Source organism: Oncorhynchus masou, chromosome 31, assembly GCF_036934945.1.
Source record: "Oncorhynchus masou masou isolate Uvic2021 chromosome 31, UVic_Omas_1.1, whole genome shotgun sequence".
In the NCBI taxonomy this organism is placed as follows: domain Eukaryota; kingdom Metazoa; phylum Chordata; class Actinopteri; order Salmoniformes; family Salmonidae; genus Oncorhynchus; species Oncorhynchus masou.
Window position 1 is genome coordinate 49,653,493 of NC_088242.1, and position 277,237 is coordinate 49,930,729.

The window sequence follows — 277,237 nt, forward strand, 5'->3', positions numbered from 1 at the left end:
ATCATGTAGTAACCTAAAATTCTAAATATATTTGAGATGTAACACTTTTTTGGCGACTACATGATTATTTCATAGGTTATATCTTCACTATTATTCTACAATGTAGAAAATAATCCAAAGCAAAAACCCTTGAATGAGTAGGTGTTCTAAAACCTTTGACCGGTCGTGTACACACAGGTGTTATATTTATCTTTTGTTAGTCTCTGCTTTGCAATAGCACTCCACAGTAAGTCCCCTGGAGTTAAGTATATTCTTACTTTTTATTTGATTTTATTCAAGAGTTAGTCATCTTGTAGTCCAATTTATCACAACCTATATACACAGTATCTCTCAAACAAAGTGCTTTTCATGCATGCTTTGTAAAAGCTTTATATTTCGTGCTTTCTATCATGCTGTTTTTGAAGAGAACATACAGTATTTGTAACGTAGAAAATCAATAAACACTGCAATCCAAGCAAATATTGTTACTGAGATGTATAGCTACAAAAGGACAAGAGGATCTACATCAACATGAACATATATCTATACTCATAGTTTACTGCCCCTGAGAAGTAGTTTTTCAAGTCCTTTTACATCAACATTGCACATTGAGATCTACAATTGTGCTCAACATCGAAACATACTAATTTCAAGCTTTTAAGTTGCATCCAGGGTTGGGAGTCAATACCATAAAAAAAGTCAATTCAGAAAGTAAACTGAATGAAATTAAATCAACCCTGGTCCCATCCATGTGGAACAGTGAAATATTAAGCAGTGGAATCACAGGTAAAAACGCTTGCTCGACAGATGTCCCTCCTCCTTGCAGCGTGAAGACCGTTCGTTTTAGGAGAGAGGAGCGAAGACAGAGAGTGAGGACAGTGAGAGAGACAGCAACTGGCTGCTAAATTCAAAGGACAGGTATGAAAGTACACTGACCAAACAGTGTGTGAGCACTTCTGGGAACAGCCAGCGCCTGGGGGGAAGAAGTTGGCTATACTACACAGGCTCCTACAAAATTATTTTGCAATGGCGCACTGATTATCAAATGACTTCAATCTTTATTCCTTAGTTTGTCATATGTGTTTAAATTGAACTCTATTGCAGTGGTCATTGTTTTAATACGCATCATTTCAGTCTCATCCCAATTATTATTATTTTTAAACAATGTCCCCAAAATGGGATATATCAAACTGTCCATTCCACGTAAGGTTCATCCCCACCAAATTGTTTTAATTATGAGCTGAACTGTCCTGACGGGACACGTAAAAATATGCAAAGCTTGCTTTAGTCAATACATGCACCATCATCATAAACGTCAACCTCAGCATCATAACTGGGATTTCATTTCATTAAATTGTCAGAGTATCTCCCTGAGAACAGGTCACAAAGCTATGCTGGTCTTATGCTAAGGATGGCATCACAGTTACATCGCAATTATTCATAAGTAACAACGATACATTTGAACCTACTACTGACAACATATCTGACCGTTTATATATTACAACGTAAAAGTCTTGTGACACATTTACAATTTTTTTCCCCCTGTAAGTAAAGTTCTTACAAGAGTCAGAATGAGAAAATAAATAATTCAATACCCTTCAATCAGGAAAAGTGTACGATGAATGCATAACTGTCACGACCGGCATTACCGTCACAACCGGCCGTCAAAACTGCTCTTGCCAGTTGTCTCACACTAGTAAAGCACTTCATTCACAGGTGTGTGTCTGATTCTGCAGACAGATGTGTTTCTCAGTCATTATATATCCAGAAAACATCAAGCAAATATATATATATATATATCCACTATGCCCTACAGTTGGGAATAATGAACCAGTGATTTTACTCAACCTTAACTGCAGCTAAAAATGAAAAATAGAAATTAGGATAAGAAGTCATCACTATTTTAGCCTTGAATGCTGTTTCAGTTTCATAAAAGTAACTCCACACAATGGTTTCAGGGTGCAATTTTGAACACAAGGCATAGAGGGCGTGATGCCCCTGACACTCACAGTCTCAGAATCACAGCCGTCTCAATAACAAAGACTAATAAAAACATGGTGAGTTCCCATAAGGAGAAGAAAACATAATAATTCCATGCGGCAGCATTTGAAAAGAAACACATTCATTGGACCAGCGCTGTTGCTGATTTTACAGGAGATAAGCATTGAAAACGTGACCAGCGGTTGGGAAATCAAGTAGTAAAGTGTCTGTAGCTCATTTGAAAAAAACAACGTTTAAACGAATAGAATGACAGTAAAACAGTTAAATTATTTGTTGGCTGAGTAGTTAACAGAAATTCTCTAAGATTGTGTTTATTTTCCACTTTGATGGCAAACTTTCTGTACTGCTAACATTCACTTCCAGTCATTTTCGCTCCAGCGCCGGTCCAATGAATTTGTTTATATTCGAACGCATCTGCACGGAATTATTACGTTGTCTTAACCTTCTCCATCTTCAACCGAGCATAGTGTGGCCTCATAACACCACCAATGTCCCATACAAAACAGATCTTCTTGTCTTCTGGAGGACAGTCTTACAACACGGCAGTGCTTGAAGTGGAATGACAGATGCCGGTATTCATTTCAGGAGCCAGACTCATTTTCATTTTACAGTACAATATTTTCAATGTCCATGTTCATATTTTTGAGTGAACATTCTATAAGAGGTGAACATTTTGTGTTGCAATTACTCCGTACCGAGTGCACCAACCCAATTTAAACACTGGGAAACTAAACCCTCTGGTCAGTAGACAGAGAGAGAGAGAGAGACAGTGGTCTTCCTCATCTCTTCACCCCCAGACCTGTGGTCCATTAGGAAGTAGAATGTTCAAATAGGCATGTATCATGTAGAACAGATATGATTGTCTGTTTGATAGAATAGGAAATCCTGTGAGCTCTCTTCATTTTATTTCACATCTCTGAATACACTTACTGTGGTTGGGTACAGACAGAGTGCTGCCCTGAGAACACAGTAAGTGCTGAGCCATGGTAAATAGAAGGGGTCCTCAAGTCCTCAACCACAACAGCTGATAATGGGAGGGATGGGCAGACTCGGAGAGGAATTCTGAGGGGCTGAATTAAGAATACCAACTCAAAGCTCTGTGGTCTCCCAACTGACCTCCCGCGGAACCTGACGTCATTTAGTCCCCATGTGGATGGTGGTGACTGTGGAGGGGCGTGGCCGGGGTGGCTCCACCACTGCAGCTGTAGCCACAACCTGTAGTTCTGCCTGTGGTTCCCCTTTGATACTGTCAGGGGCACTGCAGGCTGCAGTGGAGAGAGGCAGAGTGGGCAGAGGTTGTGGAGGACCTGAGGGGAGAAGATCACTAGAATCACTCAAAAGTTACACAGGCTTGATAGATCCAAAATACCAGACTAAACCGGTAAAGTAACATAAAGGCGTCATTCAGTCACCATCTTTACGTGAGAGGGTGGCACAGTCTACAGACATGCTCTTGGCCAGCATAGAGTTCGGTCCCTGTTGGTCAAAGCTCATACTGCTGCCAAAGCTACTGTTCAGACTACTGCCCAGCTGCAAGCGCCTCATATGACGAATCACTGCTGTGGCGTTAAACGCTTGCTGTGGAGGAAACAGAGAGAGAGAAGGAGGGAGAGGAGGCAGGTGAGGAGAGATGGCGAAACAGGCATGCAAAATAGGAAGGATAACTATGTTTATGTTGGACACAATTTAAAATGTGTACATTGTAAATGGGTACTTTTTGCATGCTTGGGTGTTTAATATTAATGTGTTATTTAATACATTTCATGTGGGATGGGCCACAGGGGGTGACAGAACCCCCCCTCCCCTCCCCCCAAAAAAGAGAGAAGAGTAAATTGTGTACCCACCCTCCATTTGCTTTTGGCAAAATTTTTCCTCATCTGCCGACTGACTGATTCATGGATGTTCTTGCAGAGAGCCGTGTCCCCAGCAATCCTGAAATACAATGTCTGTTTATTGGTTAAAAAGTATTGATAAAGAACATGTAGTGTGCAGATGTTTTTCTTTTAACGTGGTTAAAAAATCCTGGCCTGGGTACCTAGCACCAGCTCCAAGCTGGTGATAGGATGTGTACTGACCGGGCTCACGTTATATAATACCCACCTGTTACAACCACCCTTTGTGAGTCTATATAAACTCTATCAAGCCACCTGCCCAAGTCACAATAGGCCCAAGACGCAATGGCTCAAATGCAACGGACAGGCATCATTTATCCTGCAGGTTACCGCTGGATTTCTTAAAATGCTACTAACATGAGATTACGTGCACCTGCGGGCTAAACTAAGTTTGATTGCAACAAAAACCCCACTAAGGATAAACCAGCAGATCAGTTGATCTCTCGTTGTTACCGTATGAAGTGGTTAGGATACCAGACAGCTAGTCGAGGTTCTCTGTTTCAAATATCGACCTATCAGGAGCATTGGAAAACGTAAGGCTGATGAATGTGAAAATACTTGTAGTAGTCCTATATTTCATTCAAACATTTCACCTTAAATATTGCAAAACAATATGATATATGCCAATCGAATGAACTTTAGACGACATTTTCCTTTGATTAAAAAAAAATAACATGTTCAATTTACTTGATTTAGTTACACATTTCAAATAAGGACTGTCCAGGGATATTTTACCCCCAATCTTGATAAGAATTTACCATATCAGACTATTTTATTTTAAAGACAGTTGTATTTAATGGACTATATAAATTGGAAACAAATAAAAGAATGAGTAGGCTACACCGTCAACATTAGTATTCCGTTTCATACACAGTGTCGGGTAAATTGCCATAGTAGATTTGACGTGGTAAAGGAGGAAACACTTTATTTCAGTTGTACGGAATGATTGTCAAATATAGAAATCGTCCTTAGTCTGCTCATAAAGTAGGACTAAGTTGTTCCGATGATAATACCAACCAGAGGGCAAAATTGTCTTGGCAATGTAATCATGACTAAAAGACAACCTCGACATCCCCGTTAGGGAGAGGTAAATCACTGCCCAATGTTGGTTGCAGTTGAGATCAGCTGTGTGCGTGATTTTAGCACGTATTGATGGTTTAATGAGACATCAGCTGGTAATAACCTGGTGGCTTTTGATGGGTGCAATTTTGCATAATTTGCATCTGTGGGTCTCTGTCTTCCCAACCCCAGTCTGTTTCCCCCCCAGTCTCAGACCAGGAGAGGAGAGAGTTTAGGAGGCGGGGAGGGAGTCATGGTGACAGATGACAGTGGGAGGACACGCATGGCACTGCTCTAAGTAACACCTGCATCATCCAGGCATCCTCTATCTGCGTCAGCTTTCACCACGGTGCATTGTTCCCTTTGATTGTTTGGTCCCAATTCACTTACCACCCATTCCCATTGTTCCTAACACTTTGATGTTTACAGATTGGTAAGGTGGAAGAGATATGAGGAGGCTTTGACGGGCTCTACTGACCCAGACCCTTCAGATCTGCAAACATCAATGGGTTAGGGCAAAGAGAAAGGGGTATGGAATAAATTGGGACCAGCAGCTGTATGATGGTGCTCAGTCAGTCTGGTGGCAATCAGACACTCACCAGGGGTGGGCTAGAGCCTGGTCACAGGTGAATCTCTTCTGTGGATCCTTCTCCATCAGAGAGCTGATGAACTCTTTGGCTGTATGTGGAAGATACACACAATCTCACTCATGGGACTGTATACCATGTGCCATTAATTCAAGATTGCAATTACACACAAACAATTGTATACGTGCACACACATTCATATACAAGCCCAGCTATGTCGTACTATATTCGGGTGGACTTTTTGGGGACCAACAATTGATTCCCCATTCAAAATCTTATTTTCCCTAACCCCCTTTCCCTTTCCCTCACCCCTAAACCTAACCGTAAAATCTCAATTTTACAAGTGAGGACCGGCGAAATGTCCTCACTTCACTGAATTTTAGTTGGTTTACTATTCCTATGAAGACATCAGGTACTAGATCCTGTGTGGCTCAGTTGGTAGAGCATGGTCCTTGCAATGCCAATGTGGTGGGTTCAATTTCCACAGGGGACAAGTTTGAAAAAAGTATGAAAATGTATGCACTCACTACTTTAAGTAGCTCTGGGTAAAAGCGTCGGCAAAATGACTAGAATGGCAAATGTGCACGCGTACAGATGCAAACACACACGGCTCACCTGAATCCGATATATCATCCCAATAGGGTGCATCAAACTCATAGTCTGCCTTGAGTATCTGCTCAAACAACTTGGAGTCATTCTCGTCATAGAATGGAGGGTAACCACACAACCTTGGGGACAGATAACATATCAATATACATTGCCTACAGAAATTATTCACACCCTTGACTTATTCCACATTGTGTTGTGTTACAGCCTGAATTCAAAATGTAGCTATTATTTCTTTCTTTACATTTACATAAGTATTCACACCTTGTAGCCCATAGATGTTAGAATCACCTTTGGCAGTGAATACAGCTGTGACTCTTTCTGGGTGAGTCTCTAAGAGCTTTGAACACCTGCATTGAACAATATTTGCACTTTATTCTTAAAAAATATAGAAACAAGCTGGCTGTTGATCCTTGCTAGACAGCCAATTTGAAGTCTTGCCATATATTTTCAAGCCGATTTAGGTCAAAACTGTAACTAAGCCACTCAAGAACATTCAATGCCATCTTGATAAGTAACTCCTGTGTAGACTTGGCCTTGTATTTTTAGGTTACTGTCATGCAGGTGACGTTGACTCCCAGTGTCTGTTGAAGAGTGGTAACTCAGTGATGTGTTTTGTTGGATTCACCCCAAACATAACGCTTTGTATTCAGGATATGAAGTTCATTTCTTTGCTGCAGTTTTACTTTAATGCTTTATTGCAACCAGGATGCACATTTTGGAATATTTGGTATTCTGTACAGGCTTCCTTCTTTTTCACTGTCATTTAGGTTAGTATTGTGGAGTAACTTCAATGTTGTTGATCCATCCTCTGTTCTCTACTATCACAGCCATTCAACTCCATAATTGTTTTACCTCTCTGGTCTTTTTGGTTGAACCAGTGTCTGAAATTCACTGCACGACCTTACAGATAAATGTATGTGTGTCGTACAGAGATGAATTAGTCTTTCAAAAATCACGTTAAACACTATTATTGCACACAGAGTGAGTCCATGCAACTTATTATGTGACCTTTTTAAACACATTTTTACTCCTGAATTTATTTAGGCTTGCCTTAACAAAGGGGTTGAATACATATCGACAAGACGTTTCAGCTTTTCATTCATTTGTAAAAAAATATCTAAACACATCATTTCACTTTGACATAATGGGGTATTGTGCCTAGGCCAGTGACACACAAAAACATTGTTATGAGGTACTTACAGAATGTAGGCGATGACTCCGATAGACCAGCAGTCCACTGCCTTGCTGTAGGGCTTCTGAGCCAGAACCTCTGGGGCTGTGGGGAACATCATAAGGTTCAGAGGGAGATTTAGAACATGGAGGCCTTGCATAACAATCCCTGCGTCGAGCTTGGACTGACACTACAAAAGTATGTTCCCAAACATACTGGTGTGGATAAGAAATAAGGCTTCTTCCACATTAACCCCTAAGTAAACAAGGACACAATAGAAGTAATCGAGAACCAAAGCTCTGCTGCCATATGTTCTTATGGAATGTCGTTCAGAAACCACCCACTACTTCACCACTGTATCTACCAAACTCCTATTCATTTTGTTAGGGTGAGGTTTCCTCCGGTCCAATTAGGTGAATTATGTTTAGGTTAACCCAGAAGTAGAGCTATGTTTAGATTATGTCACTACTGCAGACTTCCTAATGTCATGTCTTCCTTCCGTTTTACCTAATGAAACCCAGAGCAGGTAGCACTGTCACACGTTACGCTATATCTCAACTAACCCGTTAAAGGGCGATAAACTGCAACAAGGCTCAAGATTTAAGGCCTGGTTATTTCATGTTGATGAATTTTGCATTTTACCTAATGAAGCCCATAGCGGGTGGTAACTGTAACAAAAGGTCTACCCGTGAAAGAGATTACGTGCTACCCCAGGAAACCCATTGTGAGTGGTAACCGTAACAAAAAAAAAAAAGGTCTATACTTTACTCCAGCATACCCATTACGGGCGGTAACTATAGAAACAAGGTTGCTATATTCACATCAGGGGAATTTAGTGAAGTGTCATCCTAATCGCAACGCACCTGCTTGTTATTGCATTTCCATTTCCTTTTGAGCGTGTTGCACTTGCATTCAGTAGCGTGTATGAATCACATGATTATGAAGGCATAACTGAAACCATGCACACTTTTTTTCATTGCATTTATGTCATTTTGTCTTTGTGATGTACTTGTCTATTCACATTCTGTATTAGGTCAGGTTTCATGTTCGGTGTGGACCCCAGGAAGAGTAGCTGCTGCTTTAGCAGTAGCTAATATGGATCCTAACAGCCCAGAGGGTAGAGAGAACAGCCTCACCCACATATCCTGGCGTCCCACAAGCAGTGGCCATCACGTCTCCTGTCCCCTCCATCTTAGACAGACCAAAGTCACTGATCATGATCTTGGCCTCGTCATGGGGGTTGTAGTAAAGCAGGTTCTCTGGCTGAGAAAAGAAACGATCAATATTGGGAAATACGCAATTTGAGCTCTGTGTATATGTGTCTCACTCAGTACCTTGAGGTCTCTGTGTACGATGCCCATGTCGTGGAGGTAGTTGACAGCGTCAAGCACCTGTTTAATGAGTCTGCTGGCGTCCATCTCTGTGTAGAAACCCTTCTCTACGATGCGGTCAAACAACTCACCACCAGACACCCTGAGACAGAGACAGAGGTTGAGTCAATCTAACCCAACCGTAACCCTAGCATCATGTCTATATCCGGGGTTCAACTTCAACCCTAACCATAACCCTGGCTTCATGTCCAGTTCCTGGTTCAACCCTAGCCTCAACCCCAACCCTTTACGATGTAGTCAAACAGCTTCCGTTCAGATACTCTGAGGAGATTGAGGACTGAATGAACCTAACCCTCACTTAGGGCTGGTTCCCCAAATACTTAAAACACATGTCAGCATTGTGCCGAAATGTTGGTGAATAAATGATTGCATCGGAGCTCGTGTGCAGCTTTTATCTTTTCTTTCAAACTTTTCAGACACTTAATCTTAGTCCTGAATGAAAAGGCTATTTCAATAGAGATTCTCCATTGATCATGCCTTTCTTAAAATCAGTCAAGGCTAAATCCATGTCTGGGAAACTGACCCTAGAGACTCTTTTTAAATTAGTATTTTGCCAGACTGTGTTTGCTACAGTGTTACAACCATGACACAAAAGAAACATAGAAGCAACTCTTTGGGAATGCTTACATCCACACAGGTTTGTTTTTGTATTGCCAAGGCCAAATGCACCTCGATAGCCCCTGAACTCTCACTGCAGCAAAACATGATACGTTATCACAGTGATTTGATTTGGACCAGTGCTCACACGGACACAGAGTACCGGCACATCTTATTTTCATTACAGACACCTCTTAGAGAAATATGAACACCGGTCCTGCATTATCAGAAAGACAGACAGACATATACAAGATGCAGACAGACAAAATGGTGGTTGAGGTACTGTACTCACAACTGCATGATGAGGTATAGGTGGTTGGAGCTCTCATAGATGTCCTCCAAAGCCACAATGTTCTCATGTTTTATCCTGAAGAGGGGAAACTTATTTAATTGGCTTACTGTTCTACTAACCTCTGATCATTTCAATGCACAGCACAATAAAGCACAATTTCCTCACCAAATGGTTTTATTCATTGCATTCATCACAACAAAGCAATGTCAGTCCCAAACAGCACCATATTCCCTATAGTGCACTACTTTTGACCAGAGTCCATTTGAAACGCAGCTATTTTCATGTTAAATTGCTTTGAATCATCAAGTGTTTTCAATTTTCTTTCTGTTCTCAATAGGCCATAGAAAAAAATCTGTGTGGGCGAAAAGTGTGTGTGTGTGTGTGTGTGTGTGTGTGTGTGTGTGTGTGTGTGTGTGTGTGTGTGTGTGTGTGTGTGTGTGTGTGTGTGTGTGTGTGTGTGTGTGTGTGTGTGTGTGTGAGTGGTTGTGTGTCTGGTGACAAGGCAGACAATGAACTTGTTGAAACTTCTACTTCAGTGTTTCACCAGCAGCAAGGAGAAATGTCTTAATCCCAAATTGCACCCTATTCCCTATATTGTGCCCTACTTTTGACCAAAGTCCATTGAGCTACATAGGGAATAGGGTGCTATTTGAGACACACAGAAAGAAAGTCCCTCTGCTCAGAGTTCTAACTAATCATAGGGTGTCCACCCACTCTGCCCATAGTGGGTAAAAAATGGACTTGGTGATGAAATTTCACTTCCTTACGTTATAAAACACACTTTACTAAGACAAATATGATAATTCATGTTCTGAATCGTTCAGAGGGGTCTTTCTCGAACATTTCATAAACATATCTAAAAAAAAGTCCGATTTCGTAACCTGATACATCTCATAATAAGCAACGAGCTCTGTTGATAGCAGTGCAGGTTTCTCTGAACAACTTCAGTCGATTTCATATTTGGTGGTTGTTGTCTTTAAATTTGTTTCTGTGGGTCGCAAAAGGCAAAATCTGTGTGACACGAGCTGAAGTCAATGTAAAAGGCTTTGAAAATAGAAAGCTTAGTATGCGCTCAGAAATGTTAGAAAAACAGGAATTTTAAATTAATCTGAAAAGTGCATATAGTACTAAAACATGAAAACACTACATGTCATGTCTCAAAATCAATATCCATCTTACCTCTAAATTGTTTAATGTCCTACATATTCGAGAAGATATATGAAAAGTTTATTTAAAAATCACTCAAAATCATGGCAAAGCATATTCTGTAGGAGGGGTTAATATGAATTTCTAATAATTTCACAAGATTAATATGAATCGGGTCATGAACATAGATTAACATTTGGTTGCTCCCTGCCTATAGGCAGAAACTCAAACATGAATTACCCATGCTAAGACTATGCAACGCTGTTCTGACCAATCGGAATCCACTCTTCAAGATAGTTTTGATCACGCGGACTGGGATATGTTGCAGGTAGCCTCCGAGAACAACATTGATGAATACATTGATATGGTGACTGAGTTTATCAGGAAGTGTATAGGAGATGTTGTACCCACTGTGACAATTAAAACCTACCCTAACCAAAAAATGTGGATATATGGCAGCATTCGCGAAAAACAAAGCGCAAACCACCACATTTAACCATGGCAAGGTGACTGGGAATATGGCCGAATACAAAACAGTGTAGTTATTCCCTCCGTTAGGCAATCAAACAGGCAAAATGTCAGTATAGAGACAAAGTAGATTCGTAATTCAACGCCTCAGATATGAGACGTATATGGCAGGGTCTACAGATAGTAACGAAAAAGAAAAGAAGCCACGTCACGGTCACCGACGTCTTGCTTCCAGACAAGTTAAACAACTTCTTCGCCTGCTGTGAGGATAACACAGTGCCACAGACGCAGCCTGCTACCAATGACTGTTGGCTCTCCTCCTCCAATGCTGATTTGAGCAAGATATTTAAGCGTGTTAACCCTCGCAAGGCTGCCGGCCCAGACGGCATTCCTAGTCGCTTACTCAGAGCATGCGCAGACCAGCTGGCTGGAGTGTTTATAGACATATTCAATCTCTCCCTATCCCAGTCTGCTGTCCCCACATGCTTCAAGATGGTCACCATTATTTCTGTACCCAAGAAAGCAAAGGTAGCTGAACTAAATGACTATTGCCCCATAACACTCACTTCTTTCATCATGAAGTGCTTTGAGAGACTAGTCAAGGACCATATCACCTCTACCTTACCTCACACCGTAGACCCATTTCAATTTGCCCCAATAGATCCACAGATGATGCAATCATCATCACACTGCACAGTGCCCTATCCCATCTCTACAAGAGGAATACCTGTACAGTAGGAATGCTGTTCATTGACAATAGCTCAGCATTCAACACCATAGTACCCTCCAAGCTCATCATTTAGCTCGAGGCCCTGGGTCTAAACTCCACCCTGTGCAACTGGGTCCTGGATCTCCTGACAGGCCACCCCCAGGATGTGAAAGTAGGAAACAAACCTCCACTAAGCTGATTCTCAACACTGGGGCTCCACAAGGGTGTGTGCTCAGCCCCCTCCTGTACTCCTTGTTCACCCATGATGGCGTGGCCACGCAAGCCTTCAACTCAATCATCAAGTTTGCGGACGACAACAATAGGCCTGATTACCAACAATGACGAGCCAGGCTACAGGGAGGAGGTGAGGGTCCTGGGAGTGTGGTGCCAAGAAAATAACTTTTCACTCAACGTCACCAAAACAAAAGGAGCTAATCGTGGACTTCAGAAAACAGCAGAGGGTACACCCCCCTATTGTCATTGACCGGACCGCAGTGGAGAAGTTGGAAAGCTTCAGCGGCGTACACATCACCGACACACTGAAATGGTCCACTCACACAGACAGTGTAGTGAAGAAGGCGCAACAGCGCCTCTTCCACCTCAGGAGGATGAAGAAATTTGGCATAACACCTAAAACCCTCATAGAAGTACAATTGAGAGCATCCTGTCGGGCTTTATCACCTCCTGGTAAGGCAACTGCACCGCCCGCAACCGCAGTGCTCTCCAGACACATCACCGGGGGAAAACTACCTGCCCTCCAAGACACCTACAGCACCCAATGTCACAGGAAGGCGAGGTCAGTACAGGTTGGGACCAAGAGACTGAAAGCTGGGGCCGAGAGACTGAAAAAGCTCAAGGCCATCAGACTGTTAAACAGTCATCAGTAGCACAGAGGCTGCTGCTCTATATCCCTAGACTTGAAATCACTGGCCACTTTAATAATGGAACACTAGTCACTTTAATAATGTTTACATATTTTCCATTACTCATCTCATTTGTATCTTTATCTATGCCGCTCTTACATTGCTTGTCCAAATATTTATATATATATTTTTTTAACCTTTATTTAACTAGGCAAGTCAGTTAAGAACACATTCTTATTTTCAATGACGGTCTAGTGGGTTAACTGCCTGTTCAGGTGCAGAATGACAGATGTGTACCTTGTCAGCTCGGGGATTTGAACTTGCAACCTATCGGTTACTAGTCCAATGCTCTAACCACTAGGCTACCCTGCCGCCCCAATATTCTTAATTCCATTCATTTAGATTTGTGTGTATTGTTGTGAAATTGTTAGATATTACTTGTTAGATATTACTGCACTGTTGGAGCAGAACATGCATGATGAGCGCAACTCGTCAATCCAACGTATTTGAACATCTAATTAATCCTTCATACAGTTCAGTCAGTCAGTATGTAATTTGTTTGAGTTGCAGTAGGAACTAAAATCAAAAGAGATTAGAACAGTCTCACCAGTTTGTTCATTGAAAAACATGTGTATTCAAATGTATCTAAGTTCTTTAGCCCGCCACTTTAATAATTCAATGTTTCATTTAGGCATATCCAAATTTAAAAATAAATTGGCCTTCAACTTGTAGGCAATGCAATTTAGGCTATCATGTTGTGCTATCATGTTATTCTTGCAGAATAATTTTAGAACTCTGTGTTTTATAACTGTTTTTATTATATGGCTCGTGTTAAAAAGAGACCCAAGCTCACAGGTTTCTAAATATATCCTGTAAATGTTAAACAAAATTGTTGAAGAAGCACTGTCACGACTTCTGCTGAAGTCGAAGCCTCTCCTTGTTCAGGAGGTGCTCGGCGGTTGACGTCACCGGTCTTCTAGCCGTCATTGATCCATTTTTAATTTTCCATTGGTTTGGTTTGTCTTCCTACACACCTGGCTTAAATCACATTCATTACATGTTGTGTATTTAACCCTCTGTTCCCCCTCATGTCTTTGTCAGAGATTGTTTGTTATTCAGTGATGTATTGTATCTGTGCGACGGGGTTGTGCAACAAAAATGGCTATAACAAACCTACATACAGAGTGGAATTCATTAATAAAACAATCAAAACGCCTAATACAAGGCCTAGAGTCCGTTCTCCCAAATACAGGAAAAAGTACGATTCATTAGGTCACATGATCACCATAATAGCCCCACGCGGCTATAAAAAATGCCTTCTATGTGGATAACTGCTTTACAGAGCATCCCATCCACGGCTGAAGCGAAAGCACTCCTTGATAAAGTACGGAATCTCCTATCCAAAGGGGGATTTGAGGTCAGACAGTGGGCTAGTAACAGAGCGGAGGTTATCCAGCACCTCCTGCCACAAGCTAGGTCCAGTAGCAGTGAACTATGGCTAACGCAGTCTGGTGCTAACCCAGAAGAGCCCACTCTAGGACTGAGGTGGAGCTGCATACCGGATACCCTGGGGTATAAGCACCGCTCATCCCCGAGTACCGAAACCCCCCACTCTGCGCACCATCTATCGGACCCTGGCCAGTCAATACGATCCCCTTGGGTATATCCTGCCATACACAACTCGGGCCAAAGTCTTAGTCCAGGACCTGTGGCAGACCAAGAGGGACTGGGATGAACCAATCCACCTGGCTGACCTAGTGGAACGATGGATCTGTTGGGAAACGGAGTTAACGGAGCTCTCTGATGTCCAAATGCCAAGATGTTATGTACCATCCTGTGCTGACCAACCGAGATCATGCCTGGAACTGCATGTGTTCTGTGACGCTTCGGAGCGAGCCTATGGGGCGGTTTCCTATCTTAGAGTGGAGGATAAGGCAGGCCACACCCATGCCTCCTTTGTCATGCCCAGGTCCAGGGTCGCACCCAAGAAGCAGTTGTCAATGCCTAGGCTGGAACTCAGTGCTGCCCTTTCCGGAGCCCAGTTGGCCTCTACCTTGCGAGCCGAGCTCACCTTGCCAATCCAACGGGTCATCTACTGGAGTGATTCGACCACTGTATTGACCTGGTTCAAGTTGGAGTCCTGCAGGTATAATGTGTTTGTCGGAACTCGCTTTGCGGAAATCCAAGACCTAACAGAAGTCCAGGACTGGAGAGATGTTGATAGCATAAACAATCCTGCTGATGACGTTACTCGAGGTAAAACCCTTAAGGAATTGGCTAAAGCCCATCGCTGGAGCTTGGGACCACCATTCTTGTCCCAACCAGAGAACAAGTGGCCGACAGTCCCCAGGCGTGCGGCCCCTCCGCAACCAACTGAAGCTCATGAGTTAAAAAACGTTCCCGTTTTAAACAAGATATTTTGTTACGAAAAGATGCTCGACTATGCATATAATTGACAGCTTTGGAAAGAAAACGCTCTGACGTTTCCAAAACTGCAAAGATATTGTCTGTGAGTGCCCCAGAACTAATGCTACAGGCGAAACCAAGATGAAATTTCATACAGGAAATGCCCCAGAATTTGAATGCGCTGTGTTCCAATGTCTCCTTATATGGCTGTGAATGTGCCAGGAATGAGCCTACACTTTCTGTCGTTTCCCCAAGGTGTCTGCAGCATTGTGACGTATTTGTAGGCATATCATTGGAAGATTGACCATAAGAGACTACATTTACCAGATGTCCGCTTGGGGTCCTCCGTCAAAATTATTGCACAATCTCCAGCTGCGACCACTTTTCCATTAGGTTCAGAGGAGAAAGGCAACTGCCACGAATGATTTATCATCGAATTGATATGTGAAAAACACCTTGAGGATTGATTCTAAACAACGTTTGCCATGTTTGTCGATATTATGGAGTTAATTTGGAAAAAAGTTTGGCGTTGTAATGACTGAATTTTCGTTTTTTTTTTCTTAGCCTAACGTGATGAACAAAACGGAGCGATTTCTCCTACACAAATAATATTTTTGGAAAAACTGAACATTTGCTATCTAACTGAGAGTCTCCTCATTGAAAACATCCGAAGTTCTTCAAAGGTAAATTATTTTATTTGAATGCTTTTCTTGTTTTTGTGAAAATGTTGCCTGCTGAATGCTAGGCTTAATGCTATGCTAGTTATCAATACTCTTACACAAATGCTTGTGTAGCTATGGTTGAAAAGCATATTTTGAAAATCTGAGATGACAGTGTTGATAACAAACGGCTAAGCTTGTGAGCCAATATATTTATTTCATTTCATTTGCGATTTTCATGAATAGTTAATGTTGCGTTATGCTAATGAGCTTGAGGCTATGATTACGCTCCCGGATACGGGATTGCTCGACGCTAGAGGTTAAGGAAGTCCGCCCAATGCTACAGCATCTCTACGGAACCAACAACGGCTCTCCCTGACCTAACACAATCTCAAACACTGACGGATCTGATCGCCGCCACAAAAACTTAAGATGGTGAGGCTTCTATACCCACCTCCCTCGTGGCAGAGACACTACTCCTCCAGCAAGCACAAGCAGTTGGCTTCCCTGAGGAGTTAAACGCTCTGAAAGCCGGTATGGAAGTGGCTAAGGACAGCCGTCTTCTCTCTCTTGCCCAAGAATATGATCCAATCCTTTTTGATTTTTGGACCCAGATGCTATCTACCCAATTATCCTTGACTCCAGACACCCAGGCTCCTCATCAAGAGTTATGATGAGAGGCTTCTCCACACAGGGCCAGAAAGGGTCTATGGGGAGATGAGGCGGAAGTACTGGATAATTGGAGGACAAGGAGCCATTTGTAAGCACCAATACGCCTGCGTAGAATGTCAGAGATGGCGGGCCGGAGCTACGGTGCCCAAAATGGCAGATTTACCCCCTGCTCGCTTGCGCCTCCTTAAACCACCCTTCTGGTCAACAGGAGTAGAGTGCTTTGGCCCCTTGATGATCAAGCTAGGTCGTCGTGTGGAAAAGCGCTGGGGCATTCTATTCAAGTGTTTGACAACCAGATGTGTCCACCTGGACCTACTGGAGAGTTTGGATACTGAAGCCTTCCTCATGGCCCTACGGCGGTTTATCTTCCGACGGGGGAAACCCTACGAGATCCTGGCAAACAGAGGTACAAACTTCAAGGCAGGAGAAGCCAGGTTGGAGGAAGCTTTCCAAGCCATGGAACCCAGCCTCCAGGATCAGCTGATGGACCAACAAATCTCATTCAAATTTAACCCTCCAGGCGCTCCTCATTTTGGAGGAACATGGGAGCGAGAGATCAAATCCAAAATCATATTTACTTTCTATTTTGCAGCTTGGGCGGTTATTCTAGACAAGGCTCTTCTGTGTCTTTATCATTCTCACACAAGTCATTTGCTGAAGGCCCAGGCCTATACTATGTCATGTACTGGTATAGCGTAGTTATTGAATGCACTTTTAAAACAAGCTCAAGACTTTTAATTTGTAAATTAAATCAGAAGCTGCAAAGCAACTCTAATGTCTGGGCAAGAGTTGCTTTAACTAGCTAACGTCGACTAGCTACGTTCAGTTCATGTCCTTTGCAGATGGCACATTACTGAATAAAGTTTGTCTGCACAAAAAGATCTGTCACCGAGTAAAGGGAGACAAAGTAAGAATTGAACGTGTAAATATTCATTAATAGTTGTAACATAGGGTTTTGTACGTTTACAGATCTATTTAAAAAAAGTTTACGTTTTATGTTTCTTGCATGGCTTTTCTCACGATCCTAACAATTTACGTATAGATATTCTTACGATCCTAATGATATGTACGTTCAACCTTTTGACAGGTATTTGGCTCCATACCTACAGCTGAAGTCGGAATTTTACATACACCTTAGCCAAATCCATTTAAAAACTCAATTTTTCACAATTCCTGACATTTAATCCGAGGAAAAATTCCCTGTCTTAGGCCAGTTAGGATCATCACTTTATTTTAAGAATGTGACATGTCAGAATAATAGTTGAGAGAATGATTTTTCATCTTTTATTTCTTTCATCACATTCCCAGTGGGTCAGAAATTTACATACACTCAATTAGTATTTGGTAGCATTGCCTTTAAAATTGTTTAACTTGGGTCAAACATTTCGGGTAGCCTTCCACAAGCTTCCCACAATAAGTTGGGTGAATTTTAGCCCATTCCTCCTGACAGAGCTGGTGTAACTGAGTCAGATTTGTAGGACTCCTTGCTCAGCACACGCTTTTTCAGTTCTGCCAACAAATTTTCTATAGGATTGAGGTCAGGGCTTTGGTGACGGCCACTCCAATACTTTGACTTTGTTGTCCTTAAGCCATGTCACCACATTTTTGGAAGTATGCTTGGGGTCATTGTCCATTTGGAAAACCCATTTGCGACCAAGCTTTAATTTCCTGACTGATGTCTTGAGATGTTGCTTCAATATATCCACATAATTTCCCCTCTTCGTGATGCCATCTATTTTGTGAAGTGCACCAGTCCCTCTTGCAGCAAAGCACCCCCCACAACATGATGCTGCCACCCCCGTGCTTCACGGTTGGGATGGTGTTCTTCGGCTTGCGAGCCTCCCCCTTTTCCCTCCAAACATAACGATGGTCATTATGGCCAAACAGTTCTATTTTCTTTTATCAGACCAGAGGACAATTCTCCAAAAAGTAAGATCTTTGTCTCCATGTGCAGTTGCAAACCATAGTCTGGCGTTTTTACGGTGGTTTTGGAGCAGTGGGTTCTTCCTTGCTGAGCGGCCTTCAGGTTCTGTCGATATAGGACTCGTTTTACTGTGGATATAGATACTTTTGTACCCGTTTCCTCCAGCATCTTCACAAGGTCCTTTGCTGTTGTTCTGGGATCTATTTGCACTTTTCGCACCAAAGCACGTTCATCTCTAGGAGACAGAAGGAGTCTCCTTCCTGGAGTCTCCTTCCAGTATGACGGCTGCATGGTCCCATGGTGTTTATATTTGCGTACTATTGTTTGTACAGGTGAATGTGGTACATTCAGGCATTTGGAAATTGCTCCCAAGGATGAACCAGACTTGTGGAAGTCTACAATTTTTTTCTGAGGTCTTGGCTGATTTCTTTTGCTTTACCCATGATGTCAAGCAAAGAGGCGCTTGAAGGTAGGCCTTGAAATACACCCAAAGGTACACCTCCAGGCTAATTGACATCATTTGAGTCAATCAGAGGCTTCTAAAGCCATGACATAATTTTCTGAAATTTTCCAAGCTGTTTAAAGGCACAGTCAACTTATTGTATGTAAACTTCTGACCCACTGGAATTGTGACACAGTGTTAGGTTAAGTTATATAATCTGTCTGTAAACAGTTGTTGGGAAAATTACTTGTGTCATGCACAAAGTAGATGTCCTAACCAACTTATAAAAACTATAGTTTGATAACAAGAAATGTGTGTAGTGGTTGAAAAACAAGTTTTAATGACTCCAACTAAAGTGTATGTAAACTTTCGACTTCAACTGTATACTATGTACCTGGTTTAGAGTAGTTAGCGAGGTAACTTTGGTCAACTCTGGATAACCGAGTGGGAAAAAAGGTGCTTATGCATTGATAAACACACTAAAAGGTGGCATCAACAATAAGTAACACATTAGCCTGCTGAATTAGTAAGATAACTTCTTTCTCATTTTGATGTCGGCACAAATGATAATGTGGCACCCAGGGATTGGTGTTTCAGTATTGTCTCAATGAAGAGTCCGGCATTCGACATGCACACGCAGTTACAAGCCTGCGAGAGTTAGTGGCAGGCGGACAAGCAATATCCACCGTCGTAATATGGATGAAGCCTGAGCTGGAATGTGAAGCTAACTGAAGCTGGCTTGCTTAAGAAAACCCTGAGTAAATCTAGCTTGCATTGTAGTCTCCCACTCTGGTGTCCAAGCAACAAGGTGTGGGTGATCAAAACACAAACACCATGGAAAAGAGAAAATTACGAGCCTCGTTTAGAGAGACAGGTGGGTGAATGAGGGGCAGGCGGAGCGTATGTGTGCTGGGTCATTAGATAAAGGAGCAAGAGAAACAAGCACTGGCGAGAAGGAAGAGAGAAAGAGAGGATGGCAGGGTGGAAGGATGGCAACCGTAACCAAGCAACTACCTCCCCCCTTTGATCCCCCTCAGGACGCCCGGTACCTACTTCCTAAGCACGGCGATTTCATTCTCAATGCTGGTCTCTTTTCCCTTCAGTGCTTTCTTAGGGATGCACTTCACTGCAACCATCTTCCCTGTGGCCTTCTCCCTGGCCATGATCACCTCAGAGAACGCACCACTGTGGAAACAGAGGGAAAGGGAGATAGAGATAGAGGGGAAGGGCGAGAGGGAGAGGGGTAGTGTTAAAATGGCGCCGGAAGAAATGGTAGCAGTTTTACGGGCGCCCAACCAATTGTGCTATTATGTGGGGGTTTTCACGTTATTTGTAACTTATTTTGTACATAATGTTTCTGCAACCGTATCTTATGGAAAAAAAAGCGCTTCTGGATATCAGGACAGTGATCACTCACCTCGGATTAGATGAATATTTTTTCTCCAACAAGCAAGAAGCACAGGACATTCTCCAAACACCCGACAGTGCCAACATCCCCGTTATTTGCAATAGGAGGAGACACAGGTATAGAGGACACTGAGCGGGATGCCTCGTCAGGTCCCACAGGAGACGAGTGGGAAAGCTGCCGTTACTGTCAATATTACTCGCCAACGTGCAATCATTGGACAATAGACTAGACGAGGTACGATCACGAATATCCTACCAACGGGACATCAAAAACTGTAATATCCTATGTTTCACAGAATTGTGGCTGAATGACAACATGGATATTCAGCTAGCGGGATATACGCTGTACCCGCAATATAGAAGAGCACACTCCGTCCGGTAAGACGAGGAGGGGGTGGTCTGTGCATATTTGTAAACAACAGCTGGTGCACGAAATCTAAGGAAGTCTAGATTTTGCTCGCCTGAAATAGAGTATATTGTGATAAATTGCAGGCCACACTACTTGCCTAGAGAGTTTTCATCTATACTTTTTGTGGCTGTTTATTTACCACCACAGACGGATGCTGGCACTAAGACCACACTCAGTCAGCATGTACTCTGTATAAGGAAATAAGCAAACAGGAAACCACTCACCCAGAGGCGGCACTCCTAGTGGCCAGAAACTTTAATGCAGGGAAACTTAAATCAGTTCTACCAAATTTCCATCAACATGTTAAATGTGCAACCAGAGGAGAGAAAAAAATCTAGATCACCTGTACTCCACACACAGAGACGCGTACAAAGCTCTCTCTCTCCCTCCATTTGGGAAATCCGATCACAACTCTCTCCTCCTGATTCCTGCTTACAAGCAAAAATTAAAGCAGGAAGCACGAGTGACACTACATCAGTCACTGGCTTTATCAATAAGTGCATCGAGGACATCGTCCCCACAGTGACTGTACGTACATACCCCAACCAGAAGCCATGGATTACAGGCAACATTCACACTGAGCTAAAGGGTAGAGCTTCCGCTTTCAAGGTGCGGGACTCTAACCCGGAAGCTTACAAGAAATACTGCTATGCCCTGCGACAAACCATCAAACAGGCAAAGCATCAATACAGGGCTAAGATTGAATCATACTACACCGGCTCCAATGCTCATCTTATGTGGCAGGGCTTGTAAAATATTACAGACTACAAAGGGAAGTACAGCCTCGAGCTGCCCAGTGACACGAGCCTACCAGACGAGCTAAATCACTTCTATGCTCACTTCGAGGCAAGCAACACTGAGACATGCATCAGCTGTTCCGGACGACTGTGTGATCAAGCTTTCCGTAGCCGACGTGAGCAAGACCTTTAAACAGATCAACATTCACAAGGCTGCAGGTCCAGACGGATTACCAGGACGTGTGCTCCGGGCATGTGCTGACCAACTGGCAGGTGTCTTCACTGACATTTTCAACCTGTCCCTTATTGAGTATGTAATACCAACATGCTTCAAGCAGACCACCATAGTCCCTGTGCCCAAGAACACAAAGGCAACCTGCCTAAATGACTACAGACCCGTAGCACTCACGTCCATAGCCATGAAGTGCTTTGAAAGGCTGGTCATGGCTCACATCAACACCATTATCCCAGAAACCCTAGACCCACTCCAATTTGCATACCGCCCAAACAGATCCACAGATGATGCGATCTCTATTGCACTCCACACTGCCCTTTCCCACCTGGACAAAAGGAACACCTACGTGAGAATGCTATTCATTGACTACAGCTCAGCATTCAACACCATAGTGCCCTCAAAGCTCATCACTAAGCTAAGGATCCTGGGACTAAACACCTCCCTCTGCAACTGGATCCTGGACTTCCTGACGGGCTGCCCCCCAGTTGGTGAGGGAGGTAGCAACACATCTGCCACGCTGATCCTCAACACTGGAGCCCCCCAGGGGTGCTTGCTCAGTCCCCTCCTGTACACCCTGTTCACACACGACTGGGTCTGTAGTGGAGCAGGTTGAGAGCTCCAAGTTCCTTGGCGTCCACAACACCAACAAATTAGAATGTTTCAAACACACCAACATGGTTGTGAAGAGGGCCCCGACAAAGCCTATTCCCCCTCGGGAAACTAAAAAGATTTGGCATCGGTCCTGAGATCCTCAAAAGGTTCTACAGCTGCAACATCGAGAGCATCCTGACTGGTTTCATCACTGCCTGGTACGGCAATTGCTCGACCTCCGACCACAAGGCACTACAGAGGGAAGTGCGTATGGCCCAGTACATCACTGGGGCTAAGCTGCCAGCCATCCAGGACCTCTACATCAGGCGGTGTCAGAGGAAGGCCCTAAAAATTGTCAAAGACTCCAGCCACCCCAGTCATAGACTAGGAGTCTAGGACAAAAAGCCAAGTCTAGGACAAAAAGCCAAGTCTAGGACAAAAAGCCAAGTCTAGGACAAAAAGGCTTCAACAGTTTTTTACCCCCAAGCAATAAGACTCCTGAACAGGTAATCAAATAGCTACCCGGACTATTTTCAAATTGTGCCCCCAAACCCCTTTTTCACACTGCTGCTACTCTCTGTTTATCATATATGCATAGTCACTTTAACCATACATCCATGTGCATACTACCTCAATTGGCCCGACCAACCAGTGCTCACGCTCATTGGCTAACCGGGCTATCTGCATTGTGTCCCGCCACCCACCAACCCCTCTTTTACGCTACTGCTACTCTCTGTTCATCATATATGCATAGTCACTTTACCATATCTACATGTACATACTACCTCAATCAGCCTGACTAACCGGTGTCAGTATGTAGCCTCGCTACTTTTATAGCCTCACTACTGTATATAGCCTCGCTACTTTTATAGTCTCGCTACTGTTATTTTTCACTGTTGCTTTTATTTCTTAACTTACCTGTTGTTAACCTAATACCTTTTCTGCACTATTGGTTAGAGCCTGTAAGTAAGCATTTCAGTGTAAGGTCTACACCTTTTGTATTCGGCGCACGTGACAAATAAACTTTGATTTGAGAGAGACAGAGGCGGCAGAGAGAGAAAATGAAAGAGAAGTACCTAGGTCCTCTTTGGACTGTTCCGAAGGATCATGCCATTGCCCCGACTCCCCAATTACCCTCTGGACAGCCCACATCTCCTGCCAAGTCACCACACCTTAACTCCCTCTGATAATCACCATTCCTCTGGTATAAAGTAGCCTGTGTTTCCGTAGTGTTTGTTCAGTGTGTGGTGGCATGGGGCGGCCCAATCCTTTGTTGTGCGTCCCTCACTTTTAAGTAAGTGCCCTTTATGTGTACGGAGAATTGTACAATGCCAACTTTCTAGCCTGTATGTTTATCGCCAATCAGACCGTTTATGATGCTATACTTTCCTTAGAATACTTCCTATGTTGTCTTGTATATCCTGTTCCATAGATATTGCGAAATGCCCTTTGATTGGTTAGCGTGCCGCCTCCTATCATAATTTGTATCACAAACTTACCTACCAGCCTTACAAGCCCTTACAAGCCATGTCCTTGTGCTGTGCCATTTAAAGTTAGTTAATAAAAACCCTGCATTGATCGTGTAGCCAACTTCCTCCATTATCTTTCCTCTCCTTCCCTCTCTGGCTTGCCCTTTCTCCTGCCTATACTCACGTTTACTTTTCTATATTCCCTTTACTTAGGTGTCATGTTCTTCTGTGTTCCCTGCTCTTTAACCACACAACAGAAATAAGTGCCTGAATGTTAGTCATTATCATACCCCTATACACCCCATCCATTCACACACACACACACACACACACACACACACACACACACACACACACACACACAGAGAGCAACCTCCGTTGCACTGCTGTTTTTAAAGCCTTGGCTCCTGTCGAGGGTCTATTATAGGGATGGACCACTGTTCTGTAGGCCAGCGGGTCAATCCAACCCCACTGCCAAAACAACGGGGTCTCAACTTATTATTGAGAGTAGAATACACCAAGAGCAATTTTGAAATGTGGTTGTGCATCAGCAGTTTATTTATGTCAGTCACTGAGTCACTCAATTAGCCCATGTCAGCATCTTTGACCTTTTATTATTGGTTAGTCTAGCCAGCTATCTAAACTTGTAATCATGGTCGAATTGCCAATCGTGGGCTCCCATTGATTTTGTTACTCACTAAGATACCATATTTAAAAACTGCAAGCGTTCCTCTCCACCCGGTGGAGAAATGTGTGAAGAATTGCAGGAAATTCATTACAAAAACAGGTATTTTTTTCTCCGCCTCATGGCAGAATGAGTAGAATTGCATCAAACCTGCTTTAAAACTGCAACATTTTCTCTATGCCCCATGGCAAAATATGTAGAATTGCAGGAAAGTAAGAAAACTTTAGCTGTCAAGAGGAGAGCTACTAAAATGTTTTGATCACAAGGTGTAGGGGGGTGCACCCAAAAGGCTAGCGCTGACTTTGACTTCATGTGTGGGTATGAATGTGTGTATGCAGACCTGCGAGCCACTGTGTGTGTGTGTGTGTGTGTGTAATTCGGCTCCTTTCAGCAGGCTCTAAACCTCCCCTGGTCATCAAATCCATGCTAATCCTGCTCTCCTCTACACACTCCATAGATCATAGATACAGTAACACACACACAGTCACACACCCTCCAGATACACATGCACGCACACACACACAAACTGCACAGGAACAGGCTGGCCTCTACAACCATCCAATAACACTCCTATAACCCTCTACCATCTTCTCTCTGTTGCAGGATTGAGACTTTAGTGAGAAAGAAAATCTGACTCATACGCAGCTGTGTGAATGTAATGTGTGTGTGTGTGTATGTGTGTGTGAGAAAGGTGTTCCGTGCATGTCTTTACCAGAGCATCGTATAGCTTGCGCTATGCTGCAGTCAGAGTGAAAGGAACACGATGATTAAAACCACAGGAAGCTTGGAGGGGATTGTTACAATGCACAGAAGCAAGCGTTCACCACACACACGGTTAGAAGACGGTTGCTGCAGTGCATTCTACCTTCACCTCGCACAGGGTGAGCCAGCATCATTTCCTGTTGGTAACTAAGAACGCCGCAGAGACTTTTGTCTCACTGCCACTACATGACACACACACGGTACATGATACACAATAGGGGCTCCCACAATATAGGCAACTCATTACGGGTGGAAGTAAGGACGCATATTTTCTTGAGGTTAAAAGAAAACATTTGGGCGTACACACAGTCAGACGAGAGAGTGACTACGTTTATTTTTTATTTCTTATAATGACACCTTATGTGACTGACTCTACCCTGTTTGACTATAATCCAAGGTGTGAGCTGGAACGTAAGCGCAGCATTAATTGAGGAGAAAAGCTTCATCTAAATTTGGCTCTTGAATAAAACTCCTTTCAATCCATTACTGGATTTAAAAATGACAGCGTGGCTCTACGAAATGACTTTGAATAAGTGTCACAATCTAGCAGTGCTATCAGTGGGTGTATGTCATAGACGAGTTGGCTTTGACCTTGAGCGCTTTACTGCCATGAATACACTGGCTCTCTTTTGCTCTGCTTTCGTGGAATAAGTAGCTGATTAGCTCCTAGTCGGTTACCTCAACAGGTCCTTCCAGAGTGAACAGGTACTTCCCTCTGTGAGCTACACTTGCAGGATTAAGAAATCTTGTCTGAGACCTGAAGACTTACGTTGGCTTCCCGGGCTAATGCCTCGGGCTTTAGCAGAGTGGCCTAACCCAGTCGTGACACACGAGATCCAGTTTCAAACCACAGTGGGTCACACCTGCATTGGTGTGTACGACTTGAGACCAGGCTACGATGCTGGCTAAGCTGACGAATGGATATTCCTCCTCTGTGAAACCCATTTGACAGCTGCTGTAGGCAATAAGCTTGTAACAAGACACCTAACACATCCAGTACTCTCAGGCTCAGGGCACTCAAACATGAAAAGCACTTGAACATCCTAAGATTCCTTTAGCGAGTCTGCTTAGGAAATGTTTCAAATGTAACTTTAGAAAAAGAAAAAACCTGAGACGGGTGCAGGGTGACGGTTTTTCATTTTCTCTAAAAAGAGCACGGGGGACTCGCATAATAAACCATTGGCAATTATGCGAATATAGAGTGAGTTTAAGTAAATGTTAAAAAGTGTGGAGTGGTTTTGGGGGTCACGGGGGCCGAGCTAGGCTAGAGTTGGTGTGTGTGTGTGTCTGCGTGCATGTCATGGCCTGTGCTACTGCGGTAGCTGCTGAGTCAGAGTAAATCACAGAGAATCATGTTGTGTAAGACGCATTAATGCTCCGCTTATGTCATCTATTGGATGGAAAGTCATTGCCAGCCAGGCTAGATAATCCAGATGGGGTAGAGCATGTACTGGTCTAATGGAATTACAATTCCCTTTTAGGGGTCGAGTTCATGGTCATCGTTCGGCTGCAGAACAGTCCACGGACCACAACCTTGCTCGAGTACGGTCACTGGCGTCCTTGTCCCGTCAGGACTATTCAGTTACCCAATACACAGCGTTATATGCCGACAGTCACCAAGACAAGCAACGTCTAAGGCGTATGACACGTCATGTCTCTCCAGTAGGACATTTACAAAGCGGCTGTGATTTAGTCAGTATCACAATGAGATGATAATGTTGTTATAAGCGGACATGCATGCTTATGACAGGTCTTACAGTGTCTTGTAACTGAATCATAATAGCTGCAGGCTAAAGTGTTGCCAAAATTCTTCTCAAAGTGATGATTACTGCCATGCTGTCTAGCAGCTACATCAATACTAGTGGGATGTCAAAGTTGGAATCCGTTGCGGTGAAACTGCCATGTCCGTTTGCAATATTACATCAACAGACATTATTTCAAGCAACGGATACTGTGGGGCGGCAGGGTAGCCTAGTGGTTAGAGCGTTGGACTAGCAACCGGGAGGTTGCAAGTTCAGATCCCCGAGCTGACAAGGTACAAATCTGCCGTCATTGAAAAGAAGAATTTGTTCATAACTGACTTGCCTAGTTAAATAAAGGTTAAAAAAATAAATAATAATTCCCTTGGACAGTACTGCACGTGCGTCACAAGAACAAGAGCAGAGAATGTATTATGATTAAGGTTGGCCTACATGCTGTTATGAGCTCTCATGAATTGAATCTATTATTCCTGAGAATAATATAACATTCTCTCATACTGATGATTACTAACAACTTCTGTCCAGTGTCTGCTACTGCATCAACACGGGACATTAGGCCTACATGTTGTTGTTATGAGCACTGGCTAGGGCCTTGGGTTGCTTTCCTGGAATGTAAGCTCTGTGCTCGGCTCGCCAGACTCTTGATTAAATGGGAGAAATAATCATTCTAATCTTTCTTTCCTGGAGGTTAGTTCGGCTGAGGCGAGAGAGCGAGAGAGAGAGAGAGGGCTGGCGGTCAGGTGAGAGGGATGAAGGGTGGGCGAGAGTGAGGGCAGGCGAGAGGGAGGGTGGGCGAGAGAGAGAGGGAGGGCGGGCAAGAGAGGGAGGGCGAGAGGGGGAGGGAAGGCGGGCGGCGAGAGGGAGGAGGGCGAGAGGAAGGAAAGGCGGGCGAGAGGGAGGGAGGGCGGGCGAGAGGGAGGAAAGGCGGGCGAGAGGGAGGGAGGGGGCGAGAGGGAGGGAGGGCGGGCGAGAGGGAGGGAGGGCGGGCGAGAGGGAGGGAGGGAGGGCGGGAGGGAGGGAGGGAGGGAGGGAGGGCGGGCGAGAGGGAGGGGGAGGGAGGGAGGGCGGGCGAGGGAGGGAGGGAGGGAGGGCGGGCGAGAGGGAGGGCGGGCGAGAGAGAAGGAGGGTGGGCGAGAGAGAGGGAGGGTGGGCGAGAGAGAGAGAGGGTGGGCGAGAGAGAGAGAGGGAGGGCGGGCAAGAGAGAGGGAGGGTGGGCGAGCAGGCGAGAGAGGGCAGGGGAGAGAGAGGGAGGGCGAGAGAGAGGGAGAGAGGGCGGGCGAGAGGGAGGGCGGGCGAGAGAGAGGGAGGGAGTGCGAAAGAGAGGGAGGGAGTGCGAAAGAGAGAGCAAGAGAGAGGGGAGAGCAAGAGAGAGGGGGGCGACAGAGAGGGGGGTGAGAGAGAGGGGGGCGAGAGAGCGGACAAGAAAGAGACTGTAACTCGCCAAAATCTATTCTAAAGATTGCAGTTAAGCCTGAAATTCCATGTAAGTGTCCGACTGTTACTGTTTTGAAAATACAATAATTAAATTACGAACCTTGTTGGATTAGCCACGGGAAAAAAGACAGCTAGCCATGATTGGCTGAGATAATGAGTGGGTTGGACATGCCAAGAGATTAATTCAGATCGGTCTGCCATGTAGCATGCTTCTGTCTGTAATGAGCTGGTCAGTATGTGTATGTACTCCTTTATATAGCTTTTTGAAAAGATGTAGTAGAACTGCATAAGTGTTGCTCTCCACTTTCTGGAGGACCTAGTTTTGAAATCAGTGGAATTAGAGTGTGATAGCTAAGGAGATAAAAACTCATTTGATAGCAAATATGCAGCGGAGTAGAAAAGAGTACACACAGAACGCTGGTGTTTTATAAAACACCTGTCTCCGGATTACATCTTCAAATCAAATCAAATTTTATTTGTCACATACACATGGTTAGCAGATGTTAATGCGAGTGTAGCGAAATGCTTGTGCTTCTAGTTCCGACAATGCAGTAATAACCAACAAGTAATCTAACTAACAATTCCTAAACTACTGTCTTATACTCAGTGTAAGGGGATAAAGAATATGTACATAAGGATATATGAATGAGTGATGGTACAGAGCAGCATAGGCAAGATACAGTAGATGGTATCGAGTACAGTATATACATATGAGATGAGTATGTAAACAAAGTGGCATAGTTAAAGTGGCTAGTGATACATGTATTACATAAGGATGCAGTCGATGATATAGAGTACAGTATATACGTATGCATATGAGATGAATAATGTAGGGTAAGTAACATTATTGTCAGGACCCGGTTACGAACCTGGGTCTCCGGAGTGAGAAACAGTCACTTAACCAACTGAGCCACGAATAGTCAGCAGAACCCAGAAGATGAGGCAGACACAGCAGTACTTAAGACGGTGTATTTAATAAAGTAAAAAGGAGAAGTCCTTAAATACAAAAATGGCAAATCCAAAAGGTGGTAGGAATAGCACAAAAAAGCCTCAAGAGACACTCAAAAACAAAAACAGAATTCCACAAGAGCATCCACCGGAATCGACAAGAAAACACAGAACACTAGGGCTGGGTGCTAACATACAAACACAGAGCACAGAACTGAGGGAAACTAAGGGTTTAAATACAATCAGGGGAAACGAGGTACAGGTGCAAATAATAATGGGGAACAAGGGAAAAAACATAAGGTCAAAAAGCACAATGGGGGCATCTAGTGACCAAAACCCGGAACAACCCTGGCCAAATCCTGACAATTATATAAGGTAGCGTTGTTTAAAGTGGCTAGTGATATATTTACATCATTTCCCATCAATTCCCATTATTAAAGTGGCTGGAGTTGAGTCAGTGTCAGTGTGTTGGCAGCAGCCACTCAATGTTAGTGGTGGCTGTTTAACAGTCTGATGGCCTTGAGATAGAAGCTGTTTTTCAGTCTCTCGGTCCCAGCTTTGATGCACCTGTACTGACCTCGCCTTCTGGATGATAGCGGGGTGAACAGGCAGTGGCTCGGGTGGTTGATGTCCTTGATGATCTTTATGGCCTTCCTGTAACATCGGGTGGTGTAGGTGTCCTGGAGGGCAGGTAGTTTGCCCCCGGTGATGTGTTGTGCAGACCTCACTACCCTCTGGAGAGCCTTACGGTTGAGGGTGGAGCAGTTGCCGTACCAGGCGGTGATACAGCCCGCCAGGATGCTCTCGATTGTGCATCTGTAGAAGTTTGTGAGTGCTTTTGGTGACAAGCCAAATTTTTTCAGCCTCCTGAGGTTGAAGAGGCGCTGCTGCGCCTTCTTCACGATGCTGTCTGTGTGAGTGGACCAATTCAGTTTGTCTGTGATGTGTATGCCGAGGAACTTAAAACTTGCTACTCTCTCCACTACTGTTCCATCGATGTGGATAGGGTGGTGTTCCCTCTGCTGTTTCCTGAAGTCCACAATCATCTCCTTAGTTTTGTTGACGTTGAGTGTGAGGTTGTTTTCCTGACACCACACTCCGAGGGCCCTCACCTCCTCCCTGTAGGCCGTCTCGTCGTTTTTGGTAATCAAGCCTACCACTGTTGTGTTGTCCGCAAACTTGATGATTGAGTTGGAGGCGTGCGTGGCCACGCAGTCGTGGGTGAACAGGGAGTACAGGAGAGGGCTCAGAACGCACCCTTGTGGGGCCCCAGTATTGAGGATCAGCGGGGAGGAGATGTTGTTACCTACCCTCACCACCTGGGGGCGGCCCGTCAGGAAGTCCAGTACCCGGTTGCACAGGGCGGGGTCGAGACCCAGGGTCTCGAGCTTGATGACGAGCTTGGAGGGTACTATGGTGTTGAATGCCGAGCTGTAGTCGATGAACAGCATTCTCACATAGGTATTCCTCTTGTCCAGATGGGTTAGGGCAGTGTGCAGTGTGGTTGAGATTGCATCGTCTGTGGACCTATTTGAGCGGTAAGCAAATTGGAGTGGGTCTAGGGTGTCAGGTAGGGTGGAGGTGATATGGTCCTTGGACTAGTCTCTCAAAGCACTTCATGATGACGGAAGTGAGTGCTACGGGGCAGTAGTCGTTTAGCTCAGTTACCTTAGCTTTCTTGGGAACAGGAACAATGGTGGCCCTCTTGAATCATGTGGGAACAGCAGACTGGTATAGGGATTGATTGAATATGTCCGTAAACACACCAGCCAGCTGGTCTGCGCATGCTCTGAGGGCGCGGCTGGGGATGCCGTCTGGGCCTGCAGCCTTGCGAGGGTTAACACGTTTAAATGTTTTACTTACCTCGGCTGCAGTGAAGGAGAGTCCGCATGTTTTGGTTGCGGGCCGTGTCAGTGGCACTGTATTGTCCTCAAAGCAGGCAAAAAAGTTATTTAGTCTGCCTGGGAGCAAGACATCCTGGTCCGTGACTGGGCTGGATTTCTTCCTGTAGTCCGTGATTGACTGTAGACCCTGCCACATGCCTCTTGTGTCTGAGCCGTTGAATTGGGATTCTACTTTGTCTCTGTACTGACGCTTAGCTTGTTTGATAGCCTTACGGAGGGAATAGCTGCATTGTTTGTATTCAGTCATGTTACCAGACACCTTGCCCTGATTGAAAGCAGTGGTTCGCGCTTTCAGTTTCACGCTAATGCTGCCATCAATCCAAGGTTTCTGGTTAGGGAATGTTTTAATCGTTGCTAGGGGAACGACATCTTCAACGCACGTTCTAATGAACTCGCACACCGAATCAGCGTATTCGTCAATGTTGTTATCTGACGCAATACGAAACATTTCCCAGTCCACGTGATGGAAGCAGTCTTGGAGTGTGGAGTCAGCTTGGTCGGACCAGTGTTGGACAGACCTCAGCGTGGGAGCTTCTTTTTTTAGCTTTTGTCTGTAGGCAGGTATCAGCAAAATGGAGTCGTGGTCAGCTTTTCCGAAAGGGGGGCGGGGCAGGGCCTTATATGCATCGCGGAAGTTAGAGTAACAGTGATCCAAGGTTTTTCCGCCCCTGGTTGCGCAATCGATATGCTGATAAAATTTAGGGAGTCTTGTTTTCAGATTAGCCTTGTTAAAATCCCCAACAACAATGAATGCAGCCTCCGGATAAATGGTTTCCAGTTTGCAAAGAGTTAAATAAAGTTCGTTCAGAGCCATCGATGTGTTTGCTTGGGGGGATATATACGGCTGTGGTAGATAATGCGGTCTACATTTGATTGTGAGGAATTCTAAATCAGGTGAACAGAAGGATTTCTTTAAACTAAGAGCAAGCATGGTATCCATGACAGAGGGAGAAGCGTCCATCCATGTGTACGGTAAGAGAGTCTAGCTAGCTACATTCAGATAGACATTTCTAATTTTGTCAGAAAGTCGAGTTGGGATTATGCTTCATTGTTTAGCTAGCTAGCTACATGTCTTAACAAAAGACTCCACTATGCAAGTAACTATTTCAATAGAATGTTTATGTTGTCACTGCGACAATTGTTGCTCGACAAAGCTGGTAAATTCACTTTGGTTATCTATTCCGATTTCAGAGCAATCGTCTGAGTGTGCCAGAGAGCAGAATAACTGACAAATTTACAAACGCTCAACACCTGTTGAATATGGACGGTGTCAGTAAACGTTGGCAAAAAAGCATAATTAAATTTGCCAGCAGCACAGTTGCAGTCAGCAACACTTTGGTTAACACAAAAACAGCCTAACCAGCTCTGCTAGGGCGGGTAAAATGGTCAGATTGAGCTGTTCTCTCATTTGTGTCTGGAAGAAGCTAGCCAACATTAGCCAGTTAGCTTGACTGCTGCTGTTTGGTCAGAACGCTCAGATCAACGCTACTCCTCGGCCAGACCGTCAAGTGTGCTCTATGAACGCTCTGAGAGAAAAAAACTCGGAATTCACGAAATACAAATCTGACAAACGCTCTGAGTTTACGAACACCCAGAACACACTCTGGCACTCCAGATTAAATTTACAAACACACCCGTAGTATATACCAGACTTTAGGTCTCAAAATCTTTGGTTGCTTAGTACATAGCCTCACATGTAAATCCTTAAAGAGATTGGTGGGGTTAAAGCGTAAGAGGGTGTGAATGATGCTGAATGGGTGTAGAAAAGAAGAACTCTCCAGTAGGTGTACCAAAACACTCAAGGGCCATTTTCTCAAAAGTGACATTACAAGTTTAAAAGCAGAATGACTTTTGTTCCTCAATTGTAGTGTATGATATACAATTTTCCAGCTGAGTCTTCACATTTATCCATTGTAAAAAAAACATTGGATATTTTGCCTCAAGACCGAATTGAGACGGTCAGTCACAAATGTGGAAAAAGTCAAGGGGTATGAATACTTTCCGAATGTACTGTAAATGATGTGTATGTATTATGCAGGTACCTGATCTGAGCCATAAGGGAGACTAAGCATCTACAATATCAGATGGGGGGGCTGCAATGTAGCCTATTTGAAAATCACCATCATGTTTAGAAATCACCATCACCCACTAATAAATCGTATCATTTTTGCAAGATTAAGTGTATGAGCTAGTCATGTATCAATGTTTAAGAATTAGGTATGACATAGCCAATGAATATGTAGCACAAGTTTGGATTTCACCCCTCAAAATGAAATGGGTTTGACCGTTTGAAAGAATTATGAGCATATTTTCTTCTCCCACATTGGCCAACCAGTGCGCCTCATAAAAGTGATTCCACATGATAAATGTATCAAATTTACCCTGTATCTAAAAATAACAATATTGACTGACTGTTTAAAGCAAAACTACCAAAACTGATGGTGAATCTTAACAATCGAAATAAAATCAATTGTAAACACTGTTCAGCAAGTATAGCCAAATGAGAGTTGTTTCTGGTAGCTTACTTTTATTCCGGTAAAACAATTTTCAACAGCCCATAGATACGAATAACTTAGCAAATTACATACAGTGCCTTCAGAAAGTATTCATACCCCTTGACTTATTCCATATAATATTGTTACAGCGTGAATTCAAAATGGATTAAATAAATATTCTTCCTTGCCTATCTACACACAATATCCCATAATGACAAAGTAAAAACAGATTTTTAGAAATGTTTGCAAATTTACTGAATATGAAATACAGAAATCTAATTTACGTAAGTATTCACACCTCTGAGTCAATATGTGTTAGAATCCCCCTTGGCAGGGTTTACAGCTGTGTGTAACTAGGCCACTCAGGAACATTAAATGTTGTACAGTGTACAGTATATTTGCCGTGGTATTTTAGATTATTGTCCTGCTGAAAGGTGAATTTGTCTTCCAGTGTCTGTTGGAAAGCAGACTGATGAACCAGGTTTTTCCTCTGGGGCTTTGCCTGTGCTCAGCTCTTTTCCATTTATTTTCATCTTTAAAAAATGAGTCCTTGCCGATGACAAGCATAGCCATAACATGATGCAGCCACTCTGTCATTTAGGTTAGTATTGTGGAGTAACTACAATGTTGTTGATCCACCCTCAGTTGTTTTCTGCCATCACAGCCATTAAACTTTAAGTGTTTTAAAGTCCCCATTGACCTCATGGTGAAATCCCTGAGGGTGTATTGATACACCATCCAGTGTAATTATAAATTCATCATGCTCAAATGGATATTAAATGTCTGCTTTTTTTGTCTTTACCCATCTACCAATAGGTGCTCCTTTTTTTGCGAAGCATTGAAAAACCTCCCTTGTCTTTGTAGTTGAATCAGTGTCTGAAATCCCCTGCTCAACTGAAGGACCTTACAGATAATTGTACCTGTGGGGTATATAGGTAGTCATTCAAAAATCACTATTATGTTATTATGCATGCAACATATGTGACTTAAGCAAATGTTTCATACTGAACTTATTTAGGCCATAACAAAAAGGATTAAATAACTTGACTCAAGACATTCCAGCTTTTTATTTTTAATAATGGGGTGCGAATACTTTTTGAAGGCACTTTAGGTTGTGAACTAATGCTGCCTAATATCACACAAACTATTTTAGCATTTGAATGCTGAACGTGTTGCTCAGATGAGCAAGATCAGGAACAGGCCACCTACCACACATTGGTCTGCACGCGAAGTTGGCACAGTGCGCAGTTTGACTAGGTTACTAATATTCCCTAGGTTGTTGGGCATGACTGTCAAGACAGTTACATTCTTAATTTGACCATGAACGAGAGAACACATCAGTTGTACAAAAAAATCATATTTTTTGGAAGGTAGATACAAAGAAATAGGAGCAAAACATTCGTGAATCTGTGTATCGTAACTTTTGAATACATTTTCTGACCAATGCATGCTACATTTGGATCGTTTCGGGGTCCATGGACCTGAATCGTTAAATCCCTACTATTAACTAGACCCGTGTTTCCAGACCCAAATCCGAGCCAGCTCCCCTTACTATATCCTGTACTACTATCATGTCTGGGCGTCGTTATAAAGCGTCTCAGAGCAGGAGGGCTGATCTAGGATCAGGTGAAGAAGTCCTATGAATACAGGACCAGATTCAAGTAATCAGGGATTCAACGAATGCATGAGGAGGCAGAGACACTTCTGCACCCACATACGGACACACATACACTTACAACAGCCACAGCCACATCTAAAGGGTCCCCATCATCATACCAATTTCCTAGCTGCAGCTCAACTCAATCCCCTCTCCCACAAGAGCCAGCCACTCGTTTGAGGACCGACTGTGTGTACACACACACACACACACACACACACACACACTTTACTCCACAATCCCTCAGTGCCTGCCTGAAAGGAGACTAGCTACACTACAGCACTTTCCCTGAAAATAGGACTGGGTAAAGGAAGGTAATAAGAGAAAACCCTTTAAAGTGGTCTTAATGCTACAGAGCAGTCCAGTTACAGTGAATATGGTTATGGTGATCTAATTGTCCTGCACAGATGTGATAAGTAAAAGCAGGAGGCACTGTAGAAGTATTTGTTTGTTTCTGGTACTAAATGCATCTCTGACATCATCATTGAGAGCACCATCATTGAGTGCGAGCGAGAGCGAGATGCCGGCCAAGCAGCAGTGGATCTGACTGACTGATGTCGACAGGATCCGTGCGTGGGAAAAAATCCCTGGGGAAGCCAAGCCAGAACAAAAGCCTTATTACAACCTATGTGTTCTATAACAACCTATGTGTTCTTTTATTAGAACCTATGTGTTCTATTATTACAACCTGTGTTCTTTTATTACAACCTATGTGTTCTTATTACAACCTATGTGCTCTTATTACAACCTATGTGCTCTTATTACAACCTATGTGCTCTTATTTCAACCTATGTTGTACGTAAGGCCCAGAACATCACTGGGGCGAAGGACCTCTGTATCAAGCAGCGTCAGAGGAAGGCCCTAAAACTCCAGCCACCCTAGTCATAGACTGTTCATAGACTGTTCTCTCTGCTACCACATGGCAAGCGATACCTATGCAGTCACTTTAACTCTACCTGCATGTACATATTACCTTAAATTACCTCAACTAACCAGTTCCCTCGCACATAGACTCTGTACCGGTACCCCCTGTATATAGCCTCGCTTGTTATTTTACTGCTGCTGTTAAATTATTTATTAATTTTATTTTTCACTTAACTTGTTTTTTTCTTAACTTCTTAAAGCATGGTTGGTTCAGGGCTAAGGATTTGGCGTATGTGACAAATACAATTTGGAATACCTGGAATTCTATCCATGAGCACACTTCCCCAGAATGCCAGTGACCATCAAAGGTGAGCATTTGCCCACTGACGTCGGTTACTGCAGTCAGGTTAAGACCCTGGTGACGATGACGAGCAAACCCACAGTTTCATCAGCTGTCCGGGTGGCTGGTCTCAGACGATCCTGCAGGTGAAGAAGCCAGATGTGGAGGTCCTGGGCTGGCGTGGTGATACGTGGTCTGCGTTTGTGAGGCCGGTTGGACGTACTGACAAATTCTCTAAAACGACGTTGGAGGCAGCTTATGGTAGAGAAATAGACATTCAATTATCTGGCAACAGCTCTGGTGTGCATTCCTGTAGTCAGAATGCCAATTCAACACTCCACCAAAATTGAGACATCTGTAGCATTGTGTTGTGTGACAAAACTGCACATTTTTGGGGTGGCCTTTTGTTCCCAGCACAAAGTGCACATGTGTAATGATCCTGCCATTTAATCAGCTTCTTGATTTTCCACACCAGTCAGGAGGACTAATTATATTGGCAAAGTAGAAATTATCACTGACGGGGATGTAAACAAATTTGTGCACAACATTTGAGAGAAGCTTTTTGTGCATTGGAACATTTCTGGGGTCTTTAATTTCAGCTCATGAAACATGGGACCAACACTTTACATGTTGCACTTATTTCTGTTCAGTGTGAGATATATATATATATATATATATATATTTCTCATTCAAAGAGCACACATCAGATGTTTGTTTAACACAACTTTTATTCTATTGTAATCAAAATCTAAGCTTATCTATCCTTCTGTTTGTATTGGGAAACAAAATGGATTACACCTGCCTGCCAAACATTCAATTGAGCTGTAGTAAAGGAACAATATTTGAAAGTAGATGTCAGGGTCCGTGGATCAATAGCAGATTCTCCCTCTCATAGCTATGCATTGCTGAAGGGTAACAAGGAAAACACTATGGCCTCATCCAGTAGCAGCCCTATTAACCATAAGGACTTCACCTCGATTATTAAAGGATTGAATAGGTATGTGCAATATGGTGGTAGTTCCACATTTCTCTCTGGTAGGCTAGTTGGAATTTCTGGAGAAGCCTGAAATGAAGGAGGGGAAGGAAGAATCTGAGAATATGGGTCTCTTCCTGTCCCGCACGCCTTTGATAAGTCTATTCTTAATTCCCAAGTAAAGGGTCTAGGCTGAATGAGGGATTGGGAAGAGGAGGAGAGAAGACCGTGCTGTGTGTGTGGGTGCTATAGCTGCAAGGGCTGACTCACCCTGAGTGACCCGACCACGACACCAGCTCAGCAGGCAGCTAGCTGACTGAATACACCACACCGCTCACCTGCTGTCTATGCTTATACACAACACAGCAGGAGCCCCAACCAGGGCCTATGCTGTGTTGGCATGGGACTGTGTGTGTGTGTGTGTGTGTGGGGGTGTGGAAGAAAGTTTTACAGAAAAAAACTGAGCACGACCGAGCTACAGCAGATGTAGGTGGGCAGACAGGCAGAGGCATGGTGAGCTGTTATGTAGAGATGACTGGTTTTTAACCTATCGACTGTTCAGACAGTGACTCATTATGGCGACATTCACACTTTTTTGCCCCACTGTATATGACTGTGACACATATTACTTCTTAACTGTATAATAAATTGTGTGTCTTACGTGCCCCTGGAAGCACAGGACAATATAGTTGGATGGAACAGAGAGAATTACGGAAGGTCTCAAATCAATGTGACCCAAATCAATGTGACTGAGCATTGATGTTTTCAATGGTGACAATTTGGCCGTTCCTTTCTTTTTCCCAAGCTTGCTTCCCATCTCATAGCTATGCATTGAAGGGCAACGGGTGGAGATTATGGCCTCATCCAGAAGCAGCCTTTCACCTAGATCTTAAAATATTGAACAGGTATGAGCAATACCTAGGCAAGTCAGTTAAAAATGTGTTCTTGTGCTAATATAGTGCTAGTTCCACATTTACCTTTGATAGGCTAGTTGGAATTTCTGCCATATTGCTTATACCTAATAACCAATCCAATCCGTTCTGATGTAAATGTGTCTATGGGCTCGTGGGTAAATTCTAGGGTCGGGGGAAGGGGTTGAAGGTTATTTAGTCAGGGAGACCTAAAGTGAATGAGTGAGAAGGGATGATCCCTATTGGACACTGATGGGAAAGCCCGAAGTAGAGGAAGGAAGGAAGAGGAGGAGAAGAGAATCTACATCTCTCTGTCCCTGTCACCTCCTTCCTATATCAGTCTATTCTTAATCCCCAAGCAAAGCGTCTAGGCTGAGCGCTGAACAAGGGCTCGGGAGGAGAAAAGACAGCGCTGTGTGTATGTGTGTGCTAAACCTGCCAGGGTTGGCTCACCCTGAGTGAACCGCCTGCTGTCAGCCTGTGACAGCAGCTCAGCAAGCTCACTGAATACAACACACTACACACACCTGCTGTCTCTGCTTATACACAACACAGCAGGAGCCCCAACCAGAGCCTCTGCTGTGCTGACATGGGGCAGTGTGTGTGTGTGTGTGTGGGGGAGGGGGGGTGAGCACGACTGAGCACGACCAAGCTACTGAAGACATTGGTGGGCAGACAGGCAGAGGTATTTTTAATTCATTTCTTTTGTTTTCATTTTAACCTTTAAGTAGGCACTTTCGGTTACTGGCCCAACACTCTAACCACTAGGCTACCTGCCGCCCCCAGGCATGGTGGGCTGTTATGTAGAGATGACTGGCTTTCAACCTACAGACTGTTTAGACAGTGACTCATTTTTTTTCACATTTATTTAACCAGGTAGGCCAGTTGAGAACACGTTCTCATTTACAACTGCGACCTGGCCAAGATAAAGCAAAGCAGTGCGACAGAAACAACAGAGTTACACAAACAAAACGTACAGTCAATAACAAAATAAAAATATTAAAATCTATGTACAGTGTGTGCAAATGTAGAAGAGTAGGGAGGTAAGGCAATAAATAGGCCATAGAGGCAAAATAATTACAATTTAGCATTAATACTGGAGTGATATGTGCAGATGATGATGTGCAAGTAGAGATACTGGGGGGCAAAAGAGTAAGTAATAATATGGGGATGAGGTAGTTGGGTGTGCTACTTACAGATTGACCGTGTACAGGTACAGCGATCGGTAAGCTGCTCTGACAGCTGATGCTTAAAGTTATAGAGGGAGCTATAAGACTCCAGCTTCAAAGATTTTTGCAATTCGTTCCAGTCATTGGCAGCAGATAAAAATGGAAGGAAAGGCGGCCAAAGCAAGTGTTGGCTTTGGGGATGACCAGAGAAATATACCTGCTGGAGAGCGTGCTACAGGTGGGTGTTGCTATGGTGACCAGTGAGCTGAGATAAGGCGGGGCTTTACCTAGAAAAGACTTATAGATGACTTGGAGCCAGTGGGTTTGGCAACGAATATGTAGCGAGGGCCAGCCAACGAGAACATACAGGTCGCAGTGGTGGGAGGATGGCACTGTGATAGCAAATTGGATGTAGTCTGAGTAGAGTGTTGGGGGCTATTTTGTAAATGACATCGCCGAAGTCAAGGATCGGTAGGATAGTCAGTTTTACAAGGGTATGTTTGCAGCATGAGTGAAGGAGGCTTTGGTGTAAAATAGGAAGCCGATTCTAGATTTAATTTTGGATTGGAGATGCTTAATGTGAGTCTGGAAGGAGAGTTTACAGTCTAACCAGACACATAGAATATGTGGACAACTACAAATACCTAAGTCAGAACCGTCCAGAGTAGTGATGCTATAATCAAGCGGGCGGGTGCAGGCAGCAATCAGTTGAAGAGCATGCATTTAGTTTTACTAGCATTTAAAAGCAGTTGCAGGCCATGGAAGGAGTGTTGTATGGCATTGAAGCTCGTTTGGAGGTTAGTTAACACAGTGTTCAAAGAAGAGCCAGATTTATACAGAATGGTGTCGTCTGCGTAGAGGTGGATCAGAGAATCACCAGCAGCAAGAGTGACATCATTGATCTACACAGAGAAAGGAGTCGGCCCAGAGAATTTAACCCTGTGGCATCCCCATAGAGACTGCCAGAGGTCCTGACAACAGGCCCTCCGATTTGACACACTGAACTGCGAGAAGTAGTTGGTGAACCAGGCGAGGCAGTCATTTGAGGAACCAAGGTGATTGAGTCTGCCGATAATAATGCGATGATTGACAGAGTCGAAAGCCTTGGCCAGGTCAATGAAGACGGCTGCACAGTACTCTTTTATCGATGGCGGTTATGATATCGTTTTGGACCTTGAGCGTTGCTGAGGTGCACCCATGACCAGATCGGAAATCAGATTGCATAGTGGAGAAGGTACGGTGGGATTCTAAATGGTCGGTGATCTGTTTGTTAACTTGGCTTTAGAATACTTTAGAGAGGCAGGGCAGGATGGATATAGGTCTAACAGTTTGGGTCTAGAGTGTCTCCTCCTTTGAAGAGGGGGATGACCGTGAAAGCTTTCCAATCTTTAGGGATCTCAGACGATATGAAAGAGGTTGAATAGGGTTCGCAACAATTTTGGCGGATCATTTTAGAGAGGGTCCAGATCGACTAGCCCAGTTGATTTGTAGGGATCCAGATTTTGCAGCTCTTTCAGAACATCAGGGAGGGGGGCAGCCAGTTGGAAATCATGGCCAGCCGTGGAAAAATTATTATTGAAATTCTCGATTATCGTAGATTTATCGGTGGTGACAGAGTTTCCTAGCCTCAGTGCAGTGGACAGCTGGGAGGAGGTGGTCTTATTTTCCATAGACGTTACAGTGTCCCAAAACTTTTTGGAATCAGTGCTACAAAGATGCAAATTTCTGTTTGAAAAAGCTAGCCTTAGCTATCCTGACTATGAATATTGGTCCCTAAACTGAGGACACTCACAGGTAACAATAAAAGAAGAGATGAGGGCATTGTAACCTTATGACGTTACGATCTTGAATACAACGGGAGCCTGCAAGGAAATATAGTTGAATGTAATGGAGTGAATTATGTAAGGTCTCTAGGTGTGACCCAAGTCAGGGGTTACAATCACACGAAAGCCATGTGTTCAAATCAAGAGGCTGATGGGAACATTGAGCTCCTCTTCTCCCTGATGGTAATGAGAGGCACAGCCTGTACCTCAGGAGGACAGGGTCGAACACGGATCCATATGGGTTTAGGGGGAGGCCATTAGAGGACATTAAGGGCTTTCACGCTGCAGTGTGCAGACAGAATGTGACTTAGCCTAAGAGATGTAGCATATTGAGAATGATCTTAGACTCTCAACAACAAATAGGATATGCCGTAATGAAGGGAGTGCTGTGTGTGTTATCACGCCAAATAGCCAGGAAGTAAACAGAGATTCCAATTCCATTTATTTCCTGAATTGACTGAATCAAAATGGAATTGACCCCAATCCTGATCCCCATATTGTCCAAGTTTACACAGTTGAATGGAGACCAGCATTGCCAGTTTACTGAAGCTAAGAGTGGCCTACCTTTCCAGCTTGACACCGTTCTTCGAGGGCTGGCCAAAAACAGCCCCCGAGAATTCCCTTCTCCTACACAGGCTTCCTACAATACCCGATCAAATGACATTCTCCCAAAAAGGAGGAGTGCTGATGCATGTGTTGCTGCTTACATTGGAGGAATTAAATAGAAAAAAAAACATCTGAAGGTCAAAGTCTCTTTTCCTATAATACACAGCTTATCAATTCAACCTCTATCAAACATGTTGACAGGTTCACTTCACGTTCAAAACACACAACAAAAAACGAGTTAGACAAACCAAATCAAGCTTTATTTAGAGCACATTTCAGACATGAAATGCAACGCAATGTGCTTTACAGTAAAAAAATGTAAATAAAAGCTGAAATATTTAATACACAAAAAGATAAAACAAAAAGAACAGCAAGTTATTCCAGAAGCTGAGGGCATAATAACTAATAGCTGCCTCTCCCTGCCTCTTGGTCCTAGACGTTGGGAAAGTTAAAAAGGCCAGAGGACCTGAGGGACCTACTGGGTACATAGCTTTAAAAACATGTCTGACATGTGTTGGGGTGTACAATCGTGGGATTGATTTAAAAACCAATACAATAATCTTAAAATGAATTCTAAAACCAGTGAAATATGTGTTCTCCGCCTGGCCTCGGTCAGTACCCGTGCTGCAGCATTCTGTATATTTTGCAGTTGCCCAATGTCTTTCTTGGGTAGACCAGACAGGAGAGCATTACAGTTGTCAAGCCTGCTTGTAATAAAAGCATGGATGAGTCTCTCTGTATCAGCTGGAGAGAGAAACGGCCGCACCGTGGAAATGTTCCTCAGGTGGTAAAAAGCTACTTTGATCACATTCCGAATGTGTGAATCGAAATTTAGTTCAGAATCTCAAATAACACCTAGATTTTATACCTGCTGTTTTATCTTTGCCTCTGAATTAAAAAGTGTGGCTAGATTTATCACTCTGTGCTTTAGCTACAACAAAAAGTAACACCTACAGTATGCATGTAACACCCAGGCCATTGATGACAATCTTGAAGAGGGAGGGAATCTTTGAAGTATTGTCTTCCATTTGGGGAATATGCCCTTCAAAGTGAGCACTAACATGCTCCCTGTGTGCATCATAATAACGCAGCCACAGCAGAGCGGGCTTAAGTCGAGCGGCTCTAACTGTAGGGCAGAAATAAACTCTGCTGGAATGTGTCTGCACTGAAAAAAAATGTAGTAGTTCAAGCATGAGAGAATACGTTGCGAGAATAACAGAACTGTGAGCTGGACTTTTGTCCTAAGTACAACAAACAGTACTAACGGGATGAAACCCTTCCCCATATCTGTGTGTCTGTTTCGTTTCCCAGTTCAATGGTCAATCTAGCTTTAATAAAAGCATCTCTTGGAGTGCCCCAGAAGCTATACATTCGAGATGTCCACGATGAGTATGACGTGTCTCCTCTAATGCCCAGGAAGCTCCGATTCAAACTACCATTAGACAGCTCTGCAAGCATGTCAAAACATGTTTGTTGCTCAATTATGGAGTTTCGCTGAGCAACTATCTTAATTTACTCCGGTTATGGCCAACGCTTACATCCAAAAGAGGTCTAAATAAAACTGTTTACAAGCAACCAAATAACAGCCTTTTCAGCACCTCTAATGTTTTGAGCTGTTGTAAACCTCTGACCTGTGAGACCGTAATGAGTGATTTACATTGAGGAGTAAAATATACTTTTTTTTTTTTTTTTAGTTGCTTGCACATTTTTATTTAGACATTTTTTTAGAAGTATATAACGGACGTAAATGACGATTGTTGCAAAACTTCATAATTAGTGAGTAATAAGTATTTTGACATAACACTTGCAAAATCGGAGCTTCCCTGGCGTTAGACAGGAGACACATCATACTCATCTTCGACATCCTGAACACACAGATTCTGGGGAACTGAACACCAGAGATCTGAAGTGATAATGAAAATGGTACATACGCCCAGAGTGATCTTAAAATCGCCAAGTAACTTAGACGATAGATTAAGTGATAGCAGTGCTTTCATGACTGCTGATGAAGAGGATAACATTACATGCATTTATTGACATTAATGGTTGACTTATTGACTGGGGAAAGTGACCTGCGCACTGAGCAGTCTCACAAGTTGTGCCTGTTTTAAAGTTGCCCTATGTGGGGCAGGTAATCATTTTTTACTGACAAACAAAGTGCAAATAATTCCAGTAGTCTGCTCCAGACCTGGCACCAGTATGAACTGACTAAGGGGGCAGTGGAAAGGGGACAAACATTGGAGGGGACAGACATTTTCAGGGTGCTGACATTCGAATGACATTGGATTCTGCTTACATCAAGCTATACCACAATAAACATAAAAGTTCAAATGCCGAGACTCAGAGATCAGAGTGCTTTTGAAGTGACAGGTTGGCGTGAAATCTGTAGCCCATATCCACTGTGCTGTATCAGCATGAAACAGGGTCCTTCTAGCAGTCGTAAGAAGAAAGATTCAGCAGGAGGCAGATGTGCAAATGAGTGTTGGATTTATTTATATCTTCCGGTTCCGGGTTGGAGCGAGCGGTCGCATCTACACTTCGGTCCGCAGGTAGTATAACTTTTCATTACATTTTCATTACATTTCATTATAGTACAACGGTTTGATTTGTCTAATCTTAGCAATTTCTTCTTAGCTAGCTACATAGCCGTCTTTGTATCAAAGATAATTGCGTAATTATCGTATTTCGTCGTCCTAACGTAGTCTACACTGCTATCTGCCCAGCAGCTAGCTAAGCAGCTAGCTAACGTCCACCGTCCACCAGCACTGTAGAAACTATTACACTCAACTGAACGACTCGATTAGTGTAGTGTTAGCTAGCTACATAGTTGTCTTTGCTGTCTTCGTATCCAAGATAATTGTGTAGTTTAGAGTGTGTAGACTTCGAGTGATTATCTTAATTTACCGAGGTTAGCTAGCCAGCTATTTGTCGTCCTTAACGTAGGAGATACTGCTAGCTAGCTAGCCAACAGCTAGCCAACCTCTACCGAATAGAACTTCAACTACCCGGTCAACATTCCACTTCGCTCCACAGGTAGTATCACATTTTCATTTCACTTCATTACAGTACAACGGTTTGATTTGTTTGATCGTAGCTAGCTAGCTACATAGCCATCTTTGTATCTAAGACAATTGTGTAGTCTAGAGCGATTTTCTAGGTTAGCTAGCCAGCTATATATATATATATATATATATATATATATATATATATATATATATATATATATATATATATATATATAGATCCCATTTAGCAGACGCTTTTGTCCAAAGCGACTTACAAGTCGGCTGGGGCCACTACTTTTACATATGGGTGGCCCTCGAACCCACGACGCTTGGCGTTAAGCGCCATGCTCTACCGACTGAGCCACGTTCTTTTAACGTAACGTAACGCAATCAACACTGCTAGTTAGCCAGCTAGCCCCCGAATAGCAGCACTGTAGAAACTATTACACTCGACGGAACGACTTGATTAGTGTAGTGTCAACAACGCAGCCACTGCCAGCTAGCCTACAAAGTCAACAACGCAGCCACTGCCAGCTAGCCTACTCCAGCAGTACTGTATCATTTAAATCATTTTAGTCAATAAGATTCTTGCTACGTAAGCTTAACTTTCTGAACATTCGAGACGTGTAGTCCACTTGTCATTCCAATCTCCTTTGCATTAGCGTAGCCTCTTCTGTAGCCTGTCAACTATGTGTCTATCTATCCCTGTTCTCTCCTCTCTGCACAGACCATACAAACGCTCCACACCGCGTGGCCGCGGCCACCCTAATCTGGTGGTCCCAGCGCGCACAACCCACGTGGAGTTCCAGGTCTCCGGTAGCCTCTGGAACTGCCGATCTGCGGCCAACAAGGCAGAGTTCATCTCAGCCTATGCCTCCCTCCAGTCCCTCGACTTCTTGGCACTGACGGAAACATGGATCACCACAGATAACACTGCTACTCCTACTGCTCTCTCTTCGTCCGCCCACGTGTTCTCGCACACCCCGTGAGCTTCTGGTCAGCGGGGTGGTGGCACCGGGATCCTCATCTCTCCCAAGTGGTCATTCTCTCTTTCTCCCCTTACCCATCTGTCTATCGCCTCCTTTGAATTCCATGCTGTCACAGTTACCAGCCCTTTCAAGCTTAACATCCTTATCATTTATCGCCCTCCAGGTTCCCTCGGAGAGTTCATCAATGAGCTTGATGCCTTGATAAGCTCCTTTCCTGAGGACGGCTCACCTCTCACAGTCCTGGGCGACTTTAACCTCCCCACGTCTACCTTTGACTCATTCCTCTCTGCCTCCTTCTTTCCACTCCTCTCCTCTTTTGACCTCACCCTCTCACCTTCCCCCCTACTCACAAGGCAGGCAATACGCTCGACCTCATCTTTACTAGATGCTGTTCTTCTACTAACCTCATTGCAACTCCCCTCCAAGTCTCCGACCACTACCTTGTATCCTTTTCCCTCTCGCTCTCATCCAACACTTCCCACACTGCCCCTACTCGGATGGTATCGCGCCGTCCCAACCTTCGCTCTCTCTCCCCCGCTACTCTCTCCTCTTCCATCCTATCATCTCTTCCCTCTGCTCATACCTTCTCCAACCTATCTCCTGATTCTGCCTCCTCTCTTCCCTTTCTGCATCCTTTGACTCTCTATGTCCCCTATCCTCCAGGCCGGCTCGGTCCTCCCCTCCCGCTCCGTGGCTCGACGACTCATTGCGAGCTCACAGAACAGAGCTCCGGGCAGCCGAGCGGAAATGGAGGAAAACTCGCCTCCCTGCGGACCTGGCATCCTTTCACTCCCTCCTCTCTACATTTTCCTCCTCTGTCTCTGCTGCTAAAGCCACTTTCTACCACTCTAAATTCCAAGCATCTGCCTCTAACCCTAGGAAGCTCTTTGCCACCTTCTCCTCCCTCCTGAATCCCCCCCTCCTCCCTCTCTGCAGATGACTTCGTCAACCATTTTGAAAAAAGGTCGACGACATCCGATCCTCGTTTGCTAAGTCAAACGACACCGCTGGTTCTGCTCACACTGCCCTACCCTGTGCTCTGACCTCTTTCTCCCCTCTCTCTCCAGATGAAATCTCGCTTCTTGTGACGGCCGGCCGCCCAGCAACCTGCCCGCTTGACCCTATCCTCTCCTCTCTTCTCCAGACCATTTCCGGAGACCTTCTCCCTTACCTCACCTCGCTCATCAACTCATCCCTGACCGCTGGCTACGTCCCTTCCGTCTTCAAGAGAGCGAGAGTTGCACCCCTTCTGAAAAAACCTACACTCGATCCCTCCGATGTCAACAACTACAGACCAGTATCCCTTCTTTCTTTTCTCTCCAAAACTCTTGAACGTGCCGTCCTTGGCCAGCTCTCCCGCTATCTCTCTCAGAACGACCTTCTTGATCCAAATCAGTCAGGTTTCAAGACTAGTCATTCAACTGAGACTGCTCTTCTCTGTATCACGGAGGCGCTCCGCACTGCTAAAGCTAACTCTCTCTCCTCTGCTCTCATCCTTCTAGACCTATCGGCTGCCTTCGATACTGTGAACCATCAGATCCTCCTCTCCACCCTCTCCGAGTTGGGCATCTCCGGCGCGGCCCACGCTTGGATTGCGTCCTACCTGACAGGTCGCTCCTACCAGGTGGCGTGGCGAGAATCTGTCTCCTCGCCACGCGCTCTCACCACTGGTGTCCCCCAGGGCTCTGTTCTAGGCCCTCTCCTATTCTCGCTATACACCAAGTCACTTGGCTCTGTCATAACCTCACATGGTCTCTCCTATCATTGCTATGCAGACGACACACAATTAATCTTCTCCTTTCCCCCTTCTGATGACCAGGTGGCGAATCGCATCTCTGCATGTCTGGCAGACATATCAGTGTGGATGACGGATCACCACCTCAAGCTGAACCTCGGCAAGACGGAGCTGCTCTTCCTCCCGGGGAAGGACTGCCCATTCCATGATCTCGCCATCACGGTTGACAACTCCATTGTGTCCTCCTCCCAGAGCGCTAAGAACCTTGGCGTGATCCTGGACAACACCCTGTCGTTCTCAACTAACATCATGGCGGTGGCCCGTTCCTGTAGGTTCATGCTCTACAACATCCGCAGAGTACGACCCTGCCTCACACAGGAAGCGGCGCAGGTCCTAATCCAGGCACTTGTCATCTCCCGTCTGGATTACTGCAACTCGCTGTTGGCTGGGCTCCCTGCCTGTGCCATTAAACCCCTACAACTCATCCAGAACGCCGCAGCCCGTCTGGTGTTCAACCTTCCCAAGTTCTCTCACGTCACCCCGCTCCTCCGCTCTCTCCACTGGCTTCCAGTTGAAGCTCGCATCCGCTACAAGACCATGGTGCTTGCCTACGGAGCTGTGAGGGGAACGGCACCGCAGTACCTCCAGGCTCTGATCAGGCCCCACACCCAAACAAGGGCACTGCGTTCATCCACCTCTGGCCTGCTCGCCTCCCTACCACTGAGGAAGTACAGTTCCCGCTCAGCCCAGTCAAAACTGTTCGCTGCTCTGGCCCCCCAATGGTGGAACAAACTCCCTCACGACGCCAGGACAGCGGAGTCAATCACCACCTTCCGGAGACACCTGAAACCCCACCTCTTCAAGGAATACCTAGGATAGGATAAGTAATCCTTCTCACCCCCCCTTAAATGATTTAGATGCACTATTGTAAAGTGGCTGTTCCACTGGATGTCAGAAGGTGAATTCACCAATTTGTAAGTCGCTCTGGATAAGAGCGTCTGCTAAATGACTTAAATGTTATGTTAAATGTTACACAGAGCTGGTGTTTAAATATCACCATCATATTTGAAAGTATGTTTTATACCCCTTCAAATTAGTGGATTTGGCCATTTCAGCCACACCCGTTACTGACAGGGTATAAAATCGAGCACACAGCCATGCAATCTCCACAGACAAACATTGGCAGTAGAATGGCCTTATTGAAAAGCTCAGTGACTTTCAAGGTGGCACAGTCATAGAATGCCACCTTTCCAACAAGTCAGTTCCTCCAAATTTCTTCCCTGCTCCAGCTGCCCAGTCAACTGTAAGAGCTGTTATTGTGAAAGAGAAACATCTAGGAGCGACAGCGGCTCAGCTGTGAAGTGGTAGGCCACAGAACAGGACAGCTGAAGCACGTAGTGCCCTGTGCACAAAGCGAGGTCTATATAGAAATTAATGGTTTGTCAAAATTGGTGTGGAAGAACTTCACTGGCCTGCACAGAGCACTGACCTCAACCCCATTGAACACCTTTGGGAAAAATTGGCACGCCGACTGCGAGCCAGGCCTAATCTTCCAACATCATTGCCCGACCTCACTACTGATCTTGTGGCTGAATGGAAGCAAGTCCCTGCAGCAATGTTCCAACATCTAGTGGAAAGCCTTCCCAGAAGAGTGGAGGCTGTTATGGCAGGAAGGGGGTGGGGGACCAACTCCATATTAATGCCAATGATTTTGGAATGAGATGTTCAACGAGCATGACTTTTGGTCATGTAGTGTGTGCATGCATGCATACATGCATGCATACATTACATTCATACATAAGGGTCTGACTTAAGAATGTCAGCATTCAAAAGAAAAAGCCTTTCATTAGGCAAAACCTGTCTTAACCAATAAGCTACAGATACAACCTCCCTTTGAGTTACCCAAAGGTGAACTAACTAGAACATCCCCAAACACTTAAATACATTTGGCAACACCTCGTCTTGGCATGCAGGCCAGGTATATGTATGCATGCTACAGTGTGTGCAGTCACACAACATTAAACATGGAGAAACCAGACACACGCTCTCAAAACAAAGACTACGAAGAAATTGACAGTAAACTGGTAAAAGCAATTAAATTAACCAAAAGTTGTTCACAATTGTTGTGCGGTTTTGGAGTTAGAAAAGTGGAGAAAGACGTGCCTATAGCGCATCTTCGCCACACAACCATACCCTTATTCTGATTAACATTTTAAAAACTGTTTGAGACAACTTCCTCACACATGAGCAGTAACCTCACACATTGTCAGGACGTATCAGTGGTCATTTCCCCTTCAACTGAAATCATTACTGTTCAGTATTTCCAACCACCCCATTAAAAACTCACACTACCCAAACATGACAGCAAGGCAGAATGACACATTCCAAATGAGCACTGGGTACATCATACATATTGACTAGAGGTCGGTCGATTAATCGGAATGGCTGATTAATTAGGGCCGATTTCAAGTGTTCATAACAATCGGAAATGAGGATATGTTTGGGTGTTTTGCAGATTTTTTTATACCTTTATTTAACTAGGTAAGTCAGTTAAGAACACATTCTTAATTTAAATGATGGCCTAGGAACGGTGGGTTAACTGCCTTGTTCAGGGGCAGGACGACAGATTTTTACCTTGTCAGCTCTGGGATTCAATCTTGCAAGTTAACCCAAGTTAACTTGTCCAACGCTAACCACCTGCCTCTCATGCAGTAGTAGCCAAGGTAAGTTGCTAGCTAGCATTAAACGTATCTTATAAAAAACAATCAATCATAATCACTAGTTAACTACACATGGTTGATGATATTACTAGTTTATCTAGCGTGTCCTGCGTTGCATATAATCGATGCAACGCTGGGGGATGATTTAACAAAAGCGCATTTGCGAAAAAAGCACAATTGTTGGACGAACCATAAACAACAATGACTTTCTTAAAATCAATACACAGAAGTATATATTTTTAAACCTGCATATTTAGCTCAAATAAATCCAGGTTAGCAGGCAATGCTAACCAGGTGAAATTGCGTTCATTGCACACTGAGTCAGGGTATATGCAACAGTTTGGGCAGCCTGGCTCATTGCGAACTAATTTGCCAGAATTTTACGTAATTATGACATAAGGTTGTGCAATGTAACAAGAATATTTAAACTTAGGGATGCCACCCGTTAGATAAAATACAGAACGGTTCCGTATTTCACTGAAAGAATAAACATCTTTTTCTTTAAATGATCGTTTCGTAACGCTGCTTCGGGTGTGGCTGTTGTCGATGTGTTCCTGGTTCGAGCCCAGGTAGGGGTGAGGAGAGGGACGGAAGCTACACTGTTACACAGGCAATACTATAGTGCCTATAAGAACATCCAATAGTCAAAAGGTATATGAAATACAAATGGTAGAGAGAGAAATAGTCCGATAAATACTATATTAACCTCTTACCTTGGAATATTGAAGTCTCATGTTAAAAGGAACCACCAACTTTCATATGTTCTAAGCAAGGAACTCAAACGTTAGCTTTTTTACATGGCACATATTGCTCCAACACTTTGTTTTTGCATTATATAAACCAAATTGAACATTTTATTTTTGAACATTTATTTAAGGGGAAATTGATTTTATTTGATGTATTATATTAAGTTAAAATAAGTGTTCATTCAGTATTGTTGTAATTGTCATAATTACAAATAAATTAAAATTGTCAGATTAATCGGTATCGGCTTTTTTTTTGATCCTCCAATAATCGGTATCGGCATTGAAAAATCATAATCTGTCGACCTCAAATATTGACCAACATGGTATGTTAATTTGGTGAATATAGATTAGTGGAGCAAATAAAGTAACATCATAGCAGTTTCCCCAAGGCAGATGAAGACTTTGACCAGGCACTGTCCACTAACCTTTTGGCGATGCGGGGGTATAAACTTCCCTGCATGGGCCTTTGTTGAAGCAGGTAAGGGAGCATTCTCTGCATTCTCCAGTCCCCCCCCCAGCAGTGACAACTTCCATGCAACACCCCTTTTGCGGTACAGTTATTTTCTCTCCAAGCCCAGGGAAAGGGTCACAGCACACTGCTCGGGCATAATCAATTCAGCATCAGTCAGTAACCAGGCTTCCAACCAATTGACCACAGATTTTCATGCGAATATTAAAATCTCCATAAATCATTGTGATGACGTAGTGCACAAAATGCACTTTTTTCTTAACTTTTTATTTGGTACGTAAAAACGTAAGTATTTCCATCACATTTTCAACTTTGCTGACAGTTGGTCACAAAAACTGTTGCGTTAAAATACTGACCAGCTCAATTCAGTCTTATGTAGAAAAACAATTTATTTTTTATATTGGATAAAAGTATAGCATACACTACAGTTGAGGAACAATGGGAAAATAATTATTTAAAAGTTGATACAGAGATTTTTTTTCGAAACAACCTTTCAATCATTTGACCTTTTATTATATAGGGACGAACTAAAACTGAGGGGGCACAGGTTTGCACTGAGGGTGCTAAGCCCCCTCTTGAAGCCGGGTACAGTCTGTGTAGGTGAATTTATCCACTTAAAATCTTCGGGACAAGTGATCATAATCTTCTGGCAACCAAAAAACGAACCCTGACTTTCCCAATGGGCAAGTGCCTTTTCGTGCACAAGAGGCTGCTGAGGGAAGAACAGCTCATAATAATTGCCGTAACGGGACCAATGGAATGGCATCAAACACCTGGAGACCATGTGTGTGATGTATTTGATACAATTCCACTCATCAAGCCCGTTCTCCCCAATTAAGGTCCCACTAACCTCCTGTGCTTTTGTGTTATCATAAATGAAATACGGCATAGACATGATCATAAATCAGCACCAGGACAAGATTAGAATCTTCTGCATATATTCAATGTTATTGTTATTAACGTTGTTTCTGCTTATAGACTCAATTTGATGTACATGAATAAAGAAAACCTCAAGAGAATCTATTCTGTAATCCAGGTGCATTGAGCTGAGGCACCACCTTGGGCAAGCGCCATAACCTACCAGAACTAATCTCGGACCAAAATAACCTTCCATTCTATGAGAGATCAATGTAGATGTCCTATTATATACGGTCGTGTCCGATTATCCGTCAAACACCTGCCACCCTAGAATATACCAATCATTTACCGTTTTCGCACGTGCGTCGAATAGTTGCATCCAGAAAGTAACGTTCGATTTCATAAACATTTGTAGGAAATCATAAAAGCATAATTAACATTTGTAAAAAAATATAATAATAATCGCAGGTAGGCTGGCTATTGGTTATCACAAGCCATATTGTCTATACATCGTTGACAACAGTGGAAATCCGACTGGTTCATCTAATGTGCAACAGAACACGAGGACAATTGCATTTCCGCTACGGTTACATTGTATCACTGCCTTGTCTGTCAAGTAAACTGAGTCGAAGACAAAAGTTTTAAGTGTAACACCCTAGGGTTCTAGAACGGAGTAGGATAAACCACGTGACTCACGTTCCAAGGACTTCTTTGAACTCGAATACATGCTTGATATCGTCGACATTCTTCTTCCAAGATCCATCCCCGCCCGACTCTCCGTTCTCCCTCGCCATGTCGCCGCCAGGGAAGACCGAAGTGATTAGATCAGAGACACCGTTTTTCACCTTCTTGTGCTGACTCAGTGAGGAAATACGGTCCCCCCGTCTAGTGCCGACTGAAGTCGGACTGATATCACAGAGTTTCTTCCTGAGTGTCGCCCAATTCTACCTTGCATCGCTCAGCCAATCCGTACAACCCGCTGCGCCGCCAATGCAAAAGGTCTCCTACAGTAGCCCTATCACCAATCACACGTAGCAGCCTACCTGCAGGTTATCAGAATAGTCTAATCTCTTTGACGTAATTGAACGGGAGCTTCCTCGTTATCCCGTCTCTTTTTGGTTCAGAACAATTAATTCTACCTCTTCAGATTCTGTTTAGGCTATGCTACTTGATCTAAATATGACTCCGGCTGGTGTGTGTGTGTCTGAACTGAACCGCTATTCTAGTGAGTCACGCTGCCTGCTGGCCGCCCCCTTTGTTGTTACCAATAACGGGGAGTGGGAGGCTGCTCTCCTCTATTGTCCATGTAGCCGGCATAGTGCGTGGGGATGAGGAGGGGTAGGTTACGAGTGAACGATTGGTGTTCGCATTGCACCAAATCCCATCACCCACTGACTTGCCAAGTTAAATAAAATATTAAATAAAACATAACAAAAATTGTAGTATTTAATGGCTAGAGTTGACATGCAAGTGGGCTTTTCCATGAATACAACTATGGTGACAGTAAACTAACTCCTAACAACAACATGATTGCTCTGATCCCCAGCATTGCCTTGATGCCCTTATAGGCCTGTTCCAACCTACATGACCTCAGCCAAGCCAAAAGGTGTGTAGCAGTTTTCTGCATGTACAGTATATGCATGTGCCTGGTCTATGTTATCACATTCAGTAGTCATCCTTCTCTACTATACCATTATATGACAGATACTTTTTATTTCCCCAAAGCAAAAGGGACATCGCCATTGCTGTTAGCTGAGATGGTTACATAGAAAACCAATTACATCTGTTAATTAAAGTGTCAGAGATTCTGAAGGAAGTGCAATTGGTCTTCTTGTCATTACAATGTGTTAATGAGATGGTGGAGCCTCAACGGTCGGTCTCCCTGGACAGACTGGTTAATCTCGGAGCGGAGCACTGAAGATCACAAATCAATCCTAATGTAGCATCCTTAAGCTTTAGGCCTGACACACCATCCTGACCACTGCACACAGTTTACTAGCCAAACAGAGAGATCAGGATGGCCGAATAAGGCTACCTTGTCCCTGTCCAAAACACGACCTCTAGCCCCTAAGCCAGGGTTTTGCATATGCACAAAAAGCTTATTTCTCTCAAAATTTGTGCACAAACGTATTTACATCCCTGTTCGTGAGCATCTCTCCTTTGCTAAGATAATGCATTCAACGTACATTTGTGGCATATCAAGAAGCTGATTAAACAGCATGATCAGGTGTACCTTGTGCTGGGGACAAAGGCCAAGCTAAAATGTGCAGTTTTGTCATCACACAATGCCACATATGTCTTAAGTTGAGGGAGTGTGCAATTGGCATGCCGACTGCAGGAATGTTCAGCAGAGCTGTTGCCATAAAATGTAATGTTAATAAATAGGGATGCACGATATAACGGAATAGGCTGATATTAGCTAAAAATGGCAACATCGGCTCTATGTGTAGTTTAACGCCGACGTGCAAAACCGATGTCAAGGCTGACGTGCATACCTGTATAACGTAGGTAGATGACGTACTGACGGCACAAAAAAAACAGTGCTGCACGTGCAAAACACAGCATTCCTAACCTTTCCCACAATGTCTGCTGTGTATATTTAAGTTTCAAAAGGAAGATAACAAAAAGGCCATATGCAAAGTTATTCTGCTATTATTTCCCGAGGGGAGAAAGTGAAATCTTTCAATACCACAAATCTAATTACTCATTTGAAAGTGCATCACCCCCAGACGTTCAGCAACTACTTAGAACAAAAGCAGAAGAAAACTAAGCGCTCACGTCCAACAACTAAACAAGTTCAAGTTGAGCAGTCACTTGAAAGAAAAAGAAAATTTCAGCGAGACACCTCAAAGGCGAAATCCATTAACGTCAAGATAATGGAATTCATTGCCTTTGACAATCAACTGTTCTCTGTCGTGGATGATGTTGGCTTTCGCTGACTGGTCGAATATCTCAAGCCACTACCAAGTAGGCTCTATTTTTCAGATGTTACCCTACAGGAGTTACACAGTATAGTTGAAACGCACATCCTTGAGCTACTTGCTATGGGAGTCACTGCTATAAGCTTCACGACTAACATTTGGACCAGCGATGTCAGCCCCATGAGCATGCGGAGTCTGACAGCAAATTTCGTACTGAGGAATGCTGTATTGCATGCTCAAGAACGTGCTGGTTCTCATACCGATGCTGCCATTTCAATGGCATTTGAGAACATGTTTGAAACTAGGAAAATCTCCAAGAACAAAGTACACACGGGCTACGTGATAATGCACGTAACATGACAAAGGCTTTGGAAGAATGCGGAGTCGCCAATTTGCCATGCATGGCACACGCTGCAAATGAAGGTGTTTTGGCTCAACGCAGCATATCTGACACCGTGGCAACAGTTAGGAAGATAGTGGGTCATTTTAAACACTCACCGCTAGCTTACAGTAGCAGCTTGGAGTGAAAACGAAAATGCTTAAGCAAGACGTTTCCACCGGATGGAACAGTACTTTTTTCTCTCCATCATATAAAAAGTACTGTTCCATCTGGTGGAAACGTCTTGCTTAAGCATTTTCGTTTTCACTCCTGCTGGAACAAAAACGAGTGCTTAGCATGTACTCAGCCGCCTAGGAGTTACAGGCAACAATCAGTACAGTACCAGTGGACTCTCTGAAAACAAAACGCATACCCCTAGCTCCAACTGACTCGAGAAATAACCTCATCAACTGCGTCTGCAGCAGACGTGATACCCTCTGTCAAGACATTGAAACGCCCGCTCAACAAAACTGCTGACACAGACCGTGGGGTTAAAACTTGCAAAAGAAGTCCACTAGAGGATGTGAACAAGCGATTCGTTGGCAGTCTCTCTAAGCCTCTTGACAGGGTCGCCACCATGCTCGATGCTAGGTACAAGGACCACTACTTCGATGCAGACAAGAAACGGGGTTTACATGAAATATTAGACACAGCTGGACAAGATGGAAAACGGACACACTGACAGTGCGCAATGAGGAAGAAAGGCCACGGACAGACAGAGCTGAAACTTCACTGCTTGACATGTATGATGAAATCCTGGTTGAGAAAGAACAACGAAACAGCACAGCAAATAAGTGAAATAAATAGGTTGATTATGTTTTACTGGTAATGGGGACATGCATAAATGCGAACAAAATAACTGTATGTCAGTGTATGTACAGTTGAAGTCAGAAGTTTACATACACTTAGGTTGGAGTAATGAAAACTCGTTTTTCAACCACTCCATAATTTCTTGTTAACAAACCATAGTTTTGGCAAGTCGGATAGGACATCTACTTTGTGCATGACAAGTCATTTTTCCAACAATTGTTTACAGACAGATTTCACTTGCATACTGTTAGGTTCTAAATATCGAGTAAGAAATTGACAGACACTATGTAAGCTCCAACCAAGTTTATTCACCCATTGGGTCAATACAGCTGCATAAGACAAAAACAATTTCCACCAGTGGTAATAAACTCAGCAAAAAAAGAAACGTCCCTTTTTCAGGACCCTGTCTTTCAAAGAGAATTAGTAAAAATCCAAATAACTTCACAGATCTTCATTGTAAAGGGTTTACACACGGTTTCCCATGCTTTTACAAGAACCGCAAACAATTAATTAAGCTTACAGATGGTAGGCAATTAAGGTCACAGTTATGAAAACTTAGGACACTAAAGTGGCCTTTCTACTGACTCTGAAAAACAAAACAAAAAAGATGCCCAGGGTCCCTGCTCATCTGCGTGAATGTGCCTTAGGCATGCTGCAAGGAGGCATGAGGACTGCAGATGTGGCCAAGGCAATAAATTGCAATGTCCGTACTGTGAGACGACTAAAACAGCGCTACAGGGAGACAGGACGGACAGCTGATCGTCCTCACATTGGCAGACCACATGTAACACCTGCACAGGAACGATACATCCGAAAATCACATCTGCGGGACAGGTACAGGATGGCAACAAATGCCCGAGTTACACCAGGAACGCACAATCCCTCCACCAGTGCTCATACTGTCTGCAATAGGCTGAGAGAGGCTGGACTGAGGGCTTGTAGGCCTGCTGTAAAGCAGGTCCTCACCAGCCATCACCAGCAACAACGTCACCTATGGGCACAAACCAACTGTCGCTGGACCAGACAAGACTGGCAAAAAGTGCTCTTCACTGACGAGTCGCGGTTTTGTCTCAGCAGGGGTGATGGTCGGATTTGCATTTATCGTCAAAGGAATGAGCGGTACACCGAAGCCTGTACTCTGGAGCAGGATCGATTTGGAGGTGGAGGGTCCGTCATGGTCTAGGGCGGTGTGTCACAGCATCATCGGACTGAGCTTGTTGTCATTGCAGGCAATAGCAACACTGAGTTACAGGGAAGACATCTTCCTCCTTTATGTGGTACCCTTCCTGCAAGCTCATACTGACATGACCCCTCAGCATGACAATGCCACCAGCCATACTGCTCATTCTGTGTGTGATTTCCTGCAAGACAGGAATGTCAGTGTTCTGCAATGGCCAGCGAAGAGCTTGGATCTCAATCCCATTGAGCACGTCTGGGGACGTGCCTTGGTGGAAGAGTGGGGTAACATCTCACAGCAAGAACTGGCAAATCTGGTGCAGTCCATGAGGAGGAAATGCACTGCAGTACTTAAAGCTGGGGGCCACAACAGATACTGACTGTTACTTTTGACCCCCTTCCCCTTTGTTCAGGGACACATTATTCCATTTCTGTTAGTCACATGACTGTGGAACTTGTTCAGTTTGTGTTTCAGTTCTTGAATCTTATGTTCATACAAATACTTACACATTAAGTTTGCTGAAAATAAACACATTTGACAGTGAGTTAACTTGTTGCTGAGTTTATGTATCTCCTCCTCCTCTCTAAACATGACATCTTTATTGCTAGGCAGGAAGTTAAGTGATACGGGCAATAAACTGTTCCTTCTACCTTAATGTGACCTGACCTCGACCCCCGTTTCCTCACTAATCCACAGCTCTCCACCCTTATCGTATGTGCCCGCCAACATGTGATCGTCTTCCCTGAACTCAGTACATTCCAAGCTTAATTGCTTCTACCATTTACAATCCTCCTACAGATACCCATTAACTTCTGGTGTATAAACCAGACTATGGCACTCATGTCTCTAGTATAAAGATTAACAATATTTAAAGTTTAGAAATCCAAACCCATCAATACTCACCAGACATGTCATCAATTGAGCATGTTTGGGATGCTCTGGGTTGACAGCATGTTCCAGTTCCAGCCAATATCCAGAAACTTCCAAAAGCCATTGAAGAGTGGGACAACATTCCACAGGTCACAATCAACAGCCTGTTCAACTTTATGCAAAGGAGATGCATGAGGCAAATATTGGTCACACAAAATACTGACTTGTTTTCTTATCCACACCCCACTATTTTTTCTTTTTACAGGTACCTGTGATCCAGTCATGTGAAATCCAATTAATTTATTTCAATTGACTGATTTCCTTATAAGAACTAACTCAGTAAAATCTTTGAAATTGTTGCGTGTATATTTTTGTTCAGTTTATATGAAAAGGAGAGGCGCTATGCAGGTTTGAATGGCTTTAAAGTCAAACAAAAAGGTGAAAATAGTTCATTTAGTTGAGAAGATTGAGTGTTGCCATTTCATTATACTATTGTACAGTGCATTCAGAAAGTATTCAAACCCCTTGACTTTCCACATTTTGCTACGTTACAGCCTAATTCTAATGGATGAAAAAATATTACACTCATCAATCTAGACAATGCCATAATGACAAAACAAAAACAAGTTGACATTTTTGCAAATGTATAAAAAAAAACTGATGACATAAGTATTCAGACCCTTTACTCAGACCTTTGTTTAAGCACCTTTGGCAGCGATTACAGTCCCGAGCCTTCTTGGATATGACGCTACAAGCACAGCAAACCTGAATTTGGGGAGATTCTCCCGTTCTTCTATGCAGATCCTCTCAGGCTTTGTCAGGTTGGATGGGAACTATTTTCAGGTCTCTCCAGAGATGTTCGAACAGGTTTAAGTCCGGGCTCTGACTGGGCCACTCAAGGACATTCAGAGTCTTTTCCCAAAGCCACTCCTGCATTGTCTTGGCTGTGTGCTTGTCCTGTTGGAAATCAAATTGTATTGGTCACATACACATGGTTAGCAGATGTTATTGCGAGTGTAGCGAAATGCTTGTGCTTCTAGTTCTGACAGTGCAGGAATATCTAACATGTAATCGAAACAATTCCAAAAAAACTACCTAATACATACAAATCTAAGTAAAGTAATGGGATAAGAATATATACATCAATATATGGATGAGCAATGACAGCGTGGCATAGGCAAGATGCAATAGATGGTATAAAATACAGAATATACATATGAGATGAGTAATGCAAGATATGGTGAACCTTCACCGCAGTCTGAGGTTCTTATCAAGGATCTCTGTACTTTGCTCCGTTCATCTTTCCAGGATCCTGACTAGTCTCTGAGTCCCTGCTGCTGAAAAATATCCCTGCAGCATGATGCTGCCACCACTACTCTTCACCGTAGGGATGGTGCCAGGTTTTCTCCAGAACTGACACTTGGCATTCAGGCCAAAGATTTCAATCTTGGTTTCATTAGACCAGATAGTCTTGTTTCCTATGGTCGGAGTGTCCTTTCGGTGCCTTTTGGCAAACTCCAAGCGGGCTGTCATGTGCCTTTTACTGATCAGTGGCTTCCGTATGGCCACGCTACCATAAAGGCCTGATTGGTGGAGTGCTGCAGAGATGGTTGTCCTTCTTGAAGGTCTCCCATCACCGGAGGAACTCTGGAGCTCTGTCAGGGTGACCATCGGATTCTTGGTTACCTCCCTGAGCAAGACCCTTCTCCCCGATTGCTCAGTTTGGCCAGGCAGACAGCTCTAGGAAGAGTCTTGGTGATTCCAAACTTCTTCCACTTAAGAATGATGGAGGCCACTGTGCTCTTGGGACCTTCAATACTGCAGATATTTTTTGGTACCCATTCCCAGATCTTTGCCAAAGAAAAAAATCCTGTCTCTGAGCGATACGGACAATTCCTTCGACCTCGTGGCTTGGTTTTTGCTCTGACATGCACGATCAACTGTGGGACCTTATATAGACAGGTGTGTGCCTTTCCAAATCATGTCCAATCAATTGAATTTACCACAGGTGGACTCCAATCAAGTTGTAGAAACATGTCAATGATGATTATGGAAACAGGATGCACCTGATCTCAATTTCAAGTCTCATAGCAAAGGGTCTGAATACTTATGTAAATACTTATGCAGATTAATGCGGCATTTAAAAAAAAAATCTATTTTAGAATAAGGCTGTAACTTAACAAAATGTGGAAAATGTCAAAGGGGTCTAAATATTTTCCGAATGCACTGTATAGTAGCCCTTTTCTTGAACCACAATATAAGCATACAGAGCAATGGCATTGGGTTCTTACCACTTTAAATAGTAGGTTAGAACTCAAAATCCAGTGGTAGTCAACTTTCACATATTTTTGAAATCGTACCTGCAGCAGTAAAGACAGAATCCACAACAAACGCAACCTTTTGAAATGAAAACAGAAATGTTTTAAGACCGAACCAATATAACTACCAAGTTACCTTGTAGAGAAATGGTAACCCTTACTTATCTGCAGAAATATTTCTATTTTACCTTCATTTAACTAGGCAAGTCAGTTAAGAACACATTTTTATTTTCAATGACAGCCTAGGAACAGTGGGTTAACTGCCTGTTCAGGGGCAGAATGACAGATTTGTACCTTGTCAGCTTGGAGGTTTGAACATGCAACCTTCCGGTTCCTAGTCCAACGCTCTAACCAATAGGCTACCCTGTGGCGCAAATTTGTACAGTTGTTGTTTCGAAATATTGGTATGGTTGTTTTTCTTTCAAAATCTAAAACAAAATTAGAAGCTTTGAATTTCTACACAAACAAAAATAATCAAAATAATATTTCCAACATTTCAACAATATTTGGACTGATGTTGAGGATGACATTTAAACAGTAAAAACTATAGCACCTCATGAAGAGAACACTAAAGAATTCCTCAGCCCCCAACCTGAGCCAATCTTCTACTTTGAAGATAAACTAGATGATAGGTCACGGAAATTAAATCATAATACTCTGCCGTATGGCTACATATGAGCAACTAAAAGTGCCTTCATAATACGATAAATGTTGTAAACTTAGTGTCTAAGGCAGGGGTGTCAAAGTAATTTTGTGCCGCGGTCCGCATTTGGTCCTCAACGAGGTCTGGAGTGCCGCACTGAAAATGTATTACATTCGGCGATGTAGTGGTAAAAAAATATATAAATAAATTGGTGGGTAAACTTTTTTCGCCAGTCACGGTGAAGAAAGTAAGGCTCCCAACACTTTCAATGCATTTTTCCTCAAAAGGTGGGTATGCCGATAATCATTTCTACAGTTTTGATTTGGTTTTAGTCATTTGAAAGAATATTGTCTTCGTCCACCCCGCCCCCCCCCCAATTTTTTTTTTTATATGATTTAATAATTGTTTTACTCAAACCACCCGCGGGCTGTATGTTTGACATCCCTGGCTTTGATTTAAACTTAGAGCGCAACCAAAATATGGTTATTTCTCAGTACCCTGATAAGGCCCCATATCTACACTGAACAAAAATAGAAACGCAACATGTAAACCCCAAAATTTTCCATACGCACAAAAAGCTTATTTCTCTCACATTTTGTGCACAAATATGTTTACATCCCTGTTAGTGAGTGTTTCTCCTTTGACAAGATATTGCACACCTGTCAGAGGGCTGGATTAGCAAGAAGCTGATTAAACAGCACGATTATAACACAGATGCACCTTGTGCTGGGGACAATAAAAAGGCCACTCTAGTTTTGCCACAGATGTATCAAGTTGAGGGAGCGTGCAATTGGTATGCTATCTGCAGGAATGTCCATCAGCGCTGTTGCCAGAATTGAGTGTTAATTTCTCTACCATAACCCTACGTCGTTTTGGAGAATTTGGCATTACGTCCAACCTGCCTCACAACCAATTGTATGGTGTCGTGTGGGAGAGCGGTTTGCTGATGTGAACAAAGTGCCCCATGGTGGCTGTGGTGTTTTGGTATGGGCAGGCATAAGCTACGGACAAACACAATTGCATTTTATCGATGGCAATTCGAATGTAGAGATGGTGACGAGTTCCTGAGGCCCATTGTTGTGCCGTTCATCTGCCGCCATCACCTCATGTTTCAGCATGATAATGCACAGCCCCATGTGTACAGATCTGTGCTTGCGTCAATTCCTGGAATTCCTGAAAATGTCCCAGTTCTTCTTCTATGACCTGCATACTCACCAGGCATGTCAGCCATTGAGCCTGTTTGGGATGCTCTAGATGGACGTGTACACCAGTGTGTTCCAGTTCCCGCCAATATCCAGCAACTTCGTACAGCCATTGAAGAGGAGTGGGACAACATTCCACAGGACACAATCAACAGCCTGATTAACTCTATGTGAAGGAGATGTCGCGCTGCATGAGGCACATGGAGGTCACAACAGATAATGACTGATTCTGTTCCATGCCCCTACATTTTCTATTTTAAGGTATTTGTGAGCAACGGCTGTATATCGTATTCCCAGTCATGTGAGATCCATAGATTAGGGCTTAATGAATTTATTTCAATTGACTGATTTCCTTATACGAACTGTAACTCTGTAAAATCTTTGAAATTCTTGCATGTTGCGTTTCTATTTTTGTTTCAGTATAGTAAATTGAATGCAATCATATTGCATGTGAAACTAACTTTTGCATAAAGTTAAAAACATTAAGAATTAAAAATTTAATTTTACAATAAAAATGAACACTCAGGGCAATATTGAGTTGCTTTACGATGCAATCTCAGACCATTTACGTCACATTGTTTTTAGACAGCTACAGCTCCATTTCATAATGCGCGATAAAACAGCCCTTCCAAACCATCAAACAGTCTTGTTCCACTCAGTACCTGAAGCCCCCTCCACATAGAAGAAGCAGCCTTTAGCACTTGTGTTTTTGAGAACATTTAAACATACAGGAAGAAAAGAGATCCTGGACTCACTATTGTTTCATCTCACCAATTCATAGAATGTTGAGTGAAACAAATGTGAAACAGAGATAAATTCAGCCTGGAGGTCCAGGCTAGAGAAGAGATGTAAATGTGGTTTTACTGGAGGAGGGAGGGTGCATCCATTCTGGGGCCCGGAGGCTCAAGAGGAGAAGGTGGCAGTGAGGATGGCCTCGTTCTGCTGGTGGTGGAGCGTTCCGATGCCCACAGCCGGGGCGGGCAGAGTAGGCCGACTCACTGACCGGAGCTGGAGGAAGAGTAGAGGGAGAAAGAAGGTGGGCAAATGAAAGTGGTCGGTTAATATTTTATTTTTTAAATCAAACCCAGTCAAATATACACAGTGTACAAAACATTGGGAACACCTTCCTAATATTGAGTTGCACCTCCTTTTGCCCTCAGAACAGCCTCAATTCGTCAGAGAATGGACTCTACGTGGTGTCGAAAGCTATCCGCAGGGATGCTGGCCCATTTTGACTCCAATGCTTCCCACAGTTGGGTCAAGTTGCCTGGATGTCCTTTGGGTGATGGATCATTCTTGATACAGACGGAAAACTGTTGAGCGTGGAAAACCCAGCTGCGTTGCAGTTGTTAACACACTCGAACAGGTGCGCCTGGCACCTGGTGCGCATACCCCATTCAAAGGCACTTGCCCATTCACCCTCAATGACACACATACACAAATCATGTGTCAATTGTTAAAAATCCTTCTTTAACCGCTCTCTTCCCCTTCATCTACACGGATTGAAGTGGATTTAAGTTGACATCAATAAGCACTCATAGCTTTCACCTGGATTCACCTAGTCAGTCTGTCATGGAAAGAGCATGTTTTGCACACTTAGCTTATTGTGCATGTTTGATATCCACTACATTGCAGTCGGAATGTTCAGAATCACTGATCTACAAATCACCTTGCATCCCAAATAACAACTCATTATCTGATCAAATTGAGCAATTCTGAGCCTCCCCTTCCTTTCTCACACTGATCCCCTCAAACAAACAGTTTTTCTCTGATCATTCAGTCAGGGGTAGGACTCACCTTGCAGGCCAGCTGCTTCTCAAACCTAGGGGCCACGAAGGACCAGGGGCCCATGTTCTGGGGCTCCTCCTGGCTCCAGACGAACTCTGTATGGGACACAAACACATGAAGAAGATTACATAAAAAAATGATCTTGAAGATGGCAAAATACTAGGGATGGGGACAGTTAAATCAAATATCTTAAATAATGTCATTACATTTTTCAAATTGTAAAATCATTTCAAATGCCCACCCCTACCAAATACAGTTCACAAATGATGAATTGATCCGATGCTGCTGCACAATCTCTGGTAAGCAGTGTTGAACAGTAAAAGCCTAATCCTGGAATAAAAAAGCATGCTAAATGGAGAATCTCCATTTTTAAACCAGGGTTAATGTGTGTCTGGGAAACAGGCCTATGGTGACTGTGGTATGAAGTGAAGACCAGTGCAGGCCAGGGGTCACTTAAATACATTTGTTGTTGGTAAACTTGGATAAAAGCGACTGCAAAGTGGCATTTTAGATATTAGATGTTTGAGTAAAATAGTGACCAGGTCAGGTATAACCTACCGTTGGCATTGGTGTACTTGGTGAGCTCCTGCTGCAGGGCTTCCAGAGGGAAGGGACACAGCTCCTCCAGTCTGATCAGTGCTGTGGTCTGAGTGGCTGCGGATGCCTCCCTCTGCTTCAACAGGGCATAGTAGTGCTTCCCTGAACACAGCACCACCCGCTGGACACTACAGGTATAGCAGGAAAAGGACTGTTTTTAAAGCAGTTGGGTACATACTGTAATGGGTTGGGTCGATTGCATTTGAGTTCAGCCAACCCTGGAAGTTGCAGCATGTACAGATGTAGCTACACTTTACTATTTGATCTCGTAAATAAAGTGACACCACAACACAAATGACAACATTTTTAAATGGAGATACACTTATCAACAGGAAGCAGAAGAGAGGGTGTAATGTTGTGGATACTTCTTTACCTGCCTGGTGTGACTGAGGTGTCACCAATCACAGGTTTGAAAGAGGTTCCAGGAGCCATGTCAGCCAGACTGGATGTTGCTCCCTACAGGTAGAGACAGGAACTCATAAACTCAGTCACCAAATATCACCATAAACATGTTCACAGTAGCCCTGTTTGAATACCTTCAAATTGAACCCTTCCTTTTTTCTCTCCTTGAGGAAATCATTGCTATGACATGGTAAGATTGGTGGCAGCAATACAGTGGAAACCATGCCTTCACCTAACCACTCACTGACCTACCGATCAGTGATTACCCGAAGGGGGAGAGGAAGGATTCATTTTAAAGGTATTCAAAACAGGCCCATTTAACTCTAATGGCTTGTATTAGATGTGTTATTGAGTAGCTTACAGAGAAACGGAGCAGAGTCTTGGGCCCAGCAACGATGAGCGGCTTGCGGAAGTTGCGTATCATCTGTCGTCTCAGCAGGTGGAAGTACTGTGCTGGAGTCGTAGGGTTGACCACGGCCATGTTGACATTATCACCATCCACCCCCTCCTCCTTACTGTCGCACAGCTGGGAGAAAGAGAAAGAAGAGGAGATTTAGACACAGATACAATAAATATTACAAGAGACAGCGAGTGAGTCGACAGCGGTATACAGTAGCTATAACAGAGGTAATTGTATATGGTATTTGTAGAGGTATTTGTTTCCAAAGAGTAGCCCTGGGCTCTTAAGTCTGTTCTCCTAATTTCCCACTGCCACAAAATGCAGAGAAGAAGATCAGAGGTTCCCCCGCTCCTTTAAAATGGTTTCCATGCGATTTGTGTTCCCCTCTTCACCTGTAGGAACCTCTCCATGCGGCAGGAGGAGTGTTCAGGTCCTGCTCCGTCGTAACCATGGGGAAGCAGGATCACCATCCCACACTGCAGCAGCCACTTCGCCTCGCCTGGAAGAGAGACATTTCAAATCAACGCAGAGTGGAGCCAGAATGTAGAGTCTAACGTTTATGAAGGCTTTATGAATGCTCTATAAAGCTTTTATATTTGATATATATACATTTACTGATCACGTTGACCAAATATCCAGTTTAATCTTAAATGTATACTAAACAAAGTGTTGGCTCCATTCCATGTAGCCCCTTTCCCCTAGCCCTTGTTAATCTGTGTTCACAGAACTGAAAGGACTTGATAGGTGTTCGTCAGGGGCTAGAAGGAAACTGGTTTATGATATTCAATTATCTGCAAACTCAAAGGAGGTGACCTAAAAATAGCCCTTGGCTGACTTCAGAAAGTTATTGACCAGAGTATCAGCATTCATTACCTCCAGAGAGAAAGGTGTCGAATATGATTTGAGCTCCGTTGAAGAAGTCTCCAAACTGGGCCTCCCAGATAGGCAGTAGTTTAGGCTGGGCGATGGCCATGCCATACTCAAAGCCCAGCACGGCCTCCTCGGACAGGGCACTGTTGCACACCTAGAACACACACACGCAGAAGAGTGCACGCCGTATTACAGGTGGGTGTCCATGACACTCTTATACAACTTAGAAGTAAAGCAAGTAAACAAGTCATGAGGTCCAAGTCTCAAGTGAGTAAAAAGGGTTGAATCTCAAGTCGTGCATTGTGAGTGCAAGTTGAGTCCCAAGTCATTTTGTATCAAGTCTCATTGTTTTTTGTTTTTTCTCTCTTCTCTCTCGTTGCAATAACTCATTATTTACCTCCATGAATCCTTTCTGTTCAGGGTCTATGTGATTGAGGGGGATGTACATGTCATCTGTGTCTTGACAAACTATCATGGCATGTCTCTGACTGAAGGTGCCCCTACCAACATCCTGTCCACTGATACGAATGTTGAACCCTGCAAAACAAATGGAAAACAAAACACATTCTTACAGCCAGAGACATGAGAATTACATATATAAATGACAAAAAATGACTATATATTTGTAAGTATTGACATAGTATGGTAATAACAGGCCTGGAAAACACAAATCTATCTAACGAGCAATTTCTGTAAAAATGGTTATCTATGAAGATCAATCCTTTTACACATTACCATGCAAACCCCTTAACAAATTGTGCTGCCTAGGATACTCCAGCAACTAAAGTGGATGCGGAACCAGGCCAGCTCAGTACAGCTTGGTTTGGCTCAGTAGTGTAAAAAGCCGTTGACTGACCTTGGCAGAGCAGAGAGCCAAACGCCATGGCCTCAGCAGTGGACCAATCCAGATTAGTTCCATTCGCCACCTTCGCACGGCGACCCTGAGAGAACATAACAGATCTGTTTATTTGAGTTTCAGAGAGTCTTTAAAACAAGGGCGAAAACAATGGAGCCCTTTATCCCTTTTCCCCCAGAGTCAGATGAACTTGTGAATACCATTGTCTCTGAAATCCCGAACTATCCCTTTAACTCAACACCTAGCAAACTTGTAAAGAGGTTGAGATCTGTTGGTGTAATGGCTAAGGTGTTGGGTTGACAGTTGGTGGACCTGGGTTCGAGTCCCGGGCAGGACCCCCCAACCCGAATTACAATATATATATCCTGTAATTGTTATTACCGCCACATGCATCTTCCCAAGGTGGCTGTGTAGCTGGACCTCTTCGGGTATCTCCACAGACTTAGCCCCTACATACTGCAGCAAGGGGACAGGCACCCCCGTGTCCCAGTGGGTGACTCTGGCCTGGGGCTCCTCCAGACCTCCCCAGCGACCCTGTAACAACAACAACAACTTTATAAGTCCATTTGTTACAGCAAAGAATGGAATTCAGTCTCCTGTTAGTTTTTCAACACTCCAAAAAGCACTCCTCACCAGACCTGGGAACAAACATTTTTCACCTTTATTTAACCAGGTAGGCTAGTTGAGAACAAGTTCTCATTTGCAACTGCGACCTGGCCAAGATAAAGCATAGCAGGGTGAACAGACAACACAGAGTTACACACGGAGTAAACAATAAACAAGTCAATAACACAGTAGAAAAAAAAGAGTCTATATACATTGTGTGCAAAGGGCATGAGGAGGTAGGCAAATAATTACAATTTTGCAGATTAACACTGGAGTGATAAATGATCAGATGGTCATGTACAGGTAGAGATATTGGTGTGCAAAAGAGCAGAAAAGTAAATAAATAAAAACAGTATGGGGATGAGGTAGGTAAAATTGGGTGGGCTATTTACTGATAAGACTATGTACAGCTGCAGCGATCGGTTAGCTGCTCAGATAGCAGATGTTTGAAGTTGGTGAGGGAGATAAGTCTCCAACTTAAGCAATTTTTGCAATTCATTCCAGTCACAGGCAGCAGAGAACTGGAACGAAAGGTGGCCAAATGAGGTGTTGGCTTTAGGGATGATCAGTGAGATACACCTGCTGGAGCGCGTGCTACGGGTGGGTGTTGCCATCGTGACCAGTGAACTGAGATAAGGCGGAGCTTTACCTAGCATGGACTTGTAGATGACCTGGAACCAGTGGGTCTGGCGGCGAATATGTAGCGAGGGCCAGCCGACTGGAGCATACAAGTCGCAGTGGTGGGTGGTATAAGGTGCTTTAGTGACAAAACGGATGGCACTGTGATAAACTGCATCCAGTTTGCTGAATAGAGTGTTGGAAGCTATTTTGTAGTGCCAGATGGGTGGGGTTTGCACTTTTGCAACACAATGATTCCATTGTGCCAGGTAAACTCACTCAAGCCCAGCTAAAGTATGTGAAATGAGTGCACATCACAGACCTGCAGGTTGGTGGGTGGTGGGCTGTATAAGGTCATGTTGGCCAGCTTGTCGTTCAGCATGCCGTAGTGGGCTGTCCTGATGGCACCACACTCCTCCCCTGTCATCAAGCCCTCTGAGATCAGCTGGTCAGCGTAGGAATCTGGGATGCTCTTCCTGGAGCTGGGGGGGGGGTGAGAAGAGGGTAGGATGTCATGTTTAGTTATTTGCAGTTATTTCGGCATTGTTCTATAATTAAGGGAATATCAACGGCAAATAATGTAAAGCAAATATGCAATTGTAGGTAAACAATATATGCTTTTGTTCATGGTTGTGGGATGTTCCCCATTCAATACAATGAGGTAGTTTCTGGACAATATTTCTGTCCATTTAGTGGACCCCTTTTGGCTCAAGATCAGACAGAGAGGGAAAAGTATAGCAAATAAACTGAACTCACCGGATAATCTTGTACATGGCAGGGTTAGTGAAACCAGGTTCGTCTAGCTCGTTGTGTCCCCACCGTCTGTAGCAGAGCAGGTCCAGGATGACATCCTTCCTGAAGCGTCTCTGATACTCTACCGCCAAACGTGTGGCACGCACCACCTCCTCCGTATCATCACCATTCACATGGACCACAGCACAGCCCACCATCTTACCTGGAGAGGGGAGAACACACACATAGTGAGATAGAGGAGTATTGAAATTCCCATAAAGATCTATTATAGATAAAGCGATAGATTTCACATACCAACATCACTGCAGTATAAAGATGATCTCCCTCTCGCAGATGGAGTTGTATAACCCACTTGGTTGTTTACAATGAGGTGGATGCTCCCACCGACTCTGAAGTGGGGGAGTAGTGAAATGGTGAATGTCTCTGGAACAATCCCTTGACCCGAGAACGAGGCATCCCCATGGACCTGAGAAAAGTAAGCAGAGTTTCCACAATGATCACCAGGCTTGAAATTCTGAAAATATCTTGACAATGGATAATGTCCCTTATGTCCCTATAAACTGTACTTCAGCGTAATAATCCCATCCTACTATCCCTCTCTTTTACATACTACTTACAAGCATTTCACTACACTCGCATTAACATCTGCTAACCATGTGTATGTGACAAATAAATTTGATTTGATTTACTACACGTGCAAGAGAAATTCACGAGAAGGCAATTAAGTATACTATTCTATAGCAGTGTTACTCAGTGAATGCGTTTCTAGTTCAGGGGTGTCAAACAAATTGACACATATATATACATATACACACACACACAATACCTGGAGACATACGACTTTATTCCCAGGCTGTGCATTCTCGTCTGGTGAGTAGTCTCCCTCCTTTTTGAGCTGCTGCCGGGCCCTGGTCTTTCCCTGGGTGACTGGGTTGATGGCCTCCAGGTGGGAGGGGTTGGGCAGCATGGTCACTTTGAGGAGATGGGCAGCACCGAAATCCAGCTCTACAGAGGAGGTAAGGTGGGAGAGGACGTCACCGATGGAGGGAGAGTCTGCTGGGAACTCACTGAGGCCACACATCTTACGGAACATCAGCTGGGGGTGGAGGGAGAGAGGCACATGAAATAAATAAATGTTATACTGGGGTTCCATATTTCATATCTCTCAAAACCTGTTCACCTCAGTAAGAAAAACAACAAAATTCAAGGTCAACATCCACAGAAACGTTTTACGGTCACTTTCTGATAAGGTAACACTGTATTCTCTCATCTTCATACTGCATACGGCATTTCAGCTGACAATTACATGGAGTTTATTGGTAATCCCCAGTAAGTGTGGTTAATTCAGGTAAACATTACAGCCATGAATTTGACCTGAAAGTGGTCAATAGTGTCTGAACCCTGACCTCTGGTGGGAACTGCAGCAGCCCCGTGAGGAGGTTGAGTCGCCCGCGATGAGGCATCCCCATGACGATGTCCGTCACCCCACTATGGGACAACAGGCGGAACATCTCATAGAACACCCCCATCATGCTCTCTGCTCCCTCACCACCGTAACGCTTCACTGTGGAAAACTTGTTTGCCAGGAAATTATCAAACTCCTGAGGTAACAAGATGAAACAGGTAATTTCAGGTTATTGTAAAAAGAGAATGTGTTCTCAATGACTTATCTGGTTAAATATAAGCAAAATACATAAATAAGTCAGCAAGATCAGTCGTTCTTGGAAATAGGATTTTTTTTTAATTACCATTGATAAAACCAGTACTATCACATTCTCACTGATAAGATCATGACTTTTTTCCCACCGAAAAATGTTAAACAAGATGCCAATTGGTCTGTTAGATAAGATACACATTTTCATTAATTAGGCTATGAAAAGGTAATTCGGCTATAATACTGTGGTGCCGACGTCGACCTTTGACCCATCTACCTGTGACTTCAGCAGGAGCTTAGCCAACTGTCTCCTCTCCTCTGTGGAGGTCTCTTTCTCTACCCACTTTTACTTCCCCCCCTCGCTCTCTTCATCCCCATCCATCCACCCATCTACCTGTGACTCCAGCATGAGTTTGGCCAACTTCTTCCTTTCCTCCGTCGTAAATGTCTCCTTCTTCAACTCCTCGAAGCGGTCGGCGAGCCACTCCCTTTCCTCCAGACTGGTCAACTGACTGGTCTCTATGGAAATGCGACCACAGTAGGCCCCCTCCAGGTAGGCAAGCACCTCCTCCACTGATGCCTCAGCCTTACCAAAGTGACGCAGTCCTGGAGAAGAAAGGAATTTATGTAGGAGATAATGAATTTCAGGTCAGTTGGAAAATAGCACTTTTTTTTTTTTTTTAGGAGGACCTGGTTGGTTGCAAATGCGTTGCAGTATGGGACATGCTAGTCTTTCTGCTTGACAAAGAAACACGTGTGCATAATTCTTTATCTCCATGAACACAGACTAAAGACCAAGAGCTCTGATAGTCTGACAGGATGAGGCGTGTGTGTGTGTGGGACATAATTCCTTATCTCCATGAATGGGTATCATAGGAACCCTCAATCAATCAATCGTATTTTTCACATCAGCAGTCACAAAGAGCTTTTACCATCTAAATCATATCCACCAAGTCACATGCACTTTCATTTGATTGATCTACTAATTTGTGAGTGATGATAGTATCTCATACCGCAGTCATTACTGTCATTGAAAATGCCTCATCCCTGGAGACACCATCCACTCAAACCGAGTGCCTGTGTTAAACACGTGCTGTGAGTGAGTCACCACACAAATTAGCAGTTTGGGGCATTTGAAGGCAATGATTTCCTTCAAATTGTTATTGGTGCTATACCATTGCAATGGGTGGTTTAACAATTCAAATGTTGACTTAAAAGGGTAGGAAACATGAGTTTTTACTCACCAAAGTAACAACACAGTTGTCAAAGACTTAGTAATTTGTAGTCACATTCTGGTTAGCTATAACTAAAAAAAAAGAGTTATGTTTTGGGGGTTTTACATATTTATTAACTTTATTAATCTACTCTGCGTTAGCTATCTTGAGCTGCCTAACGTTAGCCACTAGCCATGCAAACAGAGTGCTGGCAGTGGTGAGCTAAAACAATTGTCCACCACACGGTTCAGTTGTCAGAGAATTGAGCACTAAATGCATCTGGGCATTGCATGTATATACAGGGCCTTCAGAAAGTATTCATACCCTTTGACTTATTGCTAATTTTGTTGTGTTACAGCCTGAACTCATTATTTTCCTCCCATCTACACACAACACCCCATAATGACAAAGTGAAAACTTATTAAGATATTTTTGCTAAATTATTGAAAATGAAACAGAAATATCTGATATACCTAAAAATAAACGTATTTCACCTTTATTTAACCAGATAGAACTTGTTCTCAACTAGCCTAATTTACAACTGCGACCTGGCCAAGATAAATTAAAGAGTTCGAGACATACAACACAGAGTTACACATGGAATAAACAAACAAATTCAATAATACAGTAGAACAAGTCTATATACAGTGTGTGCAAATTAGGTAGGATAAGGGAGGTAAGGCAATAAATAGGCCAGGGTGGCAAAGTAATTACAATATAGCAATTAAAGACTGGAATGGTAGATGTGCAGAAGATGAATGTGCAAGTAGAGATACTGGAGTGCAAAGGAGCAAGATAAATAAATACAGTATGGGGATGAGGTAGTTGGATGGGCTATTTACAGATGGGCTATGTACAGGTGCAGTGATCTGTGAGATACTCTGACAGCTGGTGCTTAAAGCTAGTGAGGAAGATAAGTGTTTCCAGCTTCAGTGATTTTTGCAGTTCGTTCCCGTCATTGGCAGCAGAGAACTGGAAGGAAAGGCGGCCAAAGGAAGAATTGGGTTTGGGGGTGACTAGTGAGATATACCTGCTGGAGAGCGTGCTGCTATGGTGACCAGTGAGCTGAGATGAGGCAGAGCTTTACATAGCAGAGACTTGTAGATGACCTGGAGCCAGGAGGTTTGGCAACGAATATGAAGCGAGGGCCAGCCAACGAGAGCATACAGGTCGCAGTGGTGGGTAGTATATGGGGCTTTGGTGACAAAACGGGTGGCACCGTGATAGACTGCATTCAATTATTGAGTAGTGTGTTGGAGGCTATTTTGTAAATGACATCGCCAAAGTCGAGGATCGGTAGGATGGTCAGTTTTACGAGGGTATGTTGGCAGCATGAGTGAAGGATGCTTTGTTGCGAAATAGGAAGCCAATTCTAGATTTAATTTTGGATTGGAGATGCTTAATGTGAGTCTGGAAGGAGAGTTTACAGTCTAACCAGACACCAAGGTATTTGTAGTTGTCCACATATTCTAAGTCAGAACCGTCCAGAGTAGTGATGCATTTAGTTTTACTAGCGTTTAAGAGCAGTTGGAGGCCATGGAAGAAGAGTTGCATGGCATTGAAGCTCGTCTGGAGGTTTGTTAACACAGTGTCAAAAGAAGGGCCAGAGGTATACAGAATGGTGTCATCTGCGTAGACGTGGATCAGAGAATCACCAGCAGCAAGAGCGACCAGCTCTGAGACCAGATTGCATAGCAGAGAAAATACGGTGGTATTCGAAATGGTCGGTAATCTGTTAACTTGGCTTTCGAAGACCTTAGAAAGGCACAGTAGGATAGATATAGGCCTCTAGCAGTTTGGGTCTAGAGTGTCTCCCTTTTTGAAGAGGGGGATGACCACGGCAGCTTTCCAATCTTTGGGAATCTCAGACGATATGAAAGAGAGGTTGAACAGTCTAGTAATAGGGGTTGCAACAATTTCGGGCAGATCATTTTAGAAAGAGAGGGTCCAGATTGTCTTGACCAGCTGATTTGTAGGGGTACAGATTTTGCAGCTCTTTCAGAACATCAGCTATCTGGATTTGGGTGAAGGAGTAATGGGGAGGCTTAGGCAAGTTGCTGTGGGGGGTGAAGGGCTGTTGACCGGGGTAGGGGTAGGCAGGTGGAAAGCATGGCCAGCCATAGAAAAATGCTTATTGGAATTCTCAATTATAGTGGATTTATCGGTGTTTCCTAGCCTCAGTGCAGTGGGCAGCTGGGAGGAGGTGTTCTTATTCTCCATGGACTTTAGTGTCCCAGAACTTTTTGACTACGCTACAGGATGCAAATTTCTGTTAGGAAAGCTAAGGCTAGCTTTTCCAAACTACCTGTGTATATATAGATGGTTTCTGAACAAAGGAGGAGTAGGATAAGGGTGGGGCTAAAGGCTATAAGGAGCAGGTTTCTAGGCGCAATAGAATAGATTCAAGGCATAATGTACAGACAAAGGTATGGTACGATGTGAGTACACATCGATCCTAGTCATGTATTGACGTCTTTACTGTTTGATGGCTCGTCTGAGGTCGTAGCATGGTTTCTTATAAGCGTCCGGATTAGTGTCCTGCTCCTTCAAACTGGCAGCTCTAGCCTTTAGGTCAGTGCGGACGTTGCCTGTAATCCATGGCATCTGGTTTGGATATGTACAGTACAGGTCACCGTGGAGATGACAGAGTCAATGCACTTACTGTATTAATGAAGCCGGTGATTGATGTAATAAACTCCTCAATCGGATTACTTCCAGAACATATTCCAGTCTGTGCTAGCGAAACAGTCCTGTACCTTAGCATCCACTTCACCGGACCACTTCCACAGGTACTTAGTGTTTGAGTTTTTGCTTGTAAGCAGGAATCATGAGGATAGAGTTATGATCAGATTTGCTAAAATGGAGGGCAAGTGAGAGCTTTGTATGAGTCTATGTGTGTGGAGTAAAGGTGATCTAAAGTTGTCACCTCTAGTTGCACAGGTGACATGGTGGTAAAAATTAGGTAAGATGGATTTCAGTTTCCCTGCATTAAAATCACCGGCCACGTCCGGATGTGCATTTCCTTGCACAGATCGTTGAGTGTGGTCTCAGTGCCAGCATTGGTTTGTGGTGGTAAATATACAGCTATGAAAAATATAGATAAACTAAACTGAACAAAAATATAAAAATGCAACGTGCAACAATTTCAAAGATTTTACTGAGTTACAGTTCATATAAGGAAATCAGTCAATTTAAATTAATTCATTAGGCCCTAATCTATAAATTTCACATGACTGGGAATACAGATATGCATCTGTTGGTCAAAGATATCTTCAAAAAAAGGTAGGGGCGTGGATCAGAAAACTAGTCAGTATCTGGTGTGACCGCCATTTGCCCCATGCAGCACAACACATTTCCTTTGCATCAGGATCAGCATGTTGATTGAGGCCTGTGAAATACTGTCCCACTCCTCTTCAATGTCCGTGCAAAGTTGCTGGATATTGGCAGAAATTGGAACACGCTGTCGTACCCGTCGATCCAGAGCATCCCAAACTTGCTCAATGGCTGACATACCTGGTGAGTATGCAGAAATGGGACATTTTCAGCTTCCAGGAATTGTGTACACATCCTTACGACATGGAGCTGTGCATTCTCATGCTGAAACATGAGGATCTCGTCACAGTATCTCTGTGCATTCAAATTGCCATCGATAAAATGCAATTGTGTTAAGCTTTTTGTGCGAATGGAAATTTTGGGACCAACACTTGACATGTTGTGTTCAAATTTTTGTTCAGTATAGTCCACAGCTTCTCATAAAGTAGTCTAACAGAGAATGCACTCCAGCTGTTGTTACCAATGAGACAAACACCTACCCCCTTAACCTTATCCAGCTAGATGTACAGTACCAGTCAAAAGTTTGGACACTTACTCATTCAAGGGTTTCTCTTTATTTTTACTATTTTCTACATTGTAAAAATTATGAAGACATCAAAATGATGAAATAACTGATATGGAATCATGAAGTAACCAAACTTTTTAAATGTTAAATAAATCAAAATAAATATTATTTTTGAGATTCTTCAAAGTAGACACCCTTTGCCTTGATGACAGCTTTGCACGCTCTTGGCATTTTCATGAGGTAGTCACCTGGAATGCATTTAAATGAACAGGTCTGCCTTAAAAGCTAATTTGTGGAATTTCTTTCCTTCTTAATGCGTTTGAGCCAATCAGTTATGTTGTGACAAGGTACAGTACGGCTAGTATACATAAGATAGCCCTATTTGGTAAAAGACCAAGTACATATCATGGCAAGAACAGCTCAAATAAGCTAAGAGAAACGACAGTCCATCATTACCTTAAAACTTGTTAGGGATAGGGTGCAGTTTTCGGAAGTTGGGATGACTGAGGTTCCCAAAGTAAACTACCCGCTACTCAGGCCCAGAAGCTAGGATATGCATATGAAAGGTAGTATTGGATAGAAAACACACTAAAGTTTCTAAAACTGTTAAATGTATGCCTGAGTATAACAGAACTGATTTGGCAGGCGAAAACCCGAGGACACTTTTTTTCTGTTGACCTGCCAGCCAATTCAAAGGTTAAGCTATTGAAAACAAAGACTTCCGCCTCCCAAATTGCAGTTCCTATGGCTTCCACTAGATGTCAACAGTCTTTATACATGATTTCAGGCTTGTTTTTAGAAAAGCCAACGAGGAATAGTTGTTTGTCCTCAGGGAGCTCTTTGGCAAAGCTCGTCTCACTGCGCACGTGACCGAGGGAGCGCGCTGCGTTCCTTTCCTATTGAAAATAGTTTGCTCTGTATGAAATATTATTGTTTATTTAGACATTAGAGAGTACCAAATAATAAATTAGAAACGTTGTTTGATTTGTTTGGACAAAATTTACTGGTAACTTTTGGAACTCCTATGTCTGTATTCTGAACGGGTGGATTACTGAACTCAATGACGCCTACTAAACGGACTACTTGGGATAAAGGAATTTATCGAAGAAATTGACCATTCATTGTGTTCCTGGTACTCTTGTGATTTTGATCAGAGGAAGAATTGATATAGTGTTCGTTTACCAGAGATGGTAATGTGAAGAACAACATGACCTGCACCAAAATCAAATTAGGATAGAAACGCTTGGACGTGTCCAAGTCCTAAAATTCTCCGGTAGAATGCCCTGCTTTTATTTTATTACGCTCACAACCATAAGCTATTGTCTGTAATTAGCTCGCCATTAACTTTGCTGGCTAACGTAACGTGTCTTTAGTATTATGCCCATTAAAAAAAGATTGTGCACAGGAGGTTCTGCGCTCCCTGTAAAAATGTTTTTTTTTTTTTATTGTTCAGCTGTGCGCTTCTTTATTGCCAAATTTGTTATATGCAACATTTTTGGAACACGTTCTAAAGAACATTATTGAGAATAATACCATCCCCATATGAATCTCCCAATAGACCACATAGCCTACCAGATGTGTTGAGGGGTCCTTGTACAGCCCCAGTCAACATGTTGATCTCTGGCACAGTGTCCTCAACAGGGTCCTCTGGCAGTAGAGGGTTAATTTTAGCAGCCTTGTGTCCATGTGCTCGGTATGCCTCCACCAGACGCATGAGACCATGATCTGTGTAAACAGAACAGCCTTTTTAAATGTCAAAATGATATAAAAACTGATGTATTTAAATGAATGCATCTATTATTATTGTAAAATGTGTAGAAAAAGTCAATAAAGATGAAAAAATAACATTTAAAAAAGACATGGGGTAGGAGGATATACCTCTAGGCTATGACAAACGTTAGTTTACAGTTAAATGCAAATTAAAGCTAGATGTAAAAGTGTATGATATGCAGTGACAATAAGGAATATAAGAACAACTCAACACTTAATCTCTGCAATTACAATAGGCGAATTGATAGACCTAGAATCAGTTATAAATGTAGAATTCACTTTGTGCAAAGGATGCTTCGTTGTTTTCCCATTGAAAAAGACAATGATTTGAGTTTAATGTTCATTATCTACAAAACATGAGCTGTGTTCGAATACCCATACTAACATACTGTTTCTTTATTTTAGTATACTGTAAACAAACAGTACCGTTTCAGTTGAGCGTACTAGAGCTTCGCCTGTCTACTGGAAGTTGATGTTGTTATGCAACCTCTTGCTAACTTGATTGCATAACAAATGACTAGGTAAAAATTGTACGATTTCGTGTGTGTTCATCAATTCAATCTGGAGTGCCAGAGTGCGCTCTGGGCGTTCGCATATCCAGAGCATGGTCAGATTGTCTGCTCGTAAATTCAGAGCGTGAGTAGAGTTGATCCGAGCAGTCAACGGCAGTCAAGCACCCAAACTAACTGGCTAATGTTACGCTAGCTACTTCCAGAAACAAATGAGAGAACATGTCATAATTAGTAAAACGAATGAATTTGTATTCGCTCTCGTCGAACTTTGGCCGCAATTTTCTTCCAATGTGAAAAGCTATGAAGCCACGCCCATTTTCCGAAGAATGAATTATATGGAACCCAAACCGGCTGCGCGCATGCGCCATCATGCATAAATGTATTTTGTCCACCCACACCAAACGTGATCACGACACGCAGGTTAAAATATCAAAAAAACTCTGAACCAATTACATTAATTTGGGGAAAGGTCGAAAAGCATTCAACATTTATGGCAATTTAGCTAGCTAGCTTTCACTTGCGAGCTAATTTGTCCTGGGATATAAACATTAAGTTGTTATTTTACCTGAAATGCACAAGGTCCTCTACTCCGACAATCAATCCACACACACAGTCAATCAAATTGTTTCTAGTCATCTCTCCTCCTTCTAGGCCTTTTCTTCTCTTGACTTAATATTGCGATTAGCAACTTTCATAAATTAGGTGCATTACCGCCACTGACCTCGTTCGTCTTTCAGTCACACACATGGGTATAACCAATGAGGAGATAGCATGTGGGTATATGCTTCGATAAACCAATGAGGAGATGGGAGAGGCAGGACTTGCAGCGTGATCTGCAGTCACAAATAGAACTGAGAATTTTAGACTTTGGCAACGCAGACTCTCGTTGGCGCAATCATTTCTACATTTATTTTGCAACGCTCGCGTCGTCAGCCTTTAAAAAAAATATATTAATATATATCCCATTTGGCAGACGCTTTTGTCCAAAACGACTTACAAGTCGGCTGGGGCCACTACTTTTACATATGGGTGGTCCCAGCGGGAATCGAACCCACGACGCTTGGCGTTGCAAGCGCCATGCTCTACCGACTGAGCCACACAGGACCACATTAAACAATTTAAACAATATTAAACAATAACATGCAAAACACAAAAAACATTACATCCAGAGGAATTACAAAGAAATAAGAGATCAAAAACAAATTATACATAATATCAAATCAAATAGACATGTAGCGAATAAATGTTTGACATTTTGCTTTGTAAACGTTTTAATGATTCTAAATAGTTTTCCCAAATCAGATAAACATTTTTACAAAAGGGGTCTTTTTCTTCATAAATTGATTCGTGTATGAAAAATGTTCCTAATAAAGAGATTTATGACAAATTGACAGTCAATTGTGGAATCAGTGTAGTAAAATAACATGTAAAACTATATCTTGGCAACAAAATTACATACAAATATTGAAATATCCAAGTATTACATCAGTCCACTGAATGAATACTTCGTATTTTGGCGAATTTAGTACGATATCAGGGAACATTTGGCATATTAACTATACCATACTATGACCAATTTAGCATGCTATATACTCAATTCACGTCACAAATAGTACGGTTAGTACGAGTATTTGAACAGAGCTCTAACTGACCTTGATTGAGTGTAGCGATATGGTCGCTCTGCAACTTCGGGTCCCCCTCGATTTTTGGGGGTCGGTAACCGTAGACTCCTTTTTCGGAGTGATATAGACAACCGACGACCGGGCGCGCGACACTCAGAGGAACTTTGTTAACGCAGTGCAAGTTTTTCAAGAATAGTAGCACTGACATGATTTAAAATGAATAAAATAGGTCAACACGAGTTAGAAGCTTACACACACTACAGAACATCAGCCATACTGTTTGACAAAGATGGAAGGTGACACCCCACTGCAAGCTGATTGGTTAAGCCGTCGGAGTACTTCGCCGAAGACAATACAATATGTTCTGTGTTTTGTTACTTCGCGGAAGACAATACAATATGTTCTGTGATTTGGCCAAAGTGCAAAATGGTCAATGACAGACAAATATTCTAAAATAAGTTAATATTTTCTAGAAATAAGCATGCAATAATGGATGAGAGAACTCATTTTCAAGAATAACTTAGGAAAATAACCCAAACTAAAAACTTTTTTTTTCTTTCTTTTTTTTTTTTTTTTAAATTTGCTGAAACAGAGTGATGCTTTGTGCCTATTCTGTTGCAAAATGTGCCTTGAACGGAAGCTTAATTTAAGGAGCGAAACGGGGAGGGAACTATTCGAATGTGTCCAATGGGAGCTCTCGTTTTCGTTGCAAAACGAAACTGTTTGGACTGATGATTAGGCCTACAGTGTAGTATAGAAACTGTGGCGTGGTCGTGCAGCAAACGGATGGCATTATCCATACAAAGTACATGAAGGGAGTTCGATTAGAATGGACTGGGATAAACTGCCATGTTCAAGTGATAATCGGAACTACGAAACATTTCCGACTTGCTATCTGGTTGTGATTATACACGTCCCGCGTTACCTTTTAGCAAGTCGGACATTTCAATGACATTTTCTGAAGAGCACAAGAACGTGTCATAATGGCCCGGCACGTCACCCGGCTCAAATCGAGCATTTGTCAACAAAACGGTGATGATGAATCTTTCAGAAACCTAAAGCATATATTTTCTATAAGCTATAATATATTATGTTACAATGTTTCAAATTAGTTTTCATTGGGAAGGCAGGTAAAGCGAAAGGCTATATGCGTTTTTATAATAATAATTTTTAAAAAGCAAACACTTTTACACGTGAAAACACTTAAATCATAAATTCATTAGGCTACTCCACGTGCTTGACACTTGGTTTCTGCCATTTATGCAACATTCACGTGCTATTCGGAACTTGTGAACTCTGCCATTTTCAACTAGCATGAACGTCGGCTTTGACTGGGGTTGCTACCCAAACGAGTGTTGCATACTTACTTAAAAGACCTTCTCTTGAAAAATGAAAAAAAAAGCGGCAATTTGACAAGCTAAACTAAGATAACTCAAGAAATCGGTCAATGATTTTTTGCCGAGGAGATATTAGTCACGCAATTTTAAATCTAAGATGTTTGGTGCAGTAGCTTTCTCAATAAAAAAAATTGCATATGTAACAGTTTAACTTTAGACCGTCCTCTCGCCCATACCCAGGCGCGAACCAGGGACCCTCTGCACACGTCAACAAAAGTCACCCAGGAAGCATCGTTACCCATCGCTCCACAAAAGCCGCGGCCCTTGGGGAGCAAGGGGAACTACTACTTCAAGGTCTCAGGACAAGTGACATCACCGCTAACTAAGCTTGCCTTTTCACATCCGTTACACATGAAAACGAGTCCTCTCGTTTATTAATGACAACAAATACTTTATTTAAGAATCCCTACTGTTGAACAATCACCGAAGAAAGGGCGTAGACTTCGGCCAGTTCTGCTTGCCTCGAGAGACAAAATGTAATGTGCCCGAATGTCCGAAAAAAAAACTAACGAAGTACAAAATGAACAATAATGTCACAAAATGTCGACATGTGAACGAACTCTTTCTTCTGGGAAGCATGCGAAGCCAATACCCGCAGGTTTGCTATTTTTGCGCTTTTAATGTAAAATTGGGCTTCTTTGGAAACGACGTCGCGGGTGAAAATGTATTGGTTGCGGGTTTTTAGGCTATTTCTAAATTGCACTGCGTTCGCCATGGCATTTATATTAAAATATATATATTTCACTGTGACCTGCTGCTAACTGTCAGACAGCGAGGAAAGATGGTGAGGAGTGAGAAGAAAATAACTTTTTACCAGTTGTAGGAAGGTTATTTAGATTAACATTAAGGAGACGCCTATTTCCCACCTTTTTTCATAAAACATTAATACGCTGTAACTGGTGCACATAAAAAAACAAACAATGGAAAACAACTATCCCAATTGTCATACTTAAGTAAAAGTAATAGAATAGAAAATGTTTCAATTAAAAGTGAAAGTCACCCAGTAAAATACTACTTAAGTAAATGTATTTGGTTTTAAATATACTTAACTAACTTAAGTACTTTTGGGTGACAGGGAAAATGTATGGAGTAAAAAGTGCATTATTTTCTATAGGAATGCAGTAAAGGTTGTCGAAAAAATAAATAGTAAAGTAAGGTACAGATACCCCAAAAAAACTACTTAAGTAGTACTTTAAAGTATTTTTACTTAAATACTTTACGCCACTGTATATATATATATTATTATTTAATTCGGTGAATTCACCAATTTGTAAGTCGCTCTGGATAAGAGCGTCTGCTAAATGACTTAAATGTAAATGTAATTCAGTGATTGAAATTATAACCCCATCCTCAGTAGCCTATTCCAGCAGGCTATTGGGAAACAGAAGCACTTCTTAAATTAGTCTGTTAATTTGAACTAAGCAAGCTGCTAAATCGTTCAGTTTACATCTTGCCGACATATTTTCTAGGCTACTGTAGACTATCTGAAATGAGATGAAAGCCTATTCAGGGCTATAGGCTACCTTTCTTTATATAAGCATGCTATGCCAAAATTTAATTTGAATCATAAACCCAGATTTGAGTTTGTAGCCTATGCTTATTGAAATGATAAATCAATCTCGCAAACGGGCCATTTATAACGGTTTGTAGTCTTAACATCTGACACATAATAACAGCACAATTGCCAGAATTTTTTTTTTTTTTTTATGTTCATCCAAGTGTTTCTTGCTCAGAGATTTCGAGATCCATCACTAAAACTCTCCTGTCAGATTTACAGTGCCTTGCGAAAGTATTCGTCCCCCTTGAACTTTGCGACCTTTTGCCGCATTTCAGGCTTCAAACATAAAGATATAAAACTGTATTTTTTTGTGAAGAATCAACAACAAGTGGGACACAATCATGAAGTGGAACGACATTTATTGGATAATTCAAACTTTTTTAACAAATCAAAAAATGAAAAATTGGGCGTGCAAAATTGTTCAGCCCCTTTACTTTCAGTGCAGCAAACTCTCTCCAGAAGTTCAGTGAGGATCTCTGAATGATCCAATGTTGACCTAAATGACTAATGATGATAAATACAATCCACCTGTGTGTAATTGAACAGGCAAGTTAACCCACTGTTCCTAGGCCGTCATTGAAAATAAGAATTTGTTCTTAACTGACTTGCCTGGTTAAATAAATTCAGCACATGGGCCGCTCTGACAGTGTTCTCCCTGTATACCAAGTCAGAACCGTAGGATAAATAAAAGGGGCATATAAACAGACAATGAAAACTCTTACAATATTAGATGATTACATTTCTCTAAAAGAGGTTGTAGGCTACATGTGCACCACCAAGTCAGACTTGTAGGCGAAGTTAAGAGGGGTAATTAGACCAAATTATTAGGGTGAGGCACATAGGCTACTAACATCTTACTACAAACATACACAAAGTATTACTTTCTTAGCTACAGTATACTGTACATACAGTGGGGCAAAAAAGTATTTAGTCAGCCACCAAGTTCTCCCACTTAAAAATATGAGAGAGGCCTGTAATTTTCATCATAGGTACACTTCAACTATGACAGACAAAATGAGAAAAAACATCTAGAAAATCACATTGTAGGATTTTTATTTATTTATTTGCAAATTATGGTGGAAAATAAGTATTTGGTCAATAACAAAAGTTTATCTCAATACTTTGTTATATACCCTTTGTTGGCAATGACAGAGGTCAAACGTTTTCTGTAAGTCTTCACAATGTTTTCACACACTGTTGCTGGTATTTTGGCCCATTCCTCCATGCAGATCTCCTCTAGAGCAGTGATGTTTTGGGGCTGTTGCTGGGCAACATGACATTTCAACTCCATCCAACTCCCTTTCTATGGGGTTGAGATCTGGAGACTGGCTAGGCCACTCCAGGACCTTGAAATGCTTCTTACGAAGCCACTCCTTCGTTGCCCGGGCGGTGTGTTTGGGATGATTGTCATGCTGAAAGACCCAGCCACGTTTCATCTTCAATGCCCTTGCTGATGGAAGGAGGTTTTCACTCAAAATCTCACGATACATGGCCCCATTCATTCTTTTCTTTACATGGATCAGTCGTCCTGGTCCCTTTGCAGAAAAACAGCCCCAAATCATGATGTTTCCAACCCCATGCTTCACAGTAGGTATGGTGTTCATGGATGCAACTCAGCATTCTTTGTCCTCCAAACACGACAAATTTAGTTTTTACCAAAAAGTTATATTTTGGTTTCATTTGACCATATGACATTCTCCCAATATTCTTCTGGATCATCCAAATGCTCTCTAGCAAACTTCAGACGGGCCTGGACATGCACTGGCTTAAGCAGGGGGACACGTCTGGCACTGCAGGATTTGAGTCCCTGGCGGCGTAGTGTGTTACTGATGGTAGGCTTTGTTACTTTGGTCCCAGCTCTCTGCAGGTCATTCACTAGGTCCCCCCGTGTGGTTCTGGGATTTTTGCTCACCGTTCTTGTGATCATTTTGACCCCACAGGGTGAGATCTTTTGTGGAGCCCCAGATCGAGGGAGATTATCAGTGGTCTTGTATGTCTTCCATTTCCTAATAATTGCTCCCACAGTTGATTTCTTCAAACCAAGCTGCTTACCTATTGCAGATGCAGTCTTCCCAGCCTGGTGCAGGTCTACAATTTAATTTCTGGTGTCCTTTGACAGCTCTTTGGTCTTGGCCATAGTGGAGTTTGGAGTGTGACTGTTTGAGGTTGTGGACAGGTGTCTTTTATACTGATAACAAGTTCAAACAGGTGTCATTAATACATGTAACGAGTGGAGGACAGAGGAGCCTCTTAAAGAAGAAGTTACAGGTCTGTGAGAGCCAGAAATCTTGCTTGTTTGTAGGTGACCAAATACTTATTTTCCACCACAATTTGCAAATAAATTCATTAAAAATCCTACAATGTGATTTTCTGGATTTTTTCCCCCTCATTTTGTCTGTCATAGTTGAAGTGTACCTATGATGAAAATTACAGGCCTCTCTCATCTTTTTAAGTGGGAGAACTTGCACAATTGGTGGCTGACTAAATACTTTTTTGCCCCACTGTATCTCGCTGGCATATTACATAATTTTTGCAGCAGCATACAATACATTTTTGGACTCACCTTGTTGTGCTCTGCTCACTTGAACAGGAAGGTGGTGCTGCGGTCATTCATGGGCAAATTTTGTCATTAAAGTCTGGCATTCAATGGATTTATGGTGCTTCAAAACAAATGGGAACTCTGAAAAAAAAGCAAGATTGAATTATGATGATGTCATTGATCTTCAGGTCATAGCTCTAGAAAGAGGCTGGATTTACAATTCTGAGTTGGAGTATTTTCACAGTCAGAGCTCATTTATCCCCAACTTCCTAGTTGTCTTGAACTCACTGAAGTCAAGTTTTCACCGGTTTTGAGTTAACAGTTGTTTTGAGCACAGCACAAATCATGTTTCATTGGGAGCATGGTCAATGTTGAATGTTTAGAATTTTAAATTTGGAAAAGAGCCACTTAATCCAAGATTTGGGACCACACAGCCACTCCACTGAATAGCAGGCTAGTGATTGCTTTGCAATACTTGCAGTTAGCTGCTGTCGCTGATTCCTTCCAAACCACTCATTGTTGAATTTGTGATTTCCAACTTGTTGTGTAATGCTTATGTCCAATGGCTGATGAGTACTGATACGTTTCATCTATAATTTCTCTTCATTATTTCTCTTCATATGACAAGGATAAGAAAGGATTTGCCAGTAGATTGTCGACTTGATTCATGATGATGACTTCTAGCTAAGATTTTGAAAGTATGATGTTGACATGATCAGTCCAATCAAAGCTACTGTACATATAACGTGATTTTGATGTAATTTTATTTGTGGCCAATGACCTTGAGCCTTCCTGGATGGGTACTTCTAATGTAACTCTATGGCAGCACCCAATGAGATTTTCTAGCTCTACCCTTAGACTTGGTGGTGATGTAGGGTCCAAATGAGTGACAGAACACTGAGCCAATCACAGCACAAGACTCTGCATTTTCTGCTTGCTTGCCCCACCACCACAGAAAGCACTGAGCTCGGCTGAAACACCTGCATTTTGGAGCTGCCTTACTCAAGAAAACAAAAAAGAGACCATGTTTGTATGCAACTTTATTAACTCAATGATATATATATTTTTACATTGTTTGCAAACATGTATTAATGCCAGAATAACATGTGAGTCTCAAAACAGTGGCGACCCATCAACCCCCTGAATGACGGGTCACCACTGAATATGACAACTCTCTTGCTGTGAAATAAAAATTGTGTTTGTTTTCAGGCCTTTTATGCGGGTTTTGAGTGGTCATTGGGCTATAATTTTTCTTGACCTGGCAACACTGTATACCCAGCTAATTCCCCCAGATTTAGGGTGACCACATGGTCCGGATTGTGCGGGACAGTAAAGCATTTTGTCGCTTTGTCCCTCAACCTAACAATTATGTCCCACATTTTATAAATAAATTAAAACACAACTAATTTGGAAAAAAGGTTGATTTGTTCAGTACTTTATTCAGACTTCCTATTCATTTGATGAGAATTGACATTCCAACCTATATTTTGCAGTCACGTTACATTTATGACAATATATTATATAAGGATGTGACGCTGGTGATGTTAATCATTTCTCCAATCATTGTTGAGATCTCATATTCGGCGCAGCTCAAGAAACGTAGGCCAATGTCATACCAATCACATTTGTCAAATCCTTTTAGGCTCAATTCCAGCTAAACTTGGAGAGGACAGTTAACTACCAGTAATTTAAAAATGTGTACGTCTAATGAAGAGCTCTCCATAACATTCTCTAGACCAACCAGAAATGTTTCATGGGCCACATATTCCCAGATTTTCATAAAACTGCCACACAAGTGGTCTCTCGTTTCTAGCCCAACTTTTGCGGGAGGCATAAAAAGAGTAGGTTACGTGTGCTTCAATATTCATGTGTTGGCTTCACTATACTTCGAATGTCCCTCAAAATCTTCCCATTGTCCAGTGGTGTGAAGTACTTAAATAATATACTTTAAAATACTACTTAAGTAGTTTTTGGGAGTATCTGTACTTCACTATATATATTTTTGTTAACTTTTACACTTTACTACATTCCTAAAGAAAATAATGTACATCTTACTCCATACATCTTCGCTGACACCCAAAGGTACTCATTACATTTTGACAGGAAAATTGTCCAATTCCCTACGGCCTCTGATCTGGCACTCACTAAACACAAACACTTAGTTTGTAAATGATGTCAGTGTTGGAGCATGCCCCTGGCTATCCGTCAATAAAAACAAACAAGAAAATGTTGCCGTCTGGTTTGCTTAATATAAGGAATTATCTAAACCTACCAATTATATGCATATCCTAGCTTCTGGGCCTGAGTAACAGGTAGTTTACTTTGGGCACGCTTTTCATCCAGACGTGAAAATACTGCCCTCTATCCCAAAGAAGTTAATATAAGGAATTTTAAATGATTTATACTTTTACGTTTACTCTTGATATTTAAGTATATTTAAAACCAAATACTTTTAGAGTTTTACTCAAGTAGTATTTTACTTGGTGACTTTCACTTGAGTCATTTTCAGTTTAAAACTTCTTATTGCTGCAGGGGCAGTATTGAGTAGCTTGGATGAAAGGTACCCAGAGGTGCCCAGAGTCAACAACCTGCTCCCCAGTCCCAGTTGCTAATATATGCATATTATTATTAGTATTGGATAGAAAACACTCTGAAGTTTCTAAAACTGTTTGAATGATGTCTGAGTATAACAGAACTCATATGGCAGGCAAAAACCTGAGAAGAAATCCAAACAGGAAGTGAGAAATCTGAGGTTGGTCGATTTTCAACCCAGCCCCTATTGAATTCACAGTGGGATATGGATATAGTTGCACTTCCTAGGGATTCCACTAGATGTCAACCATCTTTAGAAACTTGAATGAGGCTTCTACTGTGTTGTGGGGCTGAATGGGAGCTGAATGAGCCAGGTGTCTGGCAGAGAGCCAAGGGCTGGTCACACGCAATTCACATGATAACGATCTGCGTTCCATGGCTTCTCTACACACAAAGGAATTCTCCGGTTGGAACTTTATTGAAGATTTATGATAACAACACCCTAAAGATTGATTCTCTACTTAGTTTGACAAGTTTCTTCGACCTGTAATATAACTTTTTGAAGTTTTCGTCCGACGTTCGGATGGACCTGCACAAGCATTTGGAGTTGTGTACTAAACGCGCTAACAAAAGTAGCTACTTGGACATAAATAATGGACATTATCGAACAAATCAAGCATTTATTGTGGAACTAGTATTCCTGGGAGTGAATTCCAATGAAGATCATCAAAGGTATAATTTATAATGTGATTTCTGATTTGTGTTTGACTCCAACATGGCAGATAATTTTATTTATTATCTGAGCGCCGTCTCAGATTATTGCATGGTTTGCTTTTTCCGTAAAGTTTTTGGGAAATCTGACACAGCGGTTGCATATCTATAATTCCATCTGTATAACTTGTATTTTCATCAACATTTATTATGAGAATTTCTGTTGAATTGATGTGGCTATGCAAAATCACTGGATGTTTTTGGAACTAGTGAACGTACGTGCCAATGTAAACTCAGATTTTTTTATATAAATATGAACTTTATCAAACAAAACATACATGTATTGTGTATCATCTGATGAAGATCATCAAAGGTTAGTGATTAATTTGATCACTATTTGTGCTTTTTGTGACTCCTCTCTTTGGCTGGAAAAATGGCTGGGTTTTTCTGTGAGTTGGTGGTCACCTATCATAATCGTTTATGGTGCTTTCGCTGTAAAGCCTATTTGTAAATCGGACACTGTGGTGGGATTAACAACACGATTACCTTTAAAATGGTATAAAATATATGTATGTTTGAGGAAATTTAATTATGAGATTTCTGTTGTTTTGAATTTGGCGCCCTGCACTTTCACTGGCTGTTGTCATATCATCCCGTTAACGGGATCAAGTATGACAATTGAGGGCTTTTTACACTACTGCCGTTGTCCTGTATTTGGGTATTTTAAATGTGGTTACCCTACCCGGAGGCTGCCGTTTCAAAACGAATGCAATCAATGCTAACCAGGTTCACCCGGGGTATAGGCCCATTGCATTCATCGAATCCCACATGTGGCTCGATAGCTTCATGTTGAATTTATCATGGGGCATTTGTAGTCTGTAGAGTGTAGTGTATAACTTTCACGTTCGTGCTGATCATTTATGATTTACCATCTAGATTATGCGCAACACGTGTCTTCTGCGTCATGCACGTCTTCTAAACCCTCCCATTTTGCCCTAAGGCCACTTTCACAAGCAGTCACTGACATGCGCTGAGACGCAAGCACATATTGCAGTAATAGGACCACAGCAGAAACACAGATATTTGGCCAGTAATTCCCCTTTTATGATTGAAATGTATGGGAAAAGTGTATTGGTTATACATTTAACCAGAACGAAAATGCGTTGAAACTACCTAAAATTACTCAGGTTTGAGGTAGTTTCAGTTTTGCATGTGATGCTGTTCTAAAAGCCTGACGATAATTATAGGCCTACCCCCTCAAAAATGCACTAAAAACGCATTGATACGTCAAGTAATTAGAAACGCTACTTTTTATAATTATGAAAAACAATGAGTGTCTGGGTTTTCTACGTGATAACAGATCAACTGTCCCTCTTATTCAGTAGCATGTCGTTATGATTCTTGCATCAATGAATAACTGTATATGAAATGTAGTTACACTAGTGAGCACTAGATGGTGCCACTGCAGCTTATTTTGCTCTAAGCAGAGCCCAGTGATGTATAAACACAATAACCTTTTTCAATAGTGTGCCAAAGGGGACTTCAGCTGTTCCTGGCCATCAGTAGTACTTACACTGATGTTCTTGCAGTTCAGTTGTTAGTAAACATCTTGACACCAAGAAATTTGGTGGCATCCTCAGAACCGGTCCCAAATCTGAACCTGCAATGTTCCTTTTCAGACAGAGTACTTGCGCTGCCGGTGGTGCTTCTTTTGATCAAAATCAAAACACAAAAAGAATCACACACTCATAACCTGCAAAACACTAATGTGTATACGGGCTTCTGTATATTAGACAATAAATATACTAGTAAACCTTTCATCCATAAACTACAGCAGCTTCTTTCATTACAACCCCCAAATCCATGGTATGCAATTAGGCTATTGTATATTAGAAAATCAATATACCAATAACCTCAAATTATATCAGCTATTGATTGCTTGAAAGAAAATAAATAAGCGAAGAGAACGACAATGGAGAGAAACAAGTTAGGGAGACAGACACTGGGGAGTTTGTAAATGTCTTCACAACACTGGACAGGTACTGGGACTACACAACAGACAAAGACACATTCAATATTAGGGGAAAATGGTTTAATTCTGGAGACAGAGGCAAAGAAACACCACACATGAACAAACATTTACCAAATAAAACATCGACTTGGCTTTCCAACTACACACCACTCATTCTATGGTAAAAACAGAAAAATCTAACGACACAGGTAAAAGCAAAAAGCCCAGAACTAAAACAAATAATTAACTTTCTATTAAACTAATACATTTATTTATCCATCCACACAAGTTGCCTATAATCAATCCGGATGGTCATTTATAATAACCATGTGGACAGAGCACAATACTACTAACATGAAACTTACCACAATTTTAGACCCCCCCACCCCAAAAAAGTGAATAACAAAGTGAGGAACATGTAGAGAGCAAGTTGATGAAATCAAAATTAAGGTTATTTTAAGAAATAAAACATACTACCAAAACTGTTCTCATTGACAACCACCAAGAAGCCTAACTCAGGACCCACATTCAAGGCGAGGCCTTATAGAGAGGCCAGACATTTTTTTCCAATATAGATTTTTTTCTTTAATTATTTCCAATATAAAAAAGCTTCACTGGTACAAAATACATATGAACAACCAGTATTGTAGAAATTGGAAAGAGCCTGTTTTTGTAATTTTGTTATTTTCAAATCCCACCCAAGTTTTAAAAAAGTTTGTTAATTAAAACAGAAAATCACTACTGTAATAATGCTTTACAGATCAGATAACATCAAGATGCACCGCGACTTTGGTTTTTCTCAAGACAACACAAACATCTATCAAATCATTTATGTGGAGAAGAACATGAACAAAGAATTCATATCAATTATTAATCAGACAATAAAAATGGTACAGAACGAGGACAGATAGATTGTTGACCAAGACAATATCTAAGAGACGCAAAGCTACCACATACCTTTGTCAAATAGCACTTCAGAGTATGAGAGAGCAGTGAGCACTGACAGAAATACTGAGACTACATCCAATATGGCACCCTATTCCCTATCTGCCCTGGTCAAAATTAGTGCACTATGTAGGGAGTTGGGTGCAATTTGGAACGCATTCCCAAAAATGGTGGTTGTGACGGAAGCCCCTGAAGTGAGTCTCAAGTTCCTATACCCTGACCCATGTGTGATTTTATATTGTGCTTATATTTCAACATTTTCAGTAACACTTCTTTTTACAATAGTTTTAGAACTAACTACCTGTTATAATCAATCCAATATTAACTAGCATTGGTTATCAGTTTGTTGTAGCCTACATACTAAATTATTTTTTAGAAAACTGTCATAAAGACAAATCAATGTTTATAATATGGCACACTTCCCAGGTTTTGGTTGATGCAAAAAATGACATTTCTATTATAATCAATAACTCAATATACAACCACTACCATTTTGCCAAATAACAAGCATTCATAATATACATCGTCTGTGACTGTACCGTAAAGTACTCAACTCTGTCACTCACCAACAAGGGGATTTGTCTTCAAAAGTTTAGGGTTGTTTCTTGTATAATAATTTTAGAAAAAGTACTTGCCAATGTGTTAAAATTCACACATCACATTAGAACCAATAACTTGACACAAAGTGGGAAAAGAACAGAGGGTGATTTAGCCTTAATGACACACTGGTATCAATATAATAACAAGCATGCCAAAATAAAAGAGCGTTACCTAACTTCAGCAATCTCTAATAATAACAACCAAGGCCTAATAGTATCTGTGTAGGCAGTTTCTAGACATATATGGCACTTTGATTATTGTATTGCATTTGGATATAAAAACACACTGCAAAAAGCACATGCTCCATCATATTGAACGCAAAATATATTTTTATTAGTAGTACCTTGGTAGTTCTGGGAAGTGCCACCAACCCATGCTTCAAAGACAAAAAGATTAGCAAAAAAGTGAACATTTCCCCTAATAACTGACATAAACCACTCCCATTCAACAAACAAAACTCCAAACTCCTCTCAACAAGTGCTGCTAGAACTCCCAAGCTAAAACTGATGCCATCTGATGCCAAAAATTAAAGTGTTTAAAATGGCAACAATTGTGCATTTTGTGTCTTGTTAATCCCAAATCTGTTGCGAAAGACACCTTACGCAGTGCTTGCATCTTCCACACAGAGCTGAATTTCAAACACAAAGGACCCTGAGTTGACAACCCTTGTTTAGAACCATTTGGGTCGTAGTCAATAGGGCAAACCGTAGCAAACCGGAAAATGAAAACAAGCAGATCTTATTGGGCAAGTTCAGATAGTCTCACATGCTTGATTCTGTTTTGTGCCTAGTGAATACGACCCCGGTACACCTTTTTCTTTTTGGGGAACCTTTCTTTGGGGGGCTGGATGTAAATGATTTGAGCTGACCCATCAGCTTCGCAGTTCAACTGACAGAAAGTAGGCTAGTCCATTATCACCCCTATAAAAGACACACTTCTGTTTGGAGTAGTAAACTTTTATGCTGAAACATGGAATGCTTTTGTAAACCAACACTGTTTTGGTGGGGGTGAGTTGAGCAGTGTTAACACATAGATACTGTGCGTAAGTTTTGAATAGAAAAGTTTTTTTAATGTGTGATAAACTAATATCTTATCACCAACAAAGAAATTCTGTGTGTGTGTGAGTGACCAAATAAAAATTCTCGCTCACATTCAGGGGCTCCGAGTGTTTTTACTGTCACAAAACAAAGTGTGTGTGTGTGTGTGAGAAAATGGGCACCGTCACATATTGTAAGAAGTTAAAATACTGTGTGTGTGAGTTTGACACATGGGCACTTTAAAAACAAAAAAGCATCATCTGTCTTCTGTGTTAAGAGACATTATCTTTCAATACAAGGCATCTACACTAAACAAAAACTCAAACAGCCATTTATCAAATAAATTCTCATCAAGAAGAAATTCACCAAAAATTCTCAAGTACCTTAAGTAAGAATTTAACACCAAATTTTAATCGTTCTCTTTTTTTAAAGTAGGAAAAAACAAATTCAGTCTATATACTCCCCAAGATGACACAATGACAATCTATTATCTGATGTGTCCAAAAAAAGCTAATAATCCATAAAGGAATGCTGACAATACAGTGACTTCAGAAAGTATTCACACCCCTTGACTTTTCCCACGTTTTGTTTTGTTACAGCTTGAATTTCCAAGATTCTCTTGGTCTATGGCCTACCCACAATACCCCATAATGTCAAAGTGGATGCGGACATTATTTGAAATTGACCAATTAATTAAAAAATATATAAATCCGAGTATTCAACCCTTTTGTTATGGCAAGCATAAATAAGTTCATAAAATAAGTTGCATGGACTCACTCAGTGTGCAAAAGTGTTTAACATGAATTTTGAATGATTCTCTCTGTACCCCACACATACAATTATCTGTAAGGTCCCTCAATTGAGCAGTGAAGTACAAACACAGATTCAGCACAAAGACCAGGTAGATTTTCCAATGCCTTGCAAAGAAGGGCACCTATTGGTAGATGGGGCAAAAAAACAGACATTGAATATCCCTTTGAGCATGGTGAAGTTATTAATTACACATTGTATGGTATATCAATACACCCAGACAACTCAGTTGCCGGAGAGGAAGGAAACCGCTCAGGGATTTCCCCATGAGGCCAATGGTGACTTTAAAACAGTTAAATTTCAATGGTTGTGATAAGAGAAAAAACTGTAGTTACGCAACAATACTAACCTACTAATTGAAAGAGTGAAAAGGAGGCCTGTACAGAAAAATAATATTCCAAAACCGGCATAATGTTTGCAACAAGGCACTAAATAAATACTGAAAAAAATTGGCAAAGCAAATCGTTAAGGACAGGAGTTTTTCAGGATAAAAAAAAGACAGAATGGTGCTAAACACAGGCTAAATCCTAGAGGATAACCTGGTTCAGTCTGCTTTCCACCAGACACTGGCCGATGAAGTCACCTTTCAACCTCACACACAAGGCCAAATCTACACTGGAGTTGCTTACCAAGAAGAGAGTGAATGTTTCAGAGTGGCCAAGTTCCAGTTTTGACTTAAATCTACTTGAAAATCTATGGTAAGACCTGAAAATGGTTGTCTAGCAATGATCAACAACCAATTTGATAGAGCTTGAAGAATTTTTTAAAGAACAAATTGTCAAATTTGCATGCTTCAGTTAGGCTGGCACCTAGCCAAACTCAGCGAGCCTGGTTAAATGACCTTCCTTTGAAAAAAGAAGAGGAAATAGTACGGCTGGACCATTTTGAGACGCCCGAGCCAGTATACACTTCCTCAGTAAGAATTCATCTAACTCAAGAAATCTGTCATTCATTTTGATGAAGACTTATCTTAGTCGGGGCAATTTTACATTAAGTTGTTTCGTGCAGTATTTGTCAATTAAAACATTTGCATGAAAACGAGTCGTCTCTTGTAGCATGACAGACTTTATTAAAGAATCCCTAATGTTGACCAATCACCCAAAAAATCAGCACAGAAGTCCAAACGAACAACAAACGTCACAAAATTTCGCCATAATATATTCAAACTCCACCGAACTGTTTCAGCTGGGAAGCACGCGGACACATTTACCCAAACAGACTCACAGCTGTAATCGCTGCCAAAGGTGCTTCTACAAAGTATTGAATCAGATGTGAATACTTACTTAAATGATATATTTTTGTATTTAATTTGTCAATAATTTGTGTCAACATTTCTGAAACCATGTTTTTCACAGTCACCTTATGGGACATTGTGTGTAGATGAGTGAGGAAAAAAATCTAGTCATCCATTGTGAATTCAGACTAACAGAATGTGGAATAGGTCAAGGGGTATGAGAACTTTCTGAAGGCACTGTACATGTAAATAAGTAGGAATTACATCACCACTCGTAATGACATTTATTTTTTCGAAAGGTTGTGTTGATCGAGCAAACAGTTGTTTTTTTAATCCTCTTTAAAAACTTGAAACACTTAGACCCTAGCAGATGACATTACAACATAATCTACAAAATAACCCCAAAGTTAACCTAAACTTCTATAGATTCAATGGTATAAAATATAGGTAATCTAAGTGTGCATTTAAACCACAGATTGTCTATTTGTGAATCGGTTCTAAAAAGTTAATGTAGGTAGTCATAGCAAATCTACCTTTTAATTGTGCCGTAAATATTTTTTGGAATAAAGAATAAAGCTAAATAGGTAAATAAACTGTTATATTTTCATTAATGAAAACCAAGTCACCAACAGCCTTAGCGAGAAAATTGAAAATCTTTACAATGCCTTCTTGAATATTAAATGTGAAAAGCCATAACAACGCATTGAGGGGAATTCTGGTTGATAATCAGACTTGTTTTGAAAATTGTTTTGCTAGTCGAGTGGTCTTCGTGTGCAGCCGAAATGGCACCCTATTCCCTACATAGTGCACTACACTTTTGACTAGAGCCCTGCGGGCAAATAAAAACCAGTGCACTAAATAGGGAATAGGGTGTCATTTCAGACACAACATTATAGTATGTTGTTTCAGAAGCCAGCATGTTGCTAAATGGCACAAAGTAGCACTGTGCCGTGCTAGTCCCTGTATTAAAACTTTCAAGTGAACTTTAGACCGAGAGAAGAGGTTAAAAGAAACAACATAAAAACAAGCGAATTACAAAATTAAAAAAGAAAGAATAAACTATCCCACAGGCTTTTAAAACAATGTTTTTTTCTGCATTTGCTAAATAGTCTCTTAAATGAAATAAGCGCAGGTAAGATTTCACATTGATTTTGCTTGTCCTCCCTCCCTTCCCTCCCATTACATTTATACAGAAAAACTAGAGAAAAATGAAGTTACATGCAAAAGAAATTGGACTTATCCAAAATGGCAGCCTATTCCCTATATAGTGCAGCACCTAGCACTGATCAAAAAGTCTTTGGTCAGAAGTAGTGCACTATACAGGGTGCCATTTTGGATACAACCAATCAGGTTGAGCTATGGTCAAATTTCATATGTCAAAGGTCAGTGGGGGGTGTGGTCAGGTAGCCTATTGGTCAGGCGAGCTTTAGCGAGACATCAGAGACAACAATGGTGGGAGGATGATGAGGAGTAGCCGGGAGGAAGAGGAGGAGTTTTGGGTTGGCTTTCAACACCATGAGGACATGCTAGGCTAACGATGAGCAAACAGGCATGGAGATTTTTTCTAAAAAAGGGAAGAAAAAACACGAAAGGAGAGAGGTAGAGAGAGCAAGAGAGAGAGACAGAGGGAGAAAGAAGTTAGCCACAGCACAATAACCTTTCAAACATGAGGCACCAACAACAACGACAAACAATGCCAACCACCACATATAACATAATGACAATTGGGGATGTTTCCCCACACACACACACAAAACAATACAGTTTGATACAGGAAATGACATCATCAGATTAGGAAATGACATCACTAGACGTATGGTAGACAGTCAGACATGCACATACACTTGGCACTCAAAGTGATCCATCTCTAACCAGTCAGTCCCTTCAGGAGAGACATGGATGGATGGAATGATTGGAAGAAGTTAATTATGAAAAGAAGTGAGCAGAGGTAGCCCCAGCAGCTTGACATTGCTTGGTTTTAAGAAGAAAAAAGAATGAATGATGGAAGCAGAGAGAAAAAGTGAAAGAGCTTCACATATTAAAGAGGTAACAGATCAATGCAGCAGACTGAAGCCCAAGATAGTCTGACAGGATGAGGCGTGTGTCTGATCCTTAGTCAACCCGTCTATTTTAAACCTAGTAAGTAGATATAATGAAATGGTACAGAAATAATCAAATCTGGTGTTCCCTCATATATATCACAACACAAAATACCCTTTTGAACATTGGCTCTAGTGACAGCTATAAATAATCATATAAATTAACACACTTTATACCACTCTTAAAAATTACATGATGAAACTGTAAAAGGAATGGATGCAGTAATAATAGACATGTAAAGAACATAACCGGTTTAAGATAACAAGACCCCAGTGGAGTGTGTCTGAATGACACCCACGATAGTAGTACGGCGCCCCTGGGGCCAATTAGGGTTAAGCGCCTTGCTCACGGACACATCGGCAGATTTGTGACATTGTCGGCTTGGGTATTCGAACCAGCGACCTTTCGGTTACTGGCCCAACGCTCTAACCTCTAGGCTACCTGCCACCCTATTAATTAAGTCTCTGCTGTGGTGATCAGATGGCCTTGGCTTTAGTCGTGGGTTGGGTAGACTTAGACTTACCCGTGTAATGCTAACATAGAGCCTGGGGAAAAGGCCCCTGCCCTGGGTAAGATCAGTAGGGTTTGCTGTCGTTCTTAGAGCGCTTCAGCTGCACCTTGAGCCTCTTCATGCCGATCTGGAAGCCGTTCATGGCCTGGATGGCGGCCTGTGCCGACACTGGATTGTCGTAGCTGACAAACCCTGAGGAATGGAGGAAGGAAATTAGGGCTAGTGACATACCAAACTCAAACCAATGAGGCAAAAAAAACAAGTCTTCAGAGATTTCCATGACATACCAGGGGGCTGTGATCAATGAGTTCAACAGATAACAGTCCTAAATAACCCTAATCTTTTCCAGAAATACGGACTTCAAATCGGAATGGTATAATTGGTTTGACAACCAACAACGCATATTTAATAAAGAAAATCAAGCGATGACTGTTAATCAAAATGTACAGTGCATCCAGAAAGTATTCAGACCCCTTGCCTATTCCACATTTTGTTTAAGCTAAGCCTTATTCTAAAATCGATTAAATAGTATTTTTTCCTCATCAATACCCCATAATAACAAAGCGAAAAACAGGTTTAGAAATGTTTGCAAATGTATAAAAAAAATACCTTATTTACATAACTATTCAGACCCTTTGCTATGAGACTCGAAATGGAGCTCTGATGCATCCTGTTTCCATTGATCTTCCTTGAGATGTTTCTACCAAGCCATGAGGTCGAAATAATTGTCCGTAGAGCTCCGAGACAGGATTGTGTCGAGGCACAGATTTGGGGAAGGGTACCCCAAAGAAATCTGCAGCATTGAATGTCTCCAAGAACACAGTGGCCTCTATCATTCTTAAATGGAACAAGATTGGAACCACCAAGACTCTTCCTAGAGTTGGCCACCTGGCCAAACTGAGCAATCAGGGGAGAAGGACCTTGGTCAGGGTGGTGACCAAGAACCTGATAGTCACTCTGACAGAGCTCCAGAGGTCCTCTGTGGGGATGAGAGAACCTTCCAGAAGGACAACCATCTCTGCAGCACTCCACCAATCAGGCTTATATGGTAGAGTGGCCAGACTGAAGCCACAACTCAGTAAAAGGCACATGACAGTGTCTAAAAACCAGTTTTGCTTTGTCATTATGAGATAGTGTGTAGATTGATGAGGGGAAAAAACGATTTAATACATTTTAGAATAAGGCTGTAATGTAACAAAATGTGGAAAAAGTCAAGGGGTCTGAATACTTTTCGAATGCACTGTAGCTGGTTAATGATCCTGCTTTCTACCCCAGCGGCCATTGAGCCAGTTATTTCTCATGTTTGGAGGCAGCAGACTACATACCGAAGCACTTGCTCAGATTGGTCTGTTTGTCGATGAAGACTTTGGCAGAGACGACACTTCCAAAAGGCATGAACATCTGCAGGACATCCTGGTCTCCAAACTCCTGGGGCAGGTGGTAAATGAACAGGTTGGCTCCCTCAGGACCTGAGGGAGAGAAAGCAGAAAGAGCAAGAGGGGAGAGGATCGCAGGGGAGGAGAGAGAGGGGTGGAGAGGAGAAAAGGAGAGGTAGAGAGGAGACCGAGACAGATCAACAGATCAAGAAACATAATCATGTGGCATCACGCACAGCTGTGGCCAGCAGACTGACCTGGGTTCAATATTGTATTTGAAATCTTTCCAATACTCAATCTGTGCTTGATTGAGCTCACCTGGAACCAATGGAATAGTCCCAAGAGCACAAAAGCCTGCCAATCTGGCACTTGAGGGCCCTGAAGTTCCCCTTCGGTGCAGATCTAGGATCAGCTTCTCCCCTCCCAAAATCCTAACCACTGCGAAACTGACCCAAGATCAGCTTCCAGGCCGGGGCAACTCATCTTATTCCCACTAGTGGCAAGCTCAAGCAAATGCTCAAAGTATTTGAAAGAAAACCAATACTACCTGACCACACATTGTGGTTAGTGTGTGGACTGAGACTCACCCTCCCTCTGGCTCCCAGCTGAAGGAGCAATGAAGGAGAGGAGAGGATGGAGTTTTAGATTTGTTTTTTGAGAAAGAGAGATACTGGTACTAAGTAAACATATTAGTTAGTCAATTATTTTCTTTCAATGTCATACATCGTTTACTTGCAAAGCCCATTTGGGCTTACAAGAAACTAGTTGAGACACACATGGCCAAAACATTGATATTTGCATGACATTTTTGGTAATTTAGCAGACTTACAGTCAATGCATTCCACTTAAGGTAGCTAGGTAAGGCAACTATATATCACAATTAATGTAAGTTAACAAGACAACATTTGCAGCCGAACTGGTGTGTGGACTGAGACTCACCCTCCTTCTGGCTCCCGCCGGCTGCTCCCTGCAGTAGGGACTGGCTGTAGAGGGAAGGCAGGGCGGAGGCCGTGTACTGCTGCATTCCTGAGTAGGCCTGAGTCAGTGCGTCCATGGAACTCGCCCCCGAGCCGTTCGCCATCGAGGCCCCCAGTCCTCCGTTCATAGCCGCCATTCCTAACACAGTAGACGTAAAGATATCATTTATTTTGACAATTCAAAAATACAGATTACATCCATACAACTGGATACAACAGCCAGAAGAAAGGCCTCGACACCTAAAGTTCTCTCTACCATACAGACTGGCATTCACTTGGGATTAAAATGACACTAGTCTAGTCCTATACTAAATAGCTATTTCAATGGATATTCTCCCAAATATTATTTTCAGTCCAAACCAGACAATGTGTCCGTAAAACCAGCCCTTACTCCAACATTTGACAATCATGAACGTGGACTACCATACAGGTAAAGAAGCCTGAACATCAACAGAACACAGCGGCTTCATCAACACAATTAAGGTATGATTTGAATGGCCGAAAACAAAAAAGGTTGAAGAAAAGGTAGTGAAGTCATTGTTTTTAGTGCAGTACTTACGGTTGGAGTACTCACCGCTGACACCCCCAGTGAGGGCGTTGAGGTTGTTGAGACCCATGGAGGTCCCCGTCAGGCCCCCGCCGAGGCCCTGGGTCAGGCCCAAAGAGGCCAGGGTGTTCATGGCTGCACCAGCGCTGGAGCCTGCCGTCTGGCCTGCTGCTGGGGAGGAGAGGGGTCAGAGGTTACTATTAGGTGTCGTTTAAGCCTAGCAAAGATGTGGTATAGTGGAGTAGATAGAGCAGGCCAAGCAATTGAATACGAAGCAGGTGCACTCGTAGGTGTCTTTCTTTGGGGACACAGAATCTTAATCCTGGACTAAAAAGCAAGTTCAATGGGGAATCTCCATCTAAAAGTTTTTAGTTCAGGACTATGTTAAATCTGTGTCGGATTTTTTTGTAGAGCGAAAAATGAAGGGAGAAACTAACATTGGCCTCAGACTGCTACATTACCTGGACTATAGAGAGAAACTGGGCTATAGTTACCTGAGTTATAGAGATTACCTAGAGCACCGTTGGCTGACAGGGCGTTGGAGCCGCCGCCTGAGTTCTGGGCTGCAGAGGCAGCAGCAGCTAACGTTGCCAGGTTCTGCAGCTGCAGCTGGTTCACACCTGGAAGAGGTGAGTGAGAGAGAGGTTGTTTTATTTCAACTTTATTTATTCAAGTATGTCAATTAAAAGCAGATGCTTATTTGCAATGACAACCAAGAGGGGGAAATGGAGCTGCATTAGCTGTTCTTATGGGAGACCAGAAGAGCGGAATCATTCGCATACAGAAAGAAATGGCAAAAACAAGAAGACTTCATAGCATTGACATATAACAGGAAAAGAAGTGGCCCTGGCAACCTGCCTTGAGGCACTGCACCGGTTCTTGATTTTCACCCCTATAAATTTGTCCCCAGCAGACTTGTATCTCCTAGAATAGCTACTCTGATTAATGTTCCAATCTTATTCAACGGTAATGCGATTTTAGTGGTTGTGAAACTATGTGGGAGTAAAGCATCGTGACAGAAGGTTATTTACATGAACAGTTGTATGTTTATCAGAGTGGGTTTGAGTTGTGGAGGATGGGAACAGAGACAGGGAAAAAAATGAGTGACTCACCTCCTAGCCTCTGCATGCCACCAAAATTACTCTGGTTACTGGTAGATGTCGCCTGTTGGAGCAACTGTAAAAGAAAGAGAGTTCTAGAACAGAGTAAAGTAGACTTGTGCTCATTCCCAATCATTTTTGTCTTTCCTTGATTCCCCACGTCCTCTCTCCTCGTCTTTTTCAAAACTCATTGAAGGTCCGCGGTTAGGGCCCTTCTCAAATGTGGTTTGAGAAAAAGGCGAGGAACTTCTCCTCCAATGTAGAGACAGAGAGGAGGTGACAAGGACCTGAGGAAAACTAATTGAGAAAGAGTACAACTTCTCAGAATGTCATGCTTTCCCAACAATGATAAACATGCATGTAGCCTATATTTATGAATATGTATGCCAATGGTTTCAATTTACTGCCAGGTACTGTACTGTGAGGCCTCCCAGACCTGCCAGGTTTCTGTGGCGTACTATGGTGTATTAAGGTGTACTTACTGCCAAGTACTGTGGGGTGAGGCCTCCCAGCCCTGCCAGGTTTCCCCAGGTGGAGGCGCTGTTGAGCTGCTGCATCTGTTGGGCCATCTGCTGCTGCAGGCGCCGCTGCTCTTTGTCCCTCTGAGTGTCCGCAAACTTACACACCATGGGAGAGGAGCAGCCCTGTAGTGGGGGAGGGGCGAGAGTTAGATTTCACCCAGTCAAGTTCACACACACAATCAGAAACACAGACACTATCGCAACAGTCAAATCTGCAGGGCCATTTTTCAGGAAGAACTATCGTGGAGGGTATACTATGCCCTGTGGTAATCTGGGGAATGTATTTCTTTAAGTGTTGCATTCAAAATAAGAAATAAACAATTAGACCATTGTCATGCATGACTAAGCCAGGCTACATTCCACAGACAGAACCAGGAAGGGATCATGTTTAGACAGAAACAAGACAGCCAGTTACACTTTATAACACTGGAGGGTATGGCTCAAAAGGAGGATTGGGGCGGGGTCGGTTGGGAGGGACTGAGGCTGAGGAGAGTCAATGCAAAATACACACACACACACACACACACACACACACACACACACAGATGGGAGGGACATAACAGAAACATATAAACAGAGACAGTCAAACAAGGAAGGACGTGTATGCCAAGTCAAGACATAACGAGATAAGACATTTAGCTACAAAACACATACATAGGATAGCGCTGTAACAAACAGACAAGCCAGATATTGACATATCACTCGACAGACCAGACGTAGACATGTGGTATCAATGTTGTGAATTAGAGAGAGCCAGACAAAGGGACCAGGCTTGACAGGGAATTACTTTCTACACTAGTAGCACCTCCCATAGCATCAGGGGATACAGTAAAGACTAATACACTAGTAGCACCTCCCATAGCATCAGGGGGATACAGTAAAGACTAATACACTAGTAGCACCTCCCATAGCATCAGGGGGATACAGTAAAGACTAATACACTAGTAGCACCTCCCATAGCATCAGGGGGATACAGTAAAGACTAATACACTAGTAGCACCTCCCATAGCATCAGGGGGATACAGTAAAGACTAATACACTAGTAGCACCTCCCATAGCATCAGGGGGATACAGTAAAGACTAATACACTAGTAGCACCTCCCATAGCATCAGGGGGATAGAGTAAAGACTAATACACTAGTAGCACCTCCCATAGCATCAGGGGGATACAGTAAAGACTAATACACTAGTAGCACCTCCCATAGCATCAGGGAGATACAGTAAAGACTAATACACTAGTAGCACCTCCCATAGCATCAGGGGGATACAGTAAAGACTAATACACTAGTAGCACCTCCCATAGCATCAGGGGGATACAGTAAAGACTAATAAACTAGTAGCACCTCCCATAGCATCAGGGGGATAGAGTAAAGACTAATACACTAGTAGCACCTCCCATAGCATCAGGGGGATAGAGTAAAGACTAATACACTAGTAGCACCTCCCATAGCATCAGGGAGATAGAGTAAAGACTAATACAATAGTAGCACCTCCCATAGCATCAGGGGGATAGAGTAAAGACTAATACACTAGTAGCACCTCCCATAGCATCAGGGGGATAGAGTAAAGACTAATACACTAGTAGCACCTCCCATAGCATCAGGGGGATACAGTAAAGACTAATACACTAGTAGCACCTCCCATAGCATCAGGGGGATAGAGTAAAGACTAATACAATAGTAGCACCTCCCATAGCATCAGGGGGATAGAGTAAAGACTAATACACTAGTAGCACCTCCCATAGCATCAGGGGGATAGAGTAAAGACTAATACACTAGTAGCACCTCCCATAGCATCAGTGGGATACAGTAAAGTCTAATACACTAGTAGCACCTCCCATAACATCAGGGGGATACAGTACTGACTGTAAAGGGTGTAGTAGGGTTGCAAAATTCCCAGAAACTTTCCCCAAATCGCCATCGGAGGATACCCGGATTCAGGAGGAGCAGAAAAGGAATACTCCAACAGGGATTTCTGGAAATGTCTCCCTAAAATGGTGCCATCGCTACTGGGACCTAGTTCTAAATTCCGAGGCCCAGAGCTGAGCTAGTTTTATTCTGTGGTTCCTAATTAGGGATCGGTTGGCTGCTTCCCTAGGGAGCCTCCGACCTGTTAGCAGTCACATCACTCTTGCTCCAGTTCCTGAGCACTGAACTGATTCAACGGGAATAGCAGCCCAGTTTTGAAGGGGCTTAGTGGGACAGTTACTCTTATACAGTACACGCATGCCTACAGTGCATCTCAGTTGACGCCTAAACGATAGTGGAGAACCTAGGTTTCCTGGTCCTTTGAAAGGACCCACTAAGACAGTTGCTCTAATACTGTAGCCTTTATCTCTGTTTAGTTAAAGTCCATTCAGTATAATGAGCGGCGTAATGATTTACTATGCAGGTTAAGCATGGGTAAATAAACACTTTGTAATGCAAGAGGTTATACAGTTGTTCTAATATAGGACTATATCTCAGTTAATGTATATTGAATATAGTAGTCTCTATGCTTTACTATGTAGGCTAAACATTTACATTTACGTCATTTGGCAGACGCTCTTATCCAGAGCGACTTACAAATTGGTGAATTCACCTTATGACATCCAGTGGAAGCTAAACAATATGGGTAAATACTTTGTAATGCAAGGTTTAACACATTGCCGGGCTCGTTGCCGCTTTGCAACTGGCACGTCACAAATAAATAAAATGGTGTAAATAAATTAGTTGGATATTATTGATTCATTCGGCTTCTGCTAAAATATAGATTAAAAAATATGTTTCTCTCCACGTGTGCCCTCTTAAAGCTCCAATATGTAACTTCTTGGGCGACCCGACTAAATTCACATAGAAATGTGAGTTCTAGATCTGTCAATCATTGAAAGCAAAGCAAAGAAGCGGTATATCTGTTGTATGTGAGCTAATTCTATGCTTCCCATTACAAATATTTATATAACAACCACCATACAAAAGTAAACTTGGGAGTCACGCGATGACAAGTTGTGTGGTCCTTCCTCTACGACTCGTCGGGAAAGCATGCAGTTTATTAGGCTACAAATGAAATAAGTTATGCTGAACTTCACAGGCTGGCGAAAGTGCAATGGGATTAGCTTGATGCTCCTCTCCAATAAATATTGAGGGTCTTACACTGGCGACATGATGATTGATGCTTGGCTGCCGTTTAAACAAATTTAAAATACATCTTGCTCTTTTGGCCATAATAATCTCATCATGTAGGCTATACCCGCGAGCTGGCTTGAGCGCACTTGCCAATAACAGAAGGGGCATACTGCTATATAACAATAATTATTTTGTGAGAAAACTATCGGTAGAGTTAAAAATGTGCTGGAAACCAATTTATATATTTTTTCGGTTCATGGGAATTTAACTGCAAAATCAATTTTTATGTGCCTTTTATCTCAACAACAAAATGAGATGAAAACACATCTCAGGTGGGAAAATCATTCTCGTTCTGTGCGTGACTTCCTGCAAGACAGGAATGTCAGTGTTCTGCCATGGCCAGCAAAGATCCCGGATCTCAATCCCATTGAGCACGCCTGGGACCTGTTGGATCGGAGGGTGAAGGCTAGGGCCATTCCCCCCAGAAATGTCCGGGAACTTGCAGGTGCTTTGGTGGAAGAGTGGCTTAACATCTCACAGCAAGAACTGGTAAATCTGGTGCAGTCCATGAAGAGGAGATGCACTGCAGTACTTAATGCAGCTGGTGGCCACACCAGATACTGACTGTTACTTTTTATTTTTGATCCCCTGCTTTGTTCAGGGACACATTATTCCAGGTCTGTTAGTCACATGTCTGTGGAACTTGTTCAGTTTATGTCTCAGTTGTTGAATCTATATATATATATTTATTAAAACACAGCTTAAAAAAAACATACATTTATGCAACATTAACCTATTAAAAACAGTTCTGTAGCAATGAGGTTTGTGCAGTAGGCTATAGGCGCAATACCTTATCAATGCATATTGGCTATGCTTGAATTGCCCTGCCAATGTTGTTCTTCTCAGACCATTTAGAATTTACATTTCACAATGTTAGGTATATGACCATACTGGAAATAGATGATTTCTTATATGACTTGTGAGGCACAGCCAAGTGAGCGTAACAATTTGCTTATATTTTTTACTGAACTGGTGGCCTGCATCTGGCGGTCAGTCTGCGGGGAGAGAGGTAACAGCAGTAAGGCTGCCTCTCAGACTCACAGTCCCTTCCACTCTTCTTCCCTCCGCTGAGAATAGGGGAGATACGTTTTTTAAGTCGCACTGTATTATTTCTGCCTTAAGCACCAATTCATGTTGTTACTCCTGTGACCAGAGAAAGTGTCATATTCCTCTATTTAAAAAAAGACAAGCTGCTAATAATAACATTGCAAGCTTATCGGAACACTTTGCTATACTCCTTCATTGCAGTTACAGTACAGGTTGTAGCGTGAGTTAAAGTAGGGAGAACGCACATTTTATAGCTTATACAACTGTTGAACAAAGTGTTGACAGTACTGAATAACAACTTAAACATGAACTTACAGAAAATAACTGCTGTTTTTGAGTATTTGTTGAGTCTCTAGTCACTGCATCGCAGAGCTTGAGGCGTCACTACAGCCCGGGTTCAATTCCCAGGATGTGTCACAGCTGGCGGTGACCGGAAGACCCATGAGGCAGCGCACAATTGGCCCAGCGCTATCTGGGTTAGGGGAGGGTTTGGCCTGCCGGGATGTCCTTGTCCCATCGCGCTCTAGCAACTCCTTGTGGCGGGCTGGGCGCCTGCACGCTGATATCTTTTGCCAGTTTTATGGCGTTTCCTATGACACATTGGTGCGGCCGGCTTCCGGGTTAAGCAAGCAATGTGTCAAGAAGAAGTGCGGCTTGGCAGGGTTGTGTTTCGGAGGACGCATGGCTCTCAACCTTCGCCTCTCTCGAGTCCGTACAGGAGTTGCGTCAATGGGACAAGACTAACTACTAATTGGGGGGAAAAAGGGGTAAAAGTACAATAAAAAATAAATAAAACCTGCGGTGCGCTCGAGGCTTCGTTTTACGGCAATGGCTCGAGGAAACTGGCGCAAACTGTGTAGACACGGTGAGCTGATCTGATTGGCCAGCGGTAGACCTGCCGGGTAGGCTGAGTTCTACTTTCAGACATATGAAATGGTTCAAAATGGAAACACTTTGCCTTCCCGGTGCTAGGGCAGCCTGAATCAAGTGCACCTACCACCAACAGCGTGAAAATAAATAAATAAATTAACGCATGGCTTTATAGTTATTTTTTTTATAACGATATGTAAATGAATGGGCTTAACATGCTGTATTATTTTCCCTTCCGCACAGACTAATTAGCATATGAAGTATATAATTTGCATAAAGTAGTATAACAAGTTTATTCTAATTTCATAAATTGTTACAAACTCCCAGTTAGGCATTAAACATAAAAATGTGTTAATAATAGGACCAGCCTACTTTGAATTATTGGGCTGAAATTACTGTAACTATGTTTTCCGTAGCATTGCAGTCCTATCCTTATAAAATGAGATGCTTCTCTATAACATGGAATACAAAGTATAACACCAGAACTACAGTTTCATTTTGTCTTCCAACACCCTAGTAATATTGGCCAAGTATGCTTGGCGTTGGTGTATGACTAATGTTCTGTGATATGACGTCTGCTTCCCAAATGGCACCTTATTCTTTTTATAGTCCAAAGTAGTGCACTATAAAGGGAATAAAGTGTGATTTGGGACACCCTATAAAATCAACCAACGTGTTTCCTTGTGAGATACAATTCTCAATTCGCACTTAAACCACAAGGAGGCAGCAGACTGCATAGAGGGAGAGGGGAGAGATGAGAAATAGGTGCTAAGGGGTACAGTACCTCCATAGTCTGAGAGTGATGCATGGTTTTGATTGCATTCGCGGCCTGAGCCCTGGTAGAAAATGTGATAAACGCACAGCCTGTAAGGGAGGGGAGAGGGAACAAGAGGAGGAGGAAGGGAGGGACAGACAAGAGGAGGGAGGGTAGGAGGGAGGGACAAAGAAGAAACAAAACAAGACAAAAGGTTTTGGGACACGTCGTTATGAAATCCCAAATAACACATTACAGTAACATAGAATGAACGGCACTCCAAGCACACAGAAGAACAACCGCTCTCACTGGTTAGCACATGGAAGTAACATAACAATACAGTCACAACAACAACCACAAGAGCACAATAACATAACATTGATTGACGTATTGTACCACATTCAAGAGAAGCTGTGGATGGATTGGGCTAGTTGGGGATGTGATTACTGGGTGGATGAGACAGTAATTGAGATAACTACAGAAAACACACACTCCTCTCACACAACACACACACTAAATGGCTATTATGGCAATTTTCTTGTAAAAAGAGAAATATTCATTTTAAAATGACATAGCAACACATGCTACAACTATGATGACAGAGACTATAGGGTGAACCGCTGCACTGTCAGTTGAGCTCTGCATATTCTTCTATTACTTAGGGATGGGCATTTTGACTGTTCGAGTACACGCATGATTTCTTTCTGTACTTGAGTACACTAATATATATATTTTAACACTGGAAAGAAATGAGCGCATTTATCTATAAGCTTATGTAAAAAGTGAGTGACAATGCCTAATTTATAACCATTACAGGGAACAAACCATAATTGTCCCTTATAAATACACTATATATGGAAAGTATGTGGACACCCCTTCAAATGAGTTGATTCGGCTATTTCAGCCACCCGTTGCTGAAAGTTGTATAAAATCGAGCACACAGCCATGCAATCTCCATAGACAAACATTGGCCGTAGAATGGCCTTACTGAATAGCTCAGTGACTTTCAACATGGCACGGTCATAGGATGCCACCTTTCCAACAAGTCAGTTTGTTAAACGTTCTACCCTGCTAGAGCTGGCCCAGTCAACTGTAAGTGCTGTTATTGTGAAGTGGAAATGTCTAGGAGCAACAGCGGTTCAGCCACAAAGTGGTAGGCCACACAAGCTCACAGAATTGGAATTCCGAGTGCTGAAATGCGTAGCGTGTAAAAATCTGTCCTCGGTTGCAACACCCACCACGAGTTCCAAACTGCTTCTGAAAGCAACTTCAGCTGTTTGTCGGGAGCTTCATGAAATGGGTTTCCATGGCCAACCAGCCGCACACAAGCCTAAAATCCCCATGTGCAATGCCAAGCGTTCACTGGAGTGATGAATCACGCTTTATCATCTGGCAGTCCGACAGACGAATCTGGGTTTGGCAGGTGCCAGGAGAACGCTACCTGCCCCAATGCATAGTGCCAACTGTAAAGTTTGGTGGAGGAGGAATAATGGTCTGGGGCTGATTTTCATGGTTTGAGCTATGCCCCTTAGTACCAGTGAAGGGAAATCTTAACGCTACAGCATACAATGACATTCTAGACAATTCTGTGCTTCCAACTTTGAGGCAACAGTTTGGGGAAGGCCCTTTCCCAACAGAAATGGTTTGTCGAGATCAGTATGGAAGAACTTCACTGGCCTGCACAGAGCCCTGACCTCAACCCCATCGAACACCTTCGGGATGAAGTAGAACGCAGATTGCAAACTAGGCCTATTCACCCAACATCATTGCCCAACCTCACTCATGCTCTTGTGGCTGAATGGAAGCAAGTCCCCGCAGCAAATGTTCCAACATCTAGTGGAAAGCCTTCAAAGAAGAGTGAAGGATGTAATATAAGCAAAGGGGGTACCCATCCATATTAATGCCCATAATTTAGAATGAGATGTTTGACGAGCAGGTGTCCACATACCTTTGATCATGTAGTGTATATTCAGTTAATAAAAAAGTAAGTGACATTTCAGGCGAATTTATTGAAATCATAATTTCAACTGGTTATATATTACACAACCTCCAAAAAGGCAGTAACCTTAGCAGTGGTGCGAGCTTGCAGAAGCGTATGGCTGTGTAATGGCATAGCCTTGCTTTGTTCATTTAGCAGACAAGGCGCTCTTATTTCCAGAGCCCTTACCACAGTCAAGTCACCTATTTTATAGTAAAAAAAACTAATAACAGACTAAAAACATTTTTTTTCCCAAATGGAAAAAGTTGTAATAGTGACTATTTGAAAAATGGTCTTCTTTTCGATATACAGATGTTCAATTTAGTTTATTCTGCTTGTTCTTTGGAAATGTCTAAATGGATTAACAATTCCACGTTGAACACTGCATGGTGATGAATTACGGCCATGACATCGGTTTGGTGAGAAGGCTGAGCCTTAAATGATTCTGATGAAAATATGCTCTCTGTCTTTATCAAACTAATGCCTTTTGTGTATTCACAGTGTGGAACCTGTCTATGTTTAGAGGGTTATAGCCTGGGCCAGGGTTATTCAACGCTTACCCTGGTTTTCTGTTCTACCTGAATTAAATTGCACCCACCTGGTGTTACAGGTCTAAAAATCCATACCTGATTAGAGGGGAACAATGGAAAAAAAACACAGTGGAACCTGGCATGGAGATCCAGTGTGGAGTTTGAGAGGCCTAGGCTAACCAATTCTAAATGGCACAAGCAGTTCGCAAAGTAGCCTAAGAGGAAAATAGACAGGACACAATTTTTCCTAAACTGCAGCATTTTTCCTAAACTGCAGCAACGGTTGTTGGAACACATTTTCCTACTTCAATCTACCAGTCCATTTGAATTTGTGATAAAACTGTCGTCATTTGGTAAGAAATGTAGCTTTTGTATCCCATCCGTTTTTATAGGCATTTACTTCTGTAGGCCTAACAGGAGCTTGTGAGCACGCTCAGCATGCGTATGTGTAGGGAGCGGTCGGAACGCAATTGAGTGAATGAGACATAGGGGGAAAGGACATTTAGGGAGAAGAACTGTGTGATCCTTAAGGCTTGGTTTCTTTTTTGTTGTGCACCGCAAATGCACATGTTCAAAATGGAACACTGAGTCAAAGCAAATTAACGTAGTCTTTATGTCAACATAAAAAATAAAACATTTGGGACAAAATTTCACTTGTACGAGCTGCAACAAAACACATCCGCCAAATAGTTTTACAGTATTTTTCCCACTCTGGTTAAAGATCGAGCTTCGTACTCGATAACTCATGCCCGCCCATACTATTATTGCATTTGTCGGTCTCACTTGCTTTTATGGCGTCTTATGCGGCACAGATAGAAGTTGAGGCAGGCAGAGGTGGAGCAGTGGGAGCAGTGGAATAATTCCATCCTTTGTGGAGCACGGTGGGGGCGGTGCAGTACTGATTGTGCGTGTCCTGTGTTGCCTGCCAGCTGAGGCCGGCCTAGAACACCAGCAGCCATGGGGTTGCCATGGCGATGGCTGGGACTATTGTTACAGGCGGAGTTGAGAGCTGCGAGTGTTGATGCACCCCTCCCTCTGCTGCAGAGATGTAGGAGGTGGTGAGTGTGTCACGGGGAGAATCATATCGGGTGGATTAGGGGGGGGGGGCAAGAGAGAGCGAAGAGGGGGCGAACTTTGGGTGAATAGGATATGACTATCGGGGCAGGGTGGGAAGGGTGGAAATAAAAGGTTTGGGAGCAGTGTAGTAAGACAGGCACTAGGCAAGTCTGTGTTCTTTTATCGGCGGGTGTAGTCGAGGACTACTCTAGTGGTGAATTTCAAATCAAACGCGAGCTCCTATTCCCTACCCACTACTGTGATCTGAGAAGATTGGATAGGTGGAAGCAATATAGCGACATTTAAAGAGGAATCCACTACCATAAATACCATATATCTGGGCCTCCCGAGTGGCGCAGCCGTCTATGGCGCGACGCACAATTGGCCCAGCGTCATCCGGGATAGGGGAGGGTTTTGGCCATGGGGGCTTTACTTGGCTCATCGTGCTCTAGTGACGGGCCGGGTGCCTGCAGGCTCAGTGTTTCCTCCGACACATTGGTGCGGCTGGCTTCCGGGTTAAGCGGGTGGGTGTTAAGGAGCGCGGTTTGCCCGGTCATGTTGTTTGCCCGGTCGTAACTCGACCGTCGCCTCCCGAGCCCGTTGGGTAGTTGCAGCAATGACACAAGATCGAAATTGGGGAGATGAAGAGGTTAAAATACTAAAAATATCTAACAAATCTCATATATACAGGATGGCCTGTGCGTTTTATCTAAAAATGACTTTCAGTACATTTGACATACATTTCTGGTATGTGCATTATGATCCCTGTAGGAATTGAACCCAAGACCTTTGCTTTGGTTCCTAGTGCCACGCCCTTACAAACCGATCCACTAACACAGGACCACTTGGTATAACGGGAGCGTGGAGCGGAGTGACACGGCGTTACCCACAACCCACCTCTGCTCAGACCGTCAGGTCCTCTGAGAATTCGGCATTCCTCTATCTGTCCGAAAGCAGAGAACATCATTCGGACCTCGTTCTCGCCATATTTCTTTGTCACCATTCCAATGAAGAGCTTTCGGTCTTCCACCGCTGAAATGGAGAAAGAGAGGAAAGAATGAGTGACAGCAAAACAGCGAAAGCAAAGTGGGCTATGCAACCTTCCACCTCTCTTTTTGCTAGTTCAGTCTCTCCTTGCAACCCTCTCACTCAATGTGTCAGCTCACCCTTTTTCGTTCTCTAAATCTCTATCTTACTGCTTCATCTCTCCCTCCTCCCCAATCTCTTTTTCTTCAGGCGGATGACTTCTTTATCTTCCCCTTATCCTCCCACCAGATCCCTCTGTACCTGCCTTCCTCTCACTCCTCTCACCCCCCCCCTTCAAAAAGCTCCTTTAAATCCTAGTAACCCCTGAAATACTCCCAATCTTATTTCTTCTTGGTGCAATTTCCTCACGTCCTCAGTGACTTCATGGTAGCTGTGTTCTGTTCTCAGGTTGTGACCCAAATGGCACTCCATATAGCCCACTACTTTTGACTACAGCCCTGGTCAGAATTAGTGCACGATATAAGGTGACATTTGGGACGCAACCCTTCCCTGTAACCGGACAGCCGCTATGTTTTGTTTATACACATTTTAGCCTGTGTCACATCGTATCTGCAATGATGTCACTCACCGTTTGTTTTCTCACTGTCAGCGGGTTTCATCTGGATGGGATGATGCATCTGGAAGGAGAACACGGAAGAAACATGTTAAACATCAACCTATCATCAGGCCTGTCATCACCTGGCCTGTTCATTGTCACGTTAGTTACCGCGATGATGAACAGGCCAGGTGCTTGGCTATGTTTTTTGGTTCCCTCTTGCTCCCTTGCCCTTTAGCAATGGTTTAAACATTTCGTTCACTCCTAGCCTCCTCTCCTTGACTGATCTGAAAGAACTGACAAGGTGAAAGCCACCCTAATAATGAGCTCGACTCCATATTGTTTTCACCTGTCAAGTTACCTTTTCCAATCAGTGCAGATGAAGGAAAGGAGGTGAGGATGGATTTTTAGACTAGAATTGCTCTCTTGCTCGTTATTACACTTCTTCCTCCACCTCATCCCCCTCTGTCAGCATCTTTCTCATCCGCTCGCCCCCTCTCAGATTCGATTATCCCTCACACTATAGTGAGCTATAGAAAAGGATATGTCCACTAGTATGTGGGCTCAAATTCTCTCCCCTTTCTTTGGGTTGGGCCAGAGCAGTAGTCATATGATCGCAGTTATTGATTCTCCCCGTCATCATCCTTTCAGGATCTATCCTTTCAGGATTCCCCCCCCCCCCCAGTGGACTGATCCATTGTGGAGGCTGTGGGGATGGCACAGTCCATCAGTCTAAGACATGTGCTACTGAAATTGTATATGGTTATATTATGTAAGAACAATGTTGCAACAAATAAAAAGTATATATTTTTTATTAACAAATGAGCTTTCTCCCGCACTGGATATTGGTCGCTGTCCACGGTTCTGAAACATATCAGTGCGCTGTTGAATGGGTGCCTTTTCCTAGACCATGCTGCTATGTGCATAATAGAGCAAAGTTAACCCGCATATTGGTGTTGAGAACAATGTGGTGAAGGCAACAGCAGATTTAGGAGACGAGAAAACAGCCCTTGGCTTAATTGTCTAAGAAAAGTAAGGTTGGAAACCAACTTAATTACGTCTAATCAATAGTCTAAATGTTAAAATGTGCCTGGCTTTATAAATCATCCATTTATATCTCCAGAAATAAGACAGATCCTGCTTCTGTTGCCTGTTTGAGTGTTTAACAGCCTACTGATTCCGTGAGCGCTAAGCCTCAAGCAACAATTCCACAAATTTGGCGGCTTTTTAATATTTGCTATGGTGTAATAAAGGCCTTACTTTATGATATTTATAATAATAATAACAACAACGACCCTCCTCCTTCCTTGATCTCATTGTTAATATTGCCGTTATTATAATCATTAATAGGGTTAGTATAGCAGCCGTGTATAACCACCATCGAGATGTAGGCCTAAGAGCACACCCTAAATACTGTAACTTACTTACAGTAGCTTGTATGAGCATTGAAATAGGCTACGGTATCAATAATTTATTTGTTCATGTCATTACACAGAATACAAAATCATTCATGATGTGAAATGCAATCAAGCATTTTAGTTTTAAAATAAAATAAAGCGACCATTGAATAATTAGCATAAACCGTTCCATTTCGGAAATTGCATTCACGACTCCATTAGACCGTTTTTAGTCTTTGCTTTACAAAAAAACAACGTTACACTCTGGTACGCTTGTAATTGATTTAGTGTTGTTTACAATGTATTTCTGACTGTCTGGAACAATGTAATCTAACAGCACCTGTTTGGCACCTAGAACATGCACGCATCGCTTACTCCATACTTTTATTTACAGTATTTTCTACAACTAGTCAAAATTATTCCGCACATCCTACTTCCCCTTTACCTCCCGCGCACCCAGTAAACATTCCCCCGGTTTGAATTGATTTGTCACGTCCTCTGCATCCATTTTGTTGTCATGTGTTACGGTGTTCAGAGTTTGTTATAACCAATTTATTTATGTGCTGTAGGTCAGGACCTATTGGTCACTTGCATGCGAAGCAAACATGTGTCACGTATAGAGAGCAAGCGTTGATGGGATAGGGAATGATTTTCCTAAACAAATGAGGGAGTTCGCCAACATAACTTGTCAGTCAGAAATGGCTGTAATTATGTTGCAGCTTCAGCAACACTGATAGCGCTATACACATTGTTGATGTGTGATGGTCCCTGCAGCAGGGAGGAGAGACACACAATGGGTGCTAGTCAAACAGTCACTAAGTGACTTTTGTATAATATAATATAAATTATATATATATATAATATATATATATATAAATAAAACAGTGCAGCAAGTCTGAGCCAGGGGCCACAATCAAATCAATGGCGGTCAGACTCCCTCTAGTCATTTGTATGTCTTAATTATTTAATCAAACAGTTCGCTTAAAGCATCAGACAAGCTCAGTGCATATAGTTGATTTGATTAAAAACACATAGGACTCAATTTTGGGGGGTCAGGGAGAGCCCTAAAACACACAGTACTATACAGAGCCATGGTTGCATGGAACTCCCTTCCATCTCATATAGTGCAAATGAACAGCAAACCCGGTTGAAAAAAAAATAAAAAATAAAGCAACACCTCACGACACAACACCTCTCCCCCCGTGTGACCTACTTTTTGTGTGCATGTATTGACATTTATGTCTAGCTGATAGATGCACACACACAGCCACCACCCACACCCCCTACATGTTAATGTATGTGAATTGTAAAGTATTTTGTTTGTAATGTCTTTTTCGTTATGTGTCGGACCCCAGTAAGACTAGCTGTCGCCATTGGCGTCGGCTAATGGGGATCCTAATCAAATCTAACAGTGCTGCTCTCTTCTGGCCTGCTTCTTAATGGCTGCATCCCAAGTGGCACCCATATTAGTGTTTTCACCATACCAACGTTTTACTAATGCTACAATAACCAGGCCTAGTATCGAGATAACAAGAAAGGAAAAAAATCAGTGGCATAACTGTTCACCCATCTCCAGGACACTTGTTCCCGTTTTCTAAACATTATGCGCCTATGCTACACACAAAAAACAGGCACTCATATTCACACTTATTGAACTGAATCGCACACACATTAAATTTCACTCACACACACTCGCTCTCTCTCTCTCACTACCTCACATACTCTCTCCCCCACACACCCCCACACTAACCCCAATACTCCCACTCCCCCCCTCCCGGGACAACTTTAAAAACATTAGACCCTGAACAGAATGTGTGGATCAGAAAGAGGTAGATGTTTGATCTAGTTAGGCCTAGTGGTTAGAGCGGCAGGAAGCATAGTGGTTAGAGCTTTGGGCCAGTAACCTGAAGGTTGCTGGATCGAATTCCCGAGCATTCTGCCCCTGAACAAGGAAGTTTACCCACTGTTCCCCAGTAGGCTGTCATTGTAAATAAGAATTTGTTCTTAACTGACTTGCTTAGTGAAATAAAAAGGTAAAATAAAAATCCTACATTTGAAGCACATATCATGATCTTTTCCTTTCTTCCAGTGCCACCCAAATGAACCTAAACCTACTGTCAAGTTACCAGGTTGTTAGCTAGCTAGGTAACATGACAAACAACGTTGTTCAGTTTAGAGGTCGACCGATTAATTAGGGCCGATTTCAAGTTTTCATAACAATCGGAAATTGGTATTTTTGGGGGCCGATTTGCCGATTTTTATTTTATTTCTTATTTTAATACCGGTGGGTTAACTGAACGACAGATTTTTACCTTCACCAATCTTGCAACCTTACAGTTAACTTGTCCAACGCAATAACGACCTGCCTCTCTCTCGTTGCACTCCACAAGGAGACTGCCTGTTACGCGAATGCAGTAAGCCAAGGTAAGTTGCTAGCTAGCATTAAACTTATCTTATAAAAAACAAATCAATCATAATCAGTAGTTAACTACACACGGTTGATGATATTACTAGATATTATCTAGCTTGTCCTGTGTTGCATATAATCTGACTGAGCATACAAGCATCTAAGTGTCTGACTAAGCGGTGGTAGGCAGAAGCAGGCTCGTAAACATTCATTCAAACAGCACTTTCGTGCATTTTGCCAGCAGCTCTTCGTTGTGCGTCAAGCATTGCGCTGTTTAGGACTTCAAGCCTATCAACTCCCGAGATTAGGCTGGTGTAACCGAAGTGAAATGGCTGGCTAGTTAGCGCGCGCTAATAGCGTTTCAAACGTCACTCGCTCTGAGCCTTGGGGTGGTTGTTCCCCTTGCTCTGCATGGGTAACGCTGCTTTGATGTGGTGGCTGTTGTCGTTGTGTTGCTGGTTCGATCCCAGGGAGGAGAGGGACGGAAGCTATACTGTTACACTGGCAATACTAAAGTGCCTATAAGAACATCCAATAGTCAAAGGTTAATGAAATACAAATGGTATAGAGGGAAATAGTCCTATAATAACTACAACCTAAAACTTCTTACCTGGGAATATTGAAGATTCATGTTAAAAGGAACCACCAGCTTTCATATGTTCTCATGTTCTGAGCAAGGAACTGAAACGTTAGCTTTCTTACATAGCGCATATAGCACTTTTACTTTCTTCTCCAACACTTTGTTGTTGCATTATTTAAACCAAATTGAACATGTTTCATTATTTACTTGAGGTTAAATTTATTTTATTATATATTCTTTTATTATATATATATAAAATAATATTAAAATAATAAAACATGTTTTTTTTTTTAATTGGCCAATTAATCGGTATCGGCTTTTTTGGTCGTCCAATAATCGGTATCGGCGTTGAAAAATCATAATCGGTCAACCTCTAGTTCAGTTATCAAACCAATAATTAGCGGGCCGGGATTAGTTTAAAATTGCTCAGGAAGAAAAGAGGTAGCGCCGGTTATAAGAGGCGTATTCTTTATCCCGTTTGAGCTAGAGACAAAACGGTGTCTTTGTTGCCTGTCGCGGCGCTGTTTTCCTCTCTGGCACTGCTGCGTGACAACAAACTTGCAAACGCCTATAGTCAGACTGGCCTGTGCCCTTGGTTTATCAATGATGAAATTACATACAATGTATCAGCTTTACTCGCTCTTCGTGCTGCTCCAATTTAGCAAATGTAACAGAAGACTGATCAGGGTCTCTATCCCCACTCACCATCACAGCTAAATTACTTTTTTTTTTAACCGATGGAGGAATAGATGTGCAGGAAGAGCGGACGGAGAGAAGCAGGTGAGTGAGGACACACGTGATATGCGCATGAAAGTGAAGTGGACATTGGACCGGCGCATAGCATACAAGAGACTAATTGCAGTTGCATAAGCAACTGACTTTCTTAACATTTACTGTTTAGGATTTCACCTGCGGGTGCTTTAGATCGGTAGGGCCAAAAAAGTTGGTAGTATCATACGGAACGGGTACTATGGTATTCTAAAAATGTTGGTGCCATGATGTTTTGGTAGCACGATATTAACGTGATACTGGATTTCCATGCAACACTACCCTATACCCTATACACTACCTTTGGTCAAAAGTAGTGCACTATATAGGGAATAGGGTGCCATTTGGGGTGCAAACAATGTCCTCTGGTCTTTAAAGTTGTCATTTTTCACTTAGGAATGGAATGCTAGCCATACCGTCCAGCATTGCTAACATGTTCCAGAAATGAGGGGCCATATCTGAGCAACAGCTTGAGCTTCAACAAGAAGTTGGCAGAGAATCCAGTCCATCTGCAAATTACATATTTCCACCTGCGATTTATTTCCCCTGGCTCTTCCACTAGATCCCTTAATACGCTGAGGAAGAAGTGGATCTGAAGAGCTAATCTTTTGGATTAGATATCTACACCTGCCATATTGACACAAAGAAGCCAGAAAGGGAATAAGAAAAATATGGAGTGAAGTGGCTAGATTTTAAGCAAGGGGAATTAGGATATGAGCAGAGGGCAAGGTTTCAAGTTCAATTTATTTGTCATGTGTAAAGACTAGATATTTTACTCACTTCTTGCCATTTCTATAAAAACAAAAACTGGGGTGGCTGGCTGTATGTAATGGTGTTATTATTCAAGAGAAGGGGATCAAGAGAAGGGGATCAAGAGAAATAGACAGGTGAAATAAAGATATCATGGAAGTTGCTTGGCTTCAAGTTTATTTACCAGGTGTTATGATGACATGATAACATGGGAAATCTTGCTCCCTCATTTGAGTGCTCACGATAAAAACAAAAACAGGAGAGGCAGTTATGAAATGTGTTGTTTTTCAGAGAGAAGGGAACTAAAAGAAATAGACAGATGGCCGTCTCGGTATGGGGACTGGCGTCACTTGCCAAGGAGAGGAAGGCACAGGAGGAGGGAGTCCGTGCGACAGACCTACCTGGGTTCAAATACTATTTTAAAAAATTATTCAAATACTTATTGTATTGGATTTAGCCTGCCTGGAGGGCCAGATAGGCGGGGATCCAGGATGTGCACTTGTGACTTTTCTATTGGTTCCATTGCAATAGGCAAACTCAACCATGCAGAGATAAAGTATTTGAAATTATTTCAAATAGTATTTGAACCCATGTTTGGCGACCGAAAGGGACGCAAGCTTTTCCACCAACGAGCCGTCGGACTTCAGTCAATGCCAGGAGCAGCATGACTGGCTGTGGTAGGGTTCGGGAGCAGCTGTCAAAATACATGCACTTGATTTGAAAATGCGTAAACTGATTAATGACACCAAATACAGTGCTATTTATACTCTAGGTTTGTACAGTATGTGTTCTCTAAATCGCACTTCGGTAATCACGCTACTGACAATTTCAGGGTTGGGGTCAATTCTTTTTCAATTCAGGACTCAAATAGAATTCACCCCAAACCTGAATGGTATAATTAGTACAGGTCTCCCTTTGCTTATCACACAGGCACAAATTCTTCAACACTTAGTCATTCTCCTCATTATTGGAAACTGAAAAAGTCAGCCGAATGGAGATATTGATTTAATTGAAGACTGAGGTAGTTTAGTATTGATTTAATTGAAGACTGAGGTAGTTTAGTATTGATTTAATTGATTGGAAGCAGATAGAGTAGCATAGGGGACAGGGGAGGCAGATTTACAAAGCTTTAACAAGCAATTGCACTTGTTCCAGTTGACTGAGCTTTAATCTCTATCAGATAAATCAGGTTAGAATTAAGACTCCCTCTGTTTCTCTATACAGCTGTCACCCTGTTTTCTCTTTCCTTCTCACACTCTCTCCATCGCTCTCAGCAGATTCCATTGTTAGGAGCAATATTCTTCAAACACTTTCCTTTTGTATTCCTTTTTAAATATTAAATGTAGTTTTGCATCTATGATTCATGAGGACAAGCACAATGAATAATTTGTTCCACTTTATGACTGGGTAGCTGTGTGTGTGATTCAGTGAGTTGGCTAGCTGGGCTCCCCTCGTGCAAAGCACCCTTTACCTGACTCCGTGTTTGGGTCTTGGTGTGCACACGACTGTGTGGTTATTACTTCATCAGAAGAGGGAGTAAGGTTCAGGTCAGTTCTTGTGGATGGGAATGGCATGGCAGTGCCTATACGGTGTGTGTGGGCTGTGGCTATAGTGAGCTCATTAGGTTACATCCATCCAAGTGCAGTCTACAGCAGCAACACAGGGGAGCAATGAGGGGCTAAAGGCGGCACGCACACACACACTTCCTGCTTACTCACCCCTGTTAAGGTCTTTATGTTGTGCAATGCATTCTGGGCCTCCAGGGCGGCTTTTCTGGTATAAAACGTTACAAAACAGCATCCTGCAGAGAGAGAAGGGGGGATTTTTTTATTTATTTAATAACAGAACAATCAGAATAGCGCAACATTAAACACAAGTGCTGTTTCAAGACAAGGAATGGAATCACTATTAACTGTTGTACATACAGTACACACACTGCACAGCATGCTAGGTGCCTATACAGCACACACACAGCATTTGCAGTGAGAGTAGTCTATGGGCAAGATAAGGAGATGGGCTGATGGATCAGGGTCATAGTTGACACTCATGACTGTACAGTACTGCCACAGAGAGCAGAGCAGGAGACCAAGAGGCTGTCTGTCTGTCAGGGTCACTGAGGTGTGGCAGAGAAAGGCTACAGTGAGGCTACTCAGAGGCAGGCAGCCACTGTACTGACAAAACTATTGAATGGCTCTCTGTTACATAAGTGTGCATACACACATAGGCAATACATCCACAGACACGATAAGAATGGGAGAGGGAAGGAGAGAGCAAGCAAGCAATAGAACAAGAGAGGGCGATGGGGAGGGGTAAGAGAGGAGAAAAAAAAAGAACAAAAAAATACTCTCATCCTTCAGTCCCAGCAGACCGCCAGTGGCGTTCCAGCCTGTCAGTTTCTCTGGGCTGGCAGAGAACACAAAACACACACAGAAGTGGAAAGCGCGCACACACACACACACACACACACAGAAGTAGAGTACTGCAGCGTCTCTGACCTACATAGTGTTGTATTGCTGCTGCTTACTGTAGAACTCCCTCTCAGGCTGTGCCGTGCCGTGCGTGTGAGTTATAATGCTACTGTGGAGTGGAGTGGAGCTCCCCCTCTCTCTCAAGCCTCGACTGGGAGCTGCGATATGGTAATATGCATCGAGCTGCTCCGTTCTCATCTCTAAGAGGCTGCTTCAGTGTTTCCCCTATATTTATTTAGCAGCGGTGGCATATGAAGATATGTTTTATATACAGTACCAGTCAAAAGTCTGGACACCTACTCATTCCAGGATTTTTCTAGATTTTTACTATTTTCTACATTGTAGAATAATAGTGAGACATCGAATCTATGAAATACCACATATATGGAATCATGTAGTAACCAACAAACAGCTACACAAATCAAAATATGTATTATATTTGAGATTCTTCAAAGTAACCACCCTTTGCCTTGATGACAGCTTTGCACACTCTTGCAATTCTCTCAACCAGCTTCATGAGGTAGTCACCTGGAATGCATTTCAATTAACAAGTGTTGCTTGTTAAAAGTAAATTTGTGGAAATGTCTTTCCTTCTTAATGCATTTGAGCCAATAAGTTGTGTTGTGACATGTTAGGGTTGGTATACAGAAGATAGTCCTATTTGGTAAAAGACTGAGTCCATATTATGGCAAGAACAGCTCAACTAAGCAAAGAGAAAGGACAGTCCATCATTACATTAAGATATGAAGGTCAGTCAACACGGAAAATTTCAAGAACTTTGAAAGTTTCTTCAAGTGCAGTCGCAAAAACCATCAAGCACTATGATGAAACTGGCTCTAACGAGGGCCGCCTCTGGAAGACCCAAAGTTACCTCTGCTGAACTGGAAGTTCATTAAAGTTACCAGCCACAGAAATTGCAGCCCAAATAAATGCTTCACAGAGTTCAAGAAACAGACACTTCAACATCGTCTGTTCAGAGGAGACTGTGTTAAATCAGGCCTTCATGGTCGAATTGCTGCAAAGAAACCACTACTAAAGGACACCAATAAGAAGGGCCAAGAAACATGCGCAATTGACATTATACCGGTGGAGTGTGCAAAGTGGTCAAGGCAAAGGATGACTATTTGAAGAATCTCAAATATAAAATATTTTTGATTTGTTTAACACCTTTTGGTTACTGCATGATTCCATATGTGTTATTTCATAGTTGATGTCCACAATGTAGAAAATAGTACAAATAAAGAAAAACTCAAACGAGTAGGTGCTCTAAACTTTTGACCGGTAGTGTGTGAGTGTGTGTCTGTATATACACTACCGTTCAAAAGTTTAGGGTCAGTTAGACATTTCCTTGTTTTTGAACGAAAAAAGGAACATTTTTGTTCATTAACATCAAATTGATCAGAAATACAGTGTAGACATTGTTAATGTTGTGAATGACTATTGTAGCTGGAAACGGCTGATTTTTAACGGAATATCTACATTGTCGTACAGAGGCCCATTATCAGCAAACATCACTCCTGTGTTCCAATGGCACGTTGTTAGCTACTTTGAGAACTAACAATTGCCCAAATTAAAAACTAGACAGGGAGAATCAAAAATTCCATAAATTAAATGGCATGGGGCTCCCATTGATTTCGTTATAATGGTTGAGTCACTGAGATGGCAAAATATATAGCAAAATGTGTAGAATTGCAGGCCCTTATCTTTATAACAGCTACATTTTGTCATGGGCCACCCCCCACGCTAACTTTGCCACCACTGCAGAGTTGCACCACCTTTCCTCTCTGTGTTGCTCTCTCTCCCTCTCCGCTGTTCAGTGCTACCCCCTAGCACTCCGCTGATGCTAAATAAACCATGAATCTCTCGCTCTTTCACTCTCTTCCCTCCGCTCTCTCACTGTGCTTCCCCTCCCTGCTGCATAGAGGCTAAATAATCCATAGGGCTAAGAGCTAAGCATGATGGTTATCGTGTATTTATACCCTGCAGTCAGATACCCTGGCATCATCATGACCTAAAAAAACAACACTACAAATTTGACCACTCAAAATAGATAGGGGCGAGAACAAACAGACCCAAATTGAAGTGGGGATTTAAAATGGATTGATTCCAACAGAATCAGGAGGACTCATACAAAAGCAAGATGGATGACACAAAGAGGAGGGGGAAACGGCATTGAGGGGTGTATTATCGACTTACAATGTGCTTTATATTAGGCTTCGGCAGTATATCGTATATACCGTATACCGGGATATTTGGAAATAGCCACAATACATTTTCATATTGGTAGTTAGTTACTTTTTAAGTAAATACCTGCAGTCAACTTGTGCAATACGTAAGGGGATAAAGATTGCATTCTTCATTTTCACCTGTCACATTATTTTACATTTATGAAGCTTACGGTAGTTCCCCAGAACAGTGTAGCCAGTAACGTGTTCGTTTGTAAATAGCACAACGGGAGAAAGTGGGAGCAGGTGAGTCCAGCAGTATATTGTCAGGGTCACGTTTTAGATTCAAGTGGGGTTTTTGCTTCAATAGAGTGATCAGGGACATGCAACTAGTTTTCCTTCACAGAAAATACATTAATGAAACACATTCGGCAGAAAATAGCTTCATTTTCATTAGATGACAACAGAAGAGCAAAGCTATTTGGCTGGCACCAACACAAGTAAACGAGCGTACAATGAAAGAGCAAAGCTATTTGGCTGGCAGCAACACAAGTTAATGAGCGTACAATGAAAGAGCAAAGCCTTCTTGGCAAAAACAATGCATGGCCATCATATTTCTACTGTTTATCATAGAAAATGTGGCTGGCTACATTTCCTTATGTTTTGCTTTGGCTGGCAACAGCAAGAAAAGTAGTTACACATCAGTCAGAGAGCCGGAGAAGATGGCTGCCATTTTATGTGCTCTTAACTTCTTGGATATAGGGGGTGCTCTTTTAATTTTTGGATAAAAAACGTTCCCATTTTAAACAAGATATTTTGTCACGAAAAGATGCTCGACTATGCATATAATTGACAGCTTTGGAAAGAAAACACTCAGACGTTTCCAAAACTGCAAAGATATTGTCTGTGAGTGCCACAGAACTGATGCTACAGGCGAAACCAAGATGAAATTTCAAACAGGAAGTTCCCCAGATTTTGAAAGCGCTGTGTTCCTATGTCTCCTTATATATGGCTGTGAATGGGCCAGGAATAAGCTTACACTTTGTCGTTTCCCCAAGGTGTCTGCAGCATTGTGACGTATTTGTAGGCATATCATTGGAAGATTGACCATTTTACACTACATCTACCAGGTGCTTGGTGTCCTCCGTCGCAATTATTGCATAATCTCCAGCTGCGTGTATTTTTCCATTTGCTTCAGAGGAGAATCCCAACTGCCACGAATGATTTATCATCGAATAGATATGTGAAAAACACCTTGAGGATGATTCTAAACACCGTTTGCCATGTTTCTGTCGATATTATGGAGTTAATTTGGAAAAAAGTTTGGCGTTGTAATGACTAAATTTTCTGGGGGTTTTTTCTTAGCCAAACGTGATGAACAAAACGGAGCAATTTCTCCTACACAAATAATCTTTCTGGAAAAAAATGAACATTTGCTATCTAACTGAGAGTCTCCTCATTGAAAACATCCAAAGTTCTTCAAAGGTAAATTATTTTATTTGAATGCTTTTCTTGTTTTTGTGAAAATGTTGCATGCTGAATGCTATGCTTAGTGCTATGCTATCTATCAATACTCTTACACAAATGCTTGTGTAGCTATGGTTGAAAAGCATAATTTGGAAAATCTGAGATGACAGTGTTGTTAACAAAAGGCTAAGCTTGTGAGTGAATATATTTCTTTCATTTCATTTGCGATTTTCATGAATAGTTAACGTTGTGTTATGGTAATGAGCTTGAGGCTATGACGACGCTCCCGGATACGGGATTGCTCGACGCAAGAAGTTGCTCTTAACCAACCTTTCTATTTAGTTAGTTTTTTCACTTTGTTTGTTACTTATTTTGCACATAATGTTGCTGCTACCATCTCTTATGACTGAAATTAGCTTCTGGAAATCAGAACAGCAATTACTCACCTTGAACTGGACCAAGAATTTCTCTTTAATGAGTGGGACTAGAGGGATTTACTCCTGACAGCCGAACAGGCCCTCATCTTTTCATTCTCTTTCTCCTGCGAATGACAGGGATAATCGGGGTGCCTTGTGAGGATCCGCCGACGAGTGGCTAATCTGCCGTTGCCATCAGTACTATTGGCCAACGTACATTTGGATAATAAATTGGACAAACTAAAAGCACGTATATCCTACCAACGGGACACTAAAAACTGAAATATTTTGTTTCACCGAGTCGTGGCTGAACGACGACATGAATAAACATACAGCTGGCGGGTTATCCACTGTATCGGCAGGATAGAACAGCAGCTTCTGGTAAGATAAGGGGATGTCTATGTGTATTTGTAAACAGCTGGTGCACGATATCTAAGGAAGTCTCGAAGGTTTTGCTTGCCTGAGGTAGAGAATCTCATGACAAGCTGTAGACCACACTATCTACCTAGAGAATTTCTGTATTTTTCGTAGCTGTCTACATACCATATCTACATACATATCGATGCTGGCACTAAGACGACACTCAATGAGCTGTATATCACCATAAGCAAACAGGGAAACGCTCATCCAGAGGCGACGCTCCTAGTGGCCGGGGACTTTAATGAAGGGAAATTAAAATCAGTTTTACCAAATTTCTTCCAGCGTATTAAATGTGCAACCAGAGGGGGAAAAAACAACAACTGTAGACTACCTTTACTTCACACACATAGACACGTAGAAAAGCTCTCTCTCCCTCGCCCTCCATTTGGCAAATATGGCCATAATTATATCCTCCTGATTCCTGGTTACAAGCAAAAATTAAACAGGAAGCACCAGTGACTAGATCAATAAAAAAAAAGTGGTCAGATGAAGCAGATGCTAAACTACAGGACTGTTTTGCTAGCAGACTGGAATATGTTCTGGGATTCTTCCAATGCCATTGAGGAGTACACCACACCAGTCACTGGATTCATCAATAAGTGCATCGATGACGTCATCCCCACAGTGACCGTACGTACATACTAGAGGTCGACCGATTAAATCGGAATGGCCGATTTAATTCGGGCCGATTTTCAAGTTTTCATAACAATCGGACATTGTTTTTGTATACCTTTATTTAACTAGGCAAGTCAGTTAAGAACACATTCTTATTTTCAATGACGGCCTAGGAACAGTGGGTTAACTGCCTCGTTCAGGGGCAGATCGACAGATTTTCACCTTGTCAGCTCGGGGGATTCAATCTTGCAACCTTACAGTTAACTAGTCCAACGCAATAACGACCTGCCTCTCTCTCTCTCCCGTTGCACTCCAGGAGACTGCCTGTTACGCGAAAGCAGTAAGCCAAGGTAAGTTGCTAGCTAGCATTAAACTTATCTTATAAAAAAATCACTAGTTAACTACACATGGTTGATGATATTACTAGATATTATCTAGCGTGTCCTGCGTTGCATATAATCTGACTGAGCATACAAGCATCTAAGTATCTGACTGAGCGGTGGTAGGCACTTTCGTGCGTTTTGCCAGCAGCTTTTCGTTGTGCGTCAAGCATTGCGCTGTTTATGACTTCAAGCCTATCAACTCCCGAGATTAGGCTGGTGCAACCGAAGTGAAATGGCTAGCTAGTTAGCGAGCGCTAATAGCTCTTCAAACGTCACTTGCACTGAGCCTTCTAGTAGTTGTTCCCCTTGCTCTGCATGGGTAACGCTGCTTCGATGGTGGCTGTTGTCGTTGTGTTGCTGGTTCGAGCCCAGGGAGGAGCGAGGAGAGGGACGGAAGCTATACTGTTACACACACTGGCAATACTAAAAGTGCCTATAAGAACATCCAATAGTCAAAGGTTAATGAAATACAAATGGCATAGAGGGAAATAGTCCTATAATAACTTTTTACCGGGGAATATTGAAGACTCAAGCTTTCATATGTTCTCATGTTCTGAGCAAGGAACTGAAACGTTAGCTTTCTTACATAGCACATATTGCACTTTTACTTTCTTCTCCAATACTTTGTTTTTGCATTATTTAAACCAAATTGAACATGTTTCATTATTTACTTGAGGCTACATTTATTTTATTGATGTATTATATTAAATTAAAATAAGTGTTCATTCAGTATTGTTGTAATTGTCATTATTAACAAATAAATGTACAAAAAATAAACAGTTTTTGTGTTTTTTTTTTGTTGTTTTTTTTTAAATCGGCATCGGCTTTTTGGGTCCTCCAATATCGGTATCGGTGTTGAAAAATCATAAAATCGGTCGACCTCTAGTACATACCCCAATCAGAAGCCATGGTTTACAGGCAACATCCGCACTGGGATAAAGGGTAGAGCCGCCACTTTTAATTAAGGAGCAGGACACGAACCCGGAAGCTTATAAGAAATCCTGCTACGCCCTCCGACAAACCATCAAACAGGCAAACCGTCAATACAGGACTAAGATCAAAACGTACTACACCAGCTCCGACGCTCGTATGATGTGTCAAGACTTGCTATTACTATTACATACTACAAAGGGAAGCACAGCCGAGAGCTGCCCAGTGACACAACGAGCTAAATTATGTCTATGCTTGCTTTGAGGCAAGTAACAAAGAGCGTAACAGGAAAAGGCAGCCATACCCAACTCTCTGGAGATTGCATGGGCCTCAGGTGTAATCCATGTTTGAGACCTGGTTTTAGGAATTCTAATTCTAATGTTGATGAGTGATGATAAATAAGGTAGATTATTCAGACATGCTTTGTAGACAAACACGAGAGCATGTTGTTCTTGTCTCATGGACAGCAATGTCCAACCCACATGTTGATATAAAAACAGTGGTGAGTTCTGTAGCTAGCACCCGTAATAAACTAAGTGCGCAATGATAAGTAGCATCCAGCGGTTTAAGTGTGGATGCCGTAGCATGTGGGTAGATAATATCTGCATAATCTATAACAGACATAAAAGTAGCTTGCATAATTTGTCTTCTATTTGTAGAGGACAAACACATCCTGTTTCTATGGAGGAAGCATAGCTTGATTTTTACCTTGACTAACCGGTGCACATTGACTCTGTACCGGTACCCCTGTATATAGCTATATCACTATTGTTATTTTACTGCTGCTCTTAGTTACTTTTATGTCTTATTTAGATGATTTTTTAAGGTATTTTACTTAAAACTGCATTGTTGATTGAGTAAGCATTTCACTGTAAGGGCTGTTGTATTCGGCGAATTGACAAATGAAAATGGATTTATTTTGTCTGCTGATACGATTGCCCATTAGTCTGATGCGGAACAGAAATTACAATAAGAAACATTTTACATCTGAATTAACTTAACCCCCAAGTTTAACTTGCTAGTTATCTAAGTAAGTGGCTAAAGGAAACGGGGCATCATATAGTGTTAGTTTTCTGCTGTGTTTGAGAAGTCACAGCCCTTTGGATGAGTTATTTCTAGAGCTGCCACCACCTTGATTTCCTTGTGTTTTTCCTTCTCTCCATTGTCAGTCTGTCTTCTCCTCTACACTATTCTTTGAGCAGAGCAGGCAGGTCTGTTGCTCTAGCGACTCCAGACTCCACACAGACACAGCGTGGAGCCTACACATGCTGCTCCAGGGCCAGTACTGTTCTTCTTTCAGAGAAGCATGCGTCAAAACTTTGTTCATTTACACAATGTCTCTCATTCAAATTCGCTTGTAAATGTCCAAACTCACCAAAAATGACATTCGGTAGCACCGAATTTATTTTCATTGGCGCTTGTTAGCATACTTAGCTAGCAGCCTACATTGAAATTAGCTATCACTTGTGCTAATTTTATTATCATTCAGGTAGACACTACACAATTGGCTTGTTTTTGAGGTTTTTGGCATCGCCTTGTGTACTAAGCCGGTAGTACGGTATATCCTCTATGAGAGAAGGATAGTATGGTGATATGAAAATGTGGATACCGCCTCAACCCTACTCTATATTAAACAGCACCCAGGAGACACTGGTCTAAGTACACAAAAGACTCATTTGGTGTTTTTGACAGACGCCTGGGTATACATGTACTTACAAGTTTATACAGAGGTCTAATAAGCAGATTAATTCTCATTTCAATGGGGGGTAGGGTGTGGTTCAATTTCAATGCAGTCTCTTGCTTAGAACAGTGCAGTGTAATATCACCACAGCTCAGAGGTACAAAGTTGGGAACATACCTGAGCAAATTCCAATGACAACTCTCCAGCCTGCAACTGTGAGATTAGGCCTAGCTCCCCCTCCATTCATCCCTTCCTCCCTCCCTCCCAGCTCTGAGCACTGGCAGTAACAGATAGACAAGACACAAAGTACCAACATCAAAGAGAGGGTTCCACAATCCACATCAAAACCACCAGTTGGAGGATTAAGGCTTTCAATCCTTATTGAATCCCTCACATCAGGTTTGAGACAGTGAATTAAATAATGGGAATACGCCTGGCCGCCATAAAACATATTTTCACTTCACATCAAAGACCATATTTACATGTGGTTAATTCCAGAGGGCTGGGCACTTTCAGTGGCATGCACACGCACCCCACACAGTCGCAGAAGCTTTCAGAACTGCAGGCTTCTACTTGGCCGTCTCGGCTAATTGCGAGCCTAAACAGAACCGCTCGACTCGAGCACTCGAAGGTGAGTGTGTCGATGGACGCCTTAATGGAAAATTGCAGGCAAATAAAACTCCTTCCTCCCGTCTTTCCCTTGCTCACTCACTTCTTTACACATCTCTTAACCACCCGGGGAAATAAAATATGTTTTCCATAATGCACAGGAGTAAGAAGGGTTGCTATTTGGTATAACCCTGAAAATATAACAGAAATTTCTATTATGTTCAAAGTAAGACTCAGGAATATAGCGCCACACACAAACAGCCTACTACACCTGTTAACACCGACATTGAGTGACAGCACTGTGTGTGTGTGTGTGTGGTGAGCCACAGGCTGTGTGTTGTATTGAAGTGACCTCTTGGCTATTCTTTATTGCTGTCATAAAGCAAAGTGAGTCTGCATGAGCGTGTGAGTTGTGACAGCTCCTACACCTCTGTTTCCGTCTTCTCTTTGGCTTCTAGGGCCTAGGCTATTGTGATATTATTTCTGCTGCTATAGAAAGGGCTTTATTAAAGACATTTAAAATTGATTTACCTTTGCTTTGGGGGGGTGTGGCAGTGCGGTCTCGGAGGATGTTGATCTGGTGCACAGCCCCGTAGGGCTCAAACAGCTCCTTGAGCTCGGTTTCCGTCCAGGAGCGGGGGATCTGGCCAACGAACATCTTGATGGAGTCATGGTCAGGGGTATCCAGGTTCTCCATAGAACCATTCATCCTGCTGCTGTTGCTGCCGTTGCTGTGGGGGAGAGGTGGAGAGGGAAGAAGGATTTAGTCCAATATTTTGTTTAGGATAATTTAGTACCAGGGCCTACCATCTTATTGCTAGCTTTTTGGAGGCGCAGCTGGCTAAGGTGTTTCAAGAGGGCGGTCACGTGTGTTTGCAAGACAGAGGACGCAAGAAACAGTTTCAGTGCAAAAACCTGTACCATAGAACACAACTGTAGCCAATCTTGGCTGACGGATGACACACTGTTCTGCAATGAAGCCTCAACAGCTCTCTCTAGGGTAATACCATGGTGTAGCCCAAGGACAGCTATAGTTTTCATTCTCCTCTGGGTACATTGACTTCAATACAAAACCTAGGAGGCTCATGGTTCTCAAACCCTTCCATAGACTTACAGTAATTATGACAACTTCCAGAGGATGTCCTTGAACGTATCAGAGCTCTTGCAGCATGAACTAACGTGTTGTCCACCCAATCAAAAAAAATCTGAGAATGAATTTAGAACCGCTGGGTGAATTGAATTTGAATACCTTATCCAATATGCTTTAAAATAAAGAAAAATGGTCCTCCCTAATCTTAAAATGGCACCAACTGCCACTGGTATATACCGTATACCGGGGTATTTGGAAATAGCCGCGGGATGGTTTTTCAATACCGTTGAAATTATTTAACATTTTTAAATACATTTTTAAATAAATATCTGCAGTCAACTTGTACAATACGTTAGGAGATAAAGCAGATAGCGTTTTTCACATTATGAAGCTTACGATAGTTCCCAGGAACAGTGTAGCCAGTCACGTGTTTGTTTGTAAATAGCACAAAGGGGAGAAAGTGGGAGCAGGTCCAGCAGTGTAGTGTTTTTTTTTTTTTGCTTCAATAGAGTGATCAGGGACATGCAACTAGTTTTCCTTCGCAGAAAATACATTTATGCAACACATTCGGCAGAAAATAGTTTCATTTTCATCAGATGACAATATATGAGGAAAGCTATTTGGCTGGCAGCAACACAAGTAAACGAGCGTACAATGAAAGAGCAAAGCTCTTCTTTACCCGAGAAATGTAGGCTGGCTACACCGAAAAGTACAGGAGAAAAGTCAGAGCGCTGTCTGATGATAGAATGCCCACTTGTGATTTTTCAGAGTGGAGAAGTGTAACAGAAGCACAAAATTAGTCTGATGCCGAGCAGAAATATTAAGAAACATTTTAGATCTGCGTTTATAAAACGCAGCAAGATATTTCTTAAGTGCTTTCTTTTTTTTCTGCGTGAAAAACACACCAAAAATTATATTTGGTTGCTCATACCTTTACATGTATAACTTAATGAGCTGTGTCGCCTGTCTTTGCAATTTGTATATTTTGTTTGCGCTTGTTAGCATATTTAGCTAGCAGCCTCCATGGAAATTCACTATTACTTGTGCTAATTTTGTTAGCAGTCTGGTCTGGTAATAGATGACCAATGCGCTTTTTTTTCTTTTTTTTTTTTGAGCCCTCGTGTACTAAATTAGTATTACCATAAATCCCAGCATGCGAGAAGGATGATATGAAACTCTGGATACCGCCCAATCCCCATTTGTATCATTGAATCAAGGCTAAATGTGCTAGTGTTTGTAAAAGTGTCCCGTTTTCAGTCAGTGTGAATTGAGTTAGGTCATTGGCTCCTCCCAAAAATTGGAGTTGATTAGTACCAGGTGTATTAATGTGAGTGGGAGAGAGGCAGTGGCTAGTTAGACAAGGATGAGATGCGTTTGTATTGTTTCAACAGTAGTCAGGGATTTTTTGCAATTGTGATCCTTGGGCAGGCTGCCGAAATGTTTTTTTTTTTCGGGTCCTCTAAAGTACAAACAGCGTAAAAAACTAACATTTTCAGGATGAAATATATATATATTTTAAAGTCACCGCCAAGATGGGTTCCAATAAAATTCTCAAACAAGCCGACAGTGCTCATTGCCACACCCACCACCCAAACCCATTTTTTATCCAGAATAAGCCCTGGTTGTGTACGTTTAATCCATGTTTGAGCCTTTCAGGGGATTTTTTTGTGTGCCTGATTAATCTTTTTTTGTATTTCATTCACCAGCCAACAAACAATGCAATAGTACTTTGACTGCCGCTGTTTTAAAACAAACAATTTAGAGAGACAGTAACACAAGAGCCACACACACAGCTCTCTCTCCCCCCCTCAGTGGGTCAGCGCCATGCTGCATGGCCAGGCCCTGAGAGGGGATCAGCATTCTCAGGGTGATTAAGTTAGGGCCAGCCTTAAAGGGACTGATGGGAGTGTCCGCAGGCCAGACCACTGAGGCAAGGCAACGTACCACAAAGTCTACCACACAGACCATCAGAAGCCTCTCTCAGATGCCCACTGAGCCAGAAAAACAAATATGCAGCAGGACAGACCAGGCAGGCAGCATAGCGTATGTATCACACTGTGCCCACTGCCTAGACCACTACACACTAGAAGCCTCTGTCAGCACATGCCCACACTGAGGCTGAAGGGGCAGCCTCTTACAAGCGCTGACCATACACCCCCACCCGACTGAGCCAGGCTGGGAGGGGCCAGTACGCCACAACTCTGGCCCCACATTTAGCTGGGAGACTGGTCCTAGTAGTCAACTCGGTAAAGGGAAGGTATTATTCACTCACATTGCACACAAAAGACTGTGCCAAAGGATCACTTTTATGTGTGTGTGTGGGTGTTAGGGCTGGGCGATATAGCCAAAATATATCACCGTATTACTTTTTTTGATGTGACCCAAAAGGTGGAAAAAACATACATATGTGATTTCAATGGGTCTTTCTCCATTCCGATTAATTGTTCTATACTGTTCAAACTTCAACCCCCCCAAAAAATGTCTACACTTTCATAAATCTCTGCATTTCCTGCACTCATTTGAGATCCTTTATACACTGTCAAGTACTGCTGCACGATATGGGCAAAAACAAATCTAGGCCATATTTTTTAACCAAATGTTGCAATTGTGATTTAGAGCAAAACATTTGGATAAACTGTTGGAATCGTGGAAATAGAATGATTATTCAAATTCTATATAAGAGTGGGCACTTTGAATTCAGTGTTGTTTGACAACGAATGTAAATGCCACGGATGAGTTATTTTGACAGGGTAGGAAAAAGGGGAATACCTAGTCAGTTGTACAACTGAATGCATTGACTGAATCAGAGAGGTGCGGAGGGGGGCTGCCTTAAAATCGACATCCACGTCATCGGTGCCCGGGGAACAGTGGGTTAACTGCCTTGCTCAGGGGCAGAACAACATATTTTTTACCTTGTCAGCTCAGGGATTCGATCCAGCAACTTTTACTGGCCCAACGCTCTACTCACTAAGTTACCTGCCACCCCAAAGTGTTGGTCAGTGTTTCCAGGGTACCCTATAATCTTTGGCTACATTAATTTTTTTCTCTTTAGGTACTTCATGTAGCCAACATACTCATGCTTCATCTATTCCTCTTTGATTTAGAATATACTGTTGCACAAACAACATGCTGATTTAGGTCTACACCATAATTGGTATGAGGCTGTATAGCTAGCTACGTTTGCTCCGACTCGGTACATTTATTAGCTAGCTAGCGATTAGCATTAGCAGCTAACACGATTTAGCCACAACTTGCTAAGAAAAGACAAACTAGCCGGTTGCAGATAAGAAAAACAAAGTGTAATAATAGAACACGTGTGGAATTATATTAAGAAGCAAAGCGGAAAAAGCGTCGTCGTCGTCAACATTGTTGCATGATCATGTAGACTGAACGCAAGTGTATCGTGGTCGAGCAACAACAAACACGATCCTTGAGTGACAGGGGGCGTGGCTAGGTCTGTCTGGAAAGTGGCATGGAGAGAGATGACTGAAGTAGTGGAGAAAACTATGAAAATGTACGTTAGAGGTCGACAGATTAATTGGAGCCAATTTCAAGTTCTCATAACAATCGGTTATGGCCAACTCCATTGCATTCCACGAGGAGACTGCGTGGCAGGCTGACTACCTGTTATGTGAGTGCAGCAAGGAGTAAATTGCTAGCGAGCATTAAACTTATCTTAGAAAAAACAAACTACACATGGTTGATGATATTACTAGTTTATCTAGCTTGTCCTGCATTGCATATAATCGATGCGGTGCCTGTTAATTTTGCATCGAATCACAGCCTACTTAACAAGCGTATTCGCAGAAAAAAACTGTGCACCAATGTGTACCTAACCATAAACATCAACGCCTTTCTTAAAATAAATACACAAGTATATATTTTTAAACCTGCATATTTAGTTCATATTGCCTGCTAACATGAATTTATTTTAACTAGGGAAATTGTGTCTCTTGCGTTCTCTGCAAGCAGAGTCAGGGTATATGCAGCAGTTTGATCCGCCTGGCTCGTTGCGAACTGTGTGAAGACCATTTCTTCCTAACAAAGACAGTAATTAATTTGCCAGAATTGTACATAAATATGACATAACATTGAAGATTGTGCAATATAACAGCAATATTTAGACTTAGGGATGCCACCCATTAGGTAAAATACGGAACGGTTCCGTATTTCACTGAAAGAATAAACGTTTTGTTTTCAAAATGATAGTTTCCGGATTTGCCCTATCATCGTATGTGTGTTATTATATTATAATTAAGTCTATGATTTGATATTTGATAGAGCAGTCTGACTGGGCGGTGGTAGGCAGCAGCAGGCTCGTAAGCATTCATTCAAACATCACTTTCCTGCATTTGCCAGCAGCTCTTCGCTGTGCTTCAAGCATTGTTCTGTTTATGACTTCAAGCCTATCAACTCCCGAGATTAGGCTGGCAGTACTATAGGGCCTATAAGAACATCCAATAGTCAAAGGTATATGAAATACAAATGGTATAGAGGGAAATAGTCCTATAATTCCTACAACCGAAAACTCCTTACTTGGGAACATGAAGACTCATGTTAAAAAGGAACCACCAGCTGTCATACGTTCTCATGTTCTGAGCAAGGAACTTAAACGTTACTTTTTTTACATGGCACATTTTGCACTTTTACTTTCTTCTCCAACCCTTTGTTTTTGCATTACTTAAACCAAGTTGAACATGTTTCATTATTTATTTGAGACTTTATTGATGTGTTAGATTTTATTGATGAATTATATTAAGTTCAAATAAAAAAAGTGTTCATTCAGTAATGTTGCAATTGTCATTATTACATATATATATACACATATACACTTTTTTTTTTTTTTTTTTTTTAATCGTCCGATTAAATCGGTATCGGCTTTTTTTGGTCCTCCAATAGTCGGTATCGGCGTTGAAAAATCATAAAATCGGTCGACCTCTAGTACTTTACACACGGCATATCACATTTAACAAACCAAACATAAAAATAACATTATAGAAGGTCAAATAAAAACCCAAACCGGTCCGTGCATCAATACCGGTATATAGCAAAATAAGTTATACCGGCCAGCTCTAGTGTGTGTGTGTACATCCAATTGAGGACCAAAGGGACTCCTGGTGTGAGAAAGCTGGCAACTGGCACACAGACCTGGTGATTAGTTAATGGGATAGTAAGCAGAGGGACTGAGGGAGACAAAAACAGGGAAAGAGCGACTAGGTTAAATAAAGGGACAGAGAGAGTTACAAGTATACAGACCTTTGGACACGAGCCATCCATCTCTTACACATAGAGCCCAAACGCTCGGCCGAGACACCAAGTGACGACCTAAACGACATTCTGACTCCTCACTGTCGGGCCTCTGGAAAGCCAACTCTTAAAAAGACCCGATCCTACACACTTCACAAATAACTCTTCAGGGGAAAAAGAAAAAAAAGAAAAAGAACTTTCCTACTGGAGCCAATACATCCAAAACGACAATTTAAAGCTCACAAAGCCAAGGGGTGACTTCACTGCCCCTCACCAACAACCCCGACAGATATCTGTACAGGATCCACTCAGCAGCAAAGCCTCGGCACAGCAGTGTAGTGGTCAGTCAGCACTAACCAGAAGATCACAATCCTAAACACAGTGAAGCAGGGAGGTACTGTACTATCTGAAATTGTCCAATAAGAAAAGCTCCCTTTCTATTGTTGTTGCAAAATGTTTTACCCTCTTAACACCTCTCTAAAAACACTGCGAGTTGGCAGAGAGAGGATTGTAGCCCATCACCCTCCTCAGGCGCTGGTCTAGCTTGGCGATGGAACAGGGAGTAACCTACCAGCTTCCACCAGCAGCACTTAGAAATACAATCACTAGAATAGGCTAACCCCTTTTTACAGTAATCCTACTGTGATGGTGCCCAATCTATGAATTCTCTCTATGCTATCCTGAGCGCAGCAATAGTGGAAACAATTGCATATTGTTCGGATGCTGGAGAGAACACTATTCCCCGATAGATCCCCTATACAGTAACAATGGGCCTGTGGTGAGTCAGAGGGACGCTTTGTAATCCTCCCATCCAATGCTACGTCTCACTAAACCACCGCAACGGGCATTGTGGTGTGTGACACCATTTATCTAGTTGCCAGATCCAGGCAGCCTTTCTCTTGACGCCATTTTGCTGAGTGCTTTGCCTGCCTTCTCATACATCTAAAATCTCAGACACAGCTGCCTGTCACAAGTTTTTTTTTTTTACCTTTATTTAACCAGGCAAGTCAGTTAAGAACAAATTCTTATTTTCAATGACGGCCTGGGAACAGTGGGTTAACTGCCTGTTTAGGGACAGAACGACAGATTTGTACCTTGTCAGCTCAGGGGTTTGAACTCGCAACCTTCCGGTTACTAGTCCAACGCTCTAACCACTAGGCTACCCTGCCGCCCCAAGTGGTCTGTCCCCGACTAAAACAAAACAAAATGCGGTTGACCGAAAGTAGTCTGTTCTTTTGACCAACCAATTGGTTGAAATTAGTATTTTTCCATATTATTTATACATGTGTGAGTGAGTGAGAGAGCTCCTACTGGCTTTCGTAGTTTCTGCCGTTACGCTCCTGAAGTTGCCTTGTAATAGGCTACACGAGGAGTCAGCCAACTATCATGTGGAATGCCAATTTATTTTTGTGGAACAGTTTAATTTCATTGAGAGTAACTTCTCCATATCTCAAAATCATTGTCATGTAGTTAATCAAAATGCTATCCAAATCTAAAATGAAAAACCTAAAAAGTAACTTCTATTGCCATCTATGTAAAAATAGCAAACAAATAAAAACATTACAGCCTGCAGGTAAAAAATATCCAGATGAAAATAAATATCCTATAAATCACATTGGCTACGCATGGCCTGTCTGCAACCAACTTGAAACATTTTATCAACAATTAACCTGGGTCCTGCCTGAAGCTCCTTGCAACATTGCCCATTTGGGGATATAAATATTCTGGGCCCTCCATTTCCCGCTACAGCTGTAGGCTATTTGCACAGGGGATATGAAGTAATCAGGTAGGCCTATTTTATGATGTTTCCACTGGATCAGTGCACGATATTTTTCCCTTTCACGCTGAGTGGTTATGAAAGGGAGAGAGCTGGAAAGATTTCTCAAATAAATTGGAATTGTCATTCTCAATAGATGTAAAAACATGCTGCTTGCTGTTTATTTTGAAGAAAACATTACTCTGAGAAGCTCCACAGCTCATTAGTGGTGGTACATTAAGCCAATCAGAAATACTATTAGATCCCCAAATGGGCAGGTTTATATACCTTAACTTGCAAGCAGGCCAGGTAGCCTATAGGCCTACTTCTATGCGTAATCAGGTGCACGTCCTTACTCAACATCGACAGAGCGCTCCAAACAAATGACAATGAAAAAAAAAGACAAATCTCGTAAATGGAATTAAATAAATAAAAACAAAAATTCCCACAAGCGTAGCTTAGTTTGTGCGCACAATATGTCCACTCACCCAAACATTGAGAATGGTAAAAAGACTGGAATAAAGATATATTGAATGCATTAACATACATTACAGTAACCAAACAAACATTGAAGATTAGACATGAATGGGACATGTACAGTGGCTTGTGAAAGTATTCATCCCCATTGGCATTTTTCCTATTTTGTTGCCTTTCAACCTGGAATAGGGGGGGTGAATTGATTTACACAACATGCCTTGATGTGCCAGGCTCGCACGCACTTTCGTGCGTTTTGCCAGCAGCTCTTCGCAATGCTTCAAGCATTGAGCTGTTTATGACTTCAAGCCTAACAACTCCCGAGATTTGAATGGTGTAACCGATGTGAAATGGCTAGCTAGTTCGCGAGAGACTTGGAGTAGTTGTTCCCCTTGTTCCCCGCGGCGTTTGTGGAGCGATGGGTAACGATGCTTCGAGGGTGGCTGTTGTCGATGTGTTCCTGGAGAGGGATGGAAGCTATACTGTTACACTGGCAATACTAAAGTGCCTATAAGAACATCCAATAGTCAAAGGTATATGAAATACAAATGGTATAGAGAGAAATAGTCCTATAATTCCTATAATAACTACAACCTAAAACTTCTTACCTGGGAATATTGAAGACTCGTGTTAAAAGGGAACCACCATCTTTCATGTTCTGAGAAAGGAACTTAAACGTTAGCTTTTTTACATGGCACATATTGCACTTTTACTTTTTTTATTTTACCTTTATTTTACTAGGCAAGTCAGTTAAGACGGCCTAGGAACAGTGGGTTAACTGCCTGTTCAGGGGCAGAACGACAGATTTTGTACCTTGTCAGCTCGGGGATTTGAACTTGCACCTTTCGGTTACTAGTCCAATGCTCTAACCACTAGGCTACACTGCCGCCCCAACACTTTGCTTTTGCAAAATTTAAACCAAATTGAACATGTTTCATTATTTATTTGAGGCGAAATTGATTTTATTGATGTATTAAGTTAAAATAAGTGTACATTCAGTATTGTTGCAATTGTCATTATTACAAATAAATAAAAATATTTAAAAAATCTGCATCGGCTTTTTTTGGTCCTCCAATAATCAGTATCGGCGTTGAAAAAAATCATGATCGGTCGACCTCTAATCTCTAAGTCTAATATTGCTGTTACATTGCACAACCGTAAAATGTTATGCCATAATTATGTACAATTCTGGCAAATTAATTACGGTTTTTGTTAGGAAGAATTGGTCTTCACACAGTTCGCAATGAGCCAGGCGGACTAAACTACTGCATATACCCCGACTCTGCTAGCACAGAACGCAAGAGAAGTGACACATTTCCCTAGTTAAAAGAAATTCATGTTAGCAGGCAATATTAACTAAATATGCAGGTTTAAAAAAAATATACGTGTGTATTGATTTTAAGAAAGGCATTGATGTTCATGGTTAGGTACACATTGGTGCAACGACAGAGCTTTTTTCACAAATGTGCTTGTTAAATCATCACCCGTTGGGCAAAGTAAGCTGTGATTCGATGATAAATTAACAAGCCCCGCATTGATTATATGCAACGCAGGACAAGCTATACAAACTAGCAATATCATCAACCATGTGTAGTTAACTAGTGATTATGTTAAGATTGTTTTTTTTAAGTTAAGTTTAATGCTAGCTAGCAACTTACCTTGACTCCTTGCTGCACTCGCGGAGCAGGTCTCCTCGTGGAGTGCAATGTAATCGGCCATAATCGGCGTCCAAAAATGGCAATTACCGATTGTTATAAAAACTTGAAATCAGCCCCAATTAATTGGCCATGCTGATTAAATCGGTCGACCTCTAATCAAAACGTAAACAATTCACACAATGAAGTTATTTAACAATTAATGTGCACAGATTGGCGGGAGAGCGCACATTCTGGAGAGAAACGTGCATTGTGCAGCCGCACTCTCCTTCTTGGACTGTGCCATCCCTGTGGCCTCCGCAATGGATTAGTTCACTGGGATGGGCGCAAATAAGACAGGTGTCTCGTGTGCCATAACAAAATACAGATATCTGCTACTGCTCGACAAGAACAAAAAAGTCGCCCAGTCAAATAATTGGCGTCAGCCCAATACATAATACAATTCTCTTGATAACTAGATGCATGTGGTGTGAATTGCTGAAACATAGTGATCCCAATACTGGATAAACACTTCAACACTACCCAAGCTAGACATATGGGTGGTCCCGGGAATCAAACAGTCAGTGCCAGTGGTCATTTGCCCAGCCACCACACCAAATGCAAGTTCCAATCCAAATGACTCTTCCTTTCTTTACTACCCTTGGTTGGAAAGGGGTCTCACATGTAAAAGCCATAAACCGTCACTGGGGAGCTCACTCCAGTGGGGGTTATTTCAAATTAAACTGGCTCCAGTTTGTCCAATAAGAAACACTCGTTTTCAAGTTGCAACTGTTTTTGCTAGTGTGCCCCAATAATTATGACCCAGACCAGAGAAAGTCAGTTAGGCCAGAAGGGCCTGTCGCTGTGATGTGGCAAGTGACCTGGCTCCAAGACACCTCGGAGCAGCTGACAGGTTCAAGTTGACATTAGCATAACTGCTGTTGCTCTTCCCACAAAATAACATGATTTACCGGGACCATATGCCTGGAGATTTGCTGTCGTCTGAGCGCAGAAGCATGTCAGCTGCACTGCTACACTGCTACACTTTTCCTAGTTGCTCCCATTAATAGAGACTGTCACTGAGGCAGCACTGAGCCATCGATATCATATACGAGTATACATGTCGTCAGCCACCTTCTCAAAGCGTCACACGTTTGTTGGGTTCTGTATGCATCCTAAATGAACGGCCAGTGAACACCTTCGACTTGGAATATGGCTTTTACTTGGCTTGGTTGGGATCATTTCAGGAATCACTTGACGCTCTACCTATATAAAAAAAGTCAACATTCATAGGCCCACACCATGTGATATAATCCAGTGCTGCTTTATGTGTTGGTTCAATTCATAGGTTGTGGTAAAGAAAGATTACCAATGTTAGTCAGGAAAGGCTCTCGCTCTTTGGGAGGTATCCCATACATCCCATATACCGGGGAGTTTGAAATATACATTTTTGGTATTGAAAATAATAGTCTATGCCACTGCTTAGAACTAATTGAACTATGTAAGACGTGCCAAATAAATTATCTCCAGCTCAAGGTGCCAGCTATGCATTTTGTTTGCTAACCTGCTAGCTAAATGGCTAGGTTGCAAGAGAAAGCTTCGTTACAGCAGAGACAATCAATCCCCTATGGTATAGGAACGGTATTTTTTTATTTTACCTTTATTTAAGTTAAAAACTAGTGGAGAACAAGTTCTTATTTACAACTGCGACCTGGCCAAGATAAAGCAAATCAGTGCAACAAACAACAATGCAGAGTTACACATGGAATAAACAAACATACAGTCAATAAAACAATAGAAAAAGTCTATATACAGTGTGTGCAAATGAAGTAGGATAAGGGAGGTAAGGCAATAAATAGGCCATAGTGGCAAAATAATTACAATATAGCAATTAAACACTGGAGTGATAGATGTGCAGAAGATGAGTGTGCAAGTAGAGATACTGGGGTGCAAAGGAGCAAATTAAATAAAAGTATGGGGATGAGGTAGTTGGTTGGGCTATTTACAGATGGGCTATGTACAGGTCCAGTGATCTGTGAGCTGCTCTGACAGCTGATGCTTAAAGCTAGTGAGGGAGATATGAGTCTCCAGCTTCAGTGATTTTTGCAGTTCGTTCCAGTCATTGGCAGCAGAGAACTGGAAGGAAAGGCGGCCAAAGGAAGAATTGGGTTTGGGTGTGACCAGTGAGATATACCTGCTGTAGCGTGTGCTGCGATGGTGACCAGTGAGCTGAGATAAGGCGGGGCTTTACCTATCAGGTATGACTATCTGGATACCGGCCAAACATAGTTATAGTTCATGCTCCTTTCCCCAGGAGGGCTCTTGCGCTCTCGTTTTATTTGGGGATGAAAAGTCGCAGTTTACATTGTGGAGTCGTGGACGAGCGCTTAACATTTCTGAGGATGGGCAGACAAGTGAAATACATTTTCTGAGAATACCCAGACTATCCTGAAGTGTTACTTGTTCTTCAAGAAAGCCATAGTAATTTAAAATTCCACTGAGTGCTGCTTCGACATGACCAAGAGAAAAAAACATGTTGGAAAGGATCAGTTTGAGCAAGGCAAGGCACAGAAATCACTTATCTTGATCCATGAGTAGTTAGATTTGGGATGCAAGATGATTTGCAGATCAGTGATTCTGCCCAGTCCAACTGCAATGTAGCCTTGTCACTCTCAAACACAGAGAAAAGCTCTTCTTTATCCCCCCTAACATCAGACCGCTGTCAAGTGTATAAAGGGTCTCCATCTCGCTTCTGATTCTCTTTCCAACCTGACAAGTCAGACGGAAAGGACCCAGCCAGGTATTGGTTGTCAGAGTGGATGAATAATTACTATCTCAGAATAGAAATACCACTCAACCAGAGATGCAGAAGCCACAGGGCTGTGTATTCTAGCCTCGGAGCAGAGGCAGTCAGATCACACAGGCATAGCAGTCTCTACATCACTCTCACTCCAGAAAAGGACCTGACAACAGGCACCAAGGAAATAGCCATGTCTGTTTCTGGTGTGATGTCTGCAAGTTTGTCTGGCCTGTTGTGTGATATTTGACCAATTTGCATAGGCAGGGCAGGCTGCACCTTGAGTCACTCCGGCTACGAGCACACACACAGCACTGTGATATCTAATTTCCATACAAGGTGCTGCTGTCTGCTGGAGGACCATCACAGTTGTCTATAATCAGTACATCAGTGCTCTGATGAAGGCCCCATTAAGATGTTTCCAGCCCAGCATGAACTCCAATTCTGCCTCAATATGGCCTAATTTTCATTGTTGCATTTCCCCTGATGAAGACAGACGTGTCCAATCATGCTGTGAATAGGGCTCCATGTGGACAAGAGGCAGCCAGGGCCTGATGACAAGACCCGCCCCATTAGCTCCATAATCATATGGAGTGTCCCTGGTGACGGTGGTTATGGATGAGGAGGGATGCAAATTAGGCTGAGTCAGGTTGTGAACGTAGCGTGCCCACCCACTCGGCCCAGAGTAGATGAAAACACGTTTTTGGTAATGAAATTTCACTTCCTTCTGTTATAAAACACATTTTACCAAGACAAATATAATTTCTTCATGTTTTGAATCGTTCAGTGGGGTCTTTCTCTAAACATATCATTAACATTCATCATCTTAAAAAATAAAGTCGGATTTCGTAACCCAAAACAGCCGATAAGCACCGAGCTCTGTTGACAGAGCAGTGCCGCATCGAGTAAGCACCTTAAGGATTTTGCATGTTGTAGTGGTCTGCAAAGTCGTCTTCTTCAAGTCGCAAAAAGAATGACAAACTAAATTATATATTAAAAGCTGTGAAAAAAAAAGCTTGCCATACGCTCAGTGCTCTGTTGACATTTCACAGAGTTATACTTGTTTTTGTGAGAAACATTTTTAAAACAGGAATTCTTCATTAATATGAAAATATCACATAATATAGATAACAAATATAGATGGAGATAACAAGTTCAACGGTGAGCCTGTCAGTTAGCCTTAATTCTTGCACAGCTTTTCCATTTTTTTCCTCTGGCCTCCATTGACTTAGTCACCTAAATTTTGTCCATCCTACAAAAAGGCAAAAAAAAAAAAACCTAAAGTAACTTAAGAACGGATTATGATAGGAGACGCAAGGTTTGAACCAATGGCTTTCTTAGAGGATAATAGACCATTTATCTTACGCATTGATCAAAAGATGCGTCTTTGATTGGACACTCTAGTGAATGGATTAATGAAGATAGGCAAATAGGAACCTGGTTTCGGCTGAAGCAAGTCAACTCTGGTCTGGCTGGAGGTAGAAAGCAAATCTAGCATCAGGTGAAGAAGACTGTTGCAGGGATATAGAAAGACTAGACTCCAACCAGCTACCAAGAAATTAATGAAGGCAGACCCAGATAAAACAAAAAGGTTCCTAGTCTGGTGTATTTATGGCTTAGAAAAGCCCTCCAAATAAAGAAAATAAGCTACTACGGTAGTTGTTAAAGCCAGAGTAAACTGCTGTTTGAAAAGGGCCCTTAACAAATAAGTCTTCTAAAATTAAAAATAAGCAACATCACAGAACCCCACTCGAGACCAGTTATTTTTGTTTACAGTCTTCTGCTTAGATGGCGTCCCTCCAATGAGTCTTAAGACGGTCAGTCAACAACTGGTGAGCGGATTTCTGCTCAACTTAGACCTCTGTCCAAGAGGGAAAGGTTACCCAGCCCACATGCCCTCCTGGCTCCTGCTGCCCATCCAAAGCTGCTGCCCACATTCTCTGACCTGGCCTGGATGTTTTTTCTGATGTTATTTTTATTTTGTATTTATTTTATTTTAGGGTTCAATCAGTTTTAATATTGCAGATAGAGTGTGGGTTGTATCAATGTACAATTGAAGTCAGAAGTTTACATAGCCAAATACATTTAAAATCTGTTTCACAATTCCAGACATTTAATCCTAATCCTAGTAAAAATGCCCTGTTTTAGGCCAGTTAGGATCACCACTTTATATTAAGAATGTGACATGTCAGAATAATAAAGAGAATGATTTATTTCAGCTTTTATTTCTTTCATCACATTCCTAGTGGGTCAGAAGTTAACATACACTCAATTAGTATTTGGTAGCATTTGCCTTTAAATTGTTTAACTTGGGTCAAACATTTTGGGTGGTCTTCCACAAGCTTCCCACAATACGTTGGGTGAATTTTGGCCCATTCCTCCTGACAGAGCTGGTGTAACTGAGTCAGGTTTGTAGGTCTCCTTGCTCACACACACTTTTTCAGTTCTGCCCACAGATTTTCTATAGGATTGAGATCAGGGCTTTGTGATGGCCACTCCAATACCTCGACTTTGTTGTCCTTAAACCATTTTGCCACAACTTTGGAAGTATGCTTGGGGTCATTGTCCATTTGGAAGACCCATTTGCGACCAAGCTTTAGCTTCCTGACTGATGTCTGTAGTTGCTTCAATATATCCACATATGTCCCCTCCTCATGATGCCATCTATTTTGTGAAGTACACCAGTCCCACCTGCAGCAAAGCACCCCCACAACATGATGCTGCCACCCCCGTGCTTCACGGTTGGGATGGTGTTCTTCAGCTTGCAAGGCTCCCCCTTTTTCCTCCAAACATAACGATGATGGTCATTATGGCCAAACAGTTCTATTTTTGTTTCATCAGACCAGAGGACATTTCTCCAAAAAGTACAATCTTTGTCCCCATGTACAGTTGCAAACCATTGCCTGGATTTCTTTTTATTGCATTTTTGGAGCATTGGCTTCTTCCTTGCTGAGCGGCCTTTCAGGTTGTCGATTATAGGACTTGTTTTACTGTGGATATACAGTGCCTTGAAAAGTATTCAGCCCCCTTGAACTTTGCGACCTTTTGCTACATTTCAGGCTTCAAACATAAAGATATAAAACTGTATTTTTTTGTGAAGAATCAACAACAAGTGGGACACAATCATGAAGTGGAACGACATTTATTGGATATTTCAAACTTTTTTAACAAATCAAAAACTGAAAAATTGGGCGTGCAAAATTATTCAGCCCCCCTTAAGGTAATACTTTGTAGAGCCACCTTTTGCTGCGATTACAGCTGTAAGTCGCTTGGGGTATGTCTCTATCAGTTTTGCACATCGAGAGACTGAAATTTTGTTCCCCATTCCTCCTTGCAAAACAGCTCGAGCTCAGTGAGGTTGGATGGAGAGCATTTGTGAACAGCAGTTTTCAGTTCTTTCCACAGATTCTCGATTGGATTCAGGTCTGGACTTTGACATTCTAACACCTGGATATGTTTATTTTTAAACCATTCCATTGTAGATTTTGCTTTATGTTTTGGATCATTGTCTTGTTGGAAGACAAATCTCCATCCCAGTCTCAGGTCTTTTGCAGACTCCATCAGGTTTTCTTCCAGAATGGTCCTGTATTTGGCTCCATCCATCTTCCCATCAATTTTAACCATCTTCCCTGTCCCTGCTGAAGAAAAGCAGGCCCAAACCATGATGCTGCCACCACCATGTTTGACAGTGGGGATGGTTGGTCAGGGTGATGAGCTGTGTTGCTTTTACACCAAACATAACGTTTTGCATTGTTGCCAAATAGTTCAATTTTGGTTTCATCTGACCAGAGCACCTTCTTCCACATGTTTGGTGTGTCTCCCAGGTGGCTTGTGGCAAACTTTAAACGACACTTTTTATGGATATCTTTAAGAAATGGCTTTCTTCTTGCCACTCTTCCATAAAAGGCCAGTTTTGTGCAATATACAACTGATTGTTGTCCTATGGACAGAGTCTCCCACCTCAGCTGTAGATCTCTGCAGTTCATCCAGAGTGATCATGGGCCTCTTGGCTGCATCTTTGATCAGTCTTCTCCTTGTATGAGCTGAAAGTTTAGAGGGACGGCCAGGTCTTGGTAGATTTGCAGTGGTCTGATACTCCTTCCAATTCAATATTATCGCTTGCACAGTGCTCCTTGGGATGTTTATAGCTTGGGAAATCTTTTTGTATCCAAATCCGGCTTTAAACTTCTTCACAACAGTATCTCGGACCTGCCTGGTGTGTTCCTTGTTCTTCATGATGCTCTCTGAGCTTTTAACGGACCTCTGAGACTATCACAGTGCAGGTGCATTTTACGAAGACTTTATTACACACAGGTGGATTGTATTTATCATCATTAGTCATTTAGGTCAACATTGGATCATTCAGAGATCCTCACTGAACTTCTGGAGAGAGAGTTTGCTGCACTGAAAGTAAAGGGGCTGAATAATTTTGCACGCCCAATTTTTCAGTTTTTGATTTGTTAAAAAGTTTGAAATATCCAATAAATGTTGTTCCACTTCATGATTGTGTCCCACTTGTTGTTGATTCTTCACAAAAAAATACAGTTTTATATCTTTATGTTTGAAGCCTGAAATGTGGCAAAAGGTCGCAAAGTTCAAGGGGGCCGAATACTTTCGCAAGGCACTGTATATACTTTTGTACCTGTTCCTCCAGCATCTTCACATGGTCCTTTGCTGTTGTTCTTGGATTGATTTGCACTTTTCGCACCAAAGTACATTCATCTCTAGGAGACAGAACACGTCTCTTTCCTGAGCGGTATGATGGCTGCGTGGTCCCATTGTGTTTATACTTGCGTACTATTGTTTGCACAGATGAACGTGATACCTTCAGGCATTTAGAAATTGCTCCTAAGGATGAACCAGACTTGAAGGTCTACAGTGTTTTTTTCTGGGGTCTTGGCTGATTTCATTTCCTTTTCCCATGATGACAAGCAAAGAGACACTGAGTTTGAAGGTGGGCCTTGAAATACATCCACAGGTACACACCAATTGACTCAAATTATGTAAATTAGGCTATCAGAAGCTTCTAAAGCCATGACCCCATTTTCTGGAATTTTCCAAGCCGTTTAACCTCTCTGGCCCACCCGACGTGCTAGCGTCTCACCTTGCCAACAACAAATGCAAATGCGCTACGCCAAATGCTAATAGCACTCGTTAAAACTCAAACGTTCATTAAAACTCACATGCAGGGTACTCAATTCAAGCTACACTCGTTGTGAACCGAGCCAACGAGTCAGATTTGTAAAATGCTTTTCGGCGAAAGCATAAGAAGCTATTATCTGATAGCATGCAACACCCCGAAATACCAGAAGGGGACGTAAACAAAGGAATTAGCATAGCCGGCGCTACACAAAACGCAGAAATAAAATATAAAACATTCATTACCTTTGACGAGCTTCTTTGTTGGCACTCCTATATATGTCCCATAAACATCACAATTGGGTCTTTTTTTTCGATTAAATCGGTCATTGTATACCCAAAATGTCCATTTATGAAGACCGTCAGATCCAGGAAAAACACCGTTTTTAAACGCGTTATTTTTGTAAATTAAAAAAGCCTATAAACTTTGACAAAACACTTCAAACTACTTCTGTAATCCATCTTTAGGTATTAGTAAACGTTAATAAACGATCAAATTGATCACGGAGCGATCTGTATTCAATAGGCACAAGTTTGAAAAACGTAGCCAACTTTTCCGGTTCCATTTTTCACAGCTGTGGACCTGAAAACCGGATGTGGCTATTACTCAGATGACCAAGGATTTAGTGGAATCGAAATCACAACACTGGCGACATCGTGTGGAAGCTGTCGGAACTGTAATCTCACCCTTAAGTATTTTTCCTTCCAATAGACAATACATAAACTGGCGGATTGATTTTTTTCTCAGTCGATTATGTGATCAGGTTTCCTTGCGATTTTGACCACGGAACTCGTTTTGTTATAGTCACAGACACCATTGAACCAGTTCTAGAACTTCAGAGTGTTTTCTATGCACACATACTAATCATATGCATATACTATATTCCTGGCATGAGTAGCAGGACGTTGAAATGCTGCGCGATTTTTAACAGAATGTTGAAAAAGTAGCCCGATCTCTTAGAGGTTTTAAAGGCACAGTCAACTTCGTGTATGTAAACTTCTGAACTACTGGAATTGTGATACAGTGAATTATAAGTGAAATAATCTGTCTGTAAACAATTGTTGGAAAAAATCACTTGTGTCATGCACAAAGTAGACGTCCCAACCATCTTGCAAGACATTTGTGGAGTGGTTGAAAAACTAGTTTTAAAACCTCCCGACTTCAACTGTAATTGTCTATCAACTTCCAATCTCCCCCCATATACACACACACAAAAACGTCTGTATTTTTTTTACCCTAATCCTACCATAAATGGATTAAAATAAATGGACAACAATACATGTGCTTCTACTTACATCTAATACATACATGGCCATCTGAATGTAACTGCTTGTATACTGGTTCTGAGTCCCAATAATGTGTAATTTTCCCTGTTGTGTGCACGTGTAGTGTCCTGCTCATAAGGCACCAACGGAAAAAACAAACTGAAACAGGGATGGACTGGGACTACCTCGACTTGTCCAATAATAAATGCTTATTGTAACTTTCCATTGCAAAATGTTTTACATTTTAGTCATTTAGCAGACACTCCAGAACGACTTACATAGTGCATCCCGTAGTGCAATAATCTTAAAATAGCTAGGTAGGACAACCACATCTCAGTCATAGTAAGTACATTTTTCCTCAATAAAGTAGCTATCGGGAAAGTCAGTGCTAGTAAAAGGGGAAGTGTCAAGTGCAAGCAAACAAATTACTTTAAAAACATATATTTTTTTTACAGGGGGGGGGGGTACTCTTTGAAGAGATAGAGTTTCAGATGTTTTCAGGAGATGGGCAGGGACTCTGCTGTCCAACTTCAGCAGGAAGCTGATTCCACCATTGGGGTGCCAGGACAGAGAAGGGCTTTGACTGGACTGAGAGGGAGCTGCCCTCCTGTAGGGGTGACCAGAGGTGGCAGAACTATGTTCTCAGGTTGGGATATAGGGTTTGATCGTAGCCTGAACGTAGGGAGGGGCAGTTCCTCTTGCTTCTCCATGGGCAAGTATCATGGTCTTGTAGTGAATGCGAGCTTCAGCTGGAAGCCAGTGGAGTCGCAGGGTGATATGGGTGAACTTGGGAAGGCTGAACACCAGGCGGGCTGCAGTGTTCTGGATAAGTTAAAGGGGTTTGATGGCACAAGCGGGGAGCCCAGCCAACAGCGTGTTGCAGTAGTCCAGATGGGAGATGACAAGTGCCCGGATTAGGAACTACGCCGCTTCCTGAGCGAGGTAGGGTTGTACTCTACAGATGTTGTAGAGCATGAACCTGCACAAGCGAGTCACTACTTTGATGTTTGCAGAGAATGACAGGGTGTTGTCCGGAGTTATGCCAAGTGTCTTTGCTCTCTGGGAGGGGGACACCGTGGAGTTGTCAACTGTGATGGATGGAGAGGTCTTGGAGCAATCAGGCCTTCCCAGAAAGGACGATAAGCTCTATCTTGTTGATGTGGAGCTTGAGGTGGTGGGTCAATATATCTGTCAGGCACGCTAAGATGCATGTCGCCATCTGAGTCTTAGAAGGTGAGAAGGAGAAAAGTAGTTGAGTGTCATCCGCATATCAATGATAGGAGAGACCATGTGAGGACATGATGAGTCGAGTGACGGTGTAGAGAGAAGAGGGCCTAGAACTGAGCCCTGAGGGACAACAGTAGTGAGTACATAGTGCAGACACAGATCCGCTCCACGTCACCTGCCAGGTAGGATGCAATCCAAGATTGTTCAGAGCCTGAGACACCCAGCTCTGAGAGGTCGATCTGATGGATGAGAGCAAAGGACAGAGAGTCCGCTTTGGCAGTGCAGTGCCACAAAGGAAGTCAGTCTCAGTTGAGTGACAAGTCTTGAAGCCTGACTAGGTACGGTCAAGAAGATCGTTCTGAGAGAGATAGTGAAACAGTTGGTCAGACAGCAAACTCAAGTGCTTTGGAAAGAAAAGACAGGAGGGATACCGTTATGTAGTTTACGTCAGAGGGGTCGAGTGTTGGTTTCTTGAGGAGGGGGAGCGACTCTGGAGTCAGAGGGGACGCAGCCAGTGATCAAGGATGAGTTGATGAGGGAAGTGAGAATGTTTCCAAAGATTGTATGGAGAAGGGAGGAGGGGATGGGATTGAGCAGGTAAATCGTTGGGCGGCCGGAACTCACTAGTAGCAGGATTTCATTTTACGTTGCGTGCCCTAATCAGTAACACAACCCTGGACTGGTCGCTGATTTAGTGTTGCACGGTATACCAAAACTTTGGTACTTTTTGGAAACTAGAACATGAAAAACAGTTCGGTACTAGAATGTATTACTTTCAGTACTTCTGTCAAATGTGTGTCACGTTGTCTACTGATTGAGGATCTGTATCAGCGCAGTCGATGTCCCCTTATAGTGCGAGAGGACCGTGCCTGCTGCACTTACTCCTTGCGAGCTCTAGCATATCCTGAGGAACAACTGCACTCAGTCTGGGCCGCATCACCACTTATGCTGCACAGAAGTTAACACAATTGAATAATTCAACACGGCATATGGAAATGTTGAAACTTATTGTTCACTCCTATTCTAGATAATCTTTGCTCGAGCCTCGAACTGAGTGTGTGTGAATGACATCATGGGTCTTAAAGAGAGACCACGCGCACTTTTATAAAAGAGATTTCTTCTTCAATGCAAATATTGTTGATCAGTACAATAAGTCCCAAATGAAAGGGGAACAGATAAGCATTTTCTGGCTGAATTCATGGGGCTATAGATGAAAACCAAACTCAATACATGCACACAATCCAATTGAATATTCATTCACCTGTATTGTAAATAGGCCCGGGCTATATCTTGATATAAACAGTTTATCAATAGACTAGAGATTTAACATACAAATAAATGATGACATTAAGGTCGTTAGATATTTTTTTTTTACCAAAGTCAAATTGATTGGATAATTGATTTATCAAAAAAAATCAAATGTAATGATATTGAACTCAAAAGATCTATCTGGATCAAGTGCCATTCTGTGACTTTGGCTAATACGCCTTCTTTTTCACTTTGGTATCGAGTATCGTGATGGTATCGAAGTAAAAAAAAAAAAAAAGATTGTATTGCAACAATACCAAGCTGATTCCACTTAACTTGGACAGTATACCCTTCTAACTCATCCCGTGTGTTGTAGAGCATATGCATTCAATCTTCAACATTTTATTAGCAAGGCCTATAGCATGTGCCACTGCCACTGCCTTCATACAACCTAACGTGATTTTGGGATTTACCTTGGTTGGCTGAAGTGGACTCGAAGTTTCAGTCGTGGTTGTTTAAATTTTCAAACTTTCAGCCCTCAAAATATAGCCTAAAGTCATGCACATTGATATTACACTGTATATCCTGTGCTCTGTAGTATACCAGCCAACCAGGCGTGCTGGATATGGGTAAATAACTAGCTATCCCACTGTGTCAATTACAGAAACACCCCGGCGAATGCATCTGATCTTTGCTAAATAAACACGCCATGAGGCCAGCTGAGCGTGAAAGTCGACTACAATTACTGAATACTTTGTTGCGACCTCTAACCACACAAACAAAACTTGGAGGCGGCTTTGGAAGAGGAAAAAAACAGCGAGAAAGAGGGTTGAAGAAGATGAATGCCCATGTAGTTTGCTTCCAACCACACCACACAACTTGGGGAGCACAAATGAGAGAGCGGTGGATATGTACATTAGGCCTATGTAGTTTGTTGCGACCTCTACTCAAACCAAACTTGGGGAACTAGGAAGAAAGGAGACGGTGTGAAGAAAGACGTAGACACGAGCCTAGTATTTTGTAGCAACCTCAAACCACACTTGGACAAACTTGGTAGAGTAGGAGGAAAGGAGAGGAGTGAAGATGTAGACCTAGGCCCATGTATGTAGTTCAGACCCAAGTATCTTATTTTAAATCCTTTGCATGTGTTGGAGAAATTGTCAGCTCTCTTACAAGTCAAAAGGTCAAGGATGAGAGAGCCACAGTGCTGTATGCCCTGTGAATGCCAGGCCACCATACTAGACAGTGTCTGAAGGGAGGGGAACAGATTATTATTTAATTAAACATAGTTCCATGGCGCATTGCCACACCAACAGCAAGAAGTGGTAGAACAGGTGACAAACCCCTCCCAGTTTTCAACATCAGTCTACATGGCTCACGCAGGAGATGATTGTGGACTACAGGAAAAAGAGGACCGAACACATTCCCCTTCTCATTGACAGGGCTGTAGTGGAGCAAGTTTGAGAGCTTAAAGTTCCTTGGTGTCCACATCACCAACAAACTAACACAGTCCAAGCACAACAAGACTGTCGTGAAGAGGGCATTATAAAAACTATTCCCCCTTGGGAGACTGAAAAGATTTGGCATGGGCTCTAAGATCCTCAAAACGTTGTACAGCTGCACCATCGAGAGCATCCTCCTGACTGGTTGCCTCACTGCCTGGTATGGCAACTACTCAGCCTCCGACCGCAAGGCACTACTGAGGGTAGTACGTACGGCCCAGTATATCACTGGGGCAAAGCTTCCTATCATCCAGGACCTCTATACCAGGAGGTGTCAGAGGAAGGCCCTAAAAATTGTTAAAGACTCCAGCCACCCTAGTCATAGACTGTTCTCTCTGCTACCGCATGGCAAGGGGTACCGGAGAGCCAAGTCTAGGTCCAATAGGCTTCTACACCACTGCTACACTCTGTTGTTGTCATCTATGCATAGTCACTTTAATAACTCCACCTACATATTACCTCAATTACCTCGACTAAGCGGTGCCCCCGCACTTTGTACCGGTACCCCCCTGTATATAGTCTCGGGTCTCGCTATTGATAGTTTACTGCTGCTCTTTAATTACTTGTTCATACATTTTTTTTACTGCATTGTTGGTTAGGGGCTCGTAAGTAAGCAACACCTGTTGTATTCGGCACATGTGACGAAAAAAAATGGATTTGATCCCCACACACTATGCGAACAGCTGGCCCTCTGCACTGACTCTTGGGGCTGAGAAAGAGGCCACACTTTGCCCAGATCAGACAGCCACCCGACCCCTGTCAGTGTCCACAACAAAAGGATCACATCATCACAGCGTAGCCCAGATAACACCATGTGTGCGCTTCAAATAGCACCCTATTCCCTATATAGTGCACTACTTTTGGCCAGTGCCATAGGGTAAAAGAAGAAGTGCTGAGCAAAAGTAGTACCCGGGCAAAAGTAGTGCACTAGGGTGCCATTTGGGAGACTCCTCATCTCAGTGTTCATTGCCAAAGGATCAAACTTAAGCCCAGATATTCACTATCTTCTATCAGAGGCTCAATCAATCACAGAACACACACACACACACGTTAGGTAGAAATTGTCACCTTTGTGTGCATGCGCGTCCAAAGCCAAAAGATATGATGAATGCAAGGAATCCTTCCAGTCCCAATCCACCCCAAGCCTTTAGACCAGGAGTGTCAAATATAGTCCATGGAAAATAATGGACATGCATTGAAACAGTTTCTTGATTGTGCCCGCCTTGCCAAAAATCACCTAAATTAAAGCTAGACGGTCAGGGAGCAAGTTCCCCATCCATAATTTTTGCAATGATCTTTCGCAAATTTTGACGGCGAGAAAATATAACCAGTTTTCAGTGCAGCCCTCCGGACCTCGTTGAAGACCAAATGCTGCCACTAGGTCAAGATGAGCTTGACACCCTTGCTTTAGACTAATCACAATTCAATTTCCAGACAGCCATGATCACATTTTCCCTCGGTCTATCATCCCTTGTTGATATTAGCCCTTGTTGATATTACCAGTAAGTTCACTGTTGGCTTTTCAATATGTGTATGTGATGGTGGGAAATGCATATCAAATGGATGAAGCTGCTACAGGATACTTGCTGTTGAACTCAACTAAGATGAGTGGTGAGTGATATGTCAATGAAGTCAATTGAATTGAAATGCTGGAATCACATTAACAATTAACAAAAATATTGTTTATTATATTTACAAGATATTCAAGTGACCGCTCTAACAATGGAAATATAAATGCCTGGAAGGCAGGATGGAGGAGGGACCATTGGTGGGGCCATTCTAGCCAATGAGAGGGCAGATACACATGTGAACAACAGGCCATAGAGATAGGTAGAGGACTCATCTTTGTATATGTGCCGTTATAGCGTCTGTGGCAGCATGGGCAGCAACATTTAGGCCATCTCCATTTTAAAGTACAGATGTGAGAAATTGCCCATTTAAACTGCATTTTTTTTTTTTTAATTAAATATAAATCGGTTTCCCATTAAAATTAGAAAATGACAAAATTCCATGCGAATTCACAATGCAGCTGCCTGCAGCAGCACCATCCCTTTCAGATGGTTAAGCATTGCACATGTACTACTATTACTGTACAACAATTCCACCTTAGAAAGTTTGCATTTCCTTCTCATTTAACTTCTCAGTATTGCCATAAAGGACTTTGCTGCTGTCGCGTGCCTTTCTATGCCATTTTTCCAACTGTTTAAGACGATGACATAGTGGTGGAATCTACTCAAAATATAAATTCTCGACTCCAATAATTTATTCCTCGATTCCCCTGGTGTCAACTTCCATTTCCGATTTGATTCTGCTAGGAATCAACTCCGAACTCCGTACTTCCGAGAACACAAAAACACTCGCATCTGGCAAAATGACGCCAACAGAGAGGGCTGACTCTCTTTTAGTCCTTAAGAAACTATGCAGTATTTAGTTTTTTTATGAATTGTTCCATTATTCCTGTACCCAAGAAGGCAAAGGTAACTGACCTAAATGACTATCGCCCTGCAGCACTCACTTCTGTCATCATGAAGTGCTTTGAGAGACTAGTCAAGGATCATATGACCTTACACCCTAGACCCATTTCAATTTGCTTACCGCCCCAATAGATTCACAAACAATGAAATCACCATCGCACTGCACAGTACCCTATCCCATCTGGACAAGAGGTGTATGGAAGAATGCTGTTCATTGACTACAGCTCAAAATTCACCACCATAGTACCCTCCAAGCTCATTATTAATCTTGAGGCCTTGGGTCTCAACCCCACCCTGTGAAATTAGGTCCTGGACTTCCTGGATGGGTCACTCCCAGGTGGTGACGGTAGGAAACAACATCTCCACTTCACAGATCCTCAACACTGGGGCCCTACAAGGGCACGTGCTCAGGCCCCTACTACCGTACTCCCTGTTCACCCATGACTTCGTGGCAATGCACGCCTCCAACTCAATCATCAAGATTGCAGACGACACAACAGTGGTAGGCTTGATTACCTACAACGAGGTGACAGCCTACTGGAAGGAGGTGAGGGCACTCGTGGTGTGTTGCCAGGAAAACAACCTCTCACTCAATATCAACAAGACAAAGGAGATGATCGTGGACTCCAGGAAACAGCAGAGGGAGCACCCCCCTATCCATAGACGGAACAGCAGTGGACAAGGTGGGACATTTTAAGTTCCTTGCGTACACATCACGGACAGACTGAAATGGTCCACCCACACAGACAGTGTGGTGAAGAAAATGCAAAAGCGGCTCTTCAACCTCAAGAGACTGAATTATTTTAGGATTGTCACCTAAAACTTTCACAGATGCACAATTAAGAGCACCCTTTCAGGCTGTATCACGGCCTGGTACAGCAACTGCAGTGCGGTATGCACAACGCGTCACCGGGGGCAAACTACCTGCCCTCAGGACACGTACAGCACCCGATGTCACAGGAAGGCCAAAAAGGTCATCAAGGACAACAACCACCCAAAACACTGCCTGTTCACCCCTCTACCATCCAGAAGGCAAAGTCAGAACAGGTGCATCAAAGCTGGAACCGAGAGACTGGAAAAACAGCTTCTATCTCAAGGCCACCAGACTGTTAAACAGCAATCACTAACATAGAGAGGCTGCTGCCAACATACAGACACAAATCACTAATGCCACTTGAAGAATGGTTACTTTAATAACTTACATATCATACTCATCTCATATGTATATACTGTATTTTATACCATCTATTGCTTTTTCAGGACCCTGTCTTTCAAAGATAATTTGAAAAATCTAAATAACTTCACAGATCTTCATTGTAAAGGGTTTAAACACTTGCTTGTTCTTGCATGGCTTGCAAATTCACTCAAGTAGCCTAAAGTTTGCCTCTTCCTCTCTGGTTTTATTTACAATTACACAACTTTCCCCAGGCCTTTATAGCATAATGGCTAGTTAGGCTATAACAAGGAAAATAATATGTTTTGTGATAACTGTATTGTAATTGTTGTTTTCAGTAAGGGTTTTTCTTTAACTTCATTCACTGATTGCGCCAACTCAGGAATCCCCACACAGTTGACAAGTTTAAAATGGTGGATCCCTCAATGGCAATATTCATGCTAAAACAGGTATATCAATGATGAGTCCTCTAGCTATCTCTATGACAACAGGCACAACTATGAAATAAAGCAATTTACCCCAAAACGACTTTAATGCCACGTGCGTCCACGTATATAAATCCATTCGTAACAACTTAACCATTAAGAAACTAATATTCGATCAAAGAAGATTCATGTAGAAAATTAGCAATTACATTTTTTGTTGACCGTATTCGACAAGCTCGTTGACCTTCATACATACATTTTCGTGGACAGACTTGGGGCGGAGTAAAACCTCTCGCTTCACCTCTTCCTCTCACATGAACATGCATAAATCCATCATCCAACAACAGCTGCGAGTTGGACAGGTCAGGGGTCGAAAGATTTCCCATGAGCATTATGACAAACGTATTTTTTTGCCACCACAAAAAAAATGTATTCCGTCTAGCATGGAAAAGGGAAACTGGTGAGAATGCTTCCCGTCTGTCCTTATCTAGTAGGAAAGCATATTATTTGTCAGTCACCGTGTTTTAATGCAAATCCATTCATCAGCCCATTTTATAATCACTATCTGGGCAAAGGATTTGTTGTAGAAGGTTTACGTTTGTAGCCTATGTATGGCCCCGTATGTTTCGGGAACTTAACTACAGAGCCAAGCCCATATCTAGATATAACTAGGGGGATCTCAGAGTTAACTGTGACTAGCAACGTAGAACCTTGAGCTTCATACCCTATCTATGGGTGTGAGTTGAAATCCACTCATGGTAAGCCGAATTAGCCTAGGGGGCATTTCTGAAAACAACACGCCTGTGTTGACTAGCTTCCTTTGCTAACAAATCTATGTGGCGGTCACACGATTTTCATTAAAATTGCTCAACAACAAAAAAATGTACCACGTGTTCCTGCAAGCCACCCTACATGAACCTCCATTACGGGAAATCGATTTGTTAACGGGGAAACTAGCTACAAAGACGTAGCAAACTGTCTCGTCGTAAAACACGCCGAGTACAAACGCAAGAAATACCTCGCACCCCCCGCAAAAAAAAAAAAACGTTTTACTTCAACTGTTACATTACATAGCGACTGATGTGCAACGCGTGCCATCGAAAGCGTGGCAACGGGTAGTAACATTGTTAGTTGGAAGTAATTTTCTGTCATGACCTACCCGAACCGACGACTCCGTTGCTGTTCTGCTCAAGCAAGCAGCATTAAAAAAAACAAAGGGCGGCTGCCTCGTGTGCACGTTTCTCCCGCTCGCACAGTAAACACACAAGCAACCCCAGCTTGTATAAACTTTACAATGACGAGCCCGATAATATCCGCAACGTCTAACTCCGGAAGCAAATGTTACTTGACTAGCATTTCCTTAGCTAAACCGTAAACACATCTCAGTGAACTACCGTATAACGTTAGCGAGCTTATAGTACCCCCCACCCCCCACTTTTTTTTGCCTTCTAACTCAAAACCGTGTCGATATGTGTGGCGCGTTGGACGCGACTTCATGCGTTCTACATTTTATCTGCAAATTCATTGTAAAAAAATTGACAAATACATGTCGGTTATGATTAGTCTTCAAAACCGGGCATTTGCTACTTACTTTGCGTCTTCCGAGCTCATCATCAACCGGCTTTCGACCGTCCTATCCGGAAGAAAATCCAGACCACTGTATGCCGAAGTCATGTTAACGAGCTACGGTACAAGCCACCACGCCGTCGTCTTTCAACAATGAAAGTAACGGCTTCGAGATTCAACTGCTGCGCGACCACAAAACGGAGCCAGGGAGAGTGGGGGCCTTCTACTCTAAGCAGCAGAATGCGAGTACTAAGTCATCAGAAGCGATTGACATTCGTCTTCTGCATCCCCCAGCTCATTTCTCCTCCAATCGCCAAATTGAAAAATAAACTACAGGCGAACTGTCAACTGCAGGGAGAGCAAGAGAGAGGCGTGACTACTTCTGTTCCCTGTCAAGTAATGTAAAAACATTTTTGACTAGGCTGGGGTTCCAGTTATTTTTGTTTGCACGTCCATATAATCCATACTTTATTTGACTATTTATTGTCAGTCTATTTGAAGTAGGCACAAGTATATTGGTACTTTAACCACCCATGGCTCAATCTGACCTAAACGATATGCTTGTGAAATATGGCAGGTGTTGATGGAAGGAAAAGGAGATCCCAATAATCCCCTGGCAAGACTACAACAGAACCAAGACAGACAAAAACAGAAAGAGATGGATGTTTATATGTAACAAAAAAGCTGTCAAAACAAAAACAGCTATTTTTATACCCTGCAGAGGGTGGATGGGTTAACAAAAAAAGGGGGGGAAAGAGATGGACATTTTGTGAGAGGTAAGAGATTATCAGAGAAAGGAAAATTATATAGCGAGCCTTACCCAACCCCATTTCTTGAACCTTGACTACAGACCCAATAGGCCAATACCATTTGCCAGAGAGGTAAGAGATTATCAGTGAAAGGAAAATGATAGGCTATGGCAACCCCATTCCACGAGTCCTTAGCTCAAGCACTTGGCTATTATTGAACCAGTCAAGTAGTAATAGGAAATCCCCTTTCTATAATACTTCTCTCCAATAATTCAAATGAAATACTCCAAATGTTTTGTTACGGCACTCAAATCCGAGTCCCACCCTATTAGTGTCTGGGCCAGTATTCAAAAAGCTTGTCAGAGTTGGAGTGCTGGTCTAGGATCAGGTCGCCCCTGTCCAAATTATATTAATTTGTATCTAAAAGACAAAAGGATCCTATATCAGCGCTACTACACCGAGACTCTTTGTGAATATTGTCCAAGAAGAAAAGATAATTCAAATACTGTTTTTTTTCCCCCCATTCATCCTGAGTTTTTGTTTGTGTCCCAAATGGCACCCTATTGTCATGTTCCCCTATTGTCATGTTCCCCTTTTGTGGTATTGCTGTTGTTTTCTTGGGGAGGGGGCTGTCTTTCTTTGTTGAACTCGACTTGCTGGGCGAGGTTTCCCTATACAAACCCCCATCAAGGGGGGGACAGATCACAATTGTCAAGTACTGTTTGTACCACAGCAGAGCAGAACAGGCACCAAATGGAAGAAAACAGACTGAAACAGAGAGGGAAGGACTAGCTGAATTGTTTAATAAGAAATGCTTGTTTTAGCTTTCCGTTGCAAAACATTTTGCTACGTTGTGCCCTAATGAATACAACCCGTAGCAGAGAGGGTCTGATGGCCTAATTAACTGGACTGGAATGGTTCATTCTAGCACTCACAGCAGCTGCACATTCATAACCCCCTAAAATATTATTGGGAGTGTCTCGCCAAGTTTCAAATTTCAAGTTTTATTAGTCATACGGGATACACATGGTATACGTCGTCCAACAAAATTACTACTTGCAGGTTCCTTCTGCAGACTCACTGATAAGAAATATCCTATTTGTGAAATCCTGGTTAAATCCCAAAGCAATTTTCAAGGCATACTACAGTGCAGATTGTGTTGATTTTAGCGTTTCAAAGTGTTATGCCCTATGCGTAGCCGACATACATACAATATGACTGTGACCTATTTTACCATATAGGCTACATTCAGACAGGCACATAGTCTATTATGAACGCCCATTAGGATTTAGGGGCTGGGCTGCTATAAAAAGCATCTAATCAAAGCATCTCTTGGTTCAGATATTATGTTGGAATGTTACGCATTTGGACTCTAATCTGATATTACTATCTCACATAACATCAAAGTATGTGTGAGCTTTAGACTAGGCTATAATTGTGTTTAATCATTTTAGATCTCAGAAAATCTCTCTAAGAAGATACATTGCAAGAGGGACATGACAGCCCCCTTGTCTGGCCATTTTAAATGACAGCCCCCTTGTCTTGTCATGGTTATTAGTCTTGTGGAACCAGACAAGTAGGTCTCTGAATATTACATCTCGTCTGGCATATGAGATTAGTTGGGTAGCCTACAGTACATCACAGTTCCCCATTGTACACTAAATGACCCATCTATTTATGGAAGAAAGTATAAAACATATTGTGCTGGAATATTAAAAAATAAATACTATTTTATTGTTGCAATGGAACCATGTTTATTGGAATGGATTGTATAGTTAGTTATTGGTTGCCGCCTCTTGACGTTAGCCTCACATGTAACCTCTCAGATTATTACTATCGTAATCCTATGGTAATCTCTACATGTACCATGCCTTCTTTGTTTACATCTTCCTGTTCTGTGGTATTCTTTTGCAACGTGGGACTATCTGGACGATCCCTGCCCCCTACAAATCAATTAATCTAGCATTTGACTTGCACCCCTTCTTAACCAATGGTGAAGCGGGTCAAGTAAAAATAGGCCAACTGTACAGAGCAACCCAAATGGGTTACAACATCTAGGTTTGTATATGTATCGTCATGAACTTGCTGCCTGCCTATCTGCCTGGCTGACATCATTTCTCCCAGCTCTGAAAGCACTTGCAGAATGGCGACCAACTGAAGCTGGTGCTTTCAAAATGGAGAAGGAGTGGGAGAAGATCTGTGTATGACTCAATGTTCTAATCTGAAAATAAATGCAGATTTTTTGTTATAGCTCGGCTGGCTGCTATGTTGGTTAACACTAACCTTATCAGATTAGTTTGAGTTAGGTTTTTGGTGCTGGTAATACTGGTTTATGCAAATGTCTTATTGGATGATGTAAATGTTTCTGTGCCCTGCAGTAGATTTGCAGTTTATATTGGTTTTGTCTGAAGGTGTTAGGGCAAGGCCTGGATGGATGGACTTGTTCGCACCACTGTCCTCTTCAGTGGCCTCTCTTTCATACAGTGGTAGAGCCCTGTCCCTGCATCACTGACTGACAGACTGACAGAGACCCATTTCTTCATCTTTTAATTGTGAGGGAAGGTCACGCCAATTTTTAATTTATTTCTTCAACTTCTTTTCATTTCAGGGAGACGCAACTTTCCCGATCCCTGTGGACCAATACATCAGTATTGTGTATTCACAATACATTGGTTTTGAGTCATGTAATATAAGAAGGTAAATGTATTTAATCACATTTGATTTGATGATAACTTCAATCAACAGGATCAATATGTGAGTTTGTGAAGATGACTGAAGGGGGTGGATTTTGGACAGGGGGGAGATTTTCCCCCAGATCACAAGATAGCTTGCATCTCTTTTCCTTTCAGTGAAAAACATACACATCACAAATCTACTCTAACCCACCATGGCATGAGAATGAATAGTTCAACTGAAAACAATGAATTGGTCCTATAACAATATCCATTAGTCACCACCACAGGGACAAATAATCATTATAAACACTGGCTAAAGCCCCAACCCCAACCACAACAAAAGCCAGCCAGGCTAGATCTGACTCATTCATTCTGAATGAGGGGCCAACCCAACATCCAAGGACAACGTACCTCAGAGATCCTAGGTCCTCATTCCTGACGGGGACACCAGCGGCGGAGGCAGAGGGGGGACAGCGCATGCCGTTGGCATATATGCTCTGCACCAGGGCTAGCTCCGACGAGTGTTCCAACATCGCACGGTACTCTTCCAGAAAAATCCACCTTATGTGTGTTAAATGGACACTTCTCTTCTTCTCACTATTTCTCCCTCTCGCCTCTCTATCTGGGTAGCTTTTTTTCTCTCTCTATTTCTCTCTCGCTCTCTCTGTTTTTCACTCCCGCCCCTCTCTTTCTCTCCTCAGATTTAGTGCAGTCGAGCGGCACACACCCCTTTTGCTGACTGGCGTAGCTGAAATAATCCTTTTTGACAGCTCATCGTGGGCTAATGCATTCTAGTGCAGCCCGCGGCAGACCGGTTCGCAGGCTGCAAAGCTGCGGCCACAGTAGTACTCTTCCTCTAATTGACACCCATATTAGGAAGAGTCCAGGAAATTGGACACGGGTGATTTATTCCTACTGTCAAACTGGGATGCATGGGGAAAATAAGGGGAAACGTCTGCAAAGTTTGCCAATGGATCTCTGGATCTGTTTCTTTCTCAGGTCCTGGGATTGAGTGGGTTGTGGTATGATCCATGTTTCAATGTTTTGCATGTATTTGAATGCTTGGATACAGGAGAAATACAGGCGAAATGTAGGTCGATACCAGGTGTTGTTGTTACAAAGGAAATATTGTACATACAGACTAAACCTCAGGTACTGCACTTGTGGCAGGAATCATAGTGTGGTCCAACCAAAGTCTGTGTCAAGCAGGGAAATCAATCCTACAAGCAAAGCACCACACCCTTTTTAGAACAGATGCATGAATTTGTATGTAAAAAACTGGATTCTGAAGTGTCAAACTTCAAATGTTGAAATTATTTAAATGTTCTAACAACTCCATCTACTAACTCTGCAGTTACATGCAGATCTTTTGGTCGAGGTTTAATCTGTGAAAACGCCAAATATTTAACACCAGGAAACATTTATTGGGGCACGGCTTTTATCCAAAACCCTTATCCAGTCCAGTCATACCATCACTTTCTGAATAATCTTCTTTTAGACAGGAGGATGCGCATATGTCACATTCTTCACATTCCCTGGACTGACTGATGATAAACCAGTGGATGAGAAGAGGGAGGGGAGAGAGGTACAGGGAGCGACAGAAGAGAGACACAGAGAGGGGGTGGACCTTTGTGAGAGGGGGAGACAGAGCCAACCCTGTCTACCTCTGTACCCTCTCTACAGTATGTTGTCATTATTACACTGGTGCAGAGATGGATAGCATAGCTTGTTGTATGTTTAGTCAGTATGAAAAAAATCTGGTAAGCATGGCTATCTTTTAATAAAGGAAGGATTACGCTAGTCTCCTCTCTGATGGCATTTTGTTTGCATGTTGAGCCTAACATGAACAGAAATCTCTGCAATACTTTGCTATATGAAATATAGCCCCATTTTACATTCCAAATGGCACCATATTCCCATATAGTGCACTACTTTTGATCAGAGCCCTATAGGCCCTGGTCAAAAGTAGTGCACTACAAATGGAATAGGGTGCCATTTGGGATATACTCATTATCATATCCCATGGCAGTGTAGCATATTAGTTGTTTGACCATGTCAAATACTAGTGTGGTCAGTTGTCATATCTGTTTGTAGTGTAGCCAACGGTTCTTCTAACGTACGTCTATTGTCTTGTTTGGCATGACAACACACGGTAGAGACGTTGGCTATAGCACAAACAGATCTGGTAACTAGGCCAGTCAAATGCATTCTCAACTACTTCACATAAGACACACACACACACTTGAAGGACAGTTTTACATAAAGTGTTGTCACAGACCCTGGAGCCATTGGCCACCATCAACTGACAACAGGAACCAAAACATGAAGAGGCATACCCTTATATCGTTTCAAATTACTGCCCTAATTTGCATAGCTTATACACCTACAATAGAGTTACCAAAATTAAAAGAAGTATGGCATGCAGTGAGATAATTTCCTGTTTATAACTTTATGTAGTTTAAAACTACTGCTTTAGTAACCATAATTTGCATGGCAACTCATCATAGTCCATCCGGACTACACCACAGTGCTATCAAAGTGAAGAGTATGGCAGGAGTACAGTAGGCAGAGGAAATATACTAGAAAATATTTCACTATGGCATGCAGCCAGATGACTTCCTGTTGATGCGTATAGTTCCTCCTTTTATTCCAGGTACATAAAGAAACAACCTAGTGTTTCAGTCTTACAACTTTAAGATGAGATTTGCTCTGTAATATCCTTCTCGGACTCTGAGAGCCCAGGAGAAAATAAATCTAGGCCTCCGACCCCCATAGGCGTTCTCTCTTGCTCTCTTTCTCATTCTCTCTCTCTGACTTTAAGTAGGAAAGTCATTTGAAACAGGGTCATGTATGCTGTGCAGTACATGTGGGTGTGTGTGCTGCATGTGTGCCGAGCGGGTATCATAGGGGATAAGACTGACATGGTGAAGGGGATCCTCTGATCTGAGCATAAATCCCCCTGGTTTCAGCCTTGCTCTTTCTTGCACACTTAGTTTCCGCTGACATAAATATTTTAACGCTGATGTTGAAACCCTAGCTAGTCTTTGTGATGTGTTGCTGCACCATATAAAGCAGAGAGCAACTAAAGTTATTGTGTTTTTGCACTAAGTGAACTTACAGTATCTCCTGAAATACCTCTGATCCAAGTGATACATTCAACAGTAGGCTTGATTCTAATGGACGAAAATTGATTTTGAAAGTGAAGCTGTATCTATTACAGAAACATTGAAGTTAAATTATTCAGGAACTAACATCCATTTCAACGTAACACTTTCCAGAAGGTGAATAGAATCTGAAAGGGAAGACTGCACATCTGTAAACTAACCACATGTGCTAGGCTACTGAAAGACACATGAAAGGGGTTGAGACCTTTTGTCTGTCAGTCTCTCTCTCACTCTTTCATTCTCACTCACGTGCTCCCCATGACCCAAAGTGACAGAGTCGGTTTGTCTGGTGACTCAAAGTTCACCAGCACTGCAGAAATACTTTTTTATGAAACCGGAAAACAATTACCAGCAACTTTCTACGGTCAGATTGTGAAACTGCTGTCTGTCTGTCTTGTTTTGTTGAAACCTCCATGCATTCTTTTGTGAAAATGAAACCTCCATCCATAGGCTTTGGTTCTGGGTGTTGGAGGTGTCTGAAAGCTTTCATTGGGTAATCTCAAATCAAATTGCATTGGTCACATATACATATTTAGCAGATGTTATTGCGGGTGTAGCGAAATGCTTGTGTTCCTAGTTCCAACAGTGCAGTAGTATCTAATAGTGCAGTAGAATCTAAAAATTATTCACAATACACACACATCTAAAAGAATGGAAATGGGTTGGCGCATCCCCTTGGGTTGTGCCGTGGCGGAGATCTTTGTGGGCTATACTCTGCCTTGTCTCAGGATGGTAAGTTGGTGGTTGAATATATCCCTCTAGTGGTGTGGGGGCTGTGCTTTGGCAAAGTGGGTGGGATTATATCCTACCTGTTTGGCCCTGTCCGGGGGTATCATCGGATGGGGCCACAGTGTCTCCTGACCCCTCCTGTCTCAGCCTCCAGTATTTATGCTGCAGTAGTTTGTGTTGGAGGGCTAGGGTTAGTCTGTTATATCTGGAGTATTTCTCCTGTCTTATCCGGTATCCTGTGTGAATTTAAGTGTGCTCTCTCTAATTCTCTCTTTCTTTCTCTTTCTCGGAGGACCTGAGTCCTAGGACCATGCCTCAGGACTACCTGGCATGATGGCTCCTTGCTGTCCCCAGTCCACCTGGCTGTGCTGCTGCTCCAGTTTCAACTGTTCTGCCTGCGGCTATGGAACCCTGACCTGTTCACCGGACATGCTACCTCTCTCAGACCTGCTGTTTTCAACTCTCTAGAGACAGCAGGAGTGGTAGAGATACTCTCAATGATCGGCTATGAAAAGCCAACTGACATTTACTCCTGAGGTGCTGACTTGTTGCGCCCTCGACAACTACTGTGATTATTATTATTTGACCATGCTGGTCATTTATGAACATATGAACATCTTGGCCATGTTCTGTTATAATCTCCACCCGGCACAGCCAGAAGAGGACTGGCCACCCCTCATAGCCTGGTTCCTCTCTAGGTTTCTTCCTAGGTTTTGGCCTTTCTAAGGTGTTTTTCCTAGCCACCGTGCTTTTACACCTGCATTGCTTGCTGTTTGGGGTTTTAGGCTGGGTTTCTGTACAGCACTTTGATATATCAGCTGATGTGAGAAGGGCTATATAAAATTGATTTGATGAGAAATATTTGCATATTGGATCAAGCAATGTCGGAGTGGCATTGACTAAAATACAGTAGAATAGAATACAGTATATACATATGAGTTGAGTAAAGTAGTTTGTAAACATCATTAAAGTGACTAGTGTTCCATTATTAAAGTGGCCAGTGATTCCAAGTCTATCTATATAGGGCAGCAGACTAAGGTGCAGGGTTGGGAAACCGGGTGGAAGCCAGCTAGTGATGGCTATTTACCAGTCTGATGGCCTTAAGATAGAAGCTGTTTTTCAGTCTCTCGGTCCCAGCTTTGATACACCTGTACTAACCTCGCCATCTGGTTGATAGCATGGTGAACAGGCTGTGGCTCGGGTGGTTGATGTCCTTGATGCGCCTTCCTGAGACATAGGTGTCCTGCTGTAGGTGTCTTGGAGGGCAGATAGTTTGCCCCCGGTGATGCATTAGGCAGACCGCACTACCCTCTGGAGAGCTCTGCGGTTGCGGGCGGTGCAGTTGCCGTACCAGGCGGTAGGATGCTCTCAATTGTGCATCTGTAGAAATTTGTGAGGGTGTTAAGAGCCAAGCAAAATTTCTTCAGCCTCCTGAGATTGAAGAGGAGAGAGAGGAGGGGGGGGATCTTAACCACCCAGCACCATAAGAGAAATTTGGCTAAGATTATCAACAGGACTAGGCAGTCATGGTCATCACGAGAGGAGGAGATCATGTACCTGTCTACTGTCTCGTATATCACACCAGAGAGGATACAGTTTGCTTGTAAAAAAGGATTTGCACGACATTTACATTATTACTACATTAGCAGGGAAGAGCTTGTAAAAGTCCCGTTTAATTTCAAATGCCAAACTTGTGCACAAAATGTTTGCTTGCACTTAACTCTGTACATATAATGCTTCATGGCTTTGTATGAGTATGTATGAGCCTACCACACTTTCTTACAAAGGCTGTTGTATAAACTTTGTTACATTTTGAAATATTTGTGTAATGTTGAATGAATGCATTGTGTTGCATAACCTGATAAAGCTAGCAGAGAGCCATGAAAGTACATTTTTATTTATCTGTACAAACCACCTTAGGTCATTAATGAGCTTATTTTGCATGTGCAATAGGACACTTTTTACTTCTCTTTTTCCAAGGCCAGTCCCCTTTCACTTCCTCCTTGATTTCTTCACATCAGACAACCTCGTGTGTATCTTCTCCATTGAGGGCCAGCTGTGTCACACACACGTTCTCTATCTCATAATGTTCTCTAAAGGCCTATGTGCAGCATTACATTATTAGCTCTCACCTTCACTACCCACCCAGCCACCCACACAACACAACACAGCCCAAGCATGACAGTATAATGCATCAGTTCTGCTTCCGGGCCTGGCCAAAATAGTCAGTTTACTGTGAAAATTTCATCAAGATGAAGAGCCCACATCATCTGACTCAACTGGTCTAAAATAGACCAAGATGAAACGCCCAGCGTGAGATGTACCAAGCTGTGACAGGCAGCAGAAACATATACTGTAGCGAGTTTTCTCCTTAAAGGTGTAAATTAATCCGCAATAGTTACATCTGTTCAATGGTTATTTCATTGAACAGCTGTAACTATTGCAGATTACACCTTTAATAATTAATGAAATGTATGCCCATTTGGAATACAGATTGTGGCTTCAAATACCTTCAAGATGTAACAGACAGCAGAAACTAATACTGTAGCTTCTTGAAGGTGCAATCTGTGATAGTTCCCGCTGTTCAATGGTTATTTCAATTAATGATATATTATATACCCATTGGAGTACAGATTGTAGCTTTAAATACCATCACAATGCAAGTTACAAACAAAGTGCCTCCCAACTCATGGAGTGACAGAAAATTTAAATATTGCCTGTTACTATGGAGATGAGTTCCCATGCTGTTGCTATTCTTATTATTTGCACAGATACTCTTATACACTGTACATAAGCGAGTGATAAGTGATCTGGAGCTCAAAAACAAACAGCAACATGCTTTCGTCCTATACAGACTGCAAAACAGAAACCTAAATTCTGTTTTTAATAACACCAATCCCTGGGTGTGAGCAAATTATTTTGTGATCTCTGGAAGTGTTTGGTTTTCTTTTTTGCTGTTCAATCAAACATTGCACTCAGTATTTTACCTACAGGTAGAAAAGCAACAAAATATTCCTCTGCATGATGTAGGCCTCATTATAAACCAATCAGAAATCAATTTACTAGTCTACTATCAATCCCATAGCACCTGTGGTTTGTTATGTCATGGGGGAACAAGACAGATACTTGAAAAGCAAGTGGACTGTCATGATTACAGTTCAAAGGCAGTAAATGGAGTTCTCCAAATGGGCCAAACTATACACCAGGGAGGTATTCCTTCCAGTTTCTACATTCAGTATTTGGGAGTATATGCTTTTTGATGAGCATGCTGCCAGGATCAAAATGAATTCCACTTCGTCATGCACCAGAATCCAAAACATTGTATAAGAGCGTCTCTCATGTCTTCTTGGCATGTGAAGATACCTGCTAGTTCCTGCATTAAGAATGACACCATGTGGTCATATGGAGAAATGCAAAATCTGAAGAATTGCTGTGTAACGGTACATAACTGTGCTGCATATTGCCTGACAGGAAAACCATGAAATGGGCAAAATGTTCACATACACCCATCATATACCCTGCTCTTATACTTTTTACTCTTATCTATCCTGATGTCTAGTCTCTTCTCCCCTGCCTACATGTACATACCTCAATTACCACGTGTCCCTGCAACTTGATACTGTATGGTACTGCTGTATCTAGCTTCCTTCTTGTTTTTAATTTTTCTTATTTAACTCTGCATCAGTGGGAAAGAGCTTCTAAGTAAGCATTAAGCATTTCCCTGTTGTATTTGGCGCATGTGATGAATTCAATTCGATTTCATTTGGTGTATTACCACACCAGGAAGACATTACTACTTAAACATTCTGAACTAAGCTTTACTATAACATCCTACCTACCTTAGGCTTTTTAAGCATTATAATAAGAAATGATAAAGGTTCATACAGGTTTATAACAAGAGATAAAGCATTACACCAGTTGGCTTTAAGTAAAGTAAAATGTTACCGGAGAGTATACTTGAACATTCTACACTAGGCTTTAGGCCTACTCGAACATTCTACACTAGGTTTTAGGCTTCTCGAACATTCGACACTAGGTTTTAGGCCTTCTCGAACATTCGACACTAGGTTTTAGGCCTACTCGAACATTCTACACTAGGTTTTAAGCTTCTCGAACATTCAACACTAGGTTTTAGGCCTACTCGAACATTCAACACTAGGTTTTAGGCCTACTCGAACATTCGACACTAGGCTTTAGGCCTACTCGAACATTCGACACTAGGCTTTAGGCCTACTCGAACATTCAGCACTAGGTTTTAGTACTTGAACATTCTATTAGACTATACACTAGACTTTTGGGTGCCAGTCCATTTCTGCGCTCTTGCCAACTCCTTATGGTATTTGGACATGCATAAGGAGTTGGCAAGGGAGCAGAAACATTTACTCGAACACTAGGCTCTTCTTGGTTGCTACAGCTCAGACGGCTAGTGGTTCACCTCCAGCTGGTGACACAGATATGTTTTGAGCAGTATGACTCCCTGCTCCTCAGACAGAGAAACAAAGAAGGCAAAAATTACATACTGCTACTTCTTCATCAAAACATCTTCTGATTAATTTAACAAATTCAAATTCACTGTTTTGTTAAAATATTTCCACTGTATTTTCATGAATTAAATGCATCAAAACAAAGAGAAAGGTTCAGAATTGCACATCAATGTAAATGCATGAAGGAAGATAGAAGTGCGTATGCCCTCAAATTATATCAAAGTAAAGTTGAGTACAGAAAAGCTAGGTACAAATGAGTGACTTCTTTTGAAAAAAAAAATGGCAATGAGACTGTTAGGCTTTAATATTGTAAATATCAGCAAAATGAGATACGTGTACAACGAGCACAGCTACAGTATAACTGATTGGGGGACAATTCATAAGGGGGAGGAAAAAAAATGAATTAAAAAAATATACAGAAAACCTTTTTTTTTAAAACAATAATTTGGAAATGGATTTAACAAGTCAGAAGACTGCTAAGAACAGAACGCACTTGGCTTTGTTAGAAGTTGGTATTTATGCATTTTATAATACACACAAATGCAGTTACCTTTATAGACATGACATATTTAAATGATACTGCAGAAAACCGGGGGGATCTGAATCTGTCATTCAGTTTGATGTTATTGACCTTTTTGTGGAAATACTAGCCTTGTTTCCAGATATGTTTGTGTTGTCTTGCCATCTCCAACTCAAGCCAAGGGCCATAGGAGTTGGCAAGACAGCACAAACAGATAACAGACCAGGCTATGGAAATACTAACAGAACAACAAGAATAATATGAAGATGGATGAATGTAGATTTCTCTCTAAACCATGCCAATGCTATCTTTGACAACATTGAACTCAACAGTGATCGGTTTGGAACCACGATGATGGAAAGGCATGATCTCTGTGACGTCATCACACCTACAGAACGCTGGGCCAAGGGCTCGCACAACAAAGACTGCGTCCTAATTCTCCCGATTTAAACAATGGTGGAAACTCTCTCCAGCCTATGCTTACATCAATCCAATGGTTTTAGTGTGCAAGCCACATGCACACTTTGGGAGAAGGGTACAGAACTAGGACATAGCCTTAAAGCTGAGGTTGTATATGTGCTGGTTAAAGAGTCTGTTAGGCTCATGTCATTCAGTAAAATCATCATGTGTGAATGTCTTATCTGTCATGTTTTTAATTTCTTTCTTTTCTTTTTTTTTACAGCAGTGCCAAAAGTGTTCCAGTATGGCTTGAAGAAGCAGTCAGTCCAGCTAATGAAAAGTCCAAAGTGTGCTTTGTTTTGCGTAGTCTCAATGCACTTTGTGTTTCCGCTTCTTGTGTTTTTTGTCCTTCTTCTTGCCAGCACACTTCACACAGAACCACTGCTGGTCCTCGGGAGGGGCCGAGACCATCCCAACACATGGCCTGAGGAGAGAAGGACAAAAATCGGTGAGTGAGTGAAGAAAGGAGGGAAGTTGGAGGGATATAAAAGGGATACATACATAGTAAAAGTGGATATCAGCTTTCCACAGTGCAGCATAAGTATATTTTTTAGGTTCAACAACTAGTATCCTAGAAAATGGTCCTCACTTCTGCAGCAATAACTAGTCATATCAGCTGGACTGAACCACAGTAGATAAATGAATGAATGAAGCAAAGCCTTTCTTACCAATGGTACCAGTCATCGCAGTCATCACAGCCGATCATGGGACTGCCGTCATCAGGCTTGTTGCAACCAGGACAGATCCAGATCTGGTTCCCCAACTCATCACGAATCTACGGAGAGAAATTGTAAGCAACAAGACGCTCAGGACTAAAATAAGAATATACAGTTGAAGTCGGACGTTTACATACACCTTAGCCAAATACATTTAAACTCGGTTTTTCACAATTCCAGATATTTAATCCTAGTAAACATTGCCTGTTTTAGGATCACCACTTTATTTTAAGAATGTGAAACGTCAAAATAATAGTGGAGAGAATTATTTCTTTCAGATTTATTTCACATTCCCAGTAGATCAGAAGTTTATATACGCTCAAATAGTATTTGGTAGCATTGCCTATAAATTGTTTAACTTGGGTCAAACATTTCGGGTAGCCTTCCACATGCTTCCCACAATAAATTGGGTGAAACTTGGCCCATTCCTCCTGACAGAGCTGGTGTAACTGAGTCGGGTTTGTAGGCCTCCTTGCTCACACACGCTTTCAGTTCTGCGCAACACATTGTCTATGGGATTGAGGTCAGCGCTTTGTGATGGCCACTCCAATACCTTGACTTTGTTGTCCTTAAGCCATTTAGCCACAACTTTGGAAGTATGCTTGGGGTCATTGTCCATTTTGAAGACCCATTTGCGACCAAGCTTTAGCTTCCTGACTGATGTCTTGAGATGTTGACTGATACAGTGGGGCAAAAAAGTATTTAGTCAGCCACCAATTGTGCAAGTTCTCCCACTTAAAAAGATGAGAGGCCTGTAATTTTCCTCATAGGTACACTTCAATTATGACAGACAAAATGAGAAAAGAAATCCAGAAAATCACATTGTAGGATTTTTTATACATTTATTTGCAAATTATGGTGGAAAATAAGTATTTGGTCAATAACAAACGTTTATCTCAATACTTTGTTATATACCCTTTGTTGGCAATGACAAGAGGTCAAACATTTTCTGTAAGTCTTCACAAGGTTTTCACACACTGTTGCTGGTATTTTGGCCCATTCCTCCATGCAGATCTCCTCTAGAGCAGTGATGTTTTGGGGCAGTTGCTGGGCAACACGGACTTTCAACTCCCTCCAAAGATTTTCTATGGGGTTGAGATCTGGAGACTGGCTAGGCCACTCCAGGACCTTGAAATGCTTCTTACGAAGCCACTCCTTCGTTGCCTGGGTGGGTGTGTTTGGGATCATTGTCATGCTGAAAGACCCAGCCACGTTTCATCTTCAATGCCCTTGCTGATGGAAGGAGGTATTCACTCAAAATCTCACGATACATGGCCCCATTCATTCTTTCTTTACACGGATCAGTCGTCCTGGTCCCTTTGTAGAAAAACAGCCCCAAAGCATGATGTTTCCACCCCCATGCTTCACAGTAGGTATGGTGTTCTTTGGATGCAACTCAGCATTCTTTGTCCTCCAAACACGACAAGTTGAGTTCTTACCAAAAAGTTCTATTTTGGTTTCATCTGACCATATGGCATTCTCCCAATCTTCTTCTGGATCATTCAAATTCTCTCTAGCAAACTTCAGACGGGCCTGGACATGTACTGGCTTAAGCAGGGGGACACGTCTGGCACTGCAGGATTTGAGTCCCTGGTGGCATAGTGTGTTACTGATGGTAGGCTTTGTTACTTTGGTCCCAGCTCTCTGCAGGTCATTCACTAGGTCCCCCCGTGTGGTTCTGGGATTTTTGCTCACCGTTCTTGTGATCATTTTGACCCCACGGGGTGAGATCTTGCGTGGAGCCCCAGATCGAGGGAGATTATCAGTGGTCTTATAGGTCTTCCATTTCCTAATAATTGCTCCCACAGTTGATTTCTTCAAACCAAGCTGCTTACCTATTGCAGATTCAGTCTTCCCAGCCTGGTGCAGGTCTACAATTTTGTTTCTGGTGTCCTTTGACAGCTCTTTGGTCTTGGCCATATTAGAGTTTGGAGTGTGACTGTTAGAGGTTGTGGACAGGTGTCTTTTATACTGATAACAAGTTCAAACAGGTGCCATTAATACAGGTAACGAGTGGAGGACAGAGGAGCATCTTAAAGAAGAAGTTCAGGTCTGTGAGAGCCAGAAATCTTGATTGTTTGTAGGTGACCAAATACTTATTTTCCACCATAATTTGCGAATAAATTCATAAAAAAATCTTACAATGCGATTTTCTGGATTTTTTCTTTCTCATTTTGTCTGTCATAGTTGAAGTGTACCTATGATGAAAATTACAGGCCTCTCTCATCTTTTTAAGTGGGAGAACATGCACAATTGGTGGCTTACGAAATACTTTTTTGCCCCACTGTAAGTGTAATGGACACTTCCGACTTCAACTGTACATCACACATCCAGCCTAATGTTGCACAGTATACCGAAACTTCGGTACTTTTTCCATGTTAGAACATGAAAAACGGTTTGGTAAAAAAAAAGATGAGATATTTTGGTAATTCTGCCAAATGTGTCTGTATCAGTGCAGCCGATGTCCCCTGAACACTTTACAATGCAAGACAAAACTGGTAGCTTCCATATTTGTAGGCTAACTTTCCTTGCTTGCTTGCAGCTGAAGCTAACATCAATTCACTACTCTAGTACTTTGTTTGTGATAATATGCAAACTATAATGCAAAAAATATACTGATTTTAAAGCTGATTACAACTACTTTATTAATTCACTTAAAATCGTTCTCTCTCACGTGTCTCTCCCAAAGATTACCTATTGCCTCAGCAAACTGACTGTGAATGAGTCATTACTGGTTAAAGTAAATGTCCAAATATGCAAATGTTGATGATCAGTACAATAATATAAGTCCCGAATGGAAGTAAAACAGCCTGTTTGTAATCTTTAGCCCGATGATATCATCCAAAACATGCTCACTAACTCAATGCAACACACACTCCTATTGAATATGTATTCACCCGAATTGTGACTCAGCCGAAGCTACATCTTGATTTACCCAGTTCATCAATAGAGATTTACCATTCAAATAAATTGTCATTATTTTGTTATGTAGTTAGATTGTTTTTACCAAAGTCACATTGATTGTATAATTTATTCATTAAAGCATACCTGTCCGTCTCTGAACAATTTGACTTACATTTTTTTTTTAAATGTAATGATGTTGAACTCAAAAGATGCCCAGCAACTGAACAGAGCAATAGCTGAGTTTCTCTATCTGGATCAAGGGCCATTCTGTGACTTTGGCTAATATGCCTGCTTTTTTTTGCCTTGGTATCATGTATTGTGATACTAAACCTGGTATCGAAGTCAAAATTCTGGTGTCGTAACAACACTAGTCCAGCCATGCACTGCAGACATCATAGTAAAACTCCTTGTAGGCTATTCCCTGATGAATTTGCTATCACAAAAGGGGTCCCGGCCCCAAAAAGTTTGAGAACCCCTGAGATAGAGGATAGGCATGACAGATACATCATTTTGTATATGGTTGAGGTAGAGGGTCTGACCGGGACTCACCACGTATGTTCTGACAGTTTCAGTGATCACACTGCGTACAGGCAGTTTGCTGGAGGACAGAATGGAGGCAGGGGAGAGCAACGAGGGTACAACTGGAGACAATAGTGGTGGAGGTGGTGGGGGCTGAAGGCGACTGCCAGGTCCTGATTTAGTGGCGGTGATCTTGGGTGCTGGCATCTTGGGTGGTGGCAGCGGTGGCTCGGAATTGGGAACCACCTTACTGATAACTCTGGAGATGGATATAAAGAGAAACAGAGGGGGGGGGGGATCAAACCAGAGCCTATGACACACTACTGCATGCAGATCAACAATACAGCTGCCTTGCAGCACAGAGCCAACTACATTTGTCAGGTACAGTATTTCTATGTATGGTGTCATATGTGTCTGTGTTTTGTATGTGCTTAATGTAACTGTATGATGTGGACAAATTAGAGTGCATTCGGAAAGTACATTCCAGCCTTATTCTAAAATAGATTAAATTGTTCCCCCCCTCAATCAATCAGCACACAATACCCCATATAGACAAAGCAAAAACAGTTTTTTAAAGAAATGTTCGCAAATGTATTTTTTTTTAAAACAACATTAAATATCACATTTACATAAGTGTTCAGACCCTTTACTCAGTACTTTGTTGAAGCACCTTTGGCAGCAATTAGAGTCTCGAGTCTTCTTGGGTATTAAGCTACAAACTTGGCACACCTGTATTTGTGGAGTTTCTCCCATTCTTCTCTGCAGATTCTCTCAAGTTCTGTCAAGTTGGATGGAGAGCATCGCTGCACAGCTATTTTCAAATCTCTCCATAGTTTCCATTGGGTTCAAGTTCTGGCTCTGGCTGGGCCACTCAAGGACATTCAGAGACTTTTCCTGAAGTCACTCCTGCATTGTCTTGGCTGTGTGCTTAGGGTCGGTGTCCTGTTGGAAGGTGAACCTTCGCCCCAGTCAGAGGTCCTGAGTGCTCTGGAGCAGGTTTTCATCAAGGATCTCTCTGTACTTTGCTCTGTTTATCTTTCCCTCGAACCTGACTAATCACCCTGTGTCACTGCTGCTGAAAAACATCCCAACAGCATGATGCTGCCACCACCATGCTTCACCGTAGGGATGGTATTGGCCAGGTGATGAGCGGTGACTGGTTCCCTCTAGACGTGACACTTGGCATTCAGGCTAACAACTTCAATCTTGGTTTCCTCAGACCAGAGAATCTTGCTTCTCATGGTCAGAGTCCTTTAGATGCCTTTCGGCAAACTCCAAACGGGTTGTCATGTGCCTTTTATCTTGGAGTGGCTTCAGTCTGGTCACTCTACCATAAAGGCCTGATTGGTAGAGTGCTGCAGAGATGGTTGTCCTTCTGCAAGTTTCTCCCATCACCACAGAGGAACTCTGGAGCTCTGTCAAAGTGACCATCGGGCTTTTGGTCACCTCCCTGACCAAGGCCCTTCTCCCCCGATTGCTCAGTTTGGCTGGCTCTAGGAAGAGTCTTGGTGGTTCCAAACTTCTTCCAATTAAGGCTGATGGAGGCCACTGTGTTCTTGGGGAGCTTCAATGCTGCCAACATTTTTTGGTACCCTTCCCCAGATCTGTGCCTCGACACAATCCTGTCTCGGAGCTCTACAGACAATTTAATCGATCTCATGGCTTGGTTTTTGCTCCGACATGCATGGTAACATTGGGACCTTATATAGACAGGTGTGAGTGAGCCTTTCCAAATCATGTCCAATCAATTGAATTTACCACAGCTCGACTCCAACTTGTAGAAACATCTCAAGGATGATCAATGGAAACAGGATGCACCTGAACTCAATTTCAGGTTTCATAGCAAAAGGGTCCGAATACTTACGTAAATAAGGTATCTCTTATTTTATCCATTTTAGAATAAGGATGTAATGTAACAAAATGTGGAAAAGGTGAAGGGGTCTGAAAACTTTCCGAATGCTCTGTAAGTTAAATGAAGGGACATATATATGGACAGAAAGTTTAATTGAATTGAGAAACATACATTTTGTCCTGGCCAGCCCCAACCCTTAGGGTAAGCCTGGGGATGACTGGTGATGGGACAGCAACTGGAGTCTCCACCCTCACCTGTGACAGAAGAAAGGAGAGCAACCAGTTAGTCACTGTTACAAACGCTACACTATAAATCAATACTGGAAAAACACAGCTTACCTTTTCTAGCCTAATCATCTCTTTTTCCTTCTCTTTCTCCTTCTCCCGTTTTTCCTTGTCTTTCTCCTTCTCTTTCCTCTTCTCCTCTTTCTCCCTCTCCTTCTCCTTGGACTTTTCCCTCTCCTTTTCCTTCTCCTTGTCTTTATCTTTCTTCTTCTTCTTCTCCTTCTTCTCTTTCTTCTTGTCCTTCTCCTTGCTCTTCACATCCTTTTCCTGGAGGATAGGCGGAAGAGGCGGCAGCATGGAGGGGATGCGAAGACACGTCGATGGGCTGAACAGGGCAGGCATGTCACTCAAACCGAACGGGGTGAGGGAGGATATCTTCTGCCGGTCCTTACCCTTGTCCCGCTTGTCTTTGCCCTTCTTGCTCTTCTCCTTGTCCTTTTTTTTGTCTTTGTGTTTGTCCTTGTCCTTCTTACCACTGCCATCCCCTCCATCTCGCGACTTGATCTTGATCATGGAGCCCTCTGGTCCGCCGAACCCTGGCCTCTGACCCAGGAAGTGTTCCCTGAGGTCATCGTCCTTGTTACCGAAGTCCTTCCACGGCATCTTGGCCTCCTTGGAGAAAGAATCTTTGCTCTTATCCCTGTTCTTATCCTTGTTCTTCTCTTTCATCTTCCCCTTGTCCTTATCCCTCTCTTTATCTTTTGGCTTCTCTCCTTTCTCCTTCTTCTTCATCTTTGTCTTCAGCTCTTTCTTGAGTTTCTTCTTGATGTCAGCCGAGGAGACAAGCTTGTTCTTCTCCTCGTACATCTTCAGGAGTGGCTCAGGGGTCGGGGGCGAGGCAGATGCTGAGGACAGGTATGATTCGCCTTGGGGGTGTCCCGCATTGGAACCTCCCTGGTTTACTTTACGTAGGACCTCATTGATGGAGTCGTCCATGGTCCAGTTCCCGGGGCCACCGTCTGCATTGAGTTGAAGCGGCGTAGAAGTGTCTTTACCCAGGCTGTTGGCACCCAGTGAGAGCTTAGGCGTTCCGCCTGGCTCCATGATAGTAAGCCTCCGTGGAGAGGAGAAGCCATCACTCTCCGACTCGGAGCCTGATGAGAAGGCAAACGGGTCAGGCTCTCGCTCAGCGCATGCCCTGGCAATCACAGCATCGATAGAATCGTCAATATCAGCGTTGTCGCCGCCAGGTTCGCAGAGTTTATCAGAGACGAAACCTGCCAGCTCGCATTCCTCCAGGCTTTGCCGCACGTGGATGTTTTCCTTCCCCATCCTCTCGCTGAGGGCCGACAAGGGAAGTCTCTGTAGGGCCAGGGCCTGAGCCTCTGCTTTTCCCTGGGAGTGAGAACCAGACTTGACTCCAGAACCAATCTTGGGGCTTTTGGGACTTTTAGGGCTCTTGGTCCGGCCCGGGGACTTTTTCCGCTCCTTGGAAGATTTGGGCGAGCGGATGGGGCTGCCTGACATAGCCCCACCAGCATTGACCCCTTTTGGGGACTTAGTCCGTGGCCTACCAGGGGATGAGCCTTTGGGCCCTTTGCGGCCTTGACCGCCATGAGACTTATGATCAGAGTGTCTCCCTGGGGTCACCGGCTGGGGTCTGAACAATGTCGGAGGCCCAGGTGTCTCTGGGGACAGGGACATTGAACCCATGCTGTCGTGGGAATGGGAGGCCATCATGCCTGGAGGGACACGCTGAGGGTTGAGGGAGGTGAGGGGCTCCCTGGGCTCCATGCTCCAGTCGGGGCTGAAGCCGGGGTGCATGCGAGGCCTCTTGGAGGTGGGCATCATACCCATGGCAGCGTCGGGGCTGTCCAGGTGTCTCTTCACAGGGTGGTTCTCATCGTTCACCACCTCGTCGTCATCCATGTCCTCGTCTGTATCGTCCAACGGGACCTGCATGGCCTCGGCAGAGGTGCCCATGTCAGCTAGGGCTTCTTCCTCCTCCTCTTCTATAGATGGGAGAGAGAGAGAGAGGGAGAGAGGATGAGACACAGCAAAGAGAAGCAGAGGGAGAGTGAGAGAGAAAGTCAAAGGTTCATCACTGTCATTCAATCAATCTCACCCTCTGATTAGTATTGGATTAAAGGACAAAGAAAATTAAAAAAGCATGGATTATCTGTCCATCGTAACCCCATTAACACACAAATGCACACACACGTGTCTCACGTAGGGCTGTTGCAGTGAACATATTACCGCTACTCCAGCAGTCACGGGTCATAACCGCAGTCAAACAGTCACGGTAATCTCCTCTTAGGCACTCTGGACATGCATTCTGTACCCAACTCGTTAACAACTGACAGGTGCTAATGGCCTGGCACTCAGCGCTCTATTGTCCCTCTAACCACTTCGACATCAAAGCAAATGCAATCGAAAATCCCATCAAACACTCATCATAACAGTATTATGCTTTTAAAACTGACCTCACTGTGATGATCAATTTGAAGAAAGAAGTTAAACAACAGGTTGAAACTGAGTGGAAAACATGGTCATTGTGGATGTTGTTTCAAAGCCTAACACAACTCAATGGGCAATGCTTTCTAAGATTAAATCAAAACACTATAAGTATACAGTGCCTTCAGAAAGTATTCATACCTCTTGACATTCCAAATCGTGTTGTGTTACAGCCTGAATTTACACACTATACCCCATAATGACAAAGTGAAAACCTGTTTTTAGAAACTTTTGTAAATGTATTCAAAATGAATACTGAAATACCCCTGAGTCAATACGTTAAGGAATCACCTTTGGCAGTGATTACAGTTGCGAGTCTTTCTGGGCAAGCCTCTATGGGCTTTGCACAATTGGATTGAACAATATGTGCCCATTATTCTTTTCAAAATTCTTCAAGCTCTGTCAAATTGAATATTACTATTCTGTAATTCCTTCTTTTCACTCTGTCAATTAGGTTAGTATTAAGGTGTTACGACAATGTTGTTGATCCATCCTCAGTTTTCTCCTATCACATTCAATAAACTCTGAAACTGTTTAAAGTCACCATTGGCCCCATGGTGAAATCCCTGAGTGGTAAGGACGCCTGTATCTTTGTAGTGACTGGGTGTTTTGATAAACCATCCAAAGTGTAATTAATAACTCCACCATGTTCAAAGGGATATTCAGTTTTTTTTTATAGATTTTTTAAAACCGATCTACCAATAGGTGCCCTTCTTTTCTTTTCCCCTGGTCTTTGTGGTTGAATCTGTGTTTGAAATTCACTGCTAGACTGACGGACCTTACAGATAATTGTATGTGTGGGGTACAGAGATGAGGTAGTCATTCAAAATGTTAAACACTATTATTTCACACCGATTGAGTCCATGCAACTTATGTGACTTTTTAACTTTCTTGTTCAGGGGCAGAACGACATATTTTTACCTTGTCAGTTCGGGGATTCAATCTTGCAACCTTTCGGTTACTAGTCCAATGCTCTAACCACTAGGCTAACTGCTGCCCCAAATGTAGATGTAGATTAATGTAGATGCATTTGTCAGGGTGGCTTTTAACCATTTATAAACATTCAGAAAAACATAATTCCACTATGACATTATAGGTTATTGTGTGTAAGCCAGTGGGAAACAAAAGTCAATTTAATCCATTTATTATTATTTTTTAAATTATTTTTTACAAACAAAATGTGGAAAAAGTGTGTGAATACTTTCTGAAGGCACTGTATTAGAGCTTATGCATAGGCCTATATGAGCCCAAACCAGAAAAAAAACAGTATTAAAATAATGATTATGCCTTTATAGCCTAATACACATGGCAAAAAAACATATATATATATATATATTTTATTTATTTTTTTACAATTTAAGAGGTCTTTGATACATAATTGGTCAAGCCTATACTCCAAAATTAAACTAATTCTAGTACTGGAGTGTATTATGCATACTGGATGGGCTGGTTACCTTATGCTATGCTCCAAACTTTCTATCCATGAGACTGGGAGAGAACATATAGGTCTAGGTGATGCTGTTGGCTCATTAATTGTGCAGGGCGGCTTCGAGTTAGCCTACAATTATAGTGCATTTGTATTTTGAATAGCCTAGTAATAAAGGCATTTTTTATATTATCATAATTAATAGGCTGACATTACCTTTGTCAATAGAATACCTCACCACTGTACGTTTCCATCTCCGCCCCTCTCTCCTTCATTTCTTTCTCGAGCGTGCGCAGAGAGAGGGGCTGTCAACAGTTTAATGCAATATGTTTCATTGTGAAAACACCGCTATCAACTTTCCAGAACAGATTTCACTTGGTTTCCCAAATTAAGCACTGGGTAGCTGCAGGAACACTGTTGGCGAGTCTATGGCACAGAGTTTTGGCGGAATATAACCTGTCGCACAGCAAGAGGCTGCATGCTCCCCAAAAGGTGGTTGATACGTGTAGTGAAATAGGCTAAGCATATAACATACATTCTGTTCTTCTGAAATACCTTTTCTTCATATCATGATTCTTTAGACCTGCCTAAAATAAATAATGTACTTATTGTGAAGATGCATATTAAACAAATGTATTAGACTTTAAATGTAGATGTTCCAAAGGCGGCTTGTATGTGTGGAGGCCTGGAGATGTTAATGGCCTTATGTTAATTGACGGTCAATTACAGCGAGGCCGACAGTAATTTACATGACAATAACCGGCTGAGGAAGTTTCATGACCGCCACAGCCCGAGTCTCACACACACAGTTCCCTCAGACACAATTAATATAGTTAAAGTCCTCACCTTCTTGCAAAGAGACCAAGGGTGGCATATAATCTAGAATGTATTCCCTCCTCTCCTCGGCATCCCCCCGTACCCCCACTCCAGGCTGAGGGAACTGCAGCATGTTATTTTTGCTGAGGGGGAAGAGAGGCGTCTGCTGGGAGAACCCCACAGGCTCCAGGTTATGGACATAGTCCTCCAGCTCAGACAGGCTCACACCCAGCAGTCTGAAGGCCTGGCCCACGTCCTCCAGTACTGGGTCTGTTCGCCCATCTAGGACGAGAGGAAAAGTGCATGCATGAGACGTGATCAAACCTTTATGTTTCCTTCCCCTTCTATGCATGCATATATGATACATGTACTATAGATGGGTTAGCTGATAGTGTAAAAAACGATACGCATGCTTCAATGGGGCAGACGTCTGTGTTATTGTGGTTCTGGATGGCCAAATAGTTGGCAACAATGACTAGAAGCTTCTATGTGGGGGATCATAGGTGGCTTGTTTCAGTTAGTTTTATCTTGTTCTTTTGATACCATGTTTTGTTTTGAGGTGTCACGCCTATGCAATATAGCTCAAATTAGCAAGCTAGAAAACCAACAGCTGTAAGTACATATTTGAGAGACAAGTGCTCATGACATTATGCAAATTTACATAAACATTGGAGACGAAATCAAGTTGACATGTTGTCAACAATCTAAGCCAACACGGTCTGTTTTGCCCCATAGTTGTGCATGGGTCGGTTGTTGCTAAACAACCAACCCGTCTTCAGTATATACACTACAACAAACTAACTGAGTGAAGTATTTTACACCATCGCATGACGTAAGAGATTTTCAAAAATCAGACAGAAGTTATTTTTTCGACCATCAATTATGCCTTCAGCAAATCATTGATTAAATTCAACCCGGGAAAGACAGTGGCATTTACAGCTAACGTTACCTAGTCTTTTTTTAAGCCCATTTCTAAACAAGATGCCACACTGTTTTCATTGGAACTACAGTATGTTAGAACACTCCCCCATGTTGACATCTGAGCTAGCTAGTTAGCACACACACCACAGTATGACCCGTTTCAAATTGAGAAACAAACATGGTCATAAGCGACTAAATGTATATCATGACTGTAGTTAGCTAAACATTACATACATGTAATCCTTGGGAAAGTACTTTTGCAAACCAACCTCGTCATTGTTTACATGACTAAGAGTTAGGCTAACTTTACTGTACATGTCTCTGACATTAGCACTAGGCCTTGATTGGAGGGGGCGCTAGTCACAGAGCGTGGAATAAACAACGCGACCCAATACCTAGACAGATTAATTTAATTTACAGTGGACATGTCTGAAACACAGTACTTACATAGCTCCGAGTATCGATGACAACCCCTGGCTAACTGCTGGATATATCTGTGAAGAACATCGGAGAGCAGGTCGCAGGCTGTGAGCTGCACTGCATCCCAGCCCAGCGCTTGGCAGATCTGCGCCACCGACACACGCAGCAGCGAGCGAGCATAGCTCTCGCACATCTTGCTGACTTTAATAACGGTCCTAGTTTATTCAATCCCGGCTATAAAACATGCTCCTGGTCTTCATGATGCATGAAAGACGTGCAGGCTGTGAACAAAACGCTCGATGAGGGATACTTCTGACATCTATTCGTGTATATATGTTGGCGCTCTTGCCAGAGCCGCCATCTTGTTTCCACCGATAAAAAACCCATCCCAGAAAACGTCGATTAGACATGCGCAAAAACATCCGCCAACCCACAGAGAAGGGTACGTTCACGGGTATCATTACCTGCGCTGTGCAGCCGAACAACTTCTTAAACTATCAAACAGCCGTTCCATTTCCACTAACAAAAATTATATATTTAGGGATAAAGTACAGAAGGACACTCAGTATGGATGAAGAATACGATGTTATTGTTCTTGGGACCGGCCTAACGGTGAGAACTGACAACAGCAATATAGTACAACCGTCCAACAATGGTCACAGCTACTAACCTAGATGTGTAGGCTAATCTGTAGGCTAATGTCATGGCCAACAAGCCGCTAACTCACGTTAGTGCTAAATTAGCTTGCTTGCTCGTTTGTTAGATCTCAAATTTCAGATTTTGTTTCTCAGGAAATCGGTGTCTACTGTGATTCTCATTAGTCTTATCCGAGTGTGGTGATACTTTCCCCGCTCAGCAACAAGGGACAACTCCCATACAACAGTATTTCCAGTTATTTTCCCTAAAGTAAAATGGAGCTAATTAGCTATGCTAAGTAGTTACTGTATCAGTTAGCTAGTTGTGTTTTTAGCTCGCTGGCCTTAAATTTGTCTTTACTGTGTTGTTTAAATTGTTTACACATTTAAAACATAAATGACAATTTTTACATATTTTTTTGTGTAGCTACCGAGCTATCTGACTTATCTTTTTCTTCCATAGGAATGCATTCTGTCTGGTATTATGTCAGTGAAGGGGAAGAAGGTGCTTCATATGGACAGGAACTCTTACTATGGAGCAGAAAGTGCGTCCATCACGCCACTGGAAGATGTAAGCAAAGACACACAAGATGAATATGACCCTTTTCATACTATAATGTCAAACCATACTTAGCTCACTGGGATATTTTCTTTACACATATTCCCTTCCGGCAACTATGGTGGATCCTTAACTAGGCCAGCCCAGTAATTGGTTTAACTTGGCTCAGTAGTGTCAAAAGGGTTTTAGATTATTAACCTTAGGTTCCACAGCCCCCACTGTGTGGTGCTATCACACAGATAGCATACATAATATAACATATTACTATCACTCACATCTCAGTGTTATATCAATACTTTGTGGCACGTCCTGAGTTTCAGATACTCAAAATCTGACAGCGTTATGTTTTATTGTTAAATAAACTAAGTCATTAATGAAATTAATGAAGTAATAATACAAAGTTTAATAATTTCTGTTTGTCTTCTTCTTGTCCTCCTCCAGTTGTACAAGCGCTTCAGTCTTCCAGGCAAACCTCCAGAGTCCATGGGAAGAGGTCGGGACTGGAGCGTGGACCTCATCCCAAAGTTTCTGATGGCCAATGGTAGGAAAGCAATGTGGGGTCTATTCAATTCACTAGGATCCCAAACGGAATGAAACTGTGAGGAACCAACATCCATTTGTCCAATAGAAACGTTTGTTTTCGTTGCAAAACATTTTACATTTGGAATAAAGGGCTTCTGTTGCAAAATGTTTTGTAATCGTCTTATGAATACACCCATGGTATTCCAGATATAATCCTCATTGATGGTTTGTGTTTATTAGCCATGACACAGAAGAAAGGGGACTGTACAGAAAGGGACTACTTGGACTTGTCCAAGAAGACGTTTTCATTTTCTTTTGCAAAATGTTATAAAATGATTTCCGCCACATGCCCTAATGAATACAACCCACATAAACAACTTTTTATGGATGTTATCAAAGGCTTCTCCCTCAGCAGCTTCTTTCATCTTGGTAGACATCAGGATTGTTTTGACATGTTTGCCATTGCATCCCTTAACAAACGTTACCTATTTTTTTCCTTCTATACCCAGGTCAGCTTGTGCGAATGTTGCTGATCACTCAGGTGACCCGTTACCTAGACTTCAAGGTAATCGAGGGCAGCTATGTCTACAAGAAGGGAGCGATCTACAAAGTGCCAGTTACTGAGACCGAGGCACTGGCCTCCAGTGAGTATATCAATGGGATTTTCATTTGCCTATTTCTATAATATAGGCTATGCCAGATGCTTTTATCCAAAGTGACTTACAGTACAGTGAGTGCATACATTTTTTGTCAAGTTATTAAGAAAAAAAGATTTGTGTCACTCCTAGGGCCGTTGAGGTGCAGTATTATCGCCAAACCGGCAGTCGAAGATCATGAAGTCAGTCAAATTCCATGTGACTGTTTAGTCATGGTAATTTGGCTTCTCCAATTAGGCTACTCAGCACTCTATTGTCCCTCTAATCACTCTGACATCAATGCAAATCTAATTAAACACTTAATGAAAGCCCATGAGCTCATGTTGCACAATACTTTTGACAGGCTATGCGATACAGGATATGCAATAGCCTCTATTAAAAAGAGGATCAGCTTTCTATATTTATTTATCAACTTTCCTAATAAACTCAGCAAAAAAAGAAAAGTCCCTTTTTCAGGACCTTTATCAGATCATTTGTAAAAATCCAAATAACTTCACAGATCTTCATTGTAAAGGGCTTAAACACAAGGCTTGTTCAATGAACCATAAACAATTAATGAACATGCACCTGTGGAACGATCGTTAAGACACTAACAGCTTAACAGACGGTAGGCAATTAAGGTCACAGTTATGAAAACCTAGGACACTAAAGAGGCCGTTCTACTGACTCTGAAAAACACCATAAGAAAGATGCCCAGGGTCCCTGCTCCTCTGTGTGAACGTGCCTTAGGCATGCTGCAAGGAGGCATGAGGACTGCAGATGTGGCCAGGGCACACTAGGTGAATAATTCTAATCATTGAAATGCTAATCCTTTGCACATGAACGGCCGCTCATTCGAGAATAATTGCAATGTATATATTTACTCCGTTGAAAACACTCATCATCCTGTAGAGTTCATCAAAGTCTCTGCTTAACTTTCCCCTGAAATAACAATGTCTTTCATGGTTGTAGGTTGGTTAGAATGGATACTTCAGAGTACCATTCGGTAATGTTCTCATAGAATAGATGCTTCGTCGGTTGTCGGTATTCTCAATCTGGATTTATGTCATTTCTAGCTGCAGAATAGTAATTATGTGTCTAAAATTTTGCTTTTATTCTGTAGTGATCAATAGTCTCAGTTTAACCATTTCCAGCCGTGTAGCAAAACTACAGCTGTATGATCTCCGTTGCCTATAGAATTGTAGCCATTCCAACTTGGGGACGACGTCCTGGAGTTTTCTGACTTCTTAACCATCCGAGACGTCCAGCTTACCGTGGGTCTCTTTGGCATGAAATGTAAATTTCGTCATGGGTGGTTTTATACTGTGGAGTAGAAAAGGGTGGTTGACACCGACGTAATTTCTATGCTCACATGGGCGTGGCCGCTGACTAGTTAATCTTTATATGAAAATCCTTAGTCTCGTTTAGAAGGTTACATCTTTTCACAAATAGTTTCATGTTTAATCACATACTTTTCACAATATTTAGATGTAAACCTGACAGCTGGGAAATGTACACTTTAACACAGTGGTTCTCAACTGGTTTTGCCTGGGGACCCAAAATTGACAATGACAATTTAGTCGTGATGCAACATTATGGACTGTTGTATTGCAGCTATATTTTAACGTTGTATTGCAACTGCCATCTTGGGCAGGCTTCACTTGCAAAATAGACTGTCTCAATGGGCTACTATTATGGTATTAAAGAAAGTCATTACACAGCCATATTAACTGAGAACATTTATTATCAATTCAAGAGAATAAGCCATTTAAGGCAATCAGTTCAGGAGTGGGTGTAATAAATTATTAGATTCAGAACATGCCATCGAAACCAGTCCAATAATGTTAATGAACAGTAACGCATACCAGTGTTTTAAAATAGAAAATGACAATCATTAGGATTTCGTAATCAGCAATTACCATATGAATAGCCTCACAACCTTGAAAAGGTGTACATTTTTAACCAGTTCAATGAAATGTATATATGAATGTCAGAATGAATTAACAATAATAATGAACATACTGAACAATAACTAATTTACCTGTTTATTTAGTGTGTGTGTGTGTGGCCCATCAGTGGGAAAACTGGGGGTGATTCTTCAGTTTGATAAGTTTATTCATGTCTGGGCTGATGTTTGACAGGGCATCTCGGAGGTCATGCTGGCTGTCCAGTTTGTTTCTGCTTTTAGTTTTTCAACTGCATAGCAGAGAAGCCACTTTCAGAGATAGGTAGTGCTAAACGGTAACATGATTCTGATTGCCTGACAGACGAGAGCAGCATACTCTCCCACTACGCTGCACCAGAACTGTGGCAGTGTCATTTCCGGAATGTGCATGCTCAGTCCACGATCAAATGACCGCTCAACCAGCTGATCCTCTTCTTTGCTTAAGAACATGACGCTTCCCATCTCCACTCAAAAGGTGTCTTGTCTCCTGTTCTCATCCAGGAAGTAGTCACACAACTTTCACTTCAGCTTGACAAGATGCTGTTTAACAGTTTTTTTTTTCAGCGTGTTGCTGTGTGCTTTGTTGATCAGATTCTGAATCTTGAAATCATCATTGGGAAACATGTCAATCCTACCGTTAGAAATATTTGCCCAAACGGTAAGCTTCATCTTGAAGGCATCCACTTTGTCCCTCTGTTCAAATCGATTGTTCCCCATCCATTGCTTTGTCACAGTGAGCGAATTTAGATAACCAATATCTGCCCCCCCCTCCCCCCAAGTTGAGAATCACTGCTTTAAGAGATACAGTTGTGTGTTTCCTGTCCTTCATGAGATCACCAAATGAAACACACTCGACATGACTGTCCCTTAAGTGTCCACGGATCATTCTCAAAAGTAGAAATATTGTTCAGTTCTCGCATTTTGTGGATTAGGGGTTTTGAACTAAGGGAAGCTCTTTGTTCTGGTAGACTCTCCCCCTGAATTCTGCATGGCAGTTTCTACCAGGTATTTATGACCTGTCATAAAACTGTAGAGAGGGGGGTGATGATGATTCTCCCCTGAGGGCACGTCATGATATTAGTTTATCAACATTTTAAGCTAAACGGCATCCCACAACTATCCCAGACTATGTTTGGAATATTTATTTCTCGCACAATAGAATAGGTGAACTTTTTTGTACTATGGTGGATAGTATATTGACGTAGGCTAGTGCTTTTGCTGTTCGTTAGGCCAACTCATCTTGTTGGCTGAGGAAAAATAAAATAAATCTGGACAATTCATCCAATATCTTCAATATGTGCCATAGAATTGGATAAGGACGCACGCAGTTCAGTCTTCAATGTGTCTGTCTTCACTTGTTGCCTGTGAGAAAGACCCGATCACGTGATTGAGAGCCATGTGACTGAGAGGTGCTTCGGCACGTTGTGGGGAGAAGGGAATTATAATTATTATATTACATAAATAACTCTAAATTAAGCATATGAAATTAACTGTTTCTTTGTTAACCGTTAAACACAGAATAGCCGCATGGGCGCACTCCCTCATTGTTTGGAGAAAATATCCTTTCTATTTTATTCAGCAATGTTCAATTGTATTCTTCATACTATAACATAATTATACGGAATTCTAAGCAAATCTTGCCTGGTAAATGAACTAGTAGCCCACAGCCAGGGCCTAACATGAGGACAACTCAGTATGCTATTCTGTTATTCTGAAATACACTACATTTTCTTTAGACCTGTCTAAAATTAAATAATGGATTTATTGTGATGGTGTAGGCTATATTACATGGATTTATTAGACTTTTTAAAATGTAGATGTTCCAAAGGTCTGCATCAGTGGCTTGTAGGCTTTGCGTGGAAGACAGGACATGCTAGATGTGTTTATGTTAACGGTCAATTACTGTGAGACCGGCAGGTAAATCAAGTATTCTATTAACTTATGCTATACAGAGTGTACAAAACATACAAATATTTAAGTGCCTTTTGAACGGGGTATGATATTAAGTGCCAGGCACACCGGTTTGAGTGTGTCGAGAACTGCAATGCTGCTGGGTTTTTCACGCTCAACATTTTCCTGTGTGTATCAAGAGTGCTCCACCAGTCAACTTGACACAACTGTGGGAAGCATTGGAGTCAAAATGGGCCAGCATCACTGTGGAACGCTTTCGACACCTTGTAGAGTCCATTCCCCGACAAATTGAGACTGTTCTGAGGGCAAAAGTGGGGGGTGCAATTCAATATTAGGAAGGTGTCCTTATTGTTTTTTACACTGTGTATACCACTTATAGCAGAAGCTTTTATCCAAAGTGACTTAAGGTGAGTGAGTGCAGGAATTTAAGCCACAAATGAACCCACAACCTTTCAACTGAGCCACACAGGACCACATTCTTAGTCTTATTTCAAAAGGTTTTTCTTTTTCTCTCTCATTGACTTTTTTGCACCCGCTCAGGTTTGATGGGGATTTTTGAGAAGAGACGTTTCAGGAACTTCTTGATCTTCGTTGCCAACTATGATGTGAACGATCCCAAAACCATGGAGGGTGTCGACCCCAACAAGGCGACAATGCGTGACCTGTACAAGAAGTTCAGCCTGGGCCAGGATGTGATGGACTTCACTGGCCACGCCCTCGCGCTCTACAGGACAGACGAGTAAGTGGCTATATCCGAAATGGCACCCTATTCACAATATATAGTGCGCAAATATTTTACCAGGGCCCATAGGGGTCTGGTAAAAAGTAATGCACTGAATAGGGTTGCCTTTTCAGACACAGACTATCAACCTTAATATATATTTGTATGTTTCTTACTGTTCTATTTATCATTTTATTTATTGTGAATGCCCATATATGGTAATAAGTCACATGAAAGATTTGTAGGCACCAATCAATAGCCAAGATAGTCAGCTTTTGCAGATAGGGATGAATTGAATAAAACAAATATAATAGGGTCCCCAAATATGGGGACTTTACATTTTAAAGTGTCAAATTTAAAATATTTAGAAGCATTTAGGATGGCTTATTCATGAACGTTATAACGAAGTGTTATCTCTTTGTTTGATCTCAGCTACCTGGACCAGCCCTGCATCGACACCATCAACAGGATTAAGCTCTACAGCGAGTCTCTGGCCAGATACGGCAAGAGTCCTTACCTCTACCCTCTCTACGGCCTGGGGGAGCTGCCACAAGGCTTTGCTAGGTAAGATTCACTTTACCTCCTCACTGCCATTTATCATTTGTCCATCTTAAGCCTTTTGGTTGATGAACCCAAGGTTTAATTCCTGCAGGGATCACATACTTGCACGGTAAATGTTCTACACTCACTGCACCATGACTCTAAAAGCGTCTGCTCAGCGCCACTAATAGTAATCATATGAACCCATCCCATGCTCCGCTATTCACCAGAGTCTTTGAATTGATCTCTCTTCCTCTAGGTTGAGTGCTATCTATGGTGGGACCTACATGCTGAACAAGCCCATAGAGGAGATTGTTATGGAGAATGGAAAGGTAGTGGGGATCAAGTCAGAGGGAGAGGTGAGATTTTGTCAAATGTGTGTATATATATATAAAATATTGTTTGATATTAGTTCTTAATGGCGATTTAATTAGGGTGGTGTATACAACCAACGGATTTTGAATGTTTCCAGATGGAAGTTGGCTAACCCTATGCCTTACCCAAAACGTAAACTTCACCCTTACTCTAACCCTAACCGCTACCATCTCTCCTTCCCTCTCTAGATAGCCCGCTGTAAGCAGCTGATCTGTGACCCCAGCTACATCATGGACAGAGTCAGCAAGGTCGGCCAAGTGGTCCGTATCATCTGTGTCATGAGCCACCCCATCAAGAACACTGGCGATGTCAACTCCTGCCAGATCATCATCCCTCAGATCCAGGTCAACAGGAAACATGGTGAGACTCCTGGATACCTAGCCTACATAAATACTTAATAATACATTCGTAACCATACATACCACATTAAGCAGTAGATAAGCGTTTCATAAATCCTTGTGTTGAAATTAAGTTGTAACTGAAATATGTTGTGACTTTTTGAATGGTATTGACCGTGTTCATTAGGCACCAAATAGAATTGCAAAAATGGGGAGGGATCTGGAAAAAATGCTAATTTTCAGTTTCAAAACATTTTGCTCGTTTGTATATCCTACTGAACACCACCTAGTAGAGCTTAGTGAATATGTCACTGATCTGTTGTGTTTTCATTTTAGACATCTACGTGTGTATGATCTCCTCGGCCCACAACGTGGCAGCGCAGGGCAAGTACATTGCCATCGCCAGCAGCGTAGTGGAGACCAATGACCCAGAGAAGGAGCTCAAACCGGCCCTGGATCTATTGGAGCCCATTGAACAGAAGTAGGCCTTTGATTCTATGATACTATACAGAGCATTCGGAAGGTTTTCAGACCCCTTCCCCTTTTCCACATTTTGTTACGTTACAGCCTTATTCTAAATTTGAATAAATAACAACATTTCCTTGTTAATTTACACACAATACCCTATAATGACAAAGCGAAAACAGGTTCAGACGTTTATTCAAAATAAAAAACAGAAGTACCTTATTTACTTAAGTATTCAGACCCTTTGCTATGAGACTTGAAATTGAGCTCCTCCTTGAGATGTTTCTACAACTTGATTGGAGTCTGCCTGTGGTAAATTCAATTGATTGGACATGATTTGGAAAGACACACCTTTCTATTTAAGGTCCCACAGTTGACAGTGCATGTCACAGCAAAAACCAAGCCATGAGGTTGAGGGAATTGTCGTAGAGCTCCGAGACAGATCTGGGGAAGGGTACCAAAAAAGGTACAGCATTGAAGGTCCCCAGGAACACCGTGGCCTCCATTCTTAAATGGAAGAAGTTTGGAACCACCAAGACTCTTCCTAAAGTGGCTGCACAGCCAAACTGAGCAATCGGGGGAGAAGGGCCTTGGTCAGGGAGGTGACCAAGAACCTGATGGTCACTTTGACAGAACTCCAGAGTTCCTCTGTGGAGGTGGGAGAACCTTCCAGAAGAACAACAATCTCTGCAGCACTCCACCAATCAGGCCTTTATGGTAGACTGGCCAAAGGGAAGCCACTCCTCAGTAAAAGGTACATGACAGCCTGCTTGGAGTTTGCCAAAAGGCACCTAAAGGACTTCCAGACCATGAGAAACAAGATTCTCTGGTCGGATGAAACCAAGATTGAACTTTTTGGTCTGGAGGAAAGCTGGCATCATCCCTACGGTGAAGCATGGTGGTGGCAGTATCATGCTGTGGGGATGTTTTTCAGTAGCAGGGACTGGGAGACTAGTCGGGTCGAGGGAAAGATGAACGGAGCAAAGTACAGAGATCCTTGATGAAAACCTGTTCCAGGGCACTCAGGACCTCAGATTGGGGCTAATGTTTCCAACAGGACAACAACCCTAAGCACACAGCCAAGACAGCGCAGGAGTGGCTTCAGGACAAGTCTCCGAATGTCCTTGACTGGCCCAGCCAGAGCCCAGACTTGAACCCTAAAATAGCTGTGCAGCGATGCTCCCCATCCAAACTGACAGCGCTTGAGAAGATCTGCAAAGAAGAATGGTAGAAACTCCCCAAATACAAGTGTGCCATGCTTGTAGCGTCATACCCCAGAAGACTTGAGGCTGTAATCACTGCCAAAGTACTGCGTAAAGGGACTGAATTGTTATGATTTTTTTTTTTTTTTACATTTATGTCTATTTTTTATACATTAGCAAAAATGCCCATGTCATTATGGGGTACTGTGTGTAGATTAAGGGGGAAAAACAGTTTTTATGAATTTTAGAATAAGGCTGTAACATAACAAAATGTGGAATAAGTCAAGGGGGTCTGAATACTTTACAAATGCACTGTGGTATGTTAGGGCTCACATCACTGGAATTCAATGCTGTAAAATTATTTTCACATGACTGAGGTGTAATGCACTTGGTTGGTTCCAAATTCATGTTTCCTTATCCTGTTGAAAACTTCTCTCCTCAGGTTTGTGAGCATCAGCGATCAGTATGCACCAACTGACATGGGAAAAGACAGCCAGGTGAGTACATATTTCCTAATCCTCTTGTTGTGTTGCACTTTGAAATCAACAGGAGGTGCAAACATTTTCTGAACACTAACCATGTTTCCATCCAGTTTTTATACAAGTAAAGTCATGTTTAAAAAAAAATAATAATAATAATGATAGCTGTAATGGAAACAGGAATTTTTGGTGTAATTTTATAAACGCCGACAGATAATTTGTTCGTTTGACATGGTGGGATCTTTTTGTGCCTGAAATGGCGGTGGTATCGACTTTGTGAAAATATTGATATAAAAACCAGCATATCACTTGACTCCAAATTTACCTCTATGGTGTGTGGTCCTCCCACTACGATTTGGGAAACCATGCAGTTATAAATGATGAATTTCCCAGGGTGGTGAAAGTGCAGGGTGATCAGTTTGATGCTGCTTTCCAATAAAAATCTAGGGTCTTATTCTGGTGACATTATGATTGATGCTTGACTGCTGTTCAACAAATAAAAATGTTCTCACTCTTATCCATAATAATCAAATAATGTAGACTAGCAAACCCACACAGCCTACCCGCACTACAGTATCTGCAAGATATTAGCTCGAGCGCAGGTGCCAAGACCAGGAGTAGGCACATTTTGCTTTATAACGCACATTTCTTTTAGGTAGAGTTGAAAATGTGATGGAAACGCATTGAACTTTAGATTTGTATTTGCTACATGAACATTTTAAGTGAAAAAATACATTGTGTGCACTGATTTTTATCGGCTACACGTCCATTTGGTGAAAACATAGCACTGGTGGGAAAATTCAGATATTTTCTTTGTATATTTTAGAATATTCGCATGAAAATCTGTCGCCAATTGGATGGAAACCTAGCTATAGCCTATTCAGTCATAGGCCTGTAGACATGATTTGAATACATCATTGGTTTAGACTTTTTTTTTCTTTCTTCTATGCATCTGGGATATCTGCAGATATTTATCTCCCGTACGTATGATGCAACAACCCACTTCGAGACCACCTGTGACGACATCAAGGACATTTACAAGCGCGTGATGGGCACAGAGTTTGACTTTGCAGAGATGGAGCGCACGAAGAATGACATCTTTGGAGACGCAGGTGATCAGTGATAGTGTCAGCATCATGTTAGTGTCCAGACAGCTCCAAATCTTAACGAACTGGTTTATAATCCAAATGCAGTGTTGGAATCTGTATCTATGACCCTTTAAAACAATGGAAATGTGTTTGTAGAAAAAAAATAAAGAAAAGTGTTTACTGGTATGCAGACAATTTTGGGTGGCTGCGTTTTATAATGAATTTGACAGTTGGTTAAGAACATGCAATGATCACATTGTGTACCATCATGAAGGTTTCTTCAAATTCTGACATGTGAATGTCGCCAAAGAGTTTTATTCAGGGGTTTATACGTAGTCTATAATTGTGATATAAATTGTATTTTTACATAAGGTAATATTCTGTGTTAAAGTGAAATAAATAAATATTTGATCTATAATAGAGAAACGAACCATGGTCACTCTTTTTCTGTGTGTGTATGTAAAAAAGGATGGAACATTTAGTCAATTTCTTTATCGCAAAGGTGCAATAAATGTATTTACAAACATACAAATAAATACACTAACACAGAGCTCTGCATTGAATCAGATGTCATCGTTAATCTATACAGAATCTACCTGTCATAGAAAATTATTAAGAATAAATAAATCTACACAATTTGATTTACACTAAGGAACCAAAAAAAGAGACTAAAACAGCAATACACAAAGCCTTGCTATAAACATAACTTACTGAGAATTATTTTATTCTTGCACCACAATGATTTAGATCAGTGTGTCTAACTCTCAATGACCCCCTAAAAAGCAGATTTTGGAGTGAAGGGGCATCCCCTTCTGAGTCTGGTTCTTCGAGGTTACAACGTTTCCCTTGCCACGGTTCTTCTGCTTGTTCGTTGGAGTCTGGGTCAGGTTCATTTAAATCACTTTGTGACAGCTGTTGATAATGTACACTGAATTTCTGTCTGTAATAAATCCTTTTTGTGGGGAAAAATGAATTCTCATTGGCTGGGCCTGACTGCCAAGTGGATGGGCCTGGCTTCCAAGCGGGTGGGCCTATGCCCACCCATGGCTGCACCCCTGCCCAGTCATGTGAAATCCATAGATTAGGGCCTAATTTATTTCCTTACATGAACTCTAACCGAGTAAAATCTTTGAAATTGTTACATTTTATATTTTTGTTCAGTATAAAAAGGGCTTTATAAATCAAATTTGATTGATCGTACTGAAGATTTCTGTCAGGCTTCCCCGTCAGTTTAAGAAATAGTGCAAGTGTCACTCTGAGAAATCAGCAAGAAGGAGTTAATATTCATTGTGAATATCCCATGTTTTGCAAACGCTTTGTCTGCCGTTGTGTCTGCAAAATAAAGAAATAATTGTCAAACTAGCATTCTTGCGACTAAGAATCCCTATATATTACAAAAATTGAAATGATTTCAATGTTAAAGGTCCTACTAATTACCCTCAATCAACCCCAAAATACTATACATTTAGCTAATCTTAACGAATGCAGTATAGGGGGAAAGTCTGATCTCTCACCAGTTATAAATACAGGTAGACGAGCTGATACGTTCTGGACCTGCAGGCGGACTAGACAGTGGAGGTAGTTGGGTCGTGTCCTTGAAATGACGTCACATTCATGGTAGGGTAAGACCTCCACCATTCCAGCCTCCTGGCAGTTGTCCATGAAGCTCTTTTTACCCTGTGCCTCAGCACTAGACCTGTAGAGGGAGGAATGATCAGTTCTGGCAGTGAAGTTTGAATCTTAGTTTCCTTGAATTACAAAAATGACTCTAGCCTGGATTCAAATAAACACAGTGTGTTTGATTATCTGCATTGAGATGAACATTTACAAGCGCAAGAATAAGCTTACCGTGCGCTCTCTTTCAACTTCCGGCTGTCTTTGTAATGCAAGAGCCATTTCCACTTCCCCTTTTTACTTAGCCCCTCAAGGAAACCAGACATTTTCTTAATGCTGCCTGAGAGAAATAAAGAGACATTGAGTAACTCACATACAATGCAATGTGGGAGGGGACATCATAGCCTGGCCCCAGATTTGTTTCATGCCAAACATCGGCCATAGCAGTTGGCAAGATGACACAAACTGATCTGGGACCAGGCTAGGGACATCATAGTTGCTTATAGAGATTGACAGTTGTGGAAACATAATGAAATGTAACAAATGCACTTTGGTCTCTTGCAAATTAGTGAAGTGTCCGTACTGAGACTGAGTGTGTCCAGTGCTGCTCCCTCAAACACCACAAAACCGCCTTTGCTGAAGAGTTCTTGGTGGGTCAGGTTCACAATGTCATCAGGGCGGTCAATACCAGCAAACAACACATTCTGAGACTTCTTCAATTCAAGCAAGTGAGGGACCTGAGGGGGAAACAGAAATCTCAAAATGACGACAATGTAATACAACGGAAAACGATTCAAAAGGCTGGATTTCGAAACTGGATTGCTTATTCTTTTCCAGGAGTTTGAGATACTTTTATAAGTCTACAACAGTCTTACCTCACAAATGTGTTCAGCAATATCTTCGTTCCTCAAGATAATGTATAGAGGGGATGAGGGACTATCCTTTCCAAGGCAGAATTGAGACTGTTCTACTGTTATGTGTCCCTCTGCTTCTAACAGCTCCTACAAAAATAACAAGCTTGTTTTTGAACATGGTGCAAAAATGAACTTTTGCTTTCATTGTACAGCTTATGATACGGTTTCGTACACTGGTCCCAGATCTGTTTGCGCTGCATAGGCTTTGGTCATTTGACACTGACCATAGAAGCTGGCAAGACAGCACAAACTGATCTAGGACCTGTCTAACACTTATGTTCATCTTACCTTTGTCTCGTTGAAGAATGGGTCATCTGATGTCACCAGTATGTAGAACCTGAACTTGTTCTTACATGACTGTTTCACAACAGAGTTCAGATTATCATGCAGGCTGTCATACATGTCCTTCTTCATCTGACCACATAAGTCTTTGTCTTTGCTTGGGGTTCGAGACTTTGGCAAACTGTTTCTCTTTGCTTCTTCTCTCTTGAGTCTCTCAGTTCTGTGTGGGTACTTTCTGCCTGCACAGACCTCAGTCATCATGGCATGGTACGCCTTGAAACTTTCCGCAACCAGATCTGAAACGCTGACATGCGTCATCTCACTGCCCTTTGTATAGGAGAGTTTTTGAAGATGCTGCGGCATATCTCTGTCTGTTTCTTCAGGCATACCCTTCCTTTCAGGCATATCTATTTTTAACTTCTGCCCTGCGAGTGAAGGTAGTCCCTCCCAGTGTTCTTCCGAGCTTTCCTGTTCCTGCAGGCTGGAAAAGTGCACTGTCACAGCTGGGCTACAGGAGGAAGCTCTTTCTTCTACAGTTGACCTGTGGTGTTTTGATCGGTTGTACCTGCTGCTGCTACTCTTCCTTTTACGTTTTAGCATCTGGTTCATTCTCTCTGAGAAGATGAGGGTCTCCAGATCCACAGAAGACTGAGTGAGGTCAGATTCATCAGTGTTATGTGTATCATCCCACCTCTTGGAGAACTCCAGAAAACTACTCGAGCCCTGTCTGTTTGAGTTCGGAGCTGTCCATGTGTGCGTGCTTGTTGAAGGTTTCAGAACGGGATAGTTTTCATAGGTGATTCTGTTTCCTTTGTGATCCAAAACTGTAACTAGGCATGGCTTTGCAAATGAGGAAACTTCCTCGTGCTCATCGTCCAAATCGATTTGGCTTTTGGAGGTGTTACCACTCCTCTCTGACCTACAATACTTTAACCAGTCCTGTTTGTTCTCTTCCATACGGGTAAATATTTTGTCTGATTCTTCAGACTGGAAGGTGACTGAAGAGGAAGTGCCTTGCTTGCTGAAGTCCAAAACATCATCAAATTCCCTTTTATCCCATTGCTGATACTCGCGTAAAGAGTTGATGAAGTCAAGTTTTGTTTTATTCAACTGGGATGTATTACTTGCGTGTTGGTCATCTGATATCCAATTTGTCTCTAGACTAGATTCAATGTTGTCTTGCTCTACGGCAGGCTCCTCACTTTCATCCATAACATAATCTTGCAAACTTGCAATCTGTCTCCTCATTTCGGTGACATATGGTGTGTTATACGGGTGAGGATTAGTGTTTGAGTGGACAGGGGCAGCGGTTTGTTTGCTTTTGACAACATCTGAAGACATAGGGTCAATATTAGTTTGTCCTTCTTTCCAGCTGTACTCTCCTCTGCTGCCTTCACTCTTGGAGAGATTCACAGTCATGGCAAGTTGTTGGCTGTATGGATGGGGCTCAGTAAAGTTGGGCCCTGAAAGGTTCTGAGAAGCTGCTGTAGGTCCACTTACTCCTGGGATATTCTGACGGATGGACTGTATGATAATCTCTGTTGACGCAGGACACAAGTTAGTGTCTCCCTCCAAAGCAATTTCACTCAAGTCCCGAGTTAATATTCTTTCTGTTGTGTCATTGGACAGGACTTCAAGGTGGGTTGATGGCACAGAGAATGCTGCTTTCTGTGTTAAGGTGCTATGGGTTTTGGGATAAGAGTCAGGGAACCTATGCAGTGAATTGTGACTTGAAAGAGCATACAGGTCTTGTTCAGCAGGGGTAAGTCTCATATTTGAATAAGGACTGTAATCGTTTTTTTCCTTTGAAGAAGTATAGGGGGTGTTGAGAGGTGTGCTAGTGGCGATTGGCTTCTTGTGGGGTTCAGTCCATAATTGAGAGAACTGATTACCAATGGCTTCCAGATTATTTGGTTTGCTATTGTTGTTGCTGGATTTACGCAACTCATGCAACATATTCTCTACAGAGCTAGGGCTGCTACCAAGACTTGGTTCATGTGGTTCACAATAAGCCTTTTCATTTTCAATAAGAGCAAAACCACTATTGAGGTTGGGACTGTTGGTGTCTTTCGAATCGGGCAAAAAAACAGTCTTCGGTGTGTGATGGTCATAAGACAATTCTGTAACGAAAGGTGGCTTATCTTGTGTAGGTGTTGGGCATCTGCTGAGGGGTTTGCCTACCCCACTGGCATCGCAGTTAACCAAGCAGCCACTGTCGATGTCAGGAATCGGGATGTAACCATCGTCCACGATAGGGGTTGGGTATCTACTGCCAGATTCAGTTGCCTTTGAAACTATTCTAAACATTTCACCTGAAAACAAATTATCACTATGACACACTGAAGATATTGTTGTGTCTTTCTGACACAAGTGAGTGTCGTGCACCTCTGTGTGCATGATATCCTTGCTATCCGTCTCTACTCCAATGAATGGTAATTCTTCTCCAATAAATGGTATTTCTATCTGAGCACGCATTGTCTCTGATGTCTGACTGTGTGAATGTAGAACATCTGTGTTTGAGATATCTTCCCTGGGAATTCCTGCTCCAATCAGTGGTATTTCTACCTGGCCTGTCAGTACCTCTGATGTCTCGCCTTGAGAATGTCGGGGCCCTTGTGTGTCAATATCAGATTTACTCTTACCCGGCATTGATGTCCGTTTCTGATCTTTAGAATCCCTAATCCCGTTGAAATCGGTCTCAACTGCTGTTGTTTTAGCTTCTCCTGAAACATCCTTGGACTGAATGGGTGTGTCGAACTCACCTACAAAAGGCGTGTTCCCATCACACAGTGGAAATACTCTCGTGGTCAGTACCTCATCGTTAGATTTAATCTCAACCTGCATCTCTAGCAGTACTCTAGTGGTGCCAACAGAAACATTCCCAACCTGTTCCTTTGGTTGTACCTCATCGGTGGGTTCTTCGTCTATATACAGCTTGCTATACAATTTCACAGGTAGTGTCGAATCATTTCCACCATGCACCACTGACGGTGTCTCTTTTTGGGAATCATTTTCATTATGTGATATCTCTGGTGGTGTTTCAGCCACAGAATTATTCCCACCACATACTGCAGGTGCTGCTTTATCTCCAGACTCTTTTTCATAATTCACCGCTGGTAGGGCCTCATCACCATTATCATTCCCTTCCTGCAATGCCGTTTGCGCCTCATTATCATTCCCTTCCTGCAATGCCGTTTGCGCCTCATCACCATTATCATTCCCTTCCTGCAATGCCGTTTGCGCCTCATCACCATTATCATTCCCTTCCTGCAATGCCGTTTGCGCCTCATCACCATTATCATTCCCTTCCTGCAATGCCTTTTGTGCCTCATCACCATTATCATTCCCTTCCTGCAATGCCTTTTGTGCCTCATCACCATTATCACTCCCTTCCTGTAATGCCGTTTGTGCCTCATCACCATTATCATTCCCTTCCTGCAATGCCGTTTGTGCTTCATCACCATTATCACTCCCTTCCTGCAATGCCGTTTGTGCCTCATCACCATTATCACTCCCTTCCTGCAATGCCGTTTTTGCCTCATCACCATTATCATTCCCTTCCTGCAATGCCGTTTGTGCCTCATCACCATTATCACTCCCTTCCTTCAATGCCGTTTGTGCCTCATCACCATTATCATTCCCTTCCTGCAATGCCGTTTGTGCCTCATCACCATTATCACTCCCTTCCTGCAATGCCGTTTGCACCTCATTTTTGGAGTTCCCATCATCCCGTGACACATCTTTGGGAATCTTTTCATCATGCATTGCTTTGAGTGCCTTACCAATGGAATCATTCCCAGCAAGTTGTGCATTGATTTCCTTGTTTGTGGTGTCTTTCCCAACATGCACTGCTTCTGGTTTTGCTGCTTCAACAGAATCCTCCACGCTAGGATATGCTTTGTGCATTTTTGACTCACTGCCATCACAGATGGCAACGTAAGACCCATCTCTGGGTTCACTTGCATTACGTTCAACTCTGTCAGCCATATTGGTAAGGTCACCATCCCCCAGCACCTCTGTGCATGACATTGTTTTGACTGAATCGTTATCTTGAACTTGTTGCGCCTCATCAACATCTTTAGATTCCATGGTTTTAAGACGTGCTATGTTTTGTTCTCCATCATGGCTCCTCTCTTCCTTTTGGATTTCCTTTTTGGCTTTGCCCTCCAAACCCCGGTCAATTCTTTGAGTCTCCAGGACCTTTTCTTGATTAATGTACACACTTGCTGCCTTTTCACACAAGAGAATGTACGATCCATCACTTTCCAAATTTCTTCTTTTAGGGGACACATCATTTTGGAGGGTACCATTGCTGTCATTGTCATGGGTGTTAGTTTCATCATCATCCAGTTCACTCGTTTTGTCTGACGTCATGCTGTCCTCACGGTCTCTGTAAACCTGTAGAGAAAAGAGACAAGCAAAATAAACAATTGTGTATTATGTCAACAAAATATTTATTGGAAAACATTTGTGCTTTACATATATAAATACATTTATTTTCTAACCTTTAACTCAAGACCTGTACTTTGTTTGTGAAAAGAGATGATTTCCTTGTGGAGTCCACTTTCTGGTTGGTATACTGAAGGACTTTTAAAATCTATTCTTTGCTTGGACTCAGGGGAATCCTTTGTGTCTACAGTGAAATCTAACACAGTCGAGGTTGTTTTCACTGAAAGGTCCAATGCCTCAGGTTCCAAGCTTAATGGTTGTGATTCTTTTTTACCCACATTACTACGGTCCAAAACGTCAGGTTCTGGGATCCTGGAAAGGGCAATATAAGCAGGGGAACTTGTCTTGGTCTCAGATGTAACCTGGGCTTGTACCATTCCATGATCCACTTCTGTAGAATCTTTTTCCTCCATACATAGAAGACTTGGGTCTGCCTGGAAGAACCTAGCAGTGGACCTGCTGTAGAAAAGACCTATCCACATGTGGATGATGAGCTGAACCTGTTCGTTTGTGTCCTCAATGGTGAAATCCCATGGGCTGTACAGAGAGAGGGTGCATAGGGGTGAAGGAAAGGGACACAGAGAAATCAAAATCCAGTCAAACAATTAGTCTGTGGAGTAATATATAGAATAAGCTTTCTGTCTCTAGCAAGCTCTTCACTTATGCATCTATTAGTTAAAAGAAAATTATAACAAAAAAACTAAAGACATTTTTATTTACACTGAGCAAAATTATAAATGCAACATGTAGTGTTGGTCCCATGTTTCATGAGCTGAAATAAAAGATTGGCATGCTGACTGGAGGAATGTTCACCAGAACTGTTGCCAGATCATTTCATGTTAATTTCTCTACCATAAACCGCCTCCAATGTCATTTTAGAGAATTTGGTAGTATGTTCAACCAGCCTCACAACTGCGGACCACTGTCAGAAACCATCTCAGGGAAGCTCATCTGCGTGCTCATTGGCCTCACCAGGGTCTTCCTGACTGCAGTTCGGCATCATAACCGACTTCAGTGGGCAAATGCTCACCTCCGATGGCCACTGGCACGCTGGAGAAGTGTGAACTTCACGGAGGAATAGATGGCAGATCACATGTACGGTGTCGTGTGGGTGATCTGTTTCCTGATGTGTGAACACAGTGCCCCATGGTGGTGGTGGGGTTATGGTATGGGCAGACATAAGCTACAGACAATGAATACAATTGAATTTTATCGATGGCAATTTGAATGCATAGAGATACCGTGACGAGATCCTGAGCCCATTGTTGTGTCATTTACCTGCCTCCATCACCTCATGTTTCAGCATGATAATGCACAGTCCCATGACACACGGATCTGTACACAATTCTTGGAAGTTGAAAAGGACCCTGTTTCTCCATGGCCTGCATACTCACCAGACATGTCACCCATTGAGCATGTTTGGGATGCTCTGGATCGACGTGTATGACAGCATGTTTCAGTTCCCGCCAATATCCAGCAATTTTGCACAGCCATTGAAGAGGAGTGGGACAACATTCCACAGGCCTGATCAACTCTATGTGAAGGAGATGTCGCGCTGCCCGAGGCAAATAGTGGTCATACCAGATACTGAATGGTGTTCTGATCCATGCCCCTACATTTTTTAAGGTATCTGTGACTAACAGATTCATATTCGTATTCCCAGTCATGTGAAATCCATAGATTAGGGCCCAATTTATTTATTTAAATTGATTGATTTCATTATATGAATTGTAATTCTTTGAAATTGTTGCATGTTGTGTTTATATTTTTGTTCAGTGTAAATTACAAATTCTAAGTACATACCCATGTAGGGCTCTAATAACTGTTTTATCCATAGGGTCGTTGGTAAACTTGCTGTCTGAATTAAAGTCATAGTTTTCCTTCCACAGCCTTGTCACTTGAACTGAGCGGTCTTTTTCGATGAACCGCCGTAACCGACGGAACTTCTGCCTGCGCCCAATTCCTTTTCTCATGGATTCTGGAGCCACCGCGGATTCCTTCCCGAGTTCCTTCCTGTTCTTGTCCTCCTCCTGACACAGGAAGGTCCGTAGTGCTTGAGTTCCGTCACCATAGACCATATCCTTGCGATGCGGCTGAAGTCCCTCCGAAATGGGGACTTGGAGGGTTGAACCTGACAAACCCAATAGTAGAGAGGAGGATGGCGGTAGTGAGTAAGAATGCTCTTGTGAGACTAACACAACCCGCTCCCCACTCCCCACCACCAGCCCCTTGGGTGACGGAGACTGAGGGGGAAGTTTAAGCCTAGCAACAGAAGGGTGCTTCAGCAGTGCATGAAGGACAGACTCTGGTTCACCATCGGACTCATGAGGAGAGCCGCCATCTTTGACACTGTTGTCACTTATAAGCAAACTTGGACAGCATTCTTGTTTCTGAAGTGCCAGGTGGTCTGGCTGCTGTTCCAGTACTTTGTCGTTACTGGTACTAAGGGCCAAATCGGCCAATAGGGTCAGAGCATCTGCTGGTGGGCATGATGCATCACTGGTATCCTTCTTCACTGTGCGAGGCCTACCCCTACTGACAACACGCCTGACATCAGGGTTAAGTGTCAGTAGTTGGGAGGATATAGGTTGTGTTACTTTCTCTTTTTCAAAAGAAGTTGGTGTGTGATAGTGCAACCACCCTGTAGAAACAAAAGAGAACAGAGAAAAGAGACAGAAGAAACAGTATGAAAACAAAAAACACAAAGTAGCGTATAGTGATAATGAATACTTTGAAATTAAATTGTCGTAAGGCAGTCAGTCGCCTGCATGCAAATCTCCTCGCCAAAATTGAACCAAATTGTTTTATGATTTGTATTAGATTGAAACTGGGGACAGTAGCACGACACACAGCAAGACAAAGCAGAGGCAACGGAGGTGGCAAGAGGCTAGCCTGGTCCAAGATCAGTTTGTGCTGTCTTGTCAACTACAGCACAAACAGATCTGGGACCAGAATAGCAAGAAGCTATTAACATTTAACTTCATAGTGTTGCTTTGCAGTTCAGGTAGAAAAAGAGATATATAGAAACAGAATCATCAGGAATTCAAGACAAAGAGATTATTTTAACATTTCGGCATATTTCAAAATTCAGCACATATTAACTGCAATCACAACTCAATTATCAAGATGACAAATATCAATATCTAATTAAGTGTGTGGTTTAGGAGAACAAAATCAAATCAAATCTGCATGTTTTGTTATTTGCATGGTGTGAGGTTGACAACAACTACATGACTTCCCAAGAGAACTTACATTTTTTCCTTATGGAGTCTGCAGGCTTGCATTTCATTTTTAATGGGCTCCCCCGACCCGTTATGGTTATTGTTGCTGAAGGGGAGCTAGGCAAAGCCTCAGACATTTGGTCAGATGTGGCTTGAGGTGTAACCAGGTCCAGTCTGCTCTGAATGTCTTGCTTCAGTGGAATATCACTTGTTGCTGGAGATCTGGGTGCATTATTATGCAACTCCCTAGGAGTCAAGCCTAATGCTAGTGCAAACTTTGGGTCAAGGCCAAATGTCTGTTCCTTTGCAACTTCAGCAGCACCTGTGGTTCTGTCCGGGGTATCTTTACAGGAATTACTGAAATGAACACTTTCCATGCCAGCATTGGCCTTGCTTTTTTGTCCAATGGTAACATTTGATCTTCTGAAACAGGTTTGAGAGGTGTTTTCTTCTTTCCCCTTCTTGAAAAAACTGTCTTTAGTTTACTGAGTGATATTGCAACAAATTGACTATTCTTTTTGTGTTTTTCTAAGGAAGGAAAATCCATGTCTTTGTTCTGGACCAGTTCTGAGGATTTCAGAGAGGCCATCTTGTCTACATCAGCCATTTTGACCTCTGGTGGATGGTCTTTACTGTCTGAACTCCATATGTGCGGATCTTTGTTTTCATCTGACTTTATCAACTCTAGGCCAGATTCATCTCCTGTTTCTATGGGTTGGGGTACTTTGATACAAGCTTCAACCATCATCTCATCAGCACATTGTTTGTGATCTATCACTTTCCCCATAACTTTCAAAGATTCTATATCCTTGGCGATAACTGCGGAACCATGAGGGACAAAGATTCTACCGCATTCGGAGATGATTGCCTTCAAGTCCCACCGATCTGTCTTCTTTTTCAATGGGTGGCCGTCGTGAATTAGATCCACACTTTCCTTTCTTTTGAATGGGTAAAAGTTAATTGAATCCTTGCTTTCCTTCTTCTTTTTCAAAGGCAGATCTTGGATCAAATTCATTAGTTCCCTCTGCATTTTCAATGGACGAACCTGGGTTACATCCATCCTTTCCTTCTTTTTCCATGGGTTAAGTTGAACTAAATCTGTCATTTCCTTCCTCTTTTTCAATGAGTAGACTTTACTTGAATCCAAACACCCCTTCTCAGTTTCTTCCTCTTCAAAGTCAGCTGCCGAAGACCTCAAGACCCGTTTACCCAACCCGCTAAATCTACGCCGTTTCCTTGGCCGTTTCCTCCAATCTGATGTAGATAAATTATTGACCTCATTGGCCTTGCCACGTTGCCCATTGAGAGCACTTCCACCCCTCTCCTGTACTTTGGCTGGTGGCAAACTGGAGGAGTTCTTTGTGATTGACTCTGTATTGATCAAGCCAAAGTTCTCATTATGAGGTACAACGGTTGCAGTTCCTTCAGTGGCAGTGATGACTAGCACTGTTGGGAGGTCACCTGATACAGGTGAGGTTGAAACCTCTGCCACCTCTGTGGCCTTGGTCATCACTGTCATACCGGCTATTGCAAAAACATTTGCCGACACTGCAAACTGGGAAAGATCACATTGAACCTCCTCTTGCACCTCCTTCTTAGGCAACCCCCCTCCCTTATCCTCTACTCCTGTCTCTACTGCTTTAATGTTGGGCTTGGTTGCCAGGTCCGGCCCAGGTTTCTTCAATTCCTCTTGAGAGACTGCAGGCTGTGAAAGACCAGAGGGCATATACTTTTGCACCTCTTTCAAGTGCAAGTTTGTCCCTTCATTCGCTACTCCTACCTCTGGTGCTTTACAGTCTGCCTTACCCAATGCTGCTGGGCCAGCTTTCCTCAAGTTTTCTGCAGGCTGTGAAAGATCAGAAAGCATATCCTCTTTCACCTCCTTTTGCCTATCCACACGGACTTCCTCTGCGTTCAAATGTGTCCCTTCATCCTCTACTCCTACCCCTGGTACGACCTTGTTCTTCCCAGGCTTCCCAGAATCATCTGCCAACACAACAGGCTGGGAAAGATCATAGGGAAGCTCCTTCTGCACCTCTTTTGGAATCAAAGTTGTCCATGGTGCATTACTGTCAGCCTTCTTCAAGACAGGTTTCCCAAAGTCCCCTGCTGGGACGGCAGGCTTGGTAAGATCAGAGGGCACTTCCTCCTGCACCTCCTTGGGTTGCACATGTTGCACCTTGTCTTGCACCTCCTTTGAAGACAAGGTCTTCTCTTCCTCTACTCTTTTATTTGGTGCATTACTGTCTGCCTTGGTCATACCAGGTTTCTCAAAGTCCTCTGTAGATACTGCCAGTGCATTACTTATGTATGTGGCTGTGTCTCCTGGTGACTGTCTCCCTGACTGCTCCTCCTCTGGGCCACCCAGACTAGCAGGAGTCATGGGGGGGCCTTCTGGAGATGACAGACAGTAGTAGACGTCATCATCTGGCTCATCCCCTCGCTCCTCTCGTCCAGCCGCCAGGAGCTCCGTGGCCCTGGATACAGAGAGCTCGAAGGAGCCCGGCTGGTGGAAGTAAGACTTGAGACATTTCCATCCCATTTCAGTCCACTTTGGGGTGGAGTAAAGATATTTGAGGGCGTCAGGAACATCAAACTGATCTGGGAAGATGCTGGCTTCCCTGGATGGACTGATAGTAAGCCCAGGGTGGATGAGGGCAGCGTAGCTCTGGATATGCTGCTCTAGTAAACCACGTAGCTCCCCACTCTGTTCAGGGAGGCACTTTTCCACCTCTGTCTCTGCGTAGTTCAGTGCAGGCACCACCTGGAGGCCCTCTGGTGAGAGGTAGGGCTTCTTCGAGCAGATCTTGGTGTCTGTGGTAAAAAAAGACATTACGTAAGGATAAATGATAAAAGAATAGACAAAAACCTTACTGTATACAAGGGCATAGGTGTTGGCCACACACACACACACACACACACACACACACACACACACACACACACACACACACACACACACACACACACACACACACACACACACACACACACACACACACACACACACACACACACACACACACACACACACACACACCTCGTTGTATAGCTCTGGAATCCGGAAACACAAACATCCCCTGCAATACCTCTGGCTTATTGGACCCAGCATCTGAAATGTACAATTATAATGTAAAGTTAGATATTTAGCTTCTATCTATAATATATTTAAATGCAATATGTTGCGTATACAGGTTTTGTCTTACCTTCATATGTGAGGAAGTGAGATGAATGTAACAGTATAAGGAAACCACTATCATTCAGTTGTATTACGAGGGCCTGTTGGTAAGAAAAATAGTTTTTACAATCAAGGTCTGACAACACAACAATGAACTGCATTCAGAGGGGTTGGGTTAAATGCGGAATACACTTTTCAGTTGAATGCATTGTACAACTGACTAGGTATCCCCCTTTCCATTCCGGTCTTCCAATAACCTGTCAGCCGACTTTTAAGATCAATGAACGCTCACCAGGTCTTTCTCCTTGAGCTCCTGTGTGAGCTGAGAGAGAGAGGTGTCATCAGCCTCACTGGGTGCCAGCTCATACAGACTCCAACCCATTCCTTCCAGAGAAACTGAAAAACCATACAATATCAATATCATTAAATGGTAAAAAAAAAATAAAGCTCTGTAAAGCTCTCACAGCTGGATAAATATTCAGATAAGCAACACATAAAAATATCCTTGGGTAGGGTTGCAAAGCTACTGGTAATTTATCAAAGTTACAGGAATCTTCTGTAATTTTCATAATTAACTGAAGATCTATGGTAATCTATCGTAACTTTGGTGATTTATAGTTGAATAACTTAAAAATATATATATTCGTAGATGGTGTAATTTTTTTTTAGATCTGTGTCCATATATTAGATCGACCATATGGTTCAAGAGAAAATAGCCTAATTAATGAAAAAAGCATCTAATCAAATCAAATGTTATTTGTCACATGCGCCGAATACAACAGGTAGAACCTTACCGTGAAATTCTTAAAGGCCTTAACTCTATTTCTTGAACTGCATTGTTGGTTAAAAAAATATTGACTAAATAAACAAAAGTAAAAAATTAAATAAAGTCGACACAACGGGCTGGGAAAAAAATAAAAACATGAGCTGGCGCACACCCAGAATAGTAGTTTGTGTGGAGATGCTGACTAACGGCGAATAAACTGTAAACTATCAAAATAAGAAACTCGCACATTCCATGTATAATCTCCCAGCAATTTAATGGGTATTTACCAACGTTTCGGGAATCACTGTGCCTAAACGTTTCGGTATCACTGTGCCGAAACATTGGTAAATACCCATTCAATTGCTGGGAGATTATACATGGAGTGTGCGACTTTCTTTATTTTGATAGTTTAGGGCGATTTTTTTATTTTTTTAAATGAATCAAAAAGTAACAAGAATATTAATTAACAATAATGACGCTATATAAAGGGGGTACTGGTACCGAGTCAATGTGCGGGGGTACAGGTTAGTCGAGGTAATTTGTAAAGTGACTATGCATAATAATAGATAATAAACAGCAAGTTACAGCAATGTAAAAACATATGGGGGCGAGGGGGTGGTGTCAATGTAAATAGTCTTGGTTGCCATTTGATTAATTGTTCAGCAGTCTTATGGCTTGGGGGTAGAAACTGTAAAGGAGCCTTTTGGTCCTTGACTTGGCGCTCCGGTACTGCTTGCCGTGAGATAGCAGAGAGAACAGTCTATGACTTGGGTGACTGGAGTCTTTGACATCTTTTTGGGCCTTCCTCAGACACCACCTAGTATATAGGTCCCTCATTTTTCCTATAGTCCACGATCAGTTCCTTTGTCTTGCTCACATTGAGGAACAGGTTGTTGTCCTGGCACCACACTGCCTGGTTTCTGACCTCCTCCCTATAGGCTGTCTCATCGTTGTCGGTGATCAGGCCTACCATTGTTGTGGTATCAGCAAACGCAACAATGGTGTTGGAGTCGTGCTTGGCCACGCAGTCGTGGGTGAACAGGGAGTACAGGAGGGGACTAAGCACGCACCCCTGAGGGGCCCCAGTGTTGAAGATCAGCGTGGATGATATGTTGTTGCCTACCCTTACCACCTGGGTGTGGCCCGTCAGGAGGTCCAGGATCCAGTTGCAGAGAGAGGTGTTCAGTCCCAGGATCCTAAGCTTAGTGATGAGCTTTGTGGGTACTATGGTGTTGAACGCTGAGCTGAAATCAATGAACAGCACTCTCACATAGGTGTTCCTTTTGTCCAGGTGGGAAAGGGCAGTGTGGAGTGCGATTGAGATTGCGTCATCTGTGGATCTCTTGGGGCGGTATGCGAATAGGAATGGGTCTAGGGTTTCCGGCATGATGGTGTTGATGTGAGCCATGATCCGTCTTTCAAAGCACTTCATGGCTACCGATGTGCTACCAGGTAGTAATCATTTAGGCAGTATACCTTCGTTTTCTTGGGCACAGGGACTGTGGTGGTCTGTTTGAAAAATGTAGTTATTACAGACTTGGTCAGGGAAAGGTTGAAAATGTCAGTGAAGACACTTGTCAGTTGGTCCGAGCATGCTTTGAGTACACTTCCTGATAATCCGTCTGGCCCCACGGCTTTGTGAATCTTGACTTTTTTAAAGGACTTGCTCACATGGGCTACAGGAGAGCGTGATCACACAGTCGTCTGGAACAGCTGGTGCTCACATGCATGCTTCAGTGTTGCTTGCCTCGAAACGAGCATAAAAGGCATTTAGCTCATCTGGTAGGCTCGCATCACTGGGCAGCTCGCTGCTGGGTTTTGCTTTGTAGTCCATAATAGTTTTCAAGCCCTGCCACATCTGACTATCGTCAGAGCCGGTGTAGTAGGATTCAATCCTAGTCCTGTATTGACGCTTTGCCTGTTTGTTGGTTTGTCTGAGGGCATAGCAGTATTTCTTATAAGCATCTGGATTAGTGTCCCGCTCCTTGAAAGCGGCAGCGCTAGCCTTTAGCTCGGTGTGGATGTGGCCTGTCATCCATGGCTTTTGGTTAGGATATGTACGTACAGTCACTGTGTCGATGCACTTATTGATGAAGACGATGACTGAGGTGGTATACTCCTCAATACCATTGGATGAATCTCGGAACATATTCCAGTCTGTGCTCGCAAAACAGTCCTGTAGCGTAGCATCCGTGTCATCTGACCAATTCCGTATTGAGCGAGTCACTGGTACTTCCTGCTTTAGTTTTTGCTTGTAAGCAGGAATAGGAGTATATAATTATGGTCAGATTTGCCAAATAGAGGGCGAAGGAGAGCTTTGTATGCGTCTGTAAAGGTGGTCTCTAGTTTTTTTCCTCTGGTTGCACATGTGACATGCTGGTAGAAATGAGGCAAAACAGATTTAAGTTTGTCTGCATTAAAGTTCCTGGCCACTAGGAGTGCTACTTCTGGATGAGCATTTTCTTGTTTGCTTATAGCCTTATACAGCTTGTTGAGTGTGGTCTTAGTACCAGCATCGGTTTGGGGTGGTAAATCGACAGCTACGAATAATATAGATGAGAACTTTCTTGGTAGATAGTGTGGTCTACAGTTTATCATGAGGTATTCTACCAGAGTAGAGCATTACCTTGAGACTTCTTTAATATTAGACATCGCGCACTGGAGGTTATTGACAAATAGACACACACCCCCGCCACTCGTCTTACCAGACATAGCTGCTCTGTGCTGCTGATGCACGGAGAAGCCAGCCAGCTCTATATTATCTGTGTTGTCGTTTAGCCACGTTGCGGTGAACTTTTTTCACAACTGCCACGAGATAAACATTTTTATTTTACCCTTATTTTACCAGGTAAGTTGACTGAGAACACATTCTCATTAACAGCAACGACCTGTGGAACAGATACAGAGGGGGGGGTGAATAAGCCAATTGGAAGCTGGGGATAATTAGGTGGCCATAAGAGTACAGGACAATGTCCCCAAACAATACCCTGAGGCCTTGGGATCAGTGGAGGCTCCTTAGGGGAGGAAAGAGAGGACCATTCTCCTCAGTAAAAATGGTAAAACATTAAAAAAGTTATCCTTTTTAGATAAATCTATACTAAATATATTCATATGTCACCAAATAATTTATTAAAATATACTGTCCACCCAATCAAAAGGATCAGAGATTGAATCTACTACTGAAAGCATAAACTACAGCTAGCTAGCACTGCAGTGCATAAAATGTGGTGAGTATTTGACTCCAAGAGAGAGAAAAACAATAGTTGAACAGTTTTCAACAAATTAATTTATTAAAAAATGAAGGAGAAGCAAGCATTGTAATTTTTTTCAGTTTAATTTAACTGTTACTTAGCTAGCAAATGCAGCTGGCTAGTTTAGTTAAATAAACACCCGGCTCAAATAGAGGGATGCTATGTTAGCTAGCTGGCTATGACTAACCAACACAACACTGGAACTCTTCCAAGTCAAGGTAAGCTTTTGGTTTTATTATTTTATTGCCACCGGGGCCCGTCGGTCTAACTGCTTACTGACTATTTATTTTTATTTATTTATTTCACCTTTATTTAACCAGGTAGGCAAGTTGAGAACAAGTTCTCATTTACAATTGCGACCTGGCCAAGATAAAGCAAAGCAGTTCAACACATTCAACAACACAGAGTTACACATGGAGTAAAACAAACATACAGTCAGTAGAAAAAAAAGTAGTAAATACAATATAGGAAGTAAAACACTGGAATAGTAGACTTGCAGTGGAAGAATGTGCAAAGTAGAAATAAAAATAATGGGGTGCAAAGGAGCAAAATAAATAAATACAGTAGGGGAAGAGGTAGTTGCAGGTGCAGGCAGCGATCGGTTGAAGAGCCTGCATTTGGTTTTACTTGTATTTACGAGCGATTGAAGGCCACGGAAGGAGAATTGTATGGCATTGAAGCTCGTCTGGAGGGTTGTTAACACAGTGTCCAAAGAAGGGCCAAAAGTATACAGAATTGTATTTGTTAATTTTTTTTATTTATCCGTTATTTTACCAGGTAAATTGACTGAGAACACGTTCTTATTTACGGCAACGACCTGGGGAATAGTTACAGGGGAGAGGAGGGGGATGAATGAGCCAATTGTAAACTGGGGATTATTAGGTGACCGTGATGGTTTGAGGGCCAGATTGGGAATTTAGCCAGGACACCGGGGTTAACACCCCTACTCTTACGATAAGTGCCATGGGATCTTTAATGACCTCAGAGAGTCAGGACACCCATTTAATGTCCCATCCGAAAGACGACACCCTACACAGGGCAGTGTCACTGCCCTGGGGCATTGGGATATTTTTAGACCAGAGGCTCAGTTGGAGTGCCTCCTACTGGCCCTCCAACACCACTTCCAGCAGCATCTGGTCTCCCATCCAGGGACTGACCAGGACCAACCCTGCTTAGCTTCAGAAGCAAGCCAGCAGTGGTATGCAGGGTGGTATGGTAAAGAATGGTGTCGTCTGCGTAGAGGTGGATCAGAGACTCACCAGCAGCAAGAGCGACATCATGGAGGTATACAGAGAAGAGAGTCGGCCCAAGAATTGAACCGGACAACAGGCCCTCTGATTTGACACACTGAACTCAATCAGAGAAGTAGTTGGTGAACCAGGCGAGGCAATCATTTGAGAAACCAGGGCTGTTGAGTCTACCGATGGGGATGTGGTGATTGACAGAGTCGAAAGCCTTGGCCAGGTCAATGAATACGGCTCCCCAGTATTGTTTCTTATCGATGGTGGTTAAGATATCGTTTAGGACCTTGAGCGTAGCTGAGGTGCACCATGACCAACTCTGAAACCGGATTGCATAGCGGAGAAGGTATGACGGGATTCGAAATGGTCGGTAATCTGTTTGTTGACTTGGTTTTGAAGACCTTAGAAAGGCAGGGTAGGATAGATATAGGTCTGTAGCAGTTTGGGTAAAGAGTGTTTCCCCTTTTGAAGAGGGGGATGACCGCAGCTGCTTTCCAATCTTTGGGAATCTCAGATGACATGAAAGAGAGGTAGAACAGGCTAGTAATAGGGGTTGCAACAATTTCAGCAGATAATTTTAGAAAGAAAGGGTGCAGATTGTCTAGCCCGGCTGATTTGTAGGGGTCCAAATTTTGCAGCTCTTTCAGAACATCAGCTGACTGGATTTGGGATAAGGAGAAATTTATTTATTTGACCTTTATTTAACTAGGCAAGTCAGTTAAGAACAAATTCTTATTTTCAATGACGGCCTAGGAACAGTGGGTTAACTGCATGTTCAGGGGCAGAACGACAGATTTGTACCTTGTCAGCTCGGGGATTTGAACTTGCAACCTTCCGGTTACTATTCCAACACTCTAACCACTAGGCTTGGGCGAGTTGCTGTGGGGGGTACAGTGCTGTTGACCGGGGTAGGAGTAGCCAGGTGGAAAGCATGGCCAGCCGTAGAAAAATGCTTATTGAAATTCTCAATTATAGTGGATTTATTGGTGGTGACAGAGTTTCCTATCCTCAGTGCAGTGGGCAGCTGGGGGGAGGTGTTCTTATTCTCCATGGACTTTACGGTGTCCCATAACTTTTTGGAGTGTGTTGCAGGAAGCGAATTTCTGCTTGAAAAAGCTAGCCTTGGCTTTTCTAACTGCCTATGTATATTGGATTCTACCTTCCCTGAAAAGTTGCATATGACGGGGGCTATTCGAAGCTAATGCAGAACGTAATAGGATGTTTTTGTGTTGTTTAAGAGCAGTCAGGTCTGGAGAGAACCAAGGGCTATATCTCCTCCTGGTTCTAAATTTCTTGAATGAGGCATGCTTATTTAAGATGGTGAGGAAGGCATTATCTAAGATTGATGCCCTCAATCTCACACAAATTATCAACGAACCTACCAGGTACCACCCCAAAGCCGTAAACACGGGCACCCTCATATGGGCACCCTCATCCTAACCAACTTGCCCTCTAAATACACCTCTGCTGGCATGCTTATTTAAGATGGTGAGGAAGGCATTACCCGGGCCAGGTCAATTAGAAAGGCCTGCTCGCTGAAGTGTTTCAGGGAGCGTTTGACAGTGATGAGTGGAGGTCACCTGACCGCTGACCCATTACGGATGCAGGCAATGAGGCAGTGATTTCTGAGATCTTGGTTGAACACAGCAGAGGTGTATTTAGAGGGCAAGTTGGTTAGGATGAGGGTGCCCATATGAGGGTGCCCGTGTTTACGGCTTTGGGGTGGTACCTGGTAGGTTCGTTGATAATTTGTGTGAGATTGAGGGCATCAATCTTAGATTGTAGGATGGCTGGGGTGTTAAGCATATTCCAGTTTAGGTCACCTAGCAGCACAAGCTCTGAAGATAGATGGGGGGCAATCAGTTCAAATATGGTGTCCAGAGTACAGCTGAGGGCAGAGGGTGGTCTATAGCAGGCGACAACGGTGAGAGACTTGTTTTTAGAGAGGTGGATTTTTAAAAGTAGAAGTTCAAATTGTTTGGGTACAGACCTGGAAAGTAGGACAGAACTCTGCAGGCTATCTCTGCAGTAGATTGCAACACCGCCCCTTTGGCCATTCTATCTTGTCTGAAAATGTAGTTAGGGATGGAGATTTCAGAGTTTTTGGTGGTCTTCCTAAGCCAGGATTCAGACACGGCTAGGACATCCGGGTTGACAGAGTGTGCTAAAGCAGTGAATAAAACAAACTTAGGGAGGAGGCTTATAATGTTAACATGCAAGAAACCAAGGCTATTACTGTTACAGAAGTCATCAAAAGAGAGCGCCTGGGGAATAGGAGTGGAGCTAGGCACTGCAGGGCCTGGATTCACCTCTACATCACCAGAGGAACAGAGGAGGAGTAGGATAAGGGTATTGCTAAAAACTATGAGAATTGGTTGTCTAGGATGTCCGGAACAGAGAGTAAAAGGAGGTTTCTGGGGGCGCTAAAATAGCATCAAGGTATAATGTTCAGATAAAGTTATGGTAGGATGTGAATACAGTGGAGGTAAATCTTGGCATTGAGTGATTATGAGAAATATACTGTCTCTCGAAACATCATTGAAACCAGGTGATGTCATCGCATGTGTGGGTGGTGGAACTGAAAGGTTGGATAAGGTATAATGAGCAGGGCTAGAGGCTCTACAGTGAAATAAGCCAATAAACACTAACCAGAACAGCAATGGACAAGGCATATTGACATTAAGGAGAGGCATGCTTAGCCGAGTGTTCATAAGGGTCCAGTGATTAGTGAGGTTGGTTGGGGTCACGGCGATTCAGACAGCTAGCCGGGCCATCGGTAGCAAGCTGGCAGAGGATGAGGGTTTGTTTTTAGCCACCTTGTGCGTTTCCATCGGTAGATTAGTGGGGTTCCATGTGGTAGAGGGGATCAATCCAATTGGCAAAATAGATATAGTTATAGTGACCCAAGAAAATTGTCCGATAGACCTATTCAGATAGCAGCCGATAAGACAGCTAACGATTAGCGGGCCGCAGATGGGCGTTCAGGTAACGTCGCGACGGAGGGGCCAGTTGGATAACTCCCTCGGGCAGATAACGTTGGTAGTCCAATCGTGAAGGCCCAGTGGGGCTCCACATCGGTAGTAAAACGGGTCCGGATAGGTGATTGTAGCCCAGGAGTGGCTAATGGAACTCTTCAGCTGGCTAGCTCCGGAATAATTGATGTTTGCTCCGGGACCGACGTAAGCCAAAAGTCACTCGGATAGCAGCTAGCTAGCTGCAAGATCCAGGTGTAAATGTCCAGAGCTTGCGGTAGAAATCTGAGGATATGGAGAGAAAATAGGTCCTGTATGTCCTGGTCTGAGTCACGTTGTACCAAACTGGCGATAGCTTTTCGAGCCAAAGGATAGCTGATGACCACCAACAGTGGTTAGCTGAATACTAACGTTAGCCAGTAATCTGGCTAGCTTCTGGCTAGCTTCTATTATGGATTTCAGAATTGAGGTGAATAATATTATTTTTTAATTGGTGAGGCGGGTTGAAGGAGTGTTTTGAAGTTGAGATGTTGTTTTTTTTATTATAAAAAGATATGCAAAGAAAAGATGCAAATATATATATACACGGGACACAACAAGACGAGGACAAAGGACGTCTGTCTGCTATGCCATCTTGGCGGAAAAAAAGACTGTAACGTTACTGTATGATTGTAGCGGGTTTACTAACGCATTAGTTCTATTAGCTATGTTGACTAGGACGTTACTTTAGCTAATATGGAGACAACGATGTATGCTGTGTGTAGCGGTTATGATATGGTTTGGTTTGGACAGGTTTTTTCACCTGGTCACACAGCTGATGTGTTGTTCATTGAAGTCCACAAAAGAAGGTAAAAGGTGAGAGGAGGAGAGTGCATAGAGGCTCGAATGAATACAACGTGACTGCTAGGTATGAAAGTGAACTGTGTTTATGCGTGATTTGGGGTGTATTCATTCTGCCGACTCTGCTGAAAAACATTTCTTAAACGAAAGCAAACAAAACAGGGATAAAAATAGCAGAATTTGTCCAATAGAAATGCTCGTTTGCAACTGTTGGACTAATGATTACACCCTAGATAAGCTCGATGCAGGCAAGAGTGTGCAAGGTGGTATTGAATGTGTCAATGTTTGTCCATTCACTAAGTTGATGGTTTATACACTGGACAAAAATATCAACGCAACAAGTAAAGTGTTTGTTTCATGAACTGAAATAAAAGATCCCAGAAATGTTCCATGCACACAAAAAGCTTATTTATTTCAAATGTGGTGCAAAACTTTGTTTACATCCCTGTAGCAAGCATTTTCTCTTTTGCCAAGATAATCCATCCACCTGACAGGTGTGGCATATCAAGAAGCTGATTAAACAGCATGATCATTACACAGGTGCACCTTGTGCTAGGGACAATAAAAGGCCACTTTAAAATGTGCAGTTTTGTCACACAACACAATGCCACAGATGTCTCATGTTGAGGGAGAGTACAATTGACATGCTGACTGCAGGAATGTCCACCAGAGCTGTTGCGAGAGAATTGAATGTTCATTTCTCTAGTATGTCGTTTTTGAGAATTTGGCAGTGCGTCCAACCGGCCTCACAACCGCAGGGAGAGTACAATTGACATGCTGACTGCAGGAATGTCCACCAGAGCTGTTGCGAGAGAATTGAATGTTCATTTCTCTAGTATGTCGTTTTTGAGAATTTGGCAGTGCGTCCAACCGGCCTCACAACCGCAGCCCCACCACGTGTATGGCCTCATGTCGGAGAGCGGTTTAATGATGTTAACGTTGTGAAAATAATGCCCCATGGTGCCTTAGGCATGCTGCAATGAGGCATGAGGACTGCAGATGTGGCATCGCAATAAATTGCAATGTCCGTACTGTGAGACACCTAAGACAATGCTACATGGAGACAGGACGGACAGCTGATCGTACTCGCAGTGGGAGACCACGTGTAACAACACCTGCACAGCATCGGTACATCTGAACATCACATCTGTGGGACAGGTACAGGATGGCAACAACAACAATTGCCCGAGTTACACAGGAACGCAGAATCACACCGTCAGTGCTCAGACTGTCCGCAATAGTCTGAGAGAGGCTGGACTGAGGGCTTGTAGGCCTGTTGTAAGGCAGGTCCTAACCAGACATCACTAGCAACAATGTCGTGGTTTTGTCTCACCAGGGGTGATGGTCGGATTTGCGTTTATCATCGAAGGAATGAGCGTTACACCGAGGCCTGTGCTCTGGAGCGGGATCGATTTGGAGGTGGAGGTCTGGGGCGGTGTGTCACAGCATCATCGGACTGAGCTTGTTGTCATTGCAGGTATTCTCAACGCTGTGTGTTACAGGGAAGACATCCTCCTCCCTCATGTGGTACCCTTCCTGCAGGCTCATACCGACATGACCCTCCAGCATGACAATGCCACCAGCCATACTGCTCATTCTGTGCGTGATTTCCTGCAAGACAGGAATGTCAGTGTTTTGCCATGGTCAGCGAAGAGCCTGGATCTCAATCCCATTAAGCACGTCTGGGACCTGTTGGATCGGAGAGTGAGGGCTAGTGCCATTCCCCCCCAGAAATGTCCGGGAACTTGCAGGTGTCTTGGTGGAAGAATGGGGTAACATCTCACAGCAAGAACTGGCAAATCTGGTGCAGTCCATGAGGAGGAGATTCACTGCAGTACTTAATGCTGCTGGTGGCCACACCAGATACTGACTGTTACTTTAGATTTTTTTCAAGGACACATTATTCCATTTATGTTAGTCACATGTCTGTGGAACTTGTTCAGTTTATGTCTCAGTTGTTGAATCTTGTTATGTTCATACAAGTATTTACACATGTTAAGTTTGCTGAAAATAAACGCAGTTGACAGTGAGAAGACGTTTCTTTTTCTGCGTGTTTCAGTTCCCCCCAATATCCAGCAATTTCGCACAGCCATAAAAGAGGTGTGGGACAACATTCCACAAGCCACAATCAACAGCCTGATCAACTCTATGTGAAGGAGATGTGTCACACTGCATGAGGCAAATGGTGGTCACACACCAGACACTGACTGGTGTTCTGAACCACGCCCCTACCCTTTTTTAAGATATCTGTCACCAACAGATGCATATCTGTATTCCCAGTAATGTGAAATCCATAGATTAGGACCTAATGAATTTATTTAAATTGACTGATTTCCTTATATGAACTGCAATTCATTGACATCTTTGAAATCATTGCATGTTGCGTTTATATTTTTGTTCAGTATATTTAGGACAATGATTTACAGCATTGTCATTCTACTTATTTTTTATCATCTTATTTAATTATTTCATATATTTTACATGTGATAAGGCCACACAGAGGGCTAGATTACAAACACCTGTGATAATCTGAAGTATCCAAAAGAGCCACTTGATGTCTTGTGATAAATAAGATAAAACCTTTGAAAGAATTGAACATTTAGGTCGTTTTCAGTAATATACCCTCCCTTTGCAACCCTAGTCCTGGGAAAGTTTGTTTGTGGTGACACTGCTGAAGCAAAATGCTATCAGAATGAAACCACTTTTGAGTAGCCTACATTTACATTTGTGAACATATGTAAACGTACCTTCACCGATGAAGCAGGTTTCAAACATAGCCTTTGGTAATTTCTGCCTTAGATCTGACATTTTAATGGCTCCGTCAACTGCCATTACTGTTGGACTGAAATCAAACAAAATTGCTTTCTCAAGTTATGTTACCAAATGAAAACAGGGAGTTAAACTTATTTTTTGTTTTGTTGCCTACTGTCTTGCTATGGTGTGCCCTACTAGACACGACCCACATTAAGTAAATTGGAGAGATATTTATAGGATACTGTATTTATAAGTCATAGCATAGGGAGAGAGAGTGCACCTTCACACTAGGGTTGCATTGAACTTACAGTTTAGCTGGAATCAGGGGTCCAGTGCTAGACTTCAGACCCACATGGTAGACCTGGGAGCTGATTTGGAGCTGACCCCTCCAGGGGTAGTAGTGAAACACTGTAATAATATTTACATTTTAGCAGACAATGTTATCCAGAGGAACTTAATGCATTCAGTCAAAGCAGGAATGCACTGTACTGTAGTAGTAATGATATGCCATGGAACGGTACCATAACATTATCCAAAAGGACCTTTGTAACAGTTTGATTCATTTACTTACCTGTTTTTTCTTCCTCACTGCAAAAGAGAAGAAAAAAACAAATCAATAATTTTGTAAGTTTTAGAAGATGTTCCTTTTCATCAAATATTTTCTATGAATCTGGAAAAATGAAAGAGAGAGAGGGAAATGTACCTCTTCTCTTGGTCCTCTGATGCAGGTGTCTTGGTATCCCAATAGGAAAAAGCCACTATAGCGAATGGGCAGGCATGGCTCGGAGGCTGGACTGTCAAGTCAGCCCCTCCACCAGGCAGCTCATACATGTAGTACTGCAAATACCAACACAAATCTCTTCAGCTTTGCTATTGTATTGTATTTATCACTACTGTATGTACAGGTCTATTTCATCAACTTTTCTAAACGCCTGGAGCAAAAACACGAATAAATTATAACTTTTTTCAGTAGAGAGGTAGCTTACTAAATTTATTTCCGTTTTATTGCTTTGACACAGAGTGCACATTTGACAATTGAAGGCAACAGAACCCGAAACCCAGGAGGCAAAGCTGGTTGAAATGACGTCATTACAACTGTTTTTTCCTACTGGAAAAGTACACAGTGTGACATGGATGGATGAACGTTAGATGGATGGAGGAATCTCACCTGTGTTCTCTCAAAGGCCAGGAAGGAGCTGGTGTTGGCTGACACAGCACTGAGCTGCTCTGATACATGACAGTCAAACCCATTAGAGGGAGGGGTGTAGTTTACTGTGTAGTTCTCTGTCACATCTCTCACTCTGCCCTGTAGAACAACACAAAAAGAGAGAGAATTGAATGACAAGCCCTTTCAACAAACAAATCAATAAAATGTATTTACAAAGCCCTTTTAACATCTGAAGTTGTCACAAAGAGCTTTGCAGTAACTCAACCTAAAACCCAAAGAGCAAGTAGAAGCACAGGGGCAAGGAAAAAACTCCTTAGAAGGAAAAAACCTAGAGGAACATTCATCAGTGAAGTTAAACATAGCAACGCCTCTGTGGCTCGTAACTATGTAAATACCTTGGTGAGTCTGATGATGGCGATGTATCCAGACTTCCCGTGGTACCAGCGGTTTAGGTCCAGGCAGTCGGAGTACTTGGACACGTACACACCTGAGTTAACAAGAAAATTCACATCATTGACAAGTCTGTTCCCACAGCAAGAACATGGGGCGGTGAGTGTGCCAGCATCCTCCTCTCTGATAAAACCAAAACAACCATATCCAGTGCAGAATAAGGCGTGAGGATCTTGAAAGATGTTAGCTGAACTAAATATTTGTAATACAAGGAATACAAATATATGTAGGTTTAATTACATTGAAACATTTAATTTGAGAAGTGGAAATATAGATATTATAAAAAATGTTATTGAATAAATGCATCACACAGTCAATGGGTTTTGGTTTATTTCTAAGTGTGAATATGTTATTTGTGCTCATTTTCCCAATGGCCAATCGTGACAGCCCAGGGAACCAAAGCCACACACTAAAATATGTTTTTTTTATACACCTGATCTGACATTAAAGTCAAGGACATGGGAGCCATGTTGTAAAACGCCCCTAGTATCACAGTACCAAGGCACACCCAATCAAGCCTTACCCAAAACAATTAGCAATATCCTCCAGTGAGTAAGTTCCAAAGCCGTTCAGCGAGTTGCTTGGAGACATGTCAAAGATATTTTCAATGCGTGGGAAAACTTTCTATACTTTCGTGCCAACTGCAAAGCCCAACACAGCCTGTGTTCCCTTTCTAAAACAATGAAGTGAGGACTTTGGAAGAGGCTGTGAAACTTCACACTGGTTTTCAGGTTAACTGGGACGGCAGGTAGCCTAGTGATTAGAGCATTGAGCTCGTAACCATAAAGGTTGCTAGATCAAATCCCTGAGCTGACAAGGTAAAAATTGGTTGTTCTGCCCCTGAACAAGGCTGTGAACCCACTGTTCCTAGGCCGTCATTGTAAATAAGAATTTGTTTTTAACTGACTTGCCTCGTCAACACTGCATAATGTAACTGAGGTGGTTTAGCAGAATTGGCACCACACTCACACGATCAACTTGTGTTGGCCCCCTAAGCTAATGCTCTGGCTTTTTCTCAGTAGGCTAACACAGTCCTGCAGCACACAGGTACATGCTATGGATATGTGGTTAGATATTTTCCTTAGTCTGAGCAGAGAGGGCTGTGCCATGTCAATTTCTCTATAGTGAAGGGAGGAGGTTCACAAGGGGAGAAAAAGGAAAAAATAGATTAAGCACATTCAAGCAGTGACAAGTGACGAAACCATACAGGAATGAAAAGGGCTGACAAAAGACCTCTTATACTAGTACTGAAAAAAATAGACTTCAACTCTTTTTGTAAAAAGTTGCCTAAGATCTCTAAACAGTTGTCTCTTTTTTTCTTTTCTTACATGGCGATGTCGTACACATTTAGAATTGTTAACTTTTGAAAGTGCAAAACAACACACTACACAAGGACTCTGACCACTGTTTCCTTCCTCCGTAACTATGTCAGTTATCTCAATCTGGTCCTAGTAGATATACAATGAGCAGACTTTGTCCTACCGTAGATAATCTTACATCACCCTCCCCCTTTTCGAACTGCTAGGGACTGCCTCTGCACCTTGAATTCTATTCAGGAATGCATTTATGAAACTCCAAACAAAGTTAGATATGTACTGTATGTTTGAAGCTAAACTCTCATAACATTACTAACATTCTGCTGTAGAATCATTCCAATGAGTTAAAATCATATCTAATTTCTACATCATTCAAAAAAAATGTTCTGTATGCCTAAGTATAGGCTAACGCTACTCCCTGCCTCAGCAGACATTACTAGAGTTAAGTTTCACTGGTCTCTCCCCTCTTTTGCACTCTACTTCCACTTTCTCTTTTCAGTCAAAGCATTCATATCATATGTCTGTAAAGCACAGTTTCACTTTCCAAAGCAGACGGATTTGGGAGCAAACATGCACTGAAAAGTCCACCAGAAGCTTGGTAAGAAAACTGCTTTCAATCTCATTACTTATGTTATGAAGTGTATTTAGCCATATACTGCACACTCACGGATAGCATAGTATAGATTATGGTCACAACTTAGACAATTGCATGTAATTTAGTGTGCGAGCAAGTTGCCTCTCTATAGGCCTAGCTAGCCAAACAGAGCATGTCCATTATACCAGCTTAGAACTGTTCCTTTGTTTAGTTGAGGCCTTGTGGCTGACAGCATGAACAGTTTTCATTAATAGTCAAACTACACATTTTTCTCTTATCCCCTTAAAACAGGTTGTTGTTGACCTAGTGTATGTAACTTCCGTGCTGCGAACCATTTAGTCATTTCCACTTGGAACATTGCCAACACAAAGCCAGGAAATGGGTTTAACGTCTTGTCTGACCATTGGGCACAAACTGGTTGAATCATAATTTGCAAATAAATTCATTAAAAATCCTACAATGTGATTTTCTGGAGAAAAAAATCTCATTTTGTCTGTCATAGTTGAAGTGTACCTATGATGAAAATTACAGGCCTCTCTCATATTTTTAAGTGGGAGAACTTGCACAATTGGTGTCTGACTAAATACTTTTTTGCCCCACTGTATATAGATTCACTGTTGTTATCAAAGTCATTCCAAAACATAGGTTTAACAGAGCAAATTAAATGTACCCATACTTTATAAGTCATATAGCCTAGTGGTTAGAGTGTTAGATTAGTAACCGAAAGGATGCAAGATAAAATCCCTGAGCTGACAAGGTAAAAACAAGGCAGTTCAGGGGCAGAACTGTTCCTAGGCCGTCATTGAAAATAAGAATTTGTTCTTAACTGACTAGCCTAGTAAAATAAAAAATATCATCAACAATACTATTTAGGCCTATATAGCATTTGCGAAATCATCAACATCTATTGTTTTAAAGGCCCCCTGTAATCAATGTAATTCCTGTCCCAGAGCGTAAATTCTCATTTAGGTTCCACCTCTGAAGAATGACAAAGGCTTCTAATACATATTCGCGAATTAGGGGTGGGAACGCTGTGGTGATTTCCACGTGGAGTGGAAAAATAACCACAAGTAGAGGCACAGACAGCGGTCAGCATAGCTAGCTAGAATGCTATCCTTATCTAGCTAGCTAATATTATCTGGTTGTTGCTGTTGTTGTTTTTTACTATACCCTATTTAAAAGATTAGCCAGCTGGCTAGGCTATGGCTGGTTCTGGATTTGTCATAACAAGCATTTAGAGAAAGCTTTGCCACAGATGGATAGGGGAAGCCAGTATCTCTGACTTTGCCATGTCTTGTTATCTCCAAAGTTTTGTCATCTTCTATAAATTGCATCCACGAATCCGCCATAGAAATACAAAGAATAATAATCTCCGGTATCATCGATTGCCAAACAATTGAACGGTTTCGACCAGTTTTGTTTTTCTACATTGAAATGGACACGGTGCAACCTTTGGTATGCTACTGGCAGGCTATTCATCTGCAGTACAGCAAAGTCAAGTCAGGCCATGCTCATGCCATGGTTCACAAAGCTAGAAGAAGTGAAATGATAGACTACAATGACCTTGCTCATGATGCACACCACAAATGATACACTACATCCCCAAAAGTATGTGGACGCCTGCTCGTCGAACATATCATTCCAAAATCATGGGCATTAATGTGGAGTTGGTCCCCTTTTTGCTGCAACAACAGCCCCCACTCTTCTGGGAAGGATTTGCTGCGGAGACTTGCTTCCATTCAGCCACAAGAGCATCATTGAGGTAAGGCACTGATGTTGTGCAATTATGCCTGGCTTGCAGTTGGCGTTCCAATTCATCCCAAAGGTGTTCGATGCGGTTGAGGTCAGGGCTGTGCAGGCCAGTCAAGTTCTTCCACACTGATCGAGACAAACCATTTCTGTATGGACCTCACTTGTGCACGGGGGTATTGTCATGATGAAACAGGAAAGGGCCTTCACCAAACTGTTGCCATAAAATTGGAAGAACAGAAGAGTCTAGAATGTCATTGTATGCTGTAGTGTTAAGATTTCCCTTCACAGGAACTAAGGGGCCTAGCTCGAACAATAAAAAACATCCCCAGGCCATTATTCCTCATCCACCAAACTTTACAGTTGGCATTATGCATTGGGGCAGGTAACGTTCTAATGGCATTCGCCAAACCCAGATTCGTCCGTCGGACTGCCAAATGGTGAAGCGTGATTCATTACTCCAGACAATGCATTTCCAATGCTCGAGAGTCCAATGGCAGCGAGCTTTACAACACTGCAGCCGACGCTTGACATCGCACATGGTGATCTTAGGCTTGTGTGAGGCTGAAGCTTCATTTCATGAAGCTCCTGATGAACAGTTCTTGCGCTGATGTTGCTTCCAGAGGCAGTTTGGAACTCGGTAGTGAGTGTTGCAACCGAGGACAGAAGATGTTAACGTGCTATGGGCTTCAGCACTCGGCGGTCCCGTTCTGTGAGCTTGTGTGGCCTACCACTTCGCGGCTGAGCCATTGTTGCTCCTAGACATTGCCACTTCACAATAACAGCACTTACAGTTGACTGGGGCAGCTCTAGCTGGGCAGAAAAATGATAAACTGACTTGTTGGAAAGGTGGCATCCTATGACAGTGCCACGTTGAAAGTCACTGAGCTCTTCAGTAAGGCCATTCTACTGCAAATGTTTGTCTATGGAGATTGCATGGTGGTGTGCTTGATTTGATACACCTGTTAGAAACGGGTATGGCTGAAATTGCCGAATCCACTAATTTGAAGGGGTGTCCATATACTTTTGTATATGTAGTGTGTATGTAACAACATCCTGAGCGCATTGAACACATCAATACAAATGTGAAAACAACAACAAAATAGACCAACAAGTTTGTGTAATTTTCTTTTGCGGGTACCTTTTCAACATAGGATAGACATCAATCAAAGCAGCATGGTCAAAACCATTCCAAAATGCAGTCATATCACACAATATTTAGTCATTTATAAAATTGTCTTTTTTTTATACAGACTAGCTAAATAATAAGTGAAACTTGACAAATTATCTAAAGGATTATGATAATTTGCTGGTAAAAAAGTGGAGCTCAGGCAGCCAAGTGTAGGCTATGGCGAAAAGTTGTTTGGCTCAGTCACAAGGAAGAACTTTGCAGGTGTTTCTGATTAATAAACAATGCCATGCTGATGGGTGGTAACATTCACATAAAACCCAGACCCGAAAAAAAACGTAGACTGAAAAGTATTTGCAAGTCATCCCATAAGGGAAACACATGTCATTGACACGGAAAATATCAGAAGTTACAACTTTGGCTTTCCCACTTTAAACCCAAATATATCATACCTTGACTAAAACGATGACTTATTGACTTAAAGCGTTGTGCAACATCATGTGTAAGCTATGGGCCTCATCTTTCAGCTAAAACAAAAAAGAATTTCCGCTCTTGTGAGCATTTAAATTCAACCCAGGGTTCAACTAGAATTAGACAATACATACAGTTGAAGTCGGAAGTTTACATTACACTTAGGTTGGAGTAATTAAAACTAGTTTTTCAACCACTCCACAAATTTCTTGTTAACAAACTATAGTTTTAGCAATTCGGTTAGGATATCTACTTTGTGCATGACACAAGTAATTTTTCCAACAATTGTTTACAGACAGATTATTTCACTTATAATTCACTGTATCACAATTCCAGTGGGTCAGAAGTTTACATACACCAAGTTGACTGTGCCTTTAAACAGCTTGGAAAAATCCAGAAAATGGTGTCATGGCTTTAGAAGCTTCTGATAGGCTAATTCACATCATTTGAGTCAATTGGAGGTGTACCTGTGGATGTATTTCAAGGCCTACCTTCAAACTCAGTGCCTCTTTGCTTGACATCATGGGAAAATCAAAAGAAATCATCCAAGACCTCATAAAAAAAATTGTAGACCTCCACAAGTCTGGTTCATTCTTGGGAGCAATTTCCAAATGCCTGAAGGTACCACGTTCATCTGTACAAACAATAGTACGCAAGTATAAACACCATGGAACCACGCAGTCATCATACCGCTCAGGAAGGAGAAGCGTTCTGTCTTCTAGAGATTAACATACTTTTGTGCAAAAAGTGCAAATCAATCCCAGAACAACAGCAAAGGAACCTTGTGAAGATGCTGGAGGAAACAGGTTCAAAAAAGTATCTATATCCACAGTAAAACGAGTCCTATGTCGACATAACCTGAAAGGCCGCTCAGCAAGGAAGAAGCCACTGCTCCAAAACCGCCATAAAAAAATTCAGACTACGGTTTGCAACTGCACATGGGGACAAAAATCGTACTTTTTGGAGAAATGTCCTCTGGTCTGATGAAACAAAAATAGAACTGTATGGCCATAATGACCATTGTTCTGTTTGGAGGAAAAAGGGTGAGGCTTGCAAGCCAAAGAACACCATTCCAAACGTGAAGCACGGGTGTGGCAGCATCATGTTATGGGGGTGCTTTGCTGCAGGAGGGACTGCTGCACTTCACAAAATAGATGGCATCATGAGGTAAAATATATATTGATATATTGAGGCAAAATCTCAAGACATCAATCAGGAAGTTGAAGCTTGGTCGCAAATGGGTCTTCCAAATGGACAATGACCCCAAGTATTACTTCCAAAGTATTGGAGTGGCCATCACAAAGCCCTGACCTCAATCCCATAGAAAATTTGTGGGCAGAACTGAAAAAGTGTGTGTGAGCAAGGAGACCTACAAACCTGACTCAGTTACACCAGCTCTGTCAAGAGGAATGGGCCAAAATTCACCCAACTTATGGTGGGAAGCTTGTGGAAGGCTACCCGAAACATTTGACCCAAGTTAAACAATTTATAGGCAATGCTACCAAATACTATTTGAGGGTATGTAAAATTCCGACCCACTGGGAATGTGATGAAAGAAGTAAAAGATGAAATATATAATAATAATTTACTAGGATTAAATGTCAGGAATTGTGAAAAACCGAGTTTAAATGTATTTGGCTAAGGTGTATGTAGACTTCCAAATTCAACTGTATATAGACCTAGGGTTGTAAACTTTGGTTAAAATGTAATCTTCAAGTTAGTAATTAATATGTTGGATTCACGTCTCCATCTCAACCAAAAATGTAAGTTAAATAATAGGAATAAATCAAATCAAACTTTAAGGGCATTTTAAATAAAAATTTGATTTGACTTAGTCCTATTCCTTACCTTAGATTTTTGGTGGAGATTGAAGAGGTGATTCCGACATATCAATTATTAATTTATAGACAAACTGGATATTGAATTGTGGTTGGTTGTCAATGCAACCAAATATAATTTGAAGGAGATGTATCTTCAGCTTGGATAGTTCTATTTGTGCCACTGACTTCGTCTGGCTTTAATTCCAGTTTAAATAAGTGACATGTTGAATTCACGTCTCCATCTCAACCAAAACTCGAAGTTAAAGAATATGCCTAAATCAAATCAAACTTTAAACGCACTTTTTAAATAGGATTTAGTCCTATTCTTTAACTTAGATTTTTGGTTGTGATGGAGATATGAATCCAACGTATATTTTTTTATTTGTAGACAAACTGGAAATAAAGCCAGACTAAGTCAGTGACACAAAAGATAAATCTCCTTCAAATCTCCTGTTGATATTTGGTTGCGTTGACAACTAAACACAATTCAATATCACTTTTGCAATACAGTAAATAGCCTAATAACTTTCAAATTATCAAATTATATGTTGGATTCACTTCTACAAATAAACCCAAAATAAAAGTTAAAGAATGTGATTTAGCCAGTGGCTCAGATGAAACTATCCAAGCATTAGATAAATATAATTTAAATGTTGATATTTGGTTGTGTTGTTAGTTCTCCCAATTAAAAAGATGAGAAGAGGCCTATAATTTTCATCATAGGTACGGTTCAACTATGACAGGCAAAATTAGGAAAAAAATGCAGAAAATCACATTGTAGGATTTTTAATGAATTTATTTGCAAATTATGGTGGAAAATAAGTATTTGGTCACCTACAAACAATCAAGATTTCTGGCTCTCACAGACCTGTAACTTCTTCTTTAAGACGCTCCTCTGTCCTCCACTCGTTACCTGTATTAATGGCACCTGTTTGAACTTGTTATCAGTATAAAAGACACCTGTCCACAACCTCAAACAGTCACACTCCAAACTTCACTATGGCCAAGACCAAAGAGCTGTCAAAGGACACCAGAAACAAAATTGTAGACCTGCACCAGGCTGGGAAGACTGAATCTGCAATAGGTAAGCAGCTTGGTTTGAAGAAATCAACTGTGGGAGCAATTATTAGGAAATGGAAGACATACAAGACCACTGATAATCTCCCTCGATCTGGGGCTCCTCGAAAGATCTCACCCCGTGGGGTCAAAATGATCACAAGAACGGTGAGCAAAAATCCCAGAACCACACGGAGGGACCTAGTGAATGACCTGCAGAGAGCTGGGACCAAAGTAACAAAGCCTACCATCAGTAACACACTACGCCGCCAGGGACTCAAATCCTGCAGTGCCAGACGTGTCCCCCTGCTTAAGCCAGTACATGTCCAGGCTCGTCTGAAGTTTGCTAGAGAGCATTTGGATGATCCAGAAGAATATTGGGAGAATGTCATATGGTCAGATGAAACCAAAATATAACTTTTTGGTAAGAACTCAACTCGTCGTGTTTGGAGGACAAAGAATGCTGAGTTGCATCCAAAGAACACCATACCTACTGTGAAGCATGGGGGTGTAAACATCATGCTTTGGGGCTGGTTTTCTGCAAAGGGACCAGGTCGACTGATCCGTGTTAAAGGAAAGAATGAATGGGGCCATGTATCATGAGATTTTGAGTGAAAACCTCCTTCCATCAGCAAGGGCATTGAAGCTGAAACGTGGCTGGGTCTTTCAGCATGACAATGATCCCAAACACACCGCCCGGGCAACGAAGGAGTGGCTTCGTAAGAAGCATTTCAAGGTCCTGGAGTGGCATAGCCAGTCTCCAGATCTCAACCCCATAGAAAATCTTTGGAGGGAGTTGAAAGTCTGTGTTGCCCAGCAACAGCCCCAAAACAGCACTGCTCGAGAGGAGATCTGCATGGAGGAATGGGCCAAAATACCAGCAACAGTGCGTGAAAACCTTGTGAAGACTTACAGAAAATGTTTGACCTCTGTCATTGCCAACAAAGGGTATATAACAAAGTATTGAGATAAACTTTTGTTATTGACCAAATACTTATTTTCCACCATAATTTGAAAATAAATTCATTAAAAATCCTACAATGTGATTTTCTGAATTTTTTTTTTCATTTTGTCTGTCACAGTTGAAGTGTACCTATGATGAAAATTACAGGCCTCTCTCATCTTTTTAAGTGGGAGAACTTGCACAATTGGTGGCTGACTAAATACTTTTTTGCCCCACTGTATTTATTCAACCTTAATGTAACACATCCATGGCCACATATTGAGGTTACATTTACTATAATGTCTTCTTATGTAATCCTAGAAATCGTGCATGTTCAACATAGCATGCAAAGGATGCAGGTCTGTGAAAATCTTCACAACTGCTATAATAATCTGCGCAGACTCTCAAAAAGCATTGATCACTTGCACTTTTAATGTAATCTCAACTGCAATCCAGGTCATTTGGTTGTGCTACTAGATGAAGCACAGTAATAATACATTAAGTTGTATAAAAACAAAATGTCTGACATTGTATTCCTATTTAAACTTTGTTGCTTTTAAATGGTTGAAAGCACAGTGATAATACATTTAGATGACATTGTTTTTCCATTGGAATTTGGTTGTACTTTTAAAATGGTTGAAAGCATCGTGATAAAATATTGCGAATTCAGTGGGTGAATAAAGGTTTAAATGACATTGATCAACGTCTCAAACAAATATTACCCAAATTTCCACGTTGAAATTATGTGGTGTGCCCAGTGGATGATATCTCGTTTTCTATGGCGGAAGAGTTATAAAACAACATAGCGGAGCTCATTTACCCTTTGAAGGATCTCCAAGCGTCGAGCATGTACTGTGACCAGGGATTACACCAGTTTCTCCCAGTTTATTTGCCTTTAAAATAGAAAAATTGTGATTAGTAGTGATCAGTAACTTCGCTTGGGATGTTTTGAGGTAGTTTTCTATGACAAGAATTACAGATATGGGTTTCTCCATACAAAAAGGGAATCAGTGTGTGACTTTCTTTCCCTTTTTATCAGAAATATTAATGTAGATATGGTTATAATTGTGTTTAGAGTGATATTACTCTGGTGTTCATTGATATTCTTCCTTATTTATTATTTTCACCTTATTTTTGTCGTCAAACAGTAAGAACCCATAGGACTCCTCCAGTTCTTCCTCTGAGTATCCCATGCCTCTCCTTTCAGTTCGGAAGGCCTCATACTGTCCAACAACAAGAAAGGGTCATTCTTTATATCGTATGCGACCAACATCTTGCTAGCAAAAATCAAGAGATTTTATGTAAACATGTACTTAACAACTGACTGAACAGCACAATAAATACTAAGTATTACACATAGTATGTACTATCAAATATAACACATTTACTATCATGTAGAAGTACAAGTACGATCATGTATTATCAAGTATTACAAAGATATTATCATGTAATAACTGAACTCTCTGGTCAAAGGGGGGTGGCGCACTGAGGGGTAAGCAGGTGGATTAAAAAGTTACCAAGTTGTCAAATATACTGACCCGTTCTTGCAGGGTGGTATTCTTGATCAAGAAAGCAGAGTTGTATCTGAAAGACTGCTTGGACTCCTCATACATGTACATGTTCTGCAGTGGAGGCAGAATACTGTTGTCGAAGGGCTCAGAACCTGGTAGTACAGGTAACAAAACACCTGGTGGTTGGAACAGGATGAAGATTAAATAGTGACTTTACCGCAGGCTTGTAAATTGTTATGTTTTGTACCAACAGTTGCCATGCATTTGTAACTACCCATGTTGATATATTATATAATTGTTTCGATTATATTCTAGGCTATTCTATACTAGGTGCCTTGTATTGGTAACTACCACATGTATGATAGTATTTTCTATTACATTCTATTCTAGGTGTCACACATTTGTAACAACCATACTGATTCTATTCTGTTTTCAATTCTATTCTAGGTGTCATGCATCTGTAATAACCATATTGATTCTATTCCGTTTTCAATTCTATTCTAGGTGTCATGCATCTGTAATAACCATTCTGATTCAATTCCATTTTCAATTATATTTTAGGTGTGTCATGCATTTGTAACAACCATATTGATTATATTCCGTCTTCAATTGTATTCTAGGTGTCTTGCATTTGTCACAACCATTTTCATTCTATTTTATATATTCTATTTTGAGTTAGGTGTAAATACTGGTGAGCATGTTGTTAAAAGAACAATATAAAAGTAGGTGGACATCCCTTCAAAGGAGTGGATTTGGCTATTTCAGCCAAACCCGTTGCTGACAGGTGTATAAAATCGAGCACACCGCCATGCAATCTCCATAGACAAACATTGGCAGTAGAATGGCCTTACTGAAGAGCTCAGTGACTTTCAACGTGGCACCTTCATTGGATGCCACCTTTCCAACAAGTCAGTTCGTACAATTTCTGCCCAGCTAGAGCTGCACCAGTCAAATGTAAGTGCTGTTATTGTGAAGTGGAAACATCTAGGAGTACGGCTCAGCCACGATGTGGTAGACCACACGAGCTCACAGAAGGGGTCTGGCAATTGCTGAAGCGTGTAGCATATACAGAGTTCCAAACTGCCTCTGGATGCAACGTCAGCACATTAACTGTTCGTAGGGAGCTTCATTAAAAGTGGTTTCCATGGCCTAGCAGCCGCACACAAGCCTTAGATCACCATGCCCCAGTGCACAAAGCGAGGTCTAAACAGAAATGGTTTGTTGAGATCATTGTGGAAGAATTTGACTGGCCTGCACAGAGCCCTGACCTCAACCCCATCGAACTTTGGGATGAATTGGAATGCAGAGTGTGAGCGAGGCCTAATTGCCTATACCTTTGCTCATGTAGTGTATTTATGCCAAAATTTGTGTTTTACCTATGGAACTGCATTATCTGGAGTGCTTGCGAATTCTAACGACAGTGAAGTTAGACCAGTAACCTATGCACACGTGACAAAATACTATAACACTCATAAATAGACCTAAAACCAATGATGTATGACTACAACCAATTCTCGAAATAGGCAACTGTAAATTATGAATAGCTATCATATAAAAGTGTTATAAGAGTGATAACGAATTATGGTTGACCAAAAACTCTATTCGTCACCTCTTGCGGCACCATTCTCGATTTCCATGGTTGAAAAAAACGTATGAAATCAGTTTGTGCCTTTTTCTCCTCTTGACATTCGCAGACCACCTCCGTCTTCCATTGACATTCCGATACTTTTAATTCGTCTATTCCGAGAAAAATGTAGCCAATCCATATGAATTATTTGGCGAAGTCTTTGTGCCAAAGGCAAGTTTCCACATACGTTGCAACCAGGAAGAAGTACGAAAAAGAAAAAACGTCGCGATTAGAACACACTTCGATATTTTGTGAATTTTTTGACACTATACTCAGATATGTCACAAATAGCATATATATATATATATTCACCGAGTAATGGAATATTAACTGAACGTAAAGTAGTGCTTCCAAAAAAGAAACAGAAACTTATGTCACCCCGCATCCATTTTGAGACTGATTTGCTTTCGTGTCTCCACTCCGCTAGTAGACGCAGTTGAGTAGATGCTTGAGCTTTTCAACATCAAGCACAAACTGAAAACTGTCCATGAATGGAATACATTATATCCATTAAACGATTTTAGGTGTGACAAACATATGCATTTAGAGCAGACTGTCATTTACAGTAGGCCTACATTTTATACCGACATTTTACAAATAGGAAAATTAAGTTAGAAAAGTTCCACTTCTTCACTGAATATATCTCATATATGTGGCGTTATACGTGTCTACACCTCGATTGTAAAACGTAACATTAAATTAACAACTGAAAAGGCAATGCCGCAATAGAGTGATTATTAGAAGACTCGAACTGCTAATGCAACGAGAACCGGACGTGACGAATGCTAAGGGGAGGAGAGTGGACGATTGAAAGTGGAAACTTCCGTTCAACCTTTGGAAGGCTGGTTGCTTTCCAAACCCTTAAAAGACACACCCTATCCCCCCAGCCCTCAAATTAAGTGAACACTTCTGATGACGTATCCTGACGTCTGACGAGTATACATTTGCTGGGCAAGGGGCGATGAACATTGACGGTAGTGCCCCTGTATGCGATGCATGTGCAACGGTCAGCCTGGAGTGTGTGAAACTGCTCATACAGCATGGGGCTATGGTCAACCCTCCACTGTTTACCTTCTCACCCATCCCCGAGGCCTGCGGTTGGGCACCACACACAGTATAAAGACACACACTGGGATGTTTTGTAGTTTACTCCCCTTAAGTGTTTTAAATTATGACTGGCGTTTTTGTGTGTGTTTACAGGTAACTCTGAGTGTGTTCAGCTCATGATAGATGTAGGAGCTCTGATGGAGGCATAGTAAAATAAATGTGTGTGTAAAAAAAAGGATAGTTCATGCTGATTTCCATTAATACTGTATATGTATGTGGCCAAATGCAAGACTATTAAGTTTATAAGTGTGAAATTGTCTTCTTTTGCATGGTCTCTGCAAGTACACCCCTTCAATAAATATCTGCAGGTTATCATATTCAATCATGTTAATACTTTTTAGCCTTCATTTTTTTTGCTTTATTAAAGTTACATTTTAAATAATATGTTGGGAAAGAAAAAGTGCCATATTCAGTACTTTTTGAAATAACACACATGAAATCAGGTAGTAACCAAAAAAACACATCAAAATAAATGTTAGATTCTTCAAAGTAGGCACCCTTTGCTTTGATGACAGCTTTGCACACTCTTCGCATTCTCTCAACCAGATTCACCTGGAATGCTTTTCCAACAGTCTTAGAAGAGTTCCCACATATGCTGAGCACTTGTTGGCTGCTTTTCCTTCACTCTGCGGTCCAACTCATCCCAAACCATCTCAATTTGGTTGAGGTCAGGTGATTGTGCAGGCCAGGTCATCTGATGCAGCACTCCATCACTCTCCTTATTGGTCAACTAGCCCTTACACAGCCTGGAGGTGTGTTGGGTCATTGTCCCATTGAAAAACAAATGATAGTCCCAATAATAAAGCAAACCAGATGGGATGGCATATCAATGCAGAATTCTGTGGTAGCCATGCTGGTTAAGTGTGCCTTGAATTTGAAATAAATCACTGACAGTGTCACCAGCAAACCACACATGTGGAGATCATCCGTTCACCTACTCTGCATCTAACAAAGACACAGCAGTTGGAACCAAGCATCTCACATTTGAACTCATCAAACCAAAGGACAGATTTCCACCAGTCTAATGTCCATTGTGCGTGTTTCTTGGCCCAAGCATGTCTCTTCTTCTTATTAGTGTCCTTAGTAATGGTTTCTTTGCAGCAATTTGACCATGAATCCGTGATTCACGCAGTCTCCTCTGAACAGTTGATGTTGAGATGTGTCTGTTACTTGACCACTGTGAAGCATTTATTTGGACTGCAATTTCTGAGGCTGATTGGTTGGAATTGAGAGGCAATTAACAGGTCTGAAGGCTAGTCAGGTTCTGTGTATTCAAATTATTTATTTTAAACTTATATAATTCCATAGTTCATTTTTGTCAGGGATCATGTATACGGAACAAAAATATAAACGGAACATGCAAAGTGTCTCCAAGATGATATGCCACACCTGTCAGGTGGATGGATTAAGAAGCTGATTAAACACTTTGATCATTACACAGGTGCACCTTGTGCTGGAGACAATAAAATGCCACTCTAAAATGTGCAGTTTTGTCACACAACTCAATGCCACAGATGTCTCAAGTTTTGAAGGAGTGTGCATTTGGTATGCTGACGGAAGGAATGTCCACCAGAGATGTTGCCAGATAATTTTATGTTAATTTCTCTACCATAAGCCGCCTGCAATGTCGTTTTAGAGAATTTGGCAGTACATCCAACCGGCCTCAAAACCACAGACCACATTTAACCACGTCAGCCCAGGACCTCCACATCCAGCTTCTTCACCTGTGGGTTTGCACAACCAAAGAATTTCTGCACAAACTGTCAGAAACCGTCTCAAGGAAGATCGTCTGCGTGCTCGTTGTCCTTACCAGGGTCTTGGCCTGACTTCCATGTGTTATTTTATAGTTTTGATGTTTTCATTATTATTCTACAATGTAGAAAATAGTAAAAATAATGAAAAAACCTGGTAGGTGTGTCCAAACTTTGGACTGGTACTGTACGTCGAGTTAAACAAAATAATACAATTAATAAAAGCATGACATTTTTCAAATGTGAAAAAGGTGGTCAAGATGTGTTGGTATCTGTACTGATGGCTCAAAAACCATGACAGGGAGACATAGTGGAGTTGTAACGAACGTGCAAGAAGTTGCTCCTCACGCCACTTGAGTACATTGCAGCATCCACTGAGAGGCTCTTGCTGCCAAAGAATGCCTGACAGCTTGAAATACGTTTTGGACACAACAGTGGAAATGGTTAACTTTGTTAAAACAAGGCCCCTGAACTCCCGTGTATTTTCTGCATGATGACGAGTTTCACACATGATTGGCCTATCTGGGTGATGATTTTTCTCACCTGAATGATCAGAATCTAGGATTATAGGGACTCTCTGCAACTATATTCAATGTGCGGGACAAAATTGAGGCTATGATTAAGAAGTTGGAGCACTTTTCTGTCTGCATTAACAAGGACAACAAACAACACACAGGTATTTCTATCATTGTATGATTTTTTGTGTGCAAATTAACTCAAGCTTACGGACAATGTCAAATGTGATATAGCGAAGCACCTGAGTCAGCTGGGTGCACAATTACACAGGTATTTCCCAAAACGGATGACAAACAACTGGATTCGTTATCCCTTTCATGCCCTGCGTAATTCATGTCCACTTACCGATATCTGAACATGAGAGCATTATCGAAATTGCAACAAGCGGTTCTGTGAAAATGTAATTTAATCAGCAGCCACTGCCAGATTTCTGGATTGGGCTGCGCTCAGAGTTTCTTGCCTTGGCAAATCGCGCTGTTAAGATGCTGATGCCCTTTGCAACCACGTACCTATGTGAGAGTGGATTCTCGGCCCTGACTAGCATGAAAATTGAGTACAGGCATAGACTGTGTGGAAAATTATTTAAGACTGAGACGCTCTCAAAAAACAACATTTGAGAGTGCGCTGACCCTGGTGCTAGAGGGGGTACGCAGCTGGAGGTTGAATGTTTGAAGGGGTACGGAACTATAAAAAGTTTGAGAACCACTGCTCTATAATAAGCCACCTCCAATGTCATTTTAGAGAATTTCGTAATACATCCAACTGGCCTCACAACCGCAGACTGCTGGTTTCAACATTGTGAACAGAGTGCCCCCATGGTGGCGGAGGGGTTATGGTATGGGCAGACATAAGCTATAGGCATTGAACACATTTGCGTTTTATCGATGGCATTTTGAATGCACAGAAATAACCTGACAAGATCCGGAGACCCATTTTGAGTGTAACGGATGTGAAATGGCTAGCTTAGTTAGCGGTGTTCGCGCTAAATAGCGTTTCAATCGGTGACGTCACTTGCTCTGAGACCTTGAAGTAGTAATTCCCCTTGCTCTGCAAGGGTCACGGCTTTTGTGGAGCGATGGGTAACGATGCTTCGAGGGTGACTGTTGATGTGTGCAGAGGATCCCTGGTTTGCGCCCGGGTATGGGCGAGGGGACGGTCTAAAGTTATACTGTTACATGAGGGCCATTTTTAAAAAGGTATCTGTGATCAACATATGCATATCTGTATTCCCAGTCATGTGATAGATTAGGGCCTCATTCTTTAAATTGACTGATTTCCTCATATGAACTGTAACTCAGTAAAATCTTTGAAATTGTTGCATGTTGCGTTTGTATTTGTGATATGTTACGTTTGGTATGGTTACTTTAAGACAGATGCTTACTTGTAGGGTGGTTGATTGAGCCTATAACGCACACTTATAGCAACCAATGGTTTTCGAGTTCGAATCTCATCATGGACAACTTTAGCATTTTAGTAAATTTTCATCTACTTACTACTTTTTAGCTACTTTGCAACTACTTAGCTAACATGCTAACCCTTCCCCAAATCCTTTTAGCTAATCCTTCCCCTAATCTTAACTCTTTTAGCTAACTCTGCCCTTAATCCTTTAACCTAACTCCTAAACTTAACCCCTAGCCTAGCAAACATTAGCCAGCTAGCTAACGTTAGCCACCTAACTAGAATTTGTAACATATCATACGTTTTGCAAATTCGTAACATAATGTATGTCTTGCAAATTCGTAGCATATAATAGGAATTATAATTTGTTACGTATCATCCACAAATGAATACATACCATACAAAATGTCTCACATACAGATACAGTTGAAGTCGGAAGTTTACATACACTTATGTTGGTCATTAAAACTCGCTTTTCAACAACTCCACAAATTTCTTGTTAACAAACTATAGTTTTGGCAAGTCGGTTAGGACATCTACTTTGTGCATGACACAAGTAATTCTTCCAACAATTTTTTACAGACAGATTATTTCACTTATAATTCACTGTATCACAATTCCAGTGGGTCAGAAGTTTACATACACCAAGTTGACTGTACCTTTAAACAGCTTGGAAAATTCCAGAAAATGGTGTCATGGCTTTAGAAGCATCTGATAGGCTAATTCACATCATTTGAGTCAATTGGAGGTGTACCTGTGGATGTATTTCAAGGCTTACCTTCAAACACAGTGCCTCTTTGCTTGACATCATGGGAAAATCAAAATAAATCAGCCGCCAAGACCTCAGAAAAACAATTGTAGACCTCCACAAGTCTGGTTCATCCTTGGGAGCAATTTCCAAATGCCTGAAGGTACCACGTTCATCTGTACAAACAATAGTGCACAAGAATAAACGCCATGGGACCACACAGCCGTCATACCGCTCAGGAAGGAGACGCGTTCTGTCTCCTAGAGATGAATGTACTTTGGTGCGAAAAGTGCAAATCAATCCCAGAACAACAGCAAAGGACCTTGTGAAGATGCTGGAGGAAACAGGTACAAAATAGTCTATATCCACAGTAAAACGAGTCCCATATCGACAGAACCTGAAAGGCTGCTCAGCAAGGAAGAAACCACTGCTCCAAAACCGTCATAAAAAAAGCAAGACTACAGTTTGCAACTGTACATGGGGACAAATATCGTTATTTTTGGAGAAATGTCCTCTGGTCTGATGAAACAAAAATTGAACTGTTTGGCCATAATGACCATTTTTATGTTGCAAGACAAAGAACACCATCCCAACTGTGAAGCACGGGGGTGGCAGCATCATGTTGTCGGGGTGCTTTGCTGCAGGAGGGACTGGTGCACTTCACAAAATAGATGGCATCACGAGGAAGGAAAATTATGTGGAAATATTGAAGCAATATCCCAAGACATCAGTCAGGAAGTTAAAGTGTGGTCGCAAATGGGTCTTCCATATGGACAATGACCCCAAGCATACTTCCAAAGTTGTGGCAAAATGGCATAAGGACAACAAAGTCAAAGTATTGGAGTAGCCATCACAAAGCCCTGACCTCAATCCTATAGAAAATTTGTAGGTAGAAATGAAAAAGCATGTGCGAGCAAGGAGGCCTACAAACCAAACTCAGTTTCACCAGCTCTGTCAGGAGGAATGGGCCCAAATTCACCCAACTTATTGTGAGAATCTTGTGGAAGGCTACCTGAAATGTTTGTTAAGTTAAACAATTAAAGGCAATGCTGCCAAATACTAATTAAGTGTATGTAAACTTCTGACCCACTGGGAATGTGATGAAAGAAATAAAACTGAAATAAATCATTCTCTCTACTATTATTCTGACATTTCACATTATTACAATAAAGTGGTGACCTAACTGATCTAAGACAGTGAATATTTAACTAGGATTAAATGTCAGGAATTGTGAAAAACTGACCTTAAATGTATTTGGCTAAGGTGTTTTTTAAACTTCCGACTTCAATTATATCTTGTTTGATCTGTGAAGATGGTCAATCAGTCGAGCAGTGTAAGAATGAAAGGAAATGCACAAGGAGACGATCACCTTTCTATAGAAAGAGGGAACTATTATGGATGCTCATAGGAACCTTGCTGCCTGCCTCTTAACCAAACCAAAAGCCAATAGCCCTCGCTAACCATGAAACATCTGGTCATGTTGGGGCCAGGAAGAAAGTGTAAGACCTGGACACGCACTGAGGAAGGCACAAGCTGAAATATATCCATGCAGTGTATTAAGACATTTTGTTACTATGAATTTAAGAAAATAAACAAAACTGCAAATCATATCAAGTGAGTGCTGGTCCTTTCCTTCATGCTCGGGTCTATTTTTCTCTTCTTCCTGTCTGACTGACTTGCCCAAAGTAAACTGCCTGTTACTCAGGCCCAGAAGCCAGGATATGCATATACTTGGTACCATTGGATAGAAAACACTTTGAAGTTTGCAGAAATTTTAAAATAATGTATGAGATAATGTATGAGACTATCACACAATAGATATGGTAGGACAAAACCCAAAGAAATACAAACCGGACATTATTTTTTTTGAGAGCCCATGCTCTTACAATGGAAAGTATAGGCATGTCCAAATCCAGCTCCCAGATTGCAATTCCTATGGCTTCCACTATATGTCAACAGTCCTTGTTCAAGGTTTTAGGCTTGTTTCATCCAAAATGAGGAAGAATTATGGGTTTTAGTACTGGGACTCAGACTTGGAAATCAGTCTGTGCGCGCACAACAAAGAGGACACTCACCTGCTAATATCATTTTCCTATTGAACATACTTCTTTCCGTATGAAATATAATAGTTTAATTACATTTTAGGGTACCTGAGGATTACATAGAAATGTATTTTGACTTGTTTTAACAAAGTTTAGCGGTAGCTTTTTGGATTCCTTTCTCTGCATGTTGAACGAGTGGATTACTCAAATCGATGGCGTCAATTAAACAGACTTTTTTGGATATGAGGAAGGATTTTATCTAACAAAACGATACTACATGTTGTAGCTGGGACCCTTTCGATTGCAAATCAGAGGAAGATTTTCAAAAAGTAAGTGAATATTTAATCGCTATTTGTGAGTTTATGCAGCCTGTGCCGGTGAAACAATATGTTGATGTGCGGCGCCTTCCTCAAATAATCGCATGGCATGCTTTCGCTGTAAAGCCTATTGTAAATTGGACAGTGCACATTGATTAACAAGAATTTAAGCTTTTAACCGATATAGGACACTTCTATGAACCTAAATGTTTAATATCCATAATTTTATGATTATTTATTTGAATTACGCGCCCTTTAATGTCACCAGAAGTTGACGACAGGTGTCCCGCCTAGCTTAATTTATATCTAAACAAGTTAAACCATTTGATAAGTCGATTGAGTCGATTGATGCACCAGTTACATAACAAAAAAATCCCCATCAAAAATCGGTCAGTTTAAGTAAGCTAGAGATGTCTGTTTTTTTTTTTTGCATAGGATGTATATCACGAACACGATAATGTTCTGTTTGCTCTACAACCCCCACAAGTGTCACGGGCCTCGTCTGAAGGTAACCGGTACCTGTTACAAAAAATAAATGATGTTTTTTGCCTACTTAAATATGTGTTAAAATATACATTTCCTGAGTTTTTTTTAATGTAGCCTAGGATTTAGGACAAACATGTCAAAACCTTGTTTTCTATTAGTTATTTTGACTGTCCTTCTTGCCATTTAGGAATATGTTATTCAATGTGTTTCTATGGACTTTAGTAGTTCAGGGCAAAATATATTTGATCAAAAACAAATTTGTATATATTTCTTTTGATACCTAAAGGGGTACTACAACTCCAAACGTGGGTTATGTGGATTCTAGCATAGCTGTGATGTGGTCAAAGTTACAAAAAACGGGTACTAAAGAGACACAGGGTTGCAAAAAACGTTCAATTAATTCCCTGGTTTTCCAGAAATCCTGATCGGAGAATTCCAGATTTCCCTTCTGATTCTGGGAATCCTCCAACCGGGATTTAAGGAAAACCCTGGACAAAACATTATGAACACCTGCTCTTTCCATGACATAGACTGACCAGGTGAATCCAGGTGAAATCTATGATCCCACTTGTTAAATCAACTTAAATCCACTTCAATCAGTGTAGATGAAGGTGAGGAGACAGGTGAGGAAGGTGAGGTTATAGAAGGATTTTTAAACCTTGAGACAATTAAGTACAACTCAACATTAGGAAGGTGTTCTTAAATGTTTTTTACACCCAGTGAAGATTTGTATTGAACCTACTGGTTATTAACCAGCATTTCACCAGGTCTTGGAAGGACTGCTTCTCCCTCCTCCCTCTCAAGCTGTAGTGTTTGAGGACATCATTGGTAGCAATTTTGAGCTCAGGTGCATCCTGTTTCCATTGATCATCCTTGAGATGTTTCTACAACTTGATTGTTGTAAATTCAATTGATTGGACATGAATTGGAAAGAAACACACCTGTCTATATAAGGTCCCACAGTTGACAATGCATGTATTCATTATATGTATTAATTCTATGGAGTCTCACTGGGGTATAATAACATTTGTACAAACATTTGTAATTAAATTCTTAAATGTTTACATTAGTAGAGGAGCAGTATACCCCGACGCAAACATTCGGCCATAACTCATCACTGATAGTCAAATTATTTTCAAAGGAATACAGGATTTTGTAGATATAGGAGGTTTTGCCTGTGATGGATTGTGCTGTAGCAAGAAGTGTCTCTTGTTTCGTTCAGCTGTGCTCTAAACCTCCCCTTGGAAGTGAATGAGGAAATTACGTGTCTAATTTCAAGATAAATAAAAAAAGAAATGTATCTTGGCACATTGAATTCACTGCAGGAGTCTTGAAAGGATTTCAGTGTAGTTGTGTTCTGATGAAACAGGTCTGAAAAGGTCCTGATTCCTAGAGTATGCCAAAGAATAAAGCAGGTATTACTCAGGGCTTTTGGCAAGTCTCGATTGCATACCATAGGCGAGTGAGAGCATATCTGGGAAGAAATGCCAAGGTATTTATTACAGTCCTTCCATGCTAGTAGGGTGCTGTAAATCACAAAGGTTTTGGGTATGTTGCCCACTTCAAAAAAGTTATTAATGAATATAATTGAGCTTAGGGGCAATTAACAACAGAATTGGGCCTCTATCTAAATCCATATTGAGTCTTGTCTGTTTGTGATCCATGTTAGCATGTTGTGGATTTGGACAGACCAGTAGTACAATTGAAGGCAGGGAAGGGCAAGACCACCCGTAGATTCAGGTTTCAATAGAGTGGAGAACTTGATCGTAGGTTTTTTATTGCCCATATACATTTGGTGATGCTTTGGTTGGTTGTTTAGAAGAAAATAACTGGGAGATTGCATGGGAGCATCTGGAATAAATAGTTCAATTTGGGAGGATGTTCATACAGAACATTGATTCTTCTGACTAAGCTAATTGGGAGAGACATCCAGGTTCAGACATCTTTCTTGATTCGATCAAGGAGTGGGAGAGATTTTTCCTTGAAAAGGACCATTCAGATCTGGTGTTACAAAGATCCCAAGGTATTGAAACCCCTGTGTCTTCCATTGGAACGGGCCTTCATAGAGCTGGTGAGTGTAAGATTGAGAGGGCTCACAATGGATTTGTTCAAATGTATCTTATATCCTGGAAACATGCCGTACTAAGCAAATGTGTCTAAAATGGGAGGAATTTCTCAGGGTTGGATATGTAGAGCAAGACATCATCTGTGTAAATGGAAATCCTGTGGTGAAGGTCGCCTGCAGAAACACCCATAATACTTGGATTGTTCCTTATCAACTCTGCCAAAGACTCCGCCCTCAACTAGTAGAGCGGGGGGGGGGGCATCCCTTTGTCTTGCTCATATCAACTCTGGGGGGGGGGGAGCGAGCATCCTTGTCTTACTCCTTATCAACTCTGCCAAAGACTCCGCCCTCAACTAGTAGAGCGGGGGGGGGAAGCGAGCATCCTTGTCTTGCTCCTTATCAACTCTGCCAAAGACTCCGCCCTCAACAAGTAGAGGGGGGGGAGCGAGCATCCTTGTCTTGCTCCTTATCAACTCTGCCAAAGACTCCGCCCTCAACAAGTGGAGCAGGGGGGGGGGGGGGGGAACGTGAGCATCCTTGTCTTGTGCCACGTCCCAAAGGGAATCTGTCAGAATTCAGACTGTTAGTAGTCACCATGGAATTTGGATGAGAATATAGGGACTTCATCCATTTAATAAAGTTCATGGGCCCATATTGACTGAGGGCCCATATTGACTGAGACTGAGAACGGAAAGCACCTCTCCATCCTGTTGAACGCCTTCTCGACATCCAGTGAAGCCAGCAGGACAGGGGTCTTTTGTGTGTTTACTTGATCTATAATATAAAAAAGTTGGCAAATGTTATCAGAAGAGTACCTATCTCTAATACATCCGGTTTTGTCCACTTTTATTATTTTGGGAAGAAGAGTGTTTCATCTTTTGGCGAGTGAATCGGTAATTATTTTATAGTTGAAATACAACAAGCTTCAGGAGGAGTTGCAGGATAGAGGGTCCTTTTTTGTTGAGAAATACTGTAATGCGGGCTGTGTACATAGTCTGGGAGAGCTCAGGTTTTGCAAAAATAGGGCTAAATTGGGGCCAAAAGCTTTGTAGAACTCTCTAGGAAATCCTTTTGGCCAGCGGCATGGAGATAATTGCCTCTAGGTCCTCAGGAGTGAAGGGGGAGTTGAGATCTTCTTGTTCAGTCTCTGATAATTTTGGTAGCAAGATTCCCTCTAGTAAGGAATGGAGTTCTGCATCTGTATGTTTTTTCTCATTAAGTATATCATTTGGAGTAAAAATCATGAAATGTTAAATTTATCTTATTTGGTTCATATGTGACCTCGTCATGTGCTGTTCGGATGGCCATGATTGTACGCTATTGCTCTTTTTTAAATTGGTATACAAGCAATCTGCTAGGCCTATTGTTATACTTTAGGTATTTCTGTTTAGTAAAGATAACATTTTTTTATCTCCCGAGTATAGTCCAGGTTTAGTTTGGCTTTGGCTGCTTTAAGTTGACTCCAGGAGGCGCTGTCTGGGGATTGTTTATGTACTTTTTCGCAGCATACCAGCTCCCTCTCAAGATCTAACCTGTGTGCTTCCATTGCTTTTTTCTTAGATAAAGCATATGCAATTAGATGACCTCTTAGTGTGGCTTTGGCAGAGTCTCACATTGTGGCCGGAGAAACAGGAGAGTCTTTGTTGTCTTGTATGTAAGTCTCTTGCCTCAGTTTGTATGATGGCAAATTGCATATTCTCCAGAATGTTATGAAGAGTGATCAGATGAATTGCAATTAATTGCAAAGTCCTTCTTTGCCATGCAAATGAACTGAATCCCCCAAAAACTTTCCACTGCATTTCAGCCCTGTCACAAAAGGACCAGCTGACATCATGTCAGTGATTCTCTCGTTAACACAGGTGTGAGTGTTGATGAGGACAAGGCTGGAAATCCCTCTGTCATGCTGATTGAGTTCGAATAACAGACTGGAAGCTTCAAAAGGAGGGTGGTGCTTGGAATCATTGTTCTTCCTCTGTCAAACATGGTTACCTGCAAGGAAACATGTGCTGTCATCATTACTTTGCACAAAAAGGGCTTCACAGGCAAGGATATTGCTGCCAGTAAGATTGCACCTAAATCAACCATTTATCGGATCATCAAGAACTTCAAGGAGAGCGGTTCAATTGTTGTGAAGAAGGCTTCAGGACGCCCAAGAAAGTCCAGCAAGCGCCAGGACCGTCTCCTAAAGTTGATTCAGCTGCGGGATCGGGGCACCACCAGTACAGAGCTTGCTCAGGAATGGCAGCAGGCAGGTGTGAGTGCATCTGCATGCACAGTGAGGCGAAGACTTTTGGAGGATGGCCTGGTGTCAAGAAGGGCAGCAAAGAAGCCACTTCTCTCCAGGAAAAACATCAGGGACAGAGTGATATTCTGCAAAATGTACAGGGATTGGACTGCTGAGGACTGGGTTAAAATTATTTTCTCTGATGAATCCCCTTTCTGATTGTTTGAGGCATCTGGAAAAAAGCTTGTCCGGAGAAGACAAGGTGAGCGCTACCATCAGTCCTGTGTCATGCCAACAGTAAAGCATCCTGAGACCATTCATGTAGAGGGTTGCTTCTCAGCCAAGGGAGTGAGCTCACTCACAATTTTGCCTTAGAACACAGCCATGAATAAAGAAAAAAAAATATTGACTCTTTGCATCCACTTCATGTAATTGTCAATAAAAGTCTTTGACACTTGTGAAATGCTTGTAATTATAATTCAGTATTCCATAGTAACATCTGACAAAAATATCTAAAGACACTGAAGCAGCAAACTTTGTGGAAATTAATATTTGTGTCATTCTCAAAACTTTTGGCCACTACTGTAGTGACCAATGTATTGAATGCTTCATTGACGCGAGCCTACCAGACGAGCTAAATGCCTTTTTATGCTCGCTTCGAGGCAAGCAACACTGAAGCACGCATGAGAGCACCAGCTGTTCCAGACGACTGTGTGATCACGCTTTCCGTAGCCGATGTGAGCAAGACCTTAACTCTGACTGGCAAGTGTCTTCACTGAAGTTTTCAACCTCTCCCTGACGTTGTCTGTAATACCTACATGTTTCAAACAAACCACCATAGTCCCTGTTTACAAGAAAGCAAAAGTAACCTGCCTAAATGATTACCGACCCATAGCACTCACGTCTGAAGCCATTAAATGCTTTGAAAGGCTGGTCATGGCTCACATCAACACCATCATGCCGGAAACCCTACACCCACCCCAAATCGGATACTGCCCCAACAGATCCACAGATGCATTGTGACTACTATAATTTCCCATTTTATCCAGTTTAATTGCAGTCATTCTGTTTTGGATTTCTGTTATTCAGCATATTGTGTCGCTGAGTTGTCATAGTGCTGCTGCAAATGTACATTGTCCCAGGGGTGTTGGAAATCACAATGTAAGTAACCTAATTTATGTTCCTCTAACTCACCTGAATGTCTCTGTCAATTCAACAGTTACTGTCAGCAGTAATCATGTGCCTGCCTATGAACATGAGTTATACTGTGAGCAATGAGTTGGTTTGCTCTAGTAGGAAGCACACTGTGTGAATTTCACCCTGCACTATCAGCTCAAACATAAATATCACTGCCATGTCTACCTCTGATAAGCCTCCCAGTGAAAAAAAAAACTAAACTCAGCAGAAAAAGAAACGTCCCTTTTAAAGGACCCTGTATTTAAAATATTATTCGTAAAAATCCAAATAACTTCACAGATCTTCATTGTAAAGAGTTTAAACACTGTTTCCCATGCTTGTTCAATGAACCATAAACAATTAATGAGCATGCACCTGTGGAACAGTCGTTAAGACACTAACAGCTTACAGACAGTAGGCAATTAAGGTCACAGTTATGAAAACCTAGGACACTAAAGAGGCCTTTCTACTGACTCTGAAAAACACCAAAGAAAGATGCCCAAGGTCCCTGCTCATCTGTGTGAACGTGCCTTAGGCATGCTGCAAGGAGGCATGAGGACTGCAGATGTGGCCAAGGCAATAAATTGTAATGTCTGTACTGTGAGACGCCTAAGACAGCGCTACAGGGAGACAGGAAGGACAGCTGGTCGTCCTCGCAGTGGCAGACCACATGTAACAACACCTGCACATGATCGGAACATTCGAACATCACACCAGCGGGACAGGTACAGGATGGCAACAACAACAACTGCCCGTGTTACACCAGGAACGCAGAATCCTTCCATCAGTGCTCAGACTGGCCGCAATAGGCTGAGAGAGGCTTGTAGGCCTGTTGTAAGGCAAGTCCTCACCAGACATCACCGCCAACAACGTTGCCTATGGGCACAAACCCACCGTCGCTGGACCAGACAGGACTGGCAAAAAGTGCTCTTTACTGACGAGACACGATTTGTCTCACCAGGGGTGATGGTCAGATTCGCATTTATTGTCGAAGGAATGAGCGTTACACCGAGGCCTGTGCTCTGGACCTGGATCGATTATAAAAAATGGCGCCAGAGGAGATGGTCGCCGTTTTACGGTCTCCAAACCAACTGTGCAATTATTATTATTTTTTGATATTTGTAAATTATTTTGTACACAGTGTTTCTGCAATCATATCTTACGGCAGAAAAGAGCTTCTGGATATCAGGACAGCGATCACTCACCTCGGATTAGATGACTATTTTTTCAACAACAACAACAACAGGAATCACACGATATTCTCTAAACACCCCGCAGGGCAGACATTCCAATTATTCGCATAAGGAAGCGACACAGAGGAAGTAGAGCCGGATGCCTCGTCCGGATCCGCAGAAGGCGAGTAGGAAAGCTGCCGTTACCGTCAATATACGCGCCAACGTACAATCATTGGACAATGAACTAGATGAGGTCGATCACGAATATCCTGCCAACGGGACATCAAACTGTAATATCCTATGTTTCACGGAATCGTGGCTGAATGACGACATGGATATTCAGCTAGCGGGATACACGCTGCACCGGCAAGATAGAACAGCACACTCCGGTAAGACGAGGGGGGGCAGTCTGTGAATATTTGTAAACAACAGCTGGTGCACAAAATCTAAGGAAGTCTCTAGATTTTGCTCGCCTGAAGTAGAGTATATTGTGATAAATTGCAGGCCACACTACTTGCCTAGAGAGTTCTCAGCTATACTTTTGTGGCTGTTTACTTACCACCACAATCAGATGTGGGCACTAAGACTGCACTCAGTCAGCTGAATAAGGAAATAATCAAACATGAAACCACTCACCCAGAGGTGGCGCTCCTAGTGGCCGGAGACTTTAATGCAGGGAAGCTTAAATCAGTTCTACCAAATCTATCAACATGTTAAATCTGCAACCAGAGGGAAAAAAATCTAGATCACCTGTACTCCACACACAGAGACGCATACAAAGCTCTCCCTCGCCCTCCATTTGGTAAATCCGACCACAACTCTATCCTCCTGATTCCTGCTTACAAGCAAAAATGAAAGCAGGAAGCACCAGTGTCTATTAAAAAAATGGTCAGATGAAACAGATGCTAAACTACCGGACTGTTTTGCTATCACAGACTGGAACATGTTCTGGGATTCTTCTGATGACATTGAGGAATACACCACATCAGTCACTGGCTTTATCAATAAGTGCATTGAGGACGTCGTCCCCACAGTGACTGTACGTACCTACCCCAACCAGAAGCCATGGATAACAGGCAACATTCGTACTGAGCTAAAGGGTAGAGGTGCCGCTTTCAAGGTGCGGGACTCTAAACCGCAAGCTTACAAGAAACCCACTATGCCCTGCAATTAACCATCAAACAGGCAAAGCGTCAATACAGGGCTAAGATTGAATCATACTACACCGGCTCCGACGCTCGTCGGATGTGGCAGAGCTTGCAAACTATTATAGACTACAAGTCCCTGTGCCCAAGAACACAAAGGCAACCTGATATATTTTACATCATTTCCCATCAATTCCCATTATTAAAGTGGCTGGAGTTGAGTCAGTGTGTTGGCAGCAGCCACTCAATGCTAGTGGTGGCTGTTTAACAGTCTGATGGCCTTGAGATAGAAGCTGTTTTTCAGTCTCCGGTCCCAGCTTTGATGCACCTGTACTGACCTCGCCTTCTGGATGATAACGGGGTGAACAGGCAGTGGCTCGGGTGGTTGTTGTCCTTGATGATCTTTATGGCCTTCCTGTAACATCGGGTGGTGTAGGTGTCCTGGAGGGCAGGTAGTTTGCCCCCGGTGATGCGTTGTGCAGACCTCACTACCCTCTGGAGAGCCTTACGGTTGTGGGCGGAGCAGTTGCCGTACCAGGCGGTGATAAGGATGCTCTCGATTGTGCATCTGTAGAAGTTTGTGAGTGCTTTTGGTGACAAGCCGAATTTCTTCAGCCTCCTGAGGTTGAAGAGGCGCTGCTGCGCATTCTTCACGATGCTGTCTGTGTGGGTGGACCAATTCAGTTTGTCTGTGATGTGTATGCCGAGGAACTTAAAACTTACTACCCTCTCCACTACTGTTCCATCGATGTGGATAGGGGGGTGTTCCCTCTGCTGTTTCCTGAAGTCCACAATCATCTCCTTAGTTTTGTTGACGTTGAGTGTGAGGTTATTTTCCTGACACCACATTCCGAGGGCCCTCACCTCCTCCCTGTAGGCCGTCTCGTCGTGGGGCCCCAGTGTTGAGGATCAGCGGGGTGGAGATGTTGTTGCCTACACTCACCACCTGGGGTCGGCCCGTCAGGAAGTCCAGTACCCAGTTGCACAGGGCGGGGTTGAGACCCAGGGTCTCGAGCTTGATGACGAGCTTGGAGGGTACTATGGTATTAAATGCCAAGCTGTAGTCGATGAACAGCATTCTCACATAGGTATTCCTCTTGTCCAGATGGGTTAGGGCAGTGTGTAGTGTGGTTGAGATTGCATCGTCTGTGGACCTATTTGGGCGGTAAGCAAATTGGAGTGGGTCTAGGGTGTCAGGTAGGGTGGAGGTGATATGGTCCTTGACTAGTCTCTCAGACTGGGATAGGGATTGATTGAATATGTCCGTAAACACACCAGCCAGCTGGTTTGCGCATGCTCTGAGGGCGCGGCTGGGGATGCCGTCTGGGCCTGCAGCCTTGCGAGGGTTAACACGTTTAAATGTTTTACTCACCTCGGCTGCAGTGAAGGAGAGTCTGCATGTTTTCGTTGCAGGCCATGTCAGTGGCACTGTATTGTCCTCAAAGCAGGCAAAAAAGTTATTTAGTCTGCCTGGGAACAAAACATCCTGGTCCGTGACGGGGCTGGTTTTCTTTTTGTAATCCGTGATTGACTGTAGACCCTGCCACATACCTCTTGTGTCTGAGCTGTTGAATTGAGATTCTACTTTGTCTCTATACTGACGCTTAGCTTGTTTGATTGCCTTGCGGAGGGAATAGCTGCACTGTTTGTATTCGGTCATGTTTCCGGTCACCTTGCCCCGATTAAAAGCAGTGGTTTGCGCTTTCAGTTTCATGCGAATGCTGCCATCAATCCACGGTTTCTGGCTTGGGAATGTTTTAATCGTTGCTATGGGAACGACATCTTCAACGCACGTGCTAATGAACTCGCACACCGAATCAGCGTATTCGTCAAATGTTTTTGTCTGACGCAATACGAAACATATCCCAGTCCACGTGATGGAAGCAGTCTTGGAGTGTGGAATCAGATTGGTCGGCCCAGCGTTGGACAGACCTCAGCGTGGGAGCTTCTTGTTTTAGTTTCTGTCTGTAGGCAGGGATCAACAAAATGGAGTCGTGGTCAGCTTTTCCGAAAGAAGGGCGGGGCAGGGCCTTATATGCGTCACGGAAGTTAGAATAGCAATGATCCAAGGTTTTGCCAGCCCTGGTTGCCCAATCGATATGCTGATACAATGTAGGGAGTCTTGTTTTCAGATTATCCTTGTTAAAATCCCCAGCTACAATGAATGCAGCCTCAGGACGTATGGATTCCAGTTTGCAAAGAGTCAAATAAAGTTAGTTCAGAGACATCGATGTGTCTGCTTGGGGGGGAATATATACGGCTGTGATTATAATCAAAGAGAATTCCCTTGGTAGATAATGTGGTCGACATTTGATTGTGAGAAATTCTAAATCAGGTGAACAGAAGGATTTGAGTTCCTGTATGTTTTTGTGATCACACCACGTCTCGTTAGCCAGAAGGCATACGCCCCCGCCCCTCTTCTTACCAGAAAGATGTTTGTTTCTGTCGGCGCGATGCGTGGAGAAACCAGTTGGCTGCACCGACTCCGATAGCGTCTCTCCAGTGAGCCATGTTTCAGTGAAGCAAAGAACGTTACAGTCTCTGATGTCCCTCTGGAATGCTACCCTTGCTCGGATTTCATCAACCTTGTTGTCAAGAGACTGGACATTGGCGAGAAGTATACTAGGGAGTGGTGCACGATGTGCCCGTCTCCTGAGTCTGACCAGAAGACCGCCTAGTTTCCCTCTTTTACGAAGTCATTTTTGTGGGTCGCCGGCTGGGATCCATTCCGTTGTCCTGGGTGAAAGGCAGAACACAGGATCCGCTTCGCGAAAGTCATATTCTTGGTCGTACTGATGGTGAGTTGACGCTGCTCTTATATTCAGTAGTTCTTCTCGACTGTATGTAATGAAACCTAAGATGACCTGGGGTACTAATGTAAGAAATAACACGTAAAAAAACAAAAAACGGCATAGTTTCCTAGGTACGCGAAGCGAGGCGGCCATCTCTGTCGGCGCCGACGAAGCAACAGTCTGTGAGTTCATCAAGATCAGAGCTGCTGTCCTCAAATACCTCCCACATAGTACAGTCAAAACACCCCTGGAGACCAAATACCTCCCACATAGTACAGTCAAAACACCCCTGGAAACCAAATACCTCCCACATAGTACAGTCAAAACACCCCTGGAGACCAAATACCTCCCACATAGTACAGTCAAATCACCCCTGGGGACAAGTGATACTGTTGTCATTCCAGATCTGGCCAGTTTTAACTGTGGGTTTCTCCCTCTCCAGGAGCCGACAGTAGGTTGGCCTGAGGTAGTTTTAACTGTAGATTTCTCCCTCTCCAGGAGCCAACAGTAGGTTGGCCTGAGGTAGTTTTAACTGTGGGTTTCTCCCTCTCCAGGAGCCGACAGTAGGTTGGCCTGAGGTAGACCACATCGTGGTCTGATGTCTCCAGGGGAGGTCTGGTGGTGGCAGAGAAAGCCTTTGGTATTGTCCCATAGCACAAATCAAGAGTCTTATTTATCCCGGTGTGACATTTCACATGCTGATGGTATGTGCGCAAGACTTTGTGCAAGGTACAGTTGTTAAAATCCCCTAAAATAAATTTGGGTGCGTCGGGGGAAATGGATTCCAGTTTCTGTGACAGATTATAAATCATCTCTGATGCCTTTACGTGTATTATATTAGCTTTAGGTAGAATCTACACATCTGTAACAAACAATTGGGGGAACTCACGGGGCAGATAGCAAGGCTCGCAGTGACACAGAAAGCAGTTCAATGTCGGGGGTACAGAGTCTCTCCCTTACCAGGATCCATTTACACCACTGGTCCCTGACAAGCAGGCAGACAACCCCGCCGTGAAGTTTCCCTGTGACTGTCAGATCACGGTCCGCTCTGACCAGAGTGAAGCCAGCCGGCTCCACTTCTCTGTCCTGGACTCTGCCATCCAGCCAAGTCTCAGTAAATGCCAGCAAACAGGCCTCCTGATATTTGTGTTGGAAGCGCAGATAAGCAGCTTTCCCCCTCAGTGACTGGGCATTAATCAGCAAGGTGGTGGGTAAGGGAAGTTTGTTCTTAAAAAATTAAGTCTTTGTCTGATTCCCCCGCGTTTTCCACGTTTGCATTTGGGTTTGTAATCCACTCGTAGATAATCAGGTATTAGATGGGCCATTGGGATATCCATCGCATTTGTGTTTGAGTTGCATTGTAGTAAGAACTCCCTGCTCTATTGGATTCCGCTGCCAGCAGCGTTTCCATAACTTAGTCCATTCGTAGCGGGTATGTACACCATCAACAAGATCAGTCCAACACCCCACCACCTTAAATCCATGGTTGGCAAATTGTTTGTAAGCTAAGTGTACAAATAAAAAACAGAAAATAACGCCACACCAAATGTCACACACACTGCAGGTCGCAAGAGAGCCGCGCCCCCACACCTCTCTCTACCTCACACACACACTCTATTATCATCAGGAGCAGGTGTACCGCCCAAACAGGTCCACAGATGATGCAATCTCTATTGCACTCCACACTGCCCTTTCCCACCTGGACAAAAGGAACACCTATGTGAGAATGCTATTCATTGACTACAGTTCAGCGTTCAACACCATATAGTACCCTCAAAGCTCATCACTAAGCTAAGGAACCTGGGACTAAACACCTCCCTCTGCAACTGGATCCTGGACTTCCTGACGGGTCACCCCCAGGTGGTGAGGGTAGGTAGCAACACATCTGCCACACTGATTCTCAACACTGGAACTCCCCAGGGGTGCGTGCTCAGTCCCCTCCTGTACTCCCTATTCACCCACAACTGCATGGCCAGGCACGAGTCCAACACCATCATTAAGTTTGCAGATGACACAGTGTCAACACAACAGTGCCTGAACACCGACAACGTCGAGACAGCCTATAGGGAGGAGGTCAGAGACCTCCTCCCTATAGGTGAGATAACATCTCACAGCAAGAACTGGCGTATCTGGTGCAGTCCATGAGGAGGAGATACACTGCAGTACTTAATGCAGCTGGTGGCCACACCAGATACTGACTGTTACTTTTGATTTTGACCCTCTCTTTGTTCAGGGAAACATTATTCCATTTCTGTTAGTCACAAGGTAAGCTGAGATGTCTTGAGTGAATAAGTAGTGAACCCCTTTTGTTATGGCAAGCCTAAATAAGTTCAGGAGTAAACATTTTCTAAACAAGTCACATAATAAGTTGCATGGTCTCAATCTGCGTGCAGAATAGTGTTTAATGATGATTTTTGAATGGCTACCTCATCTCTGTACCACACACAATACAATTATCTGTAAGGACCCTCAGTCTAGAAGTGAATTTCAAACACAGATTCAACCAGAAAGACCAGGGATGTTTTCCAGTGCCTCACAAAGAAGGGCAGCTATTTATAGATGGGGAAAAAAAATCTGACAATGAAAAGCGCTTTGAACATGGTGAAGTAATTAATTACACTTTGGGCGGTGTATCAATACATCCAGTCACTACAAAGATACAGGCGTCCTTCCTAACTCAGTTGACGGAGAAGAAGGAAACTGCTCACGGATTTCACCATGAAGCCAATGGTGACTTTAAAGCAATTAAAGAGTTTAATGGCTGTGATGGGAGAAAACTGATTGTTTTAACAACATTTTAGTTACTCTACAATACTAACCTAATTGACAGAGTAAAAAGAAGGAAGCCTGTACCGAATAAAAATATTCAAAACATGCATCCTGTTTGCAATAAGGCACTAAAGTAATGCTGCAAAAAATGTTGCAAAGAAATTCACTTTTTGTCCTGAATACAACATTTTATGTTTGCGGCAAATCCAATACAACATATTACGGAGTACCATTCTCCATATCAAGTATAGTGGTGGCTGCATCATGTTATGGGTATGCTTATAGTGTAATCTTTAAGGACTGTTTTTCAGTATAAAAAATAATTGGAATGAAGCTAAGCTCAGGCCAAATCCTAGAGGAAAATCTGGTTCAGTCAGGTTTCCACCAGACACTGGGAGATGAATTCACCGTTCAGGAGGACAATAACCTAAAATACAAGACCAAGTCCACACTGGAGCTGCTTATCAAGAAGACAGTGAATGTTCCTGAGTGGCCGTGTTACAGTTTTGACTTAAACCTGCTTGAAAATCTATGGCAAGACTTGAAAATTATTGTCTTGCAATGATCAACGACCAATTAAAAAAAAGAGCTTGAAGAATTTTGAAAAGAATCTAGGTGTGCAAAGCTCTTAGAGACATATCCAGAAAGACTCACAGCTGTTCACCTGCCTCACCTAAAGCCTATTATTGTGGGAAATTGCTATAGACCAACAAGTGCTAACAGTCAGTATCTGGATAATACACTGCTCAAAAAAATAAAGGGAACACTAAAATAACACATCCTAGATCTGTGTTATTATGTAAAGAAAAAAGTATTTGAATGTGCTCACAACAAAATCACACAAAAATTATCAATGGAAATCAAATTTATCAACCCATGGAGGTCTGGATTTGGAGTCACACTCAAAATTAAAGTGGAAAACCACACTACAGGCTGATCCAACTTTGATGTAATGTCCTTAAAACAAGTCAAAATTGGCTCAGTAGTGTGTGTGGCCTCCACATGCGTGTATGACCTCCCTACAACGCCTGGGTATGCTCCTGATGAGGTGGCGGATGGTCTCCTGAGGGATCTCCTCCCAGACCTGGACTAAAGCATCCGCCAACTCCTGGACAGTCTGTGGTGCAACGTGGCGTTGGTGGATGGAGCGAGACATGATGTCCAAGATGTGCTCAATTGGATTCAAGTCTGAGGAGCGGGCAGGCCAGTCCATAGCATCAATGCCTTCCTCTTGCAGGAACTGCTGACACACTCAAGCCACATGAGGTCTAGCATTGTCTTGCATTAGGAGGAACCCAGGGCCAACAACACCAGCATATGGTCTCACAAGGGGTCTGAGGATCTCATCTCGGTACCTAATGGCAGTCAGGCTACTTCTGGCGAGCACATGGAGGGCTGTGCGGCCCCCAAAGAAATGCCACCCCACACCATGACTGACCCACCGCCAAACCGGACATCCTGGAGAATGTTGCAGGCAGCAGAACATTCTCCATGGCATCTCCAGACTGTCACGTCTGTCACATGTGCTCAGTGTTAACCTGCTTTCATCTGTGAAGAGCACAGGGCGCCAGTGGTGAATTTGCCAATCTTGGTGTTCTCTGGCAAATGCCAAACGTCCTGCACGGTGTTGGGCTGTAAGCACAACCCCACCTGTGGACGTCGGGCCCTCATACCACCCTCATGGAGTCTGTTTCTGACCGTTTGAGCAGACACATGCACATTTGTGGCCTGCTGGAGGTCATTTTGCAGGGCTCTGGCAGTGCTCCTCCTAGCACAAAGGCGGAGGTAGCGGTCCTGCTGCTGGGTTGTTGGCCTCCTACACGTCTTCTGATGTACTGGCCTGTCTCCTGGTAGCGCCTCCATGCTCTGGATACTACGCTGACAGAGACAGCAAACCTTCTTGCCACAGCTCGCATTGATGTGCCATCCTGGATGAGCTGCACTACCTGAGCCACTTGTGTGGGTTGTAGACTCCGTCTCATGCTACCACTAGAGTGAAAGCACCACCAGTATTCAAAAGTGACCAAAACATCAGCCAGGAAGCATAGGAACTGAGAAGTGGTCTGTGGTTATCACCTGCAGAACCACTCCTTTATTGGGGGTGTCTTGCTAATTGCCTATAATTTCCACCGGTTGTCTATTCCATTTGCACAACAGCATGTGCAATTTATTGTCAATCAGTGTTGCTTCCTAAGTGGACAGTTTGATTTCACAGAAGTGTGATTGACTTGGAGTTACATTGTGTTGTTTAAGTGTTCCCTTTATTTTTTTGAGCAGTGTATGTGTGAAATGTTTGATAATATGTGTGTGTGTGTGATATCAACAGAGAGGTATTTGTTCAGGGTGACCCAAATACTGACCGGCGTTCAAGCTTCAAACTATAACCGGTCCCTGAAACCAGGTTCGGGATATCATATACCACGATACAAACAGCACAGGAATGAAATCATCCAAATACATTGATCACATCTTTACTAATGCTGCAGAAATCTGCTCTAAAGCAGTATCCACATTTATCTGATGTAGTGATCCTAATATGGTAGCCATATCTAGAAAAACCACAGTTCCAAAGATTGGGCCTAATATAGTATATAAGAGATCATACAAGAGGTTTTGTACTGATTCATATGTTGAAGATAAATTAATATTGGCTGGTATGTTGTGTAATGAGGAGCAACGAGACACTGCACTTGACATATTTATGAAATTGCTTATTCCAGATACTAATAAGAATTCATCCATTAAGAAAATGTCTGTAAAAACTGTTAAATCCCTGTGGATTGATGAGGAATTTAAAAAAATTGTATGGTTGAGAGGGACAAGGCAGAATGAATGGCAAATAAGTCTGGCTGAACAGCTGATTGTCAAATGTACTTTAAACGGAGAAATCATGGGACTAAACTAAACAAAAATAAGATGAAACTGTGATATGAAACAAAGACAAATTATATAAAGAAGCTTAGCAAAAAGCTTTGGAGCACCTTAAATTACATGGGCAAAAAGTCTAACTCCTTCATTGAATCAGATGGCTCAGTCATCACAAAACCCACTGATATTGCCAACAAACGCTGAACCTATCCATCCATAACAGACCCAATTATGGAATACATTGTATTATTGAATTCCGTAAAGTGAGTGTGGAAGAGAAAAAAAATCTATTGTTGTCTGTCAACAATTACAAGCCACCTGGGTCTGAAAACTTGGATGGAAGATGACTGAGGGTGATAGTGGACGATATTGCCACTTCTATTTGCCATGTCTTCAATCTAAGCCAACAGCAAAGTGTGTGCCCTCAAGCCCGGTGGAGGGCTGGGCGATATGGACAAAATATCGTATCACAGTATTTAAAAAAATGTTGGCGGTATGGAGGCTTTTGATGGTATTTTGTGTTTTTGAATAATAAAAGTAAAAAATGTGCTTCATGAGTATTGCGTGTCCCTAGGGTGGCAACACATACAGTAAGTCAAACGTTTGGACACAACTACTCATTCAAGGGTTTTTCTTAATTTTTACTATGAACTTATCCTCTACAGAAGAAGTAACTCTGGGTCTTCCTTTCCTGTGGCGGTCCACATGAGAGCCAGTTTCATCATAGCGCTTGATGGTTTTTGCGACTGGACTTGAAGAAACTTTCAAAGTTCTTGACATTTCCGGATTGACTGACCTTCATGTCTTAAAGTAATGGACTGACATTTCTCTTTGCTTATTTAAGCTGTTCTTGCCATAACATGGACTAGGTATTTTACTAAATAGGGCTATTTTCTGTATACCACCCCTACCTTGTCACAGCACATCTGATTGGCTCAAACGCATTAAAAAGGAAAGAAATTCCACAAATTAACTTTTAACAAGGCATGGCTGTTAATTGATATCCATTCCAGGTGACTACCTCATGAAGCTGGTTGAGAGAATGCCAAGATTGTGCAAAGCTGTCAAGGCGAAGGGTGGTTACTTTGAAGAATCTCAAATATAATACATATTTTGATTTGTGTAGCAGTTTTTTGGTTACTACTTGATTCGATATGTGGTATTTCATAGATTCGATGTCTCACTATTATTCTGCAATGTAGAAAATAGTAAAAATAAAGAAAAACCCTGAAATGAGTAGTGTGTCCAAACTTTTGACTTGTACTGTATATATTTATTATTTCGTTATTAGATTTTTTTTCCTGCCTCTTAGGCCCAAGGGCTTCAGCCCCGGTAATCCCCTGAATTAATCCGTCCCTGTAAATAATGGAGTCATACATACTGATGCCAGCATAATTATATTTGGTGTACAAACAAATTAGAAGTCAATACAGAATGTAGATCCAAACAGTAAGAACATTATTAGAAAACCACTCAAATAACACTTGTCATTGTACCTACCGTATACACAGACAAACACATGCAACAACACACTATGTCAATTTCTAACTTTAACTATGGCTTGGTCCGTTTCCATGAGCTGCTATTCTACCTTCCAGAACACTGATTTCATATGGTGCTAGAACAGCGAACACACATCTAAACCACCATAGGAAACCAGCTTCTGGGGGGAGCAATTTAGTGTTTTGTTCAGTGTGTATGAGGTTATTCAACTTGTCTTCATTCTACCAGAAGAGGTCACTGTCTGCACATAGGTGTTGTAGTTTGAAGAGCAATGCGATGGCCTGGTGTGAGATCAGCTTGTTACGAAAGTAGGATGTAGGGAAGTCACAGGTTACCTAGGTCACGGGTTGGAGAGAGAAAGAAACTGTCCTTTATCTCATTTCACTTGTGCATGCATGTCTGTCACATTCAAAAAAATTAACAGCAGAGGTTGTCGTCTGGTCTAATGTAGAATTCAGAAACCAAATCATTAGTGATTATAAAAAACATGAACAGGGAAACAAGAAGGATGGGGTCTTGGAGAAATTCCGCAAGCTTTCACTCTAGCAATACAGTTACAGTGGGTAGTATTTCCTACATACACACAACAGGCTACAGTTGACTTCCAACAGGAGGGAGAAGCAGTAGGTGGATATTTTGAAAGTTTGTACTTTAGCAATACAGTTGGCAGTAATTTTATACATCCATACAAGAGTACAGCTTCCCTGAAGAGGAGAGAGGTCCAGCACAGTACCGTTGCAGCATCAGCAAAGCAGGGCAGGAAGCTCTGGGGTGTTTGGGAGGTCTCCGCCTGCGAGGAGTAAGAGGGAATAGAAAAGAGAGTGAGTTTGTAAGAAAGAGAGAAGTTGTGTGTTATAGTGAGAGTCTATTAGCCTTAATGCAAGCATGCGGATGAGGGTTGTGCTGAGAGCGTGGGCACTGTCTTCTCTTTCTGAAAGTGATATTTCTATGACTTTGAGTCACGTTGCGCTCACATCCCAACTAACAACATGTTCCCACATCTTAAGAGTCTCATTGGGTCATTAACTAAAGTTTTCATAGGAATGTTCCCGTGATGTGCAAGAGACCATTCCCTTAATGTCAAATAAAACCTACCCAGAAAGTGGTTACCATGTTCTCAGAACTTAAAGATATTCATGTTCTAGATATGTTTCATGGGAACATTGACACGAAGTTCACCAAGGGGTGCAGGAGGTAGTGTCGTTTTTTTGGAGTCAGGAGATTTGGTGGTATCTGAATGAGGGGATAGTCAGGGTATGTGGAAACGGGAACTATAGGTCTCGAGTTGACTTTGACAGTAATCTCTGCATTGAAGGTGGTTAGTAATTCGCCTTGTGACTCCTATAATGTGTTCCCAACTGCCTCCCATGTGAGATGAGTATGGGGTTGTTGAAGATCTACGTACAACCTTGTCCAATCAGGTACCGGTCTATCTTATCATTGCCATTGTTTGAATCAATCGTGAGCTCTTTGCAAGTACCAACAAAGTTGCGCACGGGTACACACTGGTTGAATCAATGTTGTTGAAACGTAATTTGTCAACGTATTATGACATGGAATCAACATAGAAAATACATTGGATTTGAAAAAAGTAATCAACCAGTACTTTCATCTAATTTCAACCAGCATTGTAAACATTGAAATTAGGGTAAAACCTTCATCTTAAATACATTGACTTAACCTGACTAACAGGTTGTTACATTAATTGTAATTTCAACATAATCATCAGAACTACTGTATGTATATATTGGAATTGTGTTGAAAATTCCACATAGAAACGTTAAATGTTTTTTTTTAATATTCATTATATATTAGGTAGTTGGTAGTATAAAGGTAGTATAAATGCCAAATGTTATATCTGATTAATCTTTGTTTCAATGTTGATAGTAAAATGGTATGTTTGAATCGATGTAATTGTTCCAACGTCATGCCATCAACCTAAATAAAGAGATATATTGAAATGCCAGTCCAACTATTCCTGCCTGAACAGTGACTCCTACTGGTATATGAGGGGTAATGTCCAGATGCCAACCGCTATGTACCCTGCTTAGCAAACAAGCTAAGTGTACATTTCAGCTGAGCCATCACGTCAACACATGTAGACATTGATCAGCATCCATACTCATTTGTGTAGACTACTTAAATAACATTGAATAGTTGAAAGTAAATCCTCTAACTTTTCTTAAACAAGTTGTATGTGAAAGTACATTCTGAGTGAAGTCGGGTTTATGTAGGCTACATTGACATCTAATTTGCCCAACAAAGGACACCAACATGTCAACGTGTAGCTAGGTACAGGGCCGTAACTAGGGTTTGAGTTTTAGTGAGGTCCGGGAAGGGAGCTCATTAACTGCATTTATATAAAAATTAAAAACCCTTAAAATGGGTTTGAAAAACTTCTTAAAAAACTTTTACTGAATGTTTCAAGAAGACTTTTTTAATAAGACTGCTAGTGCCTTAGATCGCTGCACCACTCGGGAGCCCATCATCATGGTAACCACATGCCCCATAGTGAGTAGTGTCTATCTGCGGAGCGCATATCTGGGGGGGTGCGGCGTGTAGTGATGATCGACTACACACCGCATCCAACAAGTAGTGCCATGCGAGAATTTAAATGGCTACACTTGCTAGCTAGCTATTTCCCTTGTCGTAACAGAACTGCGGGCAAGTGGTACTCGGGAAAGCAGTGCTCGCGGGAGCGGCATGTCGTAACCGTAGTCCGCAGACAGACATTATTGGCCGAGGCTGCCTGCTAGCAGTGAGTCTTTATTTTAGATGGCAGTGAAGTTCTATTTACAAATAAAGTCATTGGGTCCGTGTCCATCTCAAACCTCTCTCTTTCCCAAAATGGACACAAAAAGCTTTACTTGATATAAATTGACCAACAACTCTCCCCCTCCTCTCATTTAATATGCAGACACAGCATCATTTCCCAGCCTTGCTTCCCTCAGGAATACACACTCACAGAGAGAGAAACTTCAGGGAGTGCGTTTTCTGTCAAATGGGCCTGGATCCATTCTGTGATATCTACAGACATTTTAGAGCAAACCTACCAGCTCCGCGTTGCTTTCTCCTATCAATGTCAACACTTCAACTGAGACGTCAAAGCGGCGGCCGCACCATGTAATGGAAATTATTCACTCCATTCTACTGACAGAGAAAGCAATCACGGAGCTATCATTGGGCTGGATCAGTCAATATAACAACATGGATTTCTCACTCCGTGTTGTTAACTTCAATGGACAGCTTCAGAGAAAGCCCGGTCTGTGACCATGTAAAGCAGATTGTAAAGCCCATATGATATTAACCATCTACATAGAGAATTCATGACATTACGAGACGCAGAAAACATGCAAAATACCTATCAAATAAATGGGGAAAATACCCAAGGGCATTTCCTAGTATTTGATGTATGGGCCAGCCAAGAATCCTCAGCTGTACAGTAGGTACGGACACTAAATGTGAGGACAGTAATGTATGGATGAGAGTCGTTTGTAACTATACTGATTTAAGCTACACACTGAGAGAAAAGCCAGTTTGTAGTTACCCGCACTACAGATCAGTGACGATACAGACAGAGGGACCCACTCCACATACAGGATAGAACTGACAGAATGAGGCTCGCCACTCTAAGAAAAATAGCTATAAATATGCACAGCCAATGTAGTACAAGATCCAGATGTGTGGTCACCTAGCACTTCCATTAGCTACGTGGATACAAGAGAAAGAGACAGAGAGTCAACGTGAAACTTACACACGTCTCACACACACACACACACACACACACACACACACACACACACACACACACACACACACACACACACACACACACACACACACACACACACACACACACACACACACACACACACACACACACTGCACAGTGAAACCAGAGTCTGAAAGTGACGCACAGAGAGTGAGAGAGCGAAATACTGAAAGTGAAACAGACACACACAAACACTGCTTACACACACACACACACACACTCTGGTGTCTACAGTACAGTGCATGACAGATGCCCAGTTAGTTAGCGTGCTTGTCAGAGCATGCACAGAGAACATGAGATTGATTTACAGTCTTGTGGCTTGATTTACAAACTTTATACTTCCACTATTATATGAGCAGGAGGCTGAAGAAATTCGGTTTGTCACCAAAAGCACTCAAACTTTTACAGATGCACAATCGAGAGCATCCTGTCGGGCTATATCACGGCCTGGTACAGCAACTGCTCCGCCCACAACCATAAGGCTCTCCAGAGGGTAGTGAGGTCTGCACAACGCATCACCGGGGGCAAACTACCTGCCCTCCAGGACACCTACACCACCCGATGTCACAGGAAGGCCATAAAGATCATCAAGGACAACAGCCACCCGAGCCACTGCCTGTTCACCCCGCTATCATCCAGAAGGCGAGGTCAGTACAGGTGCATCAAAGCAGGGACCAAGAGACTGAAAAACAGCTTCTATCTCAAGGCCATCAGACTGTTAAACAACCACCACTAATATTGAGTGGCTGCTGCCAACATACTGACTCAACTACAGCCACTTTTATAATGGAACAATTGATGTAAAAATGTATCACTAGCCACTTTAAACAATGCCAGTTTTATGTTTACATACCCTACATTACTCATCTCATATGTATATACACTGTACTCTATACCATCTACTGCATCTTGCCTACGCCGTTCTGTACCATCACTCATTCATATATTTTTATGTACATATTCTTCATCCCTTTACACTTGTGTGTACAAGGTAGTTGTTGTGAAATTGTTAAGTTAGATTACTCGTTGGTTATTACTGCATTGTCGGAACTAGAACCACAAGCATTTCGCTACACTCGCATTAACATCTGCTAACCATGTGTATGTGACAAATAAAAATTTACTTGATTTACTACGTCTATAAAAAAGACAAACAGTTATTATAAATTGATCAACTATAAATGCTGAATCTTACTGAAAACACAAGCTACTTTTTGATGACACAATATAACAACGTAATTGAGCTTAACATACTTGTTATGACGGTGCATTTCAGTTGCATTTATAGTCTTGAATAAAAAAACAGAGTTACATTTACACAAGCACCACTCTATACCTGTTTCAAAAATCGCCCACGGTGAGCCATATGGTGTCCCTCAGGCATCATCTCCATGCTGCCTGTGTTGCTGTGCTGTCCGGTTGTAAGGAGAGGAGCCCAGCCACCCAGCCTATCCATGAAGATATACTATACTGTAGCTCCCAGAGTCCTCATGTCTGTCTCTATACAAGCCCACAGAAAGAGTAGGGAATAGATGCCTTGAGCCGTTGCTATCAGAGCGAGAGACTGTACTGCTAGCCTGTCTCTTCCTCTCTATATTTCTTCTTTGCCTTCCTCTCTCCTTTCTCCCCGTCTTATTCTTTCTCCTCGTTCGGTCTGCCTTCCTCTCCGCCTTTTCCTCGTCAGTGTGAGGGTGTGATCTGTTCATCCAGTACTCACGCAGTCATTCTTACACGGAGTCAACAGGCTTTGCCGCACAGTCTCTCGCTCTCTTTTATCAGTCTCTCTCTCTCTCTTACGCACTCTCTCTCCCTCTTACTCATACACACATATGCGTACACACACACACACACACACACAACACTCTTACAGTGACACCGTATCTTATCCTCTATCTCATAAACAAACAAAGGAAATACATACTCACTTTATCACACACATATTCACACACATACTTTTAGAATCACTGCCGGTACACCTGAAACAGAGTCTGAAACTCTCACAACGCAGTGCAATTCATCACATGGTGGAATTGGTGTCAATCAAAATATGAGCAAACAAACATTGTTTTGGTGAAAGAGATTTATATGCACACTACGTGGCCAAAAGTCTGTGGACACACCTTAAATTTGTGGATTTGGCTATTTCAGCCACACCAGTTGTTGACAGGTGTAGAAAATAGAGTACACAGCCATGCAATTTTGAAAGACAAACATTAGCAGTAGAATGGCCTTACTGAAGAGCTCAGTGACTTTCAACATGGCAATGTCATAGGATGCCACATTTCCAACAAGTCAGTTCGTCAAATTTCTGCCCTGCTAGAGCTTCCCCAGTCAACTGTAATTGCTGTTATTGTGAAGTGGAAACGTCTAGGAGCAACAACAGCTCAGCCACGAAGTGGTAGACCACACAAGCTCACAGAACGGGACCGCCGAGTGCTGAAGCACGTAGCATGTAACGCGTCTGTCCTCGGTTGCAACACTCACTACAGAGTTCCAAACTGTCGCTGGAAGCAACGTCAGCACAAGTACTGTTCGTCAGGGGCTTCATGAAATGGGTTTCCATGGCCGAACAGCTGCACACAAGCCTAAGATTACCATGCGCAATGCCAAGCGTCGGCTGGTGTGGTGTAAAGCTTGCCGCCATTGAACTCTGGAGCAGTGGAAACGTGTTCTCTGGAGTAATGAATCCAGCTTCACCATCTGGCAGTCCAACGGACAAATCTGGGTTTGGCGGATGCCAGGAGAACTCTACCTTCCCCAATACATAGTGGCAAATGTAATGTTTGATAGTAGAGGAATAATGTTCTGGGGCTGTTTTTCATGGTTCGGGCTGGGTCCCTTAGTTCCAGTAAAGGGAAAGCTTAACGCTACAGCATACAATGACATTCTAGATGATTCTGTGCTTCCAACATTATGGCAACAGTTTGGGGAAGGCCCTTGCTGTTTCAGCATGACAATGCCCCCTTGCACAAAGCGAGGTCCATACAGAAATGGTTAGTCGAGATCAGTGTGGAAGAACTTAACTGGCCTGCACAGAGCCCTGACCTCAACCCCTTCGAACAACTTTGGGATGAATTAGAACACCGACTGTGAGCCAGGCCTAATCGTCCAACATCAGTGCCCGACCTAAGTAATGCTCTTGTGGCTGAATGGAAGCAAGTCCCCACAGCAATGTTGCAACATCTAGTGGAAAGCCTTCCCAGAAGAGTGGAGGCTGTTATAGCAGCAGTGGGGGGACCAAATCCATATTAATGCCCATGATTCGACGAGTAGGTGTTCAGATATTTATAGGAATGATCAATGAGGGACACTTGTTGAATTATATACACCCACCCCTACTTACACTACAGCCCCAGTGACTTTCATCATATTGAAACCACACAGAAGGGGAAATTCCTGGGAAGACGTAAGAGGAAGTAATGGGATCCATGTGGTGAAAGTTAGCAGGTGAGTGGGAGAGACTAACAGGACCAGAATCCTGCTCCAACATTCCAATCATGTGACAGGAAATATAACTAATGGCAGCCCTGGCTGTCAGACCAAAGGCATGGTAACACACACCCACACTGCACGCACACACACACACTTCCAAATGTACATGCTTCCCACCGTTCCTGTGGTCTGAGTCAGCTGACCACACGATGAGTCGCTTCCCTCTCCCTTCCTCTCCTCCTTTCATCTCTCCATCTCTGCCGTGCTGGAGCCAAGGATGTGTGGGCTGAGTCAGAGTTACCCGTAATACCCCCTGACCCAGATTGGCCTCCATCACCATCATTCATTCATCCACACACTACTACCATCCATCATGGCACCACACCTCATCCCCTTCACACCACTACCAAGTATCAGAATCAGGATTTAAGACCTGGTTTACTAGACACAGATCAAGCCTTATCCTGGAAGCATGTTCACTGGAGGTGGGAAATTGTTTCATTAAGTTTAACAGCCCACGACCTCTGTCAATCATCAGTGACAACCCATCAGCCTCCAGTGGGAGAGTTCCATTGCCTGAGTACCTGCTGCCCCCCCCCCTTCCCCCGTCCCTCTGTGTGTGCGCTTTGGGTGGCTGGTGTACCAAAAACAGTCAAAACATGCCCCACCCAAACCCGTTACCCGACATCCTGACCATCCCTCCCTCTGTACAAAATACAAACCAGCTGCACTATCTGGCACCTAGGAAGGGGAACGTTCAATTCTCTCTATTACACACGCACACACACAGTGTTACTTGGATTGCATTGACATTTCCCTGTCCGTCTTTGACACCCACTTGTGATCTGTTCAAAATGTTCATTAAATTGGTCCAAATCACTCCAATATCATTGAACATACAATAGCACATTCCAGCCGGTGTCTATTCCACAAAAAATGCCAATTTACTCTGTTCCATCTGACTGCGCAATCCACTGTCTCATCAAGTTAAAAAAACTTGATCTCACACTTCTTTTCGACTAACATTTAGTTTTCAACAGCAGATATTTGCATAAACCTTGCAGTCTGTCTCTCAGACATTTGCAACATTGTTTCAATATTCAACTTCGATTTCCAACTGTCCCATACTGAACATGAACATGTAGGGGTCGGGAGTCGGGACTACAGAGAGGCAGGCAGCGTTCCTCAGCCAGATGAAATCATGAATCAGCTGGCATCATTTTTATGGATACATACAAAAGAAATGTCTATTGGAAAAAGGTCAAACGAAACGAAGTGCACCTAGTTTGTGGTCTTTCCAGCTTCAGTTTGAAGTTATTGTGTAGTTATGTTGTTGGCTAGCTCCTCTGAACAACAGTGTCCTAACGAGAGAGCACATTTTCTATGCTATGGTGAAATCGTGGCTCATTAGCTCATTGTTATGGATGTATCCAAATAAATGTCTCTAGAAAACAGCTTAAACAAATACAGCTACTGTTGTCATTCTGTCTGCACTGTTTGACTTGACTGTAAGTTAGCTGTAGTTGGCAAACTAGCAAGCAAGGGACAAGAACGTTGCCAGCCAGTATGGCAATAGAACATTTAGAACGAACGACTGGGTCGCGTCCATAGATACAGAACAAAAAGACTGAACGACTGGGTTGCATCTCTGGCAACCAAACCAATAGAACGAACGGCCAGCCGGCTGGGATAGTAACCATAAATTTGTTTCGGGACTATATCTTGTGGAAGGATAAAATAGTATGAAGAAACTCATTTAAAAAAAACACGTTTTTAATTAAAATGTCAATCATTATTTGAATAAGTTGGTAACCCGTTGGATTAAAGTGATAATGCCCTCGAAGCCGGTGTTTGGAGGATATATTGGCACGGTTTGCCTACCCTTTACTTCATATCGGGCCTAAAAACACCCATGCAAATATATCCTCCTAACACTGCCTTCTCAAGCATGATCACTTAAATAAGGCCAGAGGTGTGGTATATGGCCAATATACCACCGCTTAAGGGCTGTGCTTATGCAGGATACAATGCCGAGTGCCTGGAGGCAGCCCTTAGTTGCCTGAACACATGATATTTTTGACAATGCTTTTTTCTGATAAATCTAGTTCATTGCAGCCCAGTTTCATAATATTACCATATGTCCCAGCTACTTTCCATAGTTTTGAAGTAATCACAAAAAAACAGGCCTTCATTTAGGGCATTTTTCACCCTGCCAGCTCCTATTAGTTCAACGAGGCACCAACTCGCCTTCCGAACGTTCTATGCCCATTGTTCTATGTCACAATGCCTGCTTCGCTATTGTTGGCAATGAGACCTGCCCATGTTGAACCAATTGCTGGTAGTTAAAACATCAACAAAAACTTTCTCATGGAACTCTGAGCCCGTCCCATTGTTTCCTATAGGGGGAAATATAGGTATATCTGTCTATTTCGCCAAATATCTTGTAATGTGTATATTTTTTCCTACTTCCTCGTTATGCAGACATAAGCACACTTGGCATCATTGAGGTGCGGATGTTAACTTTTAAAGTTGTTCTAAGAACAGTGTGTAGTGGTAAAATAAAAAGGGATACATTTGTTTTGTGACATTTAGGCTAAATGGAATTCTTAGCATCACTCCAGTCAGAAGAGGCTCTGCGAATGTTCGATTCAATTCAATTCATTTGCTATGGCCTCGTGCTAGTGTTCCAGCTCATCCAACATTCTTTTGCCATTTTTCAGCATTGGGTGAATTTTGACTCATTCTATTGTCCAGCCTACCTTTAGCTGTGGTATATTGGCCATATATCACAAACCCCCGAAGTGCCTTACTGCTTAAAATTTCTGACATTTTGGTAGGCTATGTCAGCCAACTTCTCTATAATTAGATACATGCACATTCTCTTGTCATTATATGTTGCCCTAGAAGATTAAGTAAACCCTTGCTCACCGAATAATGTCAAAAATTCTTAGAATGAATGCTTCGATCTAGGCGTTAACAGTAAAGTTCTTCTTTTGCGGAGCAAAGACGTTTAGGGACCGGGGAGAAAATGCAATAAGAAATAAAACTGGAAAGAATTTCTATGCAAAATATCTAAATGACAACAGTCTGAAAGGTTTTAAAGAAATAGAAAGCGGTGAAAGATTTCAGTTCGGCATGGATGCATATTTTATGTGGTTGAAATACTATCAGCTTTTATGATGCTGATACAGACAGCACCTCTACAGAAGGTATCTAACTGAGCATTCACAATCACTCGAGGCTGAATTAAATAAATATTTTTTTCTCCCCTCGAGTCAAAATTTTTACATTTGGTGTATCATTTTACTAAAACAAATGCTTAATTCTGAAGGAGTTAATAATTAGGCTATGTGAAAAGTTATAAACCTACAGTCAGTGTCCAGATTTCAGTTTCCATTTAACTCATCTGAACAGTAGGCTACAAGACAGAGTCCTAAGTCGCATCTTGTGATTGTCAAATTTGTAGAGCAGTATATATGTTTTTTTTTCCTGCAACGGCCGACTACAACTACCGCAACGCTGCTGGATTTTTCACACTCATCATTTTCCTGCATGTATCAAGAATGGTCCACCACCTAAAGAACATTCAGCCAACTTGACACAACTGTGGGAAGCGTTGGAGTCAACATGGGCCAGCATCCCTGTAGGCACGCTTACGACACCTTGTAGGAGTCCATGCGATGACGAATTGAGGCTGTTCTGAGGGCAAAAGGGAATGGAACTCAATATTCCTAATGTTTTGTACTCTGTATTTAGTTATCAAGAGATCTCTCAATAATAATTCTCACAATAGCACAATGGTAGTAGTAGTCAGTGACATATCAAAGCTAAGCAGGGCTTGGATAAAACCCTGGATGGGAGACCAACTTAATAGCGGTGGATAGATCAACTCTCCAGTAGGAGGTGCTGTCTAATCGATTGTTTTTCTTTTCTTCTGATAGTGGATATAATGTTGAAGATATGACGTTGTTTCAAAAGGTACAAATTCAACATATTTTACAAGGTTTGTCTATGTTGAAAATTGGTTACAATGATGACATATTCCTGTGCTTGAAATTCCACCCTCAAAACAAGTTGATTACTTTTTTTATATTTTCTGTACAGATTCCACGTCACAGTACATTGATAGATGACGTCGAAACAATGTTGACACAACCAGTTTGTGCCCAGTGGGAAAGGCCAAGACACTACTCATGTATACATTCAAAATGAGCTCTGGTGTGTGAACACATACGACAGAAGAAGATAATGACAATAATGAATTTAATGTTTTTACCAAAAATGTTATGAAGATTTAACATTACCCAGTTTCTGTTGTTACAAATACTGATGTAATTCTAGGAGTAGGTTTGAAATCTAGCTACTGCATACATCTTACATTCCTGTACATTCCTGAAACCTTACATTTGAGTGAGCAACCAGGTCAGCATGTATGAGGGGATTTCCGATCTCCCATACAACTTGAGTAACAGCAGGTTCTCCACTGGCCTTTATAAACAATTCACACAAAGATAATGTACTGTTCACTCTCTCGCACACATAAACACTACACACACACACACACGTCAGAATCCCTTTGTACAAACACAACAAAGCCACAGAGAAACACTGGTAATTCTGACCACAGCTACCTCTCAGGAGGAGGAGTAGACTGACGTCAAGTCTGGTTTGGTTTTAGATTTACAGACCACACTCTGGTCTAGTGTTTTGCTCTAAATCTGTAGTGTACTTTCCCCTTCCTCCTGTGCTGCTCTCACTACCTCTACTAGGCTGCAGTACATCTCACTTGTCCCACCTTCTATGTCTATTTCCTTCCATCTCACATGTGTGTACACACACACACACACACACACACACACACACACACTCTTCCTCTTTGATGAGGCATTGAATACCACCACCAGTCCCACTCACAAACACACAGACCTTTAAAAACGTAGACCTATGACACAGACTTGATGGCACACATATACACTCTCCCATAAGCATACTGACAAGACAGAGACATGCCCCGATATCTTACTCTCTGTAGGAGGCATGGCAAAGCTTCATTCAATGATTGCCAATATAAGTGAGTTTAATGCAACTGGAGAAGTGAACTAGTGATGGTTGAGAGATGAGTCAACCTGACTCAGTATTTTGTGGTCGATATGTGACTAGGCTACTGAGGCCAGCACAGTAGAGCTTGGCTTGGTTCGGCTCACTATTGTGAAAAGGGTCACCTCTACTGGTGAAAGAGTATAGTGCAGTCAAGTACAAGAAGACGTTTTGAGAAACTCTGTAGATACCGGTCGACATCGAACACATCTACCAGCCCTTCAAAGTCACTATGCTCAGTTGTACAGTGCCTCAGAAAGCATTCAAACCCTTTGACTTTTTCCATATTTTGTTGTGTTACACCCTGCATTTAAAATTGATTAAATTTAGATTTTTTGGGTCAATACAATACACTCAATACCACATAACGTCAAACATGGATTTATGGTTTTCAATCATTTTACAAATTAATAAAAAATGAAAAGCTGAAATGTCTTAAGTCAATAAGTATTGACCTCCCTTGTTGTGGCAAGATTAAATAAATTCAGGAATAAAAATAGTCTTTGTCTTAACAAATCACATAAGTTGCATGGACTCACTGTGTGTAATAATAGTGTTTGTTATTTTTCAATGACTTCCTCATATCTCTGTGCACCACACATATAATTATCTGTAAGGTCCCTCAGTTGAGCAAGTGAACTTAAACTCCCTTCCCAGAACAGTTCAAACTGGCCCTAACCAGAATAGAAAGAGGAGTGGGAGGCCCCCTGTGCACAACTGAGCAAGAGGACAAGTACATTACAGTGTCTAGTTTGAGAAACAGACGCCTCACAAGTCCTCAACTATCAGCTTCATTAAATAGTACCCACAAACACCTGTCTCAACGTCAACAGTGAAGATGTGACTCCGGGATGCTGGCCTTCTAGGCAGAGTTCCTCTGTTCAGTGTGTGTTCTTTTGCTCATCTTAATCTTTTCTTTTTATTGGCTAGTCTGAGATATGGCTTTTTCTTTGCAACTCTGCCTAGAAGGCCAGCATCCCGGAGTCACCTCTTCACTGTTGACGTTGAGACAGGTGTTTGTGGGTACAATATAATGAAGCTGCCAGTTGAGAGCTTGTGAGGAGTCTGTTTCTCAAACTAGACACTAATGTACTTGTCCTCTTGCTCAGTTGTGCACCGGGGCCTCCCACTCTTTCTATTCTGGTTAGAGCCAGCTTGCGCTGTTCTGTGAAGGGTGCTGTACGAGACAGCGTTGTACGAGACCTTCAGTTTCTTGGCAATTTGTCACATGGAATAGCCTTCATTTCTCAGAACAAGAATAGAATGACGAGTTTCAGAACAAAGTTCTTTGTTTCTGGCCATTGAGCCTGTTCTCGAACCCACAAATGCTGAGCGCTCCAGATACTCAACTGGTCTAAAGAAGGACCATTTTATTGCTTCTTTAATCAGAACAACAGTTTTCAGCTGTGCTAACATAATTGCAAAAGTTTTTAAAGTTATCAATTAGCCTTTTGAAATGATAAACTTGGATTAGCTAACACAACGTGCCATTGGAACACAGGAGTGATGGTTGCTGATAATGGGCCTCTGTACGCCTATGTAGATATGTCATTAAAAATCAGCCGTTTCCAGCTACAATAGTCATTTACAACATTAACAATGTCTACACTGTATTTCTGGTCAATATTATGTTATTTTAATGGACAAAAAATTAGCTTTTCTTTCAAAAACAAGGAAAAGTCTAACTGACCCCAAACTTTTGAACAGTATTGTACATAAAGGAGAGTCTAGGGTTGTGTTCCTATTCATATTTAAAAACAATTTATGCAATAATAAATGCAGTATTCATTCATGTAAGCAAAACAAGAGAAAACATTTAAACTTCTCTAAAGATCATATCTATGGAGGAATTAACTTTATGTATAAATGCATACTGATAGGGTACATTATATTCTCTTTATCCCTCTCCACATATGCCTTGACCTTACATCCACTGTGTGTGTGTATGTCTATATGTGTGTCAGTCCTTGCCCTTCTCTAGTGATAAACACAGAAGCCTAGTGAGTCATAAAACTAATGAAGGCACAAGATAAACAAACTCTCTCCCACACACACAAATAATAACATGGCAACCAATTTGAAACCTCTGTACGTGTCTACAACAAATGCTATGTTACCATATTGCCTAATCAAATTAGTTAACAGCCAGCGCACAAGTTTCCAAAGTGCGCAGCTAACAAAGACATCCCAAAAAGCTGATATGACAACAGTATGTGGCACAACACAACAATGAGCAATTGCAACAATTCAGCATCATTATTAAATCATAAAACAGGTAGGCCTATGAATAATGCGATGCAACTGACTGGATGGCGTGAAATAAAGTTATTTACACTTTAAAATCATACCCTTTCTTTTATTTATACACAACAAGACCAAAAGTATGTGGACACCTGCTCATCATACATCGCATTCCAAAATCATGAGCTTTAATATGAAGTTGGTCACCCCTTTGCTGCTATAACAGCATCCACTCTTCTGGGAAGGCTTTCCACTAGATGTTGGAACATTGCTGCAGGGATGGGCTTCCATTCAGCCACAAGAGCATCAGTGAGGTTGGGCACTGATGTTGGGTGATTAGGCCTGGCTCGCAGTCGGCGTTCTAATTCTTCCCAAATATGTTCGATGGGTTTGAGGTCAGTGTTCCCAAATATGTTCGATGGGGTTGAGGTCAGGGCACTGACCTCAAACCCATCGGGGCAAGTAGTGTTCTCCTGGCATCCGCCAAACCCAGATTTGTTTGTTGGACTGCCAGATGGTGAAGTGTGATTCATCAATCAAGAGAATGCATTTTGAGTGCTCCACAGTCCAATGGAGGTGTGCCTTACACCACTCCAGCCGACGCTTGGCATTGCGCATGGTGATCTTAGGATTGTGTGCGGCTGCTTGGCCATGGAAACTCATTTCATGAAGCACCAGACGAACAGTTCTTGTGCTGATGTTGCTTCCGGAGGCCGTCTGGAACTTGGTAGTAAGTGTTGAAACCGAAGACAGACAGTTTTACGCGCTTCAGCACTTGGCAGTCCCTTTCTGTGAGCTTGTGTGGCCTACTGCTTCATGGCTGAGCGTGGTTGCTCCTA

The 277,237-nt window shown here is 42.3% G+C and overlaps 6 protein-coding genes and 1 long non-coding RNA gene across 28 annotated transcripts; 2 read left to right on the plus strand and 5 right to left on the minus strand.

Moving 5' to 3' along the window:
- Positions 1–242: 242 nt before the first annotated feature.
- On the minus strand, positions 243–53,780 carry LOC135524063 (calcium/calmodulin-dependent protein kinase type 1D-like). 4 transcript variants are annotated; one of them, XM_064951215.1, is made up of 11 exons: positions 53,265–53,780; positions 19,921–20,052; positions 9,579–9,653; positions 8,633–8,771; positions 8,435–8,561; positions 7,328–7,403; positions 6,134–6,246; positions 5,531–5,609; positions 3,825–3,912; positions 3,402–3,558; positions 243–3,287 (listed from the first exon to the last, which is right to left on the minus strand). In XM_064951215.1, the coding sequence occupies exons 1-11, from the start codon at positions 53,360–53,362 to the stop codon at positions 3,115–3,117; spliced, it is 1,257 nt and encodes a 418-aa protein (XP_064807287.1). In that variant the 5' UTR covers positions 53,363–53,780; the 3' UTR covers positions 243–3,114. The 4 variants fall into 4 exon arrangements, with proteins under 4 accessions (XP_064807287.1, XP_064807286.1, XP_064807289.1 ...); XM_064951214.1 differs by having other exon boundaries at positions 3,393–3,558; positions 53,265–53,779; XM_064951217.1 differs by lacking the exon at positions 53,265–53,780 and adding an exon at positions 23,323–23,642 and having other exon boundaries at positions 3,393–3,558.
- Positions 53,781–56,930: 3,150 nt separating this feature from the next.
- On the minus strand, positions 56,931–80,693 carry LOC135524065 (2-oxoadipate dehydrogenase complex component E1-like). 2 transcript variants are annotated; one of them, XM_064951220.1, is made up of 19 exons: positions 80,419–80,693; positions 78,057–78,209; positions 71,827–72,038; positions 71,185–71,379; positions 70,605–70,874; positions 70,073–70,244; positions 69,782–69,980; positions 69,348–69,507; positions 68,183–68,335; positions 67,802–67,886; positions 67,343–67,482; positions 66,949–67,099; positions 66,468–66,574; positions 66,037–66,201; positions 65,647–65,729; positions 65,235–65,401; positions 64,686–64,771; positions 63,753–63,896; positions 56,931–59,682 (listed from the first exon to the last, which is right to left on the minus strand). In XM_064951220.1, the coding sequence occupies exons 1-18, from the start codon at positions 80,594–80,596 to the stop codon at positions 63,792–63,794; spliced, it is 2,781 nt and encodes a 926-aa protein (XP_064807292.1). In that variant the 5' UTR covers positions 80,597–80,693; the 3' UTR covers positions 56,931–59,682; positions 63,753–63,791. The 2 variants fall into 2 exon arrangements, with proteins under 2 accessions (XP_064807292.1, XP_064807291.1); XM_064951219.1 differs by lacking the exon at positions 56,931–59,682 and having other exon boundaries at positions 62,077–63,896.
- A 10,509-nt stretch (positions 80,694–91,202) lies between these two features.
- On the minus strand, positions 91,203–164,142 carry LOC135524068 (CUGBP Elav-like family member 2). 13 transcript variants are annotated; one of them, XR_010452901.1, is made up of 15 exons: positions 163,786–164,141; positions 131,463–131,662; positions 121,496–121,578; positions 113,909–113,957; positions 113,191–113,325; positions 108,760–108,839; positions 102,856–103,017; positions 102,386–102,449; positions 101,768–101,893; positions 101,286–101,444; positions 100,689–100,865; positions 100,337–100,354; positions 99,699–99,842; positions 98,386–98,565; positions 91,203–97,326 (listed from the first exon to the last, which is right to left on the minus strand). XR_010452901.1 is itself a non-coding variant. In XM_064951232.1 (14 exons), exons 1-14 carry the CDS (start codon positions 163,905–163,907, stop codon positions 98,438–98,440), a joined length of 1,626 nt encoding a protein of 541 aa, XP_064807304.1. In that variant the 5' UTR covers positions 163,908–164,142; the 3' UTR covers positions 91,203–98,437. The 13 variants fall into 13 exon arrangements, 12 of the variants coding, with proteins under 12 accessions (XP_064807304.1, XP_064807303.1, XP_064807299.1 ...); XM_064951232.1 differs by having other exon boundaries at positions 91,203–98,565; positions 101,286–101,441; positions 101,786–101,893; positions 163,786–164,142; XM_064951231.1 differs by having other exon boundaries at positions 91,203–98,565; positions 101,786–101,893; positions 163,786–164,142.
- On the plus strand, positions 160,263–165,174 carry LOC135524070 (uncharacterized). Of its 3 annotated transcripts, none has more exons than XR_010452904.1 (2): positions 160,263–160,351; positions 163,308–165,174. It is a non-coding gene; the product is annotated as an uncharacterized LOC135524070 (long non-coding RNA). The 3 variants fall into 3 exon arrangements; XR_010452903.1 differs by having other exon boundaries at positions 160,263–160,346; XR_010452902.1 differs by having other exon boundaries at positions 160,317–160,726.
- A 6,863-nt stretch (positions 165,175–172,037) lies between these two features.
- On the minus strand, positions 172,038–185,419 carry LOC135524067 (transcription initiation factor TFIID subunit 3-like). The gene is made up of 7 exons (XM_064951225.1): positions 185,070–185,419; positions 183,732–183,983; positions 179,060–180,957; positions 178,893–178,975; positions 176,900–177,128; positions 173,399–173,505; positions 172,038–173,154 (listed from the first exon to the last, which is right to left on the minus strand). The coding sequence occupies exons 1-7, from the start codon at positions 185,233–185,235 to the stop codon at positions 173,040–173,042; spliced, it is 2,850 nt and encodes a 949-aa protein (XP_064807297.1). The 5' UTR covers positions 185,236–185,419; the 3' UTR covers positions 172,038–173,039.
- Positions 185,420–185,461: 42 nt separating this feature from the next.
- On the plus strand, positions 185,462–196,887 carry LOC135524069 (rab GDP dissociation inhibitor beta-like). Its single transcript, XM_064951240.1, has 11 exons — positions 185,462–185,654; positions 186,141–186,248; positions 186,678–186,777; positions 187,268–187,402; positions 191,790–191,988; positions 192,403–192,534; positions 192,770–192,869; positions 193,074–193,245; positions 193,560–193,704; positions 195,333–195,387; positions 196,337–196,887. Exons 1-11 carry the CDS (start codon positions 185,610–185,612, stop codon positions 196,490–196,492), a joined length of 1,347 nt encoding a protein of 448 aa, XP_064807312.1. The 5' UTR covers positions 185,462–185,609; the 3' UTR covers positions 196,493–196,887.
- Positions 196,888–196,932: 45 nt separating this feature from the next.
- LOC135524066 (uncharacterized) lies at positions 196,933–236,523 on the minus strand. 4 transcript variants are annotated; one of them, XM_064951224.1, is made up of 15 exons: positions 235,757–236,523; positions 234,175–234,323; positions 233,764–233,859; positions 233,457–233,529; positions 223,503–223,594; positions 223,108–223,245; positions 222,643–222,776; positions 222,511–222,527; positions 222,248–222,347; positions 221,933–222,027; positions 210,408–210,511; positions 210,144–210,216; positions 209,978–210,049; positions 206,969–209,751; positions 206,267–206,357 (listed from the first exon to the last, which is right to left on the minus strand). In XM_064951224.1, the coding sequence occupies exons 1-14, from the start codon at positions 235,782–235,784 to the stop codon at positions 207,203–207,205; spliced, it is 3,720 nt and encodes a 1,239-aa protein (XP_064807296.1). In that variant the 5' UTR covers positions 235,785–236,523; the 3' UTR covers positions 206,267–206,357; positions 206,969–207,202. The 4 variants fall into 4 exon arrangements, with proteins under 4 accessions (XP_064807294.1, XP_064807293.1, XP_064807295.1 ...); XM_064951222.1 differs by lacking the exons at positions 206,267–206,357; positions 209,978–210,049; positions 210,144–210,216; ... (9 more) ...; positions 234,175–234,323; positions 235,757–236,523 and adding exons at positions 196,933–197,789; positions 197,972–198,153; positions 198,306–198,411; ... (3 more) ...; positions 203,773–204,253; positions 205,520–205,847 and having other exon boundaries at positions 206,969–207,207; XM_064951221.1 differs by lacking the exons at positions 209,978–210,049; positions 210,144–210,216; positions 210,408–210,511; ... (8 more) ...; positions 234,175–234,323; positions 235,757–236,523 and adding exons at positions 196,933–197,789; positions 197,972–198,153; positions 198,306–198,411; ... (2 more) ...; positions 199,274–203,665; positions 203,773–204,253 and having other exon boundaries at positions 205,520–206,357; positions 206,969–207,207.
- Between the last annotated feature and the right edge of the window lie 40,714 nt (positions 236,524–277,237).

Bases quoted from the DNA above. Each gene is read 5' to 3' on its own strand.
- LOC135524065 (XM_064951220.1), bottom strand. From the start codon at position 80,596: ATGTCAGTGCTACTATTCTTGAAAAACTTGCACTGCGTTAACAAAGTT. The intron at 72,039-78,056 runs GTAGGCTATGTG...TTTCTTCTCCAG, and splicing joins AGGACCCCTCAACACATCTG to GACTGCGTCACTTTGGTAAG. The intron at 67,100-67,342 runs GTAAATAATGAG...TGTGTGTTCTAG, and splicing joins AACAGAAAGGATTCATGGAG to GTGTGCAACAGTGCCCTGTC.
- LOC135524067 (XM_064951225.1), bottom strand. From the start codon at position 185,235: ATGTGCGAGAGCTATGCTCGCTCGCTGCTGCGTGTGTCGGTGGCGCAG. The intron at 178,976-179,059 runs GTAAGCTGTGTT...CTTCTGTCACAG, and splicing joins AGATGATTAGGCTAGAAAAG to GTGAGGGTGGAGACTCCAGT. The intron at 177,129-178,892 runs GTATGTTTCTCA...ATCCATCTCCAG, and splicing joins GGGGCTGGCCAGGACAAAAT to AGTTATCAGTAAGGTGGTTC.
- LOC135524063 (XM_064951214.1), bottom strand. From the start codon at position 53,362: ATGGCGAGGGAGAACGGAGAGTCGGGCGGGGATGGATCTTGGAAGAAG. The intron at 6,247-7,327 runs GTAAGTACCTCA...TCTGTCCCCAAG, and splicing joins GGAGTCATCGCCTACATTCT to GTTGTGTGGTTACCCTCCAT. The intron at 5,610-6,133 runs GTGAGCCGTGTG...TTCCACATACAG, and splicing joins GGATGATATATCGGATTCAG to CCAAAGAGTTCATCAGCTCT.
- LOC135524066 (XM_064951221.1), bottom strand. From the start codon at position 207,074: ATGTCTGAGGCTTTGCCTAGCTCCCCTTCAGCAACAATAACCATAACG. The intron at 199,073-199,273 runs GTAAGATGAACA...TTATTTTTGTAG, and splicing joins CATTCTTCAACGAGACAAAG to GAGCTGTTAGAAGCAGAGGG. The intron at 198,412-198,654 runs GTACGGACACTT...TATTTCTCTCAG, and splicing joins ACTGGACACACTCAGTCTCA to GCAGCATTAAGAAAATGTCT.
- LOC135524069 (XM_064951240.1), top strand. From the start codon at position 185,610: ATGGATGAAGAATACGATGTTATTGTTCTTGGGACCGGCCTAACG. The intron at 192,870-193,073 runs GTGAGATTTTGT...TTCCCTCTCTAG, and splicing joins GGATCAAGTCAGAGGGAGAG to ATAGCCCGCTGTAAGCAGCT. The intron at 193,246-193,559 runs GTGAGACTCCTG...TTTTCATTTTAG, and splicing joins CCAGGTCAACAGGAAACATG to ACATCTACGTGTGTATGATC.
- LOC135524068 (XM_064951227.1), bottom strand. From the start codon at position 163,907: ATGTTGGAACACTCGTCGGAGCTAGCCCTGGTGCAGAGCATATATGCC. The intron at 102,450-102,855 runs GTAAGTACACCT...TTTCTTTTACAG, and splicing joins TCACCCCACAGTACTTGGCA to TTGCTCCAACAGGCGACATC. The intron at 101,894-102,385 runs GTGAGTCACTCA...CACCTCTTCCAG, and splicing joins TGGCATGCAGAGGCTAGGAG to GTGTGAACCAGCTGCAGCTG.